The following is a 285,236-nucleotide window of genomic DNA, read 5'->3' as shown; positions in this document are numbered from 1 at the left end:
CTCCAGCCTGGGGCACAGAGCAAGACTCTGTCTCAAAAAAAATAAGCTATTGATGGGCTATATGTTGTTAAGCTGTAGTGTGTGGGTTATCGTGTCCAGTATAGCATTGTTCGATTAATTTATAGCCTCTTGTGGCAACAGCAAGCAGTTTCCAGAGATGAATACGCAGCTTGAGTACGCAGGGCAGATGGGGCATGACGGCTGCCTCATCTTAACGCCTCGGGCCTGATAATTTAAAAGGACTCACAGTCCTCAGATAAACATGACTTTCTTTTCTCATGAGGAAACACAGAAGGTGGCTAAAAAGTACCTGTTTCTCTCATGACACCCATCCTATCAGGTTTTTATTTCCCACACCGCCCAGTTTTCCAACTCCTTGGATGCCAGCTGGATGTCCTGGAATTCCATTCAATTCTGAGACTCACCACCTGGGTGGCAGTGCACCGTCCTCCCTCCCGGCATCTGGATGAGTTCACCACCCTGGGAGTTCCTGGAATCCCGTCATTTAGGATGGCTATGGAGGTTCCATTATGTAGGTGTGGGGCCGAGGGAGAGTTTTCCGCTCAGCCTTACAAGCGTTCGCTGAAAACTCAGCTCACAAAAGGCAGATTAACTGGAGAAAAGGCACACAGATTAATGTGTATACAAGAGAGCCTTCAGAAAAATCGCTCATTTTTATGCTTAGGTTCAATGAAGTATGGGCAGCCTTGTAGAAACAGGATTGGATGCTTAGCTGGATCCGATGCTAATGGACTGAGTGGGAAAACCCAGCCTGGCCTGTATGTCTGGATTCTCCTTGGCCCCTCTGAGCAGCGCCCTCTCCTGGGTGTGGGTGGGACCCTCTCTGGAATGGGGGTCTTAGGAGCTACGGCCAAGCCAGGGAGGTCAGACCATTTCTTTACGGCCAGTTTGTAGACATGGAGGCACAGGGAAAATCAGAGCCCTAATTTTTGGTTGTTTGGATGGCTTTGGGGAAAGGGGCTCTGGTTTCTAGGACCCACTGTGGGGAAGAAGGATTCCCGTTTCTGTGGCACCTTGAGTGAGGGTGGTACTGAGAGACAGAGGTGGGAGAAGCTCAGAGAGAAACGTGCTTCCGAGGCTGCTGCTGAGGCCCTCATTTTGGAGTATGATCTTCTGAGCCCCAACATAGGCACCAAAAATAGCGTCCTAAGGCCCCCAGTGACTGCATGGACCCCCTCTTGGACAAGGGGACCCCAGAGAAACCTGGAAAACAGTTCCCGGCCACAATGGTTTTCATTAACAGAATAATTGGTTAAATTCTTGGCCATCGGTAATCAGTTCCATCTCCAGCTCCTGTCCTCTCTCCCCTCTCACTTCCTGGAGGTTGGGGTGGATCTGAAAGTTCTCACCTGTAAGTCCTGCCTTGGTCTTTCTGGGAAGCAGTCCCTTCCTGAAGCTGCCCAAGGGTCACCAGCTCTGTCCTCTCGTCAGCACACGAAAGACACGCTCACCACTCAAGAGGTTCCAGGGCTCTTAGAAGCTCTGGTGTTGGGAATCTGGGACGAAGACCAAATCTATATGTTGTTATTATCACAATACTATGGCAACGGTCTGCAAACCAGGAAGAGAATCTCACCAGACGCCAGCCATGCTAGCACCCTGATGTTGGCCTTTCTGCCTCCAGGACTGAGTGAGAGAATGTTTGTGGGGTGAGCCCTGGTCTGTGGTGTGCTTTACGGGCGGGACCCCTGTGAGCCCCGAGTCAGCACTTGCTGCCTCCCTGCTCTCAGAGGCACGTGGCAGTTGCCTTTCCCTGTGGAGGGTTGGGTGAGATTGCCCTTGCACTGACAGCAACTGAAGAAGGATTGAGGGCCCTAGATCTCTGGGTGCAGGGCGCCTGGGTGAAACGACCTGCCACACATGACTGATTTTCAGCCAAAGATCACTTGTAGCTTACCAAATATGCCAGACCAAAAGCTAAAACCAAAAGTTGAGAGAGAATCTTCATTTTACAAATGGAGAAATCAGAGCATCCTAATGGTGAGCGACTTGTTTAAAAAGGAAAATTCTGTATGGCTGTGGGTCTGCAGCTGCTGTCAAAGGATTGCTTTCAGTAACTTGCCAGTAATGGTGGAGCAGTTGTGCTTGCTTCCTAGTCAGAGAGCATGTCAAATAAAAGAACCCTAATTTTGGAATTTTGAGTTCAATTCCTAGCTCCTGAAAAATGATTTCAAACTTAGAAATTGGTTCCAGCAACATTATGAGTCAAGAATGAAGGTAGAATAAAGATATTTTCTGGCATTCAACCTTCCAAAACATTTACCTGTTTAAACTTCTTTTAGAAAGTTACTTGAGGATGTGCTCCAGCAAAATGAAGGAGAAAATAAAGAGGAAGACCTGGGATCCAACAAATAGTGGATTCAACTGAGAAAAGTTGTGGAGGGAAGTCCCAGGAGGAGAGCTGCACACTGGATCCAAGAGAGTGGCACAATGGAGGCTGCACATGGGGCTCATCCTGAGGAGACTCCCTGGCATAATGGAGCACTAGGGGTGAAGGCAGATAGAAGATAGCTGGGAGACTATGAACACACATGAGCATGTATTGTGAGAAAAAAAAAGTCAAAACTATCAGGGTGGGCAAAGGGCAGGGGGAAGCTGTTGATGGAATGAAAAATAACCATCATGCTTTGTTTGGCTCAGTAATAAGCAATATTAACTTAGTCATGAAACTGTAAATACTAACTATGGACTTAACTAAAAATAGAGATATAATTATAGTGTGGATGTGGTAGTAGGGGAGATGGAGCTAAAATGCCTGTCCAGCAGGAAATAAACAAATAATGTCTAAAAAATGGATAAGTCAAGCAACAAAAATAGAGGCATATGATTTTGTGATAAAACAGTCATGACCAGAAGGAACAGCTTTAACAGGGACAAGTAGTTGCTTTTGCAAAAAGAGAATTAGGACGTGGCTGGGTGGGAGGCAAGTGACTGTCAGCTCCAGGATCCACATCTGGTCCTGCTTTATTCCACAGTTCAAGTGTATTGTGTAAAGATCGATATTTTAATTAAAGTGTAATAAGGTGAGATAATTAAATAGTAAAAAAAATTAATAAATAAAACAAAGCTGCCCATTCCCGTACCTCGTTGCTCAGCTTCCCGCAGCCCCCAGGCCCCACCCCGAGGGCTTCCTGCAGGACAGAGCACATTGCAGCTGCCACAGCAGGAACTGGATGCACTGGTCAGTCACAAACCACAAAGCAGAACTGGAAGCTAGTGGAGTGGGGGAAATATTTGCAGTAAATATGACACAAAGATTAATAGCTACTTATAGATTTCACATCTATTAAGGTTCGTCTGTAAAATCACTGTGGTTGGGGTTTGGAACACAGAGACACTCACACATGAAGCAGTGTTAAATACACGGGAAAGACACAGTCGTATGTGCAGGGCACACAGGAGCAATGCAGTGGGCACGGGTCAGCACACATGGCCCAGGAGATGCAGGGAAGCCGAGCACCACTCTGCCCACTCAAACGCCCAGCTCTGCACTCGGCAGCCACGGCGAAGAGGGCAGCCTCCGAAGCGATCTGACAAAACCTAGGGGTGAATACAGGAGTTCACACCTTTGACCCACTCTCCCACCAGAAAGTCACGACAGGAGGAATGATGAGGCTCTGGGTGGCAAATGCGTAACAGGAGACAATCCAAATATCCAGCAACGAGGCATTAAGTAGATCAAGGCACATCTATTTGTGGCTTATGAGTTACTGGGTGGACGTGGGGTGGACACGGGGAGCCCACTGGGCCGTAGCCCCCATCCTCCATTCCCACCACACCCCACAGCTCCCTCCTCACTGGGGTGGACCTTGTACAGTTCTACCATCCAGCAGCCATGTAAGTATCTGCCAGATTAAATTCCACATCCACTGAAGGATGAAGACAGCAGACAAGACTTTAGGCAGATTTCCCCCTCTAGCCTCTCTGTGAGCTCCATCTGCAGGCACTGCCTGTAGGGCCTGGCATACTCAGGGCCTGGCAGACTTAGGGCCCAGCACACACGGGGCACAGCACACTCAGGGCCTGGCATACACAGGGTCTGGCACACACAGGCCCAGCACACACAGGGTCCGGCACACACAGTGCCTGCCAACCACAGGCCCAGCACACGCAGAGTCCTGCACACTCAGGGCCTGGCGCATACATGGTCCAGCACACACGGTGCCCGGCACACACAGGGTCCAGCACACACAGGGTCCAGCACACTCAGGGCACAGCACACTCGGGGTCTGGCACACTCAGTGCCTGGCACAGTGGGGGCAAAACACACAGGGCATGGCACACTCAGGATCTGGCACACTCAGGGGTTCCAGGGCTCCAGGATATTAATGCTGGTGCCTGGAGTTCTTAGGGGTGTCTGGGGGCACAGAAGAGGGGCTGGCTGGGCCTCCTGGACAGGGTGAGGGTGGGGCGTCACATTCTGTTTAGAAAATAAGGAGTGTTTTTAAAAAGCAGTAAAAACCGTAAAAGGAAACCCCTCAGGGCCACATCTTGAGGTTTACCTGGACGTGACCCTGAAAATACATGTCCGTGTCTTTCCCACGTGTTCAGTGCTGCCTCGCGTGTGAGTTTCTCTGCGTTCTCTTTGCAGCTTCGAGGGGCTGGGCCCAAGTCCTCCGTGGGGGCCCCAGAGCAGCGGCTGGGAATTCGGAGGGTGTGGAGGGCATCCTGAGACAGGGGAGATCTGGGCGGGCATCCATGCGGGCCCCAGAGCAGCGGCTGGGAATTCGGAGGGTGTGGAGGGCATCCTGAGGCAGGGGAGATCTGGGCGGGCATCCGTGCGGGCCCCAGAGCAGCGGCTGGGAATTCGGAGGGTGCGGAGGGCATCCTGAGGCAGGGGAGATCTGGGCAGGCAGCACAGGGCCTGAGGGGGTGTCGAGCTTTACAGTGGACAAATCCTGCCAGCCTGGCACGTGGCCTCCAGCCTGGGGCCTGATGCCTGCTGGACAATGGAGGGCTGAAGAGGAAGGCCCACAGTGACACGCGGAAATTAGACAGGTTTTCCTGGTTTGAGGAAGCAGTCACGTCCGCTCCGGCAGGGGACCGCTTTGATGGAGGAGCTTGGATGCTGGTGTTTGCCGGCCAGGCTTCCGCCAAGGGCCCTTCAACCCACGCTTCGGGCCGTGGCCCCAGGGTCTGTGGGGGGTCTGCTGCTGGGGCTTCTGGTTGACTCAGGGGCTGGTGGGGACTCCTAGCAGAAGCTCCGAGGCCTCCACCTTATAACCCAATGGGTCGCAGGGCTGCGGGGCAGCTGTGGGCTGGGCTGGGCTCACACTTGGTCCTACAAGTGAAGCCACTTTGGGGGCTTCTGGGCCCAAGTCCAACCACAAGGAGGAGTGAAACTGATGCATTTCTAAATGCTTCAGCTTGGCAGCGATAAAAATATTTGGGAAATCTTTGACATTTACCGAGCACCTACTATGGACGGAGAACTCAAGAAACCCTTTCCAGGCGTTCTCCTCAACAATCCTGACCGGCCGCTGTGGGCCCTTAGGACCTTAGGCAGCCGCCCTGCTCACCCAGAGCACGGAAGAGTTGAGATCAGAACCTACTCCCCTCCCACCCTCCAAGCCTCACTCTGCACTCCCCATCACAGGGCTGACATGGGGAACAGCTGAGGCAGCCAGATTTGGGAGGGCAGAGCTGGAGGGGTACCCTGGGCTCTTACCAGCCATGCGAGCCCAGCTCAGGAAAACATGGGGAGCCTGGCCAGGTGGCTCTGGGGCCACCATCTTGGATGACAGCTGCTCAGGGCTCTGGGTTTCCTGCCAGGAGGAAAAGGAGATCAGCTGCACCCCCATATGCTGGGACTCTCAGGGTGTCTGCGCCTTCACAGAGACCTCACGTTTCGAGTGAGGACGGGTCAAAGTGCGAAATCAGTGACCACCAGCTGGGAGCTTTGGGCATCCTGATGGTCCCACTCTGGGGAAGGGAGGGGTCCCCCAGTCTCTGCTGGCCAGTGTCGGGGTGAGGCACTGCCCCGCCTGCCCCACGGAATGTCTGGGCCCCAGCAGGCAGCTGCATCCGAAGTCTCATTAGTGCCCACACCTGCCAAGAGTGACCCGTGTGCCCGCTGTGCCCAGGGTGGAATTCCACAGAGCCGCTCCCCAGCAGACAGCTCTTCAGTCCCACTGGCTCTTATCAACTCCTGTTACTGCAGCGACTGCACCCGCCTCCTCTCTACGATGCGTAAGAACCGCCTTTCCTGTCACCCTGCGAGGCAGGGTTGTGGGGCAGAAGTAGTGGCTCTGGGGCTGGGCAGGAAGGCTTGAGCCTGGCTTGGGATCAGCCAGCTTGAGCTGGGGTGCGCTGCAGGAACAAATGGCCTCCTGCGTCTTGGGCTTCCAGCAACAGCGTGTGCTTCTCACTCACGCTACAGGCCCGTGATGGTCAGCTGGAGCTCCGTTCCACGGCCTCTCAGTTCCGGGACCCAGGCTGAAGGATGCCTCTCATGGGAGGCTCTGTGGGCTGGAGGATGGGGACATGGTGGAACCATGTGATGGCCCGTGAGGCATCTGCTCAGCTAGGACATTGGCAAAAGCATCACCCAAACCTGACATCAAGGGGCCCCAGGGAGAGGCAGGAAACACTCCGAGCACGAATCTAGCCAGTCTACCCCTCGTGTGTCCTTGAGCAAGTGAGGACCTTCTCCAGACCTCGGTGCCCTCAGCCGAGATGGGCATGGCCGTGGCAGGACTACTGGGGTCTAGCAGCATTGCCAAGGCCTGGCCCGCGCCTGCTGTCTCTGTGGGGCCCTCTCAGTCTGCTGAGGTCTTGGTGATGATTGATAAGCTGGACAGTACATTCCGAGCCCTGATGTGCCCTGCAGATGCAAGGGCTGTCTGTGGTCACCGTGGTTTCTGGAACCCTCTATTTTCCATTTGAATCCCACACAGCCAGCTATGGCTATGGACAAAGAGTGCAAGCTCTGAATCCGCTCCCAGCCTTGGGGCCCTCAGGGTCACTCAACTCCCAGTGCCTTACAAGGTGGGCTCCTCTGAGCGTGTGGACGGCCGCTCCACTGGGCTGAGATGCTTCCCCTGTGAGCCTGCCTGACCCCCCGACAGGCCTCCCGGGGCATGTCCTGCATGCCCCACTGGGGACCCTCCACACCGGTGACATGAGGCCAGCCCTGCTGGGAGTGCCCCGGCCCTGGCATTGTGTCTCCTGGCTGTCCCTGTTCTCCTGGGCAGATTTTCCAGCTATTTTCTTTTTCATTCCTGCACATCTGGGTTGACTTCACTGGCAACGCGAGGCTCCCGCTAGACATCGCATTTTGTTTTACAGTGGGAAGAAGCGTGGAATGATACCAATTTCTTGATCCACGATATATCTGGGGGCACCAAAATTCAGGCGTTTTCTCTCCTCCCCCACGTCAGAGGCAGTAACCTGTCCAGCTCCCCTCTCAGAAGCAGCAGGATCCTGAGCTGCTTCTGTGAATGTTCACAAGCTGCTTGAAATGACTTCCTACCACTGGATCTGCGCGGGGAGAGCAAGGGGCAGCAAGCCTGAAGCCTCCAGTGTGCAACTCACCCCACCGTGTAACACCTGACTGTGCAACTCACTCCAGTGCATAACTCACCCCAGTGCATAACTCACACCATCATTGTGTAACTCACCCTATCATTGTGTAACTCACCCCATCATTGTGTAACTCACCCATCATTGTGTAACTCACCCCATCATTGTGTAACTCACCCCACTGTGCAAATCACACCACTGTGTAACTCACCCCATCATTGTGTAACTTACCCCATTGTGTAACTCACCCCACTGTGTAACTCACCCCATCATTGTGTAACTTACCCCACTGTGCAAATCACACCACTGTGTAACTCACCCTATCATTGTGTAACTCACCCCATCATTGTGTAACTCACCCCACTGTGCAAATCACACCACTGTGTAACTCACCCCATCACTGTGTAACCCACCATTGTGTAACTCACCCCACTGTGTAACTCACCCATCATTGTGTAACTCACCCCATCATTGTGTAACTCACCCCACTGTGCAAATCACCCCACTGTGTAACTCACCCCATCATTGTGTAACTCACCCCATTGTGTAACTCACCCCATCATTGTGTAACTCACCCCATTGTGTAACTCACCCCACTGTGTAACTCACCCCATCATTGTGTAACTCACCCCATTGTGTAACTCACCCCACTGTGTAACTCACCCCATCATTGTGTAACTCACCCCACTGTGCAAATCACCCATCATTGTGTAACTCACCCCATCATTTTGTAACTCACCCCACCGTGTAACTCACCCCATCATTGTGTAACTCACCCCACCGTGTAACTCACCCCATCATTGTGTAACTCACCCCACCGTGTAACTCACCCCATCATTGTGCAAATCACCCCAGTGTGTAACTCACCCCACCGTGTAACTCACCCCATTATTGTGTAACTCACCCCACCGTGTAACTCACCTCATCATTGTGTAACTCAACCCATCATTGTGTAACTCACCCCACCGTGTAACTCACCCCATCATTGTGTAACTCACCCCACTGTGTAACTCACCCCATCATTGTGCAAATCACCCCAGTGTGTAAGTCACCCCACCGTGTAACTCACCCCATCATTGTGTAACTCTCCCCACCGTGTAACTCACCCCATCATTGTGTAACTCACCCCACCGTGTAACTCACCCCATCATTGTGCAAATCACCCCAGTGTGTAACTCACCCCACCGTGTAACTCACCCCATTATTGTGTAACTCACCCCACCGTGTAACTCACCTCATCATTGTGTAACTCAACCCATCATTGTGTAACTCACCCCACCGTGTAACTCACCCCATCATTGTGTAACTCACCCCACTGTGTAACTCACCCCATCATTGTGCAAATCACCCCAGTGTGTAAGTCACCCCACCGTGTAACTCACCCCATCATTGTGTAACTCTCCCCACCGTGTAACTCACCCCATTATTGTGTAACTCACCCCACCGTGTAACTCACCTCATCATTGTGTAACTCAACTCATCGTTGTGTAACTCACCCCATTGTGTAACTCACCCCACTGTCTAACTCACCCCATTGTGTAACTCACAGAGCTTGGTCATCCTGTCTAGTGTCACTGTCCTAAAAGCACTGTCGGGTCACTGAGCCTGTGATTAGCCTGAGCTTTACCTACCCAGAACCCCTTCTGAGCGCCATGAGCACCTTTGTAGGCTCAGCTGTGAAGTTTCCAGATTCCACATGCACTTGCCCCGTCAGGGGTCAGGATGCTGCCAGAGTTGTGTTCACCTCAGGTGTGTCATCACTGTAGCTGTTTCGGTCCGTGACACGGTCTTGCAATGTTGGCGTGCACGTGGAAGCGTGCAGGGAACAGTCGGCACTGGCATCAAGGCCCCTGGATGTGGCCATCCACCCTCGATGGCCCCAGGTCCTTTCAGCCCCTCAGGGTTTATTTCCTAGGGAAACTCTGGTTTGGAACCATAACTGCAAAGAGGAAAGTCACAGAAGTTCAGTGGGATGATCCAACTTGCTTGCCAAGAACACACTGCTCCACTAAAATTCTCTTGTAGTTTCTACACCCAAAACATGGGCCAAAAATTCAGAAGCCACTGGGACAGCCTGGGAAGAACAAACCTGGCTAGGGACTTTGTCAGTCATCCCAAGTCACAAGCGCTCAGGCGTCCCGTACAGGAGAGGGGGTCTTGGCCCAGAGCTCACCCTCCTCGCTGAGGCACAGCTGGGGTATGCTTGGTCCATCGGAGCTAAGATGCTCTGCACTGTGCTTTTAAGGAGCAGGGATCCTGCCAGGGAGGACTCTTAAATGGAACCACGATAAGCAGTGATTTACGGTCAGCCCCTATACACACAGCAGATGCTGTGAGGCCTGCTGAGCTTTGGAGCAGTGCACCTGCACTCCTGCCTCCCTGTTTGACCCGGCTCCAGCCTCTGTGCTCCGTGCTGCACTCCAATCCCACCAGCACCAGCAGCTGATGGCAGGGGAGACGTTCTTTCCATGATAAGGATTTGTTTCAACCAGCCATGAGTTCTTCCAGTAAACACAATTAGCACATAAAACTGCATCGCGTGGTGAAAGGAATTAGGAAAATATGCTGTGTTTACTTTGTGGTTCCAAGAACTGATATCTTTAAACCTTTGATTTGCCAAGAGCTCAAGTCATGGGCAGGAAAGGAGGGTAAACCCGCCCCGTCACTTGCAAGCGGCCGATGGATAAACAGCCGCCAGCGTCTCCTCACAGCGCAACTCAGCTGCTGCTCCCGAGCTGTGCTTCCAAGTGCTGGGCTGTTTGGCCTCTGCCCCCAAGTGGAGGCTCCTGCAGAGCACAGCTGGGCCAGGAGCTGGGTGGCTTCGTTGATGCTGTCATTGCTGTGCCTCAGTTTCCATCCACAGAAGAGGGGACCGTACAGGGCTCTTGAGCAGAACAAGATAGTTGTCATGAGACTCTGGGGGCTGCACCAAATGATGCTGGTCACTGAAAAGGAAGCAACCTGTGTTACCCGGACCGCATGACCTCCACACCGCTTTCCAGAAGGTTCGTGAATAACCCACCCCTCATTTACGTGTAATTAGGTGGAGGTATAAACAGAGCCAGCCAGCAATCTGAGGGGGCCCTTTTGCCTGTGGTTGGCCCTGCTCTGTCCGTGCAGCAGCCTTTGGCTGTGCCCCATCGCCCTAATCAATGCTTCTTCTGTCAGATTCTGTGTGAATCTCTCCTAATCACGCTTCCTCCACCATCGGCTCACGTGTGAATTATCTCCTGATCACGCTTCCTCCACCATCGGCTCACGTGTGAATTATCTCCTGATCACGCTTCCTCCACCATCGGCTCACATGTGAATTATCTCCTAATCAATGCCTCCTTCACTGTCGGCTCACGTGTGAATTATCTCCTAATCAATGCCTCCTTCACTGTCGGCTCACATGTGAATTATCTCCTGATCAACGCCTCCTCCACCGTCGGCTCTCGTGTGAATCTCTCCTAATCAATGCCTCCTCCACCGTCGGCTCACGTGTGAATCTCTCCTGAGTGAAGCCGAGAGTCCTCTTGGACAGAGGGGGTCTGCCTGCCTTGGTTTTGCTCTGCAGACCACTCGCTTTGGTTTAGAAGCTCCCTCTCTTGAGGAAGGTGATTGCTGCTAAAGCAAAAATTGTCAACCCTTTCTGGAGAAATAGAATCCAGAGCCACTACACATAAAATTTATATTTAGGATAAAATCCAAAATTATTTGACATATGAAAACCAAGAAAAATATTACCAATCTTCAAAAGAAATGACAACTTTTAGTTTCCAACATTGAGATGGAAAGACTGTTGCAGTTACCAGACAAGTACTTTAAAACAGCTATTGTAACTGTGCTCAGCAAAGTAAAGATATGCTTATGATGAATGAAAATATAAAAAATCTAAGCAGGAAAATATAAAATATTAAACAGAACCAAATGGAATTTTAAAACTAAAAAATACAATATTTGAAATAAAAAGTTCAGGTTTAATAGAGGAAAATAGTAGTAAACTTAAAGAGATTGATGAAATGCCATATAAATTAAAGAGAGAGAAAAATGATTTAAAAAGCAGAGATCTACAATAGTTGTCATCTCTTCAAAATGTCTATAAAGTGTTTTTGTAAGCCTCATAGTAATCATAATGCAAAAACCTATAATAGATACACTAAAAATAAAAAGCAATGAATTAAAACATACTACCAGGGAAAATCACTTGACTACAAAGGCTGACAGTAACAAAGGAGAGGAGAGGAGTTACAAGACAACCAGAAAACAAGCAACACAATGGCAGTAGTAAGTCCTTCCTTATAAATAACCTCAATGGGTTGGCTCCACAGCAAAATTGAAGAAACAGTGGAAAGAATCAGTGAAACAGAAGTACAATAAAAATTACACAATCTGAACAACAGAGAGAAAATAGACTGGAAAAAAAATGAACAGAACCTCAGGGACTTGTGGGGCTATAACAAAAGATCCGAATTCATGTCATCAAAATCTCAGAAGGAGAGGAGAAAGAGGATGGAGCTGGAAAAACACCAAAAATAAAATGACTGAAAACTTAAGAAATTGGCAAAAGACATAAACCTACAAATATGAGAGGCTGAAAAAACTCCAAACAGGTTACATTCAAAAAAATTTGTACCAAGACACATCATAGCGAAACTTCTGAAAAGTAGAGGCACAGAGAGGAATGACATTTTACCCATAGGGAAAAGCAATTCAAATGGCAACAGATTTCTCATCAAAAACCATGGAGGCTAGAAGGAAGTAGCACACAAAACTGCCAACACAAAAGTCTGTATTCAGCAAAAATAATCTTCAGGATTGAAAGGGAAAATTGAGACATTCTTAACTGAAAGAAAACTAAGAACATTTGTCACTGGCAGGTCCATCCAAAAAGAATGGCTAACGGGGCTTCCCAACACAGAAAGAAAATGATCAAAGAGGAAAACTTTTTTCTCCTCTCAAATTTTCTAAATTATATTTGATGAAGCAAAAATTAAACCACTGTAGCTCTAAATATGAATATATCTGGAGGAGATATTTATGACAATTATATCGCAGACAGGAGATTAAAAAGACATAAAAGAGAAAAATCAAGGAAACAAATAACTTTTTCTTTAAAAAGATCAATAAAATAGACAAATCTGTAGCAAGACCGACCAAAAAGAGAGAAGGCATAAATTATCAATATTAGAAATGAACAGGGGCCATCACTAAAGACCCTGCAGACATCAAAGGATATTAAAGGAATACTGCAAACAATTCTATGTAAATATGACCACTTAGATGAAATCGACCAATTCATTAAACAAAAAACGACCCCAACACATCTAATATGAAATAGATCATTTGAATAGTTTTATAACTATTTAGAAAATGGAATTTGTAATTTAAAAATTGCCAAAAGTGAAATCTCGAGGCCCAGATGGTTTCATTGGAGAATTCTACCAAATGTGTAAAGAATTTATAATTCTACCCAATCTCCTTTAGAAAACAGAAGAGGAGAGAACACTTTCCAACTCATTTTACAAAATTAATGTTAATACCAAAACCAGGCAAAAACAATAACGAAAAAAGAAAACCATAGACCAATGTCCTTTATTAACATAAAAATCCTATTTTTTTTTTTTTTTTTTTTTTTTTTTTGAGACGGAGTCTCACTCTGTCGCCAGGCTGGAGTGCAGTGGTGCATTCTCAGCTCACTGCAACTTCCACTTCCTGGGTTCAAGCGATTTTCCTGCCTCAGCCTCCCAAGTAGCTGGGATTACAGGCACCTGCCACCACACCCAGCTAATTTTTGTATTTTTAGTAGAGATGGGGGTTTCACCACGTTGGCCAGGCTGCTCTCGAATTCCTGACCTCAAGTGATCTGCCCAAAGTGCTGGGATGACAGGTGTGAGCCACTGCACCTGGCTGAAAAAATGAACATTGATTGATATTATACACCAACATTAACTCAAAATGAATCACAGCCCTAAATGTAAAACCAAAAACTATAGAACTTCTAGGAGAAAAATCTAGAAGCAGGCAAATCTTTCTTAGCTATGACACAAAAGACCATAAACTATTAAAGAAAAACTTGGTAAATTTAGAACTTTTGCTTTGGGAAATATACCATTAAGGGAACAACAAGGCAAATCACAGAATAGAGAAAATATTTGCAATACATATATCTAAACTTGTGTCCAAATAAAATAACTCTCATGCATCAATGAGAAGGTGGCAAACGACCGGACGAAAAAGTGGGCAAATGACTTTGACAGACATAAAAGATATATGGGTGTTGAATAAGCATATCAGGAAAATGCAAATTAAAACTACAAAGAGACTCCAGTACAAATCCACTAGAAAAGGTGACATGAAAAAGACTGACCATAGCTGGTATTAGTGAGGATGTGGAGCAACCAGAAAAGCCAGCACGTGGCACGATTTTGGAAAACAGTTTGAAAGTTTCCACCTATCATATGATGCAGCCATTCCCCTTGTAGGTGTTGATCCAGGAGAAATGGAAACTTATGGTCACACAGATATTTGCACAACAGCCAAAACCTGGAAACCACCTAAATGTTCATCAACAGAAGGTGGATAATCAGAACGTAGCACATTTAATGCAAAAAAGTCAAACAAACACACAGTGATAGCAGATCAGCGGCTCCAAGTGCGGGGCTAAGGGGCCTAGCTGCAGAGGATCCGCAGAGTCTGGAGGGAGGGCTGGGTCGTTCTGTGTCTTGGTTGTGGTGGGTCATTGAATTGGACACTCCAAAGGGTTTATTATACATGAATTATACTTCAATAAAATTGATCTTAAAAACTTAAAAGGAAATTTCTAATCGAATTTTTAGCAAATCACATCTAGCCACATAGTAAAATAATAATACATAAGACTTGTCTGCGTTTATCTTAAGATCGCAAGATTGGTTCAATATTAGAAAATATAGTCATATTAATATATATTATACAATTCAAAACACTAATTCATCACATCAGAAAGGGAAGTAGGTCAAAAAGAGGAAATCCTTTGGTTTTCATCATTATTGCTGAAAAGACAATAATTTAGCAACCTTACCTGAAAAATAATTATTGATAACCAGAAATAAAAGGAAACTTCCTTAACATGTTTTTGCTTTTTAAAGTCAGTGGAAAACGCACTTGAATGTGTTCTACATGCTAGCTTTTATTCACCCTCCTGGCTGCACATCGAAAGTCATACATCTCCCTGCTGAAGACAGGCTGCCTCTCCCTGGAGGCTTCACATCTGGTTTTGCCCAACACATTTCCACAACTCATTAGACTTAGAGATAACCAAGAGAGAAGAAAGGTGGGGGAGGAGAAGGAAAGCCTTAGGCATTCCTGGGCCCCACCAGGCCAGCAGATCCTCCGGGTGGGAGCAGAAGTGGGGGTGGGGAGGCTCAGAGAGCAGCACCTGCGGGCAGGGGCCGCTGACACCCAGGGAGCCTGACAGGACCCTGCCCTGAGCCCAGCTGTCCCAGAAACCATCCGGACTTCGGCCAAGTGCAGTCCCTGTAAGGTATTTAAATGGCATATCCAATCCACGCAGCACTGAAAGGCTCCCTGGCTTCCTCCTACTGGGACTTGAGGACTTCTTCAGCCACAGAAGTAACTCAGGCTCCCCAAATCTATCAAAGAAGACCACAGGGATGTCTGCACCATGCACGAATTGAGAGGAGCCTCCTGACCCTGAACGTGAAGCACCCCCACCCTCAGCGCAAAAACAGGGGGCTTCTCCAGCTCAGGGCTGCGGCAGGAGACCCCCCGTATCCACAGGTTCTCTAGAAGCTTTACCAGTGCAGCAAAAGCAATCAACAAATAAACAAAATGTGCAGTATTTGAAAGAAAGAAAAAGAAACTATCACCACCTGCAGACGACACATCCAAGCGTCTCTTTGTGCCAGGCCCTGTATACATTTTCCAGCCACTCTGTCTCATTCCACACACATTTTGCAGAGACTCGGGACCTGCCCAAGGCTTACGTCTTGCAGATGCTACTCCTGGAATGCAAATGCGGGTCTGGTTGATTCCAGAGTCAGAATTTCAAGCCACAAAACTTTCCCAAACACCCCAAAGGATGGACTCAAAGTTAGTAAAATTAAGAGAGGAAATTACAATGATGGTGAGTAAAATCAATATAGAAATCCAATAGCATTCCCAGATGCTAGCAATAACCACCTCGCAAGCAAGAGTGAGGGGGAGCCTGTTCGAAATAACAACCCAGCATCTTAAATACCCAGGACTCGTTAGAAATGAGTACAAAATTTATATTGAAGAAACAACAAATTTTGTAAGGAACTATAGGAAAAAATTGGGTCAGTTGAGAGATGTCAGCATGATGCCAAAGGCAGAAACCAGAGATGGGAGGACTGGTAAGTCTGAGAACATAAAAATATAAAACCCAACATGCACACATTTATAAAGCAAACAGAAATACAAAACTCCACTAAGGGACATGAAAAAGCATGTGACTAGATGCAGAAACATGCTGAACACTCGGGAGCCTTTATATTTGTTGAAATATTTGGTCAAATAAGTGAAAAAATCAGGTAAAGCAGGGAATTGACAAAGATATATATACATATCCAACGCTTCCTTTTAACTTAAAATATATGAGTCTGAATTGATTTGATTCTTGTGAGAACATCTCTGTGAGGCCTACTCTTTGAATTTGTTTTTTCCTGGCAAAAAGAAAAGAAATTTTAAAAATCTTATAATTCATCACTCTTGATTTTAAGCTTTATTTCCTTAAATTAAGACAAGAATTAAAGATGCTGTCATGGTGATCCAAGGGCAGAATCCCTTTGAATGTCATTTTCCTCCAATTTTTACAGCTTTCTTGCATGTATTTGGTTTTGTGGCACTAAAAAATACTTTGCCAGTTTGTCTCCACCGAGCCTTCCTAAGCGCTCCGCCACTCTGCAGTCCTGGCCCATTCCCAGGAGGTAGCGATGCATGTAGAGGGCACCAGCGCGCCTGGTGGCCACCTTGGCTCTGCTGAACCTTAGCTGTGGGAGAGGCCACTTGGGCCCCTGGCTCTGGATGTGTGTGGAGGGATGGAGGGGCGCAGGCTGGCCTGGCACGTGGGCTATGTGTGGCCAGCCAGGACAGCTGGCACCACACTTGACAGGAAAACTCAATATTTGATTCCCTAATTCCTCCCCTAGGAATTTTTCCTAATGGAACTGAGTGCCCACTTCATAGTAGTGGTTATCTCTGCATAATTTTTCTTTCCTTCTTTGTGTTTTCCTGTATTTTACAAACGGTTTGTAATCTGCACGTATTACTTTTATAATTAGAAAAAAATTAATTGTAAAAACATTGTTTGAAGTTTAAAGAGTGCCATCTTGGGCCGGGCGCGGTGGCTCAAGCCTGTAATCCCAGCACTTTGGGAGGCCGAGATGGGCGGATCACGAGGTCAGGAGATCGAGACCATCCTGGCTAACACGGTGAAACCCCGTCTCTACTAAGAAATACAAAAAATAGCCGGGCGAGGTGGCGGGCGCCTGTAGTCCCAGCTACTCGGGAGGCTGAGGCCGGAGAATGGCGTGAACCCGGGAGGCGGAGCTTGCAGTGAGCTGAGATCCGGCCACTGCACTCCAGCCTGGGCTACAGAGCGAGACTCCGTCTCAAAAAAAAAAAAAAAAAAAAAAAAAAAAAAAAAAAAAAAAAAAAGAGTGCCATCTTGGTTACTACTCAAGTTTTTCGTGTTAACCCAAACTATGGCGCCCATCTCTCATAGGAAGGTCTGCTTCGGTGAGAATGCACTCGAGACAGGAAATTACCTGTGTTGATAAGTGGGGCCTGCCTATGTTTTTAAATTTCAGGTTCCCTAATAAAAGGAGTAGGATAAAATGCCAGCGTGCTGACATTTCAGGACACTGCCGCCCGGGTGGGGCTGGGCACTGCGCTGCCCACTCTGTTCTGACTCCCACTGTCCTCTGACTCTTCCTGAGTTGCGCTGCCATGTTCCCATGGGGAAGGTGTCACACCCAGTGCCAGTGGATGATGATCAGAGGGGTATGACAGGGCTCTAGGTGGTACCTGGATGGATATTTTTAAAAATAGTTACTAATTTATTTTAGTGTGCTGTAGAAAACAATGAGCAGCAGATGGACCTGCAGTCTCACACAGATGTATTTAAATGTATTTAAGTGTAAACGTATTTTACATTTAAATGTACTTAATGAGTCTATCGAAGACGCCCTAGGTAGAAAATAATTCAGAGCACATGGATATGGCAGAACTTGGAAATCTGCACACAGAAGGGTGCAATTTGGGAAACTGTCATATGAAATCACACTCGGACGCACGTTACAAACGCAGCAGGTCGCATCTGTGTTTTCACTGCTTTTAAATATCTTTTAGCAGCGCATTCTATGCAGGCACCGGTTCTGATTTACTTAAGAAGATGGTCTTAACTTCCCTTTGGTGGGTACCATCATCCTTTCTCTTACTTGGTGTCAGTATTATTGCAATAGGATACACTGAAGTTTTGAATAATTTATTAAACAAATCTTTACTTCCTAGATACAACTATATTGACTTTTTCGTAAGTACTACACTTTCGAAATAAAATAAAGCCTCACCTCAACAACAGAAATGGGGTCCAGAACATCCTGTGGGTGGGATGTGGGGGCATTCCTGCAAGGTCCAGTGGCCCCTGCTGGGACCCTACCTCTGGCTTAAACTGTGACGCAAAGATTCTGGGTCTTATGGTTGCCTGGGGCTTCCAGGATTCAGCAAGGATTCCAGGACTCTCCTGGGGAGTAGCTGCCGTTTCATTAGCCTGACAGATTGCTCCTGGAGAAGCCTGTAGACGCAGGACTCCTGCCTTGTTGAAGGATCAGATGTAGCAAGCGAAGAGAGAAGGTGAGGAGGCTGCCAAGCACCCGGTCAGTGGGTGCCGCTTAAGAGAAAGTGTTGGCCAGGCCTGCAGGGGCAAGCAACCAGGACACAGCGCTTTGATTTGTTACCTGAAGGGCCTGCTGGGGCTGGGATGCAGGTTGGTGACAGACTCAAACTTGCCGTAACCTTTTCCTCAAAGTATCCTCATTCCAAAAGTCTAGGGGATTAATTTCAAAATAGTTAGATAGCCCCCTTGTATTTCTTTGTGGGTGTTTACATGATCCTTCCTCTTTCTTTATCACCTTAAAACCTGGCAAGCAGGTGCCTGGGAAAGTGGCTGGGGTGATGACATTTTTTAGCATTGCTTTGGATGAGGCTTGCTGCATGTGAAATCAATGCCAAGATGCACTTTGAGTAAGGAAACTTTCTGGAATTAACCTTTGAGTTACTTCCATGTTGCTGATAAGGGCTTGAAAGTTCTGTCTGTGTTGCAAACACGGCCCTGATTGCTTATTAACTGCGTGATCTCGTACACGTCACTGATTCTTCTCAAGCCTCGGTTTCCTTATTTGTAGCTTGAGGCAGTGACGCCTGCCTCGTGGGGTCACTGTGAGACTGAGTGGGGCCTCTCCACCCAGTCTCTGGGTGTGCTGCAGCATCCGGCACACGGTGTGCTCAGTAGGCAGGGACTGTCATCCTTCTCGTTACAACAACCACCACATTTGTCCTGGTATTTGCCGGTGTATTAGTCCATTCTCACACTGCTAATAAAGACTTAAACGAGACTGGGTAGTTTATAAAACAAAAGAGGTTTAATGGACTCACAGTTCCACATGGGTGGGGAGGCCTCACAGTCATGGTGGAAGGCGAAGGAGGAGCAGACACATCTTTTTTTTTTTTTTTTTTTTTTTTTGAGACGGAGTCTTGCTCTGCCGCCCAGGCTGGAGTGCAGTGGCCGGATCTCAGCTCACTGCAAGCTCCGCCTCCCGGGTTCACGCCATTCTCCTGCCTCAGCCTCCCGAGTAGCTGGGACTACAGGCGCCCGCCACCTCGCCCGGCTATTTTTTTGTATTTTTTAGTAGAGACGGGGTTTCACCGTGTTAGCCGGGATCGTCTCTCGATCTCCTGACCTCGTGATCCGCCCGTCTCGGCCTCCCAAAGTGCTGGGATTACAGGCTTGAGCCACCGCGCCCGGCCTAGCAGACACATCTTACAGGGCGGCAGGTGAGAGAGCATGTGCAGGGGAGCTGCCCTTTATAAAACCATCAGATCTTGTGAGGCTTATTCACTATCACAAGAACAGCACAGGAGGAACCCGCTCCTGTAATTCAGTTACCTCTCACCAGGTCCCTCCCACAACACGTGGGGATTATGGGAGCTGCAATTCAAGGTGAGATTTGGGTGGGGACACAGCCAAACCCTATCAGCCAGTGAGACTTTGGGACCCACCCTTCCAGGCTGCGACTCCCTCACTGTTGTCTTCACACACTTCTGCGGTGCCTGAGCTGCAGTCACCGTGGCAACTGGGACTGACCTCTTAAAGTATCTGTTATAACTACAAGCTTAGTGTCAAAATACTATTAACCTGTTTTGCCTTTACAGACTTATTTTTAAAATGGTGTGAATTCAGATGTGTTTGATTAGCAGCTTTTCACTGGAGTCGCCGCCCAGCACAGCTAGGGGTCTTCTACAGGTCTCGCTGCCTCTGCACTCCTGTGCCTCCAACGGAGCAGCCATTACTCAGACCAGGCTGGTCTTATTCTCCAGCTTCCTCGTTATTTTGGGGGAGTTCCTCACAGCCTCCTGTTAGTTCTCCTGATTTTGTGTATTCTTATTCTCACGTTGCCCATGTTTGGCCTAGGAGAAGGCGCCTCTTGGCCGGCTTCCTGGAGGACTCTTGCTTTCTTGCATGCCACAGCGGTGACAGCTCCTGCAAGGCCCTCCTGGTAAAGTCATTGGCAGATCCCTGTCTTTGAAAGTGTTCATATTTGGAAGAAAGTGAGTCCAAAGCTGCGAATGTCCGTCCTGCTGCCAGAGAGGCAGACAGCTGAGTGCTATTGTTTGGGAATCTGTGAGAACTCTGCTATGGCAAAATCCCTGGCCACCAACAGCAGCCTCCTGAGGAGAGCACTGAGACAGTAAAGGTGCCTGGAGGCGCTTTGCACCCATGGACCAAAAAATTTAATTCCCCCTGAACTTTATCAGTGGATGTAGCAATAATTGGCTCCACTAGTGCTGTGTTCGTTGGCAAGTGGAGATCTTCTCTGTTCCTCAACTGTGTAGAGGGGGAAACACGCGGGGAAGTCATCCACACGGCGCTGGAGACACAAATGGACGCGCAGTGTGCAGAGCCCCAGGGATGTGGACTCAAGGTCTCCAGGAACTGTGTTCGTGGGAGAGGAGAGGGTGCGGAGGACATGACAGGGAGCCGTAGAAGCCAGCACACAGGGTGGGGCCGGCGTCCCACTGGAGGTTTCCATTGGAATACACTCATGATAGAAAAAAAAAAAATGTAAAAGAAATCACCTAGAATCCCATCACCCAGAGAAACCACAAACCATCCTTGAACATCTTGCCATATTTCCCTTAAGAACTCTTATATTGTAGTTCAATAAAAAAAGGTTGTGCTCATATGTCATATATATAATTTTATATCTTTTAGAACAGAATTATCACAGATTACTTTATCATAACTCATGGATGGAATGTTATTAATTCTTGATAAATGTTATTCTCTCTTTCTCCATGACCATACATTCAGAGAATTTACCACAGCCGCTTAATAACCTCCCTATTCGACATTTTGTCAGTGTACACTTTTCACTAGTACTAATAATGCTATACGACAATGAGTATTTTTGGCCATAGTTTTTCTGCATTTTGAATTCTTTCCCCTGGATAAATTCCCAGAAGTAGAATGTTGGGACAACAAATGCCTTTAAGACTCTTCATAAATATCACCTGGCCGGCCTGACAGCATCCAATGCTTTGAGTTAAATACAATATATTCAGCACCAAAACATTTGTATTTTGTTGGAGAGTTCTGAGAAGTTTGTTTTTCTCCCTTGAAGAGCTGTGCAAACCATGTTGCATAGTGAGCAGTGCGGTGTTTAGGAGGAGGACACTAGGAGCACTGTGGTCTTCTGATACTTATGGGGTACCTACTGTGTGCACCCAAAACATTGTGGTCTTATGATACTTATGGGGCACCTATTGTGTGCACCCAACACCCTTGGTGCTGGGAAGGATGAAGAAGAGACTGAATCCTCAGAGCATGGCGTCTCCTCCTGGAGTCCTGGCCTAGAGTGAGGGTGACGCCTGGATGGGCATCGTGGAAAAGCCCCTGGGGAGATTCTGAGCAGGCCTGGTTGACACAGACGTGGACAACATGTCCCGGAGCATCCTGGTCATGATGCAGGAGAAGCTCGAACGCACACTCAGCCCTGGTCGTGACAGAAGAACAGAGAGGAATAAGAAATGCCTTTGGGAGCTCCCGACCCAAGGGAGGGGGAGGATGTTCTGTACCTTGTTCTGGAAGCTTAGGTCTAATTTTTCAGTTACTCAGTTACTTATGGCTTTGAGGCTGGATAGCTTCGTATATTTTGTTTCCTGAAATGACCCCACAGGTTCTACAGAGCAGGAGAAAAGGCTGGACAGGTGCCCCCGCTGGATGAGACGACCTTCCCTCCCCCTCGGTCTGGGAGTCTGTGATCTTCAGGGCCAGCCCCCAGCTGGCGGGCCCCACCTGGAAGCTGAGTGTGCCTCTGCTGGTGGTCCCAGCCTTGGCAAGGCAGCTTCATCACCCTCCAGCCTGCGGTGGTTTTGATAAAGCGGCATTTCTGCCTTGTTGGAGCCTGGTTAGTGATGATGCATCTTAGTCCAGGCCTCTCGAGTTTGAAATAAGAACCACAACCCTTGGATGAGCCAGAACTGCCTTGGTTTGCCGGTGTCAGTTCAGAGCATTGAAATTCCTGCTTTACTTTAAAGAAAAATCTGTGCAGGAAGAATCTGTGTTTCTAGACTGCGTGGGAGAACTCTGAACTTTCTGTCACTTATTTTTAGAGATGTCCCAACAATGATTCCCTCTGCCCAGCCTCCGCCTGGGGGAACCCACCTTCCCATCTCAGGTGAGCCTGACCCCTTCCCCACCCGTTGGCTGCTGTTGGACTTCAGAACAGATTGCAGGCAGCAGCTGCAAACCTCAGCTTCCGAAATGTCACTCACTCATTCACTTGCCTGTGCAACCATCTCTCTGAACTCCCTGTTGGGGCCAGTTCTGCAAGTGTGTCTAGGGCCACACATGCAACGGTGGGCAACGCCTGCACTCACTGGCACAATGGATCTGGCCCTCCAGGACAGACAATGGGCCCGTCACTGGGCCCATCACTTCCAGACACTACCCCTCCTCTTTCGCGAAGTGGGGAATTTGTCAAACACTGGCCCTAGCAGGCATAGCACAGCACCTGGGTCCTAACAATCCGTGAGAGGAGAAAAGGTGCAGGACACTAACGGGGCCACATTTCTTCATGAGGACTTCAAGGTTCTGCACAAGGAGGTGAGTGAATCTCAGACACAAAATGTACATTCTGCATGGTTTCATGTCCGTGACTTTCAAAAGCAGACCACGCTTACCTCTGACGGGAGACATCAGGATGTTGGTTGCTCTGGTGGGGAGTGGGGGGCAGAGGGTGGGGGTTGCTGAGAAGGGTGTGCAGTAGCATTCCGACGAGAGGCTGTGTCTCTATTGGGGTGAGGGTTGCATAGGAGAAGCAACTGATCACAATTGCACAGTGAAGATTTGTATCTTTCATTATTTGCCTGTTTTTCCTCCGAAATCCCTCTCAGGTGCAATGGAATAGGAGCACTGGAGACGCAGACGGCTGAACGTCGCGCTGTTGCCCAAGGCTGGTCTGGCTGCTGGGGCTGCACGCCGGGCCGGGGTCTTGGGTTCTCCAAGTTTATGCCTCTTTTTCGGCCTGAGAACAAACCAATAGAGAAGAGGAGGTCAGGAACTCGGTGAGTGTGCCGTCCAGCGTGGTGAGATGAAGGCAACAGTGCCCATCTTAGAAGGTGGTCGTGAGGATTATGTGAGTTAATTTACAAAGAGCACACAACATGCCCAGGGCTGTGGTTGTTTTGTGAACATCATCAAAGTCTGGTAAACTGTTTTCCACTCAGCTGTGACTACAGTACTGGGAACACTGGCTGCGTAAGGTGCTAGGGGTCGGACTGCAGCCTGGGCCCTCTCAGTCCAGATTCCTCAGCTCCACTGGACAGAGAGGCTCACCTTTGGAAACATCCCAAAAATCCACTTGTGTTATTTTTGTTGGTTTATTACTAAATGGACATGTGATTTATTTGGCATAGCAACTCTGCCTTTTCCCAAGAGGTTCCCGGCTTGGGGTGTTACCTCAGATGGAGGGCTGAGGCTGTCTGGCCCCATCCTGGTGAGTGGTGGGCAAAGAGACGTAGTGTCCGAGCCACATCACAAGTACTGGAAGGGGGTGTTAAAATCTCTGTCCACACTGGAGATTAATAAAACATATTATTCCCCACAGATAGGTTGCAAAGCCTTGGTCTACAAGGTCAGAGACTTTTTCCTGTGGGCTCAGCACCATCCACAGCCTGAGAGCAGAGAGAACAGAGAACAGGTGAAGCAGCTGTGACTAAAGAACCTGCCCTGCCTTCTCCTCTAGGGCAATGGGGGCAGGTCCAGGGTGTCCTTTGGCTTTAGCCAAGCTCTATCATACAGACAGTAAGACAAGAGCAGAGCTGCGACAACCACCAGGCCCGTGATGTGCCCCCAGCCACCCCACAGAGAATTCACTATTAATACCATGTTACTCCCCCTATCGATCCCACATTACCCCATCATCAATCCTACTAGCTGTGGACCACTAAGCTCAAGGGTCTGTCACCGCCTCTTGCCACAGTCAGTGTCCATGAACAGTGTCTGCAGGGCTGCTCTCTCAGGGCTCTGAAGGGAAGCAGATGGTGGAAACCTACATGTTGGGAGACAAGGCTCATGGCAGTGGGCATCTCCCCATTTCAACCTCACATATTTTTCACATGGGTCAGGAACCACAGAGCATTCCAGCCGTCCATAGACATGGACATGATGTCAGTATTTCCTGCTGACCTTCCTCTGTGGAATGTGAGGGCTCCTGCCCCGTGGGCCCCAGTTGGGAGCAGCACTCCTGGTCCATCTGCCAAGCCAACTGCTTTTCCTCCTTCTCACCTCTCTGCAAAGCATACTTTCCTCACCACAAAAGGGTAGGATAAAAGGAAGGAATGTACCAGCCACATGCCAACCCTCACTCTCCCTCTCTGCAGTGTAAACCTTCCAATTTCTTATAACCCTTTCCCATCTAAAGCCAACTGGTGCATCTCAAATAGCAATATATGATTCTGAAATTAACACTAGAACCTTATTAGTGCAAAACGAAGCCCAGTGTGCTGTAGGCTGAGATGTTTTGGATCATCTAAGGGAGTTTAGTTATTTGAGCACCACAAAGACATTCTCTAAAAACATGTTCTCCTGAAAGGCAGCACTAGACAAAAAGACTAATGATACCTTGTGCTGCTGGGTAATCTCAGGTGGGCCCTTAACTTTTCCAAATCACAGTCTCTCAGGAGGCTGCAGATTAGTGGGTTCCCGTGGCCTCTTTTGAGCTCTGGCACTAGACAAGGTGGTTTATAATGGGAAGGGGCAAAAAGTGAGCTGTGGAGTCTATAGACTTAGTTTGAATTTTGGTGTTTCAAGTTTCCAGGGGTGTGACCTCAAAGAGCACGTTTAACTTATTCTCAGATACCCTATCTGTGAAGAGGGCATGGCAATTTAAGGGTTAATACAGACGATTCAAAATAAAATATTTAAATGATAAATGTTTCAATAAATGATATTAGGACAATTAGTTATCCATTTTGCTAAAACAAAATTCCTTCTCTCTACTCTTTATTTCATGTATTAAAATACACTTCAGAGGATCAAAGATTTCAATGTAGGCTGGGCACAATGGCCCACACCTGTAATGCCAGAACTTTGGGAGACTGAGGCATGAGGATTGCTTGAGGCTGGGAGTTTGAGACCAGCTTGGGCAACATGGTGAGACCCAGTCTCTACAAAAAAAAAAAAAAGAAAGAAATTAAACATTTTAGGCTGTAGAGAAAAAAAGAAAAAAAATTAAAATTTCACTGGGCATGGTGGTGCACACCTGTAGTCCAAGCTACTTAGGAGGCTGAAGTGAGAAGATTACTTGAGCCCAGGAGTTTGAGCCTGTGGTGAGCTATGATTGTACCACTGCACTATAGCTTGAGTGACACAGCAAGACCTTGTCACACACACGCACACACAAAAATTAAAATTAAATTTAATAAAAGTTGTTTCAAAAAAAGATTTAAATGTGAAAGAAGAAAGAAGGCACTCCCTCTGTGGTCGCCACTGGCTCTCAGAAGCAGTGCGTGAGCAGGAGGCTCTGCTCTGATCCAGGAGCACTGGCATCTATGAAGAGGGAAACCAAGAAAAATTCTTTCTGCTATCTTTCCCTTCAGTAATGCTTATCTTATGAACACTCAACTGAAAAACCACGCCACCTAAAAGTAGGAAAGATGGCAATTCTAAATAGCAACTATTATCCCAGGGAGACCCCTCAGATATGTAAGGAATCAAGCCATCAATGTACATTTGCTGGATATTATATACCACATCATCTCTATGATTACAGATTTCAAGGATAATTTTTACTCACTTAACAATCTCACTGTAACAGTGACCGATAATATGAAAAATGTGCTTTATCCAGTGCTGCTGATGGGTACACAGACAAGTGCTTGCTGCAGTTATTTCTGAATCTAGCCAGACCCTGGAGTCATGAAGATATAAACTCTGTGAGAGCAGGGACCATCTCTCTTTCTCGCATTATAGGCACTTGATAAATACTCATGGCTGAAAAAAAAAAAAAGAAAGAAAGAAAGAGGGAAAGAAAGAGAAAAGCAGGGCAGGACAAAGAAAAGGAAGAGAAAGACAGAAAGTAATAGAAAGCAAAGGTGCATATTTTTATAATCTTAGAATGAAGAAGACCACTCAGGAAAATCTCAATACCTCTCTGGATAAAAAATTCAGAAGGCACTGCAGAAAACAAAGCTAATAAAATATATTTACACTTTTAAACTCTTTGTGGAAAAAAATATGGTAAATAAAAGAAAAACTGGGGGCTGAGAGTTTTCAATTCACTTGACAAAGAGATGATTTCCATAACTACAAAGCATGCTTACCAATGAAAAAGTAGAGAATAGTCCCCAACTTTTGGTAATGGCAGAATAGCCCCCACTGAACTAACCTTTCCACAGGTAACAGCTATAAACTTTAGATAAAATATGGGGGGAAAACCTGCTTGAAGGCACTGGAGTGTGACTAGAAGCAGGCAAACGCTGGAGTTCTTGTGGTGATGGAAATGTCCTGTGCTTCAACTGCACTAATGTTTGAATCCTGATTGTGATGCTGCTCTGTAGCTTTGTGAGTTGACACTGGGGGAGGCTGGGTGAAGAGGACACAGGATCCCTGTGTTACTTCTGTGTGTGAATCAACATATACTTCAAAGTAAAGTTTAATTTTTAAAAAGTCAATTTATGGCTGGGTGCAGTGGCTCATGCCTGTAATCCCAGCACTTTGGGAGGCCAAGGTGGGTGGATCACAAGGCCAGGAGATCAAGACCATCCTGGCTAACATGGTGAAACCCCGTCTCTACTGAAAATACAAAAAATTAGCCGGGTGTGGTGGTGGGTACCTGTAGTCCCAGCTGCTTGGGAGGCTGAGGCAGGAGAATGGTGTGAACCTGGGAGGCGGAGCTTGCAGTGAGCCGAGATCATGCCCCTGCACTCCAGCCTGGGCAACAGAGCCAGACTCCATCTCAAAAAAAAAAAAAAAAAAAAGAAAGCCAATTTATGTAATTTATATGATTAGAAAATAAAGGATTAATTCTAATCCTCAACAGATGTATAACAAACATTTGAAAATCAACAACCATTAATGATTAAAGAAAAAACCCAGGAAGCTTGAAATAGAAGGAAATTATCTCATACTGATAATGAACATTCTTAAATACCTAGAGTGAACATGATATTAGTGAAATATCAGTTTCCTCTTAAGATAGGAAACAAGGCAAAATTGACCATTCTAACCATTTCTTTCCACCATTGTCATAGAGGGCATGGTTAGTGCAATATGGCAAGAAAGAAAGCCAGATAAACAAAATCCTCACAGCAAAGGCTGAAGGTCTGTTTACCTCAGCTCCTTTGGTCTAACACATCACGTCCAGATTTCAAGAAAAAATTACAAGGCATGCCAAAAGGCAAAAAATACTGTCAGAAGACACAAAATGAGCATCAGAACCAGCTCAGATATGGTAGAAATTTAGGAATTATCAGATCAGGAATTTAAAATAACTATGATTAATGTGCTAAGGGCTCTAATAATAGAAAAAGTGAACAATATTAAAAAATGAATGGGTAAGATTGAAACGCAAAGAAAGTGTAAAAAGGAAATGCAAGAAATTATAAACACTGTAACAGAAGTGAAGAGTGCGTTTAATGGGTTCATCAGTGGGCTGAGAAGAAAAGAATCATCAGCCTGACATGTGGGTCAAAGAAACCTCAAGATAAATTAAAAAGTATTTTGAACTAAATGAAAATGAAAATGTAACCTATCAAAATTTGTGAGAATCAGTGAAAACAGAGCTTAGAGGGAAATTTACAGCATTGGATGAATATATTGGAAAATAATAAAAATCTAAAGTCAATAACTTAAAATTCCATCTTAAGAAAATAGAAAAAGAAGAGCAAATCAAATGTAAAGTAAGCAGAAAAAAATAATAAAAATCAGAGCAGAAATCAATGAAATTGAAACAGAAAAACCATAAAGAAAATCAATGAAATCAAAATCTGGTTATTTAAAAACATGAATAAAATTGATAAACCTTTAGCCAGACTAGTCAAGAAGAAAAAAAAAAAAAAAAAGACACAAACCTCTAACATTAGAAATGATAGAGGGACATCACTATAGATCCCATGGACATTAAAAGGATAATAAATGAATATAGTGAACAACTCTATACCCAGAAATTTGATACCTAGATGAAACTGACTAGTTACTTGAAAGACACAATCTACCAAAACTCACACAAGGAGAAATAGATTATCTTAATAGACATATTTATTACAGAAATTGGATTGATAATTGATAATCTTCCCAAAGACAAAACACCAAGACTAGAAAGGCTCACCGGTGAATTCTACCAAACATTTAAGGAAGAAATTATACCATTTTTCTACCATCTGCTCCAGAAAACAGAAACAGAGAAAATACTTCCTAATTCATTCTATAAGGCCAGCATTACCCTAATATCAAAATCAAAGACAGTACAAGAAAGGGAAACTAAGGACCAATATCTCTCATGAACATAGATGCAACAGTTCTCAACAAAATATTAGCAAATTAAATTCAACAATGTATAAAAAAAATTCTGCACCATGATCAAATGGGCTTTATTCCACTTATGCAAGGCTGGTTCAACATCCAAAATTCGCTAGTGAAATTAACCACATCAACAGGCTAAAGAAGAAAAATCATATGATCATATCAGTAGATGAATAAAAAGCATTCGACAAAAATCCAACACCCAATCATGAAACAGACTCTCAAAAAACTAGGAATAGAGGAGAACTCCCTCAATTTGACAAAGAACATCTGCAAAAACCTCAGTTAACATCATACTTAATGGTGAGAAACACTTTTCCCCCAAGATTAGGAAAGGGCAGAGATGTTTCTTTTCACTTGCTCCTATTCAACATCATATTAAAATGCAGTAAGACAAGAAAAGTAAATAAAATGTATGCAGATTGGGATAGAAGACATAAAATTTTATTTGTTTGCAGATGACATGATTGTTTAGACAGAAAATGCCCAAAAATCAACAATTTGAAAAACCCCTCCTTAAACGAATAAGTGATTATAAGAAGGTTGCAGGATCCAAAGACTATAAATAAAATATCAATTGCATTCGAATATACCAGCAATGAACAACTGAAATTTAAAATTTTAAAAATACCATTTATATTAGCCCCAAGTTAAAAAAGGAAAAATATGTAGGTGCAATCTAACAAAATATGTATAAGATCTATATAAGGAAAACTACAAAACTTTAATGAAATAAATTTTTAAAATCCAAGAAAATGGAGAACTATTCCATATTCAGGGATAGGAAGACTCAGTATTGTCAAGATGCCAGTTCTTCCCAACTTGCCATAGAGTCAATATATTCCATTCAAAATTCCAGCAAGTTATTTTGTGAATACCAGGAAACTGATTTTAAAGTTTATGTAGAAAGGCAAAAGACCCAGAATAGCCAACACAATACTGAAGAAAAAGAAAGTCACAGAACTGATACTACCTGACTTCAAGACTTACTATACAGCTGTGGTAATCAAGACTGTGGTGCTGGTGAAATAATAGACAAATGGATCATTGGAGCAGAACAGAAAGTCCAGAAAAAGACCCACACAAATATAGTCAACTGATGTTTGAAAAGAAACGAAGACAGTTCAAAAGAGAAATGATGGTCTTTTCAACAAATGGTGCTGGAACAATTGGATATCCACATGCAAAGTTTAAAAAGTGAAATTAGGCCGGGCGCGGTGGCTCAAGCCTGTAATCCCAGCACTTTGGGAGGCGGAAACGGGCGGATCACGAGGTCAGGAGATCGAGACCATCCTGGTTAACACAGTGAAACCCCGTCTCTACTAAAAAATACAAAAAAATAGCCCAGCGAGGTGGCCGGCGCCTGTAGTCCCAGCTTCTCTGGAGGCTGAGGCAGGAGAATGGCGTAAACCCGGGAGGCAGAGCTTGCAGTGAGCTGAGATCTGGCCACTGCACTCCAGCCTGGGTGACAGAGCGAGACTCCGTCTCAAAAAAAAAAAAAAAAAAAGTAAAATTAGGCCGGGTGCGGTGGCTCACGCCTGTAATCCCAGCACTTTGGGAGGCCGAGGCAGGCGGATCACGAGGTCAGGAGATGGAGACCATCCTGGCTAACACGGTGAAACTCTGTCTCTACTGAAAATACAAAAAATTAGCCGGGCGTGGTGGCGGGCGCCTGTAGTCCCAGCTTCTCGGAGGCTGAGGCAGGAGAATGGTGTGAACCCGGGAGGCGGAGCTTGCCGTGACCCGAGATCGCCCCACTGCACTCCAGCCTGGGCGACAAAGTGAGACTCTGTCTCAAAAAAAAAAAAAAAAAAAAAGTGAAATCAGATCCTGATTCTACACGATCATAGACCTAAATGTAAAATGCAAAACTATAAAACCCCTAGAAGATGATATAGGAGAAAATCTAAATGACCTTGGGTATGGCAATAACTTTTTAGATACAACACCAAAGGCATGATCCTGTTGATGACAAAAACTAAACTCTGCAAATATTTTAAAAGGGTTTTTCTGAGCCAGTGTGAGTGACCATGGCCTGGGAAACAGTCTTAAGAGGTCCTGAGAAAGTGTGTCTGAGGTGGTCAGGTTCCGGTTTGGTTTTATACGTTTTAGGGAGACAGAAGTTACAAGCAAAGGCATAAATCAATACAAGGAAGGTATATATTGATTGATCCCAGAAAGGTGAGACATTGTGAAGCAGGGACTTACAGGTCATAAGTGAATTCAAAGATTTTCTGTTTGGCAGTTGGTTGAAAGAGTTAAGCTTTGTCTAAGGACTTGAAGTCAGTAGAAAGAAATTCTTGAGTTAAGATAAGGGGGGTTGTGGAAGCCAAGGTTCTTGTTATGCAGATGAAGCCTCCAGATAGCAGGCTTCAGAGAGAATGGATGGTGAAGGTTCCTTTTTGGACCTTGAAAGTTGTCAGAGTCTCAGTTAATCTCTCCTAGATCTGGGGAAGGCCTGGTTGTATTAATGGAGATTCTATACGGATGCAGGTTTCTGCTACAAAAGGTGACTTTGCAGGGCCATTTACAAATATGTCAAAGAAATATACCATGGTACAAAATATTTTCATTTTCTTCAGGGTTTGCTATCTGTTATGTGATGCTATGCCAGAGTCGGTTAGCATTTGGTATCTTACTGCCACAGAGTCTTCTCTGTCAGTCTCATGATCTCTATTTTAATGTAAATGTTGGTTAGCTGTGCCTAAACCAACAGGGAGAGGTTATAATGAGGTGTGTCTGACCTCTCTTCCCATCATGGCCTGGAATTTAATTTTTCAGGTTTCTCTGGGATCCTGTTGGCCAAGAGGGGTCTGTTCAGTCAGTTGGGGGGCTTAGGATTTTATTTTTGGTTTACAATTCATAAAATAAAAAATTGATAAGCTGGACTCCATCAAAATTAAAAACTGCTCTGATAAAGACATTGTTGAGAGAATGAAAGGACAAGCCACAGACTAGAAGAAAATATTTGCAAAACACATACCTGATAAAGGAATGGAACTTAAAATGTACAAGACTCTTAAAATTTGACAATAGGAAAAAAACAATCCAGTCAAAAAGTGGGCCAAAGATCTGAATAGACACCTCACCAAAGAAAATATACAGATGGCCATTACACCCATGAAAAGATGCTGCACATCATATGTCATTTGAGAATTACAAATTAAAACAACAATGAGGCCAGGTCCATGGCTCACTCTTGTAATCCCAGTACTTCAGGAGGCCAGGGCAGGAGATTGCTTGAGGCAATGAACTCAAGACCAGCTTTGGCAACACAGCAAGACACCATCTGTCAAAAAATTTAAAAATTAGCCAGGCATGGTGGCACGCACCTGTGGTCCTGGCCACTCAGAAGGCTGAGGTGGGAGAATTGCTTGAGCCCAGGAGATTGGGGCTGCGGTCAGCCATGATCATGCCACTATACTCCAACCTGAATGACACAGCAAGACTCCATCTCAAACAAACACAAACAAACAAACACCACAATGAGCTACTACTACACACCTGTTAGAATGGCTAAAGTATAAAATATGAACACCAAATGCTAGGGAGGATTAGGAGCAACAGAAACTCTTGTTCACTGCTGGTGGGAATGCACAATGTTGCAACTGCTTTGGAAAACATTTGGCAGTTTCCCATAAAACTAAGCATACCTTTACCACATATATATAATGAAAACAAACCAAACTGTCTTCTCCTACTATACTGTCAACACAGAACACTCTGGTCCTCAAAATGTGGGGGGGCTTTCTCCACACACCTGTAATTGCCTGACGGGTTCTTCCTGCCTGCCATACAGACAAAATCAATTCACTGAGACCATGGCATTGTAGTAGAGAAAGAGTTTAATTGATATGAGACTGGCCCACATGGGAGAACTGGAGCTATCCGTGAAATCAGTCTCTCCAAAGGCTTAGAGGCTAGGGTTTTTATGGACAATTAGGTGGACGGGGGGCTATGGAATGGCTGCTGCTAACTGATTGGGGATGAAATCACAGGAGTGTGGAAAACAGTCCTCATGTGCTGAGTCTGCCTCTGGGTTGGGCCACAGGATCAGCCTAGTCATGAGACAGGAGTCCAGGCGGGGTCAATCTAAAAACATCTCAAAAACCAATCTTGGCCGGGCGCGGTGGCTCAAGCCTGTAATCCCAGCACTTTGGGAGGCCGAGGCGGGTGGATCACGAGGTCAGGAGATCGAGACTATCCTGGCTAACATGGTGAAACCCCGTCTCTACTAAAAATACAAAAAACTAGCCGGGCGTGGTGGCGGGCGCCTGTAGTCTCAGCTACTTGGGAGGCTGAGGCAGGAGAATGGCGTGAACCCGGGAGGCGGAGCTTGCAGTGAGCCGAGATCACGCCACTGCACTCTAGCCTGGGAGACACAGCGAGACTCCGTCTCAAAAACAAACAAACAAACAAAACAAAACAAAACAAAAAAACAATCTTAGGTTCTACAGTAATGATGTTAGCTATAGCAGCGGTCCCCAAACTTTTTAGCACCAAAGACAGGTTTTGTGGAAGACAATTTTTCCACAGACCAGGGGGTGTGGGGGAAGGTGTTGGGATGAAACTATTCTACCTCAGATCATCAGGCATTGGATTCTCATAAGGCGCTCACAACCCTAGATCCCTTACATGTGCAGTTCACAATAGGGTTTGCACTCCTATGAGAATCTAATGACACCGCTTATCTGACAGGAGGCAGGGCTCAGGCGGTAATGCTTGCTCGCCTGCCGCTCACCTGCTGTGCCTCCTGGTTTTTAACAGGCCATGGACTGGTACCTGTTGGGGACCCCAATCTGTAGAAGCAATTGGTAAAGACACAAGTCTTGTGACCTCTGCTCACATGACTCCTGAGCAGTAAGGGGTTGTAGAAAGCATGCCTACGTTTCAGCAGAGTTCAGTTCCTCCCATAATCCTATTCTTGTACCTTTCAATAATCTTACAAAGGCGATTTTCAGTCCTTGAGCAAGGAGGGAGTTAGTTTTAGGGAGGGACTATTATCATCCTTGCTTTCAAGTTGAACTATAATTCCTCCTGAAGTTAGCTCGGCCTACACCCAGAAATGACCAAGGCCAGCTTGGAGGTCAGAAGCAAGATGGAGTCAACAATGTTAGAATTCTCTCACTGTCACAATTTTGCAACGGTGTTTTCACACCAAGCAATTCTCCAGTGCACACCAACAGAGTGACCCATAATTCAATTTAATTCTGACACTAACTAAAGTTAGCACAGATGCCGCAGGTTGAGGTATTTGCCTCACAAGATGGCCCTTATTTCCAATGCCAATTGCAAGTCCCAGGTCATTTCACCTGTGCTTCCAACCTTCTGGCTATTAATGGGGGGTTCTCCTGGCTCTCCTTGTGTTAGATTACTTGCTAGAATGGCTCACAGAACTCAGGGAAAAACTTTACTTATGTTCACTCACGCATGATAAAGGGATGTAAATGAATAGCCAGTTGGAAGAGATGCACGGGGAGAGGTGCGTGGGAAGAGGTGCAGAGCTTCCACACCCTCTGTGGGCACCACTCCAGGGACCTCCATGTACTCACCAACCAGAAGCTCTCTGAATTTTGTCTTTTTGGGTTTTTATGGAGGCTACCATGTAGGCATGATTTGTTAAATCACTGGCCATTGGCGATCAACTTGACCTTCAGCCTTCTCCCCTCCCTAGAGTTGGGGATGAGACCACAAGTTCCAACCCTTTATGCACATGGCTGGTTCCTCTGGTGACCTGCTCCATCCTGAGGCTGTCCAGGCATCCCCAGCCCCCAGTCATCTCATTAACATACAAAAGACGCTTGTCACTCCACAGATTCCAAGGCTTTAGGAGCTGTGTGTCTGGGAAATGGGAAAAGGACCAAACGTACATCACAAGATCATGCCATGCAACCCAGAAATCATGTTCCAAGAGATTACCCAAATGAGTTCAAAACCACACAATGTGCACACAAATGTTTATAGCAGCTTTATTCATAATTGCCAAACTTGGAAGCAGCCAGATGACCTTTCATGGGTGAATGGATAAGCAAACTGGTTCACCCAGACAATGGAATACTAGCCAGTGACAAAACAACACGCACTGCCAAGCCTAGAAAAGACATGAGGGAACTGTAGCTGTGTTTGCTAAGTGAAAGGAGCCAATCCGAAATGGCTGCACACTCTGTGATTCCAACCATATGATATTTTGGGAAAAGCAAAACTATGGAGTCAGTAAGAGATGAGTGGTTACCAGGGGTGAGGGAGGAGGGAGGGGTGAATTGGGAGCGCAGATATTTTAAAGCAGTGAAGCGGCTGCGATGCTAGAATGGCGGACACAGCCATTACATATCCATCCAACACACAGAGTAGGTGTAGTGCAGACCATGGAGTTTGGGTGACAGTAATGTCTCAGTGTAGCTTCACCTATTATAACAAGTGGGTCACACTCATGGAAGCTGTCATTTGTTTATTATTATTGTTTTAGAGACAGGGTCTCACTCTGTCACCCAGGCTGGAGTGCAGTGGTGTGATCTCAGCTCACTGCAGCCTCGACCTCCCGGGCTCAAGCAATCGGCCTCCCAAGTAGCTGGGAGTACAGGCACGCACCACGCCAGCTAATTTGTGGGGGTTTTTTGTTGTTTGTTTGTTTGTTTGTTTTTATAGAGATAGGGTCTTACTTTGTTGCCCAGGCTGGTCTCAAACTCTTGGCCTCCAGTCATCCTCCCACCTTGGCCTCCCAGTGTTGGGATTATAGGTGTAAGCCACCAAGCCCAGCCTGCAAGCTCTTAGGGAAAACTGTGGGGGTGAGGAGAGAACACATGGGGTCTCTGTGCTTTCTACTCAATTTTTCTGTTACCAACCTAAAGGAAGAAACTGAGGCAAAACTAATGTAATTTATTTGTGCTGAGCTGAGGATGGCTTTCCCTGACATATGCCCAGCTTGCCTTGGGGAGTGCCCCCTGGGCCCTTCGTTGCAAGCAGGTTTTCAAAGGCAAAAAGGGGGTTCAGGGACTGGCCTGACACCAAGTTGTTCATCAGGAATTCTTTTTTTTTTTTTTTTTTTTTTTTTGAGACGGAGTCTTGCTCTGTCGCCCAAGCTGGAGTGCAGTGGCGCGATCCTGGCTCACTGCAAGCTCCGCCTCCTGGGTTCACGCCATTCTCCTGCCCCAGCCTCCCGAGTAGCTGGGACTACAGGCGCCCGCCACTGCGCCCGGCTCATTTTTTGTATTTTTAGTAGAGACGGGGTTTCACCGTGGTCTCGATCTCCTGACCTTGTGATCCGCCCGCCTCGGCCTCCCAAAGTGCTGGGATTACAGGCATGAGCCACCGCGCCCGGCCAGGAATTCTTACCAGGAGCAAGTGTGTTAGTGACAGGATGGTGGCCAGGCCCGCCTCTCCCCTCGTGATGGTCATCGTCCTCGAAATACAAGGAGGCAGCAGGACCCCCCAGGGTCCAGGTTCAGTCTTTGGAGATGCAGTCCAAGGGTCTATCTGCAGAGCCTCCATTCATGCAGACCAACATGGAACAGGACTCACGGGGGCACACATATCCGCCTTCCCATCAACCAGATTCATGTGTATTCCCGTCCGGCTCTGAGTCACACCCAGTCTAGCGCTTTCCCTGGAGGAACACCTACCATCCTCACAGCAGGGACCTCCAAGGATGGCCCAAGCATTGGTTTCCTAGTGATACTGCTTGTTCCTGCTCGGAAACTCCTTTTCCATGGTGGTGAGATATTGAACTTGACTCATGGAATAGAAGCTCCCCGGGATGCCACCACTGTTTGAAATAGCAGCTCCTCGAATTACCTTTGTTATGCTTCTAATGCCAGGGTCCAAAGAAGCCCTCTGTTGCCACCAGATGCATTTTGAACCCAGTTCATTCAGAAACCATGGTTGGTGGTCATCATCTACTTGTGTTCTGAGAAACCACAAAGTTAAACTGCAGCTCTTCAGTTATGGTCTTTTCATATTATTTGAGAATGTGAAACTTATGCTGTGTGTCCCTGCTTTTATGTCATGAACACAGCCTGCTCTGTATGGTGCCTAACTCTCCTGTGACCCCTGGGCTTTCCTCATGTTTAACGTTCTGGTTTTCTCCTTCCTTGAGGTCCCTGTGGCCTCTTCAAGGTCCTGTCTTCCTCCCATCTATTCTTTGTGTTTCTGTACAGACTGATGCATTTATTTTGCCTTTCCTAACTAAGTATTCCTCACTCTGTCCTTGATGGAGGGGACAAGGGAGGGCAAAGAAGTTAAATTTACTTCAGGGCATCAAAATGAATGTCTACTTAATAACTTTGTAAAATGTAAAGTGATATATATATAATTATAAAGTAGTGTTAATTTTACCTAATAATTACAGTTAAAAAATATATCATTGGTTTACAGAAGTAACACTGCCTAGTGATGAGCTGTATATTGTTGAGCTGTGGGCATGGGTTATGGGGTCCAGCATACAGCATTGTGGGGTTCATTTGCATCTGTTCCAAGAGATGAACCCACAGCTCAAGGGGGAGTGGGAAGTGGCTGCGGTCTCTCTCTCTTTTTTTTTTTTTTTGAGATGGAATCTTGCTCTGTTGCCCAGTCTGGAGTACAGTGGCATGATCTCGGCTCACTGCAACCTCCGTCTCCTGGGTTCAAGCAGTTCTCCTGCCTCAGCCTCCCGAGTAGCTGGGACTACAGGCACCTGCCACCATGCCCGGCTAATTTTTGTATTTTTAGTAGAGATGGAGTTTCACCATATTGGTCAGGCTGGTCTTGAACTCCTGACCTTGTGATCTGCCCACCTTGGCCTCCCAAAGTGCTGGGATTACAGGCATGAGCCACTGCATGTAGCCAGCGGTCTCGTTTTAATGTCTCCCAGGGCCTGATATTTTTAAAGGGCTCAAATTCCTCTGATAAGAAAAACTTATATTGAAGCAAAGACTGCTTCTGAGTAAGAACAACAGAAGCAACCGCAGTGCCTGGAATATTGGGGTTCTAAAAAGTGACTTCTTACATGAACTTTTAGGTTTTATTATTTTATTATCTATAGTTGGTAGCATTTAGTGACTGATCTGAACGTGCTTTGAAACACACACTATGGCACAAAAACAGAATTCCAATTACAATAAATGATGGGAAGAGAATGTGTGGCCTGGGAAGACTTGCACCTTGTCTGCCTTGGGGTTATGTCCTCAACTCTAACCCCCGTGGCATATATTTGTGTAACTCGCACGCTTGGGAGAGCACACCTGCCTAATGTCCACACCCTACCTTCCTGGAACCTGTGGATTGCTTGCTTACACCGTACCAGGGACTCTGCATAGGGAACTCGGTGATGAATCTTGAGATGGGAGATGCTCCTGATGACCTGGTGGTGCCCAGGTAACCTGCAGGGTCCTCCTAAGGATGGAAAGGCTTGAGGCAGAGACTGAACACTGCTGTGCTGGGCTGTGAGGATGGGGTAAGGGGCAGGAACCAAGGGAGGCAGAGATGGACCTCCCAGTGCCTCCCGACGGAGCCTAGCGGCAACGCTGTCATTTCAGAACCGTAAAACAACAGATTTGTGTTGTTTTAAGTCAATAATAACAACAACAACAAAGTCAGGCTAATTCTTTCTTTCATTCAATAAATATTGAATGTGGACCATGTGCCCACGATGCTGGGAGTGAGGAAATGGCTGTGGAGGACATGGCCGGACACCTGCACTTGGGCAATGCAGCTCACAGCTGCACCGAGACTCACAGAGCCTCCTGCAGAAGCAGCAGAGGCCTTCACCCTCAGGGGCCAGGGGCCAGGGGGTGGTGGGTGGAGAGAGCAGCAGGCGCTGGCCGGGCCCTGGGATGGCCAGGTAGCAGGGAGCATGCAGACCCTCCCTAAGAAACCCAGCACCCCGCTGTCCTCCTGGCTGCTGGCACCCCCAGGTGCTGCCCCCACTGCCCACCATCGGGCACCCTACTGGTCACTAGGCCTCCTCAGCGCATGAGGGTTCTGTGAAGAGGGGTCGCGTGCCCCTCAGCCAGCATTCCCGGGGTTTGGGACCCCGGACCTTCCAGAGGAATCACCCTCCTATGCCAGAGCCCCGCCTCCAGGGAGACGCTGGCGTGAATCTACCCCTGGCCTGCCTGGGAGGGGATAGGGCTCTGAGCCTGGTCTGGGCTGTCCGCCTGGGCATAAGCATCACAGCCACTGCCAGGGGAGGGCGAACCTGGCCAGAGGCCCCACCGTGTGCTGTGGAGCCAGCCCCTCCACAGCCCCGTCCATGTGGGACAGGCCTGGTGTTCCCTGGCCACTTTCGGTCGCTCACACCGCCGGGTGCTGGAGCCTGGCCAGGAGGGGGTCAGGGGACAACCGCATGCGTCCCAGTTCTCCCCAGGGCAAGACGGGGCGCTGTCCAGGAAGAAACCCTGTGGAGGGAGGGGAGCGCACCTCAACGTTTCTTCCTTCCACTCTTGCAGGAAAATTTGGGGGAAATGTTAAGGCAGAAAGAGTGACCCTGTTCCTTTTTTTGGTAACTCCATTCACTCCACTTCAACCATAAGAATCCCAACCAGGAAACTTACCAAGCATCACAAACCACCTGGAAAAGCAACACCACACAGCCTACATGCGGGGCCGCTGAGGGGACATATACCCGGCCACTGAGGGGACGCACGCGGGGGCGCTGAGGGATGTGAGGTTGCTGAGGGATGCACGCGGGGCCGCTGAGGGGTGTGGGGGCTCTGAGGGGGTGCACACGGGGGCGCTGAGGGGACGCATGCGGGGATGCTGAGGGACGTGGGGGGCGCTGAGGGACGTGGGGGGCGCTGAGGGACGTGGGGGCCGCTGAGGGGACGCACGGGGGGCGCTGAGAGACGTGGGAGTGCTGAGGTAAGGCAGGCGGGGGACGCTGAGGGGACTCATGCGGGGGGCGCTGAGGGACGTGGGGGCGCTGAGGGACGTGGGGGGCGCTGAGGGACGTGGGGGCGCTGAGGGACGTGGGGGGCGCTGAGGGACGTGGGGGCGCTGAGGGACGTGGGGGGCGCTGAGGGACGTGGGGGCGCTGAGGGACGTGGGGGGCGCTGAGGGGACGCACGGGGGGGCGCTGAGAGACGTGGGAGTGCTGAGGTGACGCTGAGGGGACGCACGGGGGGGCGCTGAGAGACGTGGGAGTGCTGAGGTGACGCTGAGGGGACGCTCGGGGGGGGGGCGCTGAGAGACGGAGTGCTGAGGTAACGCAGGCGGGGGGCGCTGAGGGGACGCACGGGGGGGCGCTGAGAGACGTGAGAGTGCTGAGGTAAGGCAGGCGGGGGACGCTGAGGGGACTCATGCGGGGGGCACTGAGGGACGTGGGGGCACTGAGGGACGTGGGGACGCTGAGGTAGCGCACGCGGGCCACAATCGGCCAAGGATGAGACCATTAGAACATCTGCAGTGGGTTGAAACGCCTCAAATACAGTAAGATCCAGGAGTTATAACGATACAAAAAATAGCAACAATGACCTAAGTCACCTTTGGACATGCTAAAAACCAACTGTACCTCAGGATGACCAAATAGTTGATGAGGAAAAATCCCTCTTCAGAAAAGTATTACAGCTCACAGGTGAAGAAAGGAGACACAAAAAAAAATCGAAGCATCTTCCCTCCGAAGCCCCACAATGGAATCACGGGTGCCAGGAGATGGCCAGGCACATGGCTGAGCTGGCACCTTAGGGGGAGGGTACCAGGGCCATGGGGTCCCTGGTTGCTTGCCTCAGATGCGGCCAGCAAGGGAGGCACGACATGGGGCTGTTGAGTGAATGTGTGAGAGGCTGCGAGTCCCCATGGTCCAGCCACTAGCGGCCTCGCAGCATCATAGGAGTCTGAGGTCTGCGCGGGCAAAGAGCGAGCTCCGGTGTTGTGTTCCCGCCAAAACTGGCCGCGAATCGCAGATAATGACGCCGGGACCCGCGCCTGTGCAGGAGAGACAGGGGTGTGCGGAGGATGCTGGCAGCCCAGAGCAGAGTCCAGACCTGGGGACACCGCGGGACAAAAGACAAGTCACAAGAGGAAGAAGTGGAGCGAGCCAAGAAATTTTTCCTGGTTGGGAAAAAAACAGAGTCTTAAAAATTCTGTGAGATGCCAGGGAGTCCTGGGCACTGATATCTGGCAGCATTAAGGAGTCACCATGGATTATTTTAGGCATAAATATGGAACTGGGGTTGGGTAGGGTGTTTGGTTCTTATCTTTGAGAATACTTTCTGAAGTGTTTATGGATAAAATAATATGATGTCTGGAACTGGTTTAAAATAGCCCAATGAGGAAGCGGGTGGGGTGCTCGCCTTGGCAGGAACATGGGGCCATTGTGCTGGTCTCTCCCCGCGTTGTGTTGGAACTCTTTATAAACAGCACTAGCGAGAGACGGCAGCCTGCCCTGTGCCTGCCCTGAGGTCACCCTCACTGAATTTGGCTCCCTCCAGCCCAGCTCTCACAGGGTCCCAAGTGGCTTCAGCCAGTGTCCTGTGCAGACTTCTTCCTGAAGGAACACTGAGTCCTCACGGTGGGATTTCCTGCGGTGATTCTGTGGTCTCAGAGGCCCGAGGGACACACATGTTTGAAAATCTTCTCCATTTCCATCTGTATGATTTTCGCCTTCATTCTCTTCTCCTATTAAATGGAGGCCATCAGCATGCTTAGACACGCCCGCCAGCTTTAAGAGTTTAGGGCTAAACAAATGAAGCACACAGTGCACTTCAAAGACTTTGAGAGGAAGGCCCAGTGTACACAGAGGTCCCAGGAACCCTGAGCTTCCCCAGGATGCCCATCCTGAGCCTTCGGGGGGCATCTAACCCACTCAAACCCCAAACACTCGTCCCTCCCCCATCACAAGGAAAGACAGGCATGGTACCCCACCCATCAGCGGTGTTGCTGAATCTGGCAGCCACTGTGTTTGTCAGACCTGCCTGCCTTGTTCAGCAGGGAAACCACTTGCTATGATGAATGGAGCTGCATGCGAAACTTAGATAAGCAGGCGGGTCGAAAACACCTCCCTTGCCAGCATTCCAGTTTTCTTGCTTGGCCCAAGAACCTGGTTTCACTTTGGAAAGGTGGAAGGAGTGTGGGGCTACCTTGTTGCCATTTTCAGGCATGGCTGGGCTCTCACACAGTCACTCTTAGAACAGGCATGTCCCTGCCTGGAGGCCAGATCCTCTTGGGTTGTGGGAACCAAGCCCAAAAATGTCAAACAAGTGGCAAAACCTTTTGGGTAATTTTCCTCTACCTCAAAAAACACCCGGCCGCTTCTTCTCCCCAGATGTTAAAGGTCCTTTTATTAGCATTGTCCTATTGTGTTTTTTCATCTCTCAGACACAGACACAGGAAGCATCAACTCTGAGGCTTTGGCCAGGATGTGAGCCCGACTCTCGCAGCCCCAACTGGCAGGCTGACCTCATGTGAACTCCCTGGCGGTGGCATCCTGGAGACACCCACATGGCTGAGCTGGCACCATAGGGTAAGGGTACCAGGGCCATGGGGACCCTGGTTGCTTGCCTCAGATGCAGCCAGCAAGGGAGGCATAACATGGGGCTGCTGAGTGAATGTGTGAGAGGCTGCGGGTCCCCACGGTCCAGCCACCAGCAGCCTCGCAGCATCATAGGAGTCTGAGGTCCAAGACACCGGACTCACATCTCAATCCTGCCCTGTGCTGCTCAGGGCCAAGTCTAAGCTGCTGTGAAAAAGAGGCCCCCACATGCAGCGGCTGCCACAGAACACGGTCATCTGTTTTTCATGCACACTGTAGACCTGGTCATTCCGGCCAGAGCCCCAGGTTTTGTTGCTCTTCCAGGGCACATTCTGGGCCGTGTGCTGGAGGCTGGGCTGTGGGTTCCTCTGAGGAGGTAGAGGGATGCGCACCAGGGCCCGCATATTGAGGCTCGGCCCCCGTCCCATCACCTCTACTCTGGTGAGGCCACTTCCTGCAAAGGCAGCTGTCTGCTCCTGCCTGGAGCTGCCCCCGGACCACACAGCATCCAGGAGATGAATGCACTTCCAGCCTCGCCACCCTGGGGAGATGTACAGCTGAGGTGGCAACTTCGGAGCAAGCAGGGTGGAGATGCTTCCCTCGAGGTCTCTCCCAGCCCTGCTGCCCTGTCACTCAAGGTATGGGTTGGTTGTGTTCCCCAAAAATACATGTTAAAGTCTGAGTCCCCCACACCACAGAATATGACATCATTTGGAAATAAGGTCATTGCAGATCTAATTACCATAGTGCCCCCTTATCCTGGGGAAAATGTTTCAAGACCCTGGTGGATGTCTGAAACCTCAGATAGTACCTAACCTTACATACACTGTGTTTTTTTCCCATGTGTACAAACTTATGATAAAGTTTAATTTATAAATGAGGCACAATAAGAGATTAATAACAATGATAAAATAGAACAATTATAACAATATACTGTAATACAAGTTATGTGAATGTGGTCTCTCACTCTCAACATATCTTATTATACTGTACTTTCCCTTCTTGTGATGATGTAAAGTGCTGTAAAATGCCACATGGTGAGATAAAGGGAGGGGAGAGATGCAGGCATTGTGATGTAGATGGAAAATTCCAGAAATAGACAATTGTTTGGTGTTCAGTTGTATGCTGTTCCAAGCCATCCCATCCAAGCCTGGGTTGCCATTGGCCACTTGGCAGCCAACCCAGTGACCAAATGGGCTGTGGTGTCACAGTGCTTGTGTTCAGGTCACCTTTCTTTTACTTAATAATGCCCCCAAAGCACAGGTGTAGCCATGTAATATTTGTGAAGCGTGGTTGACTATGAGTGACTAAAACCCAGAAAAGTGAGACTGAAGACAATAAGGACCACTGTAGTTAGGATTAAGTCATGACTGTGTCCTTATAAGAAGAGGGGTGACACAGGAGCCCATGTGGTGGTGGAGACAGAGATGGAAGCTGTGAATCCACAAACCCGGGAGTACCCGGAGCTTTGGAGGCTGGGGAGGCAGGAAGGACCCTCCCAGCTGTTGGGGGAGCACAGCCCTGCTGGCACCTTGATTTTGGACTTCAGGCCTCCAGAGCTGAGAGAAGATACATTTCTGTGGTTTTGAGCTCCCTGGTTTGTGGTACTTTTCCAACTGCCCCAGGACACTGCTGCGCCAATGCCTTTGACCTTCAAGGTCGCATTCTGGCTGATGGAGCTGACAGGCGTCCCGGCTCCACTGCCCTTGGGCTCCCGCTCTGACTGGCCTGTGCTGAAAAGTTAAAAATAGCTCTGCATATATTGAAATAGTTATGTCAATTCTAAAGGCTCACACAGCTGCTATAAGTGTCTTGGATACTCTTCAAAATAATATTTATAGGCCTCTCCAAGCTCTGTCGAACTAGCTTTTTATCATTAATTAAAGCCAAGCTCATCTGTTTGTTTACAAGTTGGACTTGGCACACTTCAGCACTTAACAGGAGATGAAAACTGCAGTTTGTTCAATTTCCTTTTAATAATTTTGTTTACATTTTTGCCAGCACTCATAATCTGGGTTCAGTTTCTGCCAGCACTGATTTGGTTTATTCCACATGGCTTGGGCCACTGCGGGACTCCATTTGTTCCAGGGCCACCTTCCTGTTACCTTTTACTGTTTCCTGAGTCAGCAAGAAAGACAGATCCGCCTGAAGACTCCAGCACTCTCCTCAGCTGCAGCCCCCACAGAGCTCCGCGAAGTCCTTTCCCCCACAGGATGGATCTGAGGCACCCACCATTAGAAAAAAGGAGTGGAGAAATGATATGCAGGAAGAAGGTCCATCCTGATTCACCAATCGCATGGATGCACTTTCCTACCAGGCTAGGAGGGAGGAAAGTGGAGCCCCACCCTGACTGCTAAGCTGTTTGCTTTGGTGTCACGAAAAACAGTTCAGCTTCCCAAATCAGAGAGGAAAAGGTTTTCAGGGGGTCCCTTATTTCTATTATGTAAGCTTTAAATAACAAAGTAGACCTCTGGGGCCAATGTGGGTGTGTGATGACGGTTCTGTGGGATTCTCCCCATAGGCCCATCAGACGGCCTCACTTTCTGGGTCTCAGTGGGCCCAGGTGTGACACAGCTCCTCCAGAAATGATGACAGCCCTGGCGACCAAGGACTCTCTGTGCCACTGGGTTTGTGCTCAGAAGTATATTCAATGATTTCCCCAGAAAATTCCAAGTCACCTCCTAATACTGTTTGTGAAAACTAAATGAACTGTCGTGGTCTTCTTCAGGGACAGTTTGCTAGGAAGGCTGGTTATTGGCATAATTTTCCAAATCAATGAACTAAGTTATAAAACTTTCTCCAAGGCCCTGATGGCTGTTACAGAGACAGAAAAGTGAATGGTCAGAAAGAAGTGTGAAAATTCACCCAGTATTGGCAGGCCAAGGCAGGTGGATCACAAGGTCAGGAGATCGAGACCATCCTGGCTAACACAGTGAAACCCCGTCTCTACTAAAAAAATACAAAAAATTAGCCGGGCGTGGTGGCAGGCGCCTGTAGTTCCAGCTACTCAGGAGGCTGAGGCAGGAGAATGGCGTGAAACCTGGGAGGCAGAGCTTGCAGTGAGCCGAGATTGCGCCACTGCACTCCAGCCTGGGCGACGGAGCAAGACTCCATCTCAAAAAAAAAAAATCCACCCAGTAGACACAGCAGCCCTAACCGCCTCTGCAATTAGGCCTTTCTCAGTCCAAGACAAACAACCAAACGGCACACAGGCCTTCATCCTTGGCTGTGACGGATACTCGTCCGTGTGGAGGGCCAGGCCTGTTTCTCCCATCACTAATGGAAGCCTCTCTGAGTTTCTATAAAAGTCTCCCCCTCAGAAGGGGCTCTCTGGAGATTTTAAATTATGTTGGTTAGGATAGTAATACATGCTTTTGCTTAAAAATCAATAGGTGCAGAAATAAAAGCATAAAGTACAAAGTGGGTTTCCCCTCCTTGGCCAGAGGGAATGCTGTCAGCAGGTCAGCCCTGACACCGCCGCTCACTGCTTGAGGAGCCTGTGTCTTTCCTTATGTACAGGGATCATGCAACGGCCACCCCTCCACACGAGAGTGGGGGCACCGACTAAGGCCAGAGCCAGGCACCGGAAAGGCGCAGTGGCCCCTCTACCTTACAATGGTGTCGCTAGGACCCACGTGCATTTGGGGCCCCACATCAAAGCTCCCCAGGCACTCCCCTTGAAACGACTTTGCTTATAGCTCACCTCCAGGAAGGGCCCTTCCCTAGAGAACAGTAGGACACGCTGTCCCTCAGGCTCTGGGAAAGCAGCCATTATCCTGGAAACCAGGACTCCTAGGACATTCTGTGCCTCCCCCATGTGGGCCATCTTGATCCCCACATAGACTCCAGACTCAGGTGCTCTTCGAGGCTGGGCATCCCTCCACCAGGTGGTCCTGGTTCAGTCCCTCTGTCCTCTGCTCTTGGTCTTGTCTGATGAGCTCATGCCAGTTCACCACAGCCTCCTGGGAGGAGGACGGTGAGGCAGGCAGCCCTCCTGAGCCCCTTCCTCCTTGCAGAGCACTTCCCTGGGCCTGATGCAGCGGGAGGAGCTGAGCAGTCCCCTATCCAGCCCAAAACAGGACACCTCAGGGCTCGTAATCCTCAGAGTCCCCACCCACATGCTACCCACACAAGGCCAATGCCTGAGTGTGAAACACAGAATACCTCCTCTGTCGCCACCTGACTTCACCGACACCACAGCGACACCTACACCACAGAGATGCCCACGCCTCAGTGACGCCCACGCCACAGCAACACCCATGCCTCAGTGACACCCACGCCACAGCAACACCCACACCTCTTTTCTTCTGCAGCCCTGGAGTCACTCCCAGGCCAGGGCACCAGGCTGAGGACTGGCCTCAGAGCATCATCAGAAGCTGCAGAGGCAGGACAGTGCTGTTTCCTCAATAGCTTCATGGAAAGATCCAGCCAAGCCATCTGGGGCTGAGCTTTGCTGCGTCTTCCTGATCCTGGCCAGTGTATGGGCTTCCTGTCCTTGAAAGCAACAGCTCACTTCCTGACGTCCCAAGAGTCGAACTTCTAGGTGTTGGGAACCCGGCGCCTCAGGCTCTGGGCACTCTGGGTTTCAGGTGGAGCTGGCTGGTTTCCCACCCCAAGAAGAGGGCACAGGGTTGCTTGGGTGTTGCTGTGGCCCCAGCTCCCAGTGTCCTGCTGGAGGAGCCTCGGCCGGGTTCCCCTGATGTGGTCCTGGCAGCGGCAGCAGTGCCAGCCACATGGCCACCTCCCATCTCTATGAAAGGGAGGCTTCACTGGACCAGAATTTTGCCAGACCTTCCAGCTGCTTCCGACCAACCGGCAGGTCCCCCAGCATGATGCACATTTGCTGTTCTGGGTGACAACGCCCAATCCCACGACCGGGTCAGACAGGAGGGGCCATGCTCCTCTGGAGAGTGAGCTAAGACCATGTTACGGACACAGAGAAGTAGAAAATGTGATGCAACAACTAATTATGTTGCTCAAATAGATGTGGAAATCCCGCGTTGTGGTGCCTCTTGGGGCAGGCGGCTCTGTTACCCTCACTCAGCCACCCACAGGTGATGCTGGCATGGGCCCAGTGTGGCCCTCGCCTCCCCCTGAGCCTGGCAACCCCGGGCTGCCTCCTGGAACGGGGCTGGAGCTACGTCTCCCTTGGGGATCAGGCGGCTGTTGGCCTCAGACGACAACTGCTTGGGCCCAGCCCCACTGTGAGGGTGGCAAGTGGAGCTGGAATTCCGACCCAGGTGACTGACGCCACAGTCCAGAGCCCATGCCTCATCTCCGTGGCCTGTGCTACTCCATTCTCATCTAAAGTGGGGAGTGAGAAAAATGCCCCACTCACCTACTGCCCCCCAGAAAACCCCCTCTACCAGGAACCACTCACCTACCCCCTCCCAGAAAACCCCCTCTGCAAGGCTTCCTGGGTAAAGCAGTACCTCAGGTTCCCACACGGTCTGGTGCTGGTGCTGCCCCAGGAAAGAACTTCTTTACCAAAAACTACCAGACAGAACCTTACCCCCACCCCCTCCCACCCATCACCATCAACACACACACTCTCGACCTCCTTGCTCTCAACAGGCAAGGCTGTGAGTGGGAAGGAGCTGTGTGATGGGAAAGGGGAAACCTCCAGGCCAATGCACTCAGTCCACCTAGAGGGCCCATCACACACCTGCAAGGCCCGTCACATATCTGGAGGGCCCATCACACACCTGGAGGGCCCCTCACACACCTGGAGGGCCCCTCACACCTGCAGGGCCTGTCACACACCTGGAGGGCCTGTCACACACCTGGAGGGCCCATCACATACCTGGAGGGCCCGTTATACACCTGGAGGGCCCCTCATACCTGCAGGGCCTGTCACACAACTGGAGGGCCCGTCACACCTGGAGGGTCCGTCATAAAACTGGAGGGCCCGTCACACACCTGCAAGGTCTGTCACACCTGGAGGAGCCATCAGATGCCTGGAGATGAGCCAATGACTGCCTGCTCATGGCCTGGAGAGAGCTCTGACGTCACTCAGAGGAGAAGCCGGGCAGAGCCCAATGACCCCTCAAGTTGGGGAAGAGCCAGGTGACCAGGAGGCTGCGGCAGCAGAGCACAGGGAGGGGCATGAGAGAAGAGAGAGCCTCATGGAAAAAGGACTTTGGAGATTTGCAGAAGATCCTCTCCAGTTTCCAGCTAAATCACCACACCCTTGAGAAGAAATGACCCAAGGCCAGAGAAAGAACCACCTGGGCCGGGCGCGGTGGCTCATGCCTGTAATCCGAGCATTTTGGGAGGCTGAGGTGGGTGGATTGCCTGAGCTTAGGAGTTTGAGACCAGCCTGGGCAACATAGTGAGACCCCATCTCTACTAAAATACAAAAAGCCGGGCATGGCGGCGTGTGCCTGTAATCCCAGCTACTCGGGAGGCTGAGGCAGAAGAATTGCTAGAACCGGGAGGTGGAGGTTGCAGTCAGTCAAGATCGGGCCACTGCACTCCAGCCTGGGCTACAGAGCAAAACTCTGTCTCTAAAAAAAAAAAAAAAAAGGACCACCTGAAAGGAGTAGAGGGACCAATCCCACAGCTCTCACAGGTCCGAATAGTTCTCGTTTCCATCCATCAGCGTGGAAAATCTCATTATCCACAGGACATTAGGGTGAGTGCTCACAAAGGCTTTGCCTGGAGTGGGAGCTTTTGCCTTGACTACCTGCGGCTCTGGTTTTGCCCTAACAATGCCTAAAAGCAAGCCTTTAGAGATAAAAAAATATATTGTCTGAGATGAAGGATATACTGGATAGAATTAACAGCAGATATGATATTGACTAGATTAGGGAACTTGAAGGCATAGAAATAGAAGCTAACTAAAATCAAACCCACACAGAGGGGAAAAAGACTAAACAATGAAAACGGAATAGCCTTAGTGAGCTCTGGGAAAACTGGAAAACTCCAAGCTGCCATCTGTATGTGTACCTGGAGTCCCCTAAATCAGGAGAGCATCCTGGGGACAGAAAACAATATTTGAGGAAACAATACCCCCCAAATTTTCCAAATATAAAAATTAGAAACCCACAAATCTGAGAATCTCAATGAACCCCAAGCACAAGAAACATGAGAGAAACTACAGGGCACAATGTAATAAAGTTTCTTGAAATTAGTGATAAAGAGAAAATCTTAAAAGCAGCCGGAGGAAAAAGACATTATGTACAGATGAACAAAGAAGAGAATGATTGCAGATTTCCTGTTGGAGACAATATACACTAAAATACAGGAGGGCAATGTCTTTAAAATTAAAAGGCACAGGGGAAACTGTCAGTCTAGAATTCTATTTCCAGTAAAAAAGATCCTTCAAGAAAAATAATAACTTTTAAAGACATACAAAAACTGAAAGAATGTGTCACCAACACATATATGCTCAAGAACATTTTAAAGTTTTTTGTTGAGGCAGACAAAAAAAAAAAAAATGATACCAGACTGAGTCTGTATCTACTCAAAGAAATAGCAGTGCTGGAAATGATAAAGATATGAGTAAATATATTTTTTCTCATTATTTAAATATTTTTAAAAGCATTGTTTAAGGCAAAAAATAGCACTCTGTATTGTAAGGTTTATAACACATATAGAAGTAAAATGCAAGGAAACAACAACATAAAGAGAGGAGAGAAAGAGAAACAGACTGCGGCAAGTGAACAGATGACTCTAATAAGTTAAAGCTATATAATAAACATCACAAAGTAACACCAAAATAACACAACAAGCAGTTACAGTGAATAAGCCAACAAGGGAGAAAATTCTATCATAAAAAATTTGGTTAATCCAAAAGAAGGCAAAAAATAAAATAAAATAAAGTAAAGGAAAGGACACAACAAATGGGAGTAATAGAAAACAAATAACAAGGTAGTAGGTTGAGATCAAATCATTTTAATAATTATATTGAATGAAAATGATCTAATACCCTGATTAAAAAGCAAATATCAGATTGGATTATAAAAAGGAAGACTCAGTTACATGCTACCTACAAGAAACCTACCTTAAACATGAAGACAAAAATAGGATAAAGGAAAAATAATTTTAAAAATTATATATATATATACACACACATATATATATAATGCAAACAGTAATCAAAAGAAAGCTGGCATGGTTATTTTAACAATCAGACAAATAGATTTTACAGCAAAGAATATTATATCTCATTATGATAAAGGGATCAATTACTTGGGACTACATAATTTTAAATATTTATGCACCAAATAAAAAAGTTTCAAAATACATGAAGCAAAACTTGAATAGTAAGGAGAAATAGACAAATTCAAATTCTAGTTGGAGATTTCAGCACTCCATTCTTAATAACTGATAGAATAAGAAGGCAGAAAATGAGCAAGGATATAGTGGACTTGAACAAGACTATCATCCAACTTGACCTGGTTGACATTTATAGAGCATTCCATCCAATAGGAGCTGAATAAATATTCTTTTTTAAAGCACACAGAACGTTTACCAAGATGTACCATCTTCTGACCACAAAACAAGTTTCAGTAAATTAAAAAGAATTCAAGTCATATACAATATGTTCTCTTTCCACAATAAAGCCAAATTATACATTGATAACCACAAAGATATCTAGAAACTTCCCAAATTGTTGGAAACTAAATAACATAGTTCTAAATAGCCCATGGGTGAATGAAGATATCAAAAGGAAAATTATAAAGTATTCTGAACTGAATGGAAATGACTCACGTAAGTGTGGGATTTAAAATGTGTAGGATGGCCGGGCGCGGTGGCTCAAGCCTGTAATCCCAGCACTTTGGGAGGCCGAGGCGGGCGGATCACAAGGTCAGGAGATCGAGACCACAGTGAAACCCCGTCTCTACTAAAAATACAAAAAATTAGCCGGGCGCGGTGGCGGGCGCCTGTAGTCCCAGCTACTCAGGAGGCTGAGGCAGGAGAATGGCGGGAACCCGGGAGGCGGAGCTTGCAGTGAGCCGAGATCGCGCCACTGCACTCCAGCCTGGGCAACAGCGTGAGACTCCGTCTCAAAAAAAAAAAAATAAAATAAAATAAAATGTGTAGGATACAGCTAAAGCACGGCTGTAAGGAAAATTTCTAGCATAAACATCTGTATTAGAAAAGAAGTAAGATCTCAAATAAATGACCTCAGCTTTCTACTTAAGAAACTGAATAAAGAAGAGCAAATGAAACACACTTTATTTCATTTTTCTTCTGTGGGCAGAAGAAAGAACATTATAAAAATTGATTATATAATGAGAAAATAGAAAATGACAAATAATAGAGAAAATAGAGAAAAATCAACAAACCCAAAAGCTAGTTACTTGAGATCAATAAACTTGTTGAATCTCCAGCCAGAATGACCATGACAAAAAAAAAAAAAAGACAAATTGTCACTATCAAGAGAGGTGTCATTAATACAGATCTACAGAGATTCAAAGAGTATTGAGGGGCCAGCCACGGTGGCTCACGTCTGTAATCCCAACACTTTGGGAGGCCAAGACGGGTGAATCACTTGAAGTCAGGAGTTTGACACCAGCCTGGTTAACATGGTGAAATCTTGTCTCTACTAAAAATATAAAAATTAGCCAGCTGTAGTGGCACACACCTGTAGTTCCAGCTACTTGGGAGGCTGAGGTGGGAGAATTGCTTGAAGCTGGGAGGCAGAGATTGCAGTGAGCCAAGATCACTCCACTGAACTCCAGCCTGGGTGACAGAGCGAGACTCTGTCTCAAACAACAACAACAGCAAAGAGTGTAGAGAAACTATTCGGAGCAGCTTTATGTCAGCACAGTAAACAACTTAGATACAATGGGAAAACTTTCCGAAAAAAAACAAACTACTAAAGCCAGTAAAAAAGAAACGGACTATTAAAGTACATATAGAAACGGAGTCTTACTCTGTCGCCCAGGCTGGAGTGCAGTGGCACAATCTCGGCTCACTGCAACCTCCACCTCTGGGCTTCAAGTAATTCTCCTGCCTCAACCTCCCAAGTAGCTGGGATTACAGGTGCCTGCCACCATGTCTGGCTAATTTTTTTGTATTTTTAGTAGAGACGGGGTTTCACCATGTTGATCAGGCTGGTTTCAAACTCCTGACCTCAAGTGATTCACCCACCTTGGCCTCCCAAAGTGCTAGGATTACAGGCGTGAGCCACCATACCCAGCCTTAAAGAATATATATTAAAGAAATAAAATTTAGGCCGGGCGCGGTGGCTCAAGCCTGTAATCCCAGCACTTTGGGAGGCCGAGGCGGGTGGATCACGAGGTCAGGAGATCGAGACTATCCTGGCTAACATGGTGAAACCCCGTCTCTACTAAAAATACAAAAAACTAGCCGGGCGTGGTGGCGGGCGCCTGTAGTCTCAGCTACTTGGGAGGCTGAGGCAGGAGAATGGCGTGAACCCGGGAGGCGGAGCTTGCAGTGAGCCGAGATCACGCCACTGCACTCCAGCCTGGGAGACACAGCGAGACTCCGTCTCAAAAAAAAAAAAAAAAAAAAAAAGAAAAAGAAATAAAATTTATAGGTAAAAACCTCCCCACAAAGAAAAGTATAGGTCCTGATGGCATCATTGTGATTTTTGCCAATCATCTAAGGAAGAAATAAGACCAATTCTACACAAACACTTCTATAAAATTAAAGAGGAAGAAACACTTAACAATTCTATGAGGCCAACATTTCTTAGATATCAAACCAGACCAAGAAAGAAAACAACAGATCAGTACTCTCATAAACATCGATGCAAATATTCTTAACACATTTTTGCAAGTTGAATTCATCAATAATTTAAAGGTATGATATATCATGACCAAGTGGGGTTAGGGTTATTTCAGGGACACAAGATTGATTTAACATTCAAAAATCAATCAAGATAATTCACATATTAATGAATGAAAAAAAAACCCCATATGATCATCTCAATAGAATAGATGCAGAAGAAAATTTTGATAATATTTAATACACATTCCTAATTTTTAAAACATAATTTACAAGAAGCTAGACATAGAAGAGAACTTCCTCAACCTGATAAAGAGAATCTATGAAAAGCCTACAGCTAACATTATATTTAATGGTGAAAGACTGGATTATTTTCACATAAGATCCCGAACAATACAAGGGTATACACCGTCTCCATTTCTAGTCAACATTGCATGGGAGGTTATTAGGCAGTACAATCAGACAGAAAAGAAATTAAATAGCACCCAGATTTGAAAGGAGGAAGTAAAAGTTAGGTGATACAAGATAAATGCACAAAAATCAAATGTTTAAACAATTAGAGATTGAAATGAAAAACAATACCAAAGGCCAGGTGTAGTGGCTCACACTTGTAATCTCAGCAGTTTGGGAAGCCGACGGGGGTGGACTGCTTGAGGTCAGGAATTCAAGACCAGCCTGAGCAACATGGCGAAAGCCCATCTCTACAAAAAATACAAAAAATTAGCCAGGCATGGTGGTGCATGTCTGTAGTCTGAGCTACGTGGCAGGATCACTTGAGTCTGGGAGGCAAATCCCAGCTACGTGGCAGGATCACTTGAGTCTGGGAGGCAGAGGTTGCAGTGGACTGAGATTGTGTCACTGCACTGCAGCCTCAGAGACAGAGTGAGATCTTGTCTCAATAAATAAATAAATAATGCCATTTACAATAGGACAAAGAAAGTGAAATATTTAGAAACAAATCTGATAACATATATATCAGGCCTGTACATTGAATACTATGAAACACTGCGGAGAGAATTTAAGAAGACTTAAATAAATGAAAGATACACTGTGTTCACAGATCGGAAGTCTCAATATTGTCAAACTGTTCTTTCTCTAAAAATTGACCTATAGATTTAATGCAATCTCAATTAAAATCTTAGCAGGCTTTTTGTAGAGAATGACCAGCTGCTTCTAATATTCATTTGTAGATGCAAAGAGAACAGAACAACCAAACAACTGCAAACTTTGAGAAAGAAGAACGTTTGAATCTTTACACTACCTGAGTATTTACATTACCTGACTTCAATTCTTGTTATGAATCTACTGTAGTCAAGACAGTGTGGTATTAACTTTAAAAAGAGACAAATAAATAAATGGGACAGAACAGAGAGTCTATAAATAGATTCACACACATATTATCAGTTGGTTATTGGCAAAGATGCAAAGGCAAGTCAGTGGGGAAAGAATAGTCTTTTTAATAAATAGTGCTGGGATGATTGCATTTCGCTAGGCACATACATACAGATACACACTTTGATTCATACCTCAGCATTTATAAAAGCTCATTCAAAATGGATCACCATCCTAAATGTAAAACTGAAATCTACAGAACTTCGGTAATAAAATCTTTGTGACCTTGAGTTAGGCAAATGTGACACCAAAAGCAGAATCCATTAAAGAAAATAAGCTGCACTTCAAAATTAAGAATTCTGATCTTTGAAAGACACTTTAATTTCTTTTTATCTTGGAGACAGGGTGTCACTCTATTGCACAGGCCAGCCTTAAACTCCTGGGCTCAAGAAATCCTCCTGCCTCAGCCTCTCAGGTAGCTGAAGCTACAGGCACCCACTACCACGCCTGGCTAAAGACACATTTAATAGAATGAAAAGACAAGCCACAGACTGGAAATAAATATTTGCAAACCACACATCTGATAATGGACTTGCTTCTAAAATAGCTATAGAACTCTTAAAACTCAACAAACAGCTCAACAATTGGAAAACCAAACATTCCAAGTGTATGAGTCAATTTCATGCTGCTGATAAAGACACACCTGAGACTGGGCAGTTTACAAAGGAAAGAGGTTTAATTGGGACATACAGTTCCATGTGGCTGGGGAAGCCTCACAATCACGGCAGAAGGTAAGGAGGAGCAAGTCACATCTTAAATGGATGGCAGAAAGCAAAGACAGAGAGCTTGTGCAGGGGAAGTCCTCTTTTTAAAACCATCAGATCTTGTAAGACTTATTCACTATCATGACAACAGCATGGGAAAGACTTACCCCCATGATTCAATTACCTCCCACCAGGTCCCTCCCATAACACGTGGGAATTCAAGATGAGATTTGGGTGGGGACACAGTCAAACCATATCACCAAGTAAAGGAAAAGTAATAAAGTAAAACTGAAACAGACGTTTCACCAGAGAAGATACCTGGACGGCAATAAGCACAATAAAATTTGTTCGACATCACTAGTTATTTGAAAAATGCAAATTTAAACTACAATGAGATACCATTATATACATATTAGAGTGAATAAAAATTTTTAAAGTGACCACAGAAGGCATGGGTGGGGATGTGGAGCAACTGGGACCCTCATACATTGATGGTGAAAATGTAAAACGGTATAACCACTTTGAAAAACAGTTTAAAAAGTTAAACAGATACCTACCGTGTGATCCAGACACTCTGTTCCTAGATATTTCCCCAAGAGAAATGGAAGCACGTGCGCACACAATGTCCACACAGTGGACACACACACGAATGCCTACGGCAGTTTTATTTGTAATAGTAAAAATTTAGAAGCAAGTAAAATGTCCCTCAACGGGTGAATGATAAACAAATAGTGTTATATCCATACAGTGGAATACTACTGAGCAATAAAAAGAATGCACCTGCAACAAGATAGATGATTCCGAAAATAAATATGTTAAGTGAAAAAAAAAGACAAAAAGTGTGTATATAGTATAATTCTTTTTATATAAAAGTCTAGAAAATGCAAACAAATCTATCGTGATAGAAAGCTGGTCAGTGGTTTTGCACAGGGACTGGGATGTGGGGTAGGGTGGGGACGTTTAGGAGGGAGGAATTACCAAAGGGCATGAGAACACTTTTTTGGGTGATGGATATGTTCCCTAACTTGATTGTGATGATGGCTTCACAGGTGTACACAGCTTTCCACCTCATGGCCACAGACTGGTTAATCATTCATACAAAACATCCATTGCCCTGGGTCCAACCTCCTCCTGCCCCCTGTGGAGATGAACTGTCTACTTCACCGATGCTATTTCAGGTTGTATAATATAGTGCCTGACAACTCTCTCCGTTTTTGGAACACATCCAAATTGTTTCTTACTCATTTTCCATTTCTGCCTTAGAACGAATTTCCTGCCCTGGTAACTAGGTGAAGGATTTTGGAGTTATCTGGGGTAATGGAGACATCCTTCATTGCACCCCACATGTGCTTTCTGTATTCCCCAGTTATAGAAACCAAAATGAGCAGTTGTATGTGAATGCATTTTATCAAACCAAGTCTCTACATGATAGGAGGCAGTGTCATTACTAAGGTAGTAACTCAGTAGAAAGAATCGAGAATATGAGGAATGAGAGTAGGGTCCAGACTAAAAGGAGGCCAGGGGTCCTGAACTGCCCCATCCAACTGAGGTCATTCTGATACCTACTGACCTGAAGCAGCCGGCCCACACCGAGGGGCAGAGTGTTCCAGATGAACAGGCAGAGGCTAGAGATGCTCATTCCCAAAGGGATCAAATAATTCTGAGAATTGCAAGAACTCCATAAACTCTCTTCCCCAAAACTACAAAAATGTGCAGAAAATAATTACGAACAATTTTTAGGAGCTTACACCCTTTGAAGTGTATCCATGGGCTGCTGGAACCCTTGGGAAATAATGGCTAGAAGTGCCTCAGACACTGCCTGGCACCCAGCCGGTGCTCAATGAATTATCTGTCTGATGAAGTGATTAGGAGCCTTGTAAATACTGATTCAAGCATGTATCACCCCATCCAATTTTTGAAACCAGCGCTTCTCAAGAACAAGCAGGAAAATTAAAGTAGCCGTGGTGGTTTCGGGGCAGAAGCCCAGGGGCACTCCTTACTCCACCTGCTCCAGTAACTAGACATGGGAGTGCCTGGCCGCTCTGGTTCAGACACAGGTGCAGATAGATGATTTCTCTATCCCATTTTAATTCTCTTTGAAGATCATTCCCACGGACATTCGTTTGCCATTTGCCTAAATTAACATATTCATGCTCGGCCGGGCGCGGTGGCTCACGCCTGTAATCCCGGCACTTTGGGAGGCTGAGGCGGGAGGATCATGAGGTCAGGAGATTGAGACCATCCTGGCTAACACGGTGAAACCCCGTCTCTACTAAAAATACAAAAAATTAGCCAGGCGTGGTGGCGGGCGCCTGTGGTCCCAGCTACTCAGGAGGCTGAGGCAGGAGAATGGCGTGAACCCGGGAGGCGGAGCTTGCAGTGAGCCGAGATAGCGCCACTGCACTCCAGCCTGGGCGACAGAGCAAGACTCCGTCTCAAAACAAAACAAAACAAAACTAAAAACATATTCATGCTCATAACCCCACTTTCAAACCAGTGACCTCAAAGATTTCTACCAGCAATCCCATTCCATTCTTCCAAGTACAGAAAGCAAAGAGAAACTGTGACCTGGGAATCTCAGCGTTGAGCCTGCTGAGCAGAACGGCCATCCATTTGGGGTGGGGTGCTGACTCATTGCCCCTTTTCATTGCATTTTGGGGTGTGGGGATTTCCAGAGCAAGATTCTCCAGAGAGGAGTATCCAAGCTCCCTCCTCCCCGCAGCAGGGGGATGCTGGGCTAACTGCCTGCTTCGGGTCCCCCGTGAGTGGTCTGCTGTGTTTTGATTCTGTTCGTTTGTGTGTGTTTTGCCTATGACTTTGCGAAATATTCCAAGACAAGAGCCAGAAAGTCTTGGTCTCTGAAGACAAGCACAATGTTGCTTTCAGCTTAAATATCTACTGGGAAACCTCAAGATTTTGAATGTCATCATTACGAAAAACAGAGATTACAAAAGGAAACCGTCGCATTTCACTCGCTGGCCCCCAGTGGGATTGGATCTGACCTCAGTGCATCTTTAAAATCTTTGGTAGGTTTTAAGTCTTGACAAAATGTGCTTAAGCATGAAGATTCCAAAAAGGATGCAGTAGATTCGGGGGGAATGGGGGTTGGAAAGAGGCTTAAATCTTCACATGACACCTGGAATATGGTCAAAATGTACCTGCTCAAGTTGAACCAGGTATTGCCTCCTCCTTTTACCCCATCGCTAGTGAAGACAAGCACTACCTGGGGAGACGCTCCTTTTCCGAGACACTAGAGTCCCGCCGCGTCCCGGATGCTGCGCTTTCCCCGCGCCCGGATCCTCCCGGGAACCCGCGCCCCGCCCGCGCCTGGTCCCGCCCCCGCCGCCTCCCCGCGCGCAGCCGCCCGAACCCGCCCAGACCGAGCGCCCGAGGTGCCGCAGCCGCTGCCGCCGCCGCGATGTGACCTTCAGGGCCGCCAGGACGGGATGACCGGAGCCTCCGCCCCGCGGCGCCCGCGGCTCGCCTCGGCCTCCCGGGCGCTCTGACCGCGCGTCCCCGGCCCGCCATGGCCCCTTCGCCCTCGCCCGGGCCCGCCGCCCCGCGCGCCGCGCCGCTGCCCCTGCCGCTGCGGCTGCTGCTGCTGCTGCTGGCCTCGGAGTGCGCGCTCGGTGAGTCCCGCGGGCCCGAGACCCCGTCCCCGGGCGGCGGGAGGAGGCTCCGGGCGCGGCTTGACGCGTCCTCCTCTCTCCCTCCGGGCAGCCGCGTTGTTGCCGGCGCGCGAGGCCACGCAGTTCCTGCGGCCCAGGCAGCGCCGCGCCTTCCAGGTCTTCGAAGAGGCCAAGCAGGGCCACCTGGAGAGGGAGTGCGTGGAGGAGCTGTGCAGCCGCGAGGAGGCGCGGGAGGTGTTCGAGAACGACCCCGAGACGGTGAGCGGCCGGCGGGCGGGATGCGGGGGAACCCCGGGCCCCCGCGCGCCTGCGACCCCTCCCGAGGGGCAGCGCTGCCGCCGCCCCCCAGCTCCGCCCGGCGAGGCCTGGCCTCAGGGTCCCAGGAGCCCCGGCCCGCCCCGCGTCCCCCGCGCCCATCCCCCGGCGACCCCAGAATCCCCGCGCAGGCTGGTGGGACGCCGCGGGGCTGTCCGGGAAACGCTCGCTGTCAGACGCCTCCCCGCGGGGAAGCCGGGAGTCCGTTTCCAAAGTGCGAAAGAAACACAATGGTTAAAACCCCGACCGCTTCCCCGCGGCCCTCCCTCTGCTGGGCTGGAGGTGAGGGACCCCCGGGCCGCGCCTCGCCCTCCTGAGAGGGGTGGAGAGCGGTCCCCTCCCGAAAGAGGAATTGAAAGGGCCGAGGGCGGGAACTGCTTGCGGCAGCAGGTCCAAAAATATGATTCCAGGAATCGAGCGGGGCCGCTTGCGGGAGGGGAGGGCGGCTCCGCGGCCCCTTTCTGCCAGGTGCTCTTCCAAAGGCAGCGGGTGCGTTCAGGAGCCCGGCGGTGCTGGCCCCGGCACCTCGGTTAGGAATGTCTTTGGAGGAGGCGGGGAACCTGGGGCCGCCCCCGCAGGAGCCGCCGTGTGAGTACGGCCTGGCCACTCTATCCTGCGGGCTCGGGGAGCAGGTGACTTTAGAAAGTCCGAGAAGGTGTGGATTCCCATTGACGTCCCTCCCGCCCTGAAGTCTGGGTGATTTCACAGTCAGTTCTACTGGAATGTTCCTTTTAAGGAATTCTCCTGGGGTGGAATGAATGTCACCTGAGATGAAAGAGTGGTTCTGGATGACCCATGGAGGCCTGTTTCCGCTTACATTTCTAGTGGTTGACTTGAGCCCTCTTAGATCTATCTGGTTTTCTGAAAGCTCTGAGGCTGTCAGATGGCCACTGTGCACCTGTGGGCATAGCTCATCCCTGCAGAGATGAGGCACCTGGGGCTGTTCTCAGGCGGCTACTCTCAGCACTCACAGCCCCACAGGCCCGTGCCCTCATTCAGTGCAGCCTAGCTGGTCGCTCTCCCAGGCCTCTCTGTTTTCCGGTTTCTTTAATGATGAATCCTGGCCTGTGCCGCTGGCCGAAGCAGCGTGGGCCTGTGTGCCCTGGTCGCTCGGATTCGCCGCCCAGCCGTGGTCTTGGTCGTGTGGCTGGTGCAGTGCCCTCCAACAGCGTCCTCACCCTGAACATTCTGCGTGCACAGGGACTGCGGCATGGGGCGTGCTGGTGATGGGAGTTGAGGGCAGCAGGATTCACCCCCAACCCACGGTGCCCGCTCTGCGCAGCACTGCAAGGCCCCGCTGCAGCCCCTCCTGGCTGTCCTCCTGGACAGGCAGGGCCCATGTCAATCAGACTGAAGGAGGCCTGGAGGTACTGTGTTGTTCTTCCCAAGTCAGTCCCCTACCTGGTTTTCCAATTTTAATTTAATAACTTCATTTACAAAGGTGTGAAATGAAGACAAGAAAATGAAAACAGCACTCAGGATCCCAACACTTTAATACAACTGCGGTTGGGTCAGATGGTTTCTGTGCTCTCATGTCCGTCCCCCTCACCCTTCTGCATGTGGCTGAGTGGCTTTGATGCTGGGGAGGCCTCCTTCCCGTCCTTTCACAGCCTGGCCCCAGCAGCCTCTGCCGGCTTCCTTTCAGCGTCATCTCGTTTCCAGAGTTCTGCCCTCCTTCCCAGCCCCCATGCCAAATGATAACAACCCGCTTTCCCTCTGGTTTTTGGAGCTGGCCATTAGCTTGCTGTCTGTTTCTGTTTCGGGTTCCTGCAGGCAGGCGGATGCTGGGGAGAGCCTGGTTGGGGCAGGGGCAGGGTCCAGAGGCTGGCTGAGTCCCAGCCGGCTCCAGCACACCAGGCCCACCCCTCCTGGAACCCTAGTCTCCACTGCATCCTCTGCCACACCCTTGGGAGACCCCAGGCCCGAGGGAACCGTCCAAGCACAACTTCCTGCGAATGCATGAAAATCATCCATGAACTTCTCCCTGTCAAAGGCCAGGGGCTCCTTGTCTGAAATGTCGCTTGCTTTACATTTTGTGTGGTGAGGCTGATTGAGGACAAGGGCTGTGGCCTGAGCTCACGCGTTGACCAGGATCTGGCCGTGGTGACTGTCAGAGCATCCTTGGGCCCCTGGCCTCCCCAGGCCCGGGTCCTGATGTGTGGTCCTCCACGAGTGGTTGTGGGGAAGGTGGTCCCAGCCCCCTGCCATTTTAGGATGTGGGAAGTGCCTGGCCGCCGTTAGTTAACATGCACCTACCCAGCCCTGCCTGTTTTCCCTGGGCAGCCTCCTACGAGGGAGGGAAGGGACAGCTGGAGCCAGCTCCCCAGTGTGCTCACCTTCATGTCCACCCACTAAACTGCTAACCTGCCTGAAGCGTGTCTCACTGCCCCTCGCTGGGGCTTCTTCCTGGTTGCGCCTTCTTCCCGGGAGCGCCTGCTCTGCAACCCTTCCAGCAGGCAGATACTAAGCACAGCACCCCTCCCAGGCTCCAAGGTCACTTGTGTGCTAACCCCTGTGCCCACCTGCCCACCTGCTAACCTGCCTGCAGCGTGTCCCACTGCCTCAAGCTGGGGCTGCTTCCTGGTTGCGTACTTCTTCCCGGAAGCGCCCACTCTACAGACCCCCACCTTTCAGCAGCCGGATCCTTAGCCCAGCACCCCTCCCATGCTCTGGCCCTCACCACACACCTGTGGTTTAAAGCCCTGTTCTGCTGGAAGGGACACTCCTCCCACCTCCCCAGCCCTCTCTGCTGGAGCCGTGCCCCTCCCTCGACATTCCTCCAGGCTGGGCCGCCCCCACGGGCCTCCACCGCCCAGACCTTCTCCTTATCTTGTTTTCCTTTTTATATTGTTATTCTCCCTCCCTGGCCTTGCCTCTCCCTGCTGGGTTCCTTGCCCGAGTTTCTAATTCAGAGAGGACTGGGTAACTCCCCACTGTGTCTCTGCTAAAGCTTCCCAGGCCCAGTGCCTTTTTACTAAATCCTTGAAGGCCATCAGGTTCCAGGGCCTGCTAAGATCTCTGTAATCACCCCTCGATTCCAGAAAGGATCCAAGACTAGAGACTTATCCCAGTCCAGCCCTAACGCCCAGGTCCTCCGGTGCCTGCTTGGGAGCCTGTTTGTGCACTTTGATCCCAGGCTTGTGTGCAGGAACATCATCCAGGCTGTGGTTCCTGATCCCATCACCTGGCTTTATTTGAGATACAAAGCACGATATTCACCGAGGGCTGGTGGCCTTCCCTGAGGGTCGGCCTGGGTTAGCCCACCTGCACCTGCACCTGCACGACATGTGGCCAGGCCTGTGCTCCGAGGCCAGGTTTCCCTTCCCCCTTGTCTTTCTTTGTCTCCCTCTGTGTTTCTCTCTCTTCTCCCCACTGCTGGTGGTGAGGAATTCCCTGCAAGGGATGTCGGTGTATCCGTTTTGAAACTTGCTGGCTCATCCTCAATTGCATGTGCCCTCCAAGCACCTTTTCCCTGACCTTGTGGATTCTTTGGGAACAGCTAGGGAAGGAGGACCCTGTATGGAAATGAAAACCCATCTGAGTACCCACCTGGGGACAGCCACTTGGCTGGGACACAGGTCCAGATGTTGGGATGGCCTAACGGGAGGTTCCAGTTAGAGGGGAGGGCTGTACAATGTGGGGGCGCCTGGTGGGGAAGATGATGGCCAGGCTGAGACCTCCCCTGCCCTGCTTTGACAGAGGCTGCAGCACACTCCCACACACATCCCACAGATACATGTGCACATGCACACATTCACACATGGACACCTGCACAGATAGGTGCTGACTCATGGATATAGGTGTGAACGGACACACACACCCCTACCCAGACACATGTACACAGGTACGTATGTTCCTATAGACATATATGCACGTACACATAGGCACACACATACTAATAGACATACGCATACATGCACACATTCACATAGACATACGCACACACAGTCACACACACTGATAGGCACACACATACTACCAGACATGTGCACATACATGCACACATTCACACAGACATACGTACAGTCATACAAACTGACAGACATGCAAACACACATAGGCACATATACTAACAGACATGTACCCGTGCATGCACACATTCACATATACATATACACAGTGACACAGACATGCACACACACGGGCACACACATACTGACATGTACACACATGCACATATTCACATAGACATATGTATACACAGTCACACTGATAGAAATGCACACATACACAGGCACACACATACTAACAGACATGTACACATACATGCACACATTCACGTAGACATACACACAGTCACACACACAGACATGCACACATATACACAGGCACACACACTAACAGACATGTACACATACATGCACACATTCACATAGACATACGTACACACAGTCACACACAGACATGCACACGCATACACAGGCACACACGTACTAACAGACATGTACACATACATGCACACATTCATATAGGCATACATACACACAGTCACACACACAGACATGCACACATATACACAGGCACACACACACTAACAGACATGTACACATACATGCACACATTCACATAGACGTATGTACACTCAGTCACACACAGACATGCACACAGACACAGGCACACACATACTAACAGACATGTACACATACGTGCACACATTCACATAGGCATACATACACACAGTCACACACTGACAGACATGTACACACATGCATAATGACATGCACACACGTACACACAGTCACATACACACACACAGGCACACATGGATGCCCAGCCACATGCATGCAGACACAGACACATGTGCACCCTCTCACACACTTTTCTCTTTCCACAACTTCCGGGTCAGAAGACCACTGACAGCTGCATCAGGATCCCTAAAAACTGAGACAAGGTTCCGGGGCTCTGTGGCCCCAGCTTTCTCGGACCCCCGGGGTCTCTCCACTTCCAGAGCCCCCTGCTCGAGGGGCCGGAGCCCTGTGGCCAAGGCCTTTCCTCCTGGGCCCATCCTGAGGCCTGCAGGCTGGCAGGGGGACCAGGGCCTGGCCTCCTCTGAGGGCCGTCTTCCATGCTGGCTCTGCAACCCTTTCCTGTGCCTGCACCTGTGCAGGTGCTTGTTTCTACCCGGTGTCTGCAGGCACTTGGTGCCAGGCTCCCCCAGGGCTTTCTCAGAGGCAGCCGAGTGCCAGGCCCTGCACACGACACCCTCACCCGAGCCGGAGAGCTTCACATCTGTGGAAAACTCTAATTAAAGACGTTTTGAGAAACGCTGAACGTCTCCCTTTGTTATTTAGGAACAAAACACCCTTTTAGGAAGCAAGTGCTTATGGCTTCGTTCTTGAGACTCTGAGTAAAGGGGCATTAAGCTTGCTAGCTGGGGCATGCTGAGCGCTTCCCAGGTTATGGTTTTACCCCAGAGCCATTGACAGGCATCCAGGTTTCCTCATGCTTCATTTTCCCTGTTTTCTAAGGTTAAAATTGAGAGCTGTGTCTTCAGTGCAAAGCTCATTGTTGAAGGGTTTCGTATTTGATGTTGGAAATGCTCTGGACTCTTCCGTGGTTTTTATATTCCAGTGATTTCATTGCAATCCTGGTGTGTAAATTTTCACCCTGACCAAGTGAAAGGTTCATTTTAAAAGTTTTAAAATACATTTTAAAGGGGAACTGGAAGTGGAGTAAATTAAGAACAGTATCCGTTTTGCATTTCACTCTGACAGAGGCACTGTCTGCTCTGACTGACTGGTGTTGATTAAAAGTATAATATTCAAAAGAAATAGTAAAGTATATTGAGCCTCGTTAATGTTCTACTAATTTTCTTGGGCTCTGTTTTCAAATTATAGGTAAAATATTTTTCCTTCCAGTGTTAGTGCCTATGATAAGAAAATACATTTTCTCCACATCTGTCCACAAACCTGCTAGACCCAGTTTTGTGATGACCTCCCCTTGGAACTTGGGGCTCCATGGAGAATACACAGCTTGACCCAGCCAGCACTCAGAGAGCCTGGGCCGGTCACTGCAGTGGCTGGATTCTCAGCATACAAAGGCCCAACGTTTGGCCAGGCTGGGACCGGCTCCCATCCAGGACCGACTGTCCACGGTATAGTAAAGCCACTCTCTGAGTCAACATTGATTCTTTTCAGAATTGCTAAGTTGACTATCCCTGCAGAATCAGTGAGGGCTGCAGTTTGGCATTCCTGCCCACTCCAAATGAGGGCAGCCCGGACACGGGAGCTCTCAGGGAGGCGCAGTGGGCTTTGGGTGTGCCTGGACCGTCCCCACCACACCTGGAAGATACTGTTCACTTCCTTTTTACACTTGTGGGAAATGCATGACAGTGTTTACAGACAGGCCGGCTTTCTGTTTATTTCAACCCGGACAGTTGAATAGCAGCAGATGATGAAACTGTCCTGTGAAGACCATGGTCACTCCCATTCTCAGATCCGTTGCTCAGCTCGTCCATCGCTCAGCTCGTCTGTTAGTCTGAAAGATGAATTGTACACGGGTCTTCCCGAGAGCGCTGTTCTCGGGGTCTCCATGTGTGAAGTTGTTACGTCCTCATAACAACGTGTAGCAGCTGTCACTGAGCCATTTTACAGATGTGGAAACTGAGGCCCTGAGAGGCTGAGAAGCCTGTGGAGGGCTACAGCGTGTCCTGGGCGTTTGAGCCCCACACTCTGTCATTAACTCCTGCGCTCACCAGGACTGGGGGAGAGCAGGATGTGGTAGCACCCCTGACCCAGCTGTGTGCTCCTCTGTGTGCAGGCGACTGTGAGTGTACTGGCACCCACGTGAGGGCTCAGTGGTGCTGGTGTGGGTGTGTAAAGCACAGGGCAGCTGCGGGGAGCTGGGTGAGTGTCAGTGGCTCGGAGTGTGAGTCCCATGAACACGGCCTGCCGGTGCGTCACGCTGGGCTACAGAGCCCGTGGCTCCACCGTAAATGGTGGTTTTGTGTTTGAACTTGAGTGTTGCTGCTCAGTGAGGCCAGAGGAAGGCACCCACCTGCAGGCCTGGCCGGTCCCTCACAACGCGGAAGGTAACCCGTCCACTGGAGACGTGTGTCCTGGACACTGGAGGAGTCCAAGTGACCTTTAAGTCTAACCCATCCTCAGAGCACCCCAGGTGGCTTTGGGGCCTGGGCCCGGTCATCTGGCCAAAGACCAGCTCAACTTGGATAAAGCTGGAGGAGAAGCCTGTCCCTCAGGCAGCTGCCGGGGCGTCTGTGATTTGTGCTTGTGTGCGCGCTTGGCGACTGTTAGTGGTGGTCGCAGTCAGGGCATCTGGTTGGCTTTACTGTCCTTACACCAGCTGGGCAGAGCTCAGGCCAGGAGCCCAGTGGGAGAGGCTGGGGCGTGACTCCCGGTGCAGAAGCGGCAGTGGCCCGCCGGCGTCCAGGGCACAGCTGTCCCTGCCAGGACCCTGCGGGTTGGATCTTTGGGCTGAGTCAGGCTTGATGGTGCAGCCACCCTTTCGAGGGAACTGAGCTGTCCAGCGTCCCATGGAGCAGCTGCCCTTGTATCTGGAGAGGCCGTGAATAAACCTCCCCTTTGTAAGCCGGGAACAAACACGAACTTTGCAGTCGTATTTGTCCTGGGATCATAGAACGTGGTGGCTGGCAAGACCCAGGTGTCCTCCCCTCGTGTGCTTCCGAGAACAGAGGCTGGTAGTTTATTGAAGGACTGGTCCCAGTTCGTTTTTTGTGGGGAAGACTCAGAGGGAAGCCCAGGCCCCAGACTCCAAGGTTAGCACATTTTCTTGGAGCGATCGACACCTCTTTAGGCGAACTTGGGTCCAAGACACGTGTGTGCGACCTGAAGCGTGGATACCGTGTGCAGGAGACGCCCTCACCGGAGGTGGGGACGAAGCCCACACGGTTCTAACTGCAGAATCACTGGCCCTGTGCTCACGACTGTTTTATTTTGCTGTTTTATATGATCAGAAAGTACACCATCTTGTTTTTCCCGAAGCATTTGCAGTGAGACATCCCACTTCCTCCCCGCGGCAGCTGTTGTGGGCACGAGGCTGCTCCCGGGACAGCGATGCCACTGGGGTCGGAGTGGGCACAGAGGAGCTCTCTTCCTTCCTCTTCCCCGCCCTCTGCTCCCCCGCAGACTGGCCTCTCTTTAGTCAGCGCTTCCCCAGGCTCCCTTCTCCCCACCACGTGCAGACAGTGGCTGTCCCGGGCCGCTCTCCTTGTAGTGTGTCTTGTGGCCAGCATCCCTCCAATCCGACAGCTGTGTGGCTTCCTGACTGGCTTCTCTCGGGGCCCCCAGGGATGCTGCCAAATGGCCAGAGACAGTCACTGCTCTGCACTTAAGAGCAGGCAGCCCTTGGTGGGGCTTGCTCTGAAAGACAGCAGGCCTTCCTCGCTGAGACCCGCGCTGGCCCAGGGCCTGTGGGGGCTGCGGCTCTGTTCCTTCACTGCGTTCACGCTCACATGCTGAATGTTGTGCACCATGGGGCACCCTGCTGGGGGCTGTCGGGAGTGTGCTGTGTGTCTGGGGCAGAGACGGGCAGAGTGAGTCTCAGCATTACTGCCATGCAGCTGCTGGAAGCCACTGGAGCTCCTCTGTCTCGTCTGCTACGAAGCCTGTGAGATACGCTGATGTGTGTCTTGGGGCTTCTGTGAGAAGAGCTTAGTTACCCACCGGTTCAGGCACCACGTCCGCGCTGTGGGGCAAGGAGGGGTGCGCACAGCTGTGCAGTCAGCTACAGAGGCTGTTCCCTGCATCCACAGCTGGCCTGGCAGTCACACCCAGGATGGGCTTCCAGGAAGAGGGCTCCCAGCAAGGGAGGGTGCACCTGGGCGTGAGCTTGGAGGAGGGCAGAGGCGCCTGTCACTGCTGACCGTGGGTGCGGATGGGCGTGCCGGCTGTACTGACTGTGCTTTCCTGGGGCTCGTCTCCCTCCAGGTCAGCCTGGGGTCCTCTGGGCCGGGGGCCGTGGGCCGTGGGCGCTGCCTCCTGTGGGCAGTGGGGTCAGCACTTCCACTCTGCTTGGGGCAACAGGCTGCTGCGGGTGTGAAGACTTAGGAAACAAATTCGGAAGGAAGGCAAGGATTTTACACTTCCCAAGCTAGAAGAACATGAATAGAGCCGGGCTGCCAGGCCAAGGGTCTGTAAGACGGCGGCTCTTCAGAGGCTCTGCAAATGCTGAGAAAGGAAGGCTCCCCAAGGGCAGTTCCTGTGGGTGTTACTCTGCGTTTTCTCATAGAAGTCGAGTTCTTGGAAGACAACATTATGGTCAAAGGGTTAGTGAATTCTTGTGACCGTTTCCCATGGAAAATATCAGAGAAAGTTATGGTGTTGATAAACAGTCCCTGCGCTCAGCAGTCTCAGCCCACTTGTCAAGTAAGATAAAGGTTTTTGGAAACAAAATTTATGGATGTTATTTGCTAAAGAGAGTAATGCATTCTTAGCACACTCTGAAAAATAACCACTATTTGCTGTGTGAATGCAGATGACGCTCACACGAAAAGATTTATGCAGGACTGACACTGGGTGTTTGCAGAGGGTTGTCCACGTTCACTGACCTCTGATCCTCACTGCGGCTCTGTGGGGACTGTGGCCCAAGGATGAGTGAGCATCAGGTCGGGCTGTGCCCTTAGTCCCCTGGCCGCCCCTCCCCACCAGGCAGAGACCTTGCTGGGCCCCAAGGAGTTAAAGTGTATTCAGAGATGAAGGCATTTAGGAAGTATTCTGGAACCTTCCAAACTGATTTTACCTGCGTGAGGTGCTTCCAGTTCATTGCACTTTGCGTCCAAAAGTGTTTCCTGTCTTCTTAACACGCTGCGTTGGGTGCCATCACCGTGTGTAGGTTTTGGCCATTTTTAAAAAGTGAATGGGCCCTCCCGGGGTCTGGTTTGATCGAGAGACCCCTGGATACCCTCACCAAGCTGCAGGCGGGTAGGCAGGGGCCCCAGAGCAGGCCCAGGGGAAGAACCCCCCAGCGCCTTGGAGGGTCTGTTCACGTGCTGGGTCCTGCTTGATTCCTGTGGCAGTGTGGGGAGGTCACCCCACCTTGTTCGGAACCACAGCTGTGGGTGAGGAAGCCTGTCCCCAGGTCAAAGGTCATTTGGGGGTTGGGACTTGAGAACCACAGTGCCCTGCTGGTAGGGTTGCCGCACGGGCGGCCAGGCTACAGCCTGGTCCCCGAGGCCCACCCATCCTGGGGACTCCGTGTGCAGCTCTCTGCCATGCTTGACCTTTGCCCTGTGGGTGGCTTTGAGCGAGGGAGACCTGGGTCTGGTGGTCGGCAGGGCAGGGGCGGTGGTGGACTTGGGTCTTTGTGACACTGCACCAATTCCCATGGGTTCTGCCAGCACCCACTGCTCTCCTGAGCAGATCAAAGGCAGCAGAGGCGACGCCAGGGTCTGGAGGTGGCATCCACTCATCAGACGCTTTCCATAGTTTTATAGCAAATTTTGGGCCTCATGTTAGACCCCAGCCAGACCAAGCTCCTGTCCTGGGGCTCAGCTCCCTCCAAGCTGCTTCAGGTTGTTTCTCCATACTTACGAAACCGAAAGGCAACAGGCGCCGTCAGGGAGGCGTCAGAGGAGGCACCGGCTCCACTGTTTACACCGGGATGTTCTGCAGACGGGGCTCCCAGCCTCGGCGGCCCCAGAACCCCCCACAGGGACATCCAGTCTCTTGGCTTCCGTGGGCCACATTGGAAGAAGAAGAATTGTCTTGGGCCACACATAAAATTAACACTAACAGCTGATGAGCTAAAAAGAAGGTCTGTGCCTAAATCTCTTCTTTTAAGAAAGTTTATGAATTTATGTTGGGCCGCATTCATGGCCATCCTGGGCCGCTCGCAGTTGCTCCAGAGCCTCGGGAACGCGGGCCGAGCACCTGCCCTGCTTCACCCGGGGACAGGGCCCTGTGCTAACCAGGAGGCTGCTGCCCTCTGAGTTGTCCCTGCCAGGAACAGCAAAGTGCACAAACCTCCGAGAGACCTAATGGCTGCGTCCTCCATGCAGTGGGCACCACATTTGCCACCTGGAAGTGCGGGTCTGGCAGATGTCAGGTAATAACAAGGATGTAAATTTTAAAATCACGTGGAGTTTGTAAACTTGAGGAATTATAGCACAAACACTTCCCTATTATTAAATTAAACAGACTGGGAGCATTGATTTCGACTTTTCTTCCAAGTACTTATCTATGATTTAAGTGAAACTAGCATTTGGTGCTTTGTTGGAGTGAAAACTGCAGGACCTTGCACCTGCTCACTCATTCATTCATTCACCCACCCACCCACTCATTCATTCATTCATCCACCCACTCATTCACCCATCCACCCACTCATTCACCCATCCACCCACTCATTCATTCACCCACCCACCCATTCATTCATTCACCCATCCACCCACTCATTCACTCACCCATCCACCCACTCATTCATTTATTCACCCACCCACCCATTCATTCACCCATCCATCCACTCTCACCCATCTACCCACTCATTCATTCACCCATCCACCCACTCATTCATTCATTCACCTACCCACCCACTCATTCATTCACCCATCCACTCATTCATTCACCCATCCAGCCACTCATTCACCCACCCACCCATTCATTCACCCACCCACCCATTCATTCACCCACCCACCCACTCACCCATTTGTTCATTCACCTGCCCACCCACTCATTCATTCACCCATCTACCTACTCATTCATTCACCCATCCACCCACTCATTCATTCACCCATCCACCCCACATTCATTCACCCATCCACCCACTCATTCACCCATCCACCCACTCTCATTCACCCATCCACCCACTCATTCACCCATCCACCCACTCACTCATTCATTCACCCATCCACCCACTCATTCATTCACCCATCCACCCACTCATTCATTCACGCATCCACCCACTCATTCACCCATCCACCCACTCATTCATTCACCCATCCACCCACTCATTCATTCACCCATCCACCCACTCATTCATTCACCCATCCACCCACTCATTCATTCACCCATCCACCCACTCATTCATTCACCCATCCACCCATTCATTCATTCACCCATCCACCCATTCATTCATTCATTCACCCATCCACCCATTCATTCATTCATTCACCCATCCACCCACCCACTCATTCATTCACCCATCCACCCACCCACTCATTCATTCACCATCCACCCACTCATTCACCCATCCACCCACTCATTCATTCACCCATCCACCCACTCATTCATTTATTCACCCACCCACCCATTCATTCACCTATCCATCCACTCTCACCCATCTACCCACTCATTCATTCACCCATCCACCCACTCATTCATTCACCTACCCACCCACTCATTCATTCACCCATCCACTCATTCATTCACCCATCCAGCCACTCATTCATTCATTCACCCATCCACCCACTCATTCACCCACCCACCGAGTCATTCACCAACCCACCCATTCATTCACCAACCCACCCATTCATTCACCCACCCACCCATTCACCCACCCACTCACCCATTTGTTCATTCACCTGCCCACCCACTCATTCATTCACCCATCTACCTACTCATTCATTCACCCATCCACCCACTCATTCATTCACCCATCCACCCACTCATTCATTCACCCATCCACCCACTCATTCATTCACCCATCCACCCACTCATTCATTCACCCATCCACCCACTCATTCATTCACCCATCCACCCACTCATTCATTCATTCACCCATCCACCCACTCATTCATTCACCCATCCACCCACTCATTCATTCATTCACCCATCCACCCACTCATTCATTCACCCATCCACCCACCCACTCATTCATTCACCCATCCACCCACTCATTCACCCATCCACCCACTCATTCATTCACCCATCCACCCACTCATTCATTCACCCATCCACCCACTCATTCACCCATCTACCCACTCATTCATTCACCCATCCACCCACTCATTCATTCACCCATCTACCCACTCTCATTCATTCACCCATCTACCCACTCATTCATTCATTCACCCATCCACCCACTCATTCACCCATCCACCCATTCATTCATTCACCCACCCACCCATTCATTCACCCATCCACCCACTCATTCACTCACCCATCCACCCACTCATTCACTCACCCATCCACCCACTCATTCACTCATCCATCCACCCACTCATTCACCCATCCACCCACTCATTCATTCACCCATCTACCCACTCATTCATTCACCCATCTACCCACTCATTCATTCATTCACCCATCTACCTACTCATTCACTCACCCATCCACCCACTCATTCATTTATTCACCCACCCACCCATTCATTCATTCACCCATCCACCCACTCATTCATTCACCCATCCAGCCACTCATTCATTCATTCACCTACCCACCCACTCATTCATTCACCCATCCACCCACTCATTCATTCACCCATCCAGCCACTCATTCATTCATTCACCCATCCACCCACTCATTCACTCACTCATCCACCCACTCATTCATTCATTCACCCATCCACCCACTCATTCATTCACCCATCCAGCCACTCATTCACTCACCCATCCACCCACTCATTCATTCATTCAGCCATCCAGCCACTCATTCATTCATGTACCCATCCACCCACTCATTCACTCACTCATCTACCCACTCATTCATTCATTCACCCATCCAGCCACTCATTCACTCACCCATCCACCCACTCATTCATTCATTCAGCCATCCAGCCACTCATTCATTCATTCACCCATCCACCCACTCATTCACTCACTCATCTACCCACTCATTCATTAATTCACCCATCCAGCCACTCATTCATTCATTCACCCATCCACCCACTCATTCACTCACTCATCCACCCACTCATTCATTCATTCACCCATCCACCCACTCATTCATTCATTCACCCACCCATCCAGCCACTCATTCACTCACCCATCCGCCCACTCATTCACCCATCCACCCACTCATTCACCCATCCACCCACTCATTCATTCACCCATCCGCCCACTCATTCATTCACCCATCCACCCACTCATTCATTCACCCATCCACCCACTCATTCATTCACTCACCCATCCACCCACTCATTCATTTATTCACCCATCCACCCATTCATTCATTCATTCACCCATCCACCCACTCACTTACCCATCCACCCACTCATTCACTCACCCATCTACCCACTCATTCATTCATTCACCCACCCACCCACTCATTCATTCATTTACCCATCCACCCACTCATTCACTCGCCCATCTACCCACTCATTTATTCATTCACCCACCCACTCATTCATTCACCCACCCACCCACTCATTCATTCACCCATCCGCGCATTCATTCACCCATCCACACATTCATTCATTCACCCATCCACCCATTCATTCACTCATCCACCCATCCACCCACTCATTCACTCATCTATTCACCCACTCATTCACTCACCCATCCACGCACTCATTCACTCACTCATCTATCCACTCATCCACCCATCCACCCACTCATTCATTCATTCATTCACCCATCCACCCACTCATTCATTCATTCACCCATCCACCCACTCATTCATTCATTCACCCATCCACCCACTCATTCATTCACTCATCTATCCACTCACTCGTCCACTCATCCACTCCTTCCTTCATTTATTCATCCATCTCCATCCATCCAGTCACCCATCCACCCACCCGTTCATTCAGCTATCCATCCACTCGCTCGCTCATCCATCCATCCATCCACCCACCCATTCATTCAACTATCCGGCCACTTGCTCATCCATCCATTCACTCCTTCCTTCATTTATTCATCCATCTCCATCCATCCAGTCACCCATCCACCCACTCATTCATTCACTCATCTATCCACACACACATCCACCCATTCACTCATCTATTCGCCCACCCACTCATTCACCCACCTATTCTTTCATTCATTTATTCATCTACCCACTCTGTCATCCACCCATTCATTCATTCATTCATCTATCCATCCACTCATCCACCCACTCACTCATCCATTCATCTACCCACTCATTCATTCCTTCATCCATTCACTCACTCATCCACCCACTCACTCATTCATCCACCCACTCATCCATCTATTCACTCATTGTTTTATTCATTCATCCATCCATCCATCCACTCTCCCATCTATCTACTCATTTATTCATTCACCCACTCAGTCATCTATCATCTCATTCATTTATCCATCCATCTCCATTCATTTACTCAGCCATCCACTCATTCACTCTTTCATCCACCCACTCATCCATCTATTCACTCATTGTTTTATTCATTCATCCATCCATCCATCCACTCTCCCATCTATCTACTCATTTATTCATTCACCCACTCAGTCATCTATCATCTCATTCATTTATCCATCCATCTCCATTCATTTACTCAGCCATCCACTCATTCACTCTTTCATCCACGCACTCATCCATCCACTCATTCATTTGTTCATTCATCAATCTCTATCCACACATTCATCCATTCATTCATTCCCATTCACTCATTCATCCACTGACTCATTCATTCATTCATTCATCCACTCACTCATCCATCCATGCATCTGTCTGCTCACTCATCCATCCTACTCACTAATCTATCCACCCATTCCCTCATCCATCCATTCACTCATCCATCCATTCATTCATCCATCTGTGCATTTGTCCATACATGCATCTATCCATCTATCCTTCCATCTGTTCACTCATTCATCCATTCACTCATCCATCCATCCACCTACTCATTCATGCATCCCTCCGCCCATCCACTCATTTATTCACCCATCCATTCTTTCATGCACTCGTCCACTGTTCATCTGTCATCCATCCACGTGTTTGGTGATGGCTCCTGAGGCCTCTGGGGGACAGTCAGTACCAGGCTCGATGCTAGGCAGGTAGATGTTGTCTTTTTCCTCTTGAAGCTTCAGCTGACAGTGCAGTGGTTTGCTCGCTTATTTTTATCTGTAGCTATTCGAATAAAACAGAATCAGATCCCTAGGGAGAGGATTTCCAGGGGCCAAATGGCGCCATTTCCAGCCTGGGAATCCCAGCTTCTTCCCACTGTTGCCCTCACCTAACCCCAGCACACCAACCCATTACCACAGGTCTCGCTCTTCCTAGGTCGAGAAGAAAGAGAGTCAGTGTCTGTGTAAGGAGCTCCTGGTTCTAAATCTCGGCCTCCTGAGTGGTGGCCTCTGCTCCATGGGGACTCCTGGGGGTGCTGCCCTGGAGAGTCGGCGAATGCAGAGCTTCAGGCCAAGGTTTATGCACCTGAACAACTTGTAGTGCAGACAGGGGCGGGAGGGTTGTGAGAACAAAGTGCTCTGTGTTTGGTTCTGCAGGTCAGGGAGCTTATCTGGGTGCCTTTACTCAAAGCCATTTCTGGGTCTTACTTCTTTGGCCAGAATGTTCTAAGGGCGACGTGAAGTGTCTCTTTCTCTTGGGAGTGTGTAGCGTTTTTAGGTTTATTTGTTGAAGCTTTACTCTTGCTCAGGATTTAACGGTCTTTCCCCTAGATCACAGGTGGAATTGACACATGCTTTCTGCCTCCATTACCGCCTCAAATAATCAAGCATGCAAATTAGGATACACTGCCCAGAGTTGTAACCCTGTGGTTTCAGAAACCCCATTCCCATAGGTATGGCTGACTGAGAGGAGATTGGCATAATTTTTCCATGAATAATGCCTTTTTGCAACAATAAAACTTGGTATTAATACAGATTACACATTAAGTAGTATGACTAGTCTTGATTTTGAAATATAGGACATGCTATAAAGCTGTGGTAATGCAAGCATTTGTGTATAGTTAGGCCGTTTGCTCACTAGTTCTTAGTTGTTTTCAATCCCTGGCTTCCTAAACCTGAAAGGACACCTTTTGCATCTCTCCTAAGTCTTTTGTTTCAGAGCCAGAGCCTCCCGCTTTGAGACAAAGCCCCATCACTTCCCTTCTCCTTCCAAGCTGGGGAAGCTGTTGCTGCCCCGTGCTGCCCCAGACCTCCACCAGGGCTCACTCGTGTTGCTGGTCACCCCTTTTCTGGAGTTTGCCATGACTAAAATTGGAAGTGAGAGAAATGAGGGCAGGCATATGAGGGTGTGTGTTCCAGGTCTGAAGCCCTCCTGACCTCCAGGGCGGCCGCCCTCCAACAGACACATGAGCTGAACACCAGCTCACCCTGACCCTTCCTTTCTCTTAACGGAGTAAGATTTTAAGAGCATCCAATCTCTCCTGGAACACAACTTTGTGAAAACACATCCAAGCAGGCCTCAGGAAGGTGTTGGCAGGGCAGGGGTGGGGCCCTCCAGGCTCTTCCCACAAAAGGTGTGGCGAGGCCAGCAAGTGTGGGAAAGAGGTGGGAAGGACGCAGAAAAGCCGTGCAGAGCCAGCACATGAAGCCAGAGGCGCGTTGCACATGGCGCTGGGTACTGCCTCTGCCCGCCACTCTGCAAAATGCTACCAGTGCCTGCTAATCCTGAACCTCGCGCCTCCAGGCGAATCCCACACCATCCTGAAGCCAGGTTTCCTCGTTCCTGATAATGGGATTAAAAAGACCTTCCTGGGTGTTGTTTGTGAGGGTTTCATAAAATAGTGTGAAAATGCTGACTCATACGCAGCATGGAGAGGCCGCTGGGACTATTCTGCCATGACTGTGGTCTCTTGGTTTAGAGCATTCAGGGCCAAACTGCTGGCATGGTTGACCCTAAGCTGAAGATTGGAGGCTGCTTTAACCAGGCTGTGGCCCTAGAATCTGGGCCATGGCAGAAGGATCCTGAAGAAGTTTCCGGCTGGCCTCTGCTGGCCAAGTGACGGGCAGGTGGTTCCAGGACTCGGCAGCTCACTTGTGTCGAATGTGGACCTCGTCGGCGTGCTTTCATGGATGAGAAGACCCTTCGTTACAGCCTCCATGCCTCATCCAATACCAGTTTTGTTTCACCAATACAATGAGTGCAAATCAATGCCCGTGTGCCAAAAGGAAGGTCTTTGGGGTTTTGAGAGACCTTTGTGTCAACAGGGAACTGAGGTCTTTGGGTTCTAGAGACACTGATGTCAACAGGGAACTAAGATTGGAGTTTTACTTGGAGGCGTTCTCGTTCTCCTGGACAGGCCTCTCCGCTGGACACACAGGGTGGTGCTTCCTACGCAGCTGGAAATGGCCCTGCCTTTGCTTGTTGGTCTCACAGCAGTCGTGCTAATGGCTTCGTAAGCGCCCGTCTGCAGGAGCCAAGTCGGCAGCACGGCAGCTTCCCGGGTCACTTCCCTTCGGTTCCCTGGGTGGGGTGGCCTCCGGCCACCGTGGAGCAGCCTCTGATTAACCGGCGGATGCTTATGTTGCTTAGAGACCCTCGTAGCGTGCCAGTCAATGCTTGCCTTTTCTCTTTCTTTTTCCACAGGACTATTTTTACCCGAGATACTTAGGTAAGTCTCAATCACTTCTCTACCCTGGTTTTCGTAGAGGCATAGTTGGGGGGTACGTGTTTCATGCTGGAGGCATCTCCTCACCACGTAACTCTTGGAAGGAAGATTCTTAATCACACGGTGCACGTGGAACTGTCCAGAACATGCAGGTCAGAAACACAAGATTCTCTGTTTATTTTATACCACAGCTTTATTCCGTGTTAGTGAACCTCAGGCGAATGCCGTTATCTGCAAACCCCTTCTCTGAGTTGACGCCAGGCTCAGCTCCATGTCAGGACATGTAATGGACTTTGTCTTCCAGTTTTCTGATCTCAGCACTAAACACTTCTGAAGTCACTGAGGACCCCAAAGGGGTCCATGTTCATGTGGGCTGTACGGACTGATATTTACCGTATTCTTAATTAAAACCAAGAACACTGAATAGTGTTTCTGTTTAATTTGAAGAACAGGAATGCACAGACGTTATCTCAGCCATCAGAGCAGCTGGTGCATGCGGGGCGGCCTCCGGAGACCCCCAGTGTACACTTGAGAAGGGAGGACAGCAAGAAAGGGAAGCCCAGAGACCCCGGGTCAGCCTGTTTGACTGACACCGTCTCAGAGCTCCTTGAGTGCATTTCACGTAGAAGGAGAGAAATGTATTCCAGGGTCTTCCTTTTTAATGTTGCAAAGTGCATTTTAGTAAATGTCCTCGTAAAGGGTCCTTCCCCGGGTCCATATCTGGAACACACACAGTGGGTCTGGAACTGGCCCGGAAAGTCCAGGCGCCAGCCTGGGTGTGCTGGGACTGAGTTCTGAAGCAGGGGATGGCCAGCTGTCCACGGCACCGCCGCAGGAGGCCTTCCGCTGTGTGTCCATGCCTTTCTGCACCTGCATAAGCAACAGTAACCCACCGAAGGGCCAGGTCGAGAGGCCCCGCACCGTTCCGCACAGTCTTCGTCTCGGGCCATCCCTGGATGTGCGTATGCCGGGCCTCACCTCCCCCGGCCGCCCTAGCGGGATGTCCACTGTCAAGCCGTGTCCAGCCAGCCAGAGAGCACGCAGGGGCTTTCTCTAAAGCAGAGTGGCTTTCCAGTTAAGGACAGCGTTTCCCAACAGGGGTCAACTTGAAAATGAAGTTTAGCTTTCTGAGTACTATCAGGAAACTTAGTGAACACTCCCGGTGATTCTCCCGTATGGCGGGAGGAACCCCCTCGAAACTGCGGGCAGTGCTTTAAGCACTTGACAGGTGTGGGTGCCCAGCTCCGCTGAGTTGCTGGAGGCGGTTTCCTGTTTGTCGGGGTTGGGGCTAAAATGTTTTGTATGAACACAAGCTAAGCGGCATTGTTTCTGGAGGATGATAGCACCCCAGGTAAGGAGAGTAACTGCCTCTCCAGAGCTTCTCAGAAGCAGAGGCTTTGCAGTCCGTCCGGTCTCGTAAGGATGACTGACATCCATTCCCTTTCTTCCTGCAGGCTGCATCGAAAAGTATGGGTCTCCCTACGCCAAAGACCCAGGCTTCGCCACCTGCGTGCAGAGTAAGTCAGCCTCCTTTCCTGGGAGCACTGTGGCTTTGGATGACTTTAGGCTTGGCTGTGGTTTGTGGAGGGCCCTGAATAGTTCTGTTTTTTTTTTTTTTTTTTTTTTTTTTTAGGTTTGATTATCAGATTCCTTTCTCTTTTTTTTCTTGTTTTATTTTTTTATTTTTTAAAAAATTTTCATTATACTTTAAGTTCTAGGGTACATGTGCACAATGTGCAGGTTTGTTACATATGTATACATGTGCCATATTGGTGTGCTGCACCCATTAACTCGTCATTTACATTAGGTATATCTCCTAATGCAGTCCCTCCCCCCTCCCCCCACTCCACGACACGCCCCGGTGTGTGATGTTCCCCTTCCTGTGTCCAAGTTCTGTTTTTCAAGGAGCTGTGGTCTCTTCCTGAGGCCTGCTCCCTTTTCACCAAACTTTCTTTTTTAAACAAGTAAATTTTGACGTTTTTAGCAATAGGCAATAAATGCACATGGAACAAAATGTAAATACTTCACAGGGTGTGATGTGGAAGCCCGTGCCCGCCTCTGAGTCAGACACCATTGTAGTTACAGTTCCAAGAATCTTGTGCTTAGACATGTAAATATGCGTGAGCAGCCTTCCACTCTTCACGTGCATGGCAGCTTAGCACACGCGGTCTGTCCCGTGCCTCTGCGACTCTGTCGGCGCAGGAGACCCTCTCTTCGCGTCTGTCTCCCCTTCACGCTGGCATTTCCAGCTGGTGCCATCACGCGGGCTTAGCCCATGCGTGTTGGCTGACGTCCAGTTTATTTCCAATTTCCATCGTTATAAACAAAACTGGCGAGACATCCTCATGCACCTGTCGCCTCCCACACGTCTGAGTGCGTCTGCGGGATGCGTTCCCAAGGATGGAATTGCAGAGGCAGTCCTCCTGTTTCCTTTGGATACAGATACTGCCAAATTATCCCAGAGCCGGCCTCAGCCGCCGCCCCTGCAGGGGAGAATGAACGGCTTTTTTAAACTTTTGATCTCTTCCAACGTAACAGGTGAGAAATGACATCAGTCATTTCAGGTTTTTGTTTTGTTTTGTTTTTTAACTAATGAGTAAAGCTATACTTCCTAGGTTTAAAAACTGTGTATTTCTTTTCCCGTAAACTGTTGTTTATATTTTTTGCCCATTTTTCTCAATGTGTAGGTGTTTGCAAATTAGCCATTGGTAGTAAAGTTATCAAGCATTTTTTTAGCTTGCCACAAGTCTTTTTTATTATTTTAAAATTATCATAGAATAAGATTGATTATTTTGGGTGTCCTGTATGAATTTTAACATACCTGCGGCACAACCCACACAGCTCCCCTCACACTGGGTCTGTGGTCCCCTGGCGACACCGGTGTCTGGTTTTAGATGAAAGGCCACCTTGGTGCGTCCCTGTGGGCGCTGAGAACGGAGGCGTGGCAGTACAGAGTCGTCCTGGGAGAGGCAGGAGTCTCTTCCCAGGCGTGGCTTTGGAACCAGATCCCAGTCGGCAGAAGGAGTCAGAGGTGGCTCAGTCCCACTCCCCAAACCCCATGAGCTGTCCGTGGGCGTCTCTAGGCTTCCCAGACTTGGATCACAGACCCCAGCCCAGGAGCCACAGACAGACGAAATGCTCAGTGTAAACATGGGATTGGGAGGGTGGCCCTGCCTTGTGGCCCAGCCCGCCCTGACCTGCAGCCACACACAGTAGCCCGGTGCCACGTAGGGCCCAAAGTCTGCATATGAGGCGGAGGCTCCTGTGCGCTCGGAGGAGACAAGCAGATCCTGCCACACATGGTTTATCTTAGTGATTGCTAAACCAGTCTCTTCTTTTAAATTCTGTTTTCACACTTGTTATGTTCTCTTAGTTCCTGGGCTTTAGGCTTCTCCCCAAGATGACAAAACAGTTATCTGCTGTTAGGTGTTTTCATCTGTGATCCGCCTGTAATTTCTTTTGGCGTGATAGACGAGGGGATGTAGACTGCAGGCACAGTTCCTGCCCCAGCACCACACATTTGAAGTCTGTCTCGTCCCCGTTGCCTCGCCGGCCTCCATCCTCACGTCCCCGGTGCCTCGCCGGCCTCCGTCCTCGCGTCCCCGGTGCCTCGCCTGCCTCCGTCCTCGCGTCCCCGGTGCCTCGCTGGCCTCCATCCTCACGTGTTGGGTATTTGGGAGATTTCTGCCGGGTTTTCCACAGGCCGTGGCCGCAGCTTTAGACTTGGCCTCATGCACGCGGGTGGGTCTCCTATGCCCTCCTCAGCCTTTTTTCTGGTTATCTTGCTTATTTTTTAATACAACTAGACTTTAAAAAATAGTCTTAAAAACCTAAAAAAGCCCTTTTGATATTTTTAACTGGGCTTGCAATTCATATATTGGAGACTGTCTGAACAGCGTTGTGCTTTCCTCACCCCGGCACCGTCCTGTCCGTCCCTTGGAGCACTTTTCTTCCCCTGCGCCCCGTGCTTCCTTTGCCAAGTTCACTTCTGGCTATTTGTAGCAAAGAAGGCCGTCCTTTCCACGGCGTCGCCGCGCTTGCTTGCGGGATGAAGATGACTGATTGCTACATGTTCATTTCTGCTCCCGCCGCCCAGTACAGTTATCTTGTTTCGGTTTATTATTTCCTTTGTGGCATCAGCATCCCCGAGTGCGGCCAGCTGGGGAGAGGAGGGCAGGGTCAAGATCCTTGAGTTTGTTCCCTGTGTGATAGGAAGAGAATCTCTTGCTGTGGCTGCTGCCAGAGGCAACACATGCAGTTTATAACAGGTCCACCTGCCCCAGGCCAGAAGCTCCGGCCACTCTCCCTGAGCCGGCCCTCAGAGGCTGCCCTGCCTGTGGCCTGGGGCTCTCAGCTTCTCCTCCAGAGCACATGGCTGGGGCCTCTGATGTTTGAGTGCCTCAAAAGACACCTGGCGGTGAGGAAGGTGCTTTGGGGGCCACAGCAGGCAGCCTCACACTCCCCTGGGAAGGCGCCTCTGGAGGACACGGCTGGGGCAGCCTCGCACCCTGTTCCTGTTCATCAGTCCCTCGTGAAAATTCTCTGACTTGGTGCTCACGGTGCTGTCCTGGCTTCAGTTCACTGGTTATCGGTTATTGTGAAATTAAAGCCATAGCCCCACAGAGTCCCAATTCAGCCCCAGACAAGCCGGCCCCCAGCGGGCCTTGCATGGGAGCCTGTGGCCCTCGGGCTGTCCCAGGATCCAGGCGGCACGGTGGACGGAGGGAGGAGGCCTGGGAAGAGTGTAGGCTGCGTTCCCGGGTGCCCCTGAAGAGCCTCTGCTTCCATTTCTTTCCTTTCCCATGGACACATCCGGCCTCTACACGGCTGAACACTCCCGTCCTGCCCTAGCGGCCGTTTGGTGCTTGGATTTCTCGGCTCCTTTGGCCCATGGGTTTCCCCAGGAAGGTCAGGTCCCCACAGGCTGTGGCCCAGGCAGCGGTCACTGAGCCCCGGCTACCAGGATCCCCACCCCCACCACAGGGAGCGTCCCCTCGCCCTTCCCTCAGATGGATAGGGCCCTGGTCCTTGCCTGTCACCACCCAGGGAAAGGCCCTAGCTGCCGGCACTGGCTTCAAATTCCAGCCACAGCCATGGCTGCTCCCTCCTGTCCTTCAATGCAGTCATGGGCGGAGCTGAGATAAACTTCACCTCCTGAACTCTCTGCAGGCGCCAGTGCCCAGGGCATGACCAGCCAGACCACCGACTCCCTAGGCCCAGCTTGCGGGATGAGGGTCAGAGAAGTGGGTGCCCGTCAGGGAGCTGGGCGGGGTCAGGGAGGTGGGTGCCCTCTGGGGCCTGCAGAGGTTTCTGTCTCTGTTGGTTTCCCTGCTGTGTGGAGGAAATTCCACAGACATCTGCTGGGCACCAGCTGAGTGTCCACCCCTCAGATGTGGTTCCGTCCTCACATCGTAGAGGTATCAGTACATGCCCAACAGGGAAATAAATGAGTTGGGGGAGGCCCCGGGGTAGGCGGCCATGAGACTGGGGACCACTTAAGAGCTGGGCACCCGGCAGGAGCAGGCACTGTCCTCAGCCTCACTGTCCTCAGCCTCACTGTCCTCAGCCTCGCCGTCCCTCAGCCTCGCCCTCCCTCAGCCTCGCCCTCCCTCAGCCTCGCCCTCCCTCAGCCTCGCCCTCCCTCAGCCTCGCCGTCCCTCAGCCTCGCCGTCCCTCAGCCTCGCCGTCCCCAGCCTCGCCGTCCCTCAGCCTCGCCGTCCCCAGCCTCGCCGTCCCTCAGCCTCGCCCTCCCTCAGCCTCGCCGTCCCTCAGCCTCGCCGTCCCTCAGCCTCGCCCTCCCTCAGCCTCGCCGTCCCTCAGCCTCGCCGTCCCTCAGCCTCGCCGTCCCCCAGCCTCGCTCTCCCTCAGCCTCGCCGTCCCTCAGCCTCGCTGTCCCTCAGCCTCGCTGTCCCTCAGCCTCACTCCTCAGCCTCGCCGTCCCCCAGCCTCGCCGTCCCCCAGCCTCGCCGTCCCCAGCCTCGCTCTCCCCCAGCCTCGCTCTCCCCCAGCCTCGCTCTCCCTCAGCCTCGCTGGCCCCAGCCTCGCTGGCCCCCAGCCTCACTGGCCCCAGCCTCACTCTCCCTCAGCCTCGCTCTCCCTCAGCCTCGCTCTCCCTCAGCCTCGCTGTCGCTCAGCCTCGCTGTCCCTCACCCTCGCTGTCGCTCAGCCTCGCTGTCCCTCACCCTCGCTGTCGCTCAGCCTCGCTCTCCCTCAGCCTCGCTGTCGCTCAGCCTCGCTGTCCCTCAGCCTCACTCCTCAGCCTTGCCGTCCCTCAGCCTCGCCGTCCCCCAGCCTCGCCGTCCCCAGCCTCGCTCTCCCCCAGCCTCGCTCTCCCCCAGCCTCGCTCTCCCTCAGCCTCGCTGGCCCCAGCCTCGCTCTCCCTCAGCCTCGCTGTCGCTCAGCCTCGCTGTCCTCAGCCTCAGGGACACAGGTCTTTCCAAAGGGCATTCCAGGCAAAGTCAGGACTAGGTTCCCAGTCCTTCACATCACATGGGCAGGTGTCCACTTCTGAAATGACTTTAGTCTCTAACCAAACATTGTAAGTGGCAGCGCACAGCATCCCTCCACAGTGGGGGCCTCTTGAGGGTCAGGTTCTGGTGCCGGAAGGTTGGGCCCTGCACAGGCCGCCTGCCCTGCATGTGTCTGACTCCCTCCTGCCCCCAGAGCCTCTTCATCTGAGGCCAGAGTGGCGAAGTGGACGCGCCCCTCGTTTCTCTAGTTCAGGCCGGACCTCCCCCTTCCAGGCCCTGCTGTGATCACATTGACGTCTCCAGACGTCCTGCGGACACAGCACCCAGGTACAGCCGGGCCATGGCAGGGTCAGGGATGGGGCCCCGGCCGGCTCCTGGTGGCTGTGCTGATGCAGAATCCCTGGTCCTGGTCCTTGTTTCCTCAGCCCCAGCCCCTGTGTGCTTCAGAGTAGAAGGCATTTATAGCGACCTGCTGAAAATAGCGTCTTAGAAATACTTCGAGACGTGAGCTCTGTCCACACCTGCAAGTGTTCTGTTGGCAGTCATTTGTGCAAAACAAGCAAACTGGAGGCGTATGGAGGAAACTGAGGCAGATGGAGGAAACTGTGAGGTGTACAGAGGAAACTGAGGCGTATGGAGGAAACAGGCATGTGGAGGAAACTGAGGTATATGGAGGAAACTGAGGTGTACGGAGGAAACTGTGAGGCGTATAGAGGAAACTGAGGCGTATGGAGGAAACTGAGGCATATGGAGGAAACTGAGGTGTACGGAGGAAACTGTGAGGCGTATGGAGGAAACTGAGGCGTATGGAGGAAACTGAGGCGTATGGAGGAAACTGAGGCATATGGAGGAAACAGGTGTATGGAGGAAACTGAGGCGTATGGAGGAAACTGAGGCATATGGAGGAAACAGGTGTATGGAGGAAACTGAGGCGTATGGAGGAAACTGAGACGTATGGAGGAAACTGAGGCGTATGGAGGAAACAGGTGTATGGAGGAAACTGAGGCGTATGGAGGAAACTGAGGTGTACAGAGGAAACTGAGGCGTATGGAGGAAACGCTATGAGGCATACGGAGGAAACTGTGGGGTGTACGGAGGAAACTGAGGCATGAGGAAGAAACTGGGGTGTACGGAGGAAACTGAGGCATGAGGAGGAAACTGGGGCATACGGAGGAAACACTGTGAGGTGTGTGGAGGAAACACTGAGGCATGCGGCGAAGCATCGCAGGAAGAAGCCAGTGTGGTTGGGCAGCTTTCCCAAGAAGTCTGGGACTTGTGTCCGGGCTTCTGGTGAGCTCGGTGCCTGGACCCGCCTGGGAGGACAGGGGCTGTGTCTGTGCTGGCCACACGCAGTGACTGGATGAGCTGGAGGAACACAGCTTCGTGAACCACAGACCCGCCTGCCGCTCACCCTGGCACCAGGCACCAACCAGTGCAGGTGGGAGGGAAGCAGCTCCTGCACTGACAGCCGAGCCCGGACCCTCTGTTGGAAACGCCACGTTCCACGGACCTGGTGGGAAGCATCACCTTGGGAGCCTCAGGAACGGAAGCGACACGCTGGCAGTGAGATCCCATCCGTTGAAGACTCGATGTGCCCCCACCAGAGCTGACCTCAGGATGGCGCTGGCCAAGTGCTCTGGGGCCCTGCTGGCCCGGCCTGCGCTTTTCCCAGGGACTGGTCCTTATTGAACTTGTGTGGAATCAATGGACAGGAGCCTCTCTCAGCCAGCGGGGGCCCTACCCAGGGTTCCCCACGGAGCCGTGTGTGGCTAAGCTGAGCGTGGCTGAGTCCTCGTGTGGGGCGGAGCCGAGCGTGGACCGCGCCCCTGAGCACTGCCACGCCCAGCCCTGAGCTGCTGCTGCTCGGCCCGCGGCCGTGAAAGGGTTCTTTGAGCTCCGGGCGTAATTGTAGTTCTTCCTGCCAACTTCCTGGGGCTCAGGCTTGCGTAACCGCGCTCTCGGGGGCTTCCCTGCCTGCCTCTGGGACGTGGGTTCGGTCCGTGTCCTGGAAGCGTTTGTGAGCAGCTCCCGGTACGGGGGACTCTTTGGGAAGCAGCTGCACTGGGACGGGTTCCTGCCCTCAGGCCCCCACCCACCCCCCTGCCCTCTCGCCCTGCAGGAGCTCAGCCCAGGTGATCGCCCTGAGAGAGGGCAGCACACATCTGGCCTAAAGCCGTCAAGACACGTGGAGGGGGGCGGCTAAGAAGAAAGAGGGGGCTTCCTGGAGGACCCCTCCGGCAGTGCAGCCTGGGCTCGGGGTCCTGTCCGCCATGCCCGGCCGGGAGAGTTCACCAGAAATGGGCTGGGGCTGGCCACGGAAGGCAGAGTGTTTTGAGTCCACCTGGAAGGGCCCCAGGTCAGCTGGGGGTTCTGTTTGCCTGCTCCCCGGGAGGTCCGAGCTCCTGGGCCTCGCGCCAGGCGGTTCCTGCTCCTTTGCCCTCGGCCCTTCCCACCTCGCCCGTCGGGCCTGCCGGCACTCCCTGCCAGCTGATCTGAGTTTTCCTGGAGCCGGCCCCAGCCCGCTAGCCTGTTCTGTCAGCCCTGGGCCAGCACAGGGGGCTCGGGTGCCTGGGACCCGCCTCAGCCTCCGCCTCTCAGCTCCTCCGGGCTGGACCCGAGGCACCATGGCTGCCCCATGGCTGCCCCACTCCCAGCTGCGTCGGGGACAGGGGGGCAGCTGAGCATGATTTTCCACTTTGTGTCCCCAATCAGACCTGCCTGACCAGTGCACGCCCAACCCCTGTGATAAGAAGGGGACCCAAGCCTGCCAAGACCTCATGGGCAACTTCTTCTGCCTGTGTAAAGCTGGCTGGGGGGGCCGGCTCTGTGACAGAGGTAAGACCCCCACAGCCACGGGAGGCTGAAGACAAAAGCAGGGTCTCCCTCCCTCTCCAACCCTGTCCTGATCCCCACTCCTCACTCCCACTCCGGGCACAGCCGTCCTCAGGCTACTCTCTGACAGCCCCAAGGCGGCTGCAGCCCTGAGGTATCCTGGAGCCCCAGAACTGGGAGGAGCTGCGGTCTCCTCTCTGGGAGCAGGGCTGGAATGAAAGGAAACGCCAGGTGGTGCCTCAGCGCCCACGACTGAAAGGCGGGGGAGAAATTTCACCTCTGACCGTCCTTGAGTGCAGACCTGTGGTATCAGTGAAGACCCTGGAGGAAGAATAGCTCCAGGGCCTGGTGGAGACCCATAGTGGAGAGTCCAGCAGGCCAGCCTGTCCGCTTTGGCAGGTCCCACCCCAGAGGTGACCTGGGAGAGCTTCACTCAGGAGTGGCCAGCTCTGGCCTGGCCTTGTCTGTCCTCAGGCACCCAGAGGTCACTCCTGGCCTACAGCCTCTTCCTGCAAGCACGTGGGCATCCAGGGAGCTGAGCCCTGTGGCTGTGACTGCCAGCAGCTCCCCGGGCTGAGACCACAGCAGGGGATCCCCCGGTGACTGCCAGCAGCTCCCCGGGCTGAGACCACAGCAGGGGATCCCCCGGTGACTGCCAGCAGCTCCCCGGGCTGAGACCACAGCCCTCCCATCATCACCTCCACACGCAAGGCCAGGACCAGGGACCCTGAAACGCTGGGGCTGCTGAGGGGGGTGTGAGGTCCGAGCCCTGGGGACCCTCCCTGCTCTAGATGGGGGCTGTGCACCCCTGGGCTCCCTCCCTGCTCCAGGGCTGGGCTGTGCCTCCCAGCCCCGGGGTCCCTCCCTGCTCCAGAGCTGGGATGTGCACCTCTGGGATCTCTCCCTGCCCTAGACGGGGACTTTGCACCCTTGGGCTCCCCTTCAGGCCTGTGCTTGTTCCCAGATGTCAATGAATGCAGCCAGGAGAATGGGGGCTGCCTCCAGATCTGCCACAACAAGCCGGGCAGCTTCCACTGTGCCTGCCACAGCGGCTTCCAGCTCTCCTCTGACGGCAGGACCTGCCAAGGTAAGGCCCTGGGGTGAGGCCTCTCTCCTCTCCCCACCTTCTATTTTTGGTCACATCTGCGCTTCTGCAAGAGGCTGCTGCTGGCTGGGTTCCTGTAGTTCGGACGGGATGGGGCATCCTGCAGAGACTGCACAAGCCCAGGCGAGCCGCAGCACAGGGAGCTACTCGGCACCACGTCAGGATGACTCACCCGGCATCTGAGGGCCAGAACTCAGAGGCCACACTGCTGGCTGCAGGGCCTCGTCCCGTCCCCAGAGCCTCGCAGAGCCTGGGAGTGCTCCAGGCTGTTGTGCAGTGAGCTTGTGGGTCAGAGTTCCAGGCTAGGGTCCCCGCTGCCGTCCACTCTCCCCAGCGTCCCCAGAAGCACCCTGTTGTTGGTCTCCCTCTGTCTGTTCCCTAAATACAGCCCTGCCCTCCCCATTTCCCTTCGTGTTTCAGTCTGGGGTTCCCTCGGCCCAGGGCCAGAGCTGGGGAGCCCCGGGACACCCCAGAAAGTCACTGTGAATGTGCGCACCCCCGATGCTGTCCTGGGCGCTGCTCCTGCCACTGGGGCTTCGCAGGGGGAGCACCTTCCTCCTCCCTCCCGCCTTGGATCTGGACATGCCCAGGCGTGTCCCTGAGAATTTCTGGCATCGTTCTTACTGCTGCTGCTGGCTGTCCAGGACGCTGGACTGCGTGGATGGGACAGACAGTTGCTCAGGGAGAAACAGGCCCAGGAGCTGGAGAGTGAATCTGACCAGACAGGAGGGGCCACACGCTGTCCCCCGATTTCAAAAGGCAGCTGCTATTTGTGTCCACTTTGATGGTTCCCTTCCCTGACCGCCCAGGAGTTAGTCCTCTGTGCAGATGACGTGATTCCCATCTTAACACATAAACCCATTTCGCCGTTCAGCTCCTCCTCCTCTTGCCTGGAGGACAGAGCCCCTCCCATCACTGCTCTATCCCTGACCTGGAAGACAGCAGCACCCCAGGTTTAAAGAGAGGTGAAGACACGGTCAATCCTGAGAGATGACATCTAAAGCACCTCACATGGGTCCCTGCACCAGTCGGGCACTCCCGGCAAAGTCTGGGCTCACAGTTACTGCCCACACTGACAGGCGTCCTGTCCTCTCCTCCTCCTCCCCATCTTCCTCCTCCTCTTTCTTCTCCTCCTCCCCCTGGTCCCCCTTTTCCTCCCCCTCTTCCTCCTTCTCCTTCCCTCTTCCTCCTCATTCCCCCTCTTTTTCCCCTGCCTCCTCCCCCTCCTCCCATCCTCCCCCTCCTCCCCCATCCTTATTCCCCCTCTTCCTCCCCCACCACTCTCAACCCCTCCCCCACCTCCTCCCCTCCTCCCCCCTCCCCCTCCCTTGCCTTCTCCTCTTCCTCTCTGCTTCTCCCCCTCCTCCTCCCCCTCTTCTTCCCCCCCTCCTCTTTCTCCCCTCCTCTTTCTCCATGCCCCTGTCCTTGCTCTCCTCTGGTGACTAAAGGTCTTCATTTCAGGGTTGCCCTTGTACCCCAGGGCGCTTGGCCATAAACAGTGTCTGTCCCACATAGATGTTCAAGTCTTAGGATTGTGGTTTAACCCGGTAGTGAAAATTGATTGAAACCTATAAATGCTTCTCTTTGGGGGTTTTGGTTTCAAATGCCCCTGGTGGAGTTGCTTTTTACTGCCCCGTATCCTGTGGCACCATCATTTAAATGGAACAGCACAGCGTGCACCACCGCCCCCCACCCCTGGACCAAGCAAGGCCCTTCCCAGCTCTCCATCTGCTGGGCTGAAATCAGCCTTCCCAGCCGGGCCTTGATCAGAAGCATGCCCCCAACACCCCAGGAGCTGCCCGGTCAGGGGAGGAGGGGAGGGAATTGGGGCCAGGGCGCGTTGGCCCCACAGAGCCTGGGTGTGATGTCCGGGTGGTGCCCTGGCCAGCCCCTACAGCCACCTGCCCTGGCCCCGTCTGAGATGCTGCCATGCTGAGGTTGGCCGGTCTTGCTTGCAGACATAGACGAGTGTGCAGACTCGGAGGCCTGCGGGGAGGCACGCTGCAAGAACCTGCCCGGCTCCTACTCCTGCCTCTGTGACAAGGGCTTTGCATACAGCTCCCAGGAGAAGGCCTGCCGAGGTACCCACGCCACGCGGTCACCCTCGGGTTCTCTCCTCCTCCTCTGACGCCCAAGCCCAGACACGGGTGCCGGTCACTGCCTGAGCCAGGGCAGTTGCTAACAACTGGGCGCTTCTGGTGAAAGAAAGTCTCTTTCTCCCTGTTTCTGTCAGCCTGGTAATGGCCTCTTCTACCACCATGCCCCCACACACGTGAGCACACACCCATGCCCCTTGTGCACACGAACGTACCGTGCACATGCATATACACCGCATGTACACACGTGCGTACCTTTCTCCACCTGCGTAGATGGGGCCTCTCCCCAAAGGTATGGGGAGCAGCAAGCCTCCCTCTACTGTTCTCTCTTTTCAGCCGCCATGGGGGGACCCTGTTGGCTGCAGAGCCTCCAAGAGGGGCCATGCCCCCAGTGATGGGAACAGGGGCTGAGTAGGCAGACAGAGAGGGTGGGGAGGCCCAGGCTGCCTGCACTGACCTCCATCTCCCACCACAGCTGTCAGCGCCTCTGTGCTCCCGGGGACACCTCACTGCACAGCCCGGGCCTTGTTCTTCCTAGACCTGCCGTCCACACCAGCCTGGCGGCGGGAGTGGGTCTGGCCTGTTGGGAGCGTCCCCCTGGAACACCTGTAGCACTTTCACTCCCTTCAAGAAAGAGCCTGGCAGGAGCAGGCCGAGGGTGCAATCCTAGCTTTCCAGTGGGGGCCTACAAACCCCAGGCTGCACCCGTTAGAATCTGCACGTAATTCCCCGAGTGCACCTTGTGTGTGGTTTGAGCAGTTGTGGTGTGATCCTGCCCCGTACAGTGTAGAGGCCTCCCCCGCTCACCGCCACTTCCCTCTGGCTGGCAGATGTGGATGAGTGTCTGCAGGGCCGCTGTGAGCAGGTCTGCGTGAACTCCCCGGGCAGCTACACCTGCCACTGTGATGGGCGCGGGGGCCTCAAGCTGTCCCAGGACATGGACACCTGTGAGGTAGGCAGCCCCTGGCCCCGCGGGCCTCTCACGGTGGTTCTGGGGGCCCTCGCCGGTGGGGGCTTTCGGGAGAAACGTTTCCATGAAGACCTGGCTTTGGCTGCGGTGTTGGGATCTCCAGGGCCACGTGGAGGTTGGGATGAGAAACGCTTCTGCTCCCTGGAGGACGTTTGGTTGTTATATTTATAAAGTCTCTATATTTATAAAGTCTCTATATTTATAAAGTCTCTATGGCAACTCCCAACTCACAGTGGACCAGCCTGGTGTGGACCCCAGTGTGACACCCACGGGGCACGGTCCCCACTGCCGCGTGCCAGGGAGCCAGCCTGACCGACCTGTCACACCGGGGGGATGTGGTACCCACATGGGGACGCTTCCTGGCAGGGCGGCTCTCGTGTTTCCTGTTCACCCTGGGCCTGTGCCTGGGGAGTTGGCGAAAGTGAGCATTTATTTAAAAAGCAAAACCACGGGATTCCACAGGTGAAACGGCCACCAGGACAGCTTCTCAGAGTCACAGACCTGGGACGCGGCTGCGGGGCTCTTGGGTCTGGGCTGTGACGTTCGGGGCTCCCAGCCAGCCCTCGCCTTGAGGTTCTCTGCCTCACTGTCTCGTGTACTCGTGCAGAGGGCGTCGGGCCCCTGCCAGGCGTCCAGCTCACCCTGGCTGCCCACAGTGGGTGGAGCAGGCCGGCTCAGCCCCAGCCCCAGCCCCAGCCCCTCTGTTTTCCAGGGACACCAGCTCGCATCGGCCTTGGTTCTGTCCCCCATAGGGCAGCATGGAGGAACCACAGCCCAGAGCAGGGAACTTTCCGGGACAGCCATCTTCAAGGCGTCCATATTTATTTCATAATAGTGTATACTTTTTTATGATTCTCTGTACTTTTTGTATGCTTGACATATTTCATAATTTAAAAATAAAGAGTCAAGGGAAATGGGCAGGGAAGGAGGTGACGGGACCCCCGAGAAGCCCTGTGGGAAGCAGCTGGTGCGAGCCCGTCCTTCACCTGGGAGCCCCGGTGGTGGGGCCGGTGTGACAGCCTCTGGGGCCTCGGCAGCTGGAGGTGGGGCGGCCACACTCCCGAGGCATGGGAGGGACAGTGGACCTGCTGCACGGCGGGGGCCCGGGGCTCAGGGGAGCTGGAGTGGAGGTTGCGTCCCCGACCGGCGTGGTCCCTATCTGTGGCAGGACATCTTGCCGTGCGTGCCCTTCAGCATGGCCAAGAGCGTGAAGTCCTTGTACCTGGGCCGGATGTTCAGTGGGACCCCCGTGATCCGACTGCGCTTCAAGAGGCTGCAGCCCACCAGGTGAGGAGGTGTCCACAGAAGGCAGCACAGCTTAGCACGGCCAAGGTGCTGGCTGCACGGGGCCCGGGCCCAGGCTTGGCCGTACACCCGGCGCTGACTCATTTCTCCTGTGGGTGCCCAGGCTCGTAGCTGAGTTTGACTTCCGGACCTTTGACCCCGAGGGCATCCTCCTCTTCGCTGGAGGCCACCAGGACAGCACCTGGATCGTGCTGGCCCTGCGAGCCGGCCGGCTGGAGCTGCAGCTGCGCTACAATGGCGTCGGCCGCGTCACCAGCAGCGGCCCGGTCATCAACCACGGCATGTGGCAGACGGTGAGTGTGCGGCAGCCGCCCCTTCCGGGCCGCACGGGGTTGTCCCTGAGCCTGACCCGGCTGTTACTCGCTTGTGCAACCGTGGAGATGAGCTCTGGGGCCTATACCTGCTGCATGCGGGCAGGATAGGGACCCCTGCCCTGTTCAGTTCATGCTCTGGGGGACAGGGACCCCTGCCCCGTTCAGTTCATGCTCTGGGGGACAAGGACCCCTGCCCCGTTCAGTTCATGCTCTGGGGGACAAGGACCCCTGCCCCGTTCAGTTCATGCTCTGGGGGACAAGGACCCCTGCCCTGTTTAGTTCATGCTCGGGGGCACAGGGACCCCTGCCCCGTTCAGTTCATGCTCTGGGGCACAGGGACCCCTGCCCCATTCAGTTCATGCTCTGGGGGACAAGGACCCCTGCCCCATTCAGTTCATGCTCTGGGGGACAGGGACCCCTGCCCCATTCAGTTCATGCTCTGGGGGACAGGGACCCCTGCCCTGTTGAGTTCATGCTCTGGGGGACAAGGACCCCTGCCCCATTCAGTTCATGCTCTGGGGGACAGGGACCCCTGCCCTGTTCATGCTCTGGGGCACAGGGACCCCTGCCCCATTCAGTTCATGCTCTGGGGGACAGGGACCCCTGCCCTGTTGAGTTCATGCTCTGGGGCACAGGGACCCCTGCCCCGTTCAGTTCATGCTCTGGGGGACAAGGACCCCTGCCCCGTTCAGTTCATGCTCTGGGGGACAGGGACCCCTGCCCCGTTCAGTTCATGCTCTGGGGGACAGGGACCCCTGCCCCGTTCAGTTCATGCTCTGGGGGACAGGGACCCCTGCCCTGTTCAGTTCATGCTCGGGGGGATAAGGACCCCTGCCCTGTTCAGTTCATGCTGTGGGGGCTCACTGCAGTGCTCTAAGCCTCTCTGCTATTTCATCACGTATCAGCCTGGCTCCCTCAGAAGGGGGCCTCAAGTGAGTTTGGTCTCCCGGAGTTCAGGTCGCTCTTGGCTCAGGTGAGAACCCGTGTTTCTCAGCCCCGGGGACCCTGGGCTGTGTCTGGAGGCCATACTGTGTATCCTGAGCGGGGCGGGGAACAGAGGCCAGGGCTGTGTCTGGAGGCCGTACTGTTAATCCTGAGCGGGGTGGGGAACAGAGGCCAGGGCTGTGTCTGGAGGCCGTACTGTTAATCTTGAGCGGGGCGGGGAAGAGAGGCCAGGGCTGTGTCTGGAGGCCGTACTGTTAATCCTGAGCGGGGCGGGGAACAGAGGCCAGGGCTGTCTGGAGGCCGTACTGTGTATCCTGAGCGGGGCGGGGAACAGAGGCCTGGGCTGCTTGATGCTGCACGCAGGGTGCCCCACCAGGGGAGGAAGCCACCACTGAACCTGCACCACAGGTACCGCTCCTGCCATACGTGTCTCCCTGGCCGTGGACAGGCCAGGCGCCACCCACCCACCTTTCCCTGTAGGACGGTGTGGACGCTGCCGTCCCTGAACTCTGGCTCCCAGGGCCTGCTGGTCAGTGCAGTCATGCATGCCAAGGGTCCAGGTGACCTCACCGGGGCTGCCCCTTGCCAGAAACGTCCTGACCACCTGGACTCCAGCGCCATGGGCCACCTGAGGGGTCCTGGTCAGACCTGCACTTGGGCAGCTGTGGGCAGCGGTAAAACGCGCCCACCCCACATCCCCATCCATGGAGTGAGAGGGTCTGTAACCAACCAGGCTCCCGCCCACAGCGCTGGGCCTCCCTCACCACACGGGGCTTTCAGAAGTAAAAGCTGGGAAGAAAGCACGTCATGTCCTTCAGAAGTGAAGATGAAGTGGAAAATTCACCTTGGCCCCGCAGATGAAACATTGTAGACTTTGCTCCTATTTCCATTCTGCAGAGTAAGGCCTCGCTCCATTTTCCCAGCCTCTTAAAGGAACAGCATCTCCAAGAGCAGAAGGCTGTTCTCAGCAAAGCTACAGAAAGCAAATGGAGGGGAAGCAGTTTCAGGGATGAAGCCACGGGGTGAGGGGCCAGGGCAGGTGGCCAGAGGCGAGGTCGCCGTGGGGAGCGGTATTGCATAGACCTGCCCAGTGACTCACAGTGGCCGCCGCGGCCCAGCAAGACGGGCCCTTCCCCGGCAGGGGTACCTCGTGAGGACCCTCTCTAGCTGCTCCCCAAACCCAGCTGACCCGAACTGGTACCGTGTTTTTGTGACTCAGTTCAAACCCAAATACCTGAAAGGTGTTTTCACACAGGAACAAGGATATTTTTCTGAAGCTTAGGAATATAGTGTATCTAGTGTTAGACTTACAGGTTTCCTGTGAGGAAAGTTTCTGGTGACCACACTGATGCATCGAGGGCCCTCCTGGCCCAGGTGATGAGCACGGACTTTCTGAGGTCGGGTCCCTCTTGGCCCAGGTGAGGATCAGGTGGTCTCCCCGAGGTCAGGTCCTTGTCGGCCCAGGTGAGGATCAGGTGGTCTCCTTGAGATTGAGATCCTCTTGGCTCAGATGAGGATGAGGTGGTCCCCCTGTTGGCCCAGGTGAGGATCAGGTGGTCTCCCCGAGGTCAGGTCCCTCTTGGCTCAGGAGAGGATGAGTGTGGTTTTTCTGCAGTTGGGAGCCCTTCAGAACGTGCACTCCCACCTCTTCTCATGGCGCTGCCTCTCTTCAGATCTCTGTTGAGGAGCTGGCACGGAATCTGGTCATCAAGGTCAACAGGGACGCTGTCATGAAAATCGCAGTGGCCGGGGACTTGTTCCAACCGGAGCGAGGACTGTATCATCTGAACCTCACCGTAGGAGGCATTCCCTTCCATGAGAAGGACCTCGTGCAGCCTGTGAGTACCGTACCTGTGCCTGTGTGGACACGCCGTGTGCTGGGATCCCGGGAACAGTGTCAGGAAGGCTCAGTCACGCCCTGCCCTGTGTTTACCACTGTCCCTGTGTAGACGCGCCGTGTGCTGGGATCCCGGGAACGGTGTCAGGAAGGCTCAGTCATGCCCTGCCCTGTGTTTACCACTGTGCCTGTGTAGACGCGCCGTGTGCTGGGATCCCGGGACTGGTGTCAGGAAGGCTCAGTCACGCCCTGCCCTGTGTTTACCACTGTACCTGCGTAGACGCGCCGTGTGCTGGGATCCCGGGAACGGTGTCAGGAAGGCTCAGTCACGCCCTGCCCTGTGTTTACGATTAACCAGGTGTGGGGAGGACCTAGAGGAAGGAAAGGTTTCCTAGAATTTGACGAAGTCATGGTACAGCTGTGTCATTAATTTTACCATCTCTTTTTATGAGACCCGTCTAAGTTTTCATCTGAATTGATAATAATGTTGTCTTATTTTTCAATGGAGACAAGACACAATGAAATTATTCCCTAACAGAACAACAAACTTTTTTGGACAATTTCCAAGAACATTTTGGGTTTTGTAACTCTGCCATGAGTCTCATAAGGGAAGAACAGCCATGGTGGGGCGGCCAGTGTGGGCCCTTTCTCCAGGTCCCACCTTCTCTCCTCTTCAGCACAGCACACGCCTGTGCCCCCGACCTGTCTCCAGCCCCCACGCACTGACATCTAAGCCTTCATCCTGGGTGTTTTCACTTCCACACCAGACAGGAGAAGGGCACACATGTCTTCGCGTCTGTGGGTGCTGAGTGTCGGCAGTGCCTGTGCTGAAGCCAGCCCTTCAGTGTTATGAGGGGCACCTGCTTCCCAGGCCCACGGACTGCCTGGTGCTGGGACTTTGCCTGGCTCGCCCCTCCCTGTTTCACACATAAGGGGGTTGCCCTGATTTGCCCACAGCCATATTGAATATTGAATAATTCACGTGAGTGCTGGATGGTTAAACAATCCTTATTGTTTGACCTTGGACCCATGTGGCCTTTTCAGTCCTTTCCTAGCTTTAAAATTAACCTGTATTTCCTGAGCATACACCAGTGCAAACAGGTATTCTGCAGTGGGTCATTTTGTAAAGTGAGGAAACTGTCTGTGAAAATCACCACCACCAGTGGGATTGGCCCATTTTTGCAGTAGGTCTGCACTTGCTGCGGCTGCGAAGGCACCACCCACTGCCTGGGGTGTCCGGCATGGGCCTCTCGCTCCCAGGAAGCCACGGAGATTTCTCTGCCTTTCCAGATAAACCCTCGTCTGGATGGCTGTATGAGGAGCTGGAACTGGCTGAACGGAGAAGACACCACCATCCAAGAAACGGTGAAAGCGAACACGAAAATGCAGTGCTTCTCGGTGACCGAGAGAGGCTCCTTTTACCCGGGGAGTGGCTTTGCCTTCTACAGCCTGGACTACAGTAAGTCTTGGCTCTTCCCGTTGGGGCGGCTGTGGCTGCACCTTCAGGCATACGCTGAGAGCAAGCAGACGGCCTCAGATGGCAGTGTCAGGACAAGCTGAGGCTCCTCCGGTTCCAGGGCAGGGCGGGGTGGGCAGAGGTGTGCGCAGAGGCCCACCTCTCAGGATGGCTGTGCAGGTCACTCAGTTCAGAGTCAGCCAGTGAAGAAGAAATGACAGAGATGTGCCGAGAAGATGCTTGCCAGGCCGGTGCTGGGAGGCCGGGGAGGCTGGGAGGCCCTAGAGGGTCCTTTGCAGAAAGTCCTGAGACAGCACCAGCCTTAGGACTTGTCCAGAGGCACATGGAAGCTCTCAGTAATGTGGTGAACACTGCGGTCACCGATAACCCGGTGAGACATCTACAACAGGAGGTGTCTAAAAACAGCAATGAAGCTGCCTGGGGGACAGTGAACTCAGGCCTGAAAAAGGAGGACAGGGTAGGTGTGAGCTGCTGGCCCAGTCCTGCGGTGCCCTGGGGAAGGTGCTGCCGCCCTCCATGGTGAAGGCCCTGGAGCTGCTGTGCGGACAGAGTTACTGCTCAGCCCGCCCTGCCTCACATTCCCACCCCACATGGGTCCCACTGGGGCACCGCAGCCCCACCTTGTTCCTGAACACCGAGCCGTTTATGGCGAAGCCCCCACATGCACAGAGGGCAGACAGCGCCCCCTCCATCAGATCTCAGGGCTGCCAGCCCTCAAGCACCCAGCAGGAACCCCAGGTTCAAGGGGGTCCACGCGGAGCAAAGGGGAGGGTCCTGCCCCGTCTCCTGAGCCAGATCCAGTGTCCGCGTCTCTCCCTGGGTGTCAAAAGCGTGACCACGTCAGGAAAGGCATCTGTGAGAAAAGCCCGTCTGCCACCGTGCACGCATTCTCCCTCAGTCTCGATTTTTCACTTACAAATCTAGAGCATCATTATAATGTTTGACAGGAAATCATGTCATATGAAATGCTTAAATCCTTTTTCCACTTAATATCATACACATTTCTCAGGGGTAACCTTACGCAGGCATCACAGGGGCCGTTTCCAGTGACTGCCGGCCGCATCTGCTGGCCCGTTTTGGTCTATCCAGACTGAAGCAGTTAGAGCTCCATGCGTTCCCAGCGAATCTCAAACTACACCAGTAACGTCTCTTAAAGACAGAAGAAACTTGCTGGGAACGGTAGCACTGGCCTGGCTCACTCTGCAGTGACTCAGCCTGGGCTCAGGCTCACAGATCTCCAGGTCTGTGCAGCCTCCACGTGAGGGGCCACGTGGAGCCGGGAAACCTTCCCGGGGAGAGCAGAGGCCAGTGCCCTCGTGAAGCCCATGATGGCCAGCACGTGCCCGGTTCCTGAAGGGAGCTTCCTTTTTTTTTTTGAGATGGAGTTTCGCTCTTGTTGCCCAGGCTGGAGTGCAATGGCACCATCTTGGCTGCACCTCCCAGATTCGCACCACAACCTCTGCCTCCTGGGTTCAAGCGATTCTCCTGCCTCAGCCTCCCGAGTAGCTGGGATTACAGGGATGTGCCACCACACCCAGCTAATTTTGCATTTTTGGTAGAGATGGGATTTCTCCATGGTTGGTCAGGCTGGTCTCGAACTCCCGACCTTAGGTGATCCACCGACCTCAGCCTCCCAAAGTGCTTGGATTACAGGCGTGAGCCACCACACCCAGCCAGGAGCTTCCATTTTAAAGGACACCATCATCTTTCCTTTCACAGGTGATGGGAAGACCAGCCAACAGGAGAATTTTTGTTACTTTTTGTTTCTGTTGCTGTATTTTTGTTACTTTTTCTGATTTTGTGTTTCAATGCCATAAATGGTTGTTGAGAACTGACATGGCGGGTACCAGCTAGGGACAGGCGATGTGGGTTTGAGGTGCACACCGCCCCGTGGGAAAGAGACAGGGAAGCCAGCACAATTCACTATGACCCCACTCGGCCCGCAGTGTGAGGCCCCCGATCACAAATCCATACACACATTGATTTGGGGTCCTTTTTCCTAAAACAGCTTCTTTGTTAGGACTTTGGAATTCTGGGTGAGATAGAAACACTGAAAACAGGGTGGAGGTTTTATCTTCTGGCTTCTAAGTCCGCGGAGGGCTCAGCGTGAAGAGGACATGTGGTGGTATTCTCCCTGGGAGAACAGGAATTCAGCCCTTTCTAGTAACATACGTTTTGGGGCACTTTTGTATGAGCTACGGATGCCACGTGATTTCATTCAGATGCATTACATATGACACACGTGGGTTCATGCGCACACGCAGCGCGTGAGTGGAAAACCCCACTGAGGCAGGAGCAGAGCAAAGACTGACAGCGCAGACCCCAGACCGTGCGTGCTCCTGACAGCGCAGACCCAAGACCGCCCGTGCTGCTGAGAGCTCAGACCCCAGACCGCGCGTGCTGCTGACAGCTCAGACCCCAGACCGCGCGTGCTCCTGACAGCTGAGACCCCAGACCGCCTGTGATCCTGACAGCTCAGACCCAAGACCGCGCCTGCTCCTGACCGCTCAGACCCCAGACCGCGCCCGCTGCTGACAGCTCAGACCCCAGATCGCGCGCGCTCCTGACAGCTCAGACCCCAGACCGCGCCTGCTCCTGACAGCTCAGACCCCAGACCGCGCCTGCTCCTGACAGTTCAGACCCCAGACCGCGTGCGCTCCTGACAGCTCAGACCCCAGACTGCGAGTGTTCCTGACAGCTCAGACCCCAGACCGCCCGTGCTCCTGACAGCTCAGACCCCAGAGCGCGCGCGCTCCTGACAGCTCAGACCCCAGACCGCCCTTGCTGCTGACAGCTCAGACCCCAGACCGCGCCCGCTGCTGACAGCTCAGATCCCAGACCGCGCCTGCTCCTGACAGCTCAGACCCCAGACCGCGCCTGCTCCTGACAGCTCAGACCCCAGACTGCGCGTGCTCCTGACAGCTCAGACCCCAGACCGCGTGTGCTGCTGACGGCTCAGACCCCAGACCGCACGTGCTCCTGACAGCTCAGACCCCAGACCGCCTGTGATCCTGACAGCGCAGACCCCAGACCGCGCCCGCTGCTGACAGCTCAGACCCCAGACCGCGCCAGCTGCTGACAGCTCAGACCCCAGACCGCGTGTGCTGCTGACAGCTCAGACCCCAGACCGCGCGTGCTCCTGACAGCTCAGACCCCAGACCGCCTGTGATCCTGACAGCTCAGACCCAAGACCGCGCATGCTCCTGACAGCGCAGACCCCAGACCGCGCCCGCTGCTGACAGCTCAGACCCCAGATCGCGCGCGCTCCTGACAGCTCAGACCCCAGACCGCGCCTGCTCCTGACAGCTCAGACCCCAGACCGCGCGTGCTCCTGACAGCTCAGACCCCAGACCGCGCCTGCTCCTGACAGCTCAGACCCCAGACCGCGCCTGCTCCTGACAGTTCAGACCCCAGACTGCGTGCGCTCCTGACAGCTCAGACCCCAGACTGCGAGTGTTCCTGACAGCTCAGACCCCAGACCGCCCGTGCTCCTGACAGCTCAGACCCCAGACCCCAGACCGCCTTTGCTGCTGACAGCTCAGACCCCAGACCGCCTGTGATCCTGACAGCTCAGACCCCAGACCACGCGCGCTCCTGACAGGTCAGACCCCAGACCGCGCGTGCTCCTGACAGCTCAGACCCCAGACCGCGCCTGCTCCTGACAGCGCAGACCCCAGACCGCCTGTGATCCTGACAGCTCAGACCCAAGACCGCGCATGCTCCTGACAGCGCAGACCCCAGACCGCGCCCGCTGCTGACAGCTCAGACCCCAGATCGCGCGCGCTCCTGACAGCTCAGACCCCAGACCGCGCCTGCTCCTGACAGCTCAGACCCCAGACCGCGCCTGCTCCTGACAGCTCAGACCCCAGACCGCGCCTGCTCCTGACAGCTCAGACCCCAGACCGCGCCTGCTCCTGACAGTTCAGACCCCAGACTGCGTGCGCTCCTGACAGCTCAGACCCCAGACTGCGAGTGTTCCTGACAGCTCAGACCCCAGACCGCCCGTGCTCCTGACAGCTCAGACCCCAGACCGCCTTTGCTGCTGACAGCTCAGACCCCAGACCCCGCCTGTTCCTGACAGCTCAGACCCCAGACCGCGCGCGCTCCTGACAGCGAAGACCCCAGACCGCGAGTGTTCCTGACAGCTCAGACCCCAGACCGCCTGTGATCCTGACAGCTCAGACCCCAGACCGCGCCTGCTCCTGACAGCTCAGACCCCAGACCGCGCGTGCTCCTGACAGCTCAGACCCCAGACCGCGCGCGCTCCTGACAGCGCAGACCCCAGACCGCGAGTGTTTCTGACAGCTCAGACCCCAGACGCGCGCGCGCTCCTGACAGCGAAGACCCCAGACCGCGAGTGTTCCTGACAGCGAAGACCCCAGACCGCGCCTGCTCCTGACAGCTCAGACCCCAGACCGCGCCTGCTCCTGACAGCTCAGACCCCAGACCGCGCCTGCTCCTGACAGCTCAGACCCCAGACCGCGCACGCTCCTGACAGCTCAGACCCCAGACCGCCTGTGATCCTGACAGCTCAGACCCCAGACCGCGCCTGCTCCTGACAGCTCAGACCCCAGACCGCGCCTGCTCCTGACAGCTCAGACCCCAGACCGCGCGTGCTGCTGACAGCTCAGATCCCAGACCGCGCGTGCTGCTGACAGCTCAGACCCCAGACCGCTGTGCTCCTGACAGCTCAGAACCAGACCGCACATGCTCCTGACAGCTCAGACCCCAGACCGCGCGTGCTCCTGACAGCTCAGACCCCAGACCGCCTGTGATCCTGACAGCTCAGACCCCAGACCGCGCGTGCTCCTGACAGCTCAGACCCCAGACCGCCTGTGATCCTGACAGCTCAGACCCCAGACTGCGCCTGCTCCTGACAGCTCAGACCCCAGACCCCGCCTGTTCCTGACAGCTCAGACCCAGACTGGGCGTGCTCCTGACAGCTCAGACCCAGACCGGGCGTGCTCCTGACAGCTCAGACCCCAGACCGCGCCTGCTCCTGACAGCTCAGACCCCAGACCCCGCGTGCTCCTGACAGCTCAGACCCCAGAACGCTCGTGCTCCTGACAGCTCAGACCCCAGACCGCCTGTGATCCTGACAGCTCAGACCCCAGACCGCGCGCGCTCCTGACAGCGCAGACCCCAGACCGCGCGTGCTGCTGACAGCTCAGACCCCAGACCGCTGTGCTCCTGACAGCTCAGAACCAGACCGCACATGCTCCTGACAGCTCAGAACCAGACCGCACATGCTCCTGACAGCTCAGACCCCAGAACGCTCGTGCTCCTGACAGCTCAGACCCCAGACCGCCTGTGATCCTGACAGCTCAGACCCCAGACCGCGCCTGCTCCTGACAGCTCAGACCCCAGACCCCGCGTGCTCCTGACAGCATAGACCTCAGAACGCTTGTGCTCCTGACAGCTCAGACCCCAGACCGCGCCTGCTCCTGACAGCTCAGACCCCAGACCCCGCCTGTTCCTGACAGCTCAGACCGAGACTGGGCGTGCTCCTGACAGCTCAGACCCAGACCGGGCGTGCTCCTGACAGCTCAGACCCCAGACCGCGCCTGCTCCTGACAGCTCAGACCCCAGACCGCGCGTGCTGCTGACAGCTCAGACCCCAGACCGCTGTGCTCCTGACAGCTCAGAACCAGACCGCACATGCTCCTGACAGCTCAGACCCCAGACCGCGCGTGCTCCTGACAGCTCAGACCCCAGACCGCCTGTGATCCTGACAGCTCAGACCCCAGACCGCGCGCGCTCCTGACAGCGCAGACCCCAGACCGCGCGTGCTGCTGACAGCTCAGACCCCAGACCGCTGTGCTCCTGACAGCTCAGAACCAGACCGCACATGCTCCTGACAGCTCAGACCCCAGAACGCTCGTGCTCCTGACAGCTCAGACCCCAGACCGCCTGTGATCCTGACAGCTCAGACCCCAGACCGCGCCTGCTCCTGACAGCGCAGACCCCAGACCGCCTGTGATCCTGACAGCTCAGACCCCAGACCGCGCCTGCTCCTGACAGCTCGGACCCCAGACCCCGCGTGCTCCTGACAGCATAGACCTCAGAACGCTTGTGCTCCTGACAGCTCAGACCCCAGACTGCGCCTGCTCCTGACAGCTCAGACCCCAGACCCCGCCTGTTCCTGACAGCTCAGACCCAGACTGGGCGTGCTCCTGACAGCTCAGACCCCAGACCGCGCCTGCTCCTGACAGCTCAGACCCCAGACCGCGCGTGCTGCTGACAGCTCAGACCCCAGACCGCTGTGCTCCTGACAGCTCAGAACCAGACCGCACATGCTCCTGACAGCTCAGACCCCAGACCGCGCGTGCTCCTGACAGCTCAGACCCCAGACCGCCTGTGATCCTGACAGCTCAGACCCCAGACTGCGCCTGCTCCTGACAGCTCAGACCCCAGACCCCGCCTGTTCCTGACAGCTCAGACCCAGACTGGGCGTGCTCCTGACAGCTCAGACCCAGACCGGGCGTGCTCCTGACAGCTCAGACCCCAGACCGCGCCTGCTCCTGACAGCTCAGACCCCAGACCCCGCGTGCTCCTGACAGCTCAGACCCCAGAACGCTCGTGCTCCTGACAGCTCAGACCCCAGACCGCGCGTGCTCCTGACAGCTCAGACCCCAGACCGCCTGTGATCCTGACAGCTCAGACCCCAGACCGCGCGCGCTCCTGACAGCGCAGACCCCAGACCGCGCGTGCTGCTGACAGCTCAGACCCCAGACCGCTGTGCTCCTGACAGCTCAGAACCAGACCGCACATGCTCCTGACAGCTCAGACCCCAGACCGCTGTGCTCCTGACAGCTCAGAACCAGACCGCACATGCTCCTGACAGCTCAGACCCCAGACCGCCATGCTCCCGACAGCTCTTGTCTGCACTCTTGACTCACGCTGAGCCTGTGCTGCTGCTCAGAAGCTGCAGGTGAGACTCGAGGCACGAGCCATGCACCTGTACGTGCTCTGAGGAAGGAGCTGCCAGGCGCTCCTGAAACAAGAGGACATCAGAGCAAGGCAGGGACAGGCCTGCATCCCATGGTGCACAGCCCGTGTCCCCTCAGGCAGGTCTGCGTGGCCTGGTGGTCGCCTAGAGCGGATTTGCAAGTGGGGTACTGGTGTGGCCAGGGAGAGACAGCCTGGGGGTCCCTGGTGCCTCTGAGCCCTGGGCCAAGATCTGAACCAGACTCTCGAGTTTTCCATCACATCCCAGATCAGGGCCGTCCGCGCAGCTTCCCACCGCGGCCGGGACTGCCTCTCTCAGGGCCCCGCTCCGACCTCACTGTGGCCTCTCCACTGCATCCCACCCTATAACGCACCGCTTTCATCGCAGTGCGGACCCCTCTGGACATCGGGACAGAATCGACCTGGGAAATAGAAGTTGTGGCTCACATCCGCCCGGCCGCAGACACAGGGGTGCTGTTCGCACTCTGGGTCCCCGACCTCCGTGCCGTGCCTCTCTCTGTGGCCCTGGTAGACTATCACTCCACAAAGAAGCTCAAGAAGCAGGTAGGGCCTCCGCCACCCGGGGTGTCCTGACCGGCTCGCTCCACAGGCACATGGGCCGCACTCCCTGGCAGGGGATGGAGGGGGCCTGGGGTGGGATCCCCAGGGAGCCCCAAAAGCCTCTGACCAGAGGTCCGATGAGCCAAGCCTGGCGCGGGCCACCCTTCCAACTGTGGGGGTTGTTTGGACACGGCTGACTTGGGGGGCCGGTGCCTGCGAGCCACACTCGGCCCACAGCGTGGGAGCTTTTCCCGTTCGGCTGGGCAGACGGTGGCTCACAGCAAACTGAATTAGTCTCTCATGTTTAAGTCAGATGATTTCAGCAACAAACTCAGTTTTCCAATTTCCCTGGAAAAGTCAGATCTGTGACCTCGGCTGGTGCCCCCCACAGGTCTTTCCCTGAGGGACAGTGGGTGGAGCTGAGTGCAGCTGCCCCTTGGACGAGGTCCCCCACCCCCGGTCCTCACAATAAGTCAGCTGTCTTGGGCCGGGGGAGTCATGCTGTTTTCCCCACAGAACAATCAGGAGGTGACAGAAACAGGTTGTATTCTCTCGCTCCTGTGCTAAGGAGGACGACATGAGTCAAACCAGAGAGGCCCTTGTTCTCCAAGTCTGCCCACCCCAGGGCCACAGGGCCCTCCTGTTTGCTTGGATGCAACAGTGACAGGCTTGGTTCACGCAAGTGCTCATCACCAGGGCCAGACGCAATCCTGGCATCTGGAATAAACAGCCGCCCTTATGTAGCAACAGCTGACCCCTGGGCTGGGGAGCAGGCAGCTGGGCTGCGGTGCCAGTGTGAGAGCCCACCGGGCTGGGAGTCCACCACCACAGGGCTGGGCCCTGGGTCCCCGTCAGGGGACACACCAGTTCCTGGTCAAGTGCAGCCTTGGTCCTGTGTGTGCCTGGTGCCTGGGGCTGGGGTTGACCCTCTCACACTCAACCTGGGGGCCACACCTGCTCCCCCACAGCTTCCCAGGCTGGCCCCTGGCTTTAGCGCAGAGAAGCTGAGCCCCAGGTGGGGTGGGGGCGTCATCCAGTCAGCGAGCATCCGGACCCAGGGCTGCAGGGAACCCTGGACAGAGACAGGCCTGCGGCGTGGGGGTGGCCGGCAGCTGTGAGGACCAGCTTGGACCTAACGGCTTACATGGGGGCGGCCGGCAGGCCCTGACCACATCTCGGTCTCCTGCAGCTGGTGGTTCTGGCCGTGGAGCACGTGGCCTTGGCCCTGATGGAGATCAAGGTCTGCGATGGTCAAGAGCACATGGTCACCATCTCGCTGAGGGAGGGTGAGGCCACCCTGGAGGTGGACGGCACCAGGGGCCAGAGCGAGGTGAGCGCCGCGCAGCTGCAGGAGAGGCTGGCCGTGCTCGAGAAGCACCTGCGGAGCCCCGTGCTCACCTTTGCCGGTGGCCTGCCAGGTAGGTGCTCCCTGCCCTGCTCATCCCGAGTGAGGGGCTCCAGGGATGCCCAGCTTGGTCACCCCAGATCGAACCTGGACAGGCTGGCATTCCAGGTTGTGTGTTTTAAGAGGAAGGGGAAGTCCAGGTGGGTCTTTAGTGGCCATTATGGTGCCTCGGTGCTGGTCAGGTCATCAGCTGAGGCTGAGAAACACGTACAGGGGCCGGCATTGGCCTGAGTCAGACCCCGTGAACCTACATCTTCAGGGAGCGTTTGTCCACACCCATCAGACCGGCCCCTGGGGAGAGGGCTGGGCAGACCTCGGGCCACGCTGCAGTTGGGACCCACGGCTGTCACCATAGCTGTTAGCAGCCAGCCCCTCCCACGTCCCGCAGGGCGCCCCGCCGTGTCCCATGGGCTACACAGCACAGAGGCTGGGACCAGGGATGTCCTTGCCATTAGCTGGGAGGGTGAACAGGAAGGCACGTGGGAGCCCGCTAGTCCTTGGCTGCCCGCAGGTTTTCACTTGCAGCGAATGGCAGGATTTCTGTCCTGGCTGCCAGACACAGACCCCACTTAGTTTTAATAAACAGAGCTTTGAAGAGGATGAGAGCAAGCCAGGAGGCCTGCAGCCTGAATGACTCACCGGGCAAAGAAGAAGATCGCGTTTAATCGATGGGACTGTCTGTGCTCCCGGCGGGGAAGGGAGGGCCGGCGTCTGCAGAGCCCAGGCTGGCGGATACCTCCTACTTGTCTGCCGGGTCTGCAGCCGAACAAACAGGGACAGAAGTTAGAGAAGAAAGGGAAATCCTGCCCTTTCAGAGGAAACCCAGGGCTGGCCACAAGTGCTGCCGGGGGTGGGGGACCAGGCAGGGCCAGCCACGCGGCGATCCCTGGGACCCAGGCTGGGTCTGCTAAGATGTGTTTGTTCTCTCCCCGCGGCCCAGATGTGCCGGTGACTTCAGCGCCAGTCACCGCATTCTACCGTGGCTGCATGACACTGGAGGTCAACCGGAGGCTGCTGGACCTGGACGAGGCGGCATACAAGCACAGTGACATCACCGCCCACTCCTGCCCACCCGTGGAGCCCGCCGCAGCCTAGGCCCCCATGGGACGCAGCAGGCTCCTCAGCCTCTGTCCGAAACAGCGGAGGAGCATGGGGGCTCCTCACCACGTGGGGCCACCTGAGAGCTGGGCTTTCCTCTGTGACCGTCCTGGCCTGTAACATATCTGTAAATAGTGAGATGGACGTGGGGCCTCTGATGCCGCGCACTCAGCCGCAGGCCCGGGCACGGGGAGGCCGGCGCAGGGCAGAGCGGGTTCGAAGAAAATAATTCTCTATTATTTTTATTACCAAGCGCTTCTTTCTGACTCTAAAATATGGAAAATAAAATATTTACAGAAAGCTTTGTAACACTGCGTTGGCCGCCATCTGCTCCCCGCGGGGTTCTCGGCACCTGGCAGCGTTTGGGATGAGCGGGGCTGCCAGGGCTCCAGGCTGTACGCTCAGCCGCTCCAAAGATCTCTCTTTCCTGCTCCCAGCCTGGTTGGGTGGCCACGGTCTGCTCCCCGGGAGCCTCTGACGCTGGTAGTGAGGGCAGGGGCTGGAGCCTCAGTTTACTTGTTCTGCAAATGGGGAGAAAGCCCCGCTCGGCCCCCACCACGGGCAGCCAGTCAGTGCCGAGTGAGGAGGGCACGGTGAGGACTTGGCACACAAACGCAGGCTGCTCGGACAGCGGCCTCTGAGCCAGCCTGGAAGAGACCCCGAGCTGGGACCGAGGGCGGGAAGATGCCAAGGCGGCACCTGCACCCATGTGCCATCCCGCCCCCACCCTCCTGCACAGACCCACTTGCTTCCGGGGCTCAAGCGTGTTCTGTTGAGAAAGGGAGACGCTGCTTTCTGTGTGTCTCAGTCTGTGGTAGAGCTTGCCGGGAGCAGAGGCAGCCCCGCTTCCCGCGTCCCCTCTGGCAGGGTCCCCATGTCCCTCAGCCTCAGCTTCCTTGTCTGCAAGGGGTGGAGCGGTCACTGCTGCTCTCTGACCCCAGCAGGCCACGAGTCCGCAGGGAAGGTTGGGGCAGCCGGAACGCCGCGAGGCAGGTGCCTGAGATGCAGTCGGGACCCTGCCTGCCTCCTGGAAGGACGCTGGAGCCGCAGCTGGTGGGGGCCATGGAGTGGGGGCCACGGAATGGCTGCTTCTCCTTGGTCCCAAGGGGACGACCAAGACTCGTGGCTTGATGCTCCCGTGGGACGTGGCCACCTGTGCTACAGCCTCTGTCTGGGCCAAACGTGGGTCCCCAGGGCGGGCGCTGCCACTGTAGGGGCCACTCGGGGGACCAGGGATGGTTTCAGCATCTGAGACCCAGACTGGGATTTTACTTTAAGACCAAACCCCGACCTGTGCTTGGAACTCCCTGGGCGGGAGACACAGGGCAGCTGGGAGCAGCCACACCTCCCACCAGTCAGTCCCGGAGCTGCGCCCACCGGGCAGGACAGGCTGTGTGTCGGGGCGTCTTCGCCTCTGCCTGGCTGGGGTCAGCGCTTGACCCAGAGAAAAGCCGGGTGGAGAAGGACAGAATCCTGAGAACCCGTCCAGGGATAAATCACCACAAATGAACTGCAAAGAGGTTTCTAGAAAGAGGCCTGTGGCTTTGAAGGCCACACGGGAGACCCCGCTGGCTGGACTGACAAGGTGGCATCGGCCGAGTGGGCTCCTGAGGGAGTGGCCCCCGGCCTGACGGCTGTGGAATGGGCAGAGCTTCTCCAAGGCTTCGGGAGCCAGCAACACTCACGCCCACCTGGAGGGACCCTGCCCGCCTGGGCCGAGCTCACCCCACGGATGGACGGCCAGCCAGGCACCTTGCCAGGGGCCATGCACAGGGCCCTGGCCCTGGGGCCCCATCCCCTGCTGGCCAGAGCTGCCCAGCTCATCCACACTGGAGCCTCCAGGCCCTGGTGGTCCCTGAGGGTCCTTGGCAGATCCACCCTGTGTCTCTGGGGCTCTTGTTGACCAATGCCAGTTTTGAGCTCCTCGGGCCACATCCCACAACCCTGTGCCATCGTGGGCATGACGCCACTTGCTCTGGACATGCCGGGGAAGGGCCTCTTGTTCTTCCCAAAATCTTGGCAGCATCTGGGTAAAAGTTCCATTGACTCAGGGCTGCAGCCTGAATTCAGGACTTAAACCTAGTCTAAGAGGTACTGCAGGGAACTTTCGCATTGGTACTGTGAGAAAATAGTGACGGGGGAAGCGTTGACCTCAGAGGGCAGACGCCAGGCTCCCACTGGCTCCTTTCAGAAACATCCATCTGCAGCCAGCGGCCCCGCGTGTGTGTGACGGCCCTCACCAGCCTCGCCCGGCAGCGTGTGACGGCCCTCACCAGCCTCGCCCGGCAGCGTGTGACGGCCCTCACCAGCCTCGCCCGGCAGCGTGTGCACTTTCCACAGGCAGACGTGCTTTCTCCCCTCAGGCCAGGACAGGTGGCCACTGGCTGCTCACATGGTCGGGGACCCGAGGCCCTCATACTGGCTCCGGGGTGCCCAGGTGCTGGTTGGCTGAGGATGGTAGAGTCCAGGGCTTGGATCTGCCCATCTGGAGCACAGGAGCCCAGTTCCAGGAGGGCTCAGGCGTGGATGTTGACGGCTCACTGAGCAGGCCCACTCGTCTGACCCCGATGGTCCAGAGCCAGCTGACCAGAGCTCCAAGAAGCCCGTGAAACAGCCCCTGCACTGCCCACCACACGGCCTCGCACGGCCACAGGGGCCACAGCCTGCACTGCCCACCACACGGCCTCGCACGGCCACAGGGGCCACAGCCACACGCTAGGATCCAGCCCCCAGCCTGGTACCGCATTGTCCATCAGATCACATTGGTGGCCCCCCCAGTGCTCTCCCCAAATTCTCCCCGGCTGGCTGGGAGCCTGCTCCTGCCCAGCCTCCATCCTCCCCAGGTCAAGACAGCCAGGAGCAAAAACAGGCAACAGCCAGCCTTGGGGACGGGGACGTGGTGAGGTCCCCACAGACACAGGCCACAGTCACCAGTGTTCTCAGGACAAAACCCTCCGCCTGGGTTTCTGCTCTGGCCCCAGAGGAATCAGGAACTTGTTTCCTGGTATTGTTTTCTTAGAGTTCCAGGGGTGCCAGAAGTTATAATAACCACTGTCCCAAAGAAGCAAAACCAATGGTGCTAGGAACTGCCACACAGAGGTCCAGCCAGGCCTGTCACGTTGGCGACCTGGCACCCTCCACGACCAGGCATGTCTGGGGTGTGCAAGAGGACGGGAAGACAGAGCACGTGGTTCTAGTGTGGGCGCCCTGGGGAGGGAGGAGGGAAGTGTCCCATGCAGGGAGGAGGGATGGCTCTGACTGCATCCCATGGAGGGAGGAGAGAGTTCCCCATACAGGGAGGAGAGATGTGTCCCCTGGAGGGAGGGGGGATGTGTCCCAGGAGGGAGGAGGGATGTGTCTCCGGGAGGGAGGGGGGATGTGTCCCAGGAGGGAGGGGGGATGTGTCCCAGGAGGGAGGAGGGATGTGTCTCCGGGAGGGAGGGGGGATGTGTCCCCTGGAGGGAGGGGGGATGTGTCCCAGGAGGGAGGAGGGATGTGTCCCGTGGAGGGAGGAGGGATGTGTCCCCTGGAGGGAGGAGGGATGTGTCCCCTGGAGGGAGGAGGGATGTGTCCCGTGGAGGGAGGAGGAGGGATGTGTCCCGGGGGGGGGGATGTGTCATCTGGAGGGAGGGGGGATGTGTCCCAGGAGGGGGAGGGAGGAGGGATGTGTCCCAGGAGGGAGGAGGGATGTGTCCCAGGAGGGAGGGGGGATGTGTCCCTGGAGGGAGGGGGGACGTGTCTCCTAGAGGGAGGAGGGACGTGTCCCAGGAGGGAGGAGGGACGTGTCCCAGGAGGGAGGGGGGATGTGTCCCCAGGAGGGAGGGGGGGATGTGTCCCCAGGAGGGAGGGGGGATGTATCCCCAGGAGGGAGGGGGGATGTGTCCCAGGAGGGAGGGGGGATGTGTCCCAGGAGGGAGGGGGGATGTGTCTCCTGGAGGGAGGGGGGATGTGTCCCAGGAGGGAGGGGGGATGTGTCCCCAGGAGGGAGGGGGGACGTGTCTCCTAGAGGGAGGAGGGACGTGTCCCAGGAGGGAGGAGGGACGTGTCCCAGGAGGGAGGGGGGATGTGTCCCAGGAGGGAGGGGGGATGTGTCCCCTGGAGGGAGGGAGGGATGTGTCCCCTGGAGGGAGGGGGATGTGTCCCGTGGAGGGAGGAGGGATGTGTCCCGGGGGGGGGGATGTGTCATCTGGAGGGAGGGGGGATGTGTCCCAGGAGGGGGAGGGAGGAGGGATGTGTCCCAGGAGGGAGGAGGGATGTGTCCCAGGAGGGAGGGGGGATGTGTCCCTGGAGGGAGGGGGGACGTGTCTCCTAGAGGGAGGAGGGGATGTGTCCCAGGAGGGAGGAGGGACGTGTCCCAGGAGGGAGGGGGGATGTGTCCCCAGGAGGGAGGGGGGGATGTGTCCCCAGGAGGGAGGGGGGATGTATCCCCAGGAGGGAGGGGGGATGTGTCCCAGGAGGGAGGGGGGATGTGTGTCCCAGGAGGGAGGGGGGATGTGTCCCAGGAGGGGGAGGGGGGATGTGTCCCAGGAGGGAGGGGGGATGTGTCCCAGGAGGGAGGGGGGATGTGTCTCCTAGGAGGGGGAGGGGGGACGTGTCCCAGGAGGGAGGAGGGATGTGTCCCAGGAGGGAGGGGGGATGTGTCCCAGGAGGGAGGGGGGATGTGTCCCCTGGAGGGAGGGGGATGTGTCCCCTGGAGGGAGGGGGATGTGTCCCAGGAGGGAGGGGGGATGTGTCCCGTGGGGGGGGGAGGGGATGTGTCCCAGGAGGGAGGGGGGATGTGTCCCCAGGAGGGAGGGGGGATGTGTCCCAGGAGGGAGGGGGGATGTGTCCCAGGAGGGAGGGGGGATGTGTCCCAGGAGGGAGGGGGGATGTGTCCCAGGAGGGAGGGGGGATGTGTCCCAGGAGGGAGGGGGGGGGATGTGTCCCGTGGGGGAGGAGGGATGTGTCCCAGGAGGGAGGGGGGATGTGTCCCTGGGGGGAGGGGGGATGTGTCCCAGGGGGGGAGGGGGGATGTGTCCCAGGGGGGGGTCCCGTGGGAGGGAGGAGGGATGTGTCCCAGGAGGGAGGGGGATGTGTCCAGGAGGGGGGGGGGGATGTGTCCCAGGAGGGGAGGGGGGATGTGTCCCAGGAGGGAGGGGGGATGTGTCCGTGGAGGGAGGGGGGATGTGTCCCAGGAGGGAGGGGGGATGTGTCCCAGGAGGGAGGGGGGATGTGTCCCAGGAGGGAGGGGGGATGTGTCCCGGGAGGGAGGGGGGATGTGTCCCAGGAGGGAGGGGGATGTGTCCCAGGAGGGAGGGGGGATGAGGGATGTGGGGATGTGTCCCAGGAGGGGAGGGATGTGTCCCAGGAGGGGGGGGATGTGTCCCAGGAGGGAGGGGGATGTGTCCCAGGAGGGAGGGGGATGTGTCCCAGGAGGGAGGGGGATGTGTCTCCAGGAGGGAGGGGGGATGTGTCTCCAGGAGGGAGGGGGGATGTGTCTCCAGGAGGGAGGGGGGATGTGTCCCCGTGGGGGGGGGAGGGAGGGGGATGTGTCCCGTGGAGGGAGGGGGGGGGGTGTCCCAGGAGGGGGGGGGGATGTGTCCCAGGAGGGAGGGGGGATGTGTCCCAGGAGGGAGGGGGGGAGGGGGGATGTGTGTCCCTGGAGGGAGGGGGGATGTGTCCCAGGAGGGAGGGGGGATGTGTCCCAGGAGGGGGGGGGGGATGTGTGTCCCAGGGGGGGAGGGGGATGTGTCCCGTGGGGGGAGGGGGATGTGTCCCAGGAGGGAGGGAGGGGGGATGTGTCCCGTGGGGGGAGGAGGGATGTGTCCCAGGAGGGAGGGGGGATGTGTCCCAGGAGGGAGGGGGGATGTGTCCCGTGGGGGGAGGAGGGATGTGTCCCAGGAGGGAGGGGGGATGTGTCTCCTGGAGGGAGGGGGGATGTGTCCCAGGAGGGAGGGGGGATGTGTCCCGTGGGGGGAGGAGGGAGGTGTCCCAGGAAGGAGGGGGGATGTGTCTCCGGGAGGGAGGGGGGATGTGTCCCCAGGAGGGAGGGGGGATGTGTCCCAGGAGGGAGGAGGGATGTGTCCCAGGAGGGAGGGGGATGTGTCCCAGGAGGGAGGAGGGATGTGTCCCGTGCAGGGAGGAGGGATGTGTCCCAGGAGGGAGGGGGATGTGTCCCAGGAGGGAGGGGGGATGTGTCCCGTGGGGGGAGGAGGGATGTGTCCCAGGAGGGAGGGGGATGTGTCCCAGGAGGGAGGGGGGATGTGTCCCCAGGAGGGAGGGGGGATGTGTCCCAGGAGGGAGGAGGGTTGTGTCCCAGGAGGGAGGGGGGATGTGTCCCAGGAGGGAGGAGGCATGTGTCCCAGGAGGGAGGGGGGATGTGTCCCGTGGGGGGAGGAGGGATGTGTCCCAGGAGGGAGGGGGGATGTGTCCCAGGAGGGAGGAGGGATGTGTCCCAGGAGGGAGGAGGGATGTGTCCCAGGAGGGAGGGGGGATGTGTCTCCTGGAGGGAGGGGGGATGTGTCCCGTGCAGGGAGGAGGGATGTGTCCCGTGCAGGGAGGAGGGATGGCCCTTACCTCATCCCATGGAGTGAAGAGAGAGATTTCCCCATATGGGGAGGAGGGATGTCCCCTATGAAGGGAGGAGTGACGGCCCTGCCCATGTCCTGTGGAAGGAGGAGGGACGTGTCGCAGGAGGGAGGAGGGACAACCCTGACTCTGGGCTGGAGAGGAGGGGGGAGGCTTGGGATGTGTTTTGCAGGTGGGGTCCTTTGATCTGGCCGTGTCCTGTGCCCAGCGGATGCAGCTGCGCCCCCTCCTGGACACTCCGCCTCATGACAACACGAAATGTCTGCAGAGGTTGGCTGCTGTGCCCTGGGCCCGGCACCTCTGTGGAAACACTGCTCTAAGCACAAAGGAACGTTTCCTCCTACTTCACATAATACAGAAAATATGAACATCGGGTATCTAAATGCCAACAGAAGCGTAAAGCGAATGTACAGCCGGGCTAATCTCAGCCTGGCCTGTTTGTGGAAGCTCTAGCTCCAGCCCCTGCCTGCAAAGCGAGAAGGGTCACCGGCCCCAGGGTCGAGCCCTCCACGAGGGAGAGGGGAAGGTCCGCTCCATGGTGCTCTTGTTTCAAGCATGTTTTCCGCTTACTGAATTCCATCAGTTAAAGGTCTAGGAAACAGAAAGGGAAGTGGTGTGTGTTGCTGTCTGAGGATCTGCTGACGGGCCCCGGCCTCATGGAATCCTCCTCTGCCTGTGGGTCTCCGGAGTTTCAGAGGTAACTCTGCTCCCACCGTGGAGCCTGGTGGCCACAGGGTCCCCAAGTCTGCAGAAGGAGCTGCTCTGCGTGGCAAGGATGATGACCGTGGCTCTTGTTCACCGAGCACGGCCGTCGGTCAGCACTGCCCGAGGCGCCAATGCAGCCCCATAAGGCCATCTTCACAACAGCCTTGGGGCCTGGTTCTCCCACCCCCGTTTCCATGGAGATGTGATTCACACGGCAATAGCCACGCCTCATGAGTGCAGGGCACTGGTTGGCAGTCAGTCCATCCACCGGGCCGTCCACCCGTCACCTCCATCTGGCTCCCGGACACTCCTCTCCCCACAAGAACCCATGTCTGACAGCAGTGACTGCACCTCCCTCCCCATCCAGAACACGCTCAGAACACGCTTGCCTCCCCCAAAAGAACCCGTGTCCGTGACCAGTGACTGCACCTCTCCCCATCCAGAACACGCTTAGAACACGCTTGCCTCCCCGAAAACAACCCGTGTCCGTGACCAGTGACTGCACCTCCCTCCCTATCCAGAACACGCTTGTCTCCCCTAAAAGAACCCGTGTCCGTGACCAGTGACTGCTCCTCCCTCCCTATTCAGAACATGCTCAGAACACGCTTGTCTCCCCAGAAAGAACCCGTGTCCGTGAGCAGTGAGTGCCTGCGCCTCCTTTCCCAGTCGGCTTCTGTCTGTGGACACACCTACTCTGGACACGCCTGCTCTGGACACGCCTGCTCTGGACACACCTACTCTGGACACACCTACTCTGGACACGCCTGCTCTGGACACGCCTGCTCTGGACACTGCATATAAACAGAACAGAGTCTTGGTGTCTGGTGTCCTTCCCTGAGCACCATGTGTTACAGCCTCACCCCATAGCACCCGTTAGAGTTTCCTTCCTCTCCGTGGCCAGGTGACCCGTGTGTGGATGGGCCACTGTAGTTCTGTTCTCATGCTGCTAATAAAAACTTCCCCAAGACTGGGAAGAAAAAGAGGTTTAATTGGACTTACAGTTGCACATGGTTGGGGAGGCCTCAGAATCACGGTGGGAGGCCAAAGGCACCCCTTACACAGCAGCAGCAAGAGAAAACGAGGAAGCAGAAGCGGAAATCCTGATCATCCCATCAAATCTCGTGAGACTTATTCACTCTCATGAGAATAGCACGGGAAAGACCAGCCCCCATGATTCAATTACCTCCCGCTGGGTCCCTCCCACAACGCACAGGAATTCTGGGAGATGCAATTTGAGATTTGGGTGGGGACACAGCCAAACCCTATCACCCACGTCCCTTCCCCTCTCCGTGGCCGGTGGCCCATGTGGACGGACCACATCCCTCCCCCACTCAGTAGTTGCATTTGGGCTGCTTCTGACTGGGGGCTCTTGTGAGCAGTGCTGCTGTGTGAAATGTAGAAACTGAGGCAGGAGGAGGCTCCCTGTAACCGAAGGTCCCAAGCTAATAAGGGTGGAGCCAGTTTCAGCTGAGCCCTGCCCAGGGCAATGTTCTGACCCCGCCCTCCCCAGGCCTGACCTGCAGCTGCATCAGGCCCCACCTCTGAGCTGCAGGAGAAGCCTGTCTCTTGTGTGACCCAGTGAGGCAGGGCGTGCAGGTGGGACCACAGCACCCCCAAACCACCCAGCACCCCCTGCCCCACCATCCCCTCCACCCCATCTCTCGAGGCCTTCAGGGTCTCCCTGGCTTCGGCTGTGCGTGGGAACTGAGCGAGGGCAGAGTTGGGGGCCCATCCCTCCAGGGGAGGCTGGGAGGAGGCTGGGATTAGGAGGCCCCAGCGGAGCCCAGGGAGGGGTTCATCAGACCGTAACTTAGGCCGGCAGAGCTTGGTGGCCCCAGACAGGCTCCGTCCACCAGACGGGTGCACCTTGAGAGCAGCCGCCGCCCACACTGCAGGCCCGGCATTGGCCGGAGCCCTGTGCCCGGTGGGAGCTGCCCTGGGGCCTGGAGGACCCTCCGGCCACCACCAGCCTTAAGTCAAATTGTTCACATTCTTTGTGGCTGGGGTAAAGGATAAGGACATTTTTGTGGCAAGAACAAAATTGTTGACCTTGGAGTTGAATATTTTTGAACAGCTTTTGACTGTAGACAAGATTAAAAGTCAGGGAAGATGGACGTTGTGTTTGGGGGATGCTGGTGCGTGCGGCCTCGGGGAAGCACTCTGATGCCCCCACACTGCACCCTGCAACCAAGGGCTGACATGAGGGAACGATGGTTATCCCTGTGACTTTGCTGGCCAGGGCTCCAGGGGGCAGAGGCTGCCTGCCCAGACCTGCAGTTCAGCTTCTCTGCTCTTCGTACCCCTAGAACAAGAGGCCCTGGGGCCTGCACCAGGCAGCTTCGGGGGCACAGGCCGAGCTCCAGAGTGCCCAGGCCACAGAGAACCGCCCACACAAGACCACGGCACCGTCAGTGCCCATAGAGCCTCCCGAGGTAAAACGAGAGCCTCGGGGACTCGGGAAATTCATGGCACACTTTTCATCCCCCCAGGCGCAGCTGAGTGCCTCTCCCGGCGCTCCAGAAACCCCTTGGTCTCTGCTGCTTGTTCAGCTTCTCAGTCGGAGCCAGGCACCTGCAGCCCTGGAGGAACCCGGCGGTGAGTTTCCAGACAGGATGCAGCGCCTCCGGCTCATGCCTGACCTCCTGGACCGGTCCAAGGCCAGTCAGCCCTGAGGAGAGGCCAAGACCACATTCTCCTGGAAAGCAAGTGGGTGAGGCTGGATTTATAAAATAAAAATGACAAGCAGTGGCAGGTTCACAGACCAGAGCTGGCTGCAGGCCTTTCAGAGGCCCTTTGGCGCCCCTGGGCCTGGCTGGGCACCGTCCGTGCGTGGATGTGCGCTGCAGGCCTTCTGCCCAGGAGCACTGAACACAGGTTGAGACCCACCGTCGGGCAGAGGGGGACAGAGGGAGGCTCCCGGGCAGCGGAGGGGGCAGGAGCCTGTGTCTGCATAATAAGCGTGGCTCCCGTATCTTTTTTCTCCCACACCCAGGACTGGGCAGGGACGAAAGTCCCCGCTCCAGCTCCCAGGCGGGTGCTGTTCCATGAAATAAGCTGGAGACCTCAGATTCACTCAGGAGAAGAGTGGTACTTGTTTACTGCAGACACCGTGAGGCTTTGAAGGGAGGGACGTGAGGCCCTGGGGCGCCAGCTTCCGAGGGGAGAGGGAGTGACTGGGGAAGTGTGAGCAGCCCACAGAGCACAGGCGGCGACTCGGTGTCTTATGGTGCGTCTGAGAAGCAGTGGGATCGCCTCTCGCCTCCCCCGTGCCCCGGGGAGTCCGTGGTTCCTTGAGGATCTGACTTTAGGAATTGAGAGCCTCTCCCCACATCCACTGCTTTTCAAGAGACTCTGGCTACTTTGGGGTGGCGCATCCTGAACTCGAGTCACTGGGGCGCCTGGGACCCACTGGGGACCTGCCTCTTCCCAGGCGCGCTCACCTGTCTCCCCAGGTGTGCCTGGCAGGGCGCATGCTGGGCCCGTGGGGAGCCAGGCTGGTTTCCACAGGGAGCGCTGCGGCCCCAGACCCTGAGCCGAGGGACCGCGAAACACCCTCCTCCACTATCCCCTCCTGAGACACTGCGGTGAGGGAGCCGCCGCGGAAGGACAGCAGAAGTCCAGGTGCCGTAGCTGGGAGACAGCTCAGGGAGAGACCCTCGCGCCAGTGGCCCGGGCAGATTTGCGCCCGGGGCTGGGAAGGATAACTGGGCCCCCAGACTCTGGCAACTCGCAGGCGGTTAGACACAGCACCGGGCGTGGGAGCCAAAGCGTCGTTCCCTTCCTGGCATATGTCAGGGGCACAGCACGCGGGGCGGGTGGGTCCTGCCCTGCCCTTCTCCAGGACACAGACGCACGCGTGAATGTGTGACGCACAACACACATCCACAAATAGGAACACACACGCAGGGAGGCACGGAGCCGCAGCTTCTTTGCAGAATCATAATAGCAGCTAATTAATTAAGGGATGTGAAAACACCAGAACAATCGCTGTCAAAGGAGGAGGCCGGGTGGTGTGAGCAGAGCCTGAGCCGAGGTGTCACCAGCCTGGGTCTGCAGGGCCCCACTCCCTGCCTGGTCCCAGCCTCCCTCACCAGTGTGCCCAGGGAGGGAAGCAGGGGACAGACTTCCGGAACACTCTCCTGGGTTCTCTAGGAGGTTGGCCACAGAAGCGGGATTTCCAGAGGCTGCCTTTTTTTTTCTTTTACTCCACACCTCTCTCAGGGTGCATACGGGGGTGGCTTCTCCCCTGGGGGAAAGTAGGTGGGTACATAGCACGGTGGGGCCTGGCCAGGAAGCCCAGAGCCAGAGCTGCTTGGAGAGGGGGACTGCAGGTCCTCAGACAAAGCCAGGACGGAGGCGGGCGCAACTGGGAAGCGGCTGCAGGGCTGCAATAAACAGAGGGCCCTGGGTTAGCAGGTGAGACCATCCCGTGCTGGACCGCAGGGAAGCCTGACATAGACCAGGGCCACTCACACGTGCACCCCACCCCCACCAGCCCAGGGCCATTCACACGGGCCCCCCCGCCACACACACACAGACCCACGGCCATTCACACACCCTCCCCCCACAGACCCAGGGCCATTCACAAGCCCCCCCCCCCTACACACACACAGACCCAGGGCCACTCTCAGGCCCCCCTCCCCCACCACAGACCCAAGACCCCTCTCACCGGCCCCCCCCCCACAGATCCAGGACCGCTGGATGGAGCAGCTCCAGCCCTGGTCACAACAGGAGAGGGTGGCCGGGGCCTCACTGGCACAACCTTGGCTTCCACAGCTGGACGGGGAGGGGGTAGATGCCCCAGGAAGGGTGTGCCCAGACCACATCCCGCTGCCTCGAAGACAGCGAGCCTCTGACCTGACTCCAAAACCGACAGTCAGGGGCCACCAGGCCCAGGGCCCTGGGCTCACCCAACACTTCATATTCAGGAAAGGCCCCACATATGAACCCCACGCGTCCACACGTCCAGCAGTGTGTGGCCGGTTCAGTGTCACCGTGGCTGACTCAGCGGCTCACACACACATCTGGGTGTTGCTGTGGAGGCGTCTTCAGGTGTGATTGACACCCTTGCATACAGCGCCTCAGCACCCGGACACGGACAGCCCCTCCTCTCCCCTGAAGGCCTTAAGGAAAGAGGCTGCGGTCCCCAGAAGTGGACTGTGCCCCAGCGGCCTGGGCACTCCCGAGGCAGTGTCAGCCTCCCTGGTCCAGCCTGTCCCCTTCCTGTGGTTGTGCACCTGCAGCCCCACGGTGGCCAGCCAGTCATTCAGAATCGATGGATTGATCTCTCTTCACATGTAGGTACCTGTATTCCCCATAGGCTCTGCTTCCCTAGAGAGCCCCGACTAACACACATAGACCCACTCAAGTAATTCTGAGACCGGAAAAGCGAGGAACAGATTTTAAATCAATACATTCTAGCTTTTCTCCAACTGCCAACACACATCTTAGTTCTTCCCCCCGCCCTAAATTCTAGGGGCTAAAAAACTCTATCTTGAAATCAAATTTTAAATAAAGCAAACAAACTCCTAAGAAATAACACAGGAAGAGTTTTTTAAACTCCAAGCTACCAGATGTGCTCTATGCTCCTCTTGCCCTGGCCTGCAGGGTCCCATGAGAAGCCAGCTGCCTGTCTGAGCCTTTCCCTGGAGAGCTCTGCACTGCAGATGCCCTGGGAGCTAGCAGGACCTCTGGATACTGACAGCAGAATTTCTGCACAGGTGTAGGTAAGGCTGAGAATGGGGCCCTTGCTCAGAGGGACTGCGATGTTGAGGCTGACAGCCCAGGCTCATGGGATCCAGTGGCTCAGGGACACCTGCCAACCTCATTTCTTTCTTCCCCCAAAACTCACAGGTTTCTGGCCACAGGCGACAGAGTGAGACACTAGGGAACATTCTCTCAAGTCTGCTGGGAACTCCCAACTTCTAACTCCATAGCACCCACTCTTCTTCACAGCAGATGAGCAGTCAAGGAAACTGAGGGGTAAACCCCAGGACCATGGAGCAAAACTCTCAGAACGACAGAGTAACCCCTCCCCCTACCAGGAACACGGAGTAAACCCCCAGGAACACGGAACAAACCCTCAGGAACACGGAGTAAACCCCCAGGAACACGGAACAAACCCCCAGGAACATGGAGTAAACCCCCGGGAACCACAGAACAAACCCCAGGACCACATGGTTAACCACTGAACGGACAAGGACAAGCCCCGCCCACAAACAATCTCACAGGGGAAGGGAGGGCACGTTTCTCAGTAATGGGGCAGGAACTCATCCTCTGCTGTGATGCCACATCCTCCCCTGCACTTCATGCCTGGCAAAGCTGCTGGGTGCAAGGTAGGTGGTCTCTTTAAATTGCCCTTTTTATTAACTGCTCAAAACAACCCCCAAGTCACTGTTCCCACCCCCCTCTCCAGTCTCAAGTGGGAGTATTTTCTGCTGCTAACGACTTCCATGGAACACACTGAACATTTTCTCTCCATCTCTGCAGAAGCAGAGCCCCTCCTCTGTTGTTCTTCTGAGGAGCACATGTGCCTCATCTGATTTGCCACCTCTGAAATCCGATGATCAGCGTGTGTATATTAAGCTCTCACACACGCTGGCACAGAGGCTGGCTGGGCCATCCGAGGGCCCCAGGCCTCCCCAGAAGAAGAGGGGAATATCCACCCTTTGTGCAAAGCCAGAGCTCCAGGGTGGATAAGGATGGAGCACCATGGGGATGAAGTGGATCCGCCCTGGCATCCCCCACATCCCGTAAGCCCGCGTGTGATGGGGAGGACCACCCCCACATCTGACACCTCCGTGGGGCTCACAGGCAGGGAGGATGCACCTGCCTGAGGGAGTATGCACCTGCCTGAGGGAGTCACCACCCCTTCCCCCCACAAAGCCTCGCTGTCTCCAAGGTCCCAAGTCAGAATGCAAACTTGAAGCCTGGCCCCTCACAGCCAGAGCTTCAGACAGCCAGGCCCCAGCACCAGGGCAGCCCAAACCAGCCCTGGAGCCAGACAAGAGGAAGCGGCTGATGGAACCACGAATTCTCTCTCCTCTGGGGCCCCAAGGGGCGGCGGCTGAGGTTGAGGATGGAAGACAGGCTGGGCCACCCAGGCTGTGCTCTGGGCTGCGAGTTCTTGGCACCTATGCGATTCCAAGTCCAGGTCTGTGCAGAGCCGCTTGGGGAGCACCTGCCAGCCCAGCGTCCCCCGAGATACCCCTGCCCCTGCAGGCCTCCAGGTCTGGGCTTGGCAAACTTCCCACGGGAGACCAGGCGGCCAGAGAGAAGCCCCCAGGACAAGGCTGTGGCCCCGGGGGACATGGTCCCTGCCGTGATGGGGACGTCCCTGGGGCAGGGGCAGGCGGCCTGGGGGGGGATGAAGCTGCCTGCAGCACCATGCAGACGCGCCTGCCCACAGGAGAGACCACCGCAGGGTCACCGGCAAAAGCTCCCGCCATCTTCTGACCCTGGGGACCACATCTTCCCCGTCACAGAAATGGAAAACATGCTTCCAGGCCAGACCTCCGGCAAGGGCCTTGTGTTCCCAGGGAGCAGGGCCCCAGCTTCATATTCAAAGTGAGAGAGGAGACTGAGGCACAGGGTGCAGGGATCCCTCCACGAGGAGATGGTATCAGGCTGGGGCCCTAGTAGTCCCCACTGAGCCCAACAGCTGCCGTGTCCTGGGCAGGACTGAAGGCGGCTGCCCCAAGCAGGCCCTGGACGCCAGGGACCCCCAGCAGCCCCCTCTCCATGAGTGCCGGTTCCCGCTCCCTCCACGGGGTCCCTGGCGCAGGTCCCCGGGGTGAGCTGAGGAGGTCGTGGCTCTCGGGCCAAACCTGAGCCCTGTCTTGGACGTGAGGGTGGGGTGTGCACACGCCTCCCCCGGACGTCACTCTGAGGAATGTCTCTTCCTGCCAACGTCATGGGTTGGGAGCAGGTCTCCTTGCGGAACATCCGAAGACCTGTGTCATGCGTGACTTCAAAACTAACGACCCTCCACGTTCCCCCTGCCCTTCCCCGCACAGAAACACATCACGGTGGTGCTTCGATCTGCAGCTTCGTCGGGCTGGGCCTGACACAGCTTTCTCTGCAGAGGCTGCTGTTAACGCACGCAAAATGACCTGCCAGTCAGCCGGGCGTGTGGGCCGTGCCTCCCACCCAGAAAGGAAGCCCAGGTTTATCAGGACCAGGGGTTCTCAACTGTGTCCCCAGGGGGCATGTGGCACATCCAGGCAGGAGGCACAGGGCACGTCTGGAGACAGTTTGGGTTGTGACACTAGCGGCTCCTACATGCTGCAGGCAGAGGCCAGGGCCTGCCAGCACCCACAGCACCCAGGGTGCCCCAGCACGGCGGGTGGCCAACCCCGAACGCCTGCAGTGCCGAGGTAAGAAACACGGCCCGGTCGTTGTAGTGATGCTGGATTATCGGGGTCTGCTTCACCCGTGGCCACAGGACAGAGCTTCGTGGCACAGAAGGCGGTCATGCCCAGGAGTGGAAATGGGACAGGCAGGTAGAGGCCACTGTTCTGCTCGCCTGCCACCGTGGCCTCTCCCTCTGTTGTCTCCAAGGTCAACAGCATCATGTCAGGATGAACCCTATGAGGTCTCCACGTCTACAGGTAAAATGGGGTTGGATTCCGGCAGATCCATATGGCTCCACCTAAATAACCTGGCTGTGCCCCCAGGACGTCCACCAGCAGACACACAGGAGCCTCCACACTGCAGCGGGAGCTGCCCAGGCCCGTGCAGGGCCAGTCCCGGGGTCAGAAGAGCCAGCTGCCGGCAGAGCATGGTGGCGGGTCACCAGGGCCACCTGGCGCAGTCCCCGGCCATACTTGCAGGGACGTTGTGCCCCAACGGCCGGATTGTTACTGCCCCCCCACCTCCCATCCCTAATTCAGAAGGTGAGGCGGCCGTAAGACCTCATCCCCTCCGACTCCAGCCCCGTCCTGTCCACCCCACTGCCTGCAACCAGCACGTCCAACTCCAGCAGGTGACGCTGGCCCTACCTGAAGGGGCAGAGGGTAGGACGAGCAGGTCGGGACGGGCTCGGGCATTGGGCGGAAGCCTGCACAGGCCAGGATCTGCTGGGCAGGGTTGTAGAGGGTCTGCGGTGGGACGGCTGGGCCGTAAGCCAGCTGGGACAGAGGCACCTGCCACGGAGAGGAGACGGGCGGTCAACGTGCACCCCCCAGTGGAGGGAGAGGCCATCCAGCCTTCCTAGAAAGCCCAGCACCCCTGACCCCACCTCTCAGGCTGGAGCTAACCCCGGCCCAGCGTGTCTTTACACTCACGTTCTCTACATCTTGGTCTCAGGGCCCTGCCACCTGCCAGTCACACTGGGTGACTGCTTGGCTCAGGCTCTTTTTTATTTAATATTTTTTGGGGAAAAATAGCACTGGTTTCCTTCTCTCCGGGCCCCAGAGTCTGATTTTTCGGCACAGAAGGGTGCAGGTGAGGAAGATCCTCTCAGCATCGGGCTGACAGCTCTCGCTTCCCCAAGCCTGCACCCGACCAGCGCGGGGTTTCTGGGGAATGCAAACAAAACCAAAGCCTTCTAAGCTCCCATCCACACTTCCACTGACCCACTCAGGCAGTCAAAATTCTCCAAAGAAGGTGCCAGCTCCAACTCAGGCCCCGGCCGGCCTCATCCCCCACAGAGGGAGGGGCCCACGGCTCACACAAGCTCCAGGGCTTCCAGGGCCAGAAACACGGGGACTGGGCCGAGGGCACCCAGGCCTCGCCTCCCTCCCCACCTTCACACAGGTGCCCCTCCACCTTCCCCAGCCCCCAGCCCTCAACCCCGGGTTCAGCAGCACCCTGGAGGGAAGCCAGGGGAAGATGGCACAGGCAGGGAAGCCAGGCCGGAACTGCTGCAAGGGTCTGGCCACAGTGACGGCCCCGGGCCACGGTGATGACCCCAGGCCGGAGGTGTCCTCAGATAGAAAACAGCGCTGCCTGCACCCCCGGGGCTGGGAGGGAGCCCCCTGCCCAGTGGGCGCTGGAGGGTGGGAAGGGGCAGGGGCTTCTGGGCAGCTGGTCCTTGGTCTACATGTGCAGGAGGCCGTGGTTCTGCCTCAGACCCTGCAGAGAGCAGGGGGGCAGCTGAGGTGGGCCTGGGAGGTGGATGGGCATGGAGGGTCCGTGCTCCATGAGGGAGGAGCAGCAGATTTGAGGTTCTGACAGGTAGAGGGGTGGGGAGGCCTCTGAGCTGGGGGTGGCCTGAGGATGGGGCCAGGGCAAGTGCACAGAAACCAGAGAACACGGGGGCCACGGAGTCACACGTGGAGGAGGCCACGGAGTCACACGTGGAGGAGGCCACAGAGTCACACGTGGAGGAGGCCCGAGAGGCTGGCTCAGCCGCCTGCCCTTGCCGGCAGGTTAAGCACCTCCCATGCACCCGTCACAAGGAATTTGCCCTCGTCTACGGAGAAGGGCCGTCCAGCTTGGTGACGGGTAAGGAAGCATCTTCATTCCTTAACAAAATGTTTAAACGGCAGAATCAATTAAACTCACAAGAGTGCCTGCTTGGTGGGTGTGAAGGTTAGCAAGCCCCCTCCTTGCTCTGCACACCCCTGAGCTTTGGGTTTGAGAAAGATTTCCCGGAGCCGGGGGTGGCTCTGCGTTGTGGGCTGGCCCTTGGGGCATCTCCTGTTCCTGATCCCGCACTCCAGCATTTTATCACCGGCTTTAATGAACACACGAGCCACTTCCGGAAAACCCTGGAAACCCCGGGCCTGTGCGGCGAGCATGGCGCCTGCACCACACGCGCGTTTCTGTGTCCTGTCTACAATCCAGCTGCAGTTCTTCCTAGGGCAGCCACTGAGGGGAGACACTGAGCCGCCGAGGCAGAGAAGCCTGAACCGAGGAGACACCAAAGGCACCCAGAGCCTGCACGATCCCCGGCAGAGACCCTTCCCAACCCCAGACTCCCGCTCCCACCCGGCCCCAGCCCACAGGGGCTGGCCAGCTGTCACTGCAGAGCAAGGACCCTGGGAGGTGCCTGTCTTGTGTTGGTGTGCAGGCGTCGGGGGGCCCAGGGTGGGGCTTGGGGGGCCACTGGGTGGGGAGCCAGAGGGCTGGACCTTGGGATGCCAAGGTCACTCTCAGCTTCACCAGTTTTGTCTGGAAGCACGAAAGTGCTGAGAAAAGGAGAAGCTGAGAAGCAGATGGCAGGAGGGTTCCAAGCTGAGTTACTTTTTAGTTACGGGCAGTCTCTGGGATGAATGGGGCATGGAGAAGCCACTCAGGAGTGCTGTCACTGCCACACTGGGCCGGGTGTGGCCTGCAGGATGTGCGTCTGCCTGGTGCTGCCCGGTCACCTCGCGTGGGTGCAAGAGGGGATGCCCTTCGTCCCTGGGTTGCTGTTTGGATGTTCTCAGGGTGGGGCTCCCTCACTCCTGGCTGCCCCTCCCTTGCAGCTTCTCTGCGAGTTCAGGGGCGGGTTTGCTGGCCACACACCACCAGAACATCTGGTTCGAAACAGGTGCCAGGAGAGGGCAGAGGAGGGAGAAGGGAGAGGACAACCAGCCCAGGCCAGTGGTATCCCTGTGGTTTCCTGGGCGGGCGAGGGTCGGCCTTCCCAGGACAGGTCCAGCCCAACGCCTGCGAGGGGCCCCGTCCCTCCCTCCTCCTGCCCAGGCCGTATGGGTCTCGCCTCTGGGGTCTGTGAAGGCACTGGCCCCGGCCCCAGCCCAGACCTGCCAGTCTGAAGCCCCAGGCAGTTGCTAACGAGGGGAGCTTAGTGCACAAGGGCTGGGCCTCCCTCTTGGGAGCTGAACTTTGTTTCTTGGGGGTGGGTTGTGCCCACCTCAGCAGGGAGGCAAGGATTAAATCAGGTGATTCTTGGGACAGGCTTGGGACAGGATGGCCCCAAGGTGAGTCGGTGCACACCAGCTATCACCCTGACACACCGCTGGCAGACACACGGGCCTCAGTGCCCCATCTGTAAAGTGAGGGCCAGGGATCCCCCAGCCCACCCTGGGGAAATGGACCCGGAGCCTGGCTCCCGGTGAGCAGTGGGGGTCCCGCCGAGGGGCCTCACCATGTCCTTGAAGGCCCCCAGGACGGCAGCGGTGATGATGCCCAGGAACAGGCCCAGGACGTTCAGAACCGCAGAGGCCCAGAGCAGGCGGTACAGGTGCAGCACGTCCTGGCAGCCGCGGACGCCGATGAACTCGTAGTAGGCGGGCGAGGACTCTGTGCTGCACAGAGAGGGCATTGTGGCATCACCACACGAGGCAAGTGACCACCCGCAAGTTAAACTCGTGGTCAGGTGTCCTCTGGACCTGAGCCCTGCAAGGCTGGGGGAGGAAGTCAGGGCTGGAGCCCAGTCAGCACCGGTCCCTGCACTGCTCTGGGGGATCAAACCTACGTTTGATGGGATTGGCCTGTGAGGCTCCCCACCTGGGGCCCACAGTGGCAAAGAGCGACAACTGGGCCTGGCAGGCCAGCCCTCCACCTCAGTGGCCCAGCAGGACGGGTGTCTGAGCCATCTCTGTCTTCACGCCAGGATGGGAAGGCTGTCAGGGTCACGGGCCCCTGTCCCAAGAGGAGGCCGGGCCGGGTTTAAACTCTCGCCCGACACACGGGCTGTGTCCTCTTGGGCAGATCAACCTTTCAGAGCCTCCATCTTTTCATCTGTGAAATGGACTCAATGTCCTTTCCTCATGTAAACATCTAATGAGTAAAGGAGACGATGTAGGTGCAGGGGCATGGGGGGTGATGTCGGGAGCAGAAGGATGGGGGCCTTGCCCCTGCAGGCACATACAGGGGTCCCCGGCACCCCTCACCTCCTGCAGGCATAGCTACAGGGGTCCCTGATGCCCCTCACCTCCCTCAGGCCTGGATACGGGGGTCCTCAGCGCCCCTCACCTCCCGCAGGCGTGGATACGGGGGTTCCCGGCGCCCTTACCTCCCTCAGGCCTGGATACGGGGGTCCTCAGCGCCCCTCACCTCCCGCAGGCGTGGATACGGGGGTTCCCGGCGCCCTTACCTCTCGCAGGCGTGGATATGGGGGTCCCCGGCGCCCTTACCTCCCGCAGGCGTGGATATGGGGGTCCCCGGCGCCCTTACCTCCCGCAGGCGTGGATACAGGCTCCCCAGCGCCCCTTACCTCCCGCAGGCATGGATACGGGGGTTCCCGGCGCCCTCACCTCCCACAGGCGTAGAGGTCACAGCAGTAGCAGGTGTTGCTCCTCACCTTCAGCTGGCACTGGCCGTCCAGGGAGTGACAGGTGACCTGGGGCAGAGAGGCCTTGTCAGGTCACACGCCAGCGTCCACCACCTCACTCACCCCACCAAGGCAGGGCTGCCTTGTGGGAGGTGGCAGCGGCCACTCGGGCCCAGCCAAGCAGCTGCCCCTCCTGACTTTGCCCTGACTCCAGATGCAGGGGCTTGGGGGCTCAGGGACCAGCACCCTTCCTGCAGGAGTCGGGGCGCAGGCTGGTCCCAGGGGCCGGATAACCGGGGCTCGGAGGACAGGCCTCGTTTCTTTGTGATCCCAGGAGCAGAGGGAAACATCAGGGTGTGTGGGAGGAAGGACAGAGCCCAGGAGGCCCTCGGCATGGGGTGCACAGAAGCCTGAGAGCCCAGAGGGCAGCAGAAGAGGTCCCGTCCCAGGGCGCCCTCCACCCAGGTCTGAGCACGGGCACCCTCGGAAGAGATACCTGCCACCTCCACGTGACAGCCTGGAAAGCCCTGGCCATGGGACACCCCCCCAAACACACACACAGAGGACACCTCCCCCCCTACACACACACAGGACACCTACACATACACACACACAGAGGACACCTCCCCCCCCCACACACACAGGACGCCTCCACACACACACACACACACATACACAGGACGCCTCCCCACCTACACACACACAGGATGCCTACACACACACACACACACACACGACGCCTACACACACACACATACACAGGACGCCTCCACACATACACACACAGAGGACACCTCCCCACCTACACACACACAGGACACCTACACATACACACACACAGAGGACACCTCCCCCCCTACACACACACAGGACGCCTCCACACACACACACACACACACATACACAGGACACCTTCCCACCTACACACACACAGGACGCCTACACACACACACACACACACGACGCCTACACACACACACATACACAGGACGCCTCCACACACACACACACAGAGGACACCTCCCCACCTACACACACACAGGACGCCTACACACACACACACACACGACGCCTACACACACACACATACACAGGACGCCTCCACACACACACACACAGAGGACACCTCCCCACCTACACACACACAGGACGCCTACACACACACACACACACATACACAGGACGCCTCCACACACACACACACAGAGGACACCTCCCCCCTACACACACACACACACACACACACACACACACACAGGACGCCTCCATTCACACACACACACACAGGATGCCTCCCCACCATATACACACACGGGACGCCTCCCACCTACCCCCCCCCCACACACAGGATGCCTCCCCCCAACACAAACACACACACAGGACGCCTCCACACACACACACACACACACACACACACACACAGGATGCTTACACACACACACACACATACACACAGAGGACGCTTACCCCCCCCCACACTCACAGGATGCCTCCCTCCCAACAAACATACACACAGGACACAGACACAGACACAGGATGCCTCCACACACACACACACACACACACACACAGAGGATGCTTAACCCCCCCACACACACACAGGATGCCTCCCCCCAACACAAACACACACACAGGACGCCTCCACACACACACACAGGACACCTACACACACACACACACACACACACACAGAGGACGCTTACCCCCCCCCACACACACACAGGATGCCTCCCCCCAACACAAACACACACACAGGACGCCTCCACACACACACACACACACACACACACACACACACAGGACGCCTCCACACACACACAGACACACACAGGACACCTACACACACACACACAGACACACACAGGACACCTACACACACACACACACACACAGAGGACACTTACCCCCCCCCCACACACACACAGGACGCCTACACACACACACACACACACACACACGACACCTACACACACACACACACAGAGGACGCTTACCCCCCACACACACACACAGGACGCCTCCCCCCAACACACACACACAGGACGCCTCCCACCTATCCCCCCCCGACACACACACACACAGGACGCCTCCCACCTATCCCCCCCCGACACACACACACACAGGACGCCTCCCACCTATCCCCCCCGACACACACACACACAGGACGCCTCCCACCTATCCCCCCCGACACACACACACACAGGACGCCTCCCACCTATCCCCCCCCCGACACACACACACACAGGATGCCTCCCAGCAGCTACTGGAGAGTCCCAGACAAGCTGGCAGGTGCTGGCCACAGAGAGGCCTCCAGCTCCGCCTGCTCCTCTGACACGTGCTAAGGATGAGAGGCTTCGTTTAGTTGAAGCCAGGAATCCACACAGGGCAAGCTGGAGACACACAGACAGCGCCGTCGCCGAGCTGTGCCCTCGGATGGTCCTGGCGAAGGCGGCAGCCGCCCGCGGGTCATTACTGCCTGCATCTCACTCACCTGGAAAGAGAAATGAGGTCACACTGCCTGCCACTGTCGGTGGCTCAGGGAAATCCAGAAGTTTCTCGGACACTGTAAACGTATTATCCTTGCTTCTTATTGCAATAATTAAATTAGAAAAGTGCTAATTGGAAGAGCCACACAGAACTGGACACATGAACTCTGAGACTGCTGTGATTTAACAAAGTAAGTCTGGAGCTCTGACTCCAGAGTGAAATACAGCACATAGAAGCATCAAGGCCCAAAACACAGGGGGCACTGACGGCTCACCAGCCGCACGGGAGACCCCCAGGAACTATTAGAATCGAAATACTCAGACCATGCCTATGCACAGGGAAAACCACATGGGGTCAGTGGGGTTAGCGGAGCAAAACCCACGTGAATGTCAGTGCTCCTGCTCACCTCTGTCTGGTAGACGTCGTACAAGTACCCCACCCCACTGGAGTAAAACTGGCACCTTCCCGTGGTGAGGGGCCTCGGTTCCTAGAGAAACAGATAAACACAGATGGAATAAAACAGGTGCCTCCAGGCGGGAGAGGCCAGAGGCAATTTCAGGCCTGTGGGTCTCAGGCTCAGGGCCTCAAGGACCAAGGCCAACACCAACTCGAGCCTCCCAGACAAAACTGAAGACGGGACACTCCACGCTCCCTGCAGAGCGGCTGGGCTGCTGCATCCAGGAGGCCAGACAGCAGAAAGTCCCATGGGAGGGTATCTCGGCTATGCAGGCTTGGCCGACACATATTCTCCATCAGTCAAGGGCAGCAGAAGGGAGACAGGTGCTTGGCCTTTTGAAGGGCATCCCAGCACCCCACACCACAGGTGTTAGGCTCCTGCACCGTTTCATAAAAAAATATTGTCTCTTCTACTAGGAAGGTAGCAGGAAGGATTTCAGACTAATAAACTCATCCCTCCAACCACCCAACCATCCACCCACCCACCCAACCATCCATCCAATCATCCAGTCAATCATCTATGCACCTACCCATTCTTCCTTCCATCCTCCACATCTATCTATTCATTCATCTATCATGTGCCCTTCCTTCCATTCATCCACATCCATGCATCCACCCATCTGTCATCCATCCTTCCATCCTTCCATCTATCCATCCATCATCCATTATCCATCCTTCTATCCATCATCCATCCTTTTATCCATCCACATCCATCATCCATCCTTCCATTCATCTACATCTATCCAACCACTCATCTGTCATCCATCCTTCTATCCATCATCCATCATCCATCCATTATCCATCCTTCCATTCATCCACATCTATCCATCCGTCATCCATCCTTCCATCCATCCATCATTCATTATCCATCCTTTTATGTATCCATCCATCCTTCCATCCACCCACTCATCCATCCATCATCCATCCATCATCCATCCTTCCATTCATCCACATCCATCCATTCACCCATCTGTCATCCATCCTTCCATCTATCCATCCATCATCCATTATCCATCCTTCTATCTATTCATCATCCATCCTTTTATCCATCTACATCCATCATCCATCTTTCCATTCATCTACATCTATCCAACCACTCATCTGTCATCCATGCTTCTATCCATCCATCCATCATCCGTCCATTATCCATCCTTCCATTCATCCACATCCATCTATCCACCCATCTGTCATCCATCCTTCCATCCTTCCATCCATCCACCATTCATTATCCATCCTTTTATGTATCCATCTATCCTTCCATCCATCCACTCATCCATCCACTCATACATCCATTATCCACCTTCCATTCATCCACATCCATCCATTCACCCATCTGTCATCCATCCTTCCATCTATGCATCCATCATCCATTATCCATCCTTCTATCTATCCATCATCCATCCACATCCATCATCCATTCTTCCATTTATCTACATCTATCCAACCACTCATCTGTCATCCATCCTTCTATCCATCCATCCATCATCCATCCATCATCCATCCTTCCATTCATCCACATCCATCCTTCCATCATCCATCCTTCTATGTATCCATCCATCCTTCCATCCATCCACCCATCCATCCATCATCCATTCATTATCCATCCTTCCATTCACCCTCATCCATCCATCCACCCATCTGTCATCAATCCTTCCATCCATTCCTCCAACATCCATTACCCATCCTTCTATGTATCCATCCATCATCCATCCTTCTATCCATCCATATCCATCATCCATCCTTCCATTCATCCACATACATACATCCAACCATCATCCAACCATCCATCCATCATCCATCCATTATCCATCCTTCCATTCATCTGCATCCACCCATCCCTCTATTCCTCTGTCATTCACCCATTATCCATCCTTCTATCCATCCATCCATCCATCATCCATCCATCCAACCATTCAGCTATACACCCATTTATGGCCCCATCCAACTATCAATCCATCCCACCATCTGCAACATTCATGGAGCAGACACAGTGCCAAATGGTAAGGATAACAAGACACAGTTCTTGCCCTTAAGGGATTTATAGGCTAGTGAAGCAGACAGACCCATAAACTGACCATTGCAAAGTGCTTATAATTGCTACGGTAGAGGACAGCAGGAAGTACCAAAACTAAAATGCCACAAAACTGCATCACCTGTAAATAAGCTAGGGTCGCACTGCCCACACTTAGTTTTATTAGTATTTCTTAAAGTGCTCCTAGTTCTGATCCAAGAAAAGTATTAGAAATCACTAGTAACACTGCAACAGATGAGAAGGAGGATCACTCCTCTGTCCCTTGGGCCACCACTGGTGAAGAACTACTATGTCTGGACACGTTCTGGGTGACACAGCAATGGAGGAAGCAGACACAAGTCTCTGTCTCTGGGTGTTTATCTTCCCCTGAGGGAACAGACATGAGACCACAGGTAACGATGAGTAGCCCAAGGGGACAGAGGCTCCTGCCGGGAGGGAGGGAGGGCGGGGTGCCGCAACCCCACGGACAGAGGCTCCTGCCGGGAGGGAGGGAGGGCGGGGTGCCGCAACCCCACGGACAGAGGCTCCTGCCGGGAAGGAGGGCAGCGTGCCACAACCCCATGGGACAGAGGCCTAGTAGCATGGCGTCCTCGGCCTCTCTCAGCAGCTGGAAGGTGCGCACGTCCCCACATGACACCCTTGGAGCTGTCATTCACCATCTGTCTTCTTCCTCAGCAGCACGCAAGGCAGTGCCACGTTTCCCTCGACAGCATCTGAGCTCTGGTGAGTGCCGTCTGTACATCCATCCTCAAGTCAGCCCTGGGAGGCCCCGGCCAGGGGCCCTGCTTTGTTTCTGACCAAGAGGCTCCCACGCCTGCCTGAACACACGCCCCGTGTGGCCCTCCAGAGTGGAGAGGCGCCCGAGGTCTGGAGCCTGGGGACACCCCCAACTGCAGTCAGAGACTGGACCCTGCCCCTCAGCGGGGCCATAGCCATGGGCACCAGGAGCACAGTGGAAACCGCCACCTGGAAACCGTGGAATAGCAAGTAACCCAGCCGCCCACTGAGAAAGCTCCCACAACGCGCCTCCACGGGAGTGTGTGCGCGCGTGTGTGAGAGCCGTGGTGTGTGCGTGTGCGCACGTATGAGCCGTGGTATGTGCATGCATGTGCACACGTGTTTTGTGAGTGTGCTACCACTTCATATAATGAAGGTGAGTGTGGGGCAGACAAAGGCCTAACACAACCTTCAGTGCCTTTCAGTGTGATTTATGGAAAAAGAGGGAGAAACAATCACAGGTTTGGTTTGAGAGTTCATGACAAGCAATTTGGCAGCTCCCGGGGACCAGCCGCCACCCAGATGGCGAAGCCCACCAGGAGCCCAGCTGGGGAGGGGGTGGGGACGGCACCGCCCACCTGAGGCCGAGGACCCACCTCAGGAGGACACAGAAACGATTCCTCAGCCTGAGATTTTAGAGAAAACCTGTTCATTTAGAGGTGAAAAGTGTGTGCTCTGGAGTGTGGTGTGTGGTGTGTGGTGTGTGTGCTGTGTGCTCTGTGTGTTGTGTGTGTGTGTGTGCTGTGTGCTCTGTTGTGTGTTGTGTACTCTGTGTTGTGTGGTGTGTGTGCTGTGTGCTCTGTGTGTTGTGTGTTGTGTGTGTTGCATGCTCTGTGTGTTGTGTGGTGTGCTGTGTGCTCTGTGTGCTGTGTGGTGTGTGGTGTGTGTGCTGTGTGCTCTGTGGTGTGTGTGTTGTGTGCTCTGTGTGTTGTGTGTGTGTGTGTTGTGTGCTCTGTGTGTTGTGTGGTGTGTGTGCTGTGTGCTCTGTGTGTTGTGTGGTGTGTGTTGTGTGCTCTGTGTGTTGTGTGGTGTGTGTGCTGTGTGCTCTGTGTGTTGTGTGGTGTGTGTGCTGTGTGCTCTGTGTGTTGTGTTGTATGTGCTGTGTGCTCTGTGTGCTGTGTGGTGTGTGGTGTGCTGTGTGCTCTGTGTGTTGTGTGTGCTGTGTGCTGTGTGGTGTGTGTGTTGTGTGCTCTGTTGTGTGAGTGCTATGTGCTCTGTGTGCTGTGTGTGCTGTGTGCTCTGTGTGCTGTGTGGTGTGTGTGCTGTGTGCTCTGTGTGTTGTGTGGTGTGTGTGTTGTGTGCTCTGTGTGTTGTGTGTGCTGTGTGCTCTGTGTGTTGTGTGGTGTGTGTTGTGTGCTCTGTGTGTTGTGTGGTGTGTGTGCTGTGTGCTCTGTGTGCTGTGTGGTGTGTGGTCTGTGTGCTGTGTGTTTTGTGTGTGTGCTGTGTGCTCTGTGTGTTGTGTTGTGTGTGCTGTGTGCTCTGTGTGTTGTGTGGTGTGTGTGCTGTGTGGTGTGTGTGCTGTGTGCTCTGTGTGTTGTGTGTGCTGTGTGCTGTGTGGTGTGTGTGTTGTGTGCTCTGTTGTGTGAGTGCTATGTGCTCTGTGTGTTGTGTGGTGTGTGTGCTGTGTGCTCTGTGTGCTCTGTGTGTTGTGTTGTATGTGCTGTGTGCTCTGTGTGTTGTGTGTGCTGTGTGCTCTGTGTGTTGTGTGGTGTGTGTGCTGTGTGGTGTGTGGTGTGTGTGTGTGTGTGTGTGTGTGTGTGTTGTGTGCTCTGTTGTGTGAGTGCTATGTGCTCTGTGTGCTGTGTGTGCTGTGTGCTCTGTGTGTGTTGTGTGTGTGTGTGTGTGCTCTGTGTGTTGTGTGTGCTGTGTGCTCTGTGTGTTGTGTGTGTGTGTGTTGTGTGCTCTGTGTGTGTTGTGTGGTGTGTGTGCTGTGTGCCCTGTGTGTTGTGTGGTGTGTGTGCTGTGTGTTGTGTGGTGTGTGTGCTGTGTGCTCTGTGTGTTGTGTGTGCTGTGTTGTGTGCTCTGTTGTGTGAGTGCTATGTGCTCTGTGTGCTGTGTGTGCCGTGTGCTCTGTGTGCTGTGTGGTGTGTGTGCTGTGTGCTCTGTGTGTTGTGTGGTGTGTGTGTTGTGTGCTCTGCGTGTTGCGTGCTGTGTGTTGTGTGGTGTGTGTTGTGTGCTCTGTGTGTTGTGTGGTGTGTGTGCTGTGTGCTCTGTGTGTTGTGTGTGTGTGTGTGTTGTGTGCTCTGTGTGCTGTGTGTTTTGTGTGTGTGCTGTGTGCTCTGTGTGTTATGTGGTGTGTGTGCTGTGTGCTCTGTGTGTGTTGTGTGGTGTGTGTGCTGTGTGCTCTGTGTGCTGTGTGCTCTGTGTGTTGTGTGTGCTGTGTGCTGTGTGGTGTGTGTGCTGTGTGCTGTGTGGTGTGTGTGCTGTGTGCTCTGTGTGTTGTGTGGTGTGTGTGCTGTGTGCTCTGTGTGCTGTGTGTGTTGTGTGGTGTGTGTGCTGTGTGCTCTGTGCTCTGTGTGTTGTGTGGTGTGTGTGTTTTGGGCTCTATGTGTTGTGTGGTGTGTGTGCTGTGTGCTCTGTGTGCTGTGTGTTTTGTGTGTGTGCTGTGTGCTCTGTGTGTTGTGTGGTGTGTGTGCTGTGTGCTGTGTGGTGTGTGTGCTGTGTGCTCTGTGTGTTGTGTGTGCTGTGTGCTGTGTGGTGTGTGTGCTGTGTGCTCTGTGTGTTGTGTGTGCTGTGCTGCTGTGTGGTGTGTGTGTTTGGTGCTCTGTTGTGTGAGTGCTATGTGCTCTGTGTGTTGTGTGGTGTGTGTGCTGTGTGCTCTGTGTGCTGTGTGTGTTGTGTGGTGTGTGTGCTGTGTGCTCTGTGTGTTGTGTGGTGTGTTTTGTGCTCTATGTGTTGTGTGGTGTGTGTGCTGTGTGCTCTATGTGTTGTGTGGTGTGTGTGCTGTGTGCTCTGTGTGTTGTGTGGTGTGTGTGCTGTGTGCTCTGTGTGTTGTGTGGTGTGTGTGCTGTGTGCTCTGTGTGTTGTGTGGTGTGTGTGCTGTGTGCTCTGTTGTGTGTTGTGTGCTCTGTGTGTTGTGTGCTCTGTTGTGTGTTGTGTGCTCTGTGTGTTGTGTGTGTGTGTGTGTTGTGTGCTCTGTGTGTTGTGTGTGTGTGTGTGTGTGTTGTGTGCTCTTTGTGTTGTGTGTTGTGTATGCTGTGTGTTGTGTGGTGTGTGTGGCGTGTGCTCTGTGTGTTGTGTTGTGCGGTGTGTGTGTGTTGTGTGGTGTGTGTTGTGTGCTCTGTTGTATGTGTGCTGTGTGCTCTGTGTGTTGTGTGGTGTGTGTGCTGTGTGCTGTGTTGTGTGTTGTGTGCTCTGTGTGCTGTGTGCTCTGTTGTGTGTGTGTCGTGTGCTCTGTGTGTTGTGTGCTCTGTGTGCTCTGTGTGTTGTGTGGTGTGTGTGTGTTGTGTGCTCTGTGTGTTGTGTGTTGTGTGTGCTGTGTGTTGTGTGGTGTGTGTGGCGTGTGCTCTGTGTGTTGTGTTGTGCGGTGTGTGTGTGTGTGTGTGTGTGTGTGTTGTGTGCTCTGTTGTATGTGTGCTGTGTGCTCTGTGTGTTGTGTGGTGTGTGTGCTGTGTGCTCTGTTGTGTGTGTGCTGTGTGCTCTGTGTGCTGTGTGCTCTGTGTGTTTGTGTGTGTGCTGTGTGCTCTGTTGTGTGTGTGCTGTGTGCTCTGTGTGTTGTGTGGTGTGTGTGCTGTGTGCTCTGTGTGTTGTGTGTTGTGTGTGCTGTGTGCTCTGTGTGTTGTGTGGTGTGTGTGCTGTGTGCTCTGTTGTGTGTGTGCTGTGTGCTCTGTGTGTTGTGTGGTGTGTGTGGCGTGTGCTCTGTGTGTTGTGTTGTGCGGTGTGTGTGTTGTGTGGTGTGTGTGTTGTGTGCTCTGTTGTATGTGTGCTGTGTGCTCTGTGTGCTGTGTGCTCTATGTGTTGTGTGGTGTGTGTGCTGTGTGCTCTATGTGTTGTTTTGTGTGCTGTGTGCTCTGTGTGTTGTGTGGTGTGTGTGCTGTGTGTGGAGAGGGAAGCTCATTGTGTAGGAAATGAGACTTGCTGAGAGGAGAGGCAGCCACTGGCAACCCCCCAGTGAGGAGACCGACTATGAAGCCGTCTGAGCTGAGTTCTGCAAAATGAAATTTTACTTTTTCCATGTCGAGTCTTTCAGCCCCGGAAAGCGACCGAGACTGTGCACACAATGACAACGTACTCACAATGTGCTGCGCTGCAAATACACCGTCCACGATGGCGCAGCAGAAGGCGGCCACCACACCAAAACTGATGAACACAATCGCTGCCACCAGCTGCAACGGAAGAAGAGTGTGGGTGCCCAGCTTTTACCAACCCCGGCTTTCAAGTGCAAACCAGTTCAAAGTCCCAGCTCGAGGTCGAGGCTGTTTCGCAGAATTGCCTCTTCTCACCTCTGCCTTTCGTCCTGGGACCTCCAGCCTGGCCAGGCCAGACTCCACCCTGTGGGTGGTCCTCATGCGTCTGTCCCACAAGACCCACCCAAGCGCCTTCTGCACGGAAGGGCATTGCCATCCCTGGGCCCTCGGCATGTGCCTCTGAGAAGCAACCTCTGATGGCAGGTCGTATGCACAACCCTAATGTGTGTGCTCGTGACACACACACACGCATGTGCACGCTTGCCACAGGCCTTAAAGTCATCGGATCAGCTTCACACACTGCTTTTGCACAACCTGCTTTTCTTACCTAATGGTCTTGGAGCTTGGAGCTAGCAATGGTTTATAGTGCATTAGTGAACCGGTGCACACTGATGGAGATTTAAACAGTTGGCAATTTCTTGCCACTACAAACTCTGCTATAAAGCGGGGTGTCCTGCCCTAACCCTAAAAACTGGCAGGGAGTCTCCATCCCCGTGGATGCCCAACGGGGTGGGGGGGGGGCACGTGCTGTCATTCTCTTCTCGGTGCCTGGCTCGGTACCATGCTGGGCAGAGCAGACCCTCCTGAATGGCCACTGAAAACTGTGGCCCCGAGGTGGCACCTCGCTTGGTTCCATCCCGATGGGATGCTAAGTTGCCGGCTTGGGAAAGAGGTCCCAGTGACAAGCAGAACCCATCGGTGACAGCAGAGGGAGGGCCTGCGGCTCAGGGGCTGTGGTGCTGCACGGGGACGTGGGAAGCCTAAGTCTGTTTGGACCCGTCCTGCACACCAGGCACGAGCAGGAGTGCTTGTCCGGACCACCGAGCTCTTGTCAGAGCAGAGCTGACTGAGCAGGGTGGTCTCCTCCTCCACAGACTCATGAAGACACCCAGCAGAGGCGTCCCTATCTTCCTTCTCCCCAGGGAGCCAAGTGTGGAGAGAGGAGTTTCATCCACCGTGACCCTCACGTGGAACTGCCGTGGCCTCTTCCCCCCGATGTCAGCGTGGCCCTGTGTGTCCATCTCTGCCCCAGGCTGCACACCTATTGTCGCCCGCAACCCAAACAGCAGCCAAATCCAGCCCATCTGCCACGGCTCTAACGCTACCCACTGGATTCACAGGTGGGACGCGTTCCCAGCAGGCCCCACAGCAGCAGAAGGTGGCAGGTAGGGGCTGGCAGGTCCAAACCTTTCAAGCCATGGGCCAGTGATGGCCACCTGCCCCCCCACTTCTGACCCTCCACACCACAGGCCTGCTGGGGGTCCTCCCAGGAAGCCCCATCAGAGCCGGTCCAGGGCGCCCCATGCTGCTGGCCAAGCCCTTTTGCGGAGGAAAGTGCAGCTTTTTTTTTAAACAGTGGGCACCCTCACTGCGAATCTGGGTGTGTTTATCCTTCAGCAGAGGAAGAGCTGTCAATCGGTGGCTTCCTGGTGAGCCCACGCTAGACAGTCACAAAAGGCGCCTTGCATTAAACGTGAGTGATGAGGCAGCAGGGCTGGGGCAGCGGGCCAGAGAGCAAGTCCACGAAAGTCAGTACATCCTTGGGCGGGTCCCAGGCCGGCACGGTCCCCGCGTGAGTTAGAGAGAGACGGTTCTTGCACCTTCTGGCACCTTTCTTCTAAGGAAACCTGCCGCAGCAGATCAGACAAGACGTTCTAAGAGCTCAGACATCAAGCACGTGCACTTCCAAAATACATATTTTAGGTTTACGAGAAGAGGCAGGTCTGAACAAAGCCTGGGCAGTTAGTATGAAGCTGGCTGACTCCCCTGAGCTCTGGCCCCCAGTGGCTGTGTGAGGGGGCGGAAGGGGATGTGGCCACCAGACCCAAAGGCAGCACATGGGTTCTCGGAGTGGCCTTGAATGGAGCCCTAGCTCTCGTACGCCCCCTGCCACCTCCCCAGGCAGAGCAGAGCAGAGCAGAGCTGGCATGCTGAGTTCTTCCGGAGGATTCTCTGAACTGCTGGGCTGGACTTGCCCCTAGTGGTCCCTCATTCCCCCTCTGGAAAGGGAAGTGCTGGGCTGACTTATTCACGAGCGTCACGGATGCTCCAGCGTCCCCACGGGATACGCAGCCCGGTGCTGCAGGCGCAGACGTGACAAAACAGGCGCATCCCCTCCCTTCCCGTGTCCCGCGTTTCTGGCATTTTATCGCCGATTGCCTAAAAGAAAGTTGAGGTGCTCCCAGAAGGAAGCTGTGCAGAAAACCATGGCTGCATTAGCCTGAGTCTGAACCAACCGCTTGTTTCTATTTGGACACTCTACAGGCTGTGGCAATTTAAAAATCTCTTCTGCCTAATTGCTCTGGTTCAATTGACTAAACATGACAGAGCCCATCGCACGGCGCGGCTGCCCGGTGTGCTGCAGGAACAGACAGGTAAGGCAGGTTCCCCCTTGAGCAGCTGACCCTGTCTGACGGCCACCGTAGCAAAGCGTAAACCAGGGCTCTGGGTGTGCACATGAGGAAGGCCTCACTGCACCCTGAGAAAGAAGGAAGGGCTGAACCAGTCCTGGAAGAATAAACAGAATTTCCTCAAGGCGAGGGGAGGAAGGTGCTGGGGGCTGCACATCGGTGGGACTGGGGCCCGCTGAGGTGGGGCAGGGGCCACGGTGTGTGGGCTGGGGGCGAGCTGCAGCCACCATGTGGCTGTCAGAAGCTCATCAATGTCAAATATGCAATGGTGTTTGGCTTTCTTTGGGCTATATTTGTATAAATATGTTATTGGTATGTGTTCCAAAGTTATGGGAGACTCATAATTCTCATAAATTTTAGTGTACATTATCAGTAGTAATTATCATTGTTATGTTAAAATTATTGTGTGCCATGAGGTAACAGATTTCCTTGTCAATTGTGTCCTTATGGCTACCCTGAAACATTTTGTCATCCATGAACAATTGTTGTCTCGTCTTGGTCCTCTTTAGAAGATGGTTTTATAATCAGCTATGAAGCTCTAACAGGTGCTCCTGAATGCAGGTTTCTGATAACTTTGAAGAGTGTGACATCAGAATAGAGGAAAAACGTTCAGGATTCTTGAAGAGCTAATATGTTCATTAATACCAAGCAGGACAGGAATTAACTGCATGAACTGAACCAATAGGAGACTGCAGTGATCTTTTAGACGCTTTGCTTAAAATGTTGCTAATCCTTTGTCTTGCTTTTCAGAATCAAGGAAACTTCTTCTGAGCTATTGACAGCTTTTAACAATTTAGTATACTCCCATGAACAAAATTTGGAGCTTGTTTCTCTCTACCTGATTTTCTCTAGAATTTGGAAACTATTTGTGACTATTCTTAAGTTATGGCAATACAGTTATTTGCATAAGTGCAATAAGAATCTGTTTCGTAACAGGACACAACTGGAGAAACTGGTTATTTTACCAAGACTTTGACTGGAATGGTCAAAGTCTTGGTAAAATAAGACTTTTTGTGTGCTTTCCTTTAAGGAACCAAACTTGACTTATGAAGCCAATAAAGCTCTTGGAAACTGGCCTCCTGTTCTGCGTACACAGTCCCTGCACAGGCGTTCTGATCTGTAGTAAGTAAAAAATGTCAGTTTCTGACAGGCCAGGAACCTCAACAGGAGAGGAATTCACCCAACTCATAGGTATTTAATGGTACAATTCCATGGCTGGGCTCAGCTTTAAAAAGTCTTATCCCAGGCTCCTTCTACAAAACAAAGTTCCATCAAAGACAATTTAAAAGGCCTAGTGAAAAAATAATTATTCTTGCTGCACTGTATACAAATAATCAAGCCAAGTATAATAAAGTAAACCAGTCCCATCATGTGTCTTTTAAAAAAATGGAAAACTGGAGAGAGAAAACTATGTTTCAAAAACTATAGCACACCTGTTGTTAAATTCCAGTCTTGTCTGATGTTTTTCAATTGTTATGATTTTCTACAATTTAAAGTCTAATTTTTCTGGCTACAAGTCTCCAAAATAATGTTTTCAATTTTTCCTTTTTCCCCACTTTTCTAACTGGAAATCACTGAAACCTAAGCTGTGCTTTCAGCCCTGTAAACTGAAGACAGATGCATCCGCAGACGCTGCCTCTAAGCCCCTAAAACAGAGAGTGTTTCCAGGAACAAATCCACCTCTTCCACTCCTAGATGTATCCACAGACGCTGCGTTCAGTGGCCTGTAAGGACGACTCTCTCTCAGCAGGAAGTAGCCAGAAAGAACATGCCACACCTCACCCTTTTCAACTATAGAGTCTGGATTGACAGAGCAGGAACGTCGCCGTCTTGGACACACACCACCATTTGAAGTTCTCCTTGATTAAAAGCCCCCAAAAATCCAGCCCCAAAAACATCAACCTAATGTCTAATATCAGTGTGACCATAAACCACAAATGACACCTTTGGCCAGAAACATGCCAACCCCAAGACAGACTCCCCTCTGACCCGAAACCTTCCAACCCAGCCATAAAAATCCCCCCACCCCAAAACACTCCGAACCTGCGACAAGCTCTCCCTCCCTGAACCCTCAAATACCCTTAGTCTGTAAGAGAGGACACTCTGGACCTAAATAGGCCAGAAGGCCCTCTCGGGTTTATTCTCCAAAATAAACCTGTCTTTGTTGAGCTGCTTTTCGTGTTTCTTTCTTCTTTCTTCAACTCCAGTGGCCAGGAGTGAGCATTTGTGGGTATTTCTCTATGGGTCAGCAGAGGCCCTGCCCCAGCTAGAAAAAGATCAACAAAAACCTAATGTCAGGTTCTTGAGGCAGCTGAGTGAAATCGGGACTCAGCCCCAAAGAGAAGATGCCACGGCACCACAGGTGATCATCGTCATATCGTTACAGCAGGTGAAATCGGGACTCACCCCCAGAGAAGATACCAGAGTGCCACAGGTGATCATCGTTACATTGTTGTAGCAGGTGAAATCAGGACTCACCCCCAGAGAAGATCCCAGAGCGCCACAGGTGATCATCGTTACATTGTTGTAGCAGGTGAAATCAGGACTCACCCCCAGAGAAGATCCCAGAGCGCCACAGGTGATCATCGTTACATTGTTGTAGCAGGTGAAATCAGGACTCACCCCCAGAGAAGATCCCAGAGTGCCACAGGTGATCATCGTTACATTGTTGTAGCAGGTGAAATCGGGACTCACCCCCAGAGAAGATCCCAGAGTGCCACAGGTGATCATCGTTACATTGTTGTAGCAGGTGAAATCGGGACTCACCCCCAGAGAAGATACCAGAGTGCCACAGGTGATCATCGTTACAGCAGGTAATACCATTGCTTGTCGCAGACCCAGCTACACACACAGGTTCAGACTCTCATCTTGATGGGAGATGACAGATTGAAGCTAAAGATCCCCTTTCCATCCCTCACATCTCCATCCCTGCCCAAAATCACTTGATTCCTGTTCAGCCGGCTTTTTATACCGCGAGGTTCTGCCAGACGGGAACACGCCTGCCCTGCACTGATCCCGCCAGAGGGCAGCTTGTTCCGAGCCTTCCTCTACAGCAATGCATCCCATCCACATCTCCTGACAAGCCCAGGATTAGCCTTGCGCTGTCCACCCCCTCAGGCCCTCCACCCTGGCACAGGCAGCTGTGGGTTCCTGTCTGTGGCCCTGGCAGCCCTGACAATTCCACAGTCATCCAGGAAACCCCCAGAGACCACGCAGTCCTGCCCGGTACCACCCAGATTGGTTATTGTTGGCAATGGCTTCAGATTGTGAATGACAGGGTCAGCCAAGGAGGAGGCACTCAGGGAGAGGCAGAGCCACAGCACCCACCCGGGAAGGCTCCGTCTGAGGCCACCCAGGCTGCACAGGGCAAAGGCAGTGGCAGGAAGCGCCACGCTCACTCCCCCCATGACCTGGGGAAACGGCTCATCCCCCTCCTTAAGACAAGGGACCTGGTGCAGTGACCCCAGGGACTCCCTTCCCAAGACCATCCTCCTTTCAGCAAAGCCTGGTGGATCCAGGCGGGAGCTGTTCTAGGTGCTGAAGACAACGTGCACCCCCTGCCTTCTGGGCTGAGTCCAGAGTCAGCACAGCGCTGGGGGAGCTGCCCCCAGAGACACAGCTGGGGCCACCGCGCCTCCCCTCGGCCCCACAGCAGTCTGGGGGGTGCACAGGCAGTGGGTAGAGCTGGCAGCCTCTGCCATTGTCCAGCCCTGCACTGGGAACCCAGCAGGCACCGACAGGCTTGACAGGCACTGTTGGCCCCACCCAGGTCACACAGCTGGCAAGAGGCTGGGTCTGGGTTCGAATCCAGGTGTGCTGGGTGTAAAGAGAGATAGAGAGGGAGACAAAGACAGGAAGACAGAGACAGAGAGGGAGACAGAGACAGAGAGATAGAGAGGGGGACAGAGAGATAGAGAGGGAGACAGAGAGAGAGAGAAAGAGAGGGAGATAGAGAGATAGAGAGGGAGACAGAGACAGAGAGGGAGACAGAGAAACAGAGATAGAGAGGGAGACAGAGATACAGAGGGAGACAGAGAGGGAGACAGAGAAAGAGAGATAGAGAGGGAGACAGAGACAGAGAGGGAGACAGAGACAGAGAGGGAGACAGAGACAGAGAGGGAGACAGAGACAGAGATAGAGAGGGAGACAGAGCTAGAGGGAGACAGAGGTCCCCAAAGTGCACCACATCTTCTAGCAGACGCCGAGGCTCTGGTGACATGTAACTCCCTGTGGAGTGGCCACAGAAACAGATCTGGCTGTGGCTTTCCATTAGAAATTCCAGGGCCCTGTCCAAACACACACAGATATTTAGATCCAGCTGGAAAATGAGTTGGATTTTCCAAACAAGCCGCCGTGGATGCAGCTTCTGTGGCAGCAAAAATAGAAATTCCAGGTCTTGGTTTCAGACAGAGCACTTCACAAGCAGACAGCCCAAGCACCTGTGGCCCTAGGCAAACCCCTACCTCTGTAACCAATGCATCCGCAGGCGCTGGCTCCTGGAACCGGCGGGTGGGCGTCAGGGATGCTCAGCATGGGGTGTGGCTCTGCTGCAGAATGAAGAGGAGCTTCTCCTGCTCACCGGGGCGTCAGCACCACCAGCTCACGCATCAGGAAAGGAGACAACCAGGGGAAAACCAAGGTGGGAACAGGTCGCCTGTGCCCACTGTGTGGGGAAGCTCCAGGTCAGCGACCCCTCTGAGTGTCACCCTCGGCCCCACGTGTCCAGGGGGCTGCACCCCAGCCCCTGCTAACCAGGCATGCCCAGGGAGGCAAGGCTGCTCAGACAGCAGAAAAAACAGGCATCCTGAGGCGAGGGCCTGGTAGGGCCCCACTGTGGCCGTGGGACGGAGCCAGCAGCTCTGAGGTGGGGTCGTGTGTGCAGCTCACAGCTCGGCCAGCAGCAGGGCGAGGGTCTGGCTTCAGCCTGTCTGGGCTCGACGTGGCTGTCGGGAGGATGACAGCAGGCAGGTACCGCCCGCAGAAGAGAGGCGTGTTTAAGAAACCAGCGCCGCCACGTTGGCCCCTGAGTGGCAGGTGCACAATCCCACAGTCCTCCAAGTTCAGGGGCCTAAAACCTGGGACTTGGTTGGTTTTCCTGTAACTAGACCTAGTTCCTGTGGCAGATGCCCAGGCAGCCAGAAAAGAAGGCTCTCCACTCACCCACCCTTGTGCCAGTCCCCACCCTTCTCCCAAAATTAACCCAAGTCTGGAGGGTTCGGGTGAGCAGAGAGTGGGAGGATGGGACAGGGTCCTCTGAACTTCACCCCATCCCCTGCAGGTGTGGCCTGAGACATTTGCATGGAGGAGGTGTGGACTGGTGTCCTGGGCAGGTCCCACCACGGTCCAGGAGGGGCGGCCCGGAAGACAGCCTCAGCTCACAGGTTGCACGTGGTTGCACACAGAGACCTTCCGAAGCCACGGGCCACGTCTGACTCGAGGCACCTGTGGGGCCGCAGGGGTCCCACGGTCTCTGGGCAGGGACGTGGGGCCACTGGCCTCAGAGAAACACCCCCAGTGCCTGACAGGCCCAGAGAGCTGGGGCCCCGTCAGGGCCACACGAGCTTCAGGGAACGAGGTCTCAGTGGTGAGGCTGTGGGCCCGGCAGGGCCAACCTCGAGCTGGGTGCCCAGCGAGTGTGGCTGCCTGTGCCCGTGCTCTGCCTGTGCTCCACTCCCTTAGTTACTCCCCCACCGTGGGTGAGGTCGTGGGATCCAGGGTTGGATGGCAAGTGGATGGGGCCCGCCTGATGCCCGTCCTCCAGAACACCTGGCCCTTGTGGGACCTACTCAGGGCCGTGGGGCCTTGGCACGGGCTCTTGCCCTGAGCAGCTCACAGTGTCCTCCCCAGTGACTCGCAGAGCCGCCCAACACTGCCATCCAGGGATCCTGGAAACCACTCTCACCAGCCCCACCCAAAGGGGCAGAAACCCTCACAGCTTCCACAGGAGAAGGTGCAGGGCCCGATGCCCCAGGAAGGCTGATGGGGCTCCCACGACAGCGAGGCCCTAAGCAGATGTCAAGGGGGGTGCACGGAAGGCGGCCGAGACCTCACCCTCCAGCACTTAGAGGAATGGAGAAAACGGACTCCGTCCAGACCAGACTTCTGTGTGTGGTGTGTGTGGTGTGTGTGGTGTGTGTGTGGTGTGTGTGCTGTGTGTGTAGTGTGTGTGGTGTGTGTGGTGTGTGTGGTGTGTGTGTGTGTGTGTGTGTGTGTGTGTGTGTGTGTGTGTGTGTGTGTGGTGTGTGTGCTGTGTGTGGTATGTGTGCTGTGTGTGGTGTGTGTGGTATGTGTGCTGTGTGTGGTGTGTGTGGTATGTGTGCTGTGTGTGGTGTGTGTGCTGTGTGTGTGTGTGTGTGTGTGTGTGGTATGTGTGGTGTGTGTGGTGTGTGTGCTGTGTGTGGTGTGTGTGCTGTGTGTGGTATGTGTGGTGTGTGTGGTGTGTGTGCTGTGTGTGGTATGTGTGCTGTGTGTGGTGTGTGTGGTATGTGTGCTGTGTGTGGTGTGTGTGGTATGTGTGCTGTGTGTGGTATGTGGTTTGTGTAGTGTATGTGGTGTGCATTGTGTAGTGTGTGTGTCATATGTGTGGTGTGTGTAGTGTATTGTGTGGAGTGTGTATTGCGTGCTGTGTGCAGTGTATGTGGTGTGCATTGTGTGGTGTGTGTGTCGTGTGTTGTGTGTAGTGTGTGTGGTGTGTGTGGTATATGTGGTATGCGTGGAGTGTGTGGTGTGTGTCGTGTGTGCGGTGTGTGTCATGTGTGGTGTGTGTTGTGTATTGTGTGGAGTGTGTGGTGTGTGTGGTGTGGTGTATGTACTGCATTGTGTAGAGTGTGTGTTGTATATTGTGTCTTGTGTGTGGTGTGTGTTGTGTGCAGTGTATGTGGTGTGCGTTGTGTGTTGTGTTGTGTGTGTTGTATGTGGTGTGTGGAGTATATTGTGTGGAGTGTGTGTTGTGTATTGTGTGTGGTGTGTGGTGTATGTGGTGTGTATTGTGTGGTGTGTGTGTCATCTGTGATGTGTGTTGTTGTGGTGTGTCTAGTGTGTGTGGTGTATGTGGTGTGTATTGTGTTGTGTGTGTCGTTTGTGTGGTGTGTGGTGTGTGTGTTGTGTGTTGTGTGTGCTGTGTGGTGTGTGTGTCATGTGTGGTTTGTGTGTTGTGTGTTGTGTATTGTGTGGAGTGTGTGGTGTGTGTAGTGTGGTGTATGTATTGTATTGTGTAGAGTGTGTGTTGTATATTGTGTCTTGTGTGTGGTGTGTGTTGTGTGCAGTGTATGTGGTGTGCATTGTGTGTTGTGTTGTGTGTGTTGTATGTGGTGTGTGGAGTGTATTGTGTGGAGTGTGTGTTGTATATTGTGTGTTGTGTGTGGTGTATGTGGTGTGTATTGTGTGGTGTGTGTCATTTGTGTGGTGTGTGGTGTGTGTGTCGTGTGTTGTGTGTAGTGTATGGTGTGTGTGTGTGGTGTGTGGCATGCATATGTTTTGTACTGTGTGGAGTGTGTCGTGTGCGTCTGTGCATGTGCACGTACGTGGGGCACAGGAGAATCACCAGTTAACACTGTTTTATGCCCTTCCCTTTCCCATCCCTGTGGGACCTGTGGGATTGTATCAGGTTACAGAGCTCTTCCTGAAATCAATGATTCATATGTCTGTTTGGGTGAGGAGCAAACAGTAACTCATTCAGCAGTGGAAAAATATCTAAAGCTGATGTGATTTGGGGCATTCTTCAGATGTCACCGGAGACTAACATGATAATGGGTAGGAATAATGGTGAAGCCATTCCTAATGATCAGATTCCATCCCCTAAGTGAACAGAGTGAAATCTTTATAAATGAAATGATGCCATGTCTGGTATTTGCTTCTAAACAACACGGGAAGAGAAGCAGGCTGGGGGTGAACCAGACAAGTGATGGAGTTGGGTGGGAGGCACAGAGGATTCATTAGGCAATTCTCTTCACCCTTGTATGTGTGCAAAGCTTTCAATGGTAAAAATTTAAAATAATAAATCGAGAAAAAACGTGTTCATGTATATCTGGAAGCATTGGAAATACACTCGTTCTCTTTCTAGCTGACATTCACAGCCTGCCTTGCTGCCTTTTGAAATAACTTGAATGTTCTGACATCTATGCACTTAAAACCAGTGTAGAACAATGGCCACTGTTTTCTCGAAACCTGTCATGAACAAGACATTCTCATGTGCATTGGCTCAAATGTTCCCAGCCACCATGCAAAAGAAGAAACTGAGGCTGAAATACTTCAGTAAGTTTCCTAGGATCACACAGCAGTCACGGCATCCAGGTTCCAGCTACCACAAGTATTAAATTAATGTGAGATTGTGAAATATGGGTTCACTATACAACATTAACCCAGAAGAATTCCTCTCCTGAAAAGGCAGAAATGAGCTTGCACAGGCATCACAGACAACCCCTCAGAGGCTCTGGTCTGGGGCATCCAGGTGCCCTCCTCACCCAGGTGAGGGAAGCCCATGGACAGGTGAACACCACACGGCTCTGGCAGTGGTCGTCACTCCTGGGTCTTTATCCTGTCATTCCAGTACCCATGTGCTTTTACCGAAGCCATAGAAATGGTCCCCCTGCATCCAGATTGGAAAGGAAGAAGCAAAAGTGTTTCTATTTGACATACTCTAGTAGATAAAAAAAAATCCTAAGGAATCAATTTTTTAAAGAACTACTAGAACAAAGAAATGAGTTCCACAGGGCTGCAGATATTAGATCAACATAAAAAGTCAATTATATTTCTAAACACTTGCAATGGACAACCCAGAAGTTAAATTAAGAAAACAATTCCACTCAAAATAGCCTCAAAAAGAATAAAGTACTTAAGAATAAATTTAATTTGGTAAGTACTTCATTTGATAAATACTGAAGAATAAGTAAATTTGATACAAAACTTACACTCTAAAAACTACAAAACATTGTTTTTAAAAACTAAAGAAGGTCTAAATAACTGGGAAAGCATTCCATGTTCGTGGATTGGGATACTTAACATTAAAATGGTAACACTCCCTACACTGAGCTACAGAATCAACACATCCCTACTAGAATCCCAGCTGGCTTCCTTGTAGAAATTGACCAGTTGATTCTAAAAGTCATATGGAATGGCAAGGGATTCAGAATTGCCAAAATAATCCTGAAAAAGAATAAAGCTGGGAGACTCACAAGCCCTTATTTCAAACTAACTATAAAGCTACAGTAATCAAGACTGTGGTACCAGCACAAGCAAAGACATATAGATTAAAAGAATATAATTAAAAGTCCCCAAATAAACCCATATATCTATGGCCAATTAATTTTCAACGAGGGTGTGAAGACCATTCAATGAGAAAAGAACAGTCTTTTCAGCAAATGGTGCTTGGACAACTGGATGTCCACAAATGCATGAACATGGGTCCCTACCTCACACCATGAAGAAAGTTAACTCCAGGTGGATCACAGAACCAGATGGAAGAGTTAAAACTATAATAACCCCTACCTCATACCATACACAAAAGTAAACTCAAAGTGGATCACAGACCCAGATGGAAGAGTTAAAACTACAAAACTCTTCTAGAAAACTCTAGGGGTAAATCTTCATGTCCTTAGATTTGCAAAAGATTCTTAGGTATGACACCAAAAGCATGGACAACAAAAGAAAAAACAAATTAGAGTTCATCAAAATTAAAAACTTTTGTGCCTCAAAGGACGCCATTAAGAAAGTGAAAAGGCAATGTACAGAATTTGAAGAAATATTTGCAAATCACATATCTGAGAAGGGACTTGTTTCTAAAATACATAAATGACTCTGACGACTCAACAGGAAAAGGCAGCTCAATATAAAAATGAGCAAAGGAAATGAACAGACATTTTTCCAAGAACATATGCAAATGGTCTTAGGCACATGAAGAGATGCTCAACTTCACTAATCATCAGGGAAATGCAATCAAAACCACGATGAGATACCACTTAACACACATTAGATGGCTAGAATCAATAACAGTCAGAGAGTGACAAGTGCTGGTGAGGGAGTGGAGGAACTGGAGCCCTCATGCCTGTCTGTGGGAATGTAACATAGGGCAGCCACTTTGGAAAACAGTGTGGCAATTCCTCAAACGATTAAACAGCATTACTGTATGACCCAGCAGTTCCACTCCTAGGTACATGCCCAAAAGAAATGAAAATGCATTTTCACACAGAAACTTATGTACAAATGTTCACAGCAGCATTATTCACAAGCGCTAAAGGGTGGAAACAGCTGTAATGTCCATCAACTGGTGAATGGATAAGTGTGGCACATCTGTACAGTGGATTATTATTATTATTATCATTGTTATTATTATTATTTGAGACAGAGTCTTGCTCTGTCACCCAGGCTGGAGTGCAATGGCGCAATCTCGGCTCACCGCAACCCCTGCCCCCCAAGTTCAAGTGATTCTCCTGCCTCAGCCTCTTAAGTAGCTGGGATTACAGGTGCGCACCACTGCGCCCGGCTAATTTTGTATTTTTAGTAGAGATGAGGTTTCACCATGTTGGTCAGGCTGGTCTTGAACTCCTGAACTCGTGATCCACCCACCTTGGCCTCCCAAAGTGCTGGGATTACAGGCATGAGCCACTGTGTCTGGCCCATATAGTGGATTATTATTCAGCCATAGAAAGCAAGGAAATTCGGAGGAAGCTTAAAGACACAATGGGCAGTGCCAGACACCAGACACAGAGACCACATATTACTCATTACTCCCTTCACACGCAAGCCCAGAGTAGGAATCTACAGAGATAGGAGTTGATTCCTGGTTGCTTAGGCTGGGTAGGTAGGTGCTAACAGAAGGGTGTGGGTTTCTTGCTGAGGTGATTCATGTTTTAACACTGGCTGTGCTGATGGTTCACGTATCTGCGAATACCTAAAAACCACTGAATTGTGTGCTTTCAATGGGTGAGTTACATGGAATGTGGACTATATCTCATTAAAGCCATTTTTTTAAAAGGAAAGAAAAACAGACTCACACTGCCCACCCACCCTTGCATCGCCAAAGCCCAACTTCATACCCAGCTTCTGCCTCTCTGGGGAAATCTTACGGAAAAACCTTCAGGAGGCCTTCCACCCCCAGGTCCACTCAACTCCCTGCAGGCACCAAGCAGCCCCAGACTCTGAAGAGATGCTGTCTAGAGACCATCATGGGGGCATACTGGCTCCCAAAGGTGGCCTCTGTTTCCAACGCCGTTCTGCAGACTGGTGTGTGTGAGGCCTTTGCCCACCCTGGTCAGCTGTGACACCCACAGTAGGGAGCCAACAACAGGGGGTGGGTGGGAGAGGAAATGCCGCGGCTATCTCTCCATCTCTTTGCAACTGCTAGCGAAGAACGGCAGCTCACCCTGCAGTGCACACTGTCTCCAACATACAGAACAGAACGCTTTGCTCTACCAGAATCCCAGTGTCTTTGCAGCCACCCCCCAACCCTCCAGGGACCTCCCACCCTCACACGATAAGGCTCCATCTGCCCAAGGGTCAGTTTCCTGGGCAGCAGTGGGAGTTTGCTGGGTCCCATATAGGGTGATATGGCTTGGCTGTGTCCTCACCCAAATCTCACCTTGAATCCTCGTGTGTTGTGGGAGGGACCTGGTGGGAGGCAATTGAATCATGGGGGCAGGTCTTTCCCATGCTGTTCTCATGATAGTAAGTCTCACAAGATCTGATGGTTATTATAAGGGGGAGTTTCCCTGCACAAGCTCTCTCTTTGCCTGCTGCCATCCACGTAAGACATGACTTGCTCCTTGTTGCCTTCTGCCGTGATTGTGAGGCTTCCCCAGCCACGTGGAACTGTAAGTCCAATTAAACCTCTTCCTTTGTAAATTACTCAGTCTTGGGCATGTCTTTATCAGCAGCGTGAAAACAGACTAATACACAGGGTTCCGAGGGCACACACCACGGCCCAGCCATCGCACCCTCCCTCTCGGCCTGGGAACTGGGAACAGGCAGGGGTTGGGGACCCAACACAGGTCATTTGCACACTGGATGATACAATAAGATGACAGCCAGCACAGGGAAGAGATGAGAACTCCAGCCTGGTCTGAGGCAACAACTGGGAGATGAGGCAGAAGTGGCCCAAACACCTCCCCTCTAAACAATGCTCTTAACATTAACCAGTTTCTGTTTATAAAGTTACAGTCCCCAAAGCAGTGCGTCAACAAAACGGACTCCAGCTGAACCTGATCGCTGTTGCCACGCATGCAGCCACTAACATCACGGACTGGCAGCGTCTAGATTTCACTCTGCATTGCTGCCGTGTGAACCAGGGGCTCCCTCCTGGTTTTATGTCTTTACCGCTCCTCTTAGTCTGGGCAAGATAAACATTAGTCCAACTCAGATGAAAAACAGGACTCTAGAGCCATTGGTTCAAAAGGAAGAGAGGCTTGTGCACATGTTTTTGCCTGAACTTTACACACCAGGACTTAACTTAATTTGCCGCCCCCGTCCCAAACTTCATGCACTCCCTGAGCTTCCCAGCCCTTGCCGTTGGTGGCTGCACACCACGTGAGACTGATGCACCAGCAACCCAGGGCCATGCTCGTTTAGACTAAGGTGTGAATGGTACCCGCTGAACCCTGCACCCAGGACTGTGCAGGCCACAGTCCGGGAACCTCAGAGCTGGTCCTGTAGACACCAATGTGTTGGGGAGGCGGGGCTAACTCTTCTCAGAGCCCCAGGGCAGCTATACCGTCCCCGATGAAGGGCTCATGATCCCCACCTCCCCATGTTAGAAAGAAGCAATGTACTTTCTCACCATTTGCCTTCTATTCTCCACCAAGTTGATGCCAATAATTCCTAAGAAAGATCCGAAGCCGAGCTAAAACCAAAGGAAGAACGAGAGAGAAACACTCATTAGCATTCCTGGAAGCTTAACACTGACATTTAACAGCAAAAAAATCCCACCCTCAAAGGCATTTTATCCAGGGACGAAGGCCAGACATCCCCACCTCAAGAACCTCAACCACTGAGCATCAGGTGCGTCTGCTGGCGTTGGGCGGGCGTCTCTGCAACATCACCCATCCTGTCTTCTCTACTCAAGGGTTTTTAATGATGTGTCCGTTTGGCTTGTGACTGTGCGGTAAAAGAGGATCCCACTCGTCCCCCAGAGACAACATCTTCTCGGAGACCCAAGGCCACCAAGCACCAACATCTGCCCCGTCTTCTCTGGGCCTGAGATGCCCCTGAGCATGGCTCCTGGGTAAGGCATTAGGGAACTACAGCTGTGTTTCAAAAGAAGGGTTGCCAGGCACCAGGGCCACCTGTGACTCCTGCTCAGATGGCCTACCTGTGGCTGCTGCTTTGGGAGAGTGAGCAGGGCAGGCCGTCAGCGGGGAGGTGCCTGGTGTGGGGAAAGGGCTCCGGAGCGGCCCCGGGCTGCAGCACAGGCCACCAGGGGTCCGGCGGAGTCCCCTTGCTCCACAGGAAGCCCCAGCTCTGGGCAGAAAATGAGGCCGGGATGTCGGGAAATAGACATGGGACTGTGCTGTCTTAGAATAGAGGCCAGCGGCTGGGCAACCGCACCCTCCACCCAGGGCCCGTCCTGGCAGGTGACGCACACCTGGCAGAGGAATTTTTAAAACAGTGCGAAGAATATGCGTTTCAGCAACACCCACCGAAAATCCGGTTCAGAGCCGCTGGCTAAAGTGCCTCCCGCAGACAACTCGGAGCTGCCAAGGAGCTGCCGAGGCTAAGACGGCCCCTACTTGCGTGCAGGTGAGCCGGGCCGGTTACGCTTCCCAGTGAGCATCTGTTGGAAGGGGCCGCCCGCCCGGCACAGCCTTGGAGTTCCTGGGGCCGTGGTGTGAAGCTTAATGCACTGGAAACCGGACTCCTTTATGTAAGTAGTTTTGCCTTTTCTGTAATTGTGTCTGTGCGTCTGTGGTGACAGACGTGTACACATGTGGCTTTCACCAATGGTTTGAGAATTCTCCAGGGATAACAGGAACATGTCTTCATGTGCTGAGCTTCAAAACACCACAGTTCAACGCCACAGTTCAAAAACATCAAAATTTCACTTCAATGTACGTGTATTAATGTTTCACTACATTTTATTTTGGGGGGATTTGAAAAAAAAAAAAAACACACCTTTCTTCAAAATGTTGAGATGTTTTCATGTTCCGGCCGCTTCTTCTGAGATCACCTTTTTCTTTGAAGCCTCTACATTGGCACGAGTCTCCACAGAAGTGACTCTTAGCCACGTTTCCTTGAGGCTGATTTGATTTGTCGTCTCCCTAGTTGGCTCTCAGAACTGTCTGGGCTGAAGTCATTTCAAGCTGGTCAGCACAGCGTTAATTCACTGCCCAGCAAGCAGATTTTATATAGAGCACAGCTCGAGCATTAGTCATTGATGTTTTTGATTACGGTATTTTGAGGGAGCCCTTAAATAAGCTTGAGAACGAACAATAAAAACAGCTACTCAAGGTTGATCTTGATATTCTGCAAATCACTTGGGAGGTCCCTCCTCACAGCCACTTGCCCTCTGGGCTCCCCTCTCTGCCCAGGAAGCAGAAAAGCCCCTTGCATGAGGCCAGGGTCCCCACACCATTGGCCTCTTGTAATTTTACTGATAAAGCTTTTTCTGCACAGATACTATTTGTATATGTTTATTTATAAACTATACACAGGTAGATAGTGTAGACGTATAAAGTACACCTTAAGATTAAACAAAGGGGCCGGGCGCAGTGGCTCAAGCCTGTAATCCCAGCACTTTGGGAGGCCGAGACGGGCGGATCACGAGGTCAGGAGATCGAGACCATCCTGGCTAACACGGTGAAACCCCGTCTCTACTAAAAAAATACAAAAAACTAGCCGGGCGAGGTGGTGGGCGCCTGTAGTCCCAGCTACTCGGGAGGCTGAGGCAGGAGAATGGCGTGAACCCGGGAGGCGGAGCTTGCAGTGAGCTGAGATCCGGCCACTGCACTCCAGCCTGGGCGACAGAGCGAGACTCTGTCTCAAAAAAAAAAAAAAAAAAGATTAAACAAAGGAAAATATAAAGGTGAAATAAATGATATTTGTAAAATATTTCTAAATATTGAGTGCCAAAAATCTTTCATCTTTGCTGACTGTCATCAATATTATTACCAATCTTGGTAGTACTTCAGGTGAGAGTGACGAGATTGAAGAAGCCGCATTTTAAAATCTTGCTTTAGCACTTCATGACATAGCAACCGGGCTCTGGGGCACGTGAAGGGCATTGCAGCAGATCCAAGCCACTCCGACAGAGGTTCACTGTGCAGAACGCAGGCACTTAGGACAAATTTTTTTGCTAACGACAGAGGATGTAATTTCATAGTTCAAAGAACCTTGATACTTTTGAATCCAGGTGACCAATTCTTGCCAATTAGGTTACCATCAATTTACCTCGCCGCCTTACTGTCCAAAATCTGGCCTGCGGGGTGGATGAGGTCAGCACTATCACCTTCTAGCCATTCCCACGTGATGGCGTCACTAATACGATCTGTGATCCATCGCTTCTTGGCAGGAATCGTTTAAAGTTACTTTTCCCTTCCACGGTTCCATGGGCTATGGTGGTCGACCTGGTCCCTCAGGGTAAAATTCTTCCGGGACGCTGGGGGAGGCTCTGACCGGCCTTTTCGGACATCCTGGGCTCCCAGCCCCTCCTCCACCTTGGACATTTCCCGTCGCCGGGCTCTGGCCCCCCTCCCACGCCCTGGTCACCCTGTGACCGCATCAGGCCAACCCGGACAATGGAGGGCACCTGGCCCTATTTTACGGTCAGCTTGGACCTCAACCCGAATCCCCCTCTGCCTTGGACCCGCCACCGTCCCAGGTCCTGGGGATCGGGATGTGCACGTCTGTGGGGGCCGTAACCCTGCCGACCACAAGCCCCGATCGAAGCCTCCCCACCTTCAGCCCCAGCCCTGTGAGCTGGCATGGGCCCACCCTGAGCCAGCCACACACCACCCTGCCCTCCCCGGCCCAGGCCACCCGCTCAGCGCACTCACGATGACCCCTGGGTAGTAGCCGCCCACGGCCACGTTCTCTGTCCTGGTGGTGGCAGCCAGCCCGACGGTCACTATGAGGACAGACACCAGCAGCAGAGACCCCACAAACCACAGCGACGTCTTCTTCCTCCTCGAAAGCCCTTCTGTGGGGAGGAAGGCGAGGACCTGTCAGTGAGGGCTCAGGCTCGGGCGGGTGTCAGCCCGGCAGGCTCTGGGCCATGCTCTGTTGCCCGGGGGGTCCTGGGATGCACTATCCCCACCTGCCTCCCGGCCCACCTCGGGGACCACCCCCAACTTCCATTAGATAACAGAATAAAATCTCTGGATCTTAAGCCACTATACTGGAATTTGCGGCCAGAACTCAAGAAAGCAAACTCGAAAGGACTCCTTCCCACTGGCTGCCTCTTCCTCCATCTGACTTTCTCCCCTTGGTGTCCCCAGGAGGATGGGAGCATCTTTTGTTTACTGTTTTATCATCACCACTGGCTTGCGGACACACCCTCTCTACCCGCCTATCACAGCCGCACTCAGAGGGGGAGGGGGCTGCCGCCAGGGGAGGGGCAGGGAGAGAGGAACAGCACCCAGCAGCCGTCCAGCTGGGCCATCTGTTTTGCTTTGTTTTATTTTCTGAAAACTAAATCATCTTGATCCCTGTGTGACTCCAAACAAAACAGGGGATTTTTTAAAACCATGGTAAAGTCTTCCTACTCCAAGATTTTGAAAATCAACATTTGTGTGTGTGCACATGTGTGAGTACATGTGTGCAGGGAAAGCAGACAGCACACCGGAGAGCCGCCGGCAGCGAGGACGGCCACGCAGACATTGTCCACACCCTAGAAGGTCCACGTCCGAAGATTTACACTTCTGCAATACCATCAGCAGAGCTCAATGGCAAGGCAAGGTTATCGCGCCCAAGGAAGGGACTGTTACGTCCTCAGAAATGAGTTTCGCAAAACTGTAAATCAATGTGCAGATGCAGAATCGCTCTGCTGATCTGAGAGAGCCGTTTTTATCCAGCTGACCCAGCAAGGGCGAGGCCTGGGGCACGGCCTTCCTTCCAGGCCCTCTCGGACTCAGCACAGCCCCCAGCACAGTCACCCTGCCTGCCCCTTGACCCTTGCAAAGTTACACCTGTCCCAAGAATCTCATCCCAAATCGCTTTTTACCTTACACCTTGGAGGGGACCAGATCACTCCATTCGCTAACGTAATAAACCATTGGCTCCCACCAGCCAGCCAGGCTGCCCCCATCTCGGACCCACTGCACCGAGGTGGCCAGTGGCACTGTCCTTGGTGTTACCCTCCAGGCCGCAGGCCAGCATTCTCAGGCTCTCCCTGGTCGCCCCATCTCCTGCCTCCTTAGAGAGAGGCTTGTTCCAGCATCCACGGGGCCTGTGCACCTGCTGTCTCCCAGCCAGACACTCCCAGCACTCTTAAATGTTGCTGCACAGACACACTGAGCACAGTAGCTCCACTCACCCCTGTGCTCTCCACAGTCACCCCCTCTCCCCTGCCCCTGCAGAGTGTCCCCGAGTGTGAGAAGCAGAGGGGACGTCAGACAGAGGCACACGCTGCAGGCATTGGAAAAGGCCAAGTTCCGTGGAGAAGACTTAGGCAGGGCTGGGGACAGGGCGCTCTGGATGCATCGCCCACAGGCAGTGGGTGGAGGGCAGAGCCTTCCCTGGGGGGCCTGGTGGTGGCACAGTGCACCCCTCAGCCCAGCACCACCGGTGTGGAGTGAGGCCCTCCTTCTGAAAGCCACTCTACTGAGACACTAGAGGCTGCAGCCAGGTGCAGTCCAGGGAGCAATTCCCACACCCAGCCTCAGGAACACATGCGGTGTGGGGTCCCTGCAGCCAGGGCCATGCCTGCGCCCCCCAGGTCCCCAAGGCGGCTTCTGCAGGGGTCATGCTGAATAAGCCTACGGGGTGACAAGCAGGTGGGCATAGGGGTGGGCACAGCTCCAGGAGCCCCAAGGCCACGCTGGTGGCCCAGGACCTGGCGCCTACACTTCCGTCATCCAGTGTCTGTTACAGTGATGCTCCCCTGGTCCCACCCCATGCCCCTGTGAGCAATGGTTCTGAATCATCTCATTCAATTACACAATGGTAATATTTTGACTCCGGATATAATAGAAATAACAAAAAGACTCCCAACCTTAAATACATTTGATAAATACATGACACAGCATAAAAATGAGACAAAAAAATAAACTCAAGAAAAGAAGGTGGATATCTTTATAATTACCATGAGAGAGAAGCATTTTAAGGTCAGATTTCATCAGAAAGGGGCTTTCACTTAGGAGAAAGATAACTAAAATCACCTGAATAATTTCCTTGCCGTTCCCGTCCCGTTAGCGGAAATACTATTACGTGCACTGTGAAAATTAAAGTGCTCCTAAGTGCCCCAACTATTAACTAAAGTATCTGCCCACAGTTTTCTATTGCAGAGGCAGCTTACAGGGACCGGACCCAAACCATTCTGGGTCTGTCCAGGCCCACTGTGTGGTCTTGGGTGGCCGTTTAATCTCTCTGAGCTTGGGAGAAGAGAGCCCTGTGAGAGCCGAGAGCTCTGTCTCTCGTTTGTCGCCAGTCCCCGGGGCTCAGATGAGGACATAGACACATCTCCTGGTACGGAATGAATGAAGGCCCTTCAGTCTCCTGATTTGTAGGATGGAGGAAATCATGAGAAGCACCTGCTTACCCACCTCTTGAGATTGTGATAAGCGTCCAGAGAGACATGACACATGGGCTCTCATGTATAGGTTTTCATAAATGCAATGCACATGCTAATCATCCGGGTAGTGTTAACTTTAAGATGGCATAGCAGTTATTCTTAACCAGCATTTCTCCCACTGGAGTTGCAAGGAGGAGTTCTGAGATGTGAAGCTAAATGGGCCAACAGCTACCTCTCCGCTATTGTGTGCGCTGATTTTTCTAACTCTAGTCTTCCCCAGGTGCAGCCCATCTAGGATATCCCAGAATATCACCTTGTCACTCCCCACCAGCCCCCAGTTCTCCCACCCAACCTGCTCTCCCCTTCCTGGCTCCCACCCCAGCCTTAGCTGGAGGAGCTGAACCACAGGAGCCTGTGCCCACGCCTGGTTCTGCCTGGAAGACACGCGAGGCTGGAGGTCAGGCTCTCCCTTCCCCTCAGACCCACTTCCTCCACTCCACAGAGCCAGGAAGGGGAATGTCACAAAGCATGGGAGGTGGCACTGCTCGGAAGGGTTCCAAGATCTGGCCTTCCTGCCAGCAGGGCCTGGAACGCCCAAAAAGAAGAGTGAGTTCCATTTAATCATGTGGGGACACCAGTCATGGTGTCCAAGTAATAATCCCAGGTAAAACTGTAATCACCCAGCCATCAATTTCTCTTTTGTCCTGATTTTACACATGCCCAGCGTAGTGAACAAAGAAGGGCAAAGCGGAAAAAACCATAATCCACCCCCAGATACCTCAAAGCAGAAAGGCCATAACCCACCCCCAGATACCCCAAAGCAGAAAGGCCATAACCCACCCCCAGATACCCCAAAGCAGAAAAACCAGAATCCACCCCCAGACACACCAATACTTCATACATTTTAGCAAAAGACCAGCTCCAAACAAAAAGACCCACAACCCTACCCCAGATACACCAATGTTTCATATACTAAAAAGACCGGCTCCAAGTATTACGTTTTCAGGTTTCAAGTTCTTTGTCAGAAGAAAATCTAAGTCAAATGCTATTTTTAAACCTTCAAGGCATTCTAATATAATAACGATAAAACTAGTTAATAAATAATAATAAAGAGTTATCATTAGGATACACTAATAGTCGAATCCACATTAACACGTTTGACCACAGAGCATTTTGCTTTAGAGAGTGGGAGGAACATAGTGGTTTCTTTCAGAAAGAAGCCAAATTCTTTGATTATTTTAAACAACAGTAACTCGTCCGGTTTTTAGAAACTTCCCAAAGATGCCCCAGTAAAAGGGTTGTGAGGTTAATCCCCAGCGGTTTGTGTTGGATTATTTCTGAGGCAGCGGCAGAGCCCCCGAGACTCCACGCCATCCCTCCCTGCAGCCGTCAGAGCTTCCCTTTCTAGGGAACTCTGTGTCTCTCGTTTTGAAATCCGCGCAGCCCTCTGCCCGTCAGGAAAACGCCCGCATCGTTCCAGTGCCGGCCACTTCCCAGCGCAGCCCCCGAGCCCGGCCTGCGAACTTGCGGACACGCAACAGGTTTCCTGTTTTCCCAGCCCGCGCCGGGCTCCACAGCTGCAGCGGGCGTGATCTGGGAAGTGGAAGGACCGGAGGTTCCGTGAACACACACTGGGGAGAAGCACGAGAGGGGGCGCCTGAAACCAGGCAACACGGTCCGGTTCCGCGAGCGCCTCTGCACGTTCCCAGGCTCTTCGAAAGGAAGCGTCCCCGGAAAACGGTGTAGGTTGGAACGCACGGGAGGGGTGGGGAAGGAGCGCACTTTGGGGCGCCTGTTCTTCATCATGAAACAGAACAGGAGAGAGGCGAAGAGGAACGGACAGAGTCAGAGAGAGGCAAAGGCGGAGGAGGCAGAGGGAGAGAGAAGGAGGGACTGAGGAATGCACGACGCCCTACCCCGTGCGAAGTGCAAAGTGTTGCAAAGACAGAGCTCGAAGGAGGCGGAGGGCCCAGGCCCCGGGCGCGTCTCTGCACAGGTTCCGCCCGGGCCGGCCGGGGACCTCCGCTCCCAGCCCCGGGGTCCCCACGCTCCCCCGCAGGAGCCGAGAGACGCCCCAGCCCCGCGCTCACCTGCGGCGTCCAGCAGGCCCGGGGGCCCGGGCACCGGCGGCTGCATCCCGAGGCCCCACCCGGCTCTCCCGGGGCCACAGCCCGGTCCTGCCGCCAGGAGCCGCCCTCGCGGCGCCGCCCCTTCCCGCCCCCTGCGCCTCCCCGCGCTCCGCCCGCCTTGCGCCCTTCCTCGCCCTCCTCTCCCTCTCGCCCGTTTCTTCTCCTCCCTCCCCCGCTGCCCCCGCTCCCCCTTCTCGGCTCCACCGCCTCCAGCCGCCGCCTGGTTTGTGGACATCAGGACGCCGCGGCCGGGAGTGGAAGCCAGACCCCAGATGGAAGGTGCCTGGAGAGGACCCTGCGGACGCGGGTGGGAGCCCGGCCTGGGACGGTGACCCGGGCCTCCCGCCGCTGGCGCCACGCTCAGCCCTTGGCAGTGCCTCTGGGTGGGTCACCACGGGTTCGCCTCCCCACTGGCCGGTGACGGGGCTCCTCGGGGCCGCAGGGCCAGCCGGCCCTGGATCTCTGTGTTCAGAGGGTGGCACAGAGTGCTACAACCCAGTCTGCGAGGAACCAGTAAACGAGGAACACACGCATCCGGCACCTCATCAGCAGCCCCGAGGCAGGGCTGACCGGCCTCTCCAAGGCCTGCGTTTTTGTGTCCACAGCACTGAAGTTGTTCTGAGTAAAATCTGCGGCTGGAAAGAAGGGCAAGGAAACACGGGGCCGGAAAGGGTTCCTCGTACAGCAGCAGGAAAAAAATAAAGATCCTTCTAAATGTATTTTTAACATCTTTATGTCAAGGACATCAGCGGTCCCTTCACAAAAGAAGATGCTTTAACGACCAATAAACTCAGTCCCTGGAATTAGGGGAACGCTGTGGGAACAAGAGGATGCGTTCCACCCTCATCCTATCGGAAAACCCCGAGGATCAAACAACTTAAAGAGTGTTAATGAAAACGTGGGAATCTGCATTCGCCGCTGGGATCACGCGTGGTGCCGCCACTTTGAAAGCAACCTTTAGGAGAACTGGAGCCGTAGAGGACAAGCCAGCAATGTTTTCTTTCTAGATATGCCCAGGAACACAAACACAGATCTGCTCCTTAGAGCCGGGAGCCGTGGTTCTCAACCCTAGCTGTCGTTAAAGTCATTAGGAATGTCTTTAAAAGAAAACAAATTACTGCGGCCCTGAACCCAGACCAGATCAACTGAACCAGAATTTCGGGAAACAAACTAATAGCTCAGAACTCCCTAGTCATTCTAATAGGCCATCCACTGTGAGAGAGAAACTGCCGCAGGAAGTATGCGTGTACAAGAAGACGCGTAGGGAATATTCCTCACAACGCTGTGTGTCCAAAGCACCTGACACACCCTGAATATCCAACACGGGGAGAAGCGATAAAGAAATGGGCACATACAGCGAAATACCACATGGCAGTTAAAATAAATGAGAACTACATGGATTAATGAGAATAAATGCCAAAAACAGAACGAGGAGCAAAAATGCAAGTGCACAGTACAACACAGCGAGTACGGCAGCCAGTATGGTACCATTTATATAAAGCTTTAAACCATGAAAATTAACACAATTCACCCATTGAGCCTCTCAAGATGTACTAAACATCCACAATATACCAGACACTGTTCCAGGTACTTGGGATGTATCAATGAGCAAGACAGACAAGGATCCTGGTGGGGAAGAGAGGCCATTAATAATAATACAATAAACAAGAAAAATGCACAGCATGTCAGAGGGCAACACATGCTATGGAATACACACACACATACACATACACACATGCATACATACACACATGCATACATACACACATGCATACACGTGTGCACAGATACATATGCATACATGCATGTATACACATGCATACATGCATGCACATACACACACTTATACATACACACATGCATATGTACACACATGTATATATACACATATGCATACACACATGTATACATACATGTGCATATGCACACGCATGCACATGCACACTTATACATGCACACATACACATACACACATGCACACTTATACATGCACACATACACACTTACACACACACATACATACATACATACACAGCCAGGTAATGCAGGCCACAGAAAAAGGAAAGAGGGGTAAAGAAACAAAATAGAAAGTATAGTGTGGGAGTGGGAGTGAGCTGTGGTTTTTAAGTAGTGAAAAGAGAGCTTGTTGAGAGGTGCTGTTGAAGATCAAGCTTGAGGGCATGGAGGTGGTTGCTCAAACAGACATCTGGGGCAGAGGGTCTGGGAAAAAGGAACCTCTGTGCAAAGGCCCTGGGTTGGAGCCGTCCAGGCCTAGAGGGAGCAGCAAGGAGACGAGGGTGCCAGAGGTTTGTGGGGACCAGGTGGAGGACATTGGGGTGAGCTGCAGGGCCTCTGGCTTTTGCTCCAAGTGATGTGGGGGTTCTTGGAGGGTCCTACACATAGGATTTCTGGAGAGTAGTTGTAGGGTAGCAGAATGGAAGCTGAGAAACTGGTTATAGGATATTATGAAGCAGTAGGAGGTGATTACACGGACACCATGAGTCTCGTGTGTGCAGATACACGGACACCATGAGTCTTGTGTGCAGACACACGGACACCTTTAGAACTATGTCTCGGGGCTTAAACTCTATTTGTGAAAACTTCTTTCTTTAAAAAAGTCAAAAGACTTGGAAAAAAGGGGAAGTGTTGAGATATCATTAAGGCTAGACGGTGTGGACAGGGTTGTTATATTATTCTCTATACTTTTCTGGATGTTTAAAGTAGATGATTACTTTTTTGTAACTTTTTACTTTTGTGTATTTTCAAACCTAAAGGTGGGTTGCAGGGATAGTGCAAGGAGCTCCTGTGCAGCCTCTACTCGGGTGCACCTTTGTTGCAGCCTCTGCCCAGGTGTGCCTTTGTTGCAGTCTGTCACTTTTTTTTTTTTTTTTTTTTTTTTTTTTTGAGACGGAGTCTTGCTCTGTCACCCAGGCTGGAGTGCAGTGGCCGGATCTCAGCTCACTGCAAGCTCCGCCTCCCGGGTTTACGCCATTCTCCTGCCTCAGCCTCCCGAGTAGCTGGGACTACAGGCGCCCGCCACCGCGCCAGGCTAGTTTTTTTTTTGTATTTTTAGTAGAGACGGGGTTTCACCGTGTTAGCCAGGATGGTCTCGATCTCCTGACCTCGTGATCCGCCCGCCTCGGCCTCCCAAAGTGCTGGGATTACAGGCTTGAGCCACCGCGCCCGGCCCACTTTTTTGTTTTTTGAGGCATGCTCTGGCTCTGTGGCCCAGGCTGGAGTGCAGTGGCGTGATCATAGCTCACTGCGGACTCCACCTCCCAGGCTCAAGCGATCCTCTCACCTCAGCCTCCCAAGTAGCTGGGACCACAGGCGTGTGCCGCAACACCCAGCTAAGGTTTATACTTTTTGCAGACATGGGGTTTCCTCATGTTGCCCAGGCTGGTGTCAAACCCCTGGGCTCAAGTGATCCGCCTGTCTTGGCCTCCCGAAGTGCTAGCATTACAGGCGAAAGCCACCATGCTCGGCCACAGTCTGTTACATTTTAAAAATTAAATGAACCAAAGGAAAAGAAAAGGAGGAAAGAGGGCGTCTGCTCGGCTCTGCAGGCCAAGTCCCACCCTGAGCCGCCGGGATGCCCAGCCTCTTCCATCCCTGAGAGCAGCCCAGGGATTTCCATGCTTGTCTCATTCCACCAGGCCCAGGGAGTGCCTTTTTAAAGAGGAGAAAAAGCGCCTGCCAGGCGTGGGGAATGTGCAGGGGCAGATTGGAGCACAGCCAAGTCAGAACTTCTTCGGGGGCTCCCTGAGCAGGCCCCACCTGCCTCCTCTCCCCAGGTCTGCACCTCGGAAGTGGCTGGAACCCACAGCCAGCACCTGTCCTTCCTGCCAGCGCCACCTTCCTCCTCTGCTCGCTCAGAGATACCGGGGGCCCCCATGACTGGTTCATTCTCCCCTCACCCCTAACTCTCCACAGTCCTCAGATCTCTAACCCATTCCTGCAACATCCAGTGAGGTAGGGAAGCAACAGCACTGGCTCTGAGGGCCAGGGTCAGGGCCAGGGGCTGGCTCCCACACTGTCCTGTCCTGAGCACTGTCCAGGCCCAGAGCAGGGCTAGGCTTGGCGCTGGGCTATGGAAGGACAGGAGCGATCACTGCCATGGGGCCCTGATGGAGCTCAGAGGCTGGTGGAGAAGAGACAGAAAGACTCAGCCCTCCCAGGTGACACCACCGTGTTAAGCTCAGCGCTGAGAGGCAGCGGGAGATGTCGCAGGGAGGGGCTCCCGCGAGGAGCGACGCAGAGCTAAGAGCTGGAGGGCAGGGAGCCAGGCCACTCCGGCCCTTCCTGGAGGATCGGATGAATCTGTTATCTCTGAGCAAGCTCCAGGAAACAAGAGACAGGCCAGGTGCCGGCTTGATGGGGCAGTGGATGGGGTTGCCCAAGATACGCTGCGACCGTATCTTGGCGTTGGGAAGGTGTTCAGACTTGGGAGGAGTCCAGGAGACAGAAGTCATAAGATTGTCAGTCTTTACCGTGGGACAGGTCCTTGGAGGTCGTTCTGGTTCCTACGACAGTGGGACAAATGAACCCATAATTCAGCGGCTTAAAAAAACACATTTATTTAGTTGAAGTTGAAATTTGGGCAAGGCTTGGAGTGGACACCCTGCCTCTGCTCCACTCACGGTTAGCTAGGGTGGCTCCCAGGACTGGCACGTGGCTGACTGTGGCTGTGGCTGACTGTGGCTGTGCCTGTGACTTCTCCAGGTGACGTGGGCTTCCTCACAACATGGGGGCTGGGCTCCCAGGAACGTCAAACAGGAGAGAAACCCAGGTGGAGTCTGTGGCACCTTCCGCAACCCAGCCTCAGCTTCACGCTGTGTCAGCTCAGCAGCCCTGTGAGGAAATTCAAAGGAAGAAGGAAGAGGCTCTCCCTGTGTGCGGGAAGTGGAAAGCTGATGTGGTCGTTTGGGGAAAATCGAATTTGCCACAGGGATCACTGTGTCAGGACAGGACCCTCACTCCAGGGAGGCTGGAAGGTGAACAAAGCGATAACCAAAGATAACGAAGCTTTTCCTCTTACTTCAGCAGATATTTAGCAGCTGTTTGGGCAGCGTGGAGCGGGGACTGCTGTAGTCTCCCTAGACCACGGGTAACGAGGGGTGGCGTGGAGGAGGCAGCCGCACCAGGCAGCTGTTTGGGCAGCGTGGAGCGGGGACTGCTGTAGTCTCCCTAGACCACGGGTAACGAGGGGTGGCGTGGAGGAGGCAGCCGCACCAGGCAGGAAGATCGTCCTGGGAGCCGAGATGTGTGCGTCGGAGGCACCCGGAGAGAATAGAAGCTGCCAGAAAAATGCAAGGAAACCCAGAAACTCAGAGAGCACAAACGAATCACAGTTTTTATTGTGTGAATTTTCACTAAATATCCTACAATGAATATTCGTCATAAGAAAAACAGTCATTTTTAATGTCATGATTTCCTGGAAATATAGAAAGAAAGAAAAGCAGAGAAAAGGCACAACTCCCCCAAGCACAGCGGCAGAGTCTCGGTGGCGGGCGCTCCCCTACCACACCCGGGGAGGCTCCTGCTGCGGGAGTTCACTTGGCTCAGTTATGGCAGCAGGTTCTGATGAGGCAGAGCTCAGAGCAGAAAGGCTAAGGATGCCTGTTCGGGGCCCCTACTGTGTGTGTGTGTGTCTGTGTGTGCACGTGTGTATGTGCGGGTGTGTGTGCATGACTGTGTGTGCTTGACTACACGTGTGTGGGTAGGTGCACATGACTGTGTGAGTGCCTGTGGGGGGGTGGATGCGCCTGATTGTGTGTGTGTGTCTCACGCCAGATTGATTCTGCTCAGGTGCTCTGCAAAATTTCTGCAATCTGATTTCTCCAAGTCTGAAAGGTCAAATGTGCACCGTCAACAGCACTGAGAGCCTCTTAGAAAGACAAAGTCTCCCCAAACCAGATGCACTCCCAGCTTCCATGCCTGGAATTAGCATATTTCCTGCAACACCAGGCCGGGCAGAGCTAGGCAAAGTCAGCCAGGATCTGGAGTTGCCAGAAGGCAACGTCTGCCACTGACATCATCATCGTGGCCAAGAACTGCCCTCTTCAGACCACGTAAAAAATCCCCCAAATAAATTTCCTAGGAAGAAGTAAATAAGTTCATTGTATCTAAGTTTGGAGGTGACCAGTCCTAACTGGTAACAGAATTCCTGGCGATGTCTTACAAATCCTTTGCTTTCTAATTCTGTAAATTATTTGTGCTTTTCCCCGGAGATCTTCTGAGAATTTCCTTTAGAGACGTTGGCATCAGATCAGCCCAGGACACTTCAATGGTGAATTGTGTGATAAGCAACAAAATCTCGGTAAAGCTAAACATCAGCACAGAAAAGACCTTCATGAAACTGCTTCCTCAGCCACAGAGCCAGCACGTCTGGAAAGCAATTCTCGGAGCTGAAAAACAATGGGTTTGCAAAGAATGAGAAAACACAGAAAAGGCAGGTCATGTAAAACCTTCCATGTCTGTAAATAGCAGTTGCCCGCCGAGATGTCCAGATGCACCGGGGGGTCTGTCCATGCCAAGGGAGAGACCAGAGATGCACCGGGGGGTCTGTCCATGCCAAGGGAGAGACCAGAGATGCACCGGGGGGTCTGTCCACGCCAAGGGAGAGACCAGAGGGGTGACCAGCACAGCAGTAACATCTGGGGGCTCTGGCCCCCTGGACACTCCCCACTGAAGCCTGGGGCAGAGGAGAAACCTTGTCCCTGCACACAGAAGGCACCTCGCAAGGAGCCGTCTCTGCAGTGTGACTGTGGAAACCAGGCCTCAGGACCCTGGGACCGGCACCAGGAAGGCCAGACCTGGTTCTCCGAGGCTGCGGCATTCCTCCCACGTCTGCCTCCAGGGGCCGCACAAGGGAGCTGAGACACGAGAGTTACAGAGCACTCGGCTTCCCCACATGAGCCCCGTTTTGCACTTGGGCCCCCAGAGCTGTAAGGGGATAAGCGTGTGTGTGTTAGGCTTTGACGCACAACAGTACCTTGAGGGCCGCGGCGTCCTGGACACTCCACGCTGGGGGCGTGCGAAGATTTTCCAGGTGGCTGCGGTGGTGCAATTGCTTAAGGGAGTCACTTCCAGATCCCTGATTGCCAGATGCAGTCTCTCACAAAGTAGATCTGGCTGAGTCCAGGGCCCTGGCTCCACTGTGTCCCCTTCCCACCCTACTGCCACCAAGAGGGGCCAACCCTGTCCCCAGCCCAGCCTCCCTGAGGTGCAGCTCTCCCTGCGTGACCCTCGGGCCCCGGACACAGAAGCAGTCACACAGCACGGGGCAAGGCCGGGCTCCGGGGTGGGGGGGGAGTCACAGATTCTGTGCCCGGAGGATTCTGTGCCCAGGAGGTTCGCACAGGGCCCAGCCTTCTCCTCATCCACGCCCAGCGGCCAGGGCAGGAGGACCCAGAGGGAGGGGTCGTCACTGGGCACCTCCCGACATCCTAACAGTTCTGACAGAAGCCAGACCGGTTCTGCCAACTGCTTTGAAAGTAAGGACTGGCTCCCCAGCCAGGTTGCCTTTGTCTGTTTGGTGAACCCCGGCCAAGCCTTGCTCCAAGCGCCCGGTTCAAACTCGCCACAGCCTTGCGTCAGGGGCTCTCGCCACCGCCGTGTAAGATGAGGAAGCCAAGGCTCGGGGCAGTGGCGTGAGCAGTCCCAGGTCACACAGCAGGCAGTGGCAGAGCCGGGGCAGACCCAGGCACTGGCCAGGCTCACACACACGGCCTGTGCTGCCACGAACCCCGGGCGGAAGGACCTCGCCCGCAGATCCCGAGAGAGTGCTGCTGCGTCACCAGAAATGTGCCCTTTCCGACCAAACCAATAGGATTTTAGATGCAAACCGGACATGGGCACATTTCTGAAAATTCTTCGAGGGCTACATGAACAAAACGTGCTGAGAGCCGGGACCTCGGGCCTTAGCTTCAGTAACGGAAACCGAAGCCATCCCTGAACAATCTCGGTATGATCCCCCTTCAAAGACGAGAAACTGAGGCTCCAGGAGGTTGATTGTTGTGGCGCATGACAGACCCCCAAAGCCCCTGTGCTTAACTGCAGGGCAGGGACACTGGCTAGAATCCGGCCACTGGAGCCCCTCCCGCCGTAGGGCGCAAGCTGGTGGCCCACAGCGCCTCTCCTGCAAGCCGAGATCAGCTCAGCAGGGGCAGTCGCCTGGGATCAGGGTATTTTTTAAATTTAACTTACTTTAGCTCTTCCAAGAGGCAGTTAGGAGATGAGGAAATCTGTCTTCCGCTGGACTGAAGATAATTAGAGACTAGATAAATTGTTATTGACAGTAAGAAGATAATTCGTTAGAACTGCTAGAAAACATGCCTGCTGTCCTTCCCAGTTCCAGATTCCTTCCTGCTTAGAGGACAATTTTGAAAGAACCCGAGGTTTCCTACCTTGACTTCCTCCACACCAACATGGGTCCTGTAAACCAGAAAGCATGACACACAGGCCTCAATCCATTAAGTTCATTTGCAAGGTTAAGGGCATGCCCGGGAGACAGCTCTGTGCCTTTCTCCAAGATGATTTTGAGGGTTTCGATACTTTAAAGGGGAAATGCAGGCTGGAGGAGAAAGAGGGAGGTTTGGTTGCCTGACTGAACCCACGTGTTGCAGGAGGAAGGAACAGGCAGGACAATGGTGAATGATGCATTCGTCCTGGGCTCAGAAAGTCGGACTTTGCACAAGGCCAGGGGACGTAGAGCAGCTGCCGGTGGAGAACTGAGCCTTTGCTGGGCAGCTCCCTGCTCAGGAACACAAGGAAAGGCTGCTCCTCACGGGGCTCAGCTTCTAGTTTTAAGGGTTTCCCTTGGCAGTGAATTGGAGTCCCCAGACTTTATTTTCCTTTCACAGCCCCAGTGTTGCCCCAGAAACAACAGAGACTCCTAAGTTTCCCACACCCTTCAGAATGCTTCGGGCAAATCGGGGTCTGGGAGGCGGGACGAGCGTGGATGGAGCGCCTACTGTATGCCTCACGCAGTGGCTGGTCTGGGAGACGGGACGAGCATGGATGGAGCACCTACTGTATGCCTCACCCTGTGGCTGGTCTGGGAGACGGGACGAGCATGGATGGAGCACCTACTGTATGCCTCACCCTGTGGCTGCCACTTTCACATTCTGCCTCATCTCAGCCTTGCCATGTGGCACCCATTTCACAGATGATGAAACAGAAGCACACAGAATTCAGTAACTTTTTTCAATGTCAAATAGGTGGCTAATGGGAGAAACAAGATATAAACCAGCTAAGTCTGATTCAAAACATAACCACATCTTCCAAGTGGGAAAGCGTGCATTTACCTGAATGTACACTTTCAAGTTAATCTTTCACTCAACCAACACACATGTGTTGGATTTCCTTACATGCAGGATGCTAGACAAGGTGCAAAGACGACTCGTGCAGTTCTGCCCTGTAAGAATCCACAGTTACAGTAAGAAGCAAGAGAAATGGAACAGACGATGAGGAGACAAAGCGGACAGCGGTGACAGCAACCCACCTCACGGCCGCCCTGCTGGAGAATTCACGGGGAAGCCCAGGATGTGGCTGGCCCGTTTGCAGACCAGGAACTCACTGACCGATCAGCACATCAGGCAGGGGGTTGGCAACTGTGGCCTCACCTGAGGGTCCCCCAGGGGCTGCTAAAGACCCAGGACACAGGCCAGACCCCGCACATCAGTCTCTGGAGGGGGTGGATGTTTGAAGCTCCCGAGGTGGTTCTCTAAGTAGCCAGGCCCGCGGGGGGTGGTGGGGGTGAGCAGCGGGTGAGTTTGGGGTGATGGGGAGGAGCAGTGGGTGAAACCACTCCCCGGGGGCGGGGAGGAGCAGCTGGTGAGCCACTCCCTGGGGGGTCTACGGTGGTTCCAGGCAGAGGCTGCATTTGTCAGGCCTTGGAGGATGGCGCTGAGCGGGCAGAATTCCAGGAGGCTCTGGGGCAAACCCTAACCCTAACCCTAATCTTGGCCCTGGCAACACCTCCTCGCAGCTCCTCTTCCTCCTGCAGCCCACAGTAGATTCCCCAGCACGAGCGCCAGGAAGACGCCCTGTCCCAGAACCCACCCCAAGCAACAGGAGGGGCAGGCCCAGGCCCCAGACACCAGGGCACAGTGCGTCTCCTCCCACCCTCCCAAGGCTGGTCTCCAGGGCACAGCACCTCTCCTCCCACCCCACCCCCACCCTCATCTGCCTGCCAACCTCGTGGGCCTCCCTCACACACACAGGCACCCCCACACAGGTATGCACACACTCACACACACAAGGACTGCACACACACGCCACCAAGCACACATGCTCATACAGGGACTGGCCCGGGTCCAGGCTACGCAGTGTCATGGTGGCTGGAGTGGGTGGGGCTGAGGCATCGGCCATTGGTCCACACTTGCCACAGTATCCACTGTGGGGCTCAGGCAGCCTTTCACAGCCAGCATGCCTCTGACCTTCCGGCCACAGTGAGGGTGGGTGTGCTGTGTGGCCCGGTGCTTGTACCCCCAAGTCTGCAGCGAGGCCTGGCTGGGGAGCCACCGAGATCACCTGCTCCAGCTTGGCCACCCTCCCTCGGTCCTGTCCTCCCCAGGGAAGCCCTTCCTAGTTTTCTGCCCAGGCCTGTGAATCCCCTTCTTCCTCTTTCCCTGCTTCTTTCTCCTTAGGGTTTAGACTTTGGAGAAACCAAAACAGAAAGACCTGCCTGAAGCTCCCTCATGGACCCTCCCTGGAGCCCCCGATTCCACCGGCCCCCACTGGAAGAGGAGAGGAAGTAGAGGAAGAAGGTACATGCAGCCTGCAGAACAATGATCAGGAAGATTCCAGACTCACCTGATCGGGCCACCCAGGGCAGGCGATTAGCCCCGATTCCACCTGGGGAGAGGGGCCTCCCCAACCATGCAGCCCTGTGCGGGGAAGGAGCTGCTGGGGCCTGCCAAAGGAATGGGTGTCCCCTGGAGTTCTAAGAGTCAAAAGTTGTGCCTTTTTTGCATGAAAGCAGGACAGAAGGAATTGGGGGTGGCGGTGGCCAAGGCACTACTGAGTTCAAAAGAAGCTCGTTGAGGGCAGGGACCTTCTCCCCAGTTCTCGCGGGAGGCACCCCCTGAACAAAAGCCACAGGAGGACCAACGCGCCAAACTGCCAAACTCCGACCAGCACCTGCTGGGCCAGGGCCACGGGGACGCCTGGTCCTCTCCCATCCATGCCCACCACAGCCCCCGGGCAGAGGATACGGGGGCCCCGCGGGGGCCTGACTGCTGGGAATACAGCAGATGTGCGTCAACAAGACACAGACAATGACGTGGGCTCTAAGCAGGTGGCAATTACATGACCCGTGAGGCTCGGTTCCAGTTCCTCCCGCTTGCTCAGAGCCTCCGCATCCTGGCCCCAGCCGGGTGGGAGTCGTTGCTGAGGCACCTGCGTGTGCACGTGGCCTACCTGGATCGGTAGCGCTGGCAGCAAAACGTGATCCTTCCTGTAACCAAACACCCGTGAAACGCAGCAGGGGATGAATAATGTAAGCCGGGCCATGGGGGAGCTGGAGGGGCTGCCCTGCCTATCTGTCCGTGAAACGCAGCAGGGGATGAATAATGTAAGCCGGGCCATGGGGGAGCTGGAGGGGCTGCCCCGCCTATCTGTACAGGGTGTGGGGTGAGAGCAGGAAGGAGACAGGAGGTGCCCCCAGAGGCATGAATTTTTTAAAATTAAACACGCTCCTTGCACTTTGCTAGAAGGCCTCTGTCACCGTGTGACCTGGGACCTCTCGGGGGCTCCCGGCAGGAAAGGCAGAATTACATCCCCCGGGAAGCCTGAAGCCCACCCTCTCGCAGCCCTGAGCTGGGCAACGGCGGCTCCCCAGCGCCTCCGGTTCTAGGTGGCATTTCTCTAAAGTGCAGAGTGCAGCAGCCTCTGCGTCACCCCGGGGAAGGGAGAGAGCCACGCCCTTTGTGGCTGGGAAACCAGACCCGCCGGACAGTTCGCCTCCAAGCACACAGTGCCTATTGGATGCTGACGGGCCAGGATGGCAGTGGGGCTCCTGGGACCCACGTGACCGGTCTAGAGCTGAGGCTCAGCCCGTCACCCCCACAAGGCCAGCGGGAGAACGCCAGGTCCATCACTCTCCACGCTGTCGTCCTCAAACCCCAGCAGGACGCCTCACCCTTGGTAACATTCAGCCTTCAGCCCATTTGTCTTGGAAATAAAAAGGTTGAACTTGGAAGAACGTTTCATTACTGTAATTGGGGGATTGGGGTTTGGTTTTTCAAAAATCAAATGAAGCCTTCTTATCTCCATTTTAAATTGCCTAGATAGAAACCGAGAGTCAATCTCACATTTATTTGTAATTTCATGTTATCAGATTGAGGTTTTCTTTCAAAACTGCTCTTCCGTGGACTGGCATAACGCCTGTAATCTGTACGTTTCATTTGCAGCTGAGGCTCATTTATGTGTCTAAACACTTGCAGAGGGATGGACCCCATTGTGAAAAAACCACGATGGGCCCCAGCCAGAGACCGTCCGCTTTTCGAGGACTCACTGTGAGGGAGCTCACGTTGAGGGAATTACACACTCAGCAAACCCACAGACTGCAGACAGAAACAAAGAAAGAACCACCACTCTGACCATATAACAAATAGTTCAGTAAAGGAATAAAATAAGAAGTGCTGAGCCTGCAGCCTGTGCTGGAGTTATCAGAACTGGCCCCACATGTCCTGCACGGCCATCTCTGGCACAGCCCCCCCTAGACACCAGCTGGCCCCGTAGGCACATCCACACTGAGCTCCATGGCCTCTCCTCATCCACGCTGAGCTCCACGGCCTCCCCTCATCCGCGCTGAGCTCCACGGCCTCTCCTCCGTCCGCGCTGAGCTCCACGGCCTCTTCTCCGTCCGTGCTGAGCTCCACGGCCTCCCCTAGGAAGCCCTGGCTTCCTTCCCTCGCCGGCCCTCATGGGAGGGGCCGCTGCAAGAGTCTGCCCTGCTTTTCTCCAGATCGTTTGAGTCTGGGGAACCCCCCTCCCCAGCCACCCTGTCAACTGGTTCTGGAGACTATGGGCTGGCGTCACAGCTTCCCCAGGCCTCACTACCCCATCCCATCCGAGGGGCTTCTGCCCAGAGTGTCCGGCTGCCCTGGGGTGCAAAGTCAGGGTGGCGAGAAGGCAGGGTCGTGGGGGCTGATGCAGCCCCAAATCTCTAACCTCATGTTTGCCTGACATTTCGCAGAGGTGCCCCTGAATGAAATTTTAGCTGCTGCCCGTGACAGCTCTGCCTCTGTAAGTGACAACTCGTCACGGTTTTGAAATAGCCTCACAAAATCACGTTTTTTTGTAATTATGAAGCTTTTTCCTCAAATTCCCAAAGCATAAACTGCATGAATGTGCTATAGAAGTATTACTAGAGAAAGCAGATGGTTAGAATAAATAGGCAAATAATTCTAATGCTGCCAAGAAAAACATTTTCTAAATTCTGAGAGGTCTTACAGCCTAGGAATTAACTCCGAAAAACTGGATGGGCAGTTAAAATGTGGAGGGAAAGGAAGATTAAATTGAGCTCATTAATTAGCTCATGCTGGTTAACTTTACAATGTTGGCAAAAATAAAGCTTTAAAATAACACATTATAAGAAAATGCCAGCCAGACGCAGTGGCTCCCCACGCCTGTAATCCCTGCACTTTGGGAGGCTGAGGTGGGTGAATCATTTGAGGCCAGGAGTTCAAGACCAGCCTGACCAACATGGTGAAACCCCGTCTCTACTAAAAATACAAAAATTAGCCAGGCACGGTGGCGTATGCCTGTAGTCCCAGCTACTCGGGAGGCTGAGACAGGAAAATCACTTGAATCCAGGAAGCGGGGGTTGCAGTGAGCTGAGATTGTGCAACGACACTCCAAGCTGGGTGACAGAGCGAGACACCATCTCAAAAAAAAAAAAAAAAAAAAAAAGAAAAGAAAATGCCAGTATAACAGTATAGTCATTAGAGAAAAATGTCAACTATGTGGGGAATGTTAATATTATCTTTCAAAGAATGACTTATTTTAATGTATATGATTGTCTCTAGACTATGGAAATGGTCGTTTTTTGTTGCTTTTAAAAGAAAAAGATTTTTGAAATGGGAAAAAAAGAAATAGCCACAATGAAAAGTTATAATCAGCTTCCATTATCAGCAGATATTGTAATCCCAAGTAAGATAAATTCAAGTAGACCACACCTAGGCACACTGTAGTCAAACTGTTCAAGGCTGAAGATGGAGAAAAAAAATCTTGAAAATAGCAAGAGAAACCCACTCACCTAGCTGAGGAGCAGCAGCATGACTGATGGTCAACTTCCTTTCAGAAATGAAAGATGCCGGAGACAGCAGAACTCAGTGCTGAGATCTCTCAGAGCTCTCAAGTAAGCATTCAATACCCACCTAAACTATCCTTCAGAAACAAAGGGCACTGGAGGCAGGGGAACCACAGGTTCAGTGCCTCAGTGTCTCAGAGCTGTTATGTAAGAATCCAGTACCCAGCTAAACTATCCTTCAGAAATGAAGGCAAATGAAGAAATTCCAAAATAGACAAAAACTGAGAGGAGATATTTCCAGTAGACAAGAATATAATACAAGAAATACTAAAGGGAAATCCCCCAGGCTAGAGTCCTGCGGCTGGGATGAAACGAGCAGGTGCCCAGGGAGGGACACGGAGGGTGCTTGCACAGGGGCTCAGGAGGCACGGGGCTGGCATTCTTAGGACCTGGGACTGGGGCCCTCCTGCTCAGTTCGCCCTGGACCCACTGGAGGGCAACTGGGATCCACAGGAAGAAATAAAAGACACTGGAAATGGTGAACATATGGTTGAACACACAGACATGTAGATGGAATTGTTTCTCTTTTCTTCTCTTAATTTACCTACAGGACAGATGATTTTATCCAGGCAGCAGCTTTGTGGGCTTGGGATGCATTTCAAGGCCCATCAGAAAATTGTATTTTTTTTTGTCATTACAGGAATACTGCTAGGACGAATATGAACACGGCATTGTGAAATGTCCACATAGCCCCAGTTCTTCAGAGGCCTCCCTCTTATCCAGGGCCCTCTTTATCTGACAACTTGTACAAGGCCTTGCACATGGTTGAACAAGTTTGTGGGGAAGAATGGAAATGTAAATCTGATTTACAAGAAACATCAGGTCATTCAAGGCCGAAGCCCTTAAGGAAATATCTACCCCCTCAATCGGGCAGGTGTGGACGGAGTGCCCAGCACCACCACAGCACAGAGGGGACGCGAGAGGTGCCTGCAGCTCCAGCCATTTCTCCTCCAGGGGAGGAGACCAGAGGCAGAGGGAAAGCAGGCAGCTCCCGCAGGACAGCCCTGAGCCAGCGTGAGTGGTGGGGGAAGCTCCCGGTGCTCACTGCAACAAGGAGGATGCGTGAGCAAGTGCGGACACCGGGGACTCCGCCCTGACCGGCAACGTTGGCATCTGCCAGCCATATGGAGATGAAAATGAAGGCATGTCACACGCCTGTATGTGTGTAGAGGTGTGTGTGCACATGTGCACCTGTGTGTAATTTTGAAGGAAAGAATGTGACTTGGAAATCATGTCACAATCCAGGGAGTCCACTCTTCCTTATTAACTTTTATTTTTACTCTTTTTTATTTGAATACAAATTGCAGGTTTTGTTTTTTACAAAAGGAAAGGTCATGTGGCATTGCTCCTCAGCCCCCTGGTGGCCCACGGCTCCCCTGGCTGCAGCGTCACTAAGGCAGTGCGGTGGGCTGGCCCTGAGCTGCAGGTGCACACGCTTGCCCAGGAGGTTGACAGTGGGATGTTTCTTGCCATGTTTTTGGCCCCAGCATGAGCCGATCGCATCAGCTGCCTCCGCAGATGAGACAAAGCCATCTTGCAGGGATTCCCATGGGCTTCTAGGCGCACTGGCCGTGGCCCACGTTAAGGATAAGAGGATTGAAGCTGAGGGCTTCTCTGCAGAGGGTGCGCCTATGCCTGCCTCACTGCAGCCAGATGCCCAGATGCCTCGGCCTCTTGATGTGCGGCCCCACCCTTTGCTGACCCCCAGGGAGATTACAAACCCAGACCGGCCAGATGGCTGCCTGGGCAGCAGAGTGGGGCGTTGCTGGTCCAGGCAGCACCAAGAGAGAGCCCAGGGAGGGCAGCAGGGGGTTGACCCCGCTGAGGGGAGTATTTGCCCAGATTCAGGGACCTGAAACCCCAAGACTGCCCTCAACAGACGGCCCAGATGAAGAGTCCACAGAGACACCCACATGGAGGGCACCGAGCCACGTGCAGCAGCACCAGGCAGGCAAGAATGGCTCTGGATGCCTTCCTTCATCCCAGCTCAGCCCTGCAGAGCCAGAGGCCGAGGCTGGCCACGGGGAGCAGGGCGGCTCTGCCGGCAGGTGGGCATGAGACACGGGCACCGCCTCCGTCAGACACTGCAGCCCCGTGGGTAGAGGCCCCAAAGCTCATCACATGTGGAGCTGTGACCGTCACAGGGCCACACGCACTGAGCCCCTGAGGGGAGGCTGCTGCTGCCTGGGTGGGGAGCCACGGGCGGGGGCCGCAGTTTCTGAGCCCCGGAACTGAGCGGGGTCCCCCGGGGTGTCTCTGTGGGATCATTGACTCAGCATTTGTGATGTATTTTCTCCATAGGACACGAAGCTTTAGAAGTTTTTAAAAATAAAGTGACAATAGGCCGGGCACCGTGGCTCACGCCTGTAATCCCAGCACTTTGGAAGGCCAAGGCCAGTGGATCATGAGGTCAGGAGATCAAGACCATCCTGGCTAACATGTTAAAACCCCGTCTCTACTAAAAAATACAAAAAATTAGCCGGGCGTGGTGGCGAGCGCCTGTAGTCCCGGCTACTCGGAAGGCTGAGGCAGGAGAATGGCGTGAACCTGGAGGCGGAGCTTGCAGTGAGCCAAGATTACGCCACTGCACTCCAGCCTGGGCGACAGAGTGAGACTCCGTCTCAAAATAAATAAATAAAAAATAAAGTGACAACAGGGCTTTCGAATGCCTTGTATCAATGCATGGGGCCAGCCTGAGTTTCATCAAGGGGTGAAAACACCACTCAGCTGACCCAAGAGATGGCAGAAGCCAAAAACGAAGCTGCTTTTGTGGTTTTAACCAAACAGGTTGCCTGTGCAGTGGAACCACTGCTGATCTTACAGATAAATATATAATCTGCAACAGGCTTGCCAGAGTTAACCAAAAGAAAACTGCAGAACATCCCATTAAATCTGAATTTCAGGCTGGGCGCGGTGGCTCAAGCCTGTAATCCCAGCACTTTGGGAGGCCGAGACGGGCGGATCACGAGGTCAGGAGATCGAGACCATCTGGCTAACACGGTGAAACCCCGTCTCTATTAAGAAATACAAAAAACTAGCCGGGCGAGGTGGCGGGCGCCTGTAGTCCCAGCTACTTGGGAGGCTGAGGCTGGAGAATGGCGTGAACCCGAGAGGCGGAGCTTGCAGTGAGCTGAGATCCGGCCACTGCACTCCAGCCTGGGCGACAGAGCGAGACTCCGTCTCAAAAAAAAAAAAAAAAAAAAAAAAAAAAATCTGAATTTCAGAAAAATGATGAAGCATTTTTTAGGACAAGTATGTCCCACACACTGCATGGGATAGACTTACACTAAAAAATGATTCCATATTTATCTCAAATTCAAATTCATTGGGATGTCTTGTATCGTGTCTGGCAACCCAGCCCTGAGACAGGCAGAGGGTCTTTTTGGTGGGCCTGGGGGCCACGGGGCTCCTCTCCGGCACGGAAGCCAGGCTCCCCTCCACCGCTGGGCCACGGGGCTCCTCTCCAGCACGGAAGCCAGGCTCCCCTCCACCGCCGTGACCACTCACAGCTCCTCCAAGCCCCCGATCCCAGTAAAGCCGGGATGAGATTGCTCACCTGTCCAGGGTCATAGGAATGCAAGGCAGGTTAAAATGGGCTTAAAAAGTCAGAAATGGAGTCTTTCATGTTCCAGAGTGTAGTGAAGTCAGATTGATAGCCATTACCTAATAAATGTGTAACATTCTAGAAAACAAAACAGGAGGGCCGAGGCAGGCAGATCCCCTGAGGTCAGGAGTTCAAGATCAGCCTGGCCAGCACGGTGAAACCCCATCTCTACTAAAAATACAAAAATTAGCTGGGTGTAGCCAAGCATGGTGGCTCACGCCTGTAATCCCAGCACTTTGGGAGGCTGAGGTGGGTGGATCACGAGGTCAGGCGATCAAGACCATCCTGGCTAACACGGTGAAACCCCACCTCTACTAAAAATACAAAAAATTAGCCGGGTGTTGTGGCGGGCGCCTGTAGTCCCAGCTACTTGGGAGGCTGAGGCAGGAGAATCGCTTGAACCCGGGAGGCAGAAGTTGCAGTGAGCTGATATTGTGCCACTGCATTCCAGCCTGGGTGACAGAGCAAGACCCTGTCTCAAAAAGAAAAGAAAAGAAAAGAAAGAGAAAGGAAGAGGGGAGGGGAGGGGAGGGGAGGGAAGAAGGAAGAAGGGAGGGAGGGAGGGAGGGAGGAAGGGAGGAAGGAAGGAAGGAGAAAGAGTGGACACGGAAATCTGTCCGGCAGCTTCCCACGGGCCTCCTCCTGGGCCTGCCTGGGCCTGTTCAGGTGCACCTGGATGGGCAGCTTTAGATCAAAAAGCACTGGACACCCCAGAGCTTCTCATGAACATCTCAGGTCTCAGAAGTGTCAGACTCTCAGAGCCAGGACAGGAGGAGGCTGGGAGGTTTATTCTGCAGTCCAGGTTTGCTTCCCAAGAACAGTCTGCAGGTGCACGAGGCACCTGGACAGGACACGTGAAAGTCTCCACAAAACCAGCCGACGTGGAGTTCTGTTGGGGTTCTGTGGGAAGACGTGCTCCTAACCCTGCAGCGAAGCTGACTTAGGATCTGTGGGAAGACGTGCTCCTCACCCTGGGGCACAGCTGACTTAGGATCTATGGGAAGACATGCTCCTAACCCTGGGCTGTGGCCTATCTTCCCTCCAGAAGATATAAAACCACATAGGAGGGAGTTGGGTCCCCATTTTGGCTGCAGTCAGCAAATCTCCAAAATTGTGGATTGCCAGGGTCCTCTTCTCCCCAACAAGAAAAGGATGACCTGGCAGCCTGGGGACTGTGAGGGCACAGGCCCTGCCCACCGCAGCGCTGACTCTCAGGCAGTTGTCTCTGCCGCTTCTGGGAGACATTGTGAGACCCCCCAGTCCAGGCTACAGAGGACCCATCTCTTCCACTCCCTGCAGGACATGACACCCCCAAGTGGGGCCTTCCCAAGCCACCCTGTCTCCATCAATCACATCATCAGCCACTCGCCACAGTCCGTCTCGCCAAATGAGAGTAGACAGGGCTTATTTCTACCACCAGCTCCACCCCAAGGCTCACAGGGACGTCCCACCATCTTCTCTCCCTGTGACCACATGTGGCGGGATCAGGCTCCTTCTCCCACTGGTACAACAGTGGCCGGGGCTCAAAGGAAGTTCTTTCCTAAGAGGAGCTCAGAGACCCTCTCTGGAAAGGAGTCCTCAGGCCCCGCATCACCACTCCTCCCCCGTGGCTTGGATGGACTCCCTCTGAGCCCGCCGCTGAGGCCACGGAACCCAGGCCAGCACCGCCGGCCCTCAGGAGGGAGTGTGTCCTGGAGGCAGTTGCAGCGGAACTCGCTTCTTGCAGTTAAAACACACAAAGCACTCGGGGAGCCTTCGGTGTTCAAAGTGCAGTTGGAAATGCCAGGTGCATTGTGGGTGGGGCCGGGCTGTAGGAGAGGGTGGGCCATGACTGTTTTCCCGGCTGTGGCTTTAGGACTCCAGTGCTACTGCTGCTGGGAACACAGAGAGGGGTTGCAGCAAGGAGCTCTGTCCCTGTGCACAAGGCTCGTGGCCTGAAGTGTCCCCTGGGAGATGAGCCGGACCAGCCCTGGTCGGGGGAGGGGTCAGAGAGCACACGGTCCCGGCTCTGCCCACCAATAGCAGCAGGGGTGCTTCCGGGGCTCAGTGTCAAGACAGAAAACATTTGCAGCCCCCAGCTCAGGGGTGGGAACTTTGCACCAGCTACCATCAGCTGGACACTGAGATGAGGAGACCCCGAGATGCACTGAGACCCCCAAACCCCACACCCACTCCCCTCCTCCCAACAGCCCAACAAAGCCTGCGCCTGGCAGATGCGGACCACGGCACCCTGGCGTGCAGGAGACCACGTGGCATGCAGGCCACCAGCACAGGGCCCGGGCACCCTGGGAGGCAGGAGCCTGCACAGAGGGACCTGTGGGAGCTGATGTCCGGCCCTCCCCACTGGGGCCCGGGGTTGTGGCCAGGGTTCACCAACCCCTCACCTGGCCACAGTGCACTCCCACTGAGGAACGTGGCTCTGGGAAGCCGATGGATAAGGTCTTGGGAGGCCCAAGCCGAGTCTCTGCCCCTGACCGCACAGTTGGTCACTCGCCAGTGCCGGAGGCTCCCTGAGAGTTTGTAGATTTTTGGCTTACTCCCTCTGGAGAGTATCTTATGTCTTCTCAGTGAAATGGAGCGAAAGGAGCGAACTCTGCGGTCAGGGGCTCACGGCACCAGGTGTGCGTCTGGCGGCTCAGGCCGACACAGGCTTTCTCCTCCTTGGGCCGCAAGGAGACGGCGTGATGGGGACCTGGGTGGAGGGAACCGCGTGTCCCCTTGCTGGCGGACCCCAGGCTGGCACCACGGAGGCAGGCGGCCCCCACCGAGCTCTGTGGGTCCTTTTCCTCCACGTGGACGCTGGGGCGTCACCTAGGAAACCAGACACATTCCTGACTTGGACGAGGAGCCAGAGCCCCCGGAGACGCCCTTCATGTCATCTGGCATCTGGCCGTCCGAGCGCCACACGTTCAGCTCTCCGAAGATGCCCGTCTCGATCATCTCCTCCTGCCAGGGGATGGGGCAGTTGCCCGTGGCGAATTCCTGAAAGAATTCTGTGTCTGTTTTGTCAAAGGCCACACCTTTGACGGTGGAAAAGGCACCCACGTCCTGAATATCCTTCGCGTAGACAGTTTTGGAGTCTGGGATGAAAGGGGGTATCAGCATCCCTGTGGGAGACAGAAAACACAGAGGCAGGCACCTCGCGCGGGGAAAGAAGCGCCGTTTAGCCAAAAAGCCCCTCCCGCCGTGGCTCTGAGATGCACAAAGGCCTGAGGCAGCTCTTCCTTGGGGAAGTGTCCCCGAGGCGGATAGAGAAAGCCCGGTGTGCCTGGACGGCCCCTGGTTTCCCTGAGACCACACAGCTGGGGCTTGAGTGGCGGCGGAAGCAGCCCGGGATCCCAGGGCCCATTCTGGAGCCTTCTCGTGAAAGGGCCTGGCGCTCGCGTCTGCCTCCTTGGGAGCCTCCCCTAGGGCCTCATCATGAAGCCGTCTCCTCCCAAACACCCCTTCCCCTGGGGCCCCGTCCCCACCAGGGCTTCCCCTGCACACTCTGCAGACCCCAGACCCCAAGTGCTTCAGCACTTGCTCCAGTGAACTTGGCAGCTTCCTCCCAAACCAGCGTCCCTCCCTGACGCACCACGGCCCCGATGGCCAGGCACAGCCAGTCACAGACATCAACATCCCCAGTGGGTGGGTGGACCCCTCCTCTCAAGGGTCCCCTCCTCGTCCTGTGACCCCTTGGAGCCCCCTTGGGCTCCCTGACCTCAGTCATCCTTGCCTTGCTGGGCCTGCCCAGGGCACCTGTCCGGCAGTCATTGCTGTGATGCCAATATACGAAAGCGACTTCTCATTTGGGGGATCTCCTGCTCTCTAGTCACCCGTGGCCCTGTCCTAAGTTAGTCACACTGCACGTGGACTGACCCTTCCACCTGACCACAGGGTTCTAGAGGGCATGGCTGTGTCTCAGATGCACAAGTGCACGAACACACATACACGCACACACACACGCACGCACACGCTCACATGCACATGCACACACACATGCACACACATGCACATATGCACACACGCTCACACACATGTACATACACACACACACGCACACACATGCACACGCACACATGCACACGCACATGCACACACATAGTATCTTCCACATCCACTTGACAAGCAAGTGCTGGGGATGGATGACTTTCTCCCTGGCAGACAGCCTGAGCTGCCGGCCTCTGTTTGATCACGGGCTCCCTCCAGCACCCGGGGACGTGGCGGAAGGTTTGGGTCTCGAGGTCCCAGTGCAGCCAGCATGTTTCCTGCCCCCTATCGCACCCAGAGCCCTCTGGCCTGATGCCAGCTCCATCGGCTTGTCCTGGGGCCGGGAGGATGAGTGGAGGACTGGGGGCCTTGCTGGGGGCAGAGGGAGAGCCTCAGGGGTCTCAGGCACTCCTCCCTGCTGACTCTCACAGGCTGGACCGGGTGGCCACACAGCCCAGTCCCCCGCTCTCCCCGGGGCTGAGGCGTCCAACAGTACCGGCCTCCAGCTGCCTCCAGTTAAGGTCTTTGAAGAGGAAGTGGGTGCGGAGCTTGTCGCAGGTCTCGTCTCTGAACCCCAGGCGCTTCTCCGGGTCCTTCTCCAGCAGCGCCTCGCAGAAGTCCTTGCTGGCCTGGCTGAACTTGTCCGGGTACTTCACAGGCTCTGAGATGATCCGCTGCTTCAGTTCCTTGTTCTCCACCTGCAGGGATATGCGTCGCCTTAGCCCTGCCGGACCCGCCTCTCTTGGGCAGTCAGACCACAGCTCCTCCCAGAAGAGCCACTGCTCACCCACGTGGGTGGAGGACCCGTGAGGCCTTGTGCCCCTCCCCAGCACAGCAACATTTGAGGCTCCAGCCTCAGGAATGGAATCCTAAAGGCGAAGCTCCCAGGAGCCACAGGTGGGTGCTGTGCATTTTAGGGACTCTTTCTGACCCACCCCCAGCACAGCCGCACCCACCGAGGAAGGAGGAGTGACAGGAAACTGAAGGCCAGCGTGGGCCCAGCTGGGGAGCAGCCTCCGTTTTCACTCCGCCATGGTGGACAGAAGCCTCGGTGGCTTTGTGGTCTTCAGGAGCTCTGCCAAGGTCTCACTTCCCCACCAGAGGCCCCACCGGTGGGCACAGTGTGAATGGTGCTGCTCAGCCCCCAAGGCCCCTGGATCAGGCCATCGATGCCCCTCCCATAGACATCCCCTTGCCCTGGCAGCCCACGCCTGCGCCACGTCCTACAGATGCAGAGTGGCCACGGGCGTGCTAGCGTCCCGGGACGACTCTGCTGCAAAACCTGTCTTGGTGGGATGGGTCACACGTCCAGGGAAGTCAGGAGGGAGACGGGTGGGCATGGCCCAGGTGGCATCGAGCGGGCGATGGGTGACCAGGGAAGAGCCACACCCCTCCAGCCCAATGGGACTCTGAGATGGCAGCCTTCTGGCTCTGTGCGGCCACTCCCTCGGTCCAACGAGAGGAAGCCCCAGCCCTGAGCTCTGAGTCAGCCTCACTGGGGAAAAGCCAGCTTTGCTCCACTTGTCTCGAATAAGGGACTGGCACCTCCCAACGTTATCTCTATTTGCAGTTCTGGTGACCTAGGAGCCGAGACAGCCCAGGGGGTGCTCAGAGGAGACCCAGCAGCTCAGAGCAGTGCTGGGCCCACCGTGGGCTGTGGGGTTCTTGGCGTCTGGGGAGAAGGGGAGCTTGTGCTGCAACAGCGAGGGATAAGACCGTCCAGGGAGGGGGGGCCCACTCCCGTGTCCCCAGGAGCCCCGGCCTCGCCAGTCCCCAGGGGATGAAGCTGCACCCCATGAAGGTGGTTTGTCCTGCTGCCCAGGGTCTGGGGCCACAGTGGGTAAGTCACCCTCCCTTCTCCGGCCTGCCCCAGAGGGACCAACCCAGCAGGGCCCTCAGAGGCTGAGTGGTGGTGTGCTCTCCGGTGGGAGGGTCTGCCTGCCCTGGGGCACAGGGTGACTTGGAATCCCTCAGCCCTTCCACCTGCAGGCCTCAGGGGCTGGGGGCGTCACTCATCGAGACAGAACAGCACGGACCAGGAGCGAGACCCCGGGACGTGAATCTGTGACCTCCCCACCCCAGGGCCCACAGAGCAACTCCCAGGTCTGCCCCAGTAACAGACCCCATCGCTGCCCTGTCCCCAGTGAGAGCCAGGGCACCAGGGTGGCTGCAGAGACACCTGCCGGCCACCTCCTACCTTCTCGCCACGGGCTCGGAAGGGTCCTCTGGCCGCAATCATCTCATACAGGGTGACCCCCAGGGCAAAGTAGTCCACGGAGAAGTCATACTCTTCGCCCTGCAGGAGCTCGGGGGCCATGAAACCTGCCAGCAAGGGACATTGCGGGTTCAGAGGCGGTCACCTCCATGGTGGGCACGCACTGTGGCAATCGCGGGACTGATGCTCTGAGGATGCATCCCTCGGGGCCTCAGCACTCTCCACATTTGGGACCAGAATATCCTTTGTGGAGGGGCTGCCCTGTGCGTTACCAGGTGCTGAGCAGCACCCCAGACTCTGCCCACGGGGTGACAGCAGCACCCCCAGGCTGTGACAACCAAAAATGTCCCATGCCCACTCCAGTGCTGGGCCCAGGGCGGGACTTGTTGACTGTAGCTGCACTGAGGCAGCCTTCCTGGACTCTTACTGGGGAGAATCCAACATCAATCTCTTTTGAATTTTCCTCTTGAGCTGGTCAGATCATGCCAAGGCGGGTCCACCACATTCTGGGAACCAAGTTCAGAGGAGGCCTGGGGAGCCCCAGCTATCCGTCACTCTCCTCTTCCTCAGCTGTCAGCCTGTTCTCCAGTTGTCCGGTGTCCCAGGAGTGCTATGGGTGTGTCCTCTCCAGAGAGGCAGCCCCAGTTGTCTGCCAAGAAGGCCCTTAGCTGCAGGGACTGTCTCAGGATGGGGGGACGTCTCCGGGTGCAGCCACGGGGGCTGTCTCGGGATGGAGGGACGGGTCTGGGTGCAGCCACGGGGGCTGTCTCGGGATGGAGGGACGGGTCTGGGTGCAGCCACGGGGGCTGTCTCGGGATGGAGGGACGGGTCTGGGTGCAGCCACGGGGGCTGTCTCGGGATGGAGGGACGGGTCTGGGTGCAGCCACGGGGGCTGTCTCGGGATGGAGGGACGGGTCTGGGTGCAGCCACGGGGGCTGTCTCGGGATGGAGGGACGGGTCTGGGTGCAGCCACGGGGGCTGTCTCGGGATGGAGGGACGGGTCTGGGTGCAGCCACGGGGGCTGTCTCGGGATGGAGGGATGGCTCTGGGTGCAGCTGCTCTCATGAAGTCATTCATCTGCCAAAGCCACCTCTGCACAGACACCAGGCACTGGGCACTGACAGTTCCATGCTGCTTCAGGGGGCTCTGGTAGCAGCTTAGCATTCTGCTTCCTCGTGTCAGCTGCTGGCTCCCCTCACCCATCGTCAGTCTTTCAGCTGCCATGACGCTGCCACTCACACCCTCCTTTGAGCACGTGGGTTTGTGCTTTTAGCGAGATTCCTTCACTGCCCCCATCCCGGTACTTCAGGAGGGAAAGCACATCACATGTGTGTCCAGCCCACGAGAATATCTGAGTGTCCGCTTCCTGACACTTCACTAAATTCCAAACACACTTTCCACTCCTCACTCTGTGCTCTGGCTCTGCCAGCGGATCAGGGAGCAATGGAGCCGGCAGCCTTGCTCGCTCGTCTGCTGGTGTCTTAACGTCGAGGCAGATCTCTAGGCTCCGCACTTCCACACTCACAAACACCCCTGCTCTAGGTTCCTGCCTGGAAGCCACGCCAGGCTCACGTATGTCTAGTTCACTGAAGCCGAGTTCTCCGCCTGGTCCCACAGTCTCAGCTCGAGTCTTCTGCACCCTAAAAGGCACCTCCCCTCACCGTGGCCTGACTCTGAGGCGCCTCCCCTCACCGTGGCCTGACCCTGAGGCGCCTCCCCTCACCGTGGCCTGACTCTGAGGTGCCTCCCCTCACCGTGGCCTGACTCTGAGGCAGCCAAGCACCTCTCAAACCCTTCCCAGCTCCTCCTCACAGAGAAGACGGAATCCAGTGTGGACTGTGGCCTTCAGGCACCCCCGCGCTGCTCAGGCTGGCACAGGGTCCTCTCCTCTCCTCCCCACCTCTGGCTGAGGCTTGCCCACCTACCTGGCCTTGTCCACCTTTTGTGGCTCCCTGCAGACCCTGCCAGCCATGCTGTGCCCTCTCCGGCCCTTCCACCCTCTCCATGGTATCCCTCCTTCTTCACAGAGATGAGGTTCAAGGCCACAGCCATGCACTGAGGTTTCCCTCTCCTTGTGAGCAAGCTTCCCTTCCAGGGTGGAAACCGCAGACCCCGCCTGCCTCAGCTCAGGCACTTCCATGGTCCAGCCCTATGCCTGTTCCACGGAGCCAGGGCATCTCTGAGTGATGGCCGCAGACCCTCCAGGCCCCGCTGCGATGCCACCATGGTGATGAGCACAGCACTTGCTCCAGCCTGCCCTGAGTGCCAGGCACAGCAGTCCACTATATGCCATGAGCTCGCCATGGGTACTCCTCATCGCATGGGTACTCCTCATCGCCATGGGTACTCCTCATCACATGGGTACTCCTCATCGCCGTGGGTACTCCTCATCGCCATGGGTACTCCTCATCGCATGGGTACTCCTCATCACATGGGTACTCCTCATCGCCGTGGGTACTCCTCATCGCCGTGGGTACTCCTCATCGCATGGGTACTCCTCATCACATGGGTACTCCTCATCACATGGGTACTCCTCATCGCCGTGGGTACTCCTCATCGCATGGGTACTCCTAATCGTCATGGGTACTCCTCATCGCCATGGGTACTCCTCATCGCATGGGTACTCCTCATCACATGGGTACTCCTCATCGCCGTGGGTACTCCTCATCGCCGTGGGTACTCCTCATCGCCATGGGTACTCCTCATCGCATGGGTACTCCTCATCGCATGGGTACTCCTCATCGCATGGGTACTCCTCATCGCATGGGTACTCCTCATCACATGGGTACTCCTCATCGCCGTGGGTACTCCTCATCGCATGGGTACTCCTCATCGTCATGGGTACTCCTCATCGCCATGGGTACTCCTCATCGCATGGGTACTCCTCATCGCATGGGTACTCCTCATCACATGGGTACTCCTCATCGCCGTGGGTACTCCTCATCGCATGGGTACTCCTAATCGTCATGGGTACTCCTCATCGCCATGGGTACTCCTCATCGCATGGGTACTCCTCATCACATGGGTACTCCTCATCACATGGGTACTCCTCATCGCCGTGGGTACTCCTCATCGCCATGGGTACTCCTCATCGCATGGGTACTCCTCATCACATGGGTACTCCTCATCGCCGTGGGTACTCCTCATCGCATGGTTACTCCTCATCGCATGGGTACTCCTCATCGCCATGGGTACTCCTCATCGCCATGGGTAGTCACGATGGGGATGTGCAGCAACTTGTCTAAGGCCACAGCCCACACCCCACAGCCCATAGGCCACTGTCCACAGCCCACAGTCCACAGCCCACAGGCCACGGTCCATGGTCCACAGGCCACAGCCCACAGCCCACACCCTACATCCCACAGTCCACAACCCACAAGCCAGTCCACAGACTGTGGGCTGCCTCCCTGAGTGCTCTGCCCTCTTGTCTCCAGTGGCCGTAGCCATGAGCTCTGGGGACTCCCTCCAGATGGCTACATGCTCACCAAACAGGGTCTTTGGTAGACGTCTGCTCTGGTGAGTCAGACTCCAGGTTCAGACACCTGCCTGGCCCCTGAGCCAGCTCTGTGTGGCACGTGGGGCCTGTGTGAGCTATGTCAGCTCCCCAGCTGCCACCCAGGTGAGGCCAGCCCAGCACACAGTGGTGGACAGGCCCGTTAGATGGCCCCATGACGGACGTCCTGGGACTGGGCAGAGGGGCCGCAGGCTGGGGCATGGGGGCTGCTGGGGCTGGTCAGTTCTGACATTTCTGGGTCAAGGTCCTTCCTGGTCCTTTACTGTGTCTGAGGGCCAGGCTGATGTGGCCACAGAATCCTTTTTCCCCAAAAGAGTCGCAGGAACCCTCCTCCACAGAGCCATAGGCCCTGAATATGCCCTGCTGGTCCAGGATTACACTGATGTCAGAATTCTGCCCAGGCCCCGGGGAGGAACTGCTCACATGATCACAGCCTCTAGACCCACCCAGAGCCTTCTCAGCTCCAGACCAGGCACAAGCAAGGCCCACCAGACCGCAGGCTCCTGTCAGTTCCTGGGCCAAGGAGCCCCCCAGCCCTCCTGGCCTGACCCCATGACGCAGCCCGGACGGCGCACCTGTTTGTGCCCCAGGCCTCCTGAGGGACCTGCAGCCACGCAGCGGCCAGTAAATATTGACAGAAAGCGTGAGGGAGCCAGCTCTATCTGCTCTGTTCACAAATTCTCCTGCCCCTGAACTCAAACTGAGGACCGGGCATGACCGGCCCCACCCTGTGCACGCCCCTGGGCTGGCACAGCACTGGCAAGGGGGAGTCCCCGGACAGACTCCTGATGGCTGTGGTATCTCTCTCTGCGTGGGGGGCTGTGTGGGAGGGTGCGAGAGTGCCAGGAAGAAGGACACAGACTCTGCGGCTTTGCTGAACTGGCACCGGCCTCCCAGCCTGCATCCTGATGTCAGCATCTCCAGGTCACTGTGCTGGGGTCACAGCCTGAGCCCAGCCCTGCTGTGTGCACCTGGGGCTCTGAGGAACGGGCACCAGCAAAGGCAGGGGGCCCCCTGGCGGCCAGCCGGGCCATCACACTCGGCCTCAAAGCTGGGCCCTTTCCATCCGTGAGGTTAACTCTTCAAGTCCCGGCCTCGGAGTGCACCTGGATCTCCCCAAAACGCGTGAGGGGGCTTCCACCCACGCGGTCACACCCAGGCTTGGCGAGGATCCCAAAGACTTGAGGGCCACAGTGCCCACCGTTTCTACAGACCCAGAAAGAGGCTTGGATCATCTCACGAAGAACAGGTGCCACCCGAGGCTTCCTTGAGCCATGGGATCCCCCAGGGTGAGCTGCCTTCCAGAAAGTTCTCAGACCTTCGACAGCTGGGTGCCTTTCACAGAACCCTAAGCACTCAGTGGCTACTGAATCCCGCATCCAGATTGCAACCCAGCCGTGAGAGGTGTGAGCACAGAACTGCCCCTCTTCAGAACTGTGGGGACACAGTCCTTAGCCCCCATCCCGAGGTGCACCTTCCCCTAAGTCCAGCTGCAGCAAGGATGTCCCCACCTTGGCCACGGCACAAACACACCCAGTGCCTAAGCAGCCACATGCGAGGATCCGAAACACCACCGCACACAAACCCCACCAGGCGACAGCACCGCCTCCCCAGAGCCACAGCAACCCCGGGGAAGGGACGATCTCTGGAAATCCCAGCAGGAGTGAGCCTCGACACGCGGACCCTCAAGACTGCAGAGGAGGGAGGAAGAGCTGAAATTCACAGTGTGGCTGCTGTGCACAGGCGCCAGGCACATGGCGTGTGAGGTCTCCTCAGCAAGCCTGTGCACCGAGTGCTAGCAGGAGGCTCAGAGGTTAAGTAAAGCACACAGGCCACACGCCAGCAGGTGCTGGGCCCGGAACACGGACCCCGCTCTGCTTGACTGCGGGGGTCTCCTCTCCTCCGCAGGTGTTGCGAGCCTCCCTGCCTGGGGGGAGGTGAGAGGAGATGAGACGGGATGGGGGAGGCAGCAGGATGCACCATGCATGTGCACTCACACACAGGCACATGGACACACATGTGTGCACAGAGATGCAGGCATGCACACAAGGCACACATGCACACATGTGTGCACAAAGACACAGGCATACACATACAGGCACACAGGCACACGGACACGTGTGTGCACACACAGGCATGTACAGGCACACATGCACACACACACGTATGCACAAAGACATACACATGCAGGCACACAGCAGACACACATGTGTGCACAAAGACCCAGGCATGCACACACAGGAACACATGCACACAGACACACATATGTGCACAAAGACGCATGCATGCACATACAGGCACACAGGCACACAGACACATGCGTGTGCACAGAGACATGGGCATGCACACACAGTCACACGTGTGTGCACAGACGCAGGCATGCACACACAGGCACACATACACACAGACACACAGACACACAGATGTGTGTGCACAGAGATGCAAGCATGCACACACAGGCACACATGCACACAGACACACAGACACACACACATGTGCACAGAGACGCAGGCATGCACACACAGACACACATGCACATTGTAAAAGAAAAATATCTCGGGACCCAAAATCACTAAACTAAAGGGAAAAGTCAAGCTGGGAGCTGCTTATGGCAAACGCGCCTCCCGTTCTATTCAAAGTGGCCCTCTGCTCACTGAGATAAATGCATATCTGACCGCCTCTCTAGAGAGACTAATCAGAAACTCAAAAGAATGTAGCCATTTGTCTCTTATCTTCCTATGACCTGGAAGCCCCCTCCCCACTTCGAGTTGTCCCCGCCTTTCCAGACAGAACCAGTGTTCATCTTACGTATGCTGACTGATGTCTCCTGGCTCCCTAAAATGTGTAAAACCAAACCGTGCCGCGGTCGTCAGGACTTCCTGAGGCCATCATGGACTCGTGTCCTCAACCTCAGCAAAATAAACTTTCTAAATTAACTGGTACCTGCCTCCGATTTTCAGGGTTCACAACACTCACATACACATAAATGCACAACCACACAGACATCCTCAGACACAGGCACACACAGACGCCCATGTGCACACAGACACACATATATACACAAACTCACATGTACGTGATGTGCACACACATATATACACAAACTCACATGCACGTGATGTGCACACAGACACACATATATACACAAACTCACATGTACGTGATGTGCACACACACATATACACACGAACTCACATGTACATGATATGCACACAGACACACACATATACACAAACTCACAAGTACGTGATGTGCACACAGACACACATATATACACAAACTCATATGTACGTGATGTACACACACATATATACACAAACTCACATGCACATGATGTGCACACACACATATATACACGAACTCACATGTACGTGATGTGTACACAGACACACATATATACGTAAACTCACATGTACGTGATGTACACACACATATATAACAAACTCACATGTACGTGATGTGCACACAGGCACACATATATACACAAACTCACATATATGTGATGTGCACACACATATATACACAAACTCACATGTACATGATGTGCACACACACATATATACACAAACTCACACGTACGTGCATGTGCACACAGACACACATGTACACAGAGATGCACACATGCACAGAGCCTCCCCAGCTGTGCTCAGACCCTTACCTGGGGTCCCTGCATAGCCCTTGGTCTTGCTCTGCCCATCCAGCAGCTCCACAGCCAGCCCAAGGTCAGAGATCCGGACATTGCCTGAGAGGCAGACACAGTGGAGTCACCCCTGGCTGCACAGGTACCAGTGAGCCCAGAGCCACCTTCACACAAACGCACACACACAACACACACTACACCACACACACCACACAGATCACACCACAGACACCACACACGCACACACCACGAACACCACACACCACACAGATCACAACACACACCATGGACACCACACACACACAGATCACACCACACACACACTACACACCACACACACTACACAGATCACACCACACACCCACACCATACCACACAGACACACCACTACTACACTATACATACCATACCACACGCAGACCACATAGACCATACCACACATACCACACCACACACACACATATCACAGACACACACCACACACAGACATACCAGGCAGCCATGAGGTCCCAGAGCCCAGAAGCCTCCCCTACCTAGCCAGACTCACATGCACACACCCCACCACCACACCACAAACACATACACACACACCCCACACACACACCCCATGACCACACCACATACACACACACCAAACAGCCATAAGCACCACCCAGTGCCCATGATACTCCCCTCCCCAGCCAAACTCACAGACACACCACACACAACCCACATGGTCTCAGACACACCACAATCACTGCACACTCACATACCACACACACCACATTCCACAGACCACACACACAGCACACGCCAACAACCAAAGACTACATACACACCTCACACACACGTGCCACACACAATACCACACATACCACACACTATACCAGACATACCACATACCACATCATACAGATACCACACACACACACGCCACACACAATACCACACATACCACGTACCACACCAGATATCTCGCACCACACATACACATACCAAGTGACCACGAGGCCCCAGCACCCCAGACTTACACCACACACACCAGACATACCACACAATCACACACCACACATACACACCATATGCCACACACATACCTCACACACAACACACACCCCACAAACCACATACACGTACACAGCACACACCATGCACATGACAGCGGCTCCCTGGCTGACGGTGAAGGGCGCAGGGTGTAGGGAAGAGGGCCGGTCGTGTTGCAGCTAGGCGTGGGTGTTGCCCACCGGGATCCTCCCATCCCAGCCCCCCACACTCTCTCGGGCCCTGGTGTGTGTCTCGCACTTGCCTGACCTGCCAGCGTCGGGAGCCTAAACCCTTGTGTTTATTTCTGAGAAGAATCCCTGTGTGATGCCTCATTCAGGCAGAAGGAAGGTGGGGACTGGGCCTAGCAGACTCACCATTCCCAGCTAGTTCTGCACCGCAGACCCCTGCATTCACTCCCGTGACTCCTGGTGCCCAATGACACCCCCGCTGTCCACGCAGCTGTCAACCCTCGTGAGGTTGTGCAGAGACCTCCAGGGAAGCTGCGCCCCGCCGTCCTCGGAGCCCCCATCCCTCACCGCCGCGGGCGCCGCCTACCGTCGTTGTCCAGCAGCACGTTCTCAGGCTTGAGGTCGCGGTAGACGATCCGCCGCTGGTGCAGGTGCTCCAGGCCGCAGATGATCTGCGCCGTGTAGAAGACGGCACGCGGCTCCGGGAAGCCGGGATTCTCCTCATTCACGTTGTAGATGTGGTACCTGGGGGCAGACACGCGGGAGCCATGTGCCCCGGGTTTAATGGGGAGTAAAATCATGGAAAGACAGAGCGGGGACCTCAGAACCAGCCAGCGTTCTGGTCGTTTTGAGGCCTGGCCCCCCAGCGTCCCTGCAGAGGAGACCCCGAGGCCATGGTGGCTGGCGGCGTTAGCAGCTCAGGGACCCCGAACCCCAACGGCTAACGGGGAGAAAGTGCCGTCCACGTGTGTCTCCTGTCCCCATGCTTCCTGGCGTGGGCTGCAGGTGCTGGAAAACAGCCCAGACCGTCTCAGGAAGAGGCCAGGCCGAGGCGGGATGGAGCTCCGCAGGCCCCGAGTTCATCAGACTCGTGAAGGATTTGCAGCAAGGTGTTTCTTCTCAGCCTCTTTCCTCCCCCATAAAACATCATTTCTTATGTTTTCCGTGGACAGGTTTTGCAGAGAAGCAAAACCTAACAAATAAAATAAACTATTTAAACTAGGTGGCACCAGGAGTATAGTCGCAGGAAACAGGAGAGGAGGCCCTGGAGCCAGGTGGATCATGAGGCGGCCGGAGCCACCAGGCCCTCCCTGGGCACCCCTGTGACTAAGCTTCCCAGCGCCCCCTCCCCTCTGCCTGGGCACCCCCGTGTGTGTGCTTCCTGGCGCCCCCTCCCCTCCGCCTGGGCACCTGGCATGGTGACTTAGTCTGGACTCACATTCCTCATCTGAAAAATGGGCCACCAGCCTCACCTGAAGGAGTTTCCTTGGAAATTAAAAGCAGGTGAGAATGGGGCATGGTGCTGCCAACCACAGCCATGGCCCCTGCCCATCCCCAACCTTAGGGGTATCAGACACTGTTAATCTTCCAACAATCTTTTTTTTTTTTTTTTTGAGACGGAGTCTTGCTCTGTTGCCCAGGCTGGAATTCAGTGGCGGGATCTCGGCTCACTGTAAGCTCCACCTCCCGGGTTCACGCCATTCTCCTGCCTCAGCCTCCCGAGTAGCTGGGACTACAGGCGCCCGCCACCTCGCCCAGCTAGTTTTTTTGTATTTTTTTAGTAGAGACGGGGTTTCACCGCATTAGCTAGGATGGTCTCGATCTCCTGACCTTGTGATCCACCTGTCTTGGCCTCCCAAAGTGCTGGGATTACAGGCTTGAGCCACCGCGCCTGGCCAAACAATCTTTCAACTTAGATATTATCTCTTCCCATTTTATAGACCAGGAAACAGAACCAAGCAATGGCTAAGCGGCCCAGGTACCAAGCGAGCCTGTGATCTGATCTCCCACACGGGCCTGGGGCCTGCCTCGGTGATGGATCCGGGGCCAGGACTTTGTGGAGGCAGCACCACCTCCTCTCTGCCAGAAAGCAGGAAGGCCATGGCCCCAGCTGGCCTGATCTTGTCTCCAGCTCCAGCGTCAGCCCCAGGAATGGGCGGGCGCTGGTGAAGTTCATCTTCATTTACTCTCCTGGTGCAAGGCCCTCAGCCCTGCAGAGGCCCCTGCACTGCATCATGCGTCCCCCACAGCACCACGTGCCCCCGACACCCACACCAGGGCCACACACAAGGAGGTGCCCTGGCTGTCAGGTTGGGCGCCTCCCAGGCTCCTGCACCAATGTGGGTCCAGGGTGTATTGTTTCAGGAACCGGCGCCTACCGACAGCGAGAAGGGGACGGTGATGGGTGCAAGGCTTTCCCTCGAGGGCAGGCCTCGGGCCACCATGGCTCTACACACAGGAAGCAGCCCCATCGGGCCCCCCGCCGCCGGAAACCCTGACCCAGTGGGACAGCAGGGTCCCCTGGCGCCCTCTGGACCAGCCCTTACCTGATGTCGCCTCCGTTCATGATGGTCATCACCAGACAGAGGTCAGCTTTGGTTTCAAACGCATAGGCCAGAGACACAATGAACCTGCTGTGCACTTTCATCAGAATCTTCTTCTCCACCATAGCACCCTGAAAAGTGAGACGATGAGTATGTGATGGCTTTGAATAGGAAAGGGACCAGTGCATTGTAGAGACCGTGTGCACACGGCCACGCCCACTGCACACACAGCCACTAGTCGCAAACACGCTTTAAATGCGCCTTTCACGGAGCAATTGCAAATGACTTCAAAACATGTCTGTACCCCCATTTCAGAAAACCAGACGTGTGAATTCCTTCACACAGGGGACTTCTGGTCTTCCGGGCCAGCCTCTGGCAAGGGGAGGCTCAAGCCCCACGGCTGAGCAACATGGGTGAGGACCCCGCCAGCCCTGCCTGCCCAGCAATCCTGCAGCCACAGCCCTCCCTGCTGTCTAGGCCCCTGTGGGCTGGGATCACAGACCAGCACCTCCCAAACCACCTCACCACTCTGCTTCGTTTTGTCTTTATTTTAAAACCTCACAATGCTCCACTGAATGAGTTTGTAAGTGTCTGGATAAGGACAGCACACCCCTCTTTGAAGAGGGAATTCCTGACGTCGGAGGCCCCTTTCTGTGCATTCACACTGGGGGAGGTGTTCAGTTGATGTCAGTATGGAGTTCAGTTAGGTGATGGAAGTCAGGAGAAGAGGCTGACTGTTGGGTTAAATTTACAGTTAGATGTGAATGGCATGGTGTGGGAATTAGATGTCAAGAAAGCTAATTTTAAAAAATTACTGCTACAACCACGTGGCATAGTTCCCCACCCCGAGTTCCACGGCAAGAACACACGGATATTCCAGGGCCTCTGCCCAGCGCCATGACCACCTGGTATTTCACCTTCACCAAGGGTTGAGGCCCTGCAGAGCCAGGGTGCACAGCGGCTGCTGCTTAACCCTAAGAGTTTCCTGTGCCCTCAACACAGCTGCGCGGTGGGAGAGGGGCCAGGAGCTGCGTGGAGCCGAAGTGCAGGGGGCTGGCTCGGGAGATCACGTCCACACCCGGTGCAGCCGCTGCCTCTCACCCTTAAGACCTGTAAGCAGCTTCTGCTGATCCTGCCCCAGATGCACAGTCTGACGCCAGTGGGCAGAGCGGATGAAACTTAGCGTGGCCTGCGTGCCCGTCGCTCACTCCCACCCCCAAGAACAGCGCAGTCAGGGGAATAGTTCCTGCATCCGGTGTCACGCCAGGCTTCTCCTCACAGAAAGTGTCATCGGAGTGAGGCTGCCTCCGTCCTGCCTCAGTTCCTCCTGCATTCACTGCCATCAGAGGAGCCAGGTCCCTGGAAAGTCTTCCACGGCCATGGCAAAGAATCCGGAGACCCTGCCCTCTTCAGCCTCCCCTGAGAGGTCCTCTTTCCCCCACACTTGAGGCTAGTCTGTGGTTGGTGAAAAGCTGACGAGCAAAGGTGGCACGTCCCCACCCAAAAATGTGGAGGTCCCTCTCCGAGGAGGGACGTCCCCACCCAAAAATGTGGAGGTCCCTCTCCGAGGAGGGATGTCCCCACCCAAAAATGTGGAGGTCCCTCTCCGAGGAGGGACGTCCCCACCCAAAAATGTGGAGGTCCCTCTCCGAGGAGGGATGTCCCCACCCAAAAATGTGGAGGTCCCTCTCCGAGGAGGGACTTCTGCACATGGACTGGAACTGCCCGTGACTGCACGGCCGCAGGGCGCCCACATGGCAAGGCTGGCGAGGCACCAGCTGTTAAGGGCCACGGAGCCCGACAGCGACTTGGGGGCCCTCTGCACCCTGCTGCCCCATCCCTGTTGGCTGGGCCGCGCTGCTCACCTGGTAGCCCTTCCTCTTCTTCAGTCGCTTCTTGTTCAGCTTCTTGCAGGCATACAGCTTGCCGGTCGCCTTCATCTGGCAGGCCGACACCTCCCCAAAACCCCCTTTCCCCAGCACCCTGAAGTCCAGGAACCAGTCCTCCCCCATGGGCTGGGCTTCCAGCCACTTCCACTGCAGGAACCTCAGGAAGTACAGGCTGCCCAGGTACTCCTGGAAGGGGGCTTGGCCCAGGTGTGCCAGGGTGGCCTGCAGCAGGGGCTGGAAGAGCCCGTCCTGGCTCTCCATGGGCCCCTCCTTAAACTTCACCACCATCCCCTCATCCAGGAAGCTGCAGAAGAGTTTGGCCTGGGGGTCCAGGTACTGGGCCAGGATGGTCTGGGCCTTCTGTGGCTGGAGGTCGTTGTCTGCTGTGTCATAGTCCTCGATGTCTTTCCAGAGCTCCAGGGCTGGCACGTGCTGCTCTGCTGATTGCAGGAACTGCTGAAAGAGCTTCTTGCCGATGGGCTGCTCCAAGCACACGCTCTCAAATTCCAGGCTGAGGCTGTCACGGAGGTACTCACACTTGGACAGCGGGGGCAGCTTGAGCTTGGCCAGGTACTTCTTGTCCCGGGAGGGTTGGGAGCTGCTGCCGTCAAAGCTGCCTCGGGCGGCGATGAAGGCAGAGTTGGCCACCACGGTCTCCAAGGACCCAAAATCCATCCCGGAGCTGGCTTCCTGCCCGCTTCAGGAGTGAGGGCCCATCGGCCAAGGCCAAGTCGGCGGTGCTCACAGCAGAGCAGGCCTGACCGCTGCCCTTGGCCTGTGGCCCGTCCCTGCCCTCGCTGGACGAGGGAGATGCCCTGGCCGTGTTGAGGGTGCCTAGGGACCACTGGGAAGCCCCTGGGAGCCCAGGGCTGACACAGCACCAGGCTAAATCTCAGCTGGGGTCACGGAGGACGCTTAGGAGTGGCGAGAAGGTGCTAGAAAAAGACAATCCCCTGAGCTGCTTGGAATCCGATTAGCTCATTCTGCCCGGCCCTTTCCTCCAAGGGGCCGCCTCGCTTTTCCCGAGACGGACAAATAACTCCCAGGCTTCTGGGGCCCCCGGCTGGAGAGGCACTCAGAGCTCTGTTCTGAACCGCCTCGTCCACCCCCTGGCCTCAGCAGCCAGGCTCAAGCCTGCTCTTTCCTTGGGATGTGGGCCCGACAGGAGAGGGTGGTGCCAGGAGAAACCATAATTTACAAAGGCTGTTTTTCCTTACTATATTTCATTTTTATTTTTAAGAAAATAGCAAGTGAGAAGAAAACCACCTGATAATAGGAATTTAGAGGAAAAAAGCCCACAATGACCAGCTTCCTGGGGGTCTGTAGGTGAGACCACCAGTGCTTACTGAGGGGTCAGTTCCCAATTATTTTTCTTCTTCTCACCTGGGGTTTGCAAGCAAGGCAGGACTGTCAAGAGACAGTTGCTGGTGACACCAGGACCAGGGAGCAGATGATCCTCGGAGCTACACCAAACCAAGGCTCCACTCAGAGGGCCGTATGTGGAATACAGCTGGGGCACACCTGAGACACACCTGGGGCACAGCTGTGGCACACCTGGGGCACACCTGGGACATACCTAGGACACACCTGGGACAGCTGGGGTACAGCTGGGGCACATCTGGGACACACCTGGGGCACACCTAAGGAACACCCAGAATCCACCTGAGACACATGTGGGACACAGCCGTGGCACACCTGGGGCACATCTGGGACATACCTGGAACAGCTGAGACACACCTGGGAACACCTGGTGCACACCCGGAATCCACTTGAGACACACCTGGAACACAGCTGTGGCACACCTGGGGCACATCTGAGACACACCTGGGACAGCTGGGACACACCTGGGACACACCCAGAATCCACCTGAGACACACCCGGGACACATCTGGGGCACACCTGAGATACAGCTGGTGCACATGTAGGATACACCTGGGACTGCTGAGGCACACCTGGGATATGCCTGGGGCACACCTGAGACACCTGAGACAGCTGGGGCACACCTAGGACACACCTGGGCTGTACCTGGGGCACACCTGAGACACCTGAAATGCAGCTGAGGAACACTTGGGACCCATCTGAGACACACCTGGGGCACACCTGAGATCCACCTGGGATACAGCTGGTGCACACGTAGGACACACCTGGGACAGCTGGGGCACACCTGGGATATGCCTGGGGCACACCTGAGACAGCTGAGGCACACCTAGGACACACCTGGGGCACAGCTGAGACACATTGGAGATAGTTGGGGCACACCTGGGATGCACCTGGGATGCACCTAAGACACACCTAAGACAGCTGAGGCACACCTGAGACAGTTGAGGCACACCTGGGATACAACTGTGGCATACCTGAGACACACCTGGGACAGCTGGTGCACACCTGGGGCACACCTGGGATGCAGCTGGGGCACACCTGAGACAGCTGGGGCACACCTGGGATACAACTGTGGCACACCTGAGACACACCTGGGACAGCTGGTGCACACCTGGGGCACACATGGAATGCAACTGGGGCACACCTGGGATGCAACTGGGGCACACCTGGGATGCAGCTGGGGCACACCTGAGACAGCTTGGGCACACTTCAGACACACCTGGGACACACCTGGGGATGGTTACGCAAATAGGAGTGTCAGCTTCATGAGGGCATGGCCCTGCCTTATTCCAGCACACAGTAGGTACTCAATAAAGGTTTAGAGAAGAACGAGGAGGAAGTTAGCAGGGGATTGGTTCCAGCTCACACAGGGAGGAAGCAAAGGGTCACAGAAAGGAAGAACGCCAGAGTGTGGAGAGGTTGAGAATGTCAGCCCACCCCGTTCCACGTGGGAGAAGAGGCACCTGTGGGAGGGCGCTGGGGCTGCACCTGGCAGGGTCCTCTGTAGCGACCAAGGAGGCTGAAGAGAGGGCCTGCGGACTGAGCTGATGTCCCCACGGCCTCCCGAGGGCTTTGGCAGGTGGATCACGAGTAAATATTTGAGGTGAGTGATATCCCATCGTCCGCCAGGAGCCCTGCACGGGCCCAGCCCTGCCCTTCACAGCGGTGACCTTGGGCCAATCACATTAACTCCTTCCTGCCTGCTCACTCAGTGGGGCAACTGTGGTGCTTTGTGAAGTGAAGCCGTCTCTGCTGGTGTCTCCCGGCCTATCCTAGGCCGTGCCTCAAACAGCCACACACACGAATCGCCCGGAGACCTTGCTGGAATAAAGATCTGCTTTAGTGGCTGGGCGGTCCAAGACTGTGCACCTGTAACAAGCTCACAGGTGGTGCTGATGCTGCAGAGATGCGGGTCTGAGGAGGACGGCTTCCTGTTGGACTGGGGGCTGTTCCACCTGCACTCATGTTGGGAAGCGTTCGGTGAAATAAAGTTAAATATGTTAAATAAACAAAGTTAAAAATACGTTAAACATGCCCATCACAGGGCTTATTCAGTGATTTCAGGGTGAACATGGTTCTCAAAGAGAAGTAAAGTATGTCGTTCCCCAAATTCATTTGGCCCTGGAAATCCCTTTTTAAACTCTTTATTCTGTGATAGTTGTGGATTTACATGCAGTGTTAAGAAACAATCCAGAGAGATCCTGTGTATCCTTAACTCCGTCTCCTGTAATGATGACTCTTGCCAAGTAGCGAAGATATTGACATCCATACAGTTGAGACAAAGGCCGCCTCCATCCACGGGACCCTCCTGTGCCACTCGCAGATGCACCCACGTTCCTCCAGCCCGCCCTCCTCAACGCCCGGCAACCACGACTTCTCCAAGAACATTATATGAATGGAGTCAGACACTACGTAGCTTTTCAGGATCTGCGTTTCTCACTCCGCACCGTTCTCCAGGTGTCAGCCATGCCCTCCTGCTCGTCTCTGAGTTGTGCTCCACAGAGGGTGTCATGGTCTGTTTCACCGTTCACCGGTTGAAGGACCCCTGGGTCATCTCCTGTGTTTAGCTATAAAGCTGCTACAAACATCTGTGTAGGCCTTTGTGTGAATATGTTTCTATTTCTCTGGGGTCAATGCCCAAAAGTGTCGTTGCTGGTTGCTGGGGCACACAGTAATTGCACGTTTAGTTTCGAAGAAACTGGCAAGCTGTTTTCTGGAGTGGCCATGCCATTTTACATTCCCACCAGCCATGGGGGAGCAGCTCCTTCCTCAGGATCCTCCCCAGAGTTTAGCGCTGCCACGGTCTTTTATCTTGGCTCTCCTGGTAGGTGTGGGGTATTCCCTTACGGTTGTAACTTACATTTCCCTAATGGTGGTCGAACACCTTTCCATGTGTGGATTGCCACCTGTGTGTGCTTTTGGGTGACATGTCTCTTCACATCTTTTGACCATGTAACAACTGGATTGTTTGCTTTCCTGAGTCTTGAGATTCTATCAATATCAGATAACTAGTCCTTTGTCAGACACACGGTTTTTGAATATCCTCTCCCACTGACAGCTTGTCTTTGCCTCCTTTCTATATGGGCTTTCACAGAGAAGAAGTTTTCAATTTTGTTGAATATAAATATTATGGATTGTGCTTTTGGTGTTGTCCAGCCCCAGATCTTGAAGATTTTCTCCCATATTTTTCCTAAAAGTTTTATAGTTTTACAATTTACATTTATGTTCATATCTACTTTGGGTTAATTTTTGTAGAAGGTTTAAGAGGTTGAGGGTCTTTTTCCTCCCACTTTGGCCAATGGATATCCAGTAGCTCCAGCACTGTTTGTTGAAAAGGCTATTTTTGCTTCATTGAATTCCTTTTGCACCTTTGTCAGAAATCAGTTGCACATATTGTGTGGGTCTACCTCTGGATTTTCTCTTCTGTTCCATTGATCTATGTGTCTCCCTCTGACCATACCCTACAATCCTGAGTACCATAGCTACATAATAAGCTTTGAAATTCAGTAGACTGAGTCTTCCCATTTTATTCTTGTTTTTCAAAAAATTTTTCAAAAAATGTTTAAAAAAATGCTATGTTCAAAATATGCAAGAAAATATTTACTTATTCTAGTTCCTTTGCTTTTGTATATAAATTTTAGAATAATCTTGTATGTATCTACCAAAAACATTGTGCCTGGATTTTGATAGGAATTATGTTGCACCCATATATCAATCTGGGGAGACTGATCTCTTTGTTATGTTGAGTCTTCCACACTATAAACATGGTGTGTGTCTCCATTTATTCAAACTCTATTTCTTTCATCACTATTACATGGGTTTCAGCATGCAAGTCCTGTACATGTCGTGTTAGATTAGCACCTAAATATTCCTCTTGGTGTTGAGCAATCATAAATGGTATTGTGTTTTTAATTTTGGTATCCATATGCCTATTGCTACTATATAGACGTATAGTGGATTTCTTCGCCCTCATCTCATATCCTGAGACCTTGCTAAACTCACTTATGAGCTGTAGGAGTTTTGTTATGGATTCTTTGAGATTTTCTACATAAGCATTCATGTTATCTGCAAATAAGGACAGTTTTATTTCTTCCTTTCTGACATTCATGCTTTTTATGTCCTCTTCTTGTTCATTGCTCTAGCTAGAACTTCCAGTACAATGTTGGATAAAAATGAGGGAGCCTTGTTCTCGGTCTTGGGGTAAAAAAACGTTTCATCTTTCACCATTGGGCATACTGTTAGCTGTGGGTTTTTTGTCAGTGCTTTTAATCAAGTTGAACAGGCTTCCTTCTACTCTTGGTTTGCTGAGAGCTTTTGTCACATGGAGGCTGAATTTCATCAAATGCTTTTTCTACACTGATTGATATGATTGTGTGGTTTTTCTTCAGCTTGGTAATGTGGTGGATCACACTGATTGGGTTTTGAATCCTGAACTAGCCTTGTATTCCTGGAATACATCCCACTTGGTCATGGCGTTTGCTTTTCATACTTCGTTGGATTTAATTTACCAATATTTTGTTTATGGTTTTTGCATCTATATTCATGAGGGATACTGATCTGTAGTGTTCTTTTTTTTTGAACTATCCTTGTCTGATTTTGGTATAAAGGTAACACTGGTCTTATGAGTTGGAAAATATTTCCTCTTCTTCTATTTTCCAAAATATGGTGAGGAATTGGTGTTAATTCTTTATTAAATGTTTGGTAGCATTATCCCATGAAATCATCTGGGCCTAAAGGTTTCTTTATTGGGAGATTTTAAATAATTAATTCAATTTTCTTAATAGTTACAGGCTATTTACATTATCTATTAGAAATTGGGTGAGTTGTGATTTTTGATGAAGCAGACCATTATCTAAGTTGTAAAGTTTATGTATGTAGAATTGCGTGTAGTATTTCCTTCCTTATCTTTTTGATATTTGCAGGGTCTGTAGTGATAGCTCCTATTTTATTCCTGCTATCAGTTATCTCAGCCTTCTCTCTAGCTACAGATTTATTAATTTTATTTATATTTTCAAAGAACCAGTACTCTCGATTGCTTTTGCATTTTCAAGTTCATCAGTTTCTGCTCTTATCTTTTAATTTCTTCCTTCTGCTTGTTTTTTTGTTGTTGTTGTTGTGGTTTGCTTGCTCGCTTTTGCTTTGTTTTACTTGCTTTTCTTTTTCTAGGTTTGTGAGATGAGAGCTTAGGTTTTTTTGAGACTTGTCTTCTTTTCTAAAATATGCATTTTTAGTGCTATAAATTTTCCTCTTAATACTGCTTTAGCTATGTCCCTTGAGTTTTTATATGTTGTATTTTTTCTTCATTCAGTTCCATGTATTTTTAAAATTTCCCTTGAAACTTCCTTTTTGACTCATGAGTACTAGAAGCATGTTGTTCAGTTTTCATATTTGGAGGTTTTTCTGTTATCTTTGTTATTAATATCTAATTTGATTCCATTTTGATTGGAGAACACTCTGTATGATTTAAATTCTTTAAATTTGCTAAGACTTCCTTTATGGCCCAAGGTATGGCCTATCTTGATACATATTTCATAGGGACTTAAAAAGTACATGTATTCTCTGTTGAGTATTCTACGAATGTCAATGACATCTTGTTGGTTTGATGATGTTGAGTTCTTCTATATCCATGCTAATTTTCTATTTGGTTATTCTATCAATTGTTAAGAGAGGAGTATTGAGATCTCCAACTATAATTGTGGATTTGTTTATTTCTACTTTTAGTTCTATCAGTTTGCTTTCCATATTTTGCAGCTTTCTAATTTTTCATTTGTTTCAGGCTTGTTTGTAATTGCTACTCAAGCATTTTTATCATGGCTGTTTTAAAATTTTTGGCAGCTAATTCTAACATCTCTGTCACCTTGATGTTGGCATATATTGTCTTTTTTAATTCATTTTTAGAATTTTTAAATTTTTTTAGCAGAGATGCCCGGGCTGGTCTGGAGCTCCTGGTCTGAAATGATCCTCTCACCCCAGCCTCCCAATGCTCTGGGATAACAGGCATGAGCCCAAACACCCAGCTTTGTATTAATTCATCTTAAAATCTTCCTCATTCTTTGTGTGATGAGTGGTTATCTACTGAAACCCAGATGTTTTCATATTATTTAATCCTTCTCTTTTATTGGCTTTCTCTGACCCCACTTCAGCAGCAGAAGGGAGAGGCTTCACCTTAACACCATGTGGGGCTAGAAGTGTAGGTTTCCCACTGGAAACCTTTGCGTGGGCTCCTGAGGACTGCTGGGTGGGTGGGTAGGAGTCCTGGCTCTCCATATGGTCTCCACCGACACCACAGTGGGTGGTGGCCTTGTCACCGTGTGGTGGCCACAGTCCTAACTTTCCACTAGGCTGTGTCTGACACCACTCAGGTGGGGAGAGAGAGGGGTGACCAGTGGCTACCACAGGTGGGGAGAGAGAGGGGTGACCAGTGGCTACCAGATGTGGGTGGGATTCTGGGCCCCCCTCATTGTCTGGCACCCAATTTGTATGGAGCACCTAGTTCTATGTTTTCAGAGCAAGCTCTGGGGAAACTGCCCTCTACCAAGGTCTCTGGCCCTCCTCCCTACACGCATGTGTCCAGAAGAAGGTCATTCTGATAACGTGTACAGTTCAGCACATGTACCTGCTTCTGGAAATTCAGAGACTACATTAGGAAGACTAAATTCAAAGATGCTTAGAAAGAATTCATACTTTGTTCATTTCAAGAGCATCTATATACTTCACAGACAACAGCTGCTGCATACCGGTGTTGTCAGACCCCTGGCACTCTGGGGTCCCAGGGCCACAGGCTGTGAATGATTAGACTGTGGCCTACTGCCAGACCCTGTGTTTTTATTGCCCTAACATTCCAAAGTCAGAAATGAGTACAATGTTAAAGAAAATGCGTAGGATGGGTCCATTAAGAAATTATGGCTGGGTGCAGTGACTCACACCTGTAATCCTAACACTTTGGGAGGATCCCTTGAACTCAGGAGTTCTAACCAGTCTGGGCAACATAGGGAGACCCCATCTTTACAAAAAAATAAAAGAAATAAAAATTAGAAATTAAAAAAAAGAAAAGAAATTATACGAATCCAGGTTAAAATGATGTCATTCCATTTGAATTTTAGGGCAATTATTTTGCAAACTCTAAATTATCCTAAAAAATTAAAGCAGCATAATGCCTTCAGGGTTTTTCTTTCTTCTTTTTTTTTTTTTTTTTTTTTTTTTTTTGAGACGGAGTCTCGCTCTGTAGCCCAGGCTGGAGTGCAGTGGCCGGATCTCAGCTCACTGCAAGCTCCGCCTCCCGGGTTCACGCCATTCTCCGGCCTCAGCCTCCCGAGTAGCTGGGACTACAGGCGCCCGCCACCTCGCCCGGCTATTTTTTTGTATTTCTTAGTAGAGACGGGGTTTCACCGTGTTAGCCAGGATGGTCTCGATCTCCTGACCTTGTGATCCGCCCATCTCGGCCTCCCAAAGTGCTGGGATTACAGGCTTGAGCCACCGCGCCCGGCTGGTTTTTCTTTCTTCTAAGAAATGAATTTGGTTACACGGGTCCCTGAGAGGGACGGCCTAGAGGTGACAGTGTGGGAAACTCTGCATGTAATTCTGGACGCACAGGGCTCATCATTTCAGTTGACTTCGATTCATATTTGTCAGAAGGCCTCTGAGCACGTTCCATTTGCCCTGCATTCCCGTCACCCCCTGCAGAGATGGGCACTGCAGCCAGCAGGCAGCAATGGCATCCGACATCCAGGACCCCCGTCTCCAACAGCGAAGCCTCCAAGCCGGGATTCTGTAGTGCCCCGCACAACAAGACTGCCTGGGAGCCCTCCATGTCCTGGTGCTCGGCCCCATGGGCGAGGGGCTCAGGCAGAATCCCCGGGCGGAAGTGGGCAGTAGTGACTTCACGGTCCCTGCCCCGGCCCTGTGACCCCAATGCACTGCCCAGACCCCCCGGTGACCCCGAGGTGCTGCCTAGGCTGAGCACTCCCCACCTGGACCTTGCCTTACTCCCTCCCACCAGCACTGTTAGAAATGCAGTGTGGGGCCCCCAGGACTCGCTGGGCTGAATCTGTGTTCAGCAGATGCTCAGGGCTCCTGTGCACTTCATTTCAGGGTCCTCTAGATTTAAGGGCTTATATTTATGAATTCCTCCATAGAGACAAAAAATCCTAAAGGGCCCTCCATGCCACTGCCCTCTGGGGATCTAAGAGGATATTGCTGCTCTGAGTGAATCTGGGAGACAGAGGAGCCCCCGGGGACCCCTGTGTTCCCTGCTGACCCAGCTCCAGCTGCAAGGCTCACCCTTCCACTGGGCGACCCAGAATCGGGCCGGCCGCAGCTGGGGACCCAGGGAGCCGATCACCCCTCACTCGCCTGCCTCACACCCTCCCAGGCCAGGGATGCGGCCCCAGCAGGCTCAGCCCAAGGTCGTGGACACAGTGGGTTCAGGCCGGCTCTGCTTTGACCTCGATCTCTCTCCTGAAGGAGAGGAGGGAAGGGGCAGGGCCTGTGAGTGCTGCTCACCCGGGAACGTGCCCTCACCGCAATCAGAGCAGACAAAGCTGAAGCCAAGGGCGTCCCAAGAGCAGCGGGGTGAGGAACGCAGGCCTGGCCCACCCCAGGGGCAATAGCCGGGCTGCACTGGGCCCCTGGTGTTTGGTGAGGCGATGGCCAGCGCTGATAACTCGGCCCTGGACTCTCCCTGGAATCCTTCGCCTGCCATGCCTTTGACCTCTGGCAGAGGAAACTATAAAGCCGAGGCGGGTGTCTGGTCTCAGTCAGGGCGTAGGGGGTGCAAGGAGCAGGCGGGAGGCTCCCAGGCCAGGGACGATGGCGGCACTGCAGGAGAAGAAGACGTGCGGACAGCGCATGGAGGAGTTCCAGCACTACTGCTGGAATCCGGACACGGGGCAGATGCTGGGTCGCACCCTGTCCCGGTGGGGTACGTGAAGGGGGTGGGCCGGTTGGGTGCATGGAGGGGGCTGCTCTGAGAACGTGGCCTCCAGGTGAGCTCAGGAGGAGGGGAGCAGAGGGCCCCTGACAGTGAGACCCAGATGCTGCCCGGATGGCATGGATGGGCTTTGGCCAGGGCCTCACTGGCCTCCCAGGGAAAGTGAGGGTCCCCAGAGCATCCTGAAGGCTGAGTTGACCTGGAGCCCCGACTGCAGAACGCCAGTGGAGGGCATCCACAGACTGGCCCCAAATTCCAGCCATATGCCTGACAACAGCATTTTAAAAGTATGTTTCCAGTGAATCATTTTTAAAAGAATGTGAAAGGTGGCCATGGCGATTCCTTGGTCACACAGATTCACTCAATAACCTGAATACGGGGCTCTGCCGAGATGCAGCTGCCAGCCCCTCTTTCTGGGACACCTGCTGGCATCCAGATGCGGAGGTGGGGAGTAAACCAGGCCTGCCTCAGCCTGTAGCACCTGTGCCTTGTGTGAGGTCCGCCCTGCAGGGTCCTGTCCCTGTGGCTGTGCAGAGGTGCGGGCGGCCTGGCCCTCCTGGGAGGAAAGCAGATGCCTGGGCCTCCAAGGCCACACAGGCGGTGGAAGCATCTGCCTCTACATCAGGACTACCACACCCGTTCCGGGAAATGCCCTCACCCCTCACGGGAGAGTCTGGAGGAAGCACCTGCCCGCTCCCACCTCCCCTGGTGACCCCTGAGCCTCAGATGCAGCTGCACTGTCTGGCCAGGTGCTAGCCCTGGCTCCCAGGGAAGGTTGGGCCCTCCTCAGTCCCCATGGTACCTGGCTCTGGGGGTCCCAGCGCCGAGGTGGGAATGCAGAGCCCCAGGCCTGTCCCACCTGTACGTGTAGCTGAGAGGTAGCAGGAACACCCGCGACACACCGCCAAGCCCCTCACACTCACCGCAGTGCTGGTGAAGGCCGCGGCCCTCGCTGGAGGCTCCGCAGTATCAAGGGGCACCAGAGCCCACTGGAGCCACAGTGCATTTGAAGTAGAACAAATACCCCGTTCTTGAAGACGAAGGGACCGGGGGCGGGGGTGGAGGCGGAAGGGCCTCCTGGGCCAGGCGGGGCAGCAGAGCAGGAGACCAGGTTGGGGAGGGAGCTGAGGGTGGGGACTGGGCCGGGGGCTGCCGGCCAGGCCCTTGGAAGCCCCATCTTCTGAGCCATTCTAGATGCTAAGACTCCCACGTGCCGCCTCCTGGCTGCAGGACCACAGAGAACCTTCCGGAATGGTCTCACTGCCTGGTTGGTAGACGTGGCCTCTGTTTAAGTATAAGAAAGTCTTAGGGCCCCGGGAAAACACAATTCAAGTGAAATGACAAAAACAAAAGGAATAGGACACGTTATGTTTACTAATGGGAGGACAAGTGCAGGTGTGAGAGAAGCAGAGTGAGCAGCATCTGGCCGGCCCCGGGAGCTGGTGGGAATGGGACTCTCACCTCCCAACCCCTCCCCTGTGCACTGCAGTGTGCCCTGAACACCGTGGTGCAAGCGGGGGCCCAGGAAGTCCAGGACGCACAGCCCACTTGAGCCTGGGCCCAGCCTGGCCAACCTCGGGCTCCTAGCTGGGAGGCAGGGCTGAGCCACCTGGTGGAGCTGAGAATCGCCATGAAGCGGGTCGGCAGCCACTGGGGAGACACGCACCGCCCACGTCTCCACTGTGCACCACAGGCCCCAGGGTAGCCCCACAGGACCCGCAGCGGGGAAACGGAGACCTCTGCCTTCACGGCGTAGGTCCCTGGGGGGCAGGCGGCCAAGTCAAATAGAAGCCACAGCAGGAGTGACCTGAGAACACTGAGGCAGAGACCTGCAGGGCCAGCACCAGGGAGGTGCCAGGCATGATCCAGTGAGAGAACAGAACCCTCTCCACCACCACTGGTCCCACGTTGCTGAAGCTGGAAACTCGAAACTGGAGACTGAAGCCAAGCTGCTGGTGGCCACAGGCCCCTGCCACACGAGAATGCTGCTACCAGGGACGCCCGGCAGGGAAAGGAGGGACTCAAAGTGGATGCCAGGTGAGCAAGACCCAGCCCTGAGCCCAGCCGGTGCTGAAGGGACCTGGCTCAGAGACCTGCGCTGTCTCAGCTCACAGGAGGGGCCCCCCCAGAAAAGGACACACGGTCCGCAGGCCACAGCCTCTCATCACAGCTCAGAGCTCCGGCCTCTTGGCCCCACTCTCCCTTGCTTCTCTCTGATTTGGTCCCGCTCTTTGGTTGTGTTTTGGGTCACTGGAGAACAGCTCACTAAGCAGAATCCATGTCACATCACCGGAGAGGAGGAGGAGGCCCAGTTCATTACAGACTCTTCCCAGAAAGAGAAAAGCCGTGGCAAACACACAGCCGTCTTCTTCCTGGCGGTGTCTCCGTGCAAATGCCTGCGGCGATCCACACAGGCGAATTTACAGAGACAAGACAGCATCCAGGAGCCGCCTGTGTCCAGGAGCCGCCCATGGCCGCGGGGACGGTGACCTCCGTTAGGCTCTGATTCTGAGGGGAAGCTCACAGGAGGGTCTCAGAAGCAGATGAGATGAAGCCACACCCTGAGTGGCCAGTGCCCGTGGATACCCCTGCTTCTGAGAAGAGCCATCTCCAGGGCCTCCCTTCCTCTTCCTGATGTCCTTGTGGAAGCAGGGCCGGCCATGCGCTTCCAGGCCACACTACAGGTCACCATGGGCAGGACCTCACCTCTCTGCCTCAGTTTCCCTTTCTGTGATGGGGAGAACCAGAACTCCCCTCTCAGAGGGCCCTTGGCTCCTGCTGGAGCTGGGATGGTGGCGCAGCCTTGGACACATCTCGAACAGCAGCTGGAGTGAAGTCAGCTGGGTGCAAGGGCCTCGGGTCGCAGGATTCTGCCTACGTGGACATCGAGACAGGCAAACGCAGAGGCAGAACGTGGCCGGTGGTGCAGGGCTGGGAGGGGAGTGCAGCGACGGTGGGGACGGGGTTTCTGTTTTAGGGGAAGAGAATGTTCTGGAACTAGGTAGGGAAGATGGTCACGCTACATCATGGACGCGCTCAAGGCCATCGAATTGTGCGTGTTAAAATGGCTGACGTGGTAAATTTTGTGCCTGCCTTGTGTCGCAGTGTGGATCAGCCTGTACTACGTGGCCTTCTACGTGGTGATGACTGGGCTCTTCGCCCTGTGCCTCTACGTGCTGATGCAGACGGTTGACCCGTACACGCCCGACTACCAAGACCAGCTACGGTCACCAGGTAAGTGCCGGAGATGCTGCCCCCATGCCATGTGACGGGCTAGGCTGCTGCCTCCTGGGCTCTGGAGATGCCCAGGGGGACCCGTGCCTTTCCCAGAAATGAAGCCCAGAGAGGCCAGCCCGGCAGCCCCAGGGTGAGCCACACACCCCAGCAGGTGCCCCCGAGGGCGGCCCCCAGCCCCCGAACTAGCTTTAAGAGCAGCCCCAAGGCCTAAGTGGCCCCTTAGTTTCTTTCCATGAGGAAAATGACCCCAAATTATAAAATCTGACTTTGGCTTTAGTTTTAATTATGAAACAGAAGGGTTTTGTTATAGAGACAAGTTTTTCCATCCACTTACTTCCTACGCTCGGATATGCACATGGAATGTTTCTGCAAGGATGTACAGGAAACGGTTTCCAAGGCGCACACCTGGGAGACCAGCAGAAAAGAGCCCGCTGGTCACCTACACATCAGCAGGGTGCAAAAACAGAGGAATAGGCATCCGAGTTGTCAGAGGCCACAGAACAGACGTCCCCGTCAGTGTGCAGAGCAAGTGCAGAACCTCCTTTTCCCTTAGACCCTGCTGAAGGCTTTTGTTTTAAACCATGTATAGATGTTATTCTAACAACATCCACAAAACAGCAACACCTAGCCTCAAATATAAAGCCAGCAGCATCCACAGGGGATCGGCTAAGCAAACTGCAGGCTTCACACAATGAAACCGCATTTATGGAAAGAATGAGGTGAGTTGACGCAAAATGACAGAAAAAGAGGCTCCCAATCGCATGGGAAGTGGAAGTGTGTAGCGTGCGTGGCCACTGGGAAGCGAGTGGCGTGTGGATGGTGGGCTGGTCCTAAGGACCTGAAGCAAACACACGTTTCTGCATCTTCTGTGTTTCCACAGAAACAGGATAGTGTGTAAAGGATGCACATTTGACAGTTCACGTTGGGAAAGTCGACGGGTCTGGGTTTAACTCCCTGCTGTGTGCATCCTGATATTCAGTTTTACAATTAACACGTTGTTAGACCACTTTTGTTCTTAACCAAAACCAGTGAAGACTTTTCTAATGTGTGTTCAAATACAATTTTACATAGAAACCCAGCTGCAGCCTCTGGATTAGTCATCACCTAACAGAGCAGGCACCCAGTGGAGAGAGCCAGCCACCACCCCCCGCCAACCCCACCACAGCAGCCAGCCAGGTTTCAGGGCCTCTCACACCCCAGGCAGAGCCGGGGCAACTCCCAGGAGGGCCCCGGGCCACATTCTAACCGTGCTGTCCTGGGGGTCCTTCCTTCCTGTGCTGCAGACAAGTTTACTCCGAGGAGGCTCCAGGGTTGGGCCACAGCCTCGGGCGTATCCTCAGCCACTTCAGAACTGATGGCTTAAAAGTGGTGAGCATTTGGAGACACTAAACACAAAGGTCTGTCTCTCCAGGGGTAACCTTAAGGCCGGATATTTACGGGGAGAAAGGCCGGGAAATTGTCTACAACGTCTCTGATAACAGAACCTGGGCAGACCTCACACAGACTCTCCACACCTTCCTAGCAGGTAAAGTGTGAAACATCTCCACAGCTGCGACTTTTTTTATAAGAAACTGGCACTCAGGGCTCAAGGCCTTCCCGGGGGACAGCCGGGCATCAGGGCCAGAGCAGGACAGGGCTGGCAGGTGCATCCATCCGCAGGCTACTCTCCAGCAGCCCAGGAGGACAGCATCAACTGCACCTCCGAGCAGTACTTCTTCCAGGAGAGTTTCTCCGCTCCCAACCACACCAAGTTCTCCTGCAAGTTCATGGCAGATATGCTGCAGAACTGCTCAGGCCTGGCGGATCCCAACTTCGGCTTTGAAGAAGGAAAGCCGTGTTTTATTATTAAAATGAACAGGGTGAGTACCGAGGGTCTCCTTCCGGCGCCACTACAACAGTGCGGTCAGGGCCTCTCACTCATCCCCACCACAAGGAGCACATGTGTCCCGACCGGGGCTTGCCCAAGCGGGGACAAGGACTCCGGCCTCACCACCCTGTACCTTGGTTTGGCACACACCTGTCCCGTTTGGCTCTTAGACACAAATTTAAAACCACTCGTCAGACACCAGCACATAGCTGGTCCTCTAAAACACGTGGAAACACGTGAACAGGGGTCTCTGTGAGGCCAGGGCCCCCTTCAGGGCGGCCAGAGATGCCAGGGCCAGGTAAACGGGTCTCAAGTTCTGGAGTCAGGACTGGGAGGGGTTTAGCACCTTCTAAAGCAGAGGCTTCCAACATGGGACCAGGGGCCCCTCGAGGGGTATGGGGAGGTGACCCCTGAGCCAGGCTTGAGCAGGGCAGATCCTGGCCAGGCAGAGGGCTTGGGGCCACCGCTCCATGGACCAATCAGCAGCTCTGTGCTAGGCCTCCGGGCAGCTGCGCTGTTCGTTTCCCACTTAACAGGCTGTACACTTGTGCCCTCCACACCTCACGGGTCCCTCTGTCAGCCAGGGTCTCAGCACTGCTGGCATGGAGGGGCTGTGACGGGGGTCCCAGCAGGGCGTGGTGGCCACTGTGCCCGTCTCATGGCAGCTGCCACCCTTGGAGCACAGCAGGGGATGGCTGGGGCTGGAGAAGCCCAGGGAAGAGGTGTGAGGAAGGGGGCTGAAGGCACGGGTGGACCAGAGAGAGTTTTCCAGAATGGCTGTGCAGAGCAGTGGGCAGACCCAGCCCTGCTGCGAGGCAGGCCGGCCCGTGTTCTGTTTCAGCACTCCACCGTAGACCTGGACACAGTTCGAGAGCTAAGACCACCCCGCCCCAGCTCTGCCACCTGCCAGCCACCTCCTGAAGCCTGGGCCAAGCGGCCTGCTAATGGGTGGGTTGGGGGAGGGCTGTGGCTCCAAGTGATGAGTTAGTGACACCTATGGGGATTCCTCCAAGGGAAGCCGCAAACCAGACCAAGGGTCCTTCTCAGTCCTGGTCAGAAAGCCCAGGCTGGGGCTGGCCAGGTCCCAGCTCCACGGGTGGGTGCCGCTGCACCTCACATGGTGGTGGGGGTGGGGAGCAGACACACTCAAGCTTTTCCCTTCTAGATTGTCAAGTTCCTCCCCAGCAACGGCTCGGCCCCCAGAGTGGACTGCGCCTTCCTGGTGAGTATGGCCGCACGGTGGGCAGGGCTGCCCCAGGAAAGGAGCTTGTCAGGGTCGTGTTGGTTCACGCTGGGCATGGCCCGCCTGGTTCTCTCCAGGAATGTAGGCCTCGGCCCCGTAAGCCAGATGTAAACACCACCGAACCATCAGCACAGCGAGTTCCACCATGGGGGTTAAAAACCCAGCAAGGGAAACACGATGCTGTTTTCTCATCATTTTGCTTCCAAACGCATCTGAGTAGCATATCACCAGCACGTTTCAAAATGCTTGGTGGCCATGTGGAAAGACCAATGTACATCTACCAGTTCTGTTCTTTTTATGTGCTTCTTTACAAAAATATTCCAGCTTGCCAGCAGCTACAGTTGTTTGTGTTTAGTATACAGACTGCTAAGAGTTGGCATTGATCTCAGGCTAATTCCGCTTTTTAAGTCAACATTTTTTAAAACTAAATTTTTTAAATTAAATGTTTTCTAAGGTTTGCTTCCACCATTACACCCAAAGGCAAAGGTTTCACAGCATGGTTCCATTACTGCGTGGAGCCTTCCCACTCGGGTGTCTGAGGGAACCTCACTTCCCTCGAAGCCTCCACTTTCCGTGTGGGCTACGGGGGTTTGCTTTTCCTTTTTCAATTTATTTGAGCCACACCGTGGCTCCTGAGATTCTAACAGATCCAAAGCACCCTTCAGCTGTTTGTTGATGACCCTGAGCTACCCACTGAGTAAGTCTCTGCTTCTGAAATGAGAGGGCCCCAATCTCACAAAAACATGTGTTCACTTGTCCCTCTCACACCAACTTGTAACCCAGTTGTGGCAAAGCAGCACATGCCACTGAACAGTGGCCATCCTCGAGTGTGGACAAGCAAGCAGACTCCCAGCTTCACCCACCTACATCATCCTTCCAACACTTCAAGTTGTTAGAAGCACACATTGAGGGGTCACTGGGCATTTTGCATGCTAACAAATCATATCCTTGCTGAGATCTCAACACTGAGTATAAAGATTGCATCTGATTTATGCTAATTATGCAATAAAGCGTTTATGCAAGCATCTACACAGTGCACATGTGCACACATGCACACAAATGCAACACACAGACGTGGGCACACACCAGCTCCCACCAGACTCAGACAGTGGCCTCTCCTCCCCAGGACCAGCCCCGCGAGCTCGGCCAGCCACTGCAGGTCGAGTACTACCCTCCCAACGGCACCTTCAGTCTGCACTACTTCCCTTATTACGGGAAAAAAGCCCAGGTAGGTTCCTTCCTTTCACGCTTCCCTCACCACAGCTATTGAGTCCTCTCACACTTGGCCAAAGGAAAGCAATAAGCACCTTCATGTATAAAAATGAAACAAAAGTGAACAGTCTGCGTGTTTCCCAAGCCCAGGTTCTTGTATCTACTTGGAAACATTCCTTTCATGCAACATGAAAATACAACTCTAACTGTTCTACCTTTTTTTTTTTTTTTTTTTTTTTTTTTGGAGACAGAATCTTGCTCTGTCATCCAGGGTGGATTGCAGCGGTACAATCTTAGCTCACTACAGCCTCAACCTCCTGGGCTCAAGTGATCCTCCCGCCTCAGCCTCTGGAGTAGCTGGGACCACAGGCACACAACACCATGCCCAGCTAATTTTTGTATTTTTTGTAGAGAAAAGGGTCTCAGTATGTTGCCCAGGGTGGTCTTGAACTCCTGGGCTGAAGCACTCAGCCTGCCTCAGCCTCCCAAAGTGCTAGGATTACAGGCATGAGCCACTGCGCCCAGCCTAATTTTTCTACTTCCCAGATCCTCTAAAACAACTGCATATCCACTTCAGAGACTTTCCTCCACGTCACGTGCTTTTCCTGTTTCATTTTTATGTTCATCATCATAAGAGTTTGTAGCTGAATTTACTCCTGGTATTGTCTGTCCCCTAAAGACCGTTGCTCTCCATTCTTACATGAGGGGATGTTATCTCAGCAAATTCCAGGGCATGCATTCGGTCACGACCAGTCTTACACAAACGAGCTGCTCCTCTGCACCAACCTGACTGTTGACACTTCCCTTGCTTAGTTTTCTCTCCTTAACTTCAGAGATTTTTGAAACACCTGTCCTTTCCTCACTCCCACTTCAGCCTCACTACAGCAACCCTCTGGTGGCCGCGAAGCTCCTCAATGTCCCCTGGAACGCTGAGGTCGCCATTGTGTGCAAGGTCATGGCAGAGCACGTGACCTTCGACAATCCTCACGACCCGTATGAAGGGAAAGTGGAGTTCAAACTCAAGATTGAGAAGTGAAACGGTTTGCGCAGGGGTCCTGGGCACAGCCTGCGGTGTCGCTCATGGACGCCCTCATGGTTGGGCTTCCCTTGCCCCTCAGCTCCCTGCCAAATCATACCCAAAGTGGTTTAGAGCAGCAACGGTGTTGTCAGTGTGGGAACTCCAGAGAAGTGCCCACAGTGAAGGGCCTGCTCGCGAGTATCAGTTCTTCCTTCTTGAATTCTTACAGTTTTTAAATGGAATTTGCTGCTATAAGAATGTCCAGCTAACATGGGAACGCCAAGGCAGCAACTCTAATTTACCAGGTTGTAAAAACAATTCGTCTTCTCCTGTGTAGACATCACTTTCTTATTATAATTTATTTTTCTACACTTCAATATGAACTGCCCACATTAATATAACAACTATTAATGCACTGATATGAAACACGGCTTACACTAATGACATTCTGAATTCTTGCTTTTAAAATTGCAATTCCTATGTTGTAAACATAAAATACATTAAAGTTACTCTTATTGTATGTAAAAAAAAAAATCATGTGTTTCCTGATATGGGAGAAAAATTAAACCAAACACTTCCTTAAAAATCTCATTCTAAAAGTCTCAATTGCAAGTCAGGGAAATTACAAAAACCATGTTGGTGTGGGTTTGTCACCTAAGGATGCTCACAGCTCCGGGAGGCAAACAGTGGGGAGTGAGGGTGTTGGCAACCTGATGGAGTTTAAAACCCAATTAGTTACAAACACACTTCTCGTTCACCAAGAACAAGTCTCTCTTCCAGTTAGCAACTCTAACCCTTTCAGAAAACTGAAATGAGAACATTCTCCCAAACAAGCAAACCTGCTCTTGCTGAAGGCCACGGGCTGCTCACCCAGACGGCGGTGTGAGGCCTGGGACCTAGTTTCACCACTGAAGGCCACGGTTGCTTACCCAAGTGGTGTTGTGCGGCCTGGGCCCCAGTTCCACCACCGAAGGCCACGGGCTTCTCACCCAGACGGCGGTGTGCACCCTGGGTCCAAGTTCCACCACTGAAGGCCACGGGCTGCTCACCCAGACGGCGATGTGTGGCCTGGGTCCCAGTTCCACACGCTCAGTAGCGTGGCTGTTAGTGCCCAAAGGGCCCCAAGCACAGCGACTGACACGTGGAAATCTATCGACCCCCAGTAGATACAAAATCCACGAAAAACGGTGTCTGAAGAAAGATTACAAACCTTGCAGATACGTTGTAAGGTTAACGAAATCAATTTACGGACGGAAGGCGCTGTACCCAGCATCTCCACTGCTTACTCCATCGGTAAAAACTGCTGGCAAAGGTCTCGGCACAGACGTGAGTTTACCTCATGGGACACGTGGCCACACTCACAGTCTGTGCTTCTTGGAGGGAGGGGCTTGTGTGCAGCTGACGCCGCTGGCTGCCACTCAAGCTGGAGACAAGGTGGAAGCACAGCTGCGGCTGGACGTCTGAGGCGGAGGGCGGGACGCCTGAGGCGGAGGGCGGGACGCCTGAGGCGCAGGGCGGGACGTCTGAGGCGCAGGGCGGGACGTCTGAGGCGGAGGGCGGGACGTCTGAGGCGCAGGGCGGGACGTCTGAGGCGCAGGGCGGGACGACTGAGGCCCAGGGCGGCGGTGGCCGGTGGCGCAACACCAGTGCGGAAGACGAGGTACCTGCAGGAGGCGTGGGAGCTTGTGGAATCAGGTCCTGAGCCCAGGACGCTCCATTATGCTGGGCAGTGAAGATTCACAGAGAGGGAAGGAAATTAGGGGCTACGCGCCAAAGACTTAATCTGAGTTTTAATTTTGCCTTTGAGAAGTCAGTGGAGCGCTCTTTCAGGAACCCGGAAGGCAGAAGACAAGTCCTTGACTGACCCGAGGCAGTGCGGGAAAGGGCGGCCGTGCCAGCAAGGTTGTCTGCGAGCCCAGGGTCCTCGAGGACAGCCGCCCCGCTCACTGGGGACACGGGAGGAAGCTGAACCGGGAGGCGGTCATGCTCCCAACTAGGAGTAAAACAGCGCTGCCAGGCACAGAAACGAAGTGGGCGGTGACACCAGAATATTCCAATGAACGCAGCCCTCGACGGTCTTAAGCCTCACATTCAGATCTCAGGTTCATTTTTTGGCACATGGAAAATCAGTTTTCCCGATACCAACACTCAGGCTAATATGTGGGACACCTGGGTCACCTCAGTAAGGTCATGCCATGCTGAAGGTCAGAGGTGACACCACCTCAAAGTGACGGTGGGGCCATGAGAGTTCATCCCACCCGACTGTCAAAGTCCACCCAGCTGGAACCCAACATGCCTGCCACGTGTCCCAGGGCCAACCAGAGCCCCCATCTCCAGGCCCTCACAGAACCCTAGCCTCCACCTCCCTCCCCAGACTCTCTATGGACACCAAAGCCCCCTTCTTTCTTTAGAGGCAGGGTCTCTCTATGCTGCCCAGGCTGGCCTTGAACTCCTGGGCTCCAGCAATCCCACCCACAGGGCACCCCTGTGCCCGATCAGAGCCCCTTCCTGATGAAGCCGGGGGCTGCTCCCGCCCCACCCTTCAGAATCACCAGTCCTAGTTTCAGCCCCAAGGCTTGGAAGGAACCACAGGCACAGGAAGCTCGCCACGGGAAGCCACGGTGCACCAGCAGGTGCTGGCTGCACATGCACCCAGACGGAGCGCTCTGAGGCACGACTGCCCGCTGTTTTATTAAGTTCCACAACCCTTGAGATGCTTAATGTAATTCAAGATTAGGAAAAAATGACTCTTCTAAAACTAGTCTTTTATTGGAATTTTCAGTGATTTAGCCAACTCAAAACACTTAGCTCTCCTTCATACCTTCTATGTCTTTCCAATTTTTTTTGTGGCAAAATACACATAACATAAAATTTACCATCTTAACCACTTTTAATGCACAGTTTGGTGGTGTTGGGCACATTCACAGGGTCCTGCAGCCATCACTGCCATCCACCTCCAGGCCTCTCCATCCTTCCAAAGAGAAGGTCGGTCCCATTCAACACTTATTCCCCACCCCCTCCCTCAGCTCCTGGCAACCGTTCAACTTCCTGTCTCTATGATTCAAAGACTCTAAGTACCTCATATAAGTATTTTATGACTGGCATATTTCACATAGTATAACGTCCTCAAGGGGCATCCATCTTGTAGCATGACAGGATTTCCTTCCAAAGATTTAAGATTTCGCTGTCTGTACAAACCACAGTTTGCTTGTCCACTCATCCATGGATGGACACTTCAGGTGCCTCTGCTGTTCAGCTATCCTAAATAGTGGTACGTGTAGACGTGGGTGTACAAATGTCTCTGGGTATATACCCTAAGCGGAATTGCCGGGCATAGGGTAATTCTGTTTTTAATTCTGTGAAGAACAGACATTTGGTTTTCCATAGTGGCTGTGGCTCTTTACACCACCACCAACAGTGTAACAGGGCTCTCTGCCTTCTTGCCTTCTCCACATCCTCGCCAATGTTTATTTTCTATTTTATAGGTTAATCTATGTTGCCTTCATGATAGTGACATTGAGCCCCTTTCATGTTCTTACAAGCCATTCATAGACTTTTCTTTGGAGAAATGCCTATTCAAGCCCTTGCCTGTTTTTAAATCAGTTTGGTTGGTTGTTGAGTTTTAAGAGTTCTCTATATATCCTGGATATTAATTACCTACCAGATACAGGGGCTGTGCACATTTTCTCCCATTCTGTGCATTGTCTTTCTATGTTGACACTGTCTTCTGATGCAAGAAGGGTTTCTATTTTCATAAAGTCCACATTGTCTATTTTTCCCTGTGCCTTTGGTGTCATATCCAAAAAAATCACTGCCAAATCCAATGCCATGAAGCTTCTGCTCTGTTTTCTTCTTTTGTTTTCTGAGGCAGAGTCTCGCTCTGTCACCCAGGCTGGAGTGCAGTGGCACGATCTCAAATCACTGCAACCTCTGCCTCCCGGATTCAAGCGATTCTCCTGCCTCAGCCTCCCGAGTAGCTGGGATTACAGGTGCGTGCCATCTCACTGGGCTAGTTTTTTGTATTTGTAGTAGAGACGGAGTTTCACCTAGCTTTTACAGTACTAGCTTGACAATACTCACCTCTTACAATACTAGCTTTTATAGGTGCCCACATATTTACCTTTACTGAGATCTTGATTTCTTCCTTTGGCTTCAAGCACGTTGGCCAGGCTGGTCTCAAACTCCTGACCTCAAGTGATCCACCTGCCTCGGCCCCCAAAGTGCTGGGATTACAGGAGTGAGCCACTGCGCTCGGCCACTCTTGTTTTCTTCAGAGAGTTTGACGGTCTTAAGCCTCACATTCAGATCTCAGGTTCATTTTTTTTGCACATGGAAAATCAGTTTTCCAATTACCATTTGTGAAAAGACCACCCTTTCCCCATTGCATGGTCTTGGCTCCCTTGTCAAAAAAATCACTTGACCAAGTATGTGACGGTGTTTGGCAGGACTCTCTATTCTATTCCTTTAGTCTGTAGGTCTTTCTTTATGTCAATACTGCTCTGTTTTGATTATTATAGATTTGTAGTTTTGAAACCAGAAGTATGAGTCCTCCAGCTTTGCTCTTCAAGATTGTTGGGGCTATCTGAGGTCACTTGAGAAATTCTGTATGAATTTTAGGATGAGATTTATTTCTGAAAAACAAATCATTGGGACTTTGACAGGGATTGCATGTAATCTACAGATTAAGTTGGGTAGTGTTGACATCTTAACAATACTGTGTTCCAATACATAGCCATGGGGTGCGTTTCCATTTGTTAATTCTTCTTAGCAATGTCTTGTCATTTTCATTCTGTAGGTCTTTCATGTCCTCCAAGTTAATTCTTAAGTATTTCATTATTTTGATGCTATTGTAAATGGGATTTTTTCTTAATTCCCTTTTCAGATTTTCATTGTTAGTGTACAGAAACACAAATGACTTTCATATTTACTTTACAACCTATAGCCTTGCTTATTAGTTGTTTTTTAGTGGATTCTTTCAGATTTCCTGCATATAAGATCACATCAACAAATGGAGATAGTTTTACTTCTTCCTTTCAAATACAAATGCCTTGTATTTATTTTTCTCACATAACTGCTTCGCTAGAACTTCCAGTACTATGTTGAATAGAAAAGGCCAGGGTGGGCATCTCTGCCTTGTCCTTATCTCACAGGAAAAGCTTTGTCTTTCACCTTGATGTTTGTTCTCTTTGAGTTTTTCATATATGGCATTAACTATATTGAAGTAGTTTCCTTCTATTCCTAGTTTGTTCCTTTTGCCATAACAGGATGTTGAATTTTTTATTTATTATTTATTTATGTTTTTTGAGACGGAGTCTCGCTCTGTCGCCCAGGCTGGAGTGCAGTGGCCGGATCTCAGCTCACTGCAAGCTCCGCCTCCCGGGTTCCCACCATTCTCCTGCCTCAGCCTCCCGAGTAGCTGGGACTACAGGCGCCTGCCACCTCGCCCGGCTAGTTTTTTGTATTTTTTAGTAGTGACGGGGTTTCACCGTGTTAGCCAGGATGGTCTCGATCTCCTGACCTCGTGATCCACCCGTCTCGGCCTCCCAAAGTGCTGGGATTACAGGCTTGAGCCACCACGCCCGGCCAGGATGTTGAATTTTATAAAATACTTTTTGTACATCACTTGTGATGATTACAGCTGAACACAGTGGCTCACACCTGTAATCCAAGCATTTTGGGGGGTCAAGGTGGGACGATCACTTGAGCCAGGAGTTCAAAACCAGCCTGGGTAACACAGAGACCCTATCTGTGCAAAAAGATAACAAATCAAAAAATTAGCCTGGCATGGTGACACACACCTGTAGTTCCAGCTACTTGGGAGCATAAGGTAGGAGCTTGAGCCCAGGAGTTTCAGGCTGCAATGAGCTATGATCAGGCCACTGTACTCCACCCTGGATGACAGAGCAAGACTCCATCCCTAATTTAAAAAAAAAAAAGCTTTTAAAACAACATTGAGATGATCATGATTTTTGCTTTCATTCTGTTTGTGTGTGTATTACAATGATCAATTTTCTTATGTCAAAATATCTTTGCATTCTAAAAATAAATCCCACTAGGTCATGCTGTGTAATCTTCTAAAGACGCTGCTAGTATTTACGTTGTATAATCTTTTAAATACGTTGCCAGTATTTTGTTGAGGATTTCTGCATCACTGCTCCTCAGGCATGTTGGTGTTTTGTGCTTGTGGTGTCTTTGGCTTTGATATCGGGGTGGTAATGGTGGCTTCACAGAATGAATGAGAATGTGTTCCCACCTCGTCAATTTTTTGGAAAAGCTTGAGGACTGGTAGTTATTCTTCAAATATTTGGCAGAATTCACCAGAGAAGACACTAGGTCCAGAGAAAGATTTTAAAGTACTGATTCAATCTCCTTACTAGTCAAAGGTCTATTCAGATTTTTACTTATTTTTATTAAATCTGGGTAGGTTTTGTTTCTAGGAATTTGTCCATTTCATCTAGGTTTTTTATGTTGACATATAATTGTTCCTATTATTCTCTCATAATCCTTTTTATTTCTGTAGAGCCAGTAGAAATGTTCCCATTTTCATTTCTGATTTTAGTAATGTCAATCTTTCTTAGTATACCTAACTAAAGATTTGTCGGTTTTATTGATGTAAACACACTTTTCGGTTTCTTGATTTTCTCCATTGTTTTTCTGTTCTCTAATTTTAGCTTTGCTCTAATTTTTGTTAAATTGTCTTCCCTCTACTTGCTATGGGTTTAGATTTTTTTCTAATGCCTGAACTTATAAAGTTAGGCCATTGATTTTGAGATCTTTCTTGTTTTTTAATGTAAGCGTTTATAGCTATAAATCTCCGTTATCACTGCTTTTGCCACATTTAAGTTTTGGCATTTTCATTGTCCTCTAAGTATTTTGTAAAATCTCCCCTGGTTCTTCTTTCATTGTTTAGGAGTGCGTTGGTTAATTTACATAATTTTGTTAATTTTCCAGTTTTACTTGTTACTGATTTCTGACTTCATCTCCTGTGGTCTGAAAAGATACTTGGCATGTTATCTATCTTATTAAATCTACTGAGACTGAATTTGTACCTAGAAAAATGTCCCATGGAAACCTGGGAAGAGTGTGCATGCTGTAGTTGGGTGGGTGTTCTGTATATTCATGTCTGAGATCTAGTTGGCTTACTGTATACTCTATTTCCTGGTTTTTCTGTCTGATTGAGAGTGCTATATTGAAATCTCCAACTATAATTAAAGAGCTATTTCTCACTTCAATTCTGTTAGTTTTTGCTTCATGAATCTTGATGGTCTGTCATTAGGTGTGTAAATGTTTTTAATTGTTTTATGTTCTCACCGTACTGAAGCTTTTATTAATATATAATGTCCTTTGTCTTTTGTAATTTTAAAAATTTAGTCTACTTTGGTATTACTGCTCTCTTCTGGAGACTATTTACACAGGAGAATTTAATCCATTTACATTTAAAGTAATTACTGATAAGGACTTGTTATTTTGCTATATGGCATATATTTTTCCATATGCCCTATAGCTTTTTAGCTCTTCTTGCCTCTCATTTCTTGTATCACTGTCTTCTTTTATGTTAAGTTGGCTTCTTGTAGCTAAAGTTTACATTCATTTCTCATTTCCTTTTCTGTAAATTCTATAGTGATTTTCTTTGTGGTGGTTACATTTAACATCCTAAGGTTGTAACACTTTAATATGAATTTGTACCAGCTTACCTTCAATAGCATAAACAGTTCTCCTTTAAAGCTCTGTTCCCACCCCTTTAGGTTGCTGATACCACAAAATTACCTCTTAGTACATTGTGTGTTCAAAAACAAATACTTCTTTTAAATACATTAGTCTCTTAATCCTGTAAAAAACAAAAAAATGGAGTTACAACCTATTCTTACAATACTAGCTTTTACAATGGCCATATATTTACCTTTATTGAGATCTTGAATTCTTCGTTTGGCTTCAAGCTGTTGTCTACCATTTTTTCATTCCACCCTGCAGGACTCCCTTAAGCATTTCTTGCAGGGCAGGTCTAGCGGCAGCACATTTCCTCAGCTTTTGTTTATCTGGGAATGTCTTAATTTTGCCCTCACCTTGTCTTAACTGAAGGACAGTTTTGTCAGCTGTAGGATTCCTGGTACCCAATTTATTGTTTTTCTTTTAGCAGTTTGAATATACTGGCCCACTGCTTTGTGGCCTCCAGTTTCTGATGAAAACTCTGTGGATAATTTTAATGGGGGCCACTTGTATGTGATGAGTTGCTCCTACTCTGCTGCTTTAAAGATCTTCTCTGTCTTCTGAAAGCTTAATTATAATGTGTCTCAGTGTGGATCTCTGAGTTCATCTTACTTGGAGTTCACGGTGCATCTTGGATGTTTATATTCATATCTTTTATTAAACTTGTTGCATTTTCAGTCATTATTATCTTCAAATATTCTCTCTGCCCCTTTCTTTCTCTTCTCCTTCACAGACCTCACAACATGTGCACTGGTCAGCCTGATGGGTGTCCCGCGGGCCCCATAGGCTCTGTTCACTTCAATCTTTTCTCTTTTTGCTCCTCAGACTTAGTTATTTCCATTGTTCTGTCTTCAAATTTGCTACTTCTGCCTTTGAATCACTCTGATGAATTTTTCATTTGTTACTGTACTTTTCAGCTACAGAATTTCTTTTTGGTTTTTCAGATTGTCTGTCTCATTATGATCCTTGCATTTGGTTCTATTATCATTCTCTTGACTTTCTGCACATATTCTTTGGCTTCCGTGAGCATCTTTGACACAGTTGTTTAAAAGTATTTGTCTAGTTTACCTGCCAGCAGATCCTTTCCAAGGACAGTTTTTTTCCCTTTAAATGGGCCATACTTTGCTATTTGTTGGTATGCCTTGTCACTGTTTGTTGAAAACTGGACATCTGAATCTATTACTGTGGTAAAACTCTGAAAAGAGGTCTCCTGTTCCCCGGGATTTGCCATTTTTGTTATTGCTGTGTTTATTGTTTCTTTGACAGCTCTAGGCTATACCTGTGCCGTGGTTCAGCCTGAGGTGTAAACATAAGGTCTTCTCGGGTCTTTTCTGAGCCTCTCCCTGGGCAGCCCCGTATATACAGTTGATTTTGTACATCCTAGTCTTCAATGTCTGGCTTCCAAAAGGGGTAAGAGAAAAATGAAGGAACAGGGGTTGGGGTAGAAAGCTGAAATGGACCAAAATTAACTGCAATGTGCTGACCAAGCCTCCCTTGAAAGTTTTCAGCCTTCAGTAGATTCCAGTTACAGAACAGCTGCATCAGGCAGATCCTGCCCGCAAGGTAGACGTCTACCTGGGGAGCCAGATTCCTGGTGCTTCCTATTCCGCCATCTTCCCAGAATCCTCTCAATTTTATTCTTGTTCTCAAAGTCAAACTTTTAAATTTTGTCTCAATTTTCATTGTGAAAAAGGGCCAAGGAACTTGGCTTATCTTTCTCTGCACCACAGGCACCAAAAAGGAAGGTGCCTCTTTGCCCTGTGTCCACCAAGACCTTCACCCTTGGCCACCTTCCACCTTCAGGGTAAGCTCCCAGAGGATGTGCCTCAGACAACATTTGGTGGGGAAGGGGTTCACACCCACAGGGACCACCCAGGCCTAAGGCGTCTGGGCCTAACAACCTACTTTCTCACTCAAGTATAAAGTAAAACCAACAAGACAGACAAATTTCTAGATAATAATCCTGAATTAGAGAAACACAGCTTGTTTAAAATGCCCATGCGCGTTTTATTAATAAAAACTAACAGTGCCAAGTTAAACAAGTCAAACAATTAAAGTCTCTTTATATTCCATAAAATATTACAGAAAAGTTTATTTGTGTTTCAATAAAAAGACTATCGTTTTAGAACAGGCAGCTAATAGCAACTGTGCAGTTAATGGGTTTTGTGAATAAATTTTAAAAGAGACTACTGCCTGTCCTTAAATTCCTTTTTCTTTTTATAAAAAAAGAACTATTAAAAATGATTGACAAATTTTGAGTTAAAAAATTGTTAAAACATTCTCTATATTTAATTTCAATTTTATAATAGATTACAGGAAGATGCTTATGAAACAAATACATTTGTTTCAGTAGATGTCTTTAAATGATAGACTTATAAGTATGTAAACAACTATATAATAAAAGGTTTCCAAACACTGCCTGTAAGAAATCAGGCAAATTTTACCATAAGCAATAAACCATTCCAAGCCTTCCAGACAGTCTCCATAGCCGCACCAGCGTGGCAATAAGCTTTAACCAAACAAAAACAAACAAACAAAAGCACTTCGCAATTTGTTGCTGCAAAATAGGGAGAGAAAAGAGTGTATAAACTTGATGGAATCACAACAGTCAATATAATTTAAGGGACAATAAAGTCAATAAGGTTGATGGTGTTTATTGTTTAAAAAGTCGAATTCTGCTGTTTGCTTAGGGCTGTTTAGAAAGTCGAATTCTGCTGTTTGCTTGGACACCGTACCACTGAACAAACTCCACAGTCTCGCTATCCGCCAGCAGGGGTGCTGTCCAAACTCATGGCAAATAAGTGGCATCAGGGGGCGCCGTCCAAACTCACGGCAAATAAGTGGCATCAGGGGCGCCGTCCAAACTCACGGCAAATAAGCGGCATCAGGTGCTCACCGTCCACAACAGGAGGGTGTTTTATTTTCATGGATGTGGATGAAATACAATTTCTTCAGCAAACTCAGCAAAAACTTTTCAGGGGCAAAAATGAACTCTGCACTTAAAGAAAAATAGCAAATGAAAACACAAAATCCTAAAAAGTAAATAAACGCTCTGCATCAGCACACTGGTATCAAAACACACATCCACAGCACATCCTAATCCTACGGGAAACAATCCTTGCTTATTAGAGGTGCATATCTAAATTCAATAGCTTACCAATATCTTCTTGGGAGTAGGCCAAAAGGAACAGAAAACCCACATTAAAAAAAAAGTTTCTTTTCCTAAACGTTTTCCTGAAGCTGAATTTGAAGTGGGGAGGACATCAGTCGTCCTCGTCATTCTCATTGAAGTCATCGTCCTCCTCATCGTCCTCCCCGACGTAGGACACCGGGGTCTCCACTCTGGAGCCGCTGTACTGAGACCCATTGGAGCTTGTGGCCAGCATCCCATCTGCGCCGTTGGTCAGGTCACTGCAAGGCAGGAGGCGGATGAGGGGTGGTCAGTGCAGGGCAGCCCACTCAGCCTCCCCTCGCCTGAGGGCCTGTGGCCAAAGGACAGGCAGTGCCCCACAGGTGTGGGTTTTGTCATTCACACAAACAGAACTGGGAGGTTGTGAGTGTCTGCAGTAGAGCACACCAGCGCTCTGGCACTCACTCCATCCCTGTCTGGTTCTCTTCTAGCCCTGTCTCCTGGCATCCATAACAACAGAAACAGGAGGCCGAGCAGTCACACGCTGCCTCTCCCTCACTGATCATTCCATCAGGAGCAGTGCCCCAGAGGGAACAAACTGTAAAACCATTAGACCCCTCCCTCCAGGACTTTCACTCATAACCAGCAACAGGAAAAAAGAGAGCCTGGGGCAGGACCGGATGAAGTCCAGAGCATGGGTCGAATCTGGCAGCATGGACTGAGAACCCAGAGGGTTGGCAGCACCACAAAAACCTACCACCAACCAGAGCTCACAACATTCCTAACATTTAAAAATGTTTTTCAATTAACATAAACCCATATGTACATATTTTAATACATTTTAATGGTATTTATTAACACTACAATAAAAATCAGTCAATGTGCCTTTTGATGAAGTAATTCCGTATCTTGGAAACAAGTCAGAATGGTGAGAAATTCAGCCATAAAGCTGCACACTGTAGTTTTTCTTATAACTGGGAACTACCTAGATGTCCTTTCATGAGGTACTTTTATAATATGTCCTATCATGCCACTCTGAAAATTGGTATTTGGTAATAGCTTCGTTTCTATTGTTATGAAAAACTGACGAGTCTGAAGAATCACATCCATAAAAAGATTATATGATGATAAAAGTCCTAAAAATACCCGTATCCCACCTCATGGAAGAACCAGCGTTAAACATGTTAAACATGTTTACAGACGGACCCCTACACGTTCACACACAGCTACAAGAATCGGCCTGTCAAAAGCTTGTCACCAAAGTCCTTTCTTCCATCACCATCTCACTGATCCTTGCCACAGATCAGTAACTCATCAATCACCAGTCTCACCTTACAGGTGAGGAGGCTAAGGCTGGCAGAGGCTGGCTTTGCACCTCCAGAGCTGGCCAGGAAGCTACACGTGCCTGACACACCTGTTACATCTCATGGCTACAGCACATCCCAACGCAGGCTCAAGCGCACTGCAACTCACTATGTCGAGCCCTGTTATCCAGACCCATAGGTTACTAAGTTCTTATATTTCTAATGAAAGATTTTATTAAGATTATAATATAAAGTAATACTATATATTGTATCACAATGCAATATAATAGTTAATAAAATCATTGTTTTGTTAATATTTACCATAAAAGGTATATTTATCTTTGAAGCACTAAGATCAATACCTAGGGACATCATTCTACTCTATGGGATTGCAGGTTATAGATTAAATACAAATTTATTTAAATAAAGGCCCTTTAATAGCATAGAAACTATATATATTAATACAATAAAATGTAAGCTGAAAAATGCACGGAACAAAATATGTGTGCTGTGACCGCAGATGCGTTCTGAAAAATACATGCACTGTGACCGTTCTGAAAAATACGTGCACTGTGACTGCAGATGTGTTCTGAAAAATGGAAGAAAAAAACCTAGAAATACTTGATGTTACTTGGGCTGCCCAGGACAGGAGGGTTTGGGTGGTTTTCGTTCCTACTTTATTTATTAGGTGATACTTTGAAAAAATCCACCACCATGTATTACTTTTAGTTTTTAGTGAGCAAAAACCAACTGAGACAAGCAGGGAAAGCCACACAGGGAAAGCCAGCAGGGCCCCACTGCCTGGACAGACAAGCCACATTGGAGCAGCCTCGGACCTGATGGCCACACGAGACGGCTGCCCTGCCTTGGCCCCTGGACCCTGGGGGAGGCCTAGGCGATGCCTCTCCCACACCCTCAACCACTGTCACCTGGCAGAGAACCTTGTGCCGTTAGACGTGGAACCTGCCGTCGTGATGAACACGCCTCCAACAGTTCCCTGAGCCATTTCTGAAAAGGGAAAGAAAATAAGCGAATGGTCATGAAACAGAAACAACACAAGACGCACAGGCCACCAACAAAATGACACGCAGCGCCACAGGACAGACGGCTGGAGAAGCTTCCAGATATCCTTCACTTGTCCAGTATTTTCTGCACTGTGCCACGGAGCAGGACATCCCGCTGTGCAGTCTTCTCTAAAAAGGCACAGACAGCCTTGCAATAAATACCTGCACACACTGACTTACAAACGGCACATGTGTGCTTCTGCATCAGTATCACACCCATCGTGAAACAGAACAGAATGAAGTGTCGAGCTGAAACCCTCTTCCCACAGCCCATTCTGGCGGCTCCACGAAGCACAGGACAGAGGCCGGGGTCAGGGCTCAGCCCATGTGGGCGGCCGGAGCCCACTGTCACCTGACAACATGGACCAGCCAGATTTTCACAAGATTTGGAGTGGTTTAGGAGCTCAGGGAGGAATCTCTGACCCTCTCGGGGAATAAATCCACACCCCAAGTTTAGCCTGACAAGAGAAGGATCAGCAGATATGGCACTTTCACAATTTCTCACCTTAAAGCCATTCTGCTGTCAGTGACTGGGACCCTACGGCCCCACGGAAAGAATTCACCAGAACAGAAAAAAAGTTCCTTCAACAAAAGCTCCTGTGCTCCCGGCCCTCCGGAGCAGGACGCCAATGACTCTGAAATGCTTTTTCTTGGTTACTTTGCCCTAGTGACCAATCAGCTACCATCAGTGGGTGGGATCAGCAATCCAACTGCACTTCTCAAAGAATGTCAACTTCTACTTCTGGGCCTACGTGGAGGGTAAAATCCTGACTTAGCATCTCCTCATACAAACCACACGGGAAATCCACACGAGCCACCTGCAGACTCAAGGCCCCCACATCCAGTGGGTGATGACACTGGCTGGACCCCGCCCCAGCCACACCCCCGCCCCCATGCCCCTCATAGCCCCTTTGTCTTTGCTCCTGGCCCTACACACGTGGGCCCAATCTCAGCAAGACACATCCCAAGCTGGGAGGGGAGGGCGCCATCCGAGGCTGGGAGCCATTCCTCACACAGCCACGCCGGGTTGTCTGGGCATCGCTGACCTGTCACGTACGGCTCTAGAGCCTTGGGGACCAGACTTCTGGCCATTTTAAGGTCTTCAGCAGAGCAGCTCCCCGACTCCAGTCCACAAGCCATGCCCATCCGCTTCAGCACTTCTATGTCATCGTGGATTTCAAATGTGTTGTCAAAATTAAACAGATACTCAAATCTGAAGGGGAAAGGCACAGTCAGAAACACAGGGTCTCCCAGTGGAGCCGGTAACCGGTGGGGCCAGGACAGCTGACCCACGGACCGCCACACACAGCCTCCACATTCCCAGTCATCAGCATCTCCTCACAGAATTTACAAACTCCGCAGTAAATGAGGTGAGAGGCAAATCGAGGTCCATTCTCCCAGGACATGCCCTGAGGCACACGCTCCCGGGACACAGCCTCCCACCACCCCACAACGGACAGCAAACCCCGGCTATTTGTGCAACATTTAAAACTTGTCCTCGTGACAATCCCAACGGGGTCAGCTCCCTCAAAAAGAGATAAGCGACCAGAGAATGGCTCCCCGCCCACAACCTACTTGTCATTGGAGATGCTGCAGTCGATGACCGTCTTCTTGCTGGTGTTGACGATGATGAAGGGCAGGTGGATGACTGAGTTGGGTGGCGGCGGCCGGCTGGCCTGCTGCTCCGCATGCCGGTTTCTCTGCACCAGGTTCTTGAAGGCAATTTGCTAAAAAAAGGAGGAGCCAGGTGGCCCGTGGCAGCACGAGAACACAGTCCCTGTGCTCGAGGGGTCCTCACAGCCCTCCCTGCGCCCAGGCAACAGTGAGAAGTTGGCCTGGACATCTGAAAAGGCCAGCACCAGCCGCTGGGTGCTGACCTCTGCAGCCCAGGGACAAAAGCGCTCAGGAAACGAGATCCTGAGGGAAGAACTAAGGGAAAGCGGGCGCATAGCCATCCGGGCCCGTGATAAAAGTGTCCTCCATGGGAAGGGTGCTCACACCTCACAGCCATCTGTGCCCGTGATGAAAACGTCCACCACGGCAAGGGTGCTCAACAAAACACCAATTTTGGAAGTCGATTTCTTGCTGTCCTTCACCCCTCTGAGGCCACCCACCCCCGTGGCACCTACAGGGTGACAGCCTTGGAGGGGTGCCATGCCGTGGACTTCGCCCACCCTGGGAAGTAGAACGCGGAAGGGCCCGTGTGCTGCAGGGGTGCTCCTCTGGGGGAATGGGCCCTGCAAGGCTGAACCCAGGGCCAGGGCCTCAGGCCCCAAACCAAGTGTTCCACTTGGAGAGAACTTCTCTGCTATTAATGTAGAGCCAGGAGATTCCCTTCCTCTCCCGGCCACCCTGGGTCTATCCCCGTTGGGCAGGTACTAAGGCACTGGCAACCAGGACTGTCCCTCCTGACAGACTCTGTGGCCCTGAGCAGCTCTCGCCCACGAGTCTCCATCACCATGGCTGCCACACCATCCCCTCTGGGAGGGCTCGAGCACACCTCGGCCAGAGCAGCAGTCAGCTCTGCACTGAGCACCTTGCACACGACCCCCTCCACACCAGACACGGGGCCCCCAGGGGTGCCGCCCACCCTCAGCACTCAATGGGAGGTGGGGAAGGCCAGCTCCAGGGCCCTGATCAGCACTGTCAAGACCCAGGTGCATTGCGCCCACCACAGTTTTACATGCCTCGCCTGGCACCTGGGCCTTGGGTTAAGCACCTCTGAGGGGATTTTTCAAATGCTGCTTTTGCATGAAGTCATCCCTCCATCTGTCTTTTGGCTGTTTAGACACTGTGACGAGGGATACACACATACACATGCACACACACAGGCACATGGATGCAGGCACACACACGCAGGCACGCACACACATGCGTGCACACACACGCAGGCACACACGCAGGCATGCACACACATGCACACACACAGGCACATGGACGCAGGTGCACACACACATGCACACACACACGCACGCACGCATGCATGCATATGCACACACATACACAACCTCGCTCTGGGAACACGGCCCACATTCAACACCTATGAGATGAACTCACACTCAGAATCTTAAAGCAGTCATTTAATTTGCCACACAGGAGCGTAACCCAAGGCAGTATGTTGCTGTTATAAAACTAAATTAGTAAAATAAAAATTACCCTGCCTCCAAAGATATGTATTCTCTTACCTGTAGAATAAGTTCTTGAAGTTGAGACTGTTTCTGTTTTATTCTTTCAAGTCTCCTCTGTCTTTCCACCTTCAAAAACAAACCCCCCATGTAGAGAATCATCACGATTGTTCCATACAGTGCATTTCACAACCCGCATCCTCAGTGTTACCTATGTTTACCTTGAATGTAATCGAAGGGATATGGACAAATCTAGACATAGCAGGTGCCACAAAATACAGGGGAGTTTTTCTTCCATTTCTAAACTATACCTTTTCCCCTCTCCTCTCATTTCTTGGATTTAACTATGGTATCTAAAAAGAAAACAAAAATCCCACAAACTAGGATTCACAATTAACCTATGCTAGAGTTTAACACACTCTAGTGGGTCTGGGCCAACCATGCTCCCTCCCCTGACAGCCGAGACTGAGAAACGCAGGGAGACGTCTGCATGACCGTCTGCCAGCCGTCTGGACACAGAGAGCATAAGGGCACGGAGCCCAGACCCTTCTGAGTGACGGACAACAAACACATCTACACAGACTTGAAGGGAAATCAAGGTTGAAGGGCCACCTCTAAGTTCTGACATTCCTGAGCCGAGTTGGTGGGCAGACCAATCCACTTGATCTCCTTCTTCTCCTTGGAGATGATGTTCATGGCCATCAGCACGTTTAAGGCATCGTAGACGCGCCGTCTTATGTTCTTCTGGTCATAAGCCTGCGGATGACAGGGAGTGGATTTTCCAAATGATCCAAAAAAGCCTGTGGATCCCACCTTAAACTGTAGGCCACGTGCACCGGCTTGAAGGGGCACCCCGCTCACAGAGCTGTCACCCCAACACGTCCTCAGGGAGCACTCCCACCCTACAGATGATGCAGGGCAAGACAGGGCTGTGCGAAGCCCGGTGTGTTCCAGGAGGGGAGCTGGGGGCCCTCGGGTGTCGAGCCCAGCTGGCGAGGAGGGCACGTCTGCATTTCTGGGCCGCTGGATGTGCAGAGCCAGCCCACGTGCTCGCTCACTGACGCTGACAGAGCATCATGCCAGCAAATGGACTGGGAAAAATTCTGTCATGCTGTACTTGGAATTTTCTGTATGGTTTTAACTGTTCCCAATATTAAAAGAGTAAAACGTGCCACACCACTTGGTTCCGCTACCCTGGCCTCTCGGCCCCCAGCACACACTTACTGACTCGTTTGGTAAGATGTGGTTGTCGGCAGCACTGAACTCCGCGACCAGCTCGTCCGCCACTTCGTTGTAGGAAGTGGTCCCTTTCCTCTGCACCTTCTCGCAGACCTTCATGGAGAAATGCCGCAGGCCCTTGCCATTCTTCTCTCCTTTCCTGTTGCGCTTCCTTCAAAATACAAAGGAAAAAAGAAGCGACTGTCAGCCCTCCTGAGCATCAGTCTGAATCGAGGAATGCTTTTACCTGAGAGCTCTAATGAGCTGCACAAAAAGGGGCCACATCCCACGGGCGCAGCAGATCCAACACGTGAGCAGGCCAGGACCACCTAGCCCCAGCCCCCAGGCCCAGTGCTCCTGCAGGTCAGAAAGCGAGTGTCTCCCTGGCAGGCTGCGCCTCTGTCCTTCCAAGTGTCAGGGAAAACGGGAGGCGTCCCCAGGACCCGAATCAGCATATGGAAGGCCTATCAGTACTCAGCATATGAGAGGCCTATCAGTACACCAAGCACTTCTTTTTTTTTTCTTTTTTGAGATGGAGTCTCGCTCTGTAGTGGGCTGGAGTGCGGTGGCACGATCTTGGCTCACTGCAACCTCCGCCTCCTGGGTTCAAGCGATTCTCCTGCCTCAGCCTCCCAAGTAGCTGGGATTACAGGCGCCCGCCCGCCACGACACCTAGCTAATTTTTTTGTATTTTTAGTAGAGACTGGGTTTCAGCATGTTGGCCAGGATGGTCTCAATCTCTTGACCTCATGATCTGCCGGCCTCGGCCTCCCACAGGGCTGGGATTACAGGTGTGAGCCACAGGCATCACTTTTCTAAAGAGGGCAACCAGAATCAGGAACTATGGGACATTTCAGTGTACATTTGTGAATTTTTAGGACAAATTTCAGCAGGCTATAATTTCATACGGCTTGGGCTGTGATAGCCGCTTGACAACAGGTGCAAACCACTAAGTGTTCTTCACACAGAGGGAAAGCCCAACTCTACACTCTGGTCAGTCCCCACGTGGCGGGAAAGGTCACCTGCGGTCCCAGCTGGTGAAGCTTTGGGCACCGACACAGGTAGGTTTTTGTAGCTTTGCATGTGTGTTTTTTTTTTTTTTTTTTTTTTTTTTTTTTTGACGCGGAGTCTTGCTCTGTGCCCCAGGCTGGAGTGCAGTGGCGCGATCTCGGCTCACTGCAAGCTCCGCTCCCCCGGGTTCACGCCATTCTCCTGCCTCAGCCTCCCGAGTAGCTGGGACTACAGGCGCCCGCCACCTCGCCCGGCTAATTTTCTTGTATTTTTAGTAGAGACGGGGTTTCACCCTGTTAGCCAGGATGGTCTCGATCTCCTGACCTCATGATCTGCCCGTCTCGGCCTCCCAAAGTGCTGGGATTACAGGCTTGAGCCACCGCGCCCGGCCGCATGTGTGTTTTTTTAAGGAAAGACACAGCTCATCAGATCTTGCTTTAGTGGAAGGAGCCACTCTGGTGGGACCACTCACGGGGGCCGTAACCCCAGGGGCAGTAGAGGCTGCATTCAAGGGCAGTGGGTGAAATCCATCCCGCGTGCTCCCAGCACAGACGATGAAAAGTCTCCAAGGTCCTGTGGCAAGTACAAGGCCAGCTTCTCCCCGTCTTGGCCAAGAGCTGCCAGCCCTTCCAAGAGCACCCACTACACCAGACACAAAGCAGGGTGGGCAGTGCCCAGCCCGACTTCTCCGTGACCGAGGCAGTGCGCCTCGACTGCACACCTGTGCGGGGCACGATGATGGGTGAGTGTGATTCGGAGGCTGACATCAATGCGCATGGGAGCCCCACCGTGCGACTGTGTCACGCACGTGGCCCAGGAGAACGTGGAGGTGCGAACCGCAAGCAATCCTACAACTCTAAGGGTCCGGAGGGAAGTGCTCACCCGGCAGACCAAGGTGAGGAGTCGGAAGGCTGGTTCTGAGAGGCAAAGTGAGTGCTGGGGGTGTGTGGGCTTCCTACCACCAGGGTGTTTGACGCTGCCGGTCTCTGAGGCGTACCAATTACCTATAGTCAAAAAAGACAATTCAGACAGTCAGTCCCCGCCCACATGGCGAGGGTGCCACGCCCACCAACTGTTCGCTATCCACAGCCACTGTGGAATTTTGTTAACCACAGCGAGCAGCCACGACGGGGCAGGAAAAACGTCCGGCGGTGGACGCTTTTGACACGGTGACGGCATCACCACACCTGTTCTGACTGTGGCTCATCTTCCTCCTGTCAGTCACAGGCATCTTCTCCAATTAGACAAAAGCAACAAGAAACTGTGAACAACCCAAGCAAGCAAGAACAGGACAGGGCAGAGCGTGACCCCCAAAGCGCTAACGGTCATTTAACGAAGGGGGCGGCACAGAATTCCACACAGGGCACTTCGACACGCTTCTGTTTTTCCCTTCACCCTTTTACTTCCTTTTAGCAATATGGATGAGGATGAAATTGTATCCTTCCGTGGCACTAAAAAGAGGCCTGAAACAAACCAAAATAGCTCTCGAAGGACAAAAGCACAGGCAGGGTGACAGCCATCACCTGGTAACCCTGTGCCCTGGGGCCCTGTCCGGGGAGACCCCTGCACCTGCAATGACGTCAGGCAAGGAGGGAGGGCGACCAGCACTGGGGGCGGAAGGTGGGGAGCTCCACGCACCCCTGGGGCTCACACACCTGGGCCCCTCTCGGGGGAACCACGAGAGGCAAGGCCAGTGTGGACGCTGACCCACCCACCTCACCCCACAGCACACCCGAGGTGTCGACAACTATCTCTTCCTCAAGGGACATGCTGGCTGGTGTGACTTTTGACAAGTTCTTATCACTTTGGTTCCTCAATGAATGTTTGAGTGTGAAAACCTGGGCACCCTCGTACAGGCAAACAACTCTGACTTCAAAGATCTTGTGGCATGACTCTATCTAAACTGGAAACACTATTTCTCAGTAAATGTTGAGTCATTCAATTCACCACAAATCCAAGTGCCTCAGCGACTGAACTGCTTGTGTGGGCATGTGGCTTCTGCTAAAGGGATTGGAGCTGGACACCTGCATGCTGGCGGGGGGTGCTTCATGCGGCCGACGCCCTGAGCTGCTCTAAGCTGGGCCCGCCACCCCAGCTCCCCTTCTTACACGGATAAATGCATCACCTGCGGTGGCCCTGGGAGCAGCTGAGGGGACACTTTCCAAGTATCCCCAGGCCAGATCGCCTGTCAGCTCCTGAGAAGAAAAGCATTTCAACAGGACCAATCTTTTCATTGACACTCATGTCTCCGATGATCAGAGACGCATCAGAGTGCAGCCTTCCGTGGATCACCCCGTTAGCAGGCCACGAAATGAAACTAGTGAATTTGCTGCAAAACGAAACCATACAAAAGATAAGTCTCCTGGGCATGAATAAATCCTGTGAAGCTTGTTTGGTTTAATACGTGTGTGTGTGTGTGTGTGTGTGTGTGTGTGGTTTAATACGTGTGTGTGTGCGCGCGCGCGCGCGCGCGCTGCTGGGGCACTGCACCACGTGGCAGATCGAAATAGCTGACAAAAGGACCCTGCGACCCGGTTGCCTGCAAGCACACTGGCCCCACACGGCTTCCTGCATTGAGTTCAGCGGATGCCGTTCTCCGGGAGCCGATGTAAGACTGAGAACCCGCCAGCTCCACACCAGGCAGTGCTGGCTGGCTCTGCGCATACCACACGCACAGGTACGGGGGACTGGAGAATCCCACACACAATTCTAACCCACCTCATGGGTCTACTCCCTTCCCCAGGAATCCCAGGACCACACAAGGCACTGGATCTTGGCCCCAAGACAAATGCCATCACTGTGCCGCCGTCCTCCAGTCAGGAGCAAACCGACTCACGAAGAGTGGCTCTGACTCACAATGGGGAACATCCCGATAAACCCGCGTGAGCTGAAAACACCCTAAGTCGAAATGCACGTCATCCACCTGTCCTACTGCGCATCACGGCTTAGCCAGTCTACCTTACATGTGCTCAGATCACGCACATTAGCCCAGTCGGGCCAAAGCATCTCACATAAAGCCCACTCTACATGAGTGTGGGTATCCCAGAACTGGATACCGCACTCAAAGGGAAAAACAGGATGGTCGTGTGGACACTGGAAGCTGTTTCCACTGAATGCGTGTTGCTTTTGGACCATCTTAAAGTCAAAGAATCGCAGGTCAAACCCACTGTAAGTAGGGAAGAAGAGAAAACCAGAGGGCAGGTGCACACCAGGTGCTCAATGGTGCTCACCAACAGCCTTTCCTGGAAGACAGGACTCAGCACCCAGGGCACCCTGAGACCAAGCCGCCAGTGCACTGGCAAAGCGTTGTTACGGAGGCCAGGTCTTACAGGAAGCCCTTCCTACTCTCCTGCTTTAACTGCTCCCTGCGGAAGGCCCCACATCATCAGGCCCATGCAGTGCTGGGGGAGGGTGCCGGCACCTTCCTCTGCGTGCCCTGCATGGCAGCTCCCCTCACTGCGTCTCCGCAGCACTGTCCCTGCTCTTCACCCATCACCTGCAGCTCACCAGCCCTGTGAGCTGAGTCAGCTTCATAGGGGCGGCCTGGAGCCAGCCCTCCCAGGAATGAGACTCAGACGCTTCGCTCCCGGACCTGGCACAGGTGCGTTTCCTTCCTGGTGCACAGGAAGCCGGGTGAACTCTGGCCGGCCGCCTGTGCCACAGGATGCCTTCTGGCCTCCCATTCAACAGACATGGAGCAGGCTCCCAGCCTCACTTCCCTACACCAGGAGCCACACTCAACAACCACAGGAGCCACAGCAACACACTGAAGCCCTGGAGGGCGTGTGTGGGCAAAAGCGCAGGGAAAACAGCAACCAAGGAGGTGCCAGAGGGTGGATGGGTCAGTGCCGGGAAGGACAGTTCAGAGTTGGGCCCCTAGGAGAGGAGAGGTGGTTTCGGAAGCAGAGGCCACACTAGCTGGAGCGGTGGGCAGAGACCCTGGAAGGGAGAAGTGGTCACAGCACAATGAGGGGTGCTGCCCAAAGTTGGGAGGCAGTGGGTCTGACTCCAACCCGGGCTTTCCAGGAGATCCAGGAGCCCTCTGGGAGCAGGAGGCAGGCGGGGCTGCAAGGTGCCAGGGACACCCACTCCTTGGATTTAACGGTGGCTTCTCTGGAGGATGGGCTCTGCCCTCATGACTCCCCCACCCGCCTCTCGTGGGGGAGCAGGGGAGGTGACCCGGGCCCCACAGGTCACGAGGGGTCTTCTCTTCCTACTGTGCTCACGGCTGGAATCCAAGCTGTGCTTCAGAGAAGCTAAATGACACGGCTTCAAACACAGCCGTTTGATTCTAAAGCTTTTGCAGCTTCCATGCCAGCAGTTGCTAGAAAATGGAGCACGCGGTGTAAGCATCCCACAGTAGAGGACCTGCCAGAGGTCGACCTTGCCTGAGACCAGTCCTCCTCCCCCAGGAGCCCCCCTCACTGGCTCCACAGCGAACCCTGGTGTTTTAAAGCAGCGATCCCCTACCTTTTCAGTACTAGGGACCAGTTTTGTGGAAGACAGTTTTTCCACAGACCGGGGTGGGGGGTGGTTTGGGGAAGAAACTGCTCCACCTCAGATCATCAGGCGTTCGGTTCTCATAAGGAGTGCCGCCTGGATCCTGCATGTGCTGTTCACAGTGGGGTTTGCGCTCCCGAGAACCGAGAACCTAATGCCGCTGATCCGACAGGAGGCAGGGCTCAGGCAGTCCCCTCCTGCTATGCAGCCAGCTTCCTAACAGGCCCAGGGGTTGGGGATTCCTGATTTAAGGAATTCCTTCTGCCCTAAGAGCACACTTTTTGCACCTTAATTTCACACACTCTAAAAACTGAGATCACAACGTCTCTGTGCAGCGTGACCCCACCCAGACACAGAGTCCTAGAGATGGACCAAGGTTAACTGCAGTGTCCAGAGAGACATGGCCAGCGGTGCAGCTGCAAAGGAAAGGCCACTGCGACCACAGATGCCACCTTCTGGGACAGAGGCCTGGGTGGGGGCTGCTTCTCACGGGGGTCTCACACAGGCCGCTGCTCCTGCCGCCTGAGCGCATCCGTCCCGCACACCTTCCTGTGCGTGAGCTATGCTTTGCAGCACCGCAGGCTTCACGAGCATTTGCACCTCAAAAGACCTTGACCTTGACAAGCCCTGTGCCTGCTGGCTGGTGAAGGTCACAGACCTAAGGAACCTCCCACCGCTTTCACTCACATGCCTGGACTGAGCTCCACCCCTCGCATCAGAATGAGCCAGTCCCGTTTTTTGTAAATCTCTGGTATATAAAAAGGTTTAAGAGACATTTGCCATTTGTCAGCTTTAATTCCTATCACTGAGATTTTGCAAAGCATAAAACAGCAATGATAAGCTCCACCCGAACAGGTGAATTTAAATCAGGAACTAGACTTTCAGTGACGAAGTTTAAAGCACATCAGTAAGATAATCTTCTCATTCATTTTCCTCCAGTGTATTCAGACCGGCAGTAAAGACAGAAGTGGTGCTACAATTATTCACCCAGATAAACTCCGCTATGATACACAGCACCTATAAAATCAACCTTATAATTCCCAATCAACTTATAGTCAAATCTATAATCTAATTATAAAGCAAAACAAAAACTGAATTTTTAGCGTTTATCAAAATGGCATTTACTGAAAAGCCGTGATCAGCCGTGATCAGTTATATCAGCCGTATAACATGGAAGAGCTTCCACAAACCGCTACTTTCAATGGCCACAAAACTTCTGCAGAGCGAGGTTTCTGTCACCTCCCACTGGCAGGAAAGGGGCCATGAAAGCTGCGTGGGACCTGGAACCGCTCACTCAGGACAGCTGTGTGGGAGCACGCACGGGGTGCGGGGGAGCACGCATGGGGAGGGGGTGTGTGGGGGGGCTCACGGGGAAGGCAATCCCGCTCACATCTCTCAAGGGTGTGACCCACAAGCCGCTCTCTCTTAAAACTCATATCCTAAGATCTGTTAAAGAGTCCAGAGAATTTCAAGGTTATTTAAATAAATGGAAATAGCAGAACTGCATATAAAATAAAGACTAAAGTACAAAAATGACCAAAATATCCCTGGTATGTGGTCATTGTTCTCTAAAGAAAACATGATTAGACCAAAGGGAGATGCCCTAGACAACAGAAAACAGCTCAGTACAGAGAGCTCTCTACAGGGCTGGGGACACCTGAGAGACATGTGAGGACACGTGGGGATGCCTGAGAGACACCTGGGGACACCTGAGAGACACCTGGGGACACCTGAGAGACACGTGAGGACACCTGGGTATGCCTGAGAGACATGAGGACACCTGGGGATGCCTGAGAGACATGGGAGGATACCTGGGGATGCCTGAGAGACATGAGGACACCTGGGGACACCTGGGGATGCCTGAGAGACATGGGAGGATACCTGGGGATGCCTGAGAGACACGTGAGGACATCTGGGGACACCTGAGAGACACGTGAGGACACCTGGGGACACCTGAGAGACACGTGAGGACACCTGGGGACGCCTGAGAGACATGGGAGGATACCTGGGGATGCCTGAGAGACACATGAGGACACCTGGGGATGCCTGAGAGACACCTGGGATAGGTGAACGGACAGGTTCTCATCCCACCCGGAGGTGTTCAATCCTTGTAAGAGGACAGGGCCACAGCATAGGCAGTGCAGGGTGAGGGGTTGGAGCGGACCAGGAGGCTGGGGTGCGAGAGGTGCTGCATCACCAAAGCCCACGGCTGGCAGGAACAGGGCTGGGACAGCTGCCCAGGCGGGGCCAGAGCATCATCTCAGGACCAGGAAGGAGCTCTCAGGCACCATAAACAAGTCCCTGAGGAAGGACTGGAAGCCCAGCCTAGCCTTGGGGTGGCTGTGTCCCTCACCACCAGCTCCAGTCACAGCCAAACCTGCCCACCCAGTGCCTGGGGCCCCACTTCTGGTGAGGTCAGGATTCCGTGCGGGCTCCTTGTCTCCAATAGCCTGCCACCGGCAAGAACGCGGAGGGTGGACAGAGACAGGAAACAGCATTGTGAGACGCGGCATAAGTTGGCCAGCAGCAGCCTGGGGAGGGGGGACGCGCGGTTTCCCAACGCCCATGCGCCCCTCTCCTGTGCGCGGCTGAGAGAGCGGCATCTGCCCCGTCACTGCCCCCGGGCCAAGCCACAGCCACGGCCAGGGCCCTGCCCCTACCTGCCTTCCCAGCCTGGTGTCGCCAGGAGGGCCACGGCCAATGCTCGGCCACATCACGTAAGAAGCCCTTGTTAGAAGAAGAGCTTTGAGCTCTGACGCTAAGAGGAAGGTGCCTCTGGCTGGGGCTGGGGCCCCGCCCACCACCCTCCAGCTACTGGAAGGACGGCGTGGGCTGGGGCACACAGGAGTGCTGTGCATGCCATCGTGTCTCCCACAACAACACGCAGGCAGCTGCAGAGGGCCGTGGAAAATCTAGCACTGGTCATGGGCTCCCTGACGAGGGGAAGGCCCTATGCTGCAACCAGAGTCCAAATCCAGTCATGCCTGGGAACACCCCCAACCACACGGCTCACCCAACCCCGACCCCGCACCAAGATCCCGACTGGCCGCTCCTGCGGGAGCCTTACCACTTGCTGGGCAATGTTGACATTGGACTGTCCAAAGGTTTTTGGCAAGAGCTGCTTCCCGAGCGGGTTGACGGTGGAGGGGTGAACAGCCACGAGGGACACCACGCCTGCAACACAAAGACACCAGGTCAAGGGCGAGACTCCTTTTCTAAGTTAAGGCTAAAAGTGACCGTCCAGCAAGATGGTGCTTCCAATTAGAGATGCTTAGCTTTCCCCACTTGTACTGTCTCAAATCCATGGCTCAAGTGCAAACACCTCCATGAAGCTTAATTCCCAACGTAAAACCGTAAGGGGAGAGCTGCAGGGCCGTGCTGACGCGACCCAGGTGACCCAGGCTGATCACCCACTGCTCTGGCCCCTCGGTGAGGTCTGCAGAACGTGCTGGTGGGACCACGGCCTGGAAAAGTCTGTGATTCTGTGACAATTATGGAACAGAATTTTAAAACTAGAACTTTTATCCCAACATTTCTCTATGAGGTTGCAAACCTAGCATGGAAATCTGATAATCCACTTTTCCTTAGGAAGGAGAGCCACATTTGTTCCCAGGAAGGAGCGTGCCTTCCGTGGAGGCTGCGCCTCTAAACACACAGGAGCCCTCAGAACACTGGTGAAGCAAGTGGGGACCCCTCTGCAGGAGACGTGAGGCCTCTCTCCTCCAACAGCGGAATGCAAAAGGTCCTAGGGACACAGCAGTGGACAAAGTCCTGGAACATTTACACAAAAATAGTAAAATGAAGCAGTAATGATAAAGTTCAAAAACTGGCATCAGCGGGCAGAGAGAACAGAGGAACCTGTAAACTAGGTGGTAGCGAGCACCCTGGGAAACAAGGTGGGAGGCCCGGGTGGCCAGCACAGCCCGGGAGGGGCGTTAGGCGGCCACACGGAGGAGCAAGGGGCTCGCAGTGCCCCGCGGCATGGCTCGGGGAGCTGAGCCGATGGCCCCACATTTGAAAATGCGCGATACCCTCAGGTGAAGAAGAGACAGACTTGCGGGTCATGACAATATCAGGAAAGGAGAACTCCCCAATCTCGCCACACCTCAGGCCTCCCCAGACGGCTGCCCATCCGACCTCGGGCCTCCCCCGACAGCCGCCCGAGGAGCTGCAGGACCCTGGACTTCCCCACAGGCATCTCCCTTCATTCCCACCAGTCAGCACCAAAATGACTCACAAATCATTGGCGAGACTTTCGAATACGTCGTCTTTGCGATCTGGTTTCATTTTGGGGCCCTTTACAACCCATGCGTTCTAAAAACATCTACTGCTTTTTATGCGTTTCTTTAAAATATACTAAAGAATGAATTTTGCTGCTACATAAGAACACTTAATAATTTCTCTTAATAATCTAAGTCGGCCAAGACAGATTATTAGGAAGTGATTAAAAAGACATTTGCCTTTTGATTCAACTGGGTTAAATATTAGTATTTTTACCAACCAATATCAACACATATTTAAAATTCTTTTCTGGAACTAAAATAAGATGATCTGCTGTGGGATAATTTTCTTCCAAAAATAAAGATGTGTATCCTAAGAAAGGGCAAATATTTACTTTTTAATTGTTTTATATATGTGAAAGATATTTTTATTTTAGAATATTCAATTGAAAAGTAAAGATTGTACATATTCAAAATGTACAAGTGATGATTTGATGCACATATACACTGTGTAATACTTACCAGAGAAAGACTTTTTAAAAGCAAACATAATATTCTACTATGCAGGGAATGATTTAAAATACATAATTAAACACTTTTCAGATTCATGTACAGATGAGTAAATAGTAAGCTTTCAAGAATATTTAAATGATTCATTACAAAGATAACATCTTTTAAAATTTGTAAACGAGTCTCTAATTTCAATAAATGTGGAGAAAGCAACAGACCTCTGAGTTCACAAAAGCCAGTGGCACCATCACTCCCCATCAGCAGCCAGGCGGCTCTTTCCGTCCTGCATGGCCCGGCCACAGCACCACAGCGCCCGGCCACAGCGCCGCCCACCAGCACCACAGGTACCGTGCACTCGGGCGTCCCAGTCTGGGGCTCCCCTTTCCTGCCCCAGCAGGGAGTGTGGGTAGGACTCGGGGATTCGGGGGGTGGTGGGGCTGTGGGACAGCAGTGTAGCTGAGACCCTCGGGGCATCTGGCCTGCCCTCCATCTGCTCTGCCCACAGGCCGGCTGGCTGGCCTGTCTATGCCATCTGTCCTTCCAACCAGGTCTCTCTCTCTGGGCCAGAGGCCAGCACCATGAGGCTGGGGTGGGTTGCTAAGGGTTTTCACAGCTAGGAAGGGGGAGAAACACACAGAGGGAAGAGGGTCCCTCCTCTGGTACCCAGCACAGGATGAGTGAATGCAGGCAGACGTCCAGGGCCCCTGAGCTTCCCCACTCGCTCCTGTTGTCCACCTGGAGTCTGAGCCCCCACACCAGTTGCAGGTAAAGGGTTTTGGAGCCCGAGGGCTTGCCAAGCACAGAGGGCCCCTCCCAGCCTAGACACAAACCAACAGAGAACCTCTGAGCAGCACACATCAACCAGCAGCACCCCTGGGTCACCAGCTGAGTCTCTGCAGGACAGAGGGCAGGGTACGTGCATCAGTAACAGGGAGAAGAAAGAAATCCTGAGGCTGAGGGTGAGTATCCCCTGCCCCGCCCCAGAGCAGCATTTCAGAAGGGCCTTGAGATAGGGGCTGAGTTCGCACGCCCACCCGTCCAGTGAGCAGCAAGGCCCCTCCCTGAATACATCTCAGACCCACACCCAGAAGTACAGGCTGGAAAGGGCAGTGATGTCTGGGGACCAGAGCTGGGTGGGTGGGTTTCTTTCTTTCTTTTTTTCTCTTTTTTTGAGATGGAGTCCTGCTCTGCTGCCCAGGCTGGAGTGCAGTGACATCATCTCGGCTCACTGCAACCTACGCCTCCCAGGTTCCAGCGATTCTCCTGCCTCAGCCTCCTGAGTAGCTGGGACTACAGGCACCCGCCACCACGCCCGGCTAATTTTTGTATTTTTAGTAGAGATGGGGTTTCACCATGTTGGCCAGGCTGGTCTTGAACGCGTGACTTAAGGTGATCCACCCGTCTTGGCCTCCCAAAGTGCTGGGATTACAGGTGTGAGCCAATGTGCCTGGCCGGGCTTCTTGTTTCTATTCATTGAGAAACTTTTCAAATACAAACAATAACACGACAATTTTATTCCAGTACACTTCAAATACACTGTTATCATCATACTTGCTTCAAGTTTCGTAGAGACATAAGGAGCAGAAATAAAATGAGTCCCCAGGACCCTCAGCCTCCCCGCGAGGCTGCCCGTGTGTGGCGCCCAGGGCCTGCAGGGACGCACTCTCCTCATTTTTCATGCTTTTCCAGGATGTGTGGAACTGAACCTAAGGCTATAACGATTGTTTTTTGTGCGCCTCTGAAACACAGACAAATATTATATGGCTCGCATTCTGCAATTCTGCCAACACTGTGTTCAGACTTACCCACACGTACAGATCAGGCTGATTTCCTCAAACGCTGCTACACTATTCCATTGTAATAAAGTGGTCATATGAACACAGACGTCATATGAAAATGCTGTTTGTTATTACTGAACCGCATGCTGTGTGTTTTTCTCAGCACGCCTGCCGCCAGCGAAGCCTGGGTCCAAGCGGCCGCCGTCCCAGAGTCCGCCCAGTTCCCCAGGCGGTCATTCCAGTCCAAACGCACCAGTGGCAGCCAGGCTGTCGCTCCCCACCACTTTTTTGTCCACCTCAGGGTAGAATGTTATTTCAATTAGTAGTTGTTGTTGTTTTTGAGACAGGGTCTCACTCTGTCACCCAGGCAGGAGTGCGGTGGTACAATCTCAGTTCACTGCACCCTCCACCTCCCGGTTCAAGGGATCCTCCCACCTCAACCTCCCAAGTAGCTGGTACTACAGGCTCGCACCACCACACCCGGCTAATTTTCTTATTTTTTGTAAAGACAGGGTTTCGCCGCATCGCACAGACTGGTCTTGAACTCCTGAGTTCAAGTCATCCACCCGCCTTGGCCTCTCAAAGTGCTGGGACTACAGGTGTGAGCCACCGTGCCCAGCCAATCATTTAGTTTTAATCTGGCAATATAAGTAGAGTGTTCCACATATTTTCTTGGTAAGACTGACCCACACAATCTATGCATGGGAGGGAGGAGGACTAACATTTCAGGGACAAGCTGAGTCACATGAAGACATGGCCCATAAGCTGACTCTACAGAAATAATATTGTTTCAACTGTAAAAGGCACACATAGCCTTTTTCAAAAGAACTAATTAAAAACATTTTATATACAGCATTTTAAATGGAGAATTCCTTTCTTGGGAAGAAAATTAGTTAAGAATATATATGGTCTAAGTTGCTATAATCCATTAACAGAAAAAGGAGTCTAAATACAGTACTCACATTTTTATCATTACTTGTCCTATTCTATTAATATCTATAGGGCTTAAGATAAATTATGAAACCATAAAGTTTTGTATTTTCTGAAAAACAATTTTAACATCTTTACATTGTCAGAGCCAGAGGTCTACGAGTTACTGTTTTGCCCACCAAGCTGGAGATGTTTTATCTGCTCATCTGGTCAAGCACAGCCCCTCTGCAGGGGAGCGGCTCCGCAGGGAAGTAGCTCCGCAGGGGAGTGCCTCTGTGGCTGGCTTGCAAGCAGCATTTGTGCACACTTGACTGGCCACAACAGAACATTCTTCTCTGTTGTCAGCACTGAGGAGGAAGCTCCTGCCTAAGTGACCACAGCCAGGCACCTGCCCAATGGAGACATTGCTCTCCCCAGACTCCATTCAGACTCAGGAGACCTGAGCTCCTAGAACGCAGGCTGAGGCAACTCCCACACAAAACCTATCCTCTGGCAGTTATCAGAGACCTCAGCTGCACAAACCACACACCTACTGTGCCTGACGTGGCTGGGCCCCCGGCAGGACCTGCTCCTGAGAACACGCGGTTACTACTCCAAGTTCACAGCATGGCTGAAGTCACTCCCAAGAACCTCTCTGTCCAAACACACAGAGCTCCAGCAGGCTACCCTGCATCCAAGAGTCATCATCTCACACCTGGGAACAAGGGTTACAGCCACAGAAATGCCATTACTGGGCTAAAAACAGAGGCTGGGTTTTTAATGTCTTTCAGGCTAAAAACAGAGAAATACGAAGAGAGAAAAAGCGGATGGCCTCTCCTGACAGTTCTGTAGGAGGCTGGCAGTTTGAAGAGGCCAACCAAAAGTTATACCCTCCCTTCCTATAACCCCCTTCCTAACAGTTGTACAAAGATCAGTGCGGGGGGGGGGGGGGGGGCACAGTTCACAAGCGACAGTCACCACGAGTAAGGAATTACGTAAGCAACACTAAGCTTCTGACCACACATCACTGATAAATTTCCTCCTCCACTTAGAACCCTAAAGCTGACAGACATGAGACTGAAGCAGGAGGAAAGTAAAGACACAACAAAGGGAGATGCTCTTTCGGAAGCAGTCATTCTGGGCTAAGAGGACATGTATAATCCAATGCCCACATGTGCTGGGCACTCCCATATGAGCAGCAACCGAGGGACCCGGGCCCGGCGCCGCAGACAAGGTGAACCTGCACCGTGCACAGCCATGACCTGTGTCTGAGCACTCTCCACGGACCCACTATGTTAAAAATCATGAGCACACTATGAGAAAAAGGCAGCAAATAACCAAAGGTAGCAAACACATCGCAGTCGCCGAAGCCACGACTGGAAGGGCCCCAGTGACTAAAGACAGGAGCCACCACACAGCATGGGGAGGACGCAGACACTCCACGCACCAGCTGCCAAAGTACACACTCAAATGTACACTTATATATTTACTTTTTTTTTTTTTTTTTTGAGACAGAGTCTCACTCTGTCACCCAGGCTAGAGGGCAGTGGAGCAATCCTGGTTCACTGCAACCTCCACCTCCTGGGTTCAAGTGATTCTCCTGCCTCAGCCTCCTGAATAGCTGGGATTACAGGCGTGCACCACAGCGCCCCAGTAATTTTTATATTTGTAGTGGAGAGGCAGTTTCACCATGTTGGCTAGGCTGGTCTTGAACTCCTGACCTCAGGTGATCCACCTGCCTCGGCCTCCCAAAGTGCTGGGATAACAGGCGTGAGCCACTGTGCCCAGCCTACTCATTTGAGACGGGGTCTGGCTCTGTCACCCAGGCTGGAGTGCAGAGGCTCAATCACAACTCACTGCAGCCTCGACCTCCCACGCTCAAGTGATCCTCCTGCCTCAGCCTCCCAAGTAGCTGCGACTATCTATAGGCATGCGCCACCATGCTTGGCTACTTTTTTTTTTTTATTTTGTAGAGATGGGGCCTCACGTTGATGCCCAGGCTGGTCTTGAACTCCTGGCCTCAAGCAATCCTCCCACTGCAGCACTGAGATTTCTGGTGTGAGTCCCTGCACCTGGCCTACACACTTATCTGCGCTCTCAGGAACAGTGTGGGCAGATTCTCGGTGAGCCTGGATCACCCCTCGGTACAGGGGGTGCACAGGCAGCCCTGAGGTACAGACAGACAAGCACACTTCCAGGCCAGCTGTGGCCTCCCGGCTGGCCTCCCTAAGGACGAGGCGCAGGTCAGACAGGATTGCACACATCAGGGAGGAGGATGCAGGCAGCCCTGGGGCCAGGTCACGCTGGGACGGGGGCAGGGTGGACCAGGCAAAGCCAGAGGGAAAGCTCCTACCAGTACCGCGGGGCCACAGGCATGATATGAGTAAGAGCCCACCTGCGACACACAAAGCCTGAAAACCCAACACTACCAAATGGTGGTGAGGACATGGAACTGTCAGACACACAAAGTGTGTGTGCAAATGTTCACAGCAGCATTTTGCTCTCAGGGAACAATTAGAGGCAAACCAAACAGCCACGACTAAAATAGCCCACGTAAAACGTATTGTCAAAACCTCCACGTTGGGACTCTCATCCTTGGGGAGCCTGTGGATGCAAAATGTCTCGAGTTTGGTGCATTTTTCTGGGTGGAAAGCAGTTTTCTGAGCCTCGAAGGGTGTGGTGGTCAGTTTTACGTGTCAGCCTGACGGTGCTCTATCCCGTTATTCAGCCAAAGGCCAGCTGAGAACTTGCCGCTAAGCTCCTTGAAAAGGAGCCATTAAGCAAAGGAGATTGTGCTCGATGCAGGTGGGCCTCGTCTAACCCGTTGAAGGCTTTTAGAGCAAAACCTACATTTTTCCAGAAAAAGAATTCATCACCAACCGCCCTGCAGGCTCCGCCCTGATGGCCCCACTATGGCTAGGCTGGGTCCTGTCGTGAGTCCCCACCTGGGTTCCCTGTCCCCCTGGCTGTTGCTCTAGAGAACACTGACAATCACAGTGGGGACCTGGACACAGGCCCCCCACGGCAACAGCAGGAAGAGACACAGTGGCCCCAGGCAGCTGTGGCATGGAGTGGAGCTGGGAGGACCAGGGCCAGGGACCCACGAGGAGCCTCGGCTGGGCTCATCCCCTCTACCTTCCCCTGATCCACTCTCACCGGGACAGCTCCTGTCCTGCCTTAAGATCTGACTCAAGGAAGGGCTCCACAGCCCTCGAAGTGCTACCGACCATGCCCTGGGCTCGCAGGGCACAGACAGAGGAAGGCGGAGCCTTGCTCACTTGCACCACCGAGGGCAACTCAAAAAGCACCCGCAACGGCTCCATCTAAGGGCGCCGAGGACCCTGCCTAGACCGCCCCACCTCCCAAACTAGAGGCAAGGGGGGCCCACTAGTGAAGACGGGTGTCTGTTGGGGAAGCAAGGGCTGCACGCTCACACACACAACTCACACACATGCACAATCAGAACTCACACTCAACTCATGCACATACACGCATACTCACACAACTCATACTCAACTCGCACATACACACACTCATTCAATTCACGCACACAACATACACACATGCACACGCACAGAACACAACACACACAACACTCCACACACAAAACTCACTCAACTCACACCCAACTCACACGTGCACATGCACACAACTCACATGCAACTCACGCACAACTCACACACACAACTCACATACTCACATCTCACATGCACACAACTCATGCACACAACACACCTCGACTCACAAATGCACGAACACAACTGACACAACTCACGTGAACTCATGCACACTCACAACACATGCACTCCACACACACTCCTCACAATTCACACATACAACTCACTTGCACACACATGCACACAACTCACACGCATGCACACACACGCAAACTCACAGGTACACTCACGTACTCACACAACTGATGCACACAACACACATGCACACTCAACACATACTCAACTCATGCACACTCAGACATGCAGTCATTCCTCATGCACAATGCACCGACAAGCACTCCTCACATACACAATCATTCACGCATACACACTGACACTCATGCACACACTCCTCACATGCACACTCAGTGACACACACGTTCCTCACGCGCACTCATGCACACATATTGACACAGACACATGCAAACACCAACAAACTGTTCTATTTGTTAAACAGAATTCTCTGGAACAAACACCGGAAGTGAACACTGGTGCTAACGTGCTGGGCAGAAGAGGAAAGAAGGAAACCTCTCTGCACCTTTTCACACTTCAAAATTTTAAAACATGAACATGTCACTGACGCAAAAGCAAATTTAAAATAACCACGTGTGGCCAGGTCTCTCTGCACCTTTTCATACTTCAAAACTTTAAAACATGAACATGTCACTGACGCAAAAGCAAATTTAAAATAACCACGTGTGGCCAGGTGCAGTCGCTCACGCCTGTAATCCTAGCACTTTGGGAGGCTGAGGCGAGCGGATCATGAGGTCAGGAGTTGGAGACCAGCCTGACCAACGTGGTGAAACCCCATCTCTACTAAAAACACAAAATTAGCTGGATATGGTGGTGGGCACCTGTAATCCCAGCTACTCAGGAGGTTGAGGCAGGAGAATCACTTGAATCCGGGAGGCGGAGGTTGCAGTGAGCCGAGATCACGCCACTGCACTCCAGCCCGGGCGACAGAGTGAGACTCCATCTCAAAAACAACAACAACAACAACAACAAAAGCTCCACGTGTGTGGTGGAATCAACACCAGGTGAGGGGAGGGGAGGCCCAAGAGCCGCTGCCGACGATCCGGGGAAAGAACTGACCATCCCAAGGCTCACCTCGGGGGGATCAGGGGCCGGGGCACGTGGGGCAAGCAGACGGGAAACGCATGGCCCTGCCGCGAGCCGGGTCAAAACCAGAACATTTTCAGCTATGCCACAAATGCCAGAGTATGTTCCCTCCTAATCCCAGCAATTCAACTCTTCAGCTCCATTAAACCTGTTACAGATTTAAGCACAGATTTGTGAGTAAGAATGGAAAAGGAGACAGCCCACATGTGGTAAGAAAGCTGACTGCATGTAACCTAACAAGAGGAATTCAAATTCAACACCATAGTAACAGACTTCATCATTTCAAGCATAAAATGGTGAAAATGGTGAATTTTTCATTGTTATTTCTGCTTTATCACTTGAACAGAAAATGTCATGCCTGCAACTTGTGCACTTTTAAGTGTTCAATTAGTTACACTAAAACTATACTTCTCTCGAGCAATCTGTGAATCCTCAAATGATCAAGACAAAAAGCTCATAAATAATCCTAAAAGGGCTGCGCAGATTTGCTCCCTATTCCTAGAAAAGCAGCAGGGAAGGACCTGTGTCAGCAGAAGAGCAGGGCCAGTCCCACCACCTTCCTCTGGCAGGGCCCACAGGCAGCAGGAGGCTGGGGAGGCTGCAGGCTGGCTCAGGTCACAAGGCCAAGTTCTCCCAAGGAAGAGACCAGAGTAGGACCTAGGGACGGGCCCCAAGGAGACACCTGGACCTGGCTCCGCAGCACGTAGGGGTTGGAGGCAGATGGCACCATGGGCACCCGCACCAGCACTGGACAGAAAGGGACGGGCAGCAGGGTCAAGCCTCAGCAGAGAGCTGGTGGCCTGGTCACCACAATCCCACGCCCCAGAGCCACGGCAAGCACTGAGAGGTCACTTACAAGGGTCTCAATGTTAAGAGTAAAAAAAGCTCATTTTATATATGGGAATAATTAGAAAAATCAGAAGGCCGGGCACGGTGGCTCAAGCCTGTAATCCCAGCACTTTGGGAGGCCGAGACGGGCGGATCACGAGGTCAGGAGTTCGAGACCATCCTGGCTAACACGGTGAAACCCCGTCTCTACTAAAAAATACAAAAAACTAGCCGGGCGAGGTGGCGGCGCCTGTAATCCCAGCTACTCGGGAGGCTGAGGCAGGAGAATGGTGGGACCCCGGGAGGCGGAGCTTGCAGTGAGCTGAGATCCGGCCACTGCGCTCCAGCCTGGGCGACAGAGCGAGACTCCGTCTCAAAAAAAAAAAAAAAAAAAAAAGAAAGAAAAGAAAAATCAGAAAGTTCCTTCTAGGAATCTAAAACGGAAACGCATCCAGGCCTCTAGGCTCCTCCCTGGGCTGACGCAACCAAGTGCATGCATGTCGCGACCAGAGCACTCAGTGGGCCCACTAGGTTCTGCAGGCAGAAACGTCTGAGGACAAAGCAAGCTCTTCCACAAGCTTGTCTCCCAGCAATATCGCAACAAACCACAATGAACTGCCCTGCACGCACTCCCAGCTCCACACAGCACAACCTCTCACGAGGGGCCAAGCACCGCACATCAAAGCTTCTAAGTGGTGTGTCCTAACCCAGCACAGGTAAGGAGTTTACCTGGTGAGCACACACACCTTCATGAATGTAAACCACAGCACCACTCCAAGGTGTAAAATGGAAACTGCCAACCGTGGGACCCGGAAGAGGCGGCTTCAACCTCTCCAGCTGACTTCCTCCCCTGGATTCCTCAAGACAAGAAAAATGGCTTTTCCTCAAGAGCTAGTAAAATACACATGCGAAGCGTTAAACGTGGCAAGTGCTTGCTTCGCAGGAGGTGTGCACCATGGTACACCCATCTTTCCTCAAACAGCACAGGTGAGTCTGGCTTCTGGAAGAGCCCACACCACTGCTGAGACGTCATTATCTTTGGGTGGCGGGAAAACAAATTGTCTTTATTTCTTCTTTACATTATTCTACCTTTTTCTAAATGTTTGCAAATAGTATACACACCTTAGAATTCAAAATCCACAAAGCTTCTGGTGTGTGTGTGCAGGCTGTGTTCTAAATATTAGAAGGCCCCTACGCCCACCCTCCTGGATTCTCAGAGCACAAAGGTGCCCGTGCAGGAGATGCCATCATTAGCAAGAGGCTTCAACGTCAACAGCTTCATAAACACGTGAAGCTTCACGCATTCATCAACACAAGTGTGTCCAGAACAGGTGCCCTTACCTTTTCCGGGACTAAGGTTCTGGTCTATGAAGACCTTGAGTTCTCCGTTGGCTTCAATTAGACCGGCCTGCAGAAAGCAACAAAACAATAATAAATACAACAGCTAAAAGGGCTACAAAACTAGGGGTGTCTAAAACCACCCTCAAGGGTTCTATCAAATAACGTCGTAAAAAGGCAGAAGGGCCACAGTTAAGCAACTCCAGGAACACCCCGGAGAACGCCAGGCCCGGAGAAGGAATGTTGCTATCACCATGGCACCTGCAGGGCCAAAACAGCACCGTCCACCAGGAATTAGCCACGACTTACAAAATCCACACAGTCTTGAAAAATCACGACTGTAATGAGGAAAACGTTCACAATAGAATGTTAAACGAAAGGCGGCACAGATAAGAGTACAGCCACACAGCAGGGGCACAGGCGTGATGGCACAGCCACACAGCGGGGGCACACGCGTGACGGCGAGTCACACAGCGGGGGCACACACGTGATGGTGCAGCCACACAGCTGGACACACATGCATGATGGTACAGCCATACAGAGGGGCACACGTGTGACAGTATAGCCACACAGCAAGAACACACGTGTGATGGCACAGCCACAGCAGGGGCACACAGGTGACGGTATAGCCACAGCAGGGGCACACACCTAATGGTCCAGCTATACGGCAGTAACACACACCTAACGGTACAGCCACACAGCAAGAAACATTAAGGGGGACTCCTATCAGAATTGTCAACCTCATCCTGCTTCTCCAGAAAAGTCATGAAATGTTTCATTCTCTTCCTAGTCCCAACAAAATGTCAGTCCCCAGGGGCTGGGCTCTGCGAAGGAAAGGCCATCCCAAGAGGAGGTCTTGGAGGGGCGGCCTCTGGGAGTGGCATGCTGGCAGCCCAGGCATGGCAGCCTGAGCATGAGCACACACATGGCAGCACGCTTGAGTACCCAGGGTCCGAGGAGGCCACGCACCTCAGGCAGTGGGGCTGCGGTGTGGCGATGGGGGTTGCTGTCTTCACTGAGAGTAAAGGCACTCGAATGCACCCTTCTGTAGACAACACCACGGGAACAAGGAGACGCCATGACCCCATGGTGCCACCCAGGTAAGTCAGGGGACATGGGGAGGCAGCCCAGGTACAAGCCAGGCAGCCAAGACTAAAAGCCCAGCAAGACGACCCCTGCAAGACCACCGGACAATTTCCTGGGCATCTTCACAACCCCCTTCCCCACAGAAGATGAGGAAAGCCAGGGCTGCCCGTAAGCTTGAGGACGGTGGCAAGTTCACGTCCTAGGAGGCTAAAAAAAAGACAGGAACGACAGACGTTCAAACCGGGTCCAACCGCACTTTCTGAGTCTGGCTGTGCAGCAGGCACCATCCCAGCCTTGGCTGTGGGACTTGCTGGGCGGTGGGTGGACGACCCAGTGACCCCCTGCACACAGAGCCAGGTGAGGTGGGATGTGCAGAAGGGGCTGCATCACACTGGCCACACCAAGGGGCTGGGATCCAGGCTCCACCACGCCCAGGGCCCAAAGACAGCTTGTGATGCAATCTCAAGGAAAAGAGCCATGGGGCAAGAACCTGACCACACCCAGGAGGCGCCTCTGAGGCCACCAACCTGATGCAGCACCAGACAGGCCCGCAGAGGGCTACGCCGGCACAAACGCACGACACCAGACAGGCCCGCAGAGGGCTACGCCGGCACAAACGCACGACACCAGACAGGCCCGCAGAGGGCTATGCCGGCACAAACGCACGACAGGAAAAGCATGACCCATGGTCAACGATGGTGCCTGAAGGTCGGTGTGCATGGCTTTGTGCTGGCACCCATTAGTGTGTTACAGGTGTGAGATGCCAGATGTCCTGGTCACCATGAGGGCAATACCATCCAGGCCAGGTTGGTAAGGCCGAGACGTTAAGCCTGGGAGAGAAAGGGCAGGAGGGTACGGCCAGTTAGAAAAAGGCGAGTGGGTGTGGACAGGTGGTTGAGCCAGGTACACACGGCCAAGCGGCTATGGAGGGCCAGAACCCACAGGAGATGAAGGTCAAAACACTACAGCAAAGTAGGTAAGGTCAGGTGACTATGACCAAGGAGGTGAAAGCAAACTAGGTAAGACTGAGAAGTTAAACACAAGGTGGGTCAGCCAGGAGAGAACAGCCAGGTGCGTAAGGCCAGGAAGTTACAGCCAAGAGGTTAAGGCCTAGTGGGTGAGGCCAGGAGGCAAGGGCCTCGGTCAGGGCTGGTCAGGCTTGAGCCCAGCTCCAGCATCTGTGTGGGAGTGGAGCGTCTGTGTGGGAGTGGAGCATCTGTGTGGGAGTGGAGCGTGCTCCAGCCCCGGGTGCGTGGAGCTGGAGGAAGCCCTGCCAGGGGTCTGATGGAGCAAGTCCCAGTTGTGGAGGACGACTGCCCTCCCCGCTACACAGCCAGGGCTGTGCCCACTTCCCCTGCGTGGCGTCTGCGCTCCCAGCCCTGGCATGTGGCAACCATGGTTTGGGCTCTGAAGCTGTTTTGTACCACTGTCCCTGTCTATCACCCTCCCTCACCAGGATGAACAAATGAACACCTGCTAAGAAGTGTAGGGCCAGGGACTGGTGCAGGGCACGCACTGCGCAGGGTGGCACAGCACCTTTTTTCTGTTGGTGGGGACAGTCCAATGGGCAGAGACAGAGCGGGGGCTGCTCCTCCTCATGCCTGCAGGGCGTGTGGAAGACCCCCAGGAGCAGTGGCTGCCTGCGGCCTCCATGAAACGCTGGCAAGTCTGGCCTCAACAGAGGAGCCCGACTAGGGCCACCGTGCACTCAGACACGGGCCTGGCCCGGCCACCACGACGCTCGTGTCCGTAAACGTTCTGCCGCTGCTCACAGAAAACACTCCTCACGTGCACCAACACAGGCCCTGCAAGAACGCCAACTGGCCCTGCCCAGGGGAGACCTCGGCAGCCGTGGGGGCTGGGGCACAGGTGGCCTGGATGTTTCTCACTCTGCCCCATTGACGCGGTGGTCAGCCCCGGCTGGGACAGGAACTCAGCAATCCCTGAGTAGCCCATGCCCAGGAAACCCAGGTCCAAGAGACCACTGCCCCGTCACGGCCACCCACCAGCACAGCCCCTCCTTCCGGGCAGTGCTTCCTCCTCCCCAGCAGCTGCCCAGGGAGTTAACGGGCCAGGCTGTGGACCCAGGCGGCCCTTCCAGGAATACTGAGATGGGGTGAAGGGGCCAGTCTTTCTCCACCAGCCTCAACGTTGTGACATAAAGCTCTGGGGTAACTGCACGGACGCGGAGCACACAGTGACGGCAGCCAGTGAGGAGAGAACAAAGCCCACATGTGGGCCGGAGTCACACTGCCGACACAAGCGCGGCATCATCTGTGGGTCCAACTGGGTCTGCCACAAGCACCGTTTTGCTCCAAGAAAAACCCTTTCATTCCCCTTCTTTATGCAACTCATGCTTCTGAAAGTAGAAACGGCTGATAGCACTTCAAAATCCACAGCCTCGGCCTGCTGGTTCCACCGGCCACATGCTCAGGTGTCGCCAGATCCCTGGCAAGCACCCGCAGCTCACAGCTGGCCCCTTTCCTCAGCTTTCTCCTGGAGAAGCTCTGGGCCCAGGAGGCAGGGGGCATGAATGACGCCCTGCGCTGTCTCAGCAGCAGTGCTGACGCTGCCACCTGCACGGCTCTGCCAGGGGCCAGCCTCCCTGCAGGGTGTTTGGTGGCATCCTCAGCCTTCACCCCGTGTGGGACAACCGGAATCATCCCCGGACACTGCAAAGCCACCTGCAGCCAAGAACCACAGACTCAGAGGCACGACTTCTGGGGACGCAGGGCCTCTAAGCAGACCTCTCCAGAGCTGGCGGAGAACAAACGCACACCTGGCTACAGAGGCTACAGTCTCAACCTTAATTTCCAACTAGGAACATGAGGCTGTAAGACAGGAAATCTGACCTAAAAGGAAACCACACAGTGGGTTCCTGTGGCTGCCTGTAAGTGCCTATCTTGATGGGATGCGCTTACTCCACACTGAGTTTGACAAACACTGAAAATATTTCATAATACAATGTGTGTCAAAATCACAAGGGAAATGCAAACTCTCCTTTCTATAAAGGAGACTAGAAAACAAAACCACCACCTAGACTGCCTCTGTTCACAGATCATCTGAAGAACTCACACAAATGTTCTACAAACCAGCACTGGAGAAGGGTGAACTGGGGAGACGTGAGTGGGAGCAGGCGGCTGACGGCGGGGCTGGGGCACACAGCCTCCAGGAAGGCTCTGCGGCGTCTTCATGTGCGGCCCTCCTAATCCTGCTTGGGATGGTATTTCGAAGTGACTGGGCCATGAAGGCACAGCCTCCCAGATGGAATCTGTGCCCTGATAAAGGGGCTCCCTGGCCCTTCCACCAGGTGAGGGCACGGCAAGAAGACGCTACTTACCAGCCAAGCAGCGGCTCTCACCAGACACCAAACCTACCAGGGCCTCGATAGTGGACTCCTAGGCTCCCACGCTGTGAGCAGCCGATTTCTGTTGTTTACAAGCTGCCCGATTCATGGTCACAGTATTCTTGTGACGGCAGCCCAAGCAACCAGGACAAGCTCTCCTGCAAATACCCACCACTGTGCTGCCTTTCCAATGGGCCCTCCTGCAGACACCAACCACCACACCGCCTTTCCAACGGGCTCCCCGGCAGACACTCCCCGCCGCACCGCCTTCCCAACAGGATCCCATGCAGACACTCACCACCGCACCATCTCCTACCGGCTCCCCTGCGGACACCCACCACCGCACCATCTTCCCACAGGATCCCCTGCGGACACCCACCACCGCACCATCTCCTACCGGCTCCCCTGCGGACACCCACCACTGCACCACCTTCCCACAGGATCCCCTGCGGACACCCACCACCGCACCACCTTCCCACAGGATCCCCTGCGGACACCCACCACCGCACCATCTCCTACCGGCTCCCCTGCGGACACTCACCACCGCACCACCTTCCCACAGGATCCCCTGCAGACACCCACCACCGCACCACCTTCCCACAGGATCCCCTGCGGACACCCACCACCGCACCATCTCCTACCGGCTCCCCTGCGGACACTCACCACCGCACCACCTTCCCACAGGATCCCCTGCGGACACCCACCACCGCACCACCTTCCCACAGGATCCCCTGCGGACACCCACCACCGCACCACCTTCCCACAGGATCCCCTGCGGACACCCACCACCGCACCACCTTCCCACAGGATCCCCTGCGGACACCCACCACCGCACCACCTTCCCACAGGATCCCCTGCGGACACCCACCACCGCACCACCTTCCCACAGGATCCCCTGCGGACACCCACCACTGCACCACCTTCCCACAGGATTCCCTGTGGACACTCACCACCGCACCATCTCCTACCGGCTCCCCTGCGGACACTCACCACTGCACCACCTTCCCACAGGATCCCCTGCGGACACTCAACATTGCGCCACTTTCTCCCCGAACTGACTTCTGTGACCCGACCCCCAGGAGGATGGAAATAAGGGGCAACTTCTGAAGCTAGGTCACTCCCTGCCCTCTTGCGAAAGCTGGTGCCATGGTGTGAGGATACTCAAGAGGCCCTGAGGTGGTCGTGGTGCTGAGGGCTCCTCCTGCTAACTCCCAGACCTTGGTCTTGAGGTCTGCAGAGCTGGGCAACGTCTCAACTGCAACTGCGTGAGACTCCAGGACAGAAGCACCCAACCGAGCCACTCCCAAACTCCGGGCCCACAGCCATTGTGTGGGGGTAAGAGAGCGTATTGTTTTAAGCCACTACATTCATCTGTTTCACAGCAATAGATAACACAGCAGTTAAAGAGTTTTCTCTAGAACATTAAAAAAAAGTGATTATTTTCATCAACCAGGTCGTCACTGAATTTATTTTCGAAGGGATCTTGAACCCTGCGCAAACTTAGCTCCACACGGAAAGCTCACTGGCACTGTCGTCTGAAGAACGGGATCCCACATGCCACACCCTCAGCATCAGCCTTTCAAAGCTGCACTCACTCTCTGACACCCCCCTTCCTGGAAGGTGACCCCCAAGGACAGGGAAGATCGTTATGACGACCCCCTTGGCTGACAACAGGAAGAGTCGCAAGAACTAAGTGCAGCATTGTCCCTGAAAAAGACAGTGACGATGCCATGATTTAAATCCCATTTGCCATCAAACACAATGCCCCGCTGAGGCTGCACGCAGCCACGAGGAAGCTCAGCCAGCCACATCCCGACAAAAACCTACCAAGAGCTTGAGGTTCATGACTCGCTGCTGCCCACCTGGAGACCACAACCTCCCCACGTGGGCTCCACCTCGCTCCCGGGACAGGGCCCACGCAGGGCCGTAAACATGCAGACCCTCGGCCTCCGCTCCTGCCCGAGACAACAGCACCAGACCCCCAGCATGGCGTGTGAACACTGAGAACCCTGTATGTGGGGTAACGACCCGTCCTGGTTGGCCCGGAACTAAGAGAGGCTCCTGGGACACAGAACCACCGGGGTCCCGCCAGGCAGGCAGGTCCCAGGCTGGCTATAAATGCTGGCTGCTAAACGGGACTTGTCAACAGGAACACCGGCCGGGGTCGGTCCGCTCAGTGTTCGTGTCAACGGGATGCACACGGGTGCACACTGGCCTGCTGGGCAATGGCAAAGTGGCCTTGGCACCCAAGTCCCCACTCTCCAGACCAGGGGCAGCTGTGGCCTTGCTAGCTCCCATGTCAAAGCCAGCACCCGAATAAGCAACCCCACGTGAGCCACGCAGGATCCAAGGCCACAGCCTCTCCTGTCCTGTGTCCTGTCTTTAGGAGTGTGGGTGTGAGTCTGGGCCTCCACTGACACTTTTTTTTTTTTTTTTTTTTTTTGAGACGGAGTCTCGCTCTGTCGCCCGGGCTGGAGTGCAGTGGCCGGATCTCAGCTCACTGCAAGCTCTGCCCCCCGGGTTCCCGCCATTCTCCTGCCTCAGCCTCCCGAGCAGCTGGGACTACAGGCGCCGCCACCTCGCCCGGCTAGTTTTTTGTATTTTTAGTAGAGACGGGGTTTCACCGTGTTAGCCAGGATGGTCTCGATCTCCTGACCTCGTGATCCGCCCGTCTCGGCCTCCCAAAGTGCTGGGATTACAGGCTTGAGCCACCGCGCCCGGCCTCCACTGACACTTTAGAACTGACTAAGACACACCCAAGTATAGCCTCTGTGATTGTTTAATATGAAGTCATTCCTATGGGTTGATATTTAGTAGATACTACAAAACCACAACTAACAGCTTGAGTATGTAAGGAGCTGTAGGAAAGACCCTCACGTGGGTCCTCCTTACATTTCTCGTGGGCTGTGACCCACAGGAACTCAGTAAAAAGCACCAAAACACAAACGGTTTCATTTGACTTTTTTTTTTGGAGACAGGCTCTTACTCTGTCACCCATGCGGGGGTGCAGTGGTAAGACCTCAGTTCACTGCAGGCTTGACCTTCTGGGCTCAAGCCATCCTCCCACATCAGCCTCCGAAGCAGCTAGGACAGGCACGCACCCCATGCCGGGCTAATATTTCTTTAACTTTTAGTAGAGACGAGGTCTCATTATGTTGCCCAGGCTGGTCTCGAACCCCTGGGCTCAAGCAGGCGTAAGCTACCACGCCTGGCCCAGCTTCCTGTGTTTAACATACTGCTGAAATTGCTATTAGTTCAACATACTGCTGAAATTTTAAGACATGTGCACTGGACTTATTTTCCTGTTAAATCTTTATACTCAAGATGCAGCCCTACCTCCCAGTAAGGACACCTCAAGGTGCTAAACACATTCACATATAAGCCAACAGCAAAGGTGCCCCTTGGCTAAAACTAACCTTAATTTTTTTTTTTTTTTTTTTTGAGACGGAGTCTCGCTCTGCCGCCCAGGCTGGAGTGCAGTGGCCGGATCTCAGCTCACTGCAAGCTCCGCCTCCCGGGTTCACGCCATTCTCCTGCCTCAGCCTCCCGAGTAGTTGGGACTACAGGCGCCCGCCACCGCGCCCGGCTAGTTTTTTGTATTTTTTAGTAGAGACGGGGTTTCACCGTGTTAGCCAGGATGGTCTCGATCTCCTGACCTCGTGATCCACCCGTCTCGGCCTCCCAAAGTGCTGGGATTACAGGCTTGAGCCACCGCGCCCGGCCACTAACCTTAATTTCTATTAGAAAAACTGTGTTCAACTATATTTGTGTTTATAGTTAATGGAGATAACAGTTGATTATTCTCTTGTCTTACATTAGATAAAACCGTACTGTGAGTAGCAGCAATAACAGCAAAACACACATTCCCAAAACACGCCATGCTGCTAGAAAAAGCTGAACCAACTGAAAACGAGAATTATTAAAGATGACATCGTTTAATAAACCTCACCAGTGCCCACTTTGTGACAGGGTCTACGAATGGGACTAACTTCCGTTCCAGGCCTAAAAGGGGGCCTATCACTGCCGTCATCTTTAAAACACACAGGTGACCATGGTTCTCACAACCTGGAGCTGCAATCGCCTGGCCCGGATGGAGGCGCTGCCCGGGCCCTCATCGCCTCCTTCCCTGCCAGCCAGCACCCACCAGGGTGTGTCCAGGGGGCTAATTCCCTGGCGATACACAAGCCCTAGAGACCCAGGAGGGTGTGCGGGCGTGAAGAGGACGCTCCCCCACACAGCCAGTGAGGGGTCAGCCAGTGGCACACAGCAGCCAGGTGGGGCACATGCCGGACCCCACACCGTCTCACCCCTCTCTGCCCCGCTCTTCTCTGTACTTTCTAATCTACTGAACAATTTACCATTTCCATTGCTAACGGCTCCCCACTAAAGTGTAAACCAGGCTTATCTGAGCCGTGGCCTGCAGGCTGTACGTGGCCCGAGACACCTTTGAATGCAGCCCAACACAAATTTGCAAATTTTATGAGTTTTTTTTTTTTTTTAGCTCAGCTATTGTTAGTGTTATTCTACTTTATGTGGCCCAAGACAATTCTTCTTCTTGCAATGTGGCCCAGGGAAGACAAAAGATTTGACGGCCCTGGCATCACCTCTGTGAAGCAGGAATTTTGCCTGGTAAGAAAACGGCCCAGCAGGGGCCCTGCAGTCCCGACATCACAGGTTCACAAGCCAGGCCCAGGGGAGGGCTGGAGAGAGGGACACCAGGGCCACACACTTCTCGGGGGGACCCAGCAAATGATTCAGGCTTGAGGGTCATCCAGTCTCTATCACAGCCACTCAGCTCTGCCTTCACAACAGCCAAAAAAGTGTCAAGAAACAATCTTAATTTCAAAAGTAAGCAGAGGCAAGAAGAAAGTGACCCAGCTGCACTGAGGGATCCCCCTGAGGACTGGAGTGGTCCACGCCAGACTCCAGGGCAGAAAACACTTCACTGCACATTAAACTGTGTAATGAATGAAGAGACCTAGGGAAGAGGCCACTCTGTAAACAGCAGCCAGGATGGGCTGCCTGCTACCAGGGCCCTCCTGGTGCCAGCACAGGACTCCTGCAGAGAACTCTCTCTGCTCCTCCCTTGACTTGTGCGGAGAACTCCATCTGCTCCTCCCTCAACTCCTGCAGGTAACTCCGTCTGCTCCCCCCTTGACTCCTGTGGGTAACTCCGTCTGCTCCTCCCTCAACTCCTGCAGGTAACTCCGTCCACTCCCCCCTCAACTCCTGCGGGTAACTCCATCCGCTCCTCCCTCAACTCCTGGGGGTAACTCCGTCTGCTCCTCCCTCAACTTCTGCGCAGAACTCCGTCCGCTCCCCCCTCGACTCCTGCGGGTAACTCCGTCTGCTCCTCCCTCAACTCCTGCGGAGAACTCCGTCCGCTCCTCCCTCAACTCAGGCGGGTAACTCCGTCTGCTCCCCACTCGACTCCTGCGGGTAACTCCATCCGCTCCTCCCTCAACTCCTGCGGGTAACTCCATCCACTCCCCAACTCAACTCCTACGGGTAACTCCGTCCGCTCCTCCCTCAACTCCTGCGGGTAACTCCGTCTGCTCCTCCCTCAACTTCTGCGCAGAACTCCGTCTGCTCCCCACTCGACTCCTGCGGGTAACTCCGTCCGCTCCTCCCTCAACTCCTGCGGGTAACTCCATCCACTCCCCCCTCGACTCCTGCGGGTAACTCCGTCTGCTCCTCCCTCAACTCCTGCGGGTAACTCCGTCTGCTCCTCCCTCAACTTCTGCGCAGAACTCCGTCCGCTCCCCCCTCGACTCCTGAGGAGAACTCCGTCCACTCCTCCCTCGACTCAGGCAGGTAACTCCGTCTGCTCCCCACTCGACTCCTGCGGGTAACTCCGTCCGCTCCTCCCTCAACTCCTGCGGGTAACTCCGTCTGCTCCTCCCTCAACTTCTGCACAGAACTCCGTCTGCTCCCCACTTGACTCCTGCGGGTAACTCCGTCCGCTCCTCCCTCAACTCCTGCGGGTAACTCCATCCACTCCCCCCTCGACTCCTGCGGGTAACTCCGTCTGCTCCTCCCTCAACTCCTGCGGGTAACTCCGTCTGCTCCTCCCTCAACTTCTGCGCAGAACTCCGTCCGCTCCCCCCTCGACTCCTGAGGAGAACTCCGTCCACTCCTCCCTCGATTCAGGCAGGTAACTCCGTCTGCTCCCCACTCAACTCCTGCGGGTAACTCCGTCCGCTCCTCCCTCAACTCCTGCGGGTAACTCCATCCACTCCCCCCTCGACTCCTGCGGGTAACTCCGTCTGCTCCTCCCTCAACTTCTGTGCAGAACTCCGTCTGCTCCTCCCTTAACTCCTGCAGAGAACTCTCTCTGCTCCTCCCTTTTGGCTGTTGGGTTGCCCATCACAAACAGCTGGTACCTTCCGCCCACCTGGCCACAAGACCTTTCTCTGGGGCTGGGGCTGGGACCCAGCCTGGAGCTCCCAGGAGCCCTCCTGGGCCCTGGAGAGCACACCTGGGAACAAACACAACCCCAGAGCTCAGGGAAAACCTCTGGCAGCCCCAGCCACTCCTTCTGGTACCCTGGTCCTGCAGGGGACCCTGCGTGGGCTGCCCTGACCTACTCCCACCAAGCACCAGAGCCTGGTGAGGGTGAGGGTGGCCTCAAGAGACTGACTCTGACCTTGCTGGCTTACCCTGAGGAAGCCACCAGCGAGCTGCCCTACACTGGGGTCCAAATGGCAAAGCACAAGAACACAACCCCACCAACAACCCACAAGGAGCGTGTTCCTATCAGCAGCCCACAAGGAGCGTGTTCTCACCAGCAGCCGGGCGAGTTAATCTGAAAGTGGTCCTGCCGGGACCAACTCAGGGCACCACAGGCCAGGGCCACCTGGGACAGGCTGGACAGGGGACCTGGGCTTCTAACAGGCACTGCGAGGCAACAGACGCTGCTGGTTCAAGATCCTAAGTCCAGACAGGACACGCTGGGTGACCGCCAGGCCCAGCCTTTCTCAGCTACAGAGGCCAACACCTCCCCACGTCCGGGAAGAGGACACGGTGCCACCACAGAGCAGGGATGCAGCAGAAAAGAACCTCGCGTCTGAAGAAGATCCGGGACAGTGTGAAGGCTCATCTCACGAACACGCTCCGAGTAAAAGCATCAAGTGGGAAGAGCAGGACAGGAGCTGCCGTGTCTGGAAATGGCAGGACAGGAGCCTCAGATCAAGCCTGCTACGGAAACAATTACAGAAGAAATGTGTTTACATAAAAATCCTAGAGGAAAACCTGGGCAATACCATTCAGGACATAGGCATGGGAAAGGACTTCATGTCTAAAACACCAAAAGCAATGGCAACAAAAGCCAAAATTGACAAATGGGATCTAATTAAACTAAAGAGCTTCTGCACAGCAAAAGAAACTACCATCAGGGTGAACAGGCAACCTACAGAATGGGAGAAAATTTTTGCAATCTACTCATCTGACAAAGGGCTAATATCCAGAACCTACAAAGAACTCAAACAAATTTACAAGAAAAAAACAAACAACCCCATCGAAAAGTAGGCGAAGGATATGAACAGACACTTTTCAAAAGAAGACTTTTATGCAGCCAACAGACACATGAAAAAATGCTCATCATCACTCGCCATTAGAGAAATGCAAATCAAAACCACAATGAGATACCATCTCACACCAGTTAGAATGGCAATCATTAAAAAGTCAGGAAACAACAGGTGCTGGAGAGGATGTGGAGAAACAGGAACACTTTTACACTGTTGGTGGGACTGTAAACTAGTTCAACCATTGTGGACGACAGTGTGGCAATTCCTCAAGGATCTAGAACTAGAAATACCACTTGGCCCAGCCATCCCATTACTGGGTATATACCCAAAGGAGTATAAATCATGCTGCTATAAAGACACATGCACACGTATGTTTTTTGCGGCACTATTCACAATAGCAAAGACTTGGAACCAACCCAAATGTCCATCAATGATAGACTGGATTAAGCAAATGTGGCACATATATACCATGGAATACTATGCAGCCATAAAAAAGGATGAGTTCATGTCCTTTGTAGGGACATGGATGCAGCTGGAAACCATCATTCTCAGCAAACTATCACAAGAACAGAAAACCAAACACCGCATGTTCTCCCTCATAGGTGGGAACTGAACAATGCAATCACTTGGACACAGGAAAGGGAACATCACACACCGGGGCCTGTCGTGGGGTGGGGGGAGGGCGGAGGGACAGCATCAGGAGATATACCTAATGTAATGACGAGTTAATGGGTGTAGCACACCAACATGGCACATGTATACATACGTAACAAACCTGCATATTGTACACATGTACCCTAGAACTTAAAGTATAATAAAAAAATTAATTTAAAAAAAAAAAAAGAAATGTGTTTAAATCCATTGAATCTGTCTAATGCAATCAGAGAACCTGTGACCAGGGCAGGCAGGGCCAGTGCTGAGGCCCCCCGGAAGAAGGCTCCAAGCAAAGCCCCCGTACTGGGGTTGGGACCCCCCAAGGGCCACACCTTGAGAAGAAAGACCTGGAAACTCAAAGAGCCAGACCCTCACCCAGCAGGAAGCCCAGACACCAAGACCCGAGGGATCCGTCGCCACCATCTGCGGCCCAGCTGCTGAGAAGGGCCCTGCACTTCCTCCACAGACTCTGATATAAATGCCCAACAGGCCACAGGACAAGAGGGCAAGTCGTGACCAAAAACCAAGAGCACGGGGCCAGACCCACAGGGATGGGGGTGAAATCACCAGAGAGCCAGACCCGCAGGGATGGGGGTGAAATCACCAGAGAGCCAGACCCACAGGGATGGGGGTGAAATCACTAGAGAGCCAGACCCACAGGGATGGGGGTGAAATCACCAGAGTAACTGATCAGACACTCAAGAAATTAAAACTCAGGTTTGACCATTTTAGCAAAGAACTAAAACCTATAAAAGAAACCAAGGCCGGGCGCGGTGGCTCAAGCCTGTAATCCCAGCACTTTGGGAGGCCAAGGCGGGCGGATCACGAGGTCAGGAGATCGAGACCATCCTGGCTAACACGGTGAAACCCCGTCTCTACTAAAAATACAAAAAGAAATTAGCCGGGCGTGGTGGCGGGCGCCTGTAGTCCCAGCTACTCCGGAGGCTGAGGCAGGAGAATGGCGTGAACCCGGGAGGCGGAGCTTGCAGTGAGCCGAGATCACGCCACTGCACTCCAGTCTGGGCGACAGAGCGAGACTCCGTCTCAAAAAAAAAAAAAAAAAAAAAAGAAACCAAAAGAAAGTTCCAGAGCAGAAAATACAATAACTGCACATTAGACAGTGAGATCAACTATCCGGTTTGGAGCAGAGGTAGCAGGAGGGAAAATAAAGAAAAACGTAAGAAGCAAACACGATGATGTTAAAAAGGCCAAAGAATTGTACCATTTGCACCCAAGGAAAGAGAAAAGGGCAGTGAAAGTCTCCTCATCAAAGGGAGCCATTTAAAAAAAAAAATCAAGAGTGCCGCAGCCAGGGAGGACATGCCTGCAACATGCAGACCCGAGGCAGGACCACACCCAGAGCAGAGAAGCAGCCCTGCAAGTCAGAACAAAGAGACAGACAGACAGCCCAACTCCTGCGCGTGGACTGGAGACGCCACTCCGCATCAAGACAAAGAGGCCCTTCTGCAGCCCGGGAGCAGAAGCGACACACGGCACCCTCGGGCGCCAGGAATGCAGGTGGAGGCCACAGGCGCCCAGCACCCCAGGAGCCATCACGCCCTGCTGCCCAACAGCTGTGGGCACAGGAGCAAGCCCCCTTGGGTCTGCCCCCAGCTCAGGGACCCCACAGGGCCAAACCATGCAAATCCTCCACAGACACGCACAGACGTGCGCCAAAGACCATGCAAGATGTTCACAGCTATAGATGGTCATAACTACAACTGCCAAAAACAGGACACAGCGAACGTCCGTTCCTGAGAATGCATCTGCAGCGGTAGCGGTATCCTTAGCACAAGGCACTGCGGCTGGCGGCAGAGCTGACTTCTCACTGCTGGACTCCAGCACGGGAGGAGAATCATGGCAGGGGGACTGCCCTAGGCGCATGTGGGAGGCTCCTGGATGGCTGTGTTGCCATCTGGGCAGTGGTGACATAGTGTGTGTGATGTTTAAAATCCATTCAGCTGTATACTTCACATCTGTGTATTTTATAGTAGGTATGTTATCATTCTTTAGGTTTTCTTGCACTTTATATATTATTATTCACTGAGGTTTTTTTTTTTTTTTTTTTTGAGACAGAGTCTCACTCTGTCACCCAGGCTAGAGTACAGGGGCGCAATCTCAGCTCACTGCAACCTCCACCCTCAGAGTTCAAGCGATTCTCCTGCCTCAGCCTCCTGAGTAGCTGGGATTACAGGCGCCTGCCACCACATCTGGCTAATTTTTTGTATGTTTAGTAGACGGAGTTTCACCATCTTGGCCAGGCTGGTCTTCAACTCCTGACCTCGTGATCCACCCGCCTCGGCCTCCCAAAGCGCTGGGATTACAGGCGTGAGCCACCACGCCCAGCCTCACTAAAGTTTTTTTAAGTCATAAGAATGCTAGAAAATATCAAGCAGAGTAAAGAAAACATAAAAACAAAAGTAATGGGAGTTAAGCTGTGAGCATGCAAAGGCATAAGAATGATACAATGGACTTTGGGGACTTGGGGGAAAGGGTGGGAAGGGGGTGAGGAATAAAAGACTACAAATTGGGTTCAGTGTACACTGCTTGGGTGATGGGTGCACCAAAATCTCAAAAATCACCACTAAAGAACTTATTCATGTAACCAAATACCACCTGTTCTCCAAAAACCTATGGAAATAAAAAATAAAAATAGAAAAAAAATGAAAAAAATTAAGAAAAAAGTATACTAGAAAAAGCAGACCTTTATGAGCAATAATAACCAGTTAGAAAATACAATGGGTGGCCAGGCATGATGGCTCACACCTCTAATCCCAGCACTTTGGGAGGCCAAGACGGGCAGATCACGAGGTCAGGAGATCGAGACCATCTTGGCTAATACGGTGAAACCCCGTCTCTACTAAAAAATACAAAAAATTAGCCAGGCGTGGTGGCGGGCGCCTGTAGTACCAGCTACTCGGGAGGCTGAGGCAGGAGAATGGCATGAACCCAGGAGGCAGAGCTTGCAGTGAGCCGAGATAGCGCCACTGCACTCCAGCCTGGACGACAGAGCGAGACTGTTTCAAAAAAAAAAAAAAAAAAAGAAGAAAGAAAGAAAATACAATGGATAAAAACACTCATTGATAATAACAAATTTTAAAAACATATAACCCCTAAGATCAAATCTACATGCAAGGTATATATTTGCAAAACTAAAATTTTCACAAACATCCTAATTTTTCTGAAGGTAAAGAAAAACTTTACCGAAATGGAGACTCAAACTTTGTTCTTGGATAAGAATCAGAAGTTGATTAAAAGACAAACACCTAATAGAAAAATACACAAGACACAAAGCTGTTAACAAACGTAAGACAAGACGTTCTAGCTATCCCAGTAGTGCTCTGAGAAGTGCAAACAAAAATGTGCACTCCTGGGCTGGCAGAGATGCCGTGGCTGGCAGCGCCCAGGTCCTCTGCCCAGTCCTCAATCCCTACCTGGGCAGCTGTACTTCCAAGAACCCATTAGGAGGGTACTTGGAAGCCTAACCCAGCCAGTGCATTTATCACACACCTGCTTAGATAAAGACAAAGTGCTGCAAGCAACCTAAATAAACATGTGAGCCATGTCTTAGTCCTTTCAGACTCCGCCACCAAACACCACAGCCTGCAGCCCTACGTGCGAGGGTTCTCTCTCACGGTCCTGGAGCCGTAGGTCCAAAGGTTCTCTCCCGCAGTCCTGGGCTCTCTCACGCGGTCCAGGAGCCCTACGTGCGAGGGTTCTCTCTCACGGTCCTGGAGCCGTAGGTCCAAAGGTTCTCTCCCGCAGTCCTGGGTTCTCTCTCGCGGTCCTGGAGCCCTACGTGGAAGGGTTCCGTCTCACAGTCCTGGGTTCCTTCTCTCATGGTCCTGGAGCCCTACATGCAAGGATTTTCTCTCACAGTCCTGGGTCCTGGGTTCTCTCTTGCAGTCCTGAGTTCTCTATTGCGGTCCTGGAGCCCTACGTGGGAAGGTTCTCTGTCATGGTCCCGGAGCCCTAAGTGCAAGGATTCTCTCTCATGGTTCTGGGTTCTCTCTCACAATCCTGCAGCCCTACATGAGAGGGCTCTCTCTCACGGTCCTGGAGCCCTACGTGCAAGGGTTCTCTCTCACGGTCTTGGAGCCCCACATGCAAGGGTTCTCTCTCACGGTACTGGGTTCTCTATCACGGTCCTGGAGCCCCACGTGCGAGGGTTCTCTCTCATGGTACTGGGTTCTCTCTCACGGTGCTGGAGCCCTACGTGCAAGGGTTCTCTCTCATGGTCTTGGAGCCCCACATGCAAGGGTTCTCTCTCACGGTACTGGGTTCTCTCTCACGGTCCTGGAGCCCTACGTGCAAGGGTTCTCTCTCACGGTCTTGGAGCCCCACATGCAAGGGTTCTCTCTCACGGTACTGGGTTCTCTATCACGGTCCTGGAGCCCCACGTGCGAGGGTTCTCTCTCATGGTCCTGGAGCCCTACGGGCAAGGATTCTGTCTCACGGTTCTGGGTTCTCTCTTGCAGTCCTGGAGCCCTACGTGCAAGGATTCTCTCTCACGGTCCTGGTTTCTCTATCGCGGTCCTGGAGCCCTATGTGCAAAGCTTCTCTCTCATGGTCCGGGGCCCTACATGCAAGGATTCTCTCTCATGATTCTGGGTTCTCACTTGCAGTCCTGGAGCCCTACATGTGAGGGTTCTCCCTTGCAGTCCTGGAACCCTACGTGTGAGGGTTGTATCTTGTAGTCCTGGAGCCCTAAGCACAAGGATTCTCTCGCAGTCCTGAAGCCCTAAGTGCAAGGGTTCTCCGTCACGGTTCTGGAGTCCTACATACAAGGATTCTCTCTGGCAGTCCTGAAGCCCTAAGTACAAGGGTTCTCTCTCACAGTCCTGGGTTTTCTCTCACAGTCCTGGAGCCCTAAGTGCAAGGATTCTCTCTCGCAGTCCTGGAGGTGGAAGTGGGAGGTCAGGGCAGAGCCAGCTTCCAGGCTGTACCTACCACCTCCTCCTTGGGCCTCATAAGGCGGGAAAAGGGCAGGCTCGCCCTGGGGACTGGCTTATAAGGACGCTGATCCAACGGGCAGAGGGGCTACACCCTCGTGCCCTCAATCAATCCTAGTCACTCCCAAAGGCCCCAACACCGTTGAGGGTAAGGTTTTGAAGGATGAACACTCAGCCAGGGCAGCGCATCAACAGGGTGGAGTAAGTGAGGGTGCATCGACGAGACCAGACTCCAGCAGCTGCGGAAAGGGGGCGAGGCTCCAATGCAAACAAACTTTCCAAATTTGAGACAACTTGAGAAATCTAAATGCTGCCCATGTGACAATAAGAGTGAATGACTATCTCTCAGAGACACATGTCAGAGTATTTAATAACTACTTAATAATCACCCTGGCCAGGCAGGGAGTCACCCAGGTCCGTGACAGGGATGAGGCAGCAGCACAATCTCTCTCTTTTGTGTGTGTCTGAAATGTTCCACAAACTTTTTAGAATTATCTCTGCTTATATTTACTGATGTGAAAAAAAAATGTAGGACAAACTGTTGAGTAAAAATTAGCAGTGAACAAAACGTGAGTTCATTTACTTAAAATTCCATACTGTACATGTGTGTTTCAACACACACATCTAGGTTATCCCCAAAAACAATCACCAAAAAGCCTTAACAGCAGAGCCCCCATGACTGTCATTTCAGATGGCTGCTTACTTTCTGATACCTTTCTGCACCACTGTTTTTAAATAATCTTTCCATTGTCATAACTAAACAAAGCAATAAAGCAATTTCATCCCCTAAATTAAGGGAAAAACCACACGCCTAACGAGGTCCATCCAGAGGTGCTGAGCTGCAGGCGAAGGTGGGGCCCAATGTCACTCTAAGAAAGAGTCAGAGGAAGTTGGCATCCCCGAGCGAGCAGACGGACGGCAGCCAGAGCCACAGTGCAAGCCATGCAGGGGCAGAGAACGCCTCCTCCCGGCCCCACGCAACTTAAATGAAGAGGAAAGGGGGGTGCAGATTCCACCCAAGTGGGCAACACAAACCCCAGGTCCTCAGGGCACAGACTGGAGCCACCAGGCAGGGAAGCTGAAGAGCAAGGAGGTAAGTTCACACACAACGCGAGTCACAGGAGGGGCAGGTTGGGGAGGTGGAGCTGTGCTTCAGGGGGCACCAGAACCTTCAGGAAACCAATGGATTCTGAAGCCCCAGCAAGCACAGAGGGTGGGGCCCATCCACTCGCGAGCAGACACCTGGAAGGCAGGAACCCAGCATCCCTCTCCCAGCAGAGGCTGCTCTAATCTATATGATCTATAATCAGGCTTTCAGCCACCACTCTAAAGCCTGCTTTTCCAGCAGAAAAACAGCAAAAGATGCTCCTGTCTACAATAGGCACAAATGCAAAACCGCCTGGAAAACCCATACATTAGTTCCACAGCCGTTAAACAGGTGCTTGCATCCTGCCTCCGGCTGTCTTTGGGGCAGGCTGCACTGGGTCGTGCAGTATGAACCTGGCAGGCGAGGTTTTCCAGGGCTGGGGTGGTGGGGACTAGAGGGACCAGACAGGGACTTGGCCAGGGACCAGCAAGTGGCTCCCAACACAGTTGGATTCCACACTCTTGACAACGACTCACCTGAAATGTCAGCAGCTCCGCTCTCTTTTCTTATGAAGTCACTGCTGTGTTCAAACACCTCATGCCCGCAGCCCTCCCGGAAGCCGCAGCCTGCAGGAGAGGCCTGCTCCCTCGGAGACTCCACCTCTCCTGTATCTGGCCAACCGCCACCCCCTCAATCATTCTCAACAGTGCCCAGGGCAAGCCAGGGCCCCTCTGTGCAACACTGGGTCAGAGGCAGGGGCCACAGAGTCCCCAGCGTGCCTGGCTGCTGGCTCCTGAGCTCAGAGCCCTCACACTGGGCACGCGGCAATGGCCGTCCCTCCAGCTCTGATCAGACCAGTCCCTTGTGGCTGGGAGAAGGTCTGACCCCGAGCCCAGGCCTATGAGGTGCTCCTAATTTCATCAAAGCCTTATGTTCACTCTTTTGCATCCACCCAAGTTCAGCCAGGATGGGGCCAGCAGCTGACGCCCTCCTTTCTCCCTCACTGTCCTGTTAGGGAGGGTGGCTGGCCACCCACATGGGATAGGCGAGCACACAGAGGCCAGGAGTCCCCACCTGAGGTCCCAGGGCTAGCAAGGTCCAGCCGTGCAGGCCCCTGGAACCCCTGCCTCACACAGCTTCCTCCACAACACGTCACACAGGCCCGGTAGGAAAATGCTCCCCAGGGAAACGCAGCACACGCTGCCGGACAGCGCGACGGGGTCCAGGCCTGGGGCCTCAGGGAAGAGCCGCCCCGTAGCCCTCGACCAAGTATACCGCCAGCCTGTGGGAGGTGGAGACCATCTCCGTTCATCTGTTTACTTATCGTATCAGCTAACTTTAAAAGTAACAATATGTTCATTTAATTTCTCCTCTGGAAAAGTTTTTACATTAAACTCTTTTCTCTTTTAGAAAGAATTTAAATTTCCATTTTAACAAAAACCAAGTCATCCAAGGACAGAGTGAGCCACCGGCACTCTCAGAAACACTCCTCCAGGGTGGCCTGGGGTCAACACGGAGCAGCAACCCTGGCCAGATGGGGTGTCCGGAGGGCCCAGGACACCCACCCTGACCATGGGCAGGCACCAGAGCCACAGCAGACTCAGGTGCGGGGTTTGATGCCCACCCACAAGGAGGCACTGTCAGGCAAGCTCAGGACAGGCTGGGGCGAGGGGATGCACAGCCTCTTCACCAGCAGCCTTTCTGTCTCAACAGTGAGCAAAAACGGGGCTCCAGGGAACCAATGCCCAAAAACACGAAGCATGGCTTCCAGGATCAGCATCCAACGTGTGATAAATGCCACTGGAACCACGGCCTGGGATGGGACAGACACTGAGGACACGAATGGGCATCAACATCACCCTCGATGCTGACCACCTTCATCCCCTTCCACCCCAGAACAGGATTTGGTCCGGCCACTCCAATGGGAACTCCTTTTCCATTTGTTAGAGAAAAAAGAGGTTAAGTCCAGGCAAAAGTCATCGTGGCTAGCCGACTGCACCGCCGGCCTGCAGAGCTCCCAGACACGGAGCCCACAGACCAGAGTTTCCAGTTCTGTGGCTGCACACCCCCTGAGCTGTTGAATGTGTGACTCCTCCTCCCCAACCTGGCCGTGCTGGGGGAGGGGACACCCGGGGTCTCCCAAAGCGAGAGGAACCCCTCGTCCACAGACAGCTCAATTCGGGCTAGCTGGATGACGCTGAGGCAGACATCTGTCCTCCATGCTGCATCATTCCAGATAAGGCCTCTAAACTTAAAAACGACTCCGGGAGTCAAAGGATGCCCTAAAGCAGGAATGGCTTCCAAGAGTCAATAACTAGGTAAGAGGTATGACCTCAAACTCAGGCATGAAAACAAAGTCAGAGGCTGAACTCCCACCACGGTCATCTCCCTCTTCATCCTGCTTCCCTGCAAAATATAATTCGGATTCTATCAACAGTGGTGACATGAGATATTTTCATTCAAACCCTGATTTTTCTTAAAGGCAAAAGAAACAGCAGTCTAAAATAAGTCCCATACAAATTACTCCGAGCCATTAATACTCTCGAGGAGGGGAAGTAAATGACTACACAGCAGCTAAAAAGCCTGACGGCACGTCTCAAAGACCGGCGTTTGTACTCGCAGACATACACGCACACAGGCAATTTCACCTCCAGCAGTTCATCCTAAAACTCATCCTGGATTTGTGCAAATTTGAGAAGATTTAACTGGAAACCACTAGAATCCCCAACCACAGGGCAGTGGGTAACTACTGAGGCACATGCATGCAGCAGGAAGAGCTCTCCTAAGTCCGCCACCTCTCCCATACAGCGCCAGGCCGAAAGGACTCTTTGGACAGATCTGCATGTGTCTCAGACTCAGCCTTGCTCATTCCAGACACCCCTTTACACCAGCGGCTCTGTTATCAGCATCCTGGGAAAACTGCAAACAACCCCGGAGGCTGCACTCCGTGTCCTGAGGTGTCTTTTACGTTCTCCACTCAATCTACAGAAATCAAAACCCGGTACGGTGCTGGGTGTGGCTCGAAGGGGTGGCCCCATTCTCCAAGAAGAGGAGTTCAGTCCAGAGGCAAGAGATTTGGGGACCAGATGCACATTTGTTTGAATGTAAAATGAAGTGTTTAGGTACAGCATCTTTTTAAAATTATTTCCCAGGTTAATCCATGTTTTCAGTAACTGACCATCTACAACTCCCCAACGTACCAAATAAACGTACAGCTGCTAAAAACATGGTAGAAAAAAATAACTGACCAGAGAAAACACTGACAATATACTGAGGTAAAAAGATTAGAAACAGAAGGTACAGTACGTTCCCATCTTGGAAAAGCTGCTTTATCACACACAGCTAAATAGGAATCCAACAGGCATACGCTATAAAATCCTAACAGTTCAGCTCACATATGAACGTAACTTTTCTTCTTTTTGCTTTCCTAGAATTTTTTTAAATTTTCTGCAACTAAGATTACTCTTACAATCAGAAGAAATATTGCTCGAACTTTTTTTAGTAAGTCATATTCTTTTCTTGTGAAAAGTCTACTTAATGGATACTATTAAAAAGCAACTGCGACAGAAAAGCTCGCTGGTACAGCAACCGGCACAGGCAGGTCACTCAGTAACACTAGGAATGGGCGGCACCCACAGCCCAAGCCTGGGCACAGCTGAGGACCAGCGCACAGGACACCTGTCACCTGGGCACGGCTGAGGACCTGCGCACACCACATCAGTCACCTGGGCAGGGTGAGGACCCACACACACCACACCTGTCACCTGGGCATGGCTGAGGACCAGCGCACAGGACACCTGCCACCTGGGTAGGGTGAGGACCCGCGCACACCACACCTGTCACCAGGGAAGGGCTGAGAACCAGCACACAACACACCTGTCACCTGGGCACAGCTAAGGACCCACAGACACCACACCTGTCACCTGGGCACAGCTAAGGACCCGTGTACACCACACCTGTCACCTGGGCATGGCTGAGGACCAGCACACACCACACCTGTCACCAAGGAAGGGCTGAGGACCAGCGCACAGCATACCTGTCACCTGGGCATAGCTGAGGACCCACAGACACCACACCTGTCACCTGGGCACAGCTAAGGACCCGTGTACACCACACCTGTCACCTGGACAAGGCTAAGGACCTGCACACACCACAACTGTCTCCTGGGCAGGGCTGAGTACCAGCACACACCACACCTGTCACCTGGGCAGGAGGGGAGGGCCAGGGACGCGTTGGCAATGCTGGATTCTGGGCTGATCCATTTGGGTTTCCGACCCTTTCCTGCTTCCCCATCCACTGGAGCAGATCACACTGCCTCTTTTCCTCAGACCCCAGTGATGCGATGTTATTGAATGGCACACCAGGGTGCACAGGGCAAGCACCTGTGTTAAAAGACACTGTATCTCAAAGCCACAGGGGACACACAAGGGTTTCATTCATCAGACCAGAATCTCTTAGACACTGGACCATGGAAAAACAGGATTTATGGCTGGGCGTGGTGGCTCACGCCTGTAATTCCAGCACTCTGGGAGGCCGAGGCAGGTGGATCACCCAAGGTCGGAATTTCGAGATCAGCCTGACCAACATGGAGAAACCCCATCTCTACTAAAAATAAAAAAACTTAGCAGGGTATGGTGGCGCATGCCTGTAATCCCAGCTACTTGGGAGGCTGAGGTAGGAGAATCGCTTGAACCCAGGAGGCAGAGGTTGCGGTGAGCCAAGATCACGCCATTGCACTCCAGCCTGGGCAATAAGAGTGAAACTCCGTCTCAAAACAAAAAACAGGATTCACACAAAAGACTGACAGGAAGAAGCAGATACAACTCTTCATCCTTGAGTCTCAAAATGACCTGCAGCACATGTGAACAGAGCCCATGACCTGTGCAACAACTTAAAAGCCATAGTCTGCGTCTGCACAGGAGCCCGGAAGCAGAGTCGGGATGCTGTGGGAATCTCAGCCAGCTGGGAAAAAAGTGCAAAGGGTGGACGCTTTTCCAGGCCTGCACCACGCACAAAGATACAGACAGCAGTGCATGGCCAGTACCCGAACAACCAGAATCATCTGAGTAAGAAGACAACTGGGGGATGAGGGGTCATCTAATTCAGCCTCTAATTCAGCCAATGCTGACACCGCCCTTCCCCCTGCAGATCCATCCCCACGTGTGGTCTAAGCCACCCACTGCTGCTAGGCCTCCTCTCTGAGCAAAACTTGACAAATCTAGTCCCTTACGACAAACAGCAGAAAGCCACACTGTAAGTCAAGCTAAATATCAACTGCAAATCTGGATTTTCTCATTGTTCTACAACAAAATAGTTTTTAATGTAAATACCAAGAGGGAAAAGTTTTTAACATCCCCTGAAGAACACCTAACAGTTCTACTGCAAACTAAGCTGTGCACCAAAGGTGAGGTTTCTAATTCTTACACAATGAACTCCAGAGATTTTTTCCAAATACCAAAAGTAAAGAGCTAACAAAGAGCTGATTAAGATATTCTTTTTATCTTTCGAATTTTATACCAGATGTTCCTATAATACCTCTTTCAAAGCACGTTTTAGGGGCAAAACTTTTCTTTTTTTTGAGATGAAGTCTTGCTCTTGTTGCCCAGGCTGGAGTGCAATGGTGGTGTCATCTCGGCTCACTGCAACCTCCGCCTCCCGGGTTCAAGTAATTCTCCTTCTCAGACTCCCGAGTAGCTGGGATTACAGGCGCCTACCACCACGCCTGGCTAATTTTTATATGTTTAGTAGAGACAGGGTTTTGCCACGTTGGCCAGACTGGTCTTGAACTCCTGACCTCAGATGATCTGCCCACCTCCTGGATTACAGGCGTGAGCCACCGCAACCGGCAGGGGCAAAACTTTTAATTAACCTATAATTTTCTAATTTTTAATACCTCTTCAGAATTAATCTAACCTCATCCTATGTAGGAAAAAAAATCCTGAAATATGAAAAGACTGTTGTAAAAACAAGCATGTCATCACAGATTTCTTCAATACTTAAACCTGAGGGGGCTAAACTGACAACCTTCTTAACCTCAAATGTAAAGTTGTTTCTTTATGAGGACAAAACAAGGCCTGAGTTGCTGAATCCTGTTCCCAGAACTCACTTCTTCAAACACTGAAGGAAACAGCAGTTTGTTGCTGCATCAGGTCCACCTCTTCAGGCCTGAACTTCATCGTCCAAGTCTGTAAAAGGACACCTGGTAGTAGACCCTTCGAGGAGCTCATTGGTCCCCTCTTGACATTAGCAGGGCCTCATGACAGCATCACTCAAAAGCCTCCATGGTGAGAGGCACACAGTTCTCTTTGGTCCCCAGCTCTCAATTTCAGGATTTCTCCATAAACTCACAGGACACAAACAGGCACCACAGAACGGCTTTCACAACCAAGGCAAGTGAATGCTGGGCAGTGATGTCCACAGCCACTTTCTCTGCACAGGCAGCTGACCAGGCCCGAGTCCCCGCCCAACCCAAGTTCAGATTCTCTGCATCTTTACCAAAAGCAGGAGGAGCTTGGAGAGACAAACAGGACCCCAGAAACAGCCCCACACTGGCTACACCCCAATGTCTTACAGCAAAAGCATCCCTGTAATGTCTGATGAATTCATCATCTGCCCGCCTTCCCACTTACAAACCTTCACGACACTGGACAATCGTGTGTGAGGGCAGGATCTTCCAAGGTCAAGAGGGGAGAGGCACAGCTCTGCCTGATCCCAAGGGTCGTGCTGCCTGGGCAGACAGGAAACTTGGCTGCAGGCCAAGATGCCAGTGCCAGGCTATACTCCCTCAGCCAAGGGCCCTGCCAGCCCAGCTCTAGAACAACTTGAGGCCCTGCAGCTGCAGTGACTCGTGACAAGGGCCTATCCGACTCTACAGGAGGCGCCAAAGTGTCTTCCAAGACTAAATCTGAAGACGGTTCTGAGCACCACCATTACCTGCCATGTGACCCCATAGATCCGCGGGTCACAGCCACCCTGCTCAGGAACGGGAGGACAGCCTCTCTGGGCCCTGAGGGGGAGGGCCTGAGACATTTCAAGGGCAGTTCAAAAACTCAAAGTCTGTATGGACCTCCCCGAGTGTCTCCAAACTTAAGACAGGACTGCACCTGAGGCTATCACAGACTGGGTGGGCCAGGCATGGAAACAGACAGTCCCCACAGCAAGGAAATCCTCCCCAAATTGCCAAGGGCAGCCCATAATCTTGATAATAAATTTCTGTAAGTGGCCCATGCTATGCCAGCACTCCTGCTGGGCAAGACCAGGCCTCAGGTTCCCGGCGCCAGCCAGGTGGCCATCTGACAGCTGACTCCTGTTCTCCACATTCTCCCACTCAACAGAGTATAAAGAGAAATATTCCATTAGAATTTACCATTTTAATTCAAATAAATAAAATAAAATAAAAAACAAGTCCCTGAGCAAGAGAGCAGAAACCTAATCCTTCTCACCATTTCTCCAGCTGGGCCCGCTCAAGGAACATCAAAGGCAGCCACCTTCCAGGCTGTTTCCTCCTCCTGTGACCCTATATCACCCACTCCAGCACCGCCACTCACTCTCCACCCACAATACCATCACCACACTCACTCTCTACCAGCTCCACCATCACCACTCACTCTCCACCTACAACACCATCACCACTCTCTCCACTCACAACACTACCAACACTCACTCTCCACCCACAACACCATAATCACGCTCACTCTCTACCAACTCCACCATCACGACTCACTCTCCCTCCAATCTACAATCACCACTCACTCTCCGCTCCACCCACTCCACCATCATCACCACTTATTCTCCCCCAGTCTACCACCATCACCACTCACTCTCCACCTACAACACCATCACCACTCACTCTCCACCCACTCCACCATCACCACTCACTCTCTACCCACTCCACCACCACCACACTCTCTCCCCCAACCTACCACCATCACCACTCACTCTCTAGTCACAACACCATCACCACTCACTCACCACCCATTCCGCCATCACCATCACTCTCTCTCCACCCACAACACCATCACCACTCACTCTCCTCCAGTCTACCACACTCACTCTCCATCCAATCTACCATCACCACTCACTCTCCACCTACAACACCATCACCACTCACTCTCCACCTACACCATCACTACTCACTCTTCACCTACAACACCATCACCACTCACTCTTCACCCACAACACCATCACCACTCACTCTCCTCCAGTCTACCACACTCACTCTCTACCAGCTCCACCATCACCACTCACTCTCCACCTACAACACCATCACCACTCACTCTTCACCTACAACACCATCACCACTCACTCTTCACCTACAACACCATCACCACTCACTCTCCACCTACAACACCATCACCACTCACTCTTCACCTACAACACCATCACCACTCACTCTCCACCTACAACACCATCACCACTCACTCTTCACCTACAATACCATCACCACTCACTCTTCACCTACAACACCATCACCACTCACTCTCCACCCACTCCAGCACCACCACACTCACTCTCCATCAAGTCCACCACCACTCACTCTGCACCTACTGTACCATCACTGATCACTCTCCTCACCACTCCTCAGTCATTTCCTACCCACTCTGCAAACTCTCAGAGTACCTCTCTCCTCCCTTCTGTGTAGCTCCTTGCCATACAGACCTTCACGCTCACTGCCTCTCAACTGCTGTTCAAAGATGACACCCCCAGAGGACTGACTTCATCCTCTTCTTTCTGCCCCTAACTCACATGGAGCCATTTGTGGCCTTTTCCCACCTGCTTGTCTCCCTGTGCCCTACTTGAGGTTGGAAGCTCCCGAGTTGTTTTTCTCTTGTGTTCTCTCCAGAACTTTCCAGTCTCAGGTCTTGGGTGTCCTTGTTTCTTCTCCTCCATGGTGACTACCAGGGACTAGTTCCAGCTCCCTGCATCCTGTGGCACCTCATGGCCCTCTACAGAGGCCCCAGGGCTCTGAGAAGCTGGAGTGGCACAGCTTTCCCCTCGAATAAGGGCTTTTGGCACATACCTATGGTTTTACTGCAGTACCAGTGCTTTAAAAACCTAACTGGTGGGCTGGACACAGTGGCTCATGCCTGCAATCCCAGCACTTTGGGAGTCTGAGGTGGGCGGATCACCTGTGGTCAGGGGTTCAAGACCAGCCTGGCCAACATGGTGAAACCCAATGTCTACTAACAAAAAATTAGCTGGATGTGGTGGTGCGCCTGTAATCCCAGCTATTTGGGAGGCAGAGGAGGAGAATCGCTTGAACCCGGGAGGCTAAGGTCACAGTGAGCCGAGGTCACGCCATTGCACTCTAGCCTGGGCAACAAGAGCAAAACTGTCTCAAAAAAAAAAAAAAAAAAAAAAAAAAAAAACCCTAACTGGTGATCTACGTTCCCTTCTGCAAAAGCTGCCAACATTATCTTTTCAAAACTCAAATGTCACACCTCTACTTAAAAGAGTTAGCTAGGCTGGGCACTGTGGCTCACGCCTGTAAGGTGGGTGGATTGTTGAGGTCAGGAGTTCAAGACCAGCCTGACCAACGTGGTGAAACCCCATCTCTACTAATAACACAAAAAAATTTGCCAGGCATGGTGGCACACGCCTGTAATCCTAGCTTCCTGGGAGGCTGAGACGAGAGGATTGCTTAAATCCAGGAGGCAGAGGCTGCAGTGGGCCAAGATCGCGCCACTGCACTCCAGCTTGGGAGACAGCACAAGACTCTGTCTCAAAAGAGCTAGAGAAAACATCAAATTCCTTGACTTGTCCACAATCTCCCTTTCCAGCCAGATCCAGCACTCCTGACCACTCCCAGACTTTGAGCAGGGAAGGCCTCACCAGCTGTAGAATCCTATTCTCCTCCCAGCGCCAGCCCCCAACTCAGATCATAACCCCTGAGCGCAAGGTAAGCCCCCAGGCCCTGTGCCTATGCAGCCCCTGACAAATGCCGCGTCTCAAATGCCAAAACTGGATAGAGCATTTGGAGTCCCGCAGAGTCGGATCACCTTTCTGTATGCCCCCGACCCCCAGCCTCACACTACATGCTGTTCACATACAGTGCCAATGAAATCAAGGGGGAATGAATGAGGGCCCCGGTGACACCACCCATTATGTATCAAAGCGTGTTTGAGAACCATTTGAGGAAACCACACAGGAAACCACACAACACCAGAAGCGTGCTCTAACCGAGGCCCTGGGCCCAGCTCCTGTGAGGAGACGTAATGAACACGGCTGCGCGCTGAGCACATGGCCACATCTGGCATTCTGAGTGCATGCACGCATGAGGTCAGGGCATGGTACGGACAAGCACAGTGGATAGGATAAAAGTAGCCTCGCAGCACACCCAGATATGACTTCAAAAACCCACATTGGGTCCACCTGTGTGCTCATATGCCCTCTCTAAAGCACATCCCAGTGCTTGAAGCCAGGGACACCGTGTGACGTAGGTGGTCACAGGTCAGGGAGGGCAGACGCCCCACAAGGACTCACAGGGACCACTGAAACCTCTGCGTCGATGGAGAGGGTTCCACACTCCGGATGCATTTTCGCTACAGCTGTATCAACAACCCCTTTCACTCACAGTTACAGAGCAATGCGTGATGGGAAACACTAAGGAATCCAGCTTGCTTCAGTGACCAGCATTACCAAGCATGGTAAAGAACCACACGCCAATAAAATAGAGTACATTTCTGGCCTTAAAAGCCTCGATCCCCACACAAGTTTAAAAAATTATTCAAAATATTCTATAGTTTCATGACAAATACTAAGCAGGCTAAGTAGCATTTCTTACCAGATTTCATAAACCACCAAATCTCATCCTTCTGAGAAAAAAAAGTGGCCAAAACAATTGCTTAGCTCTTGGTCCACCCAAGTGGAATTAACTTCCTCTATAGAAAGACAGGTGCCAGCAGGTGGCTACAGTCTGAGACCTAAGCCTGGCCCCCGTCCAGGATCTTATGTGGAAGCCCCCAAGAAATGGAGGATTCGCTGCGGTGCTGCAACACCCTCCACCTCAATTTAATAAGGAGTTTATTCAAAATTAGCAATTAACACAGTCGGTAAAGATAAGGAGAAAGTCAGAAGGCACCACCCCATCACCACCCAACTGCACAGTGTGGTATTCAAGGCCACAACTTGGGGGTGGTGAGCGCAGTTTCAGAGATCAGATCCTTCCATTTTTCACCTTCATCCCGCTTCAGATGCTTTAAAAGTCTGAAAATAAACACTACTGTAGCTTATGCGTTGTCATTCTGAAATAAAGGCAGAAAACTACAAAGAATTTAGTGCGAGGCAAACATTCGTGTGCAGCATGAAGCAAACATACTTACATCTTTTGCCATGTTACCAGATCCGGGAAATAAATGCTACAAATTTTCACCTTCCCAGAGAAGAAAAATGATTTTTCTGGTAAAAAAAAAAAGGAAGGAAAGACAAGAAATAAGTAAGAATGAAAAAAGAAGTTGAAAAAATAACACATCTCAAAGGAAACGTGTACCTTCCTTCCCAAAGGCACCCTCCATCCTGAGAGCGGAGCTGGCCAAACCGACTCCCACACTCAGGATTTTAAGTCGCCTCGTCAGACGGAAATGCCCCCTGCGCAAAAGTGGCCCGCGGGCCCGCAGGGTCACCACCACGACCCCCAGGTCCCCGACGGCCCGCCCAGCGGCCGAGGGTGGGGCTGAGCCCCGGCAGCCAGGGCGCAGCGCCTCCCTCCCGCCGCTGCAGGGGGGGCCCCACCACCCACCTGGGCGCAGCCCCAGGGTCCCGGCGCAACGTGCAGGCTCGCGGCGTCCACCCCAGACCCCGGCGGCGCCCGCCCGGCTGACCGGTAACTCTGACAGGTGGGCTTCCGGGGTCCGCGCCGCGCGCCTGTCACTAGGCCTCGGGCCGCCTCCGCACGAGGCGCCTCCCGCGCGCGCCGGAACCGGGTCCCCGCGGGCCGCCGTGGGGCGGCCTCCCCTCCCCCGCCCTGCGCGCTCCGGCCGACCCTGGCCCTGGCCCCACCTCCGGCGCGGGGCGCGGGCGCTGCTGTCGGCCAGGAGGGCCAGGCCCGGGACCCCCGCCCCGCGGTCACCTGGGGAGCCCCCACCAGCGCCGAGCGCGCGGGGTCCCCGAGGCACAGGAGCGCGCGGGGCGCGGGAGGGCGCGGGAGACCGCGGGTCGGGGCCGCGCGGCGCCTACACGCGGCCGGGGCACAGGATGGGGTGGCCGGGGGTCCCGCCCGCACCCCCGGCCCCCGCCCGCGGCTCCCGCGGCATCCCCTGCCCGCCCGCACCTGGCTGCCCGGTCCGGCCGCGCGGGCGGGGACGCGGAAAGGGCGCGGTGCGGGGCGCGGGGCGGCGCAGGGAGGCGCGGGCGGGGGCCGGGCCGGGCGGTCCCGGCCGTGGCGGGGTCCCTGCCCTGGGCCGAGCGGCGCCGGGACGCGGGGCTCACCCTGGCCGAGCGTCGGGCCGGCGTGACGTGCGCGCGGCGCGGTGACGTGGGCGGCGGCGGGCCCCGCAGCGCGCCTGCGCGCCTTTTCGCGCCTTCGGCGCCCTCCTCCTCCTCTTCTGCAGCTCCTCGGTCTCCCGCTCCTCCCGCCAGTGCTGCGCGCCCTGGGAGGGCGGGGAGGGGCCGTGCGCGCGTGTCCGCGTGTGCGCGTGCGCGTGCGGAGATGGAACCGGGGCCTGCGCCGGGACGGGCAGTGAGCGCGCGCGGCGTGCGCTCGGAGGCCAAGGGGCCGCGTTTGCGCGCGTCTGTGACGGTGTGTCTGGAGAGAGAGGTGGCCGGCTGTGTGCAAGAGTGTGTGTGCACATGGGGGAGCGGGGTCGGCTATGTGCACGAGTGTGTGTGCACGTGGGGGAGCGGCGACTGGTGTGTGCACGTAGGGGAGCGAGTAGTGTGCGCACTAGTGTGTGTGCATGTGAGGGGGCGGGGACTGGTGTGTGCACTAGTGTGTGTGCACATGGGGCAGCAGGTGGGGGGCCGGGTGTGTC

The 285,236-nt window shown here is 53.2% G+C and overlaps 6 protein-coding genes, 2 long non-coding RNA genes and 2 pseudogenes across 14 annotated transcripts; 3 read left to right on the top strand and 7 right to left on the bottom strand.

Annotated features, from left to right (window-relative positions):
• Positions 1-3,105: 3,105 nt before the first annotated feature.
• LOC126940842 (uncharacterized) lies at positions 3,106-9,406 on the bottom strand (annotated as a pseudogene).
• Positions 9,407-40,017: 30,611 nt separating this feature from the next.
• LOC126940849 (uncharacterized) lies at positions 40,018-44,695 on the top strand. Its single transcript, XR_007720937.1, has 3 exons — positions 40,018-40,091; positions 42,140-42,284; positions 44,382-44,695. It is a non-coding gene; the product is annotated as an uncharacterized LOC126940849 (long non-coding RNA).
• Positions 44,696-58,393: 13,698 nt separating this feature from the next.
• Positions 58,394-107,087, top strand: GAS6 (growth arrest specific 6). The gene is made up of 15 exons (XM_050767016.1): positions 58,394-58,719; positions 58,811-58,977; positions 77,394-77,418; positions 78,870-78,932; positions 86,598-86,720; positions 87,682-87,804; positions 89,781-89,903; positions 90,749-90,870; positions 92,057-92,175; positions 92,297-92,486; positions 95,126-95,290; positions 96,580-96,748; positions 104,103-104,278; positions 105,465-105,693; positions 106,621-107,087. The coding sequence occupies exons 1-15, from the start codon at positions 58,617-58,619 to the stop codon at positions 106,773-106,775; spliced, it is 2,052 nt and encodes a 683-aa protein (XP_050622973.1). The 5' UTR covers positions 58,394-58,616; the 3' UTR covers positions 106,776-107,087.
• LOC126940847 (uncharacterized) lies at positions 81,616-83,901 on the bottom strand (annotated as a pseudogene). The gene is made up of 2 exons (XR_007720935.1): positions 83,823-83,901; positions 81,616-82,952 (listed from the first exon to the last, which is right to left on the bottom strand). The product of XR_007720935.1 is annotated as an uncharacterized LOC126940847 (transcript).
• A 10,726-nt stretch (positions 107,088-117,813) lies between the features above and the next one.
• Positions 117,814-183,653, bottom strand: TMEM255B (transmembrane protein 255B). Its single transcript, XM_050767044.1, has 10 exons — positions 183,650-183,653; positions 160,527-160,596; positions 155,762-155,904; positions 152,551-152,613; positions 137,200-137,289; positions 130,106-130,186; positions 127,196-127,281; positions 126,085-126,244; positions 123,050-123,193; positions 117,814-118,435 (listed from the first exon to the last, which is right to left on the bottom strand). Exons 2-10 carry the CDS (start codon positions 160,570-160,572, stop codon positions 118,268-118,270), a joined length of 981 nt encoding a protein of 326 aa, XP_050623001.1. The 5' UTR covers positions 160,573-160,596; positions 183,650-183,653; the 3' UTR covers positions 117,814-118,267.
• GRK1 (G protein-coupled receptor kinase 1) lies at positions 180,914-198,164 on the bottom strand. The gene is made up of 7 exons (XM_050767024.1): positions 197,231-198,164; positions 195,369-195,496; positions 193,409-193,566; positions 191,849-191,932; positions 184,659-184,783; positions 182,958-183,159; positions 180,914-181,596 (listed from the first exon to the last, which is right to left on the bottom strand). The coding sequence occupies exons 1-7, from the start codon at positions 197,927-197,929 to the stop codon at positions 181,301-181,303; spliced, it is 1,692 nt and encodes a 563-aa protein (XP_050622981.1). The 5' UTR covers positions 197,930-198,164; the 3' UTR covers positions 180,914-181,300.
• Positions 198,165-207,359: 9,195 nt separating this feature from the next.
• Positions 207,360-216,674, top strand: ATP4B (ATPase H+/K+ transporting subunit beta). The gene is made up of 7 exons (XM_050767045.1): positions 207,360-207,554; positions 210,669-210,797; positions 212,212-212,325; positions 212,460-212,659; positions 213,833-213,889; positions 215,037-215,138; positions 215,997-216,674. The coding sequence occupies exons 1-7, from the start codon at positions 207,443-207,445 to the stop codon at positions 216,156-216,158; spliced, it is 876 nt and encodes a 291-aa protein (XP_050623002.1). The 5' UTR covers positions 207,360-207,442; the 3' UTR covers positions 216,159-216,674.
• A 9,156-nt stretch (positions 216,675-225,830) lies between these two features.
• Positions 225,831-284,709, bottom strand: TFDP1 (transcription factor Dp-1). Of its 4 annotated transcripts, none has more exons than XM_050767028.1 (12): positions 284,695-284,709; positions 283,590-283,665; positions 253,621-253,687; positions 242,267-242,373; positions 235,582-235,703; positions 233,695-233,860; positions 233,083-233,226; positions 232,531-232,599; positions 230,921-231,072; positions 230,392-230,558; positions 229,211-229,289; positions 225,831-227,258 (listed from the first exon to the last, which is right to left on the bottom strand). In XM_050767028.1, the coding sequence occupies exons 2-12, from the start codon at positions 283,599-283,601 to the stop codon at positions 227,111-227,113; spliced, it is 1,233 nt and encodes a 410-aa protein (XP_050622985.1). In that variant the 5' UTR covers positions 283,602-283,665; positions 284,695-284,709; the 3' UTR covers positions 225,831-227,110. The 4 variants fall into 4 exon arrangements, with proteins under 4 accessions (XP_050622985.1, XP_050622986.1, XP_050622988.1 ...); XM_050767029.1 differs by having other exon boundaries at positions 284,537-284,706; XM_050767031.1 differs by having other exon boundaries at positions 229,223-229,289; positions 284,537-284,697.
• LOC126940844 (uncharacterized) lies at positions 240,512-241,547 on the bottom strand. Of its 3 annotated transcripts, XM_050767057.1 has the most exons (4): positions 241,205-241,547; positions 241,122-241,173; positions 241,011-241,090; positions 240,512-240,950 (listed from the first exon to the last, which is right to left on the bottom strand). In XM_050767057.1, the coding sequence occupies exons 1-4, from the start codon at positions 241,283-241,285 to the stop codon at positions 240,822-240,824; spliced, it is 342 nt and encodes a 113-aa protein (XP_050623014.1). In that variant the 5' UTR covers positions 241,286-241,547; the 3' UTR covers positions 240,512-240,821. The 3 variants fall into 3 exon arrangements, 1 of the variants encoding a protein (XP_050623014.1); XR_007720934.1 differs by having other exon boundaries at positions 240,512-241,090; positions 241,236-241,547; XR_007720933.1 differs by having other exon boundaries at positions 241,050-241,547.
• LOC126940848 (uncharacterized) lies at positions 261,196-264,180 on the bottom strand. The gene is made up of 3 exons (XR_007720936.1): positions 263,647-264,180; positions 261,779-263,543; positions 261,196-261,465 (listed from the first exon to the last, which is right to left on the bottom strand). It is a non-coding gene; the product is annotated as an uncharacterized LOC126940848 (long non-coding RNA).
• Positions 284,710-285,236: the final 527 nt, after the last annotated feature.

Source organism: Macaca thibetana, chromosome 17 (genome assembly GCF_024542745.1).
Source record: "Macaca thibetana thibetana isolate TM-01 chromosome 17, ASM2454274v1, whole genome shotgun sequence".
NCBI lineage: Eukaryota > Metazoa > Chordata > Mammalia > Primates > Cercopithecidae > Macaca > Macaca thibetana.
This window is presented reverse-complemented; position numbering and strand designations above follow the sequence as displayed.

Excerpts from the sequence above, each read along its gene's own strand:
- GAS6 (XM_050767016.1), top strand. The coding sequence starts at position 58,617 with ATGGCCCCTTCGCCCTCGCCCGGGCCCGCCGCCCCGCGCGCCGCGCCG. Across the intron at positions 96,749-104,102 it reads CTTCTACAGCCTGGACTACA|TGCGGACCCCTCTGGACATC; the intron begins GTAAGTCTTGGC and ends CTTTCATCGCAG. Across the intron at positions 105,694-106,620 it reads CTTTGCCGGTGGCCTGCCAG|ATGTGCCGGTGACTTCAGCG; the intron begins GTAGGTGCTCCC and ends CCCGCGGCCCAG.
- TMEM255B (XM_050767044.1), bottom strand. The coding sequence starts at position 160,572 with ATGCAGCCGCCGGTGCCCGGGCCCCCGGGCCTGCTGGACGCCGCAG. Across the intron at positions 130,187-137,199 it reads TATTTGCAGCGCAGCACATT|GAACCGAGGCCCCTCACCAC; the intron begins GTGAGTACGTTG and ends CTGTTTCTCTAG. Across the intron at positions 127,282-130,105 it reads ACGACGTCTACCAGACAGAG|GTCACCTGTCACTCCCTGGA; the intron begins GTGAGCAGGAGC and ends TCTCTGCCCCAG.
- GRK1 (XM_050767024.1), bottom strand. The coding sequence starts at position 197,929 with ATGGATTTTGGGTCCTTGGAGACCGTGGTGGCCAACTCTGCCTTCATC. Across the intron at positions 195,497-197,230 it reads AGAAGAGGAAGGGCTACCAG|GGTGCTATGGTGGAGAAGAA; the intron begins GTGAGCAGCGCG and ends CTCACTTTTCAG. Across the intron at positions 183,160-184,658 it reads TCCGAGCCCGTGGCGAGAAG|GTGGAGAACAAGGAACTGAA; the intron begins GTAGGAGGTGGC and ends ATATCCCTGCAG.
- ATP4B (XM_050767045.1), top strand. The coding sequence starts at position 207,443 with ATGGCGGCACTGCAGGAGAAGAAGACGTGCGGACAGCGCATGGAGGAG. Across the intron at positions 212,660-213,832 it reads TTATTATTAAAATGAACAGG|ATTGTCAAGTTCCTCCCCAG; the intron begins GTGAGTACCGAG and ends TTTCCCTTCTAG. Across the intron at positions 215,139-215,996 it reads ATTACGGGAAAAAAGCCCAG|CCTCACTACAGCAACCCTCT; the intron begins GTAGGTTCCTTC and ends CTCCCACTTCAG.
- LOC126940844 (XM_050767057.1), bottom strand. The coding sequence starts at position 241,285 with ATGAGAACCTGTCCGTTCACCTATCCCAGGTGTCTCTCAGGCATCCCC. Across the intron at positions 241,091-241,121 it reads TGTCCTCACGTGTCTCTCAG|GCATCCCCAGGTATCCTCCC; the intron begins GTGTCCCCAGAT and ends CGTGTCTCTCAG. Across the intron at positions 240,951-241,010 it reads TGTCTCTCAGGCATCCCCAG|GTGTCCTCACGTGTCTCTCA; the intron begins GTATCCTCCCAT and ends AGGCATACCCAG.
- TFDP1 (XM_050767028.1), bottom strand. Across the intron at positions 235,704-242,266 it reads TCAACATTGCCCAGCAAGTG|GTAATTGGTACGCCTCAGAG; the intron begins GTAAGGCTCCCG and ends TTTTGACTATAG. Across the intron at positions 233,227-233,694 it reads ACATCTTACCAAACGAGTCA|GCTTATGACCAGAAGAACAT; the intron begins GTAAGTGTGTGC and ends TGTCATCCGCAG.